Raw genomic sequence first — 287596 nt, 5'->3', positions numbered from 1 at the left:
TTCCTGTTTGAGATGTCCTGGGCCACACTCTCCCTCATGACAATGGATGACAAGGTTGAGAAGCATGAGGTCAGGCTAGTTGAAGGCATTGCTCATGAGGTAACACCCCGAGACTGCATGCTCAGAGCTTGACGAAACTCAAGCTGTGGAATGTTCTTGACCATGACTGCCTGGGTCAAGAGCCTCTCCCAGGCTTTCCCTTGGCCTTCTCTCTACCAAGGAATGTGTCTCGGAGCATTTCGTTTTAGTCCAGAAAAAGGCGTGAGGTGACGGTGTGAGGGAATGGGAGAGCTAACCAGTGACTAGGTCACTGTAAGAAGCAGGAAGCGCTGGCGTATTACCGCACAGCACGGAGCGCAAACAGGGTCTGCACAATTCACAAAGCAAGGAGGATTTGGGATCATTTCTCACAAAGAAATGATAAAGTTAAAAAAAAAAAATCATAGGAGCCGGGCGATGGCGGTGCACGTCTTTAATCCCAGCACTCGGGAGGCAGAGCCAGGCGGATCTCTGTGAGTTCGAGGCCAGCCTGGTCTACAGAGTGAGTTCCAGGAAAGGCGCAAAGCTACACAGAGAAACCCTGTCTCGAAAAACCAAAAAAAAAAAAAAAAAAAAAAAAGAAATAATAAAGTTGTTCAGGGATAGATGTGCTTGACTTGATGTAATCATCGTATAATGTACACACGTATTGAACATCTCATAGCCCATTCATATACATAATTTGAATTTTTTTGTATGTCAGTTGAAAATTAGAAGAAGAAAAAGCAGTAAAACGTCTAAATGATATGTCATATTGATAAAATAAAGGAAAAGCTTAAAAGCAAACAGAAAGACTATAAAATAATAAACTGGGCCATGAGTGACATCAGCCCTGAATAGTTCATTTCAAATCAACAACTGCCTATTCACTGTTGAACATGGACAGGTTCAAGGCTCTTTGCTGGACGCTGGAAATTCAAAGCTGAGCCAGAAGACACCTCTGCTCTCAGAGATTGTATATCTCAGGAAATGGGGGGCGTGTACCAGGATATTCAAGGTCAGGAGAAATGCTGCCCAGGGAGACTGAATGAATGATGCAGGAATGAGATGAGGGAGAAGTCATCTTCAGCCGCCCTCCTCTGGAGGAGCGTCTGAGAGGGGGTGGTGGATTTGGAATTCAGTGTTGTGGGTGGGAGAGACAAGCAGAAGGAAATGGAAGGCTTGGGAGGCAGAGGACCAGCAGGGTAGGTAGGAGGGAGAAGAAAGAAACAGAGGGTGCTGGGGGGAGGGGTCAGTGAGTCACCAGTTTGCGATGGGCGACAGCAAGAGCAGATAGCAATGTCTAGAAAGTACACCTTCAGGTCTTGAGCGCCAGGTGAGGAATTTACAGGGAAATGGGAAAGAGGAATTTTGAGAAGGAAAATGCCTCCATGAGGTTAGTAGTTGTATAACCATCCTGGCAGGGATGAAGATATCCTAAAGAAGGAACTGAGGATATTGGACCTTAAGGAATTGGAGTTTATTTCCTTAAGAGTTTCCTTGGGGGAGCGGAGAGAAAAGGCTGGGTCTCTGCTGCCAGCCAGACTGGGAGCTTGTCTCTCAGGAAGAGATTTGTCTGCTAGGAGGCGTTTTCACAGTTCTGTGTGGACTTAAACCACCTTGCCTGGTCAGTGATACGTGGTTTCACGTTGTGACCAGGAGCGCTTAGTCATGCTGACGTCATGCCCTCTAGTAAACCTAAACCTCACGTCAGGTCCTCAGAGATGGACTTGGGACTCACCAAATCTCTTTGTTTCTCTTCCCAATGTGGCTACGAGAAACAAATCTCTTTTCTCTGTTTTTTTTTTTTTTTTTTTTTTTTTTTTTTTACCATTACTCATGTCTTTAGTTGGTGTGTTGAAGATGGGTGTCAAAACCTAGCTTGTTAGGGCTACCGAGTCCCAGGTTTGACGCTCAAAGCTTGATGACAACTTGGATGATGACCTGTTAATGGCTCGTGGAAAGGCCTGAGGTGAAGGAGAGCAGAGGTGGGGGGGGTGGGAGTGTGTGTGTGGTGGGCGAACAAACTGGACAGGTGACCCGGAGCAGGGCGGGGTTCATAAGGGAGGACGCTAGCAGCAGGAACGCACAGGAGTCCTGAGAGAGGCTCGGCTGGCACTTACTGTGGGACTTAGGCGATGACTCTATGATGGAAGACAAAGGGAAGACCCCGGGGTGGTGGTGGACGGCACAGAGAGCTGGGGCATCTCTCCGCATTGGTACCCAAGTGCTCAACCCTAACTCACTGCTTCAGAAGAAAGACCTGGGGGAGGTAGATGGGGAAGGAAAGGGCCCCGCCACACCCAGGCCTCAGCTCTGTTGGGGCAGCTGCACTCTGCTTGGCAGCCTTGTGCATGATGGGATGTAGCACCTCTGTCATGAATCTCCTGGAATATGATAAGGACAGAGATCACCAGCTTTGGGTCAATTCTCCTTCCTCCCCCCCCCCCCAACTCTACCTCCTCCACCAACACGCAGTATTTCCCGCTATCTGCTCAGCCTTTCCCTCTCTTCGACTCTTCAGAGAAGATTCTGGCTTTGCTGCTTCTGTGTTTTAATACTGAGATAGAGGTAGGAAGAAAAGGGGTGAAATCCTTGATTTGGGGCAAGCAAAGTGGCTCAGTGGGTAAAAGCCCTTGTTGGTAAGCTTAGGGAGCCAAGTTCAATCCCTGGAAGCTCCATAAAGTTGTCCCCTGACCTTCACATACATGCTGTGGCATGTGAGTGCCCACACATATCACACACACATGATAATAATAACAACTCAAACTGGAATATTTTTTTAATTGCTTGGGCTAATTTCAGGATTACTCTTCTGTATCTTTTTTTTTTTTTTTTTTTTTTTTTTTTTTTTTTTTAAGACAGGGTTTCTCTGTGTAGCTTTGGAGCCTTTCCTGGAACTCACTCTGTAGCCCAGGCTGGCCTCAAACTCACAGAGATCCTCCTGCCTCTGCCTCCCGAGTGCTGGGGTTAAAGGTGTGCGCCACCACCTCCCGGCCACTCTTCTGTATCTTAAACTCAGGTGATAAGATAGTCAGTAGTATAGTACTGAGTGAGGCTGGAAGACAAAATCAATCCACACAATAGGAGCCAAGAAGAAACTGAAAGAAGAAACGCTATCCCGAGGTAGGTTTCAGGGAACATTTGTAGAGGAGAGTGAGTGGATGAAAGACTCTGAGATCTGAAATGTGTTGCTGTGGTGTGGCCAGAGTGTGTTACCACCTCTGGACACTCACACTTTTATATGAGTCCCCCTCCCCCCTTACTGACTATGGGCTGGACTTGTCCTTAACTCCAATGTATCGGTGACGATAGGCGGTCACTTCAACAATTAAGTGACGAAAGCTTATTATCTCAGTCCTGTTAGCAGACTCCTGCTCTCGGTACTGCCATGTTGGAAAGGAAGTGAAGGGGCTTGTGGCTGATACCTCACATAGCGCCATAGCCCTCAGTGAGGAACGGCAGCCTTCCAACAACCACTGTGTAGAAGGGGATCCCACCTGTTCCAGTTTTGTTTCCATTGCTGTGAGAAAGACCACAACACAATCAGTCATTTTCTATGGCTGTGGTGAGAAACCATCACCAAGGAAACTTACAGAAGAAAACATTTAATTTAAAGCTCACAGTATCAGAGGGTTAATTCCTGGTCATCATGTTCGGAAGCATGGTGCAGACAGACAGGCAGGCATGATGAGAGTTTTCATTTTATCCATAAGATGGAGACAGGAGAGAGAGAGAGAGAGAGAGAGAGAGAGAGAGAGAGAGAGAGAGAGAGAGAGAGAGAGAGAGAGGAGACTGGGCCTGGCATAGGGTTTTGAAACCTCAAAGCCTACCTCCAGTGACATACCTCTTCCAACAAGGCCACACTTCCTAATTCCTACCAAAACAGTTCTACCAACTAGGGAATCAAACATTCAGATGTATGAGCCTATGGGGATCATTCCTACTCAAACCACCTGCTTTCTTATATAACTCAGGACCACCTGCCCAGGGGTGGTATTGCCCAGTGGGCTGGGCCCTCCTGCATCAATTGTGAATCAGGAAAATGCCCCACAGACTTGTCTACAGGCTGATCTGTTGGGGGCGTTTTCTCAATTGAAGTTTCTTCTTTCCAAAGACCCTGTCTCGTGTCAACAAACCAGCACAATTGACTCCTTGTCAACTTGACACATAAACACGTCATTTCCAAGATCTCATGTTAATATCACATATAAAAATAAAATGTTAAAGTTCCCACAGTCTTTAATGTTTTTTAACTCTTTAAAAGTACAGTGGTCTTTGCTAAAGACACCACACACTTCAGAAACAGGCCTCAGAGGACCTGAAATGAATTTGACCTGGAAGTCTCTTCCCTGAGGACTAGCACTCACAGTACCAGAAGACACAATGCAAGCTTCCAAGGGAGGGAAACAACCAGTAGTTCTACCCAGCTATGACACCTATAAACCACAACAACTGCCAGCATGGCATGACAACCCTAAGGGTGTGGTAGATGACAGGAAATGCAGCTCTCTAATTGGACTTAAGGTCTGCTCAACAAGAGAGAGATCATGCCTGGTACGGAAAATCTAGCCAACTACTTGGGACTCACGGATCTTGGAGGAGAAATTATAACTGCTAGCATCAACCCTAATTACGTCCTCAGTATTCATACTTATATCCATAGATAAGTGTTGTTCCTAACCCTCATCAAAGAAAATTCTCTTTGCAGCTAACAGAGACCATTACAGACAACCACGACTGATCAAAAGGCAGAGATACATCTATGACACAGCTTGTGTACCTAAGGCTCAGCAATCATTGCAGAAGAGGATTGTAAGAACCAGAGAAACAGGAAGTGTGCTGTGAGACGGTCTCCTAGAAATGTTAAAGAAACTACACCCATTAAGTCTCATCAACCTAGCTGCTTGAACTTGACCTGAACAATGATGACAATAGACACGCTAACACCGAAGGGGGAAATCTCATGAGACCTAGCCCTAGACAATGAACTATAGGCAACAAAGAAATACGGAGAGCAGGAGGAATCTTTTCCCGAAGAAAGAGCTCGTGATACCAGGTGGTCAGCTCTGAAATCATATACAGACAAGTAACATTATATGGAGTGAGAGGTTATATTTGTGCATTTATGAGTGTGTATGTATGTATGTGTAAGAACAACTAAAGAAAAAGAGGCATGAATTTGTGTGCAAGCAAGTTGTGGGGGGTACGTGGGATGGGTTGGAGAAAGGGAAGGGAAGGGAGAAAATGATGCAATGACATTATAATTTCAAAAATAAAAGACAATGTTAAAAAGTACAGTGGTGTTTCAATCTTTTCAATACTTTAAAAGTACACCTCTTTAAAATAGCCAGTGTCTCGGCCAGGTGGTGGTGGTGGTGCATGCCTTTAATCCCAGCACTCGGAAGGAAGAGCCAGGCAGATCTTTGTGAGTTCGAGGCCAGCCTGGTCTATGGAGCGAGATCCAGGAAAGGGGCAAAGCTACACAGAGAAACCCTGTCTCGAAAAACCAAAAAATAAAAAATAAAATAAATAAATAAATAAATAAAAAATAAAATAGCCAATGTCTCTTTGGAAGTCCGAAGTCCCTCAGATGTGGGCGCCAATAAAATAAAACAAGTTAGAGACTTTCTTACTCCAGTAGGGAAGAACCAGGGTACAGTCACAATCAAATCCAAACTCAAATTCCAACAGTGTAACAGTTCAGTGCTTGATGTTGACTTGCCATCCTCTGGACCCCAAAGGGCCTGGGAAGCTCCACTTCTCTGGCTCTGCCATCCACAGCACACACAGTGTGTCTCCTAGGCTCAGCCCAGCTCTACTCCACAGCTGCTGCTGGCTTTGGCGATCATCCCACAGTCCTAGCATCTCTAGTATACCGTGGTCTCCACTACAGCTAAGCTGTGCCTCTGCTGATGGCATCTCCTGGTCTCTCACAGTGCCAAGCCAGTAATCAGTGTTCATCCATGGCCTCTGCTTCAGTGTATACCTCCAGGCTCCTACTCTGAGTTCCTTCCCTGACTTCCCTTCATACTGACTACAATTGTAAGCTAAAATAAACCTGTTCCTCCCCAGGTTGCTTTTGGTCCTGGTCTTGATCACAGTAATAGAGAGCAAATGAGGATGCCGCCTAAGCTTAAACTTGATCTTAGCTTTGCAAAAGTCTGAAAGGTTCTAGCTGAGCCATGCCTATACCTGTGACCCTAGAAACCGTGTGATCATAAACGTGCATTGTTTTAAACTACCCGTTAGGACTTGGTTACCCAGCAGTAGATAACTAATACAAGCATAAACGCTAGAGAGAACTTGAGAACTGAGTGAAGGACAGAGGTTCCACCCTAGGGCATCAGGTGGAGGTGGGGAGGGCTGCAGTTGAGAACCATTATGGAAGGGACCTCCTTCAGTCAGCACTAGAGAAACCCCGGGTCTGTGTTGGGAGGCTGGTGACTCAGGCAGCGCCCTTGAGGACATGACAACAGAGGCCGCCCTGGTTCTTCCTGTCCCAGTGTGGGCTGGCCTGGAACACTCAGTTCTCTTCCTCCATCTCTGGCCTCCTCACAGCATGTGAATGTGTACCTTCTGGAAATGCCTGCTTATCTTTGTGATACTTGTCTCTCAGTCTGTTTGTTCATTCACGTGACAACAAGGAGCCGAGCACTTCTGTATACATGCTGAGTATCTCTTGTTAGGGATGGGCAGGGTCAGAAGTGTTTTAGATTTATTATCCTGCAGATTTTGGAATGTTTGTGTAGCCAAAGAGATAGTTTGGGTTTAGAATTGAAGTCCCTGTTAGCTTCACATACTCTGTATAGACATTCTGAAGGTAATTTTACATAGTATTTTTTAGTAATTTGTACAGGAGATATCATGTCTTGACATGCTGGTACTAAAAAGGTTCTAGATTTTGGAATATTTGGGACTTTAGGTTTTCAAATTAACTCGACCTATAGTGTATAGGTATCCACTAAAAAGAATTGGCCTTCACACCCTTCAGAATGTATTTTGGCTTGACTGTTATCTTTTCAATTGCTCCGCTAACTTCTAGGGTAACTTTCACCACACATCCCTTAAGGGCTAACGTTCTTCATGGCATATCCCTTGTTCCCCTGTGTGACTTCAGGCTTACCGACTCCTTTGTGACCGCCAATGATGTGAAATACCCATGCACAGCTCAGAATGCACTGAGTTCTTGGCAGTATCCCCACATGTCTCATAGACTCCAGACATTCAAGTTCCCAACAACCGCCAAAAGCCGACTCATTTCCTCAACTCCCTCTTCTCCCGCCCTTTCCAAGTCTTTGTTCTCATATTTTCCCCACTACATTCAGGTTATATACAGGCTGTTGTTCTGAGACAGAGTCCAGCTGTATAACCCAAGCTGGCTAACACTTAAGATCTTCCTGCCTCAACCTCCCATGTTTTATTGAGATCACAGATAGTGACCACCACAGTCTGCCCTCCCAAGTAACAATACCTCCTCTGCCAGGATGGAACGTGGCACTCTTCCACTTTCTTCCTGGCCTCCCCTGACTTCCTCAGATCTCACAAAGTCTTATAGGGTGGCCAAGTACCTACCCAAGTTCTACCATCTCCTAATTTTCTTTTTTTTTCTTACCAGGTGACACAATGACCTTGAACCTGACTCTCCAGTATTAGTGGTCATGTTTTACTCCAACCTCAGCAGTTGACCTCAGGTGACCTTCTCAATGCTGACTGCGTAGCCCTGGCTCTCAGTGCCCGGTGGAAAGTGTCCACACTGGTGAATGTGCAGTCCTTCGTAAGAGGCCCTAGCTCCCTCTCAGCCTCATCTCTACCCACTTCTGCTCACTCATGCTCTGGTTGCATGATCTTTAGCTGTCCTGCTGTGCTATGGCTTTCTCACTTTGACTTGGAAGGCTTGCCTCTAACCCTGTAACTAGGTGCACTCCAAGTCATACTATGAGACTCAGCCTAAGCGTTTCACAGGCCCATTCAGAACTGACGTCTCTCGTTGTCCATCACTATAGTAAAAATATGAATCCCTTGGAGGCAGAAACCTGTGCTTTGAATGTTTGTTGTCCGTCTGTTTGGGACAAGGTCCTATTCTGAGGAATAGGCTAGCCTAGAATTCATTATGTAGTCTAGGCTAGCCTTGGTGAGTGTCCTCCTGCCTCAGCCTCTTGAGTGTTGGAATTACAGACATGTCACCATGATGGGCTGAGCCTTTTCATCTTCAAATCCAGTAATTATCCGTGACTATGCATCCAGGGGAAGTTCGTTGCGTGAGTAAGCGAATGGGTGAGTTCCTGAGTAGACCAATAGTGAAGTGCTGAGGCTGCATGAATAGAGAGTTCTAGAAGGAGTCCAGGAGGAGCAGAGTTGTTTCTCTTTGTTCCCAGGGTCTTCCATCCAGGCTTCTCCCCATTGCTTTGGTAGAGACATCTCTGCTGAGGGCCGGGAGTGGAGTCTGTTTGGTGAAGAAGTGCCTGCCTAGCATGCACGAAACCCTGGGTTCCGTCCCAGCACGGCACTGTCTGCCTGTACTTTCCTCCCGACTACTGTCACTTCCTTGTGAAATGTCCCCACAGGCTCAAGCGTTTGGACACCTGCTGTTGCTCTTTTGGAACCTTTAGCAAGTGGAGCTTCACTAGAGGAAGTAGGTCACTGGGGGCAGGCTTAGGGGTTTTATAGCCCGACCCCACTTCCTGTCTGTCCTCTCTGTTTCCTGCCCCATTACGAGGAGAAGAGGTGAGGAGTTGCAGTTGCTCATGGCTGCCACCGTGGAGCTCGCTGCCCCTGGCCTTGCCTTCCTCTCCGTGATGGACTATGTCCTTTCCTCTTAAACCTTTGCTCTTAAGTTGTTCTTTGTTAGGAATTTTGTCACAGCGTTGAGCAAAGTAACCACTACATCACCCGAATGGCAACACTTCTTCGCTTGTGTCTTCAGCTCCCAGGCATATTCACCTCTCATTGCTCTGTTGGCCAAACAGACTAATCAACCAAAACAAATGAAAACTGGACTTGGAGCCGCTGATTAGCAAGACACACAAAGGGAGTGTACCCAGTCTAATAGCATCTCCCCTGTCTCAGTTGCTCTCCTATTACTGTGATAAGACACCATGGCCAAGGCAACTTATGAAAGAAAGTGTTTAATTTGGTTTACAGCTTCTGAGTATTAGAATCTATGACGGTGGAGTAAAGGAGCAGCTGAGAGCTCACATCTTAATCTACAACCACAAGGCGGAGTGAGAACGACTGGGAATAGCGCGAGTCTTTTGAAGCCTCAGTGACACGCCTCCTCTAACGAGGCCACACCTCCTAATCCTTCTCAAGCAGTTCCACCAACTGGGGACCAAGTGTTCAAACATATGAGCCTATGGGGATCATTCTCAATCAAACCACCATCTCCCCCAAATTCATGTCCGCCAGAAACTTATACCATGACCTTCTTTGGAGCCAGGACTTAGTTTGTTTGAGCTCTTATAACAAAAGACTCAAGACTTGGTAATTTATAAAGAAAGTGATTTTTAAAAATCACACAGCTGTCGGGTTCTGCATCTGCTAAAGGCCTGTTTCTCGTGGGTGGCACATCTAGGTGCCCTCACACAGTGGACAGTACAAAAGTGCAAAAAGAAGGACGAATACTGTGTCTTCACAGGGTAGGAAAGGAGACCAGTTCTATCCATGGAGTCCGTACTCCCTTTTGCTGGATAGAAAGATTTCACCATTTTCTTCTGACCTCGTTCTCGGGCAATGTCCCCCAGCAGTGTGTGACTTGGAGCCCTTCTGAGAATCACTCTCTCATCCCTGTGTCCTCCCCAGGCAGGAGGACTCTGTGCAGCATCCCGTTGGGTAGTTGGCATCGTGGGGACACTTTCCACTGTCCGTGGCTTCCACAGAGGGGAGTGTGTGGAAGCTTTGTTCCGGGGTTTCCTCTTGCCCCCCCTGCCCCACATCTAGGCTGCACGGCATTTTGTTTCATTGTTTCTGGAATGGGATGACGCTGCAGAATGTAGATAACAAAGAAGGGATTATTAGCCTAATAATCCCAGGTCCAGGGACACACACATGGTGTCTTATTACAGTAATAGGAAAACAATGGAGACAGGGGAGATGCTATTCAACTAGGTGCACTCCCTTTGTGTTTCTTGCTAGTCAGCGGCTCCAAGTCCAGTTTTCATTTGTTTTTGTTGATTAGTCTGTTCGGCCGACAGAGCAATGAGAGGTGAATATGCTAAAGCTACAGGAATTAGGAGAGAGAATTAAAACCAGGCAAATCTCCCAGGCTAGAAAAAGAATCTGCAGCCCGAGGAATAAAAAGATATTAAAGGCCCCTGGGGCACAAGGCAGCCCAGAGGTGAGTAGGGCCACTTACTGGGTGCTCTGGATGCTGGTCAGTCTTTGGTCATTCCCTCCAGCTTCTGGGAGTGTCTCCTGCTGATGAGTTTCATTGAGTCTCTCTCTTGGGTGGGCTCCACCAAGATAACCTCCTTTCCTGGAGACAGGAAAGACCAAAGACTCACCCCCTTGTCTCCACTCAGGATAGCTGTGAGGGGCCACCAGCCCCAGAGCTCCCCAAGATGGAGACAGAGGCCCCTCTGGCAGGTGCACAAACGTCAGTTACCCTCTCTGCCCACGACAGCTGTTGTTCTCAAGGCCCTCCTCACTTCTCACTAACTTCCCCTCACAAATATTCCTCTCCCTGAACCAGTCACCTACAGAGGGTCCTATCACCTCCTGGGAAGACAAACACAGAATGGGAGGAACCTACGTAGGCCTCCGAAGACCCCAAGACTCAGCCTTGTCTTGGGGAAAATGATGTATGGTCAACATGGACAGAGACGGCTTGAACCAGCTCCAGAGTTGCGCACAGGCCTGAGTGCCTGTCAGAAGCCCGCAGAGTGGTTAGAAGCATCTCTGTGGTCAGGGGAGTGGGACAGCGAACCTGACCTCAGGGCTGGGATAAAAAGCCTGCAGCTATGTCCTACGTGGACTTTCAGCTAAGGCTACAGGTGCTGCCATGATGAAGATGACATCATGGTGACGGTGAGCACCCATCTATCTCCAGCTCTCTCTGCAAAGTCCTCAAGAAAGGGAATTGAAATGGGGTGGGGACAAGATCGTGGTAGAACATCCTGTCCTTACTCACTAGGACATCATGTTTACTAACCTAAGTGATCCACAAGCCAATAATGAAAACAAAACCAAATAAAAAAAGCAATAGATTGTAGAAAATATTCAGCAAATAGGAAACAAAAACCTACAAAGGTAAGAAAAATCCACACAAATTAATGAGAAAAACACGAAGACTCCAAAGAGAAACCAATGAAAAACAGAAATTAAAAAAAAAAAACCCATAAGAATGAAAATACAGCAATAGAATAAATATGTAAAAAGATGTTTCTTTCCACAGATAATTAGAGGTACAGATTTTTTTTTGAGACAGTATAGCCTAATTTAAATTCTCAATCCTCCTACTATAGCTGTCTTAGGGTTTCTTTCTTTCTTTGTGTTTTTTTGAGACAGGGTTTCTCTAGGTGTTCTGGAACTTGTTCTACAGACCAGGCTGGCCCTGCCTCCCAAGTGCTGGGATTAAAGGTGCGTGCTACCAACGCCTAGCTTAGTTAGGGTTTCTGTTGCTGTGAAGAGACATCATGATGACGGCAACTTTTTTTTTAAACTTTTATCATTATTACTATCATTATTAAGAAATTTTCTATTCATTTCTATTCATTTTACATACCAACCACAGATCCCACTCTCTTCCCATCCCCCAGCCTTCCCCTCCAATTCACTCCCCCATTCCCCCCACCTCCAAGGCAAGGGCTCCCAAGGGGAGTCAGCAGAGCCTGGTACATTCAGTTGAGGCAGGTCCAACCCCCCCCCCCCCCCCCGCACCAAGGCTGTGCAAGGTGTCCCACTATAGGCACTGGGCTCCAAAAAGCCAGCTTGTGCACCAGGGATGGCTCCTGATCCCACTGCCTGGGGGTCCCCTAAACAGACAGCAACTCTTAAAAAGGAAAACATTTAATTGGGGCTGGGTTATAGTTCAGAGGTTCAGTCCATTGTCATCATAGTGAGAAGCATGGCAGCATGCAGGCAGACAGGGTGCTGGAGAAGGAGCTGAGGGTCCTACATCTTGATCTACAGGCACCAGGAGACTGTGTCACACACACAGTGGGCACAGCTTGAGCACATGAGACCTCAAAGCCCACCCCCACCGTGGCACACGTCCTCCAACAAGACCACACCTGCTCCAACAAGGCCGCATCTTCCAATAGTGCCATTCCCTACAGGCCAGGAATTCAAACACATGAGTCTAGAGGGGCCATACCCATTCAAACCACCACAATAGTTTCTTGGGAGCTGGGATATAGGCATGCACCACCACGCCTGACCCACACAGGTGGGTACCACGGGTGTCTCTTGCTGGATCTGAAACTTCTTGATAAAAATAGGATATTGGCCGGGCGGTGGTGGTGCACACTTTTAATCCCAGCACTTGGGAGGCAGAGGCAGGCGGATCTCTGTGAGTTCGAGACCAGCCTGGTCTCCAAAGCAAGTTTCAGGATAGGCACCAAATCTACACAGAGAAACCCTGTCTCAAAAAACAAAAACAAACAAACAAAAAATAGGATATTGATGTCTCAAGAAGGGTGTGATCACCCCCTTCTTTGTACTGCTCTCAGAGATGAAGACTCTTCTTAGACAAGAAACAGGAACTCTCTCTCTCTCTCTCTCTCTCTCTCTCTCTCTCTCTCTCTCTCTCTCAGCTCAGGCTAGACTTAAACTCTGGATCCTCTTGACTCCGCCTCCCAAGTGCTATGAGTGTGGTCACCACCATGTCCAGCTTAGAGATACATTTTTTTTTCAACCAACCAACCAACCAACCAAACAAACAAACACTTTCATCATTTATTAAAATGAACAAAAACTCTTTAAAGAGATGATTTCAACAGTGGCATGGATCTGAAGAAACTGGCATTCTCCCTTCCCGCCAGTGACTCTACAAATGTAACCACACCTCAGGAAAAGTTTGGCAGTATACATTGAGAGGTCATTAAAATGCTCATATTCTCTTGGTCCGAAGTCTTCCCACACTTCACCTGTGTCTCTCACTGCATTTTTGACTCGTGTGCCAATTCGGGTGTTGAGGGTCTTAAGGGGTGCATAGGGTGTGGTCCTCTCCCTGTCTGAACTAATCTGCCTTCAAAGAGTGGAGGTTCCCAGTGTCAGTCGACCAGAGAGCAGGGCCCTTCTCAGACACGAGACAGAAATCAGAGAGGCGTGAAAAGGTGCCTCAGTCCTGTAAAGTCACAAGTTCGCACAAATGATTCTACCTGTGTGTGCTCAGATGACGAAGCTGAAGTAAAATAAGGTAGAAAGGACCGATTATTAGATACTGCCGCAGGGATCTACTGAAAGCACGGCTGTACTGCCTGTGCGCTGAGCGTGACTTCACTTGCTACCTGGAGTGAATGATCTGGAGAAACAGCTAAAACAGTGGGTTGTTGCCCTTAGCAGTCTGACTTCTGTAAAGGCTCGCTAGCTTGTTCACCCCGCCTTGTGGTTTTAGAGCAGTGGTTCTCAACCTTCCTAATGCTGTGACCCTTTCATACAATTCCTCATGTTGTGGTGACCCCCAACCATAGAATTATTATTTCATTGCTACTTCATAACTGTAATGAATCATAATGCAAATACCTGATATACATATAACTCCCGTGGGGGTCATGACCCACAGGTTAAGAACCCATGTTTTAGAGCACAAAAATGAGAACGTAAACTGGACCTGATTCTGAGGCATTCCAGGAGCTATCCTGTCTCTGGCTCACCTGAATACATAGCAATGCAGCAAGTTCCTATCTCAAAATAAAAAGTAAGAAGAGAGTTGTGGATACAAAAGACAGGTGTCATGTGTGATGTCCTGAGTTAAATCCTCAGGAAATAAACTTTTTAAAGGGAACAGATATACAATGTAAATAAAGTGATGTTAGTCCAGCCATGGGCTGATGGTTGATTTCAACTTGATAAGATACAGAATCACCAGGAAAAGGAGCCTCTGCATGAGATTAGGGTGACCTGTGGACGTGCCTGCCAGGGACTTTCCTGGTTAGGCTAATTGAGGTTGCCTGGGCCCTGGACCGAATCTAAACAGGAGAGAGAAGGGAGCTGTGTCGTCCATTACTCTCTGTGGACCAGACTCCTTCTGGGCTGTAGATACCATGTGACCAGCCGCTTCAGCCCCCGCCATCTCGATTTCCCCACCACAGTGGACTTTGTCCCCAGGCTTCCTTAAGTTGTTTTGGTTAGTATATTTCATCATAGCAACAGAAAAATCAGCAATGACGGACATCAAAGTTAAACGTGTTTTCAACTTATTAATATCCAGGGTTGATGGAAGTTCGAAATATTGTATTACCTTTTCAGGGGGAAAATCCAGTACCATGTGTTGCACTTTTAAAGATGAACATCTTTTGCCTCATTATCAACACTTCGAATCTACAGAAACACTGTTAAAAATTAATGGTAATTTACATAGTTCATACTTTAGAGTCATTTCCTTTTTTTGTAGTGGTGCTAGAGGTCAAACTTGGGGCCTCGCTCATGTTAGACAGTGTTCTGCCACTGACCTATATTGCCAGCGATCTATGTAATTTTCTGTTAGTGGAACGAATTGCAATTAGTCAATGTCACTTAATACCAGAATGGTTAAATAAGACATGTTGGTAGGTGAAATCTTACTGCTTGGAACTATGAGAGGTTGTGGTGGTTTGGATGAGACCATCCTGTTGTGGAATGCTTAACTAAGTAAAGACCTGTTACATTTGTTTATGCTATGGAACATTACTTTAACCGTGTAAAGGTGTGTTACATTGTTTCTGCTGCATGTTTAACGATGTAAGGATGCCTTACATTTGTTTATGTTGCATTTGTTTAATTGTGAAAAGATGTGTTGCTGTTTCACCTTGCTTGCTTACGACACATGATTGGTCTAATAAAAAGCTGAACGGCCAATGGCTAGGCAAGAGAGGGATAGGCGGGGCTGGCAGGGAGAGAGAATAAATAGAAGAAGAAAAAGAGAGGACATGCCCAGGGTGAGAAGTCAGGCAGCCGACAGCCAGCTAGAAGGAGTAGGACATATAGAAAGAAAAGGTAAAAAGTAGGTAAAGAGACATGGTTAATTTAAGTTTAAAGAGCTAGCCAGAGATGAGCCTAAACTAGGCAGAGCATTCAAAACTAATAATAAATCTCCATGTCATGATTTGGGAGCTGGTTGGTGGCCTAAAAGAAAAAGCCTGGTATACAGTCCCCCACAGGCTTAGACGTTCGGACACTTGGTCCCCAGCTGATGGTACTGTGTGTAGGTTCAGGGGGTGTGGGCCTGCTGAAGGAAGTGTGACAGGAGATGATTCGGTGAGACATTTTCAATAAGAGACTCTATCTCAGAAAATAACGTGGAGTTCTGAGGAGGAAGGTAAAGACAGCCAACATCAACTCCGACCTTTACACACACACACACGTTTTATTTTACAGTTAACTATCAATCACATGCTGTGAGCTGAACTTACTCCTTAAAGATCGGGCACCCGGCCAGGATTGGCTCCCCTCTTGTCTATACCTCCCTCCTGGCTCATTACCGTGGCATCTGATTACCATGGCATCACCATCATCATCATCAGTCTTCGTGTTTGCTTCCCAGACAGCACCATGGACCCACGAGGGAGCTGGGACTCAGAGAAGCGAAGTGTCCTGGCCAGAGCCGCACAGCTAGAAATCGCAAGCGTGGACGTGAACCCGAGGCTCACCAAATTCGACTCCAGTTTCTCTGGCCACCGTTATCATTGCTGTTTGGACTTTCCTCTCCACCCAGGAGCTGAAGTCTATAGTTTTATCTTCAGCTTTTTTTTTTTAAATGAAAAATTTATTTATTTATTTTTACTTCCTGTGTATAAAATAAACTTTTGCCTGCATGTGTGTGTACCATGTTCACCCCTGGTAGCCTCGGAAGCCAGAAGAGGGCTTTGGATCCCCTAGCACTAGAGTTCCGGATGGTTGTGAGCTGCCATGTGCTCCGAGTGAGCCAGGGTCCTGTGCAGGGCAGCCAGCGGCTGAGCCGTCGTCCCTCCATCTCAGCTTTACGTTTTTGTTCTACAGTAACTTTAAGCCCACACAAGGAAGCGAGAATGGGTTCTGAGGATCGCTTAATGTTGACATCGGTCACGACCGCAGCACGTTAGTCAAGATGAAGAAATTCTGTTACCACCATTAGCTGCTATTTATCTCGACTCCTGATGGTTTAGGCGCCTTGAGGCTGATACACACTACCATCCTCCTGATGTGGATGTGGTTACTTACGTGGAGCAGGGGGAAGGGGGAAGACTGCTAGGAAGCCGCTTCAGAGTGAAGGGGGAAGAGGGTCTGAGGGGAGCTGGGCTTTGATTGCATCTAATGGGAAGCCAGTGGAGACGGTACGCTTTCCGAAGCTGCCACAGCAAATTGCCACAAGGCAGTGACGGACGCAACACAAACCTGCTGTCACTCTGCAGACCAGCCGTCCAACATGGCCTCATGAAGGCATTGGTGTGGCTGCCTTCCTTACTGGAAGAATCTCAACCAACACCAAAAAAAAATCTGCTATACTGTTTCCTAATAGAGTGCAGAAAAATCTAATTTGATGTGTGATGTCACTCACTTTCCCCAGTGGCTTTGTTAGATTTCTGTATAAAAAATGTAAGGAAGAGAATCATAGAATTGAACGCTTGATTGTTAAGGGGGAACTTGAGGAGAATAACAATTCCTGGAATTACTAGATATCAGGTTGCGGAGACTATCTCAAAGCATTTTGAACGGGCTTCCAGAATCTGCCTGCGACTTGTTTTGTTAGTGACATTTGGGGGCAGTGTCAGGAGGACTGAGGTTACCCTCCCGTGGCTGCTGGCTCCTGACTCTCTTCCTCCATATTCAAAGTCACCATAGAGTTCCAAGTCTTTCCCACATTCCCATTTCTCAAACTCACTTTCCTACCTCCATTTTCTGCTTTTAATTAAAAAAAAATATTGTGTAAGGGTATCCATGATGGGGGAGGTAGTGGGGTACAGACGCCACAGTGTGTGTGTGAGGTCAGAGAACCACTTTGTGAAGTTGGTTCACTCTGTCCACCTTCATAATGGGTTCTGGGTATTGAAGTTTGGTCACCAGCTTGTGAGGCATCTCCCCAGTCCCCTCTCCTCCCCCTAAGGACAAGCATGATTAGACTGGGTCACCTGGATAAACCAGGGTGATCTCAAGTTAAAACTGGCCCCCATGATGGGCGGTGGTGGCCCACGCCTTTAATCCCAGCACTTGGGAGGCAGAGGCAAGCGGATCTCTGTGAGTTCAAGGCCAGCCTGGGCTACAGAGTGAGTCCCAGGAAAGTCTCCAAAGCTACACAGAGAAACCCTGTCTCAAAACAACAACAACAACAACAACAAAAATAAAAAATAAAAATAAAAAACAAAAACAAAAACAAAATCGAAAAAAAAAAACAAAAACTGTCCCCCCAATCACACCTATAAAGTTCCTCTTTACCAGGGAGTGTAACTCAGCCACGGAGTCCATGGATTAGGATTTAGACATCTCTAGGGAACCATAGTTCTGCCCATCACAAAGGGCTTGAGCAATGGCTGGACTGCTTGTACTCTGCCTGGCAGCTGTTCCCTCTGCTCTGTTGAAAGCAGCTAGAGGAAGTGAGTGGGGTGGAGAGGACAGGAGGAGAAGCCTGTCCTCTTCTGGAACAAGTGAAGAAGCCCTGGCTACGATTCAGAGCAAAACACAGAGGCTCCAGCCAAGGCAGAGTCAGGCAGGATGACAGGGGGTTGGCGCATTAACCTGACTAGGTTACAGTCCGCAGTTATCCAAACTCTAGTCTGGGGGGTTGTAGTGAAGATATTTTATGTATGTGACAAACATCCCTAACCAGGGGTAGGAAGGTAGATTAGTGGATAAGCCACTTTCAGTATGAACACAGGGACAGGAGATCCCTAGCATTCACTTACACAGACAGGCACTGAGCTCGCTGCCCATAATCACAGCACCCGGGGAGCAGAGACCGGATTTCCAGGACAAAGTGGCTAGCTAGACTAGTTGGGAATGTCAAGCTCCGGGTTCAGTGAGAGACCCTGCCTCACTCGAGGCAGATCCTACCCCCCCCCCATCAACTTTGGGCCTCCATATGAAAACACAGACATCTGCATGCCCATATGAATGCAAACGCACATACGTGCATGTACACGCAGACACATGAAAAGAAAACCCCTAATCATACACATTATGGTTAAAGGAGCATCCTAGGTTCAGGGTGAGTCTGATCCAATCAGTGGGAAGGCCTTGGGAGCAGGGCTGAGGGCTCCCTGGTGGGGAAGTCCATCCTGTGGGCAGCGGTTGTCCCAAGTATGGTCCACATTTGCACTGGCCTTGAGTAATGCAGACTCAACACTGCATCAGGCAGTTTTGAATCATCTTGTAACACACATCCCCTGCCTGTTTGGGCTCTCTACTTGAATCTGATGGGTGCAGATCCCAAGCCCATTTTGAACGTGGTGTGGGCAGGATGACCTGGCAGGTTGGAAGTTGGGTGTGAAGAAGAGTGGACTGCCGCCCCCTCCAAAGTCTCAGGATGGCTTACTCGTCTCCCTCTGAAGGAGGAATCACTCTGACACCAAGGCCTCTGGGAGAACAGACTCAAAGGACCACAAGGGGAGATGCTCAGCTCCCTCATTTGAGAGGGAGACGTCGTCGGCAGGCAGGAACATGCATGCCAGCCCTGACCCAGTGCAACCGTGAACAGTCAGCACTGTGTTCTACAGCATTCACCCAGAAACGCTGCTGCTGCTGCTGCAGTTTCCCATCACATTCTGGAATCCACGGGAGAGCTGGAAGGGCACTCTTTTTCTCCTGTGATCTCCGCCTCCCCTGCCGGCTTGTGCTCGGTGGGAACCAGTTAGCTGAACCCTGGGCCAAGGACAAGCAAGCGGGACTGATTAAGAGGCCTTATGAACAAATGTTACTCTGTGGGCCGGTGGCGGTTTCCTTGTGAAGAACAGGGTGAGCCTGGAAGTAGAAAGCAAGGAATTTGGTTTTGTTATTGTATAATCTTCCTGGAAGGCAGGGACAGGGGGAGGTAAGAACAGTATCTGTCACTTGTACTGTCTGGTTGGGACAGTAGTTGAGTCTCTGACCCCATTCCGAGTCCCTCAAAACTGGCACTGAGCAACACTTAAGAAACAGAAGAAGAGGTTGGGATTTAGCTAAGTGGTAGAGCGCTTGCCTAGAAAGCACAAGGCCCTGGGTTCGGTCTTCAGCTCTGAAAAAAAAAAAAAAAAGAAGAAATAGAAGGACTTTTCCTATGAGTTCAGCAGCTCCAACAGATTCTGCAGAGGTGGAGGTACCAGCTCCATCACCTACCTTCCAGCCTCAGAGAGCAACTCCAGACCTGCAGCTCTAACCAGGTGGCCTCCACAGTAGGCCTGTTCCTCACATAGGATGTGGAATCTTTGTTTCTGGAGAAGAGCGCCTGTGTTTCAATCCTGGCCTTGTCATCGCCAGTGTCCACCCATGGTGCATCTTTAATCTGACGCGAGGCGAGAAGTAGGCTTCTTTGGTCTCATAAGGATGCCGAGAGCAAAGCTAACTCATTTCTAGAGCCTTCTCCCTCCTGTGTCAATTTTAGTTTGGATCAGCGATTAGCAGTCAGAACTAGGCCACTCTACTCAGACAAGTACAAGACAGCAAAATCCGGGACCTCAAGCATCAAGGGGACCCGAAAGATTGTTGTCCTACCTCCACTTGCTTTTGACCACTATAGAAAAGAAAAGAAAAGCCCTGGGCAGTCTGGTTTGGAATAAAAACACACAGCCTACAAGATTTTTGTAAAAATTAACTTTGGCCAAAGCATTTCAGAAGCCAGTAGCTTCTAAACTAAAATGTATAGCACAAATTTTAAAAGTTCTTATTGATAAAAACAAACCCGGGGTTAGGGATTTAGCTCATTAGTAGAGCGCTTGTCTAGCAGTCAGCACAAGGCCCTGGGTTCGGTCCTCAGCTCCGACAAAAAATAAACAAAAACTGGTGCCAGTTATTGGGGTCAATGCTGGAAGATCAGAGAAGCAGAACAAGCCACAGCCACCTCACCTCGCTAATTCCTCAGCTGATCCTGTTTCCTCAGGCTGGAAGCCCCTGTGTCCTCATCCGAATGGATCTCAGCTGAACTGCTTCTCAAAAGCCTGAATGCTTAACCAGCCTAGTTCCTGGTCTTCACACCTTATATACCTTTCTGCTTTCTGCCCTCACTTCCTGGGATTAAAGGTGTGAGTCACCATGCCTGGCTGTTTCCAATGTGGCCTTGAACTCACAGAGATCCAAACGGATTTCTGCTTCTGGAATGCTAGGATTAAAGGCGTGAGTACCACCATTTTCTAGCCTCTGTATATAGAGGCTGTTCTGTCCTCTGACCCCAGATAAGTTTATTAGGGTCACACAATATTTTGGAACATAATACCACCACAAAAATGGGCAGGTGCGTGGTTGTAAGCCTGTGTAGACTGACAAGTACATGCCAGTGAGGAAAGAGGACAGTCTCTGTGATCCTAGGAAGGTGGTAGCCAGGAAAGGCATGTGGTACCGGGATGAGGGCAAAGCGCCTCCCAGAGAGGAGGGAGACAGGAGATTCTTGGCTCCGTGAAGAAGCTAAAGAAAGCAAGAAAACCAGGCAGGAACTGCAACAATATTGGAGATGTCGGCTGATCTGTGGGGTGTCTGCCCCTGCTTAGCGACATAGGCTAGAGGAGTCCTTGCGGAGCATGGGAGCTTGGTTCTGGAATGAAAGCCCTTATCCACGGCTTTGCGGGGCTTGGCGTCATGTCCCCGCAGTAAACCACAGTCTAAAGTATGAAATGGAAAACTCGAAGAATAAATAACTCCTGAACTTTCAATGGCAGGCTGTGTCAGGAACTCTGGCCCCATCATTTCCCTCCGGCCTTGGATGTGAAGGATCCCCTCATGCAGTGTATCTCATCCCCACCGATCAGTGTTCACTTAGCACCCAGCCATTTCAGCTCTCAGGCCTCCTCTGGTGGTTCGGTTACTGAGGGCTACAGTAAGTTTGTGTGGTTGATCCTGAACTGTGCTTAATTTATGAATGAAACTATCTTATGTGTGTTTGTACAGGAGAACTCGTGGTGTCCATTCAGTGTGGTGCTTTCTATGGTTTCTGTCATCCTCTGGAGTCCTCGAATTCCCCCCATGGGTGAGAGAGTATGTCCAATGGGGCATAGTGGTGCACACCTTTAATCCCAGCATTCTAGAGGCAGAGGCAGAGTGGATCTCTGAGTTCTAGGCCAGCTTGGTCTACATAGTGAGTTCTAGGTCAGCCAGAGCTACATAGTGAGATGAGAGACAGAGAGAGAGAGAGAGAGAGAGAGAGAGAGAGAGAGAGAGAGAGAGAGAGAGAGAGAGAGATTATGTCCAGACAAAATATTATATTCTGTTAATTAGATTTCTTTTCTGATGACCCTGTAGAATGCACATTAGCAAGAGGCCCAGACTGGGTCCGTTTGTCTTGTATTTCAGCTGTTCCCAGGAATATTTAGCAAAGGAAAATGTGGGTAGAAAGAGTGATGCTAAATTGCCTTGGGAATTTGCAGAAGGGCGTGCTTCTGGGCAGGAGGATGATAAAACTAATGTATGCTTATTGATTATTGTGGTAGGAGAAGACTCTGTCCTTGGTGTTTCACAGGTATTAACTTACTTAATCTTCCATGATGAGTATTTTTCCTACTTAATGGATGAAGAAGCATACAAAGAAGTTAAGTAATTTGCCCAAGGTCATAGAGAGTAAGCCAGGTTTCAAACTCATACTTCCCAGCCATGTCTTCTTTCGTGAACTGGAAGCAGCACTCTGTCTTCATTAGAAAATGGGGCGGACGCAAGCCCATGAAAATGAGGCAGGTTTGTTTTGACCCGAGTGGCTTACCCCCAGAGAAAGCGGTGCCGCTCAGTGCGTGTAACAGGAAGGAGTTGGGGCTGGAAGCTTCGGAAGGAACAGAAAAACAAACTGAAAGTACTTACAATCAGGTACTTCCGTAAACAAGCTTGGTTGCCCTAACTGCGCAGGATGTGCTGGATCACGTGTAGGCTGCGGGTACATAGGCAGGAAGTACATCAGAATGTGTGCTTGCCCCTGATTGGACGAAGGTAGGAGGTACATAGCCTTATGGGTTTTGCCTTTATAAGCCCCTGACTAATATAATTTGGCGTCATAACCCCAGGCATGGACCTGGCCATATCCATGGTCCTGGCCAGTATTTAATAAAGCTTGCTTAAAGCTTGGCTCAAAAATTGTGGTAGTGATCTTGTTCTTGCCTGCTGGGATTAATACTTCCTTTGCTCTGACATCAGGAAACCACACAAGCGCTCTCTTTTAGAAGCTGCCTTGGCCATGGCCTTGTATCACAGCAGGACAAAGGTAACTAAAGCCCCTTCTGCTAGGCCTTCTTCTCACTTCCTGGACTCTGAACTGGGAATGCACAAAAAGCTGGCCCAGGTCAGGACTGGACACGAACTGCTGAGTCGTGACAAAACCGTCCACGGCCAGCTCCAGATGTGTTTCTAATCTGGGGCTGGGCTTCAGATGGACACAGCTGGAAACATCCGTTCCCGATGCAGAATACAATAAATCCCTGGAGGGGCGGTGGGGGCAGTGACGCCCCATCCTGCCTAGCGTCTGTCTGCAGGGTGTGATCCCGGCTGTCAGTGGACAGTCTATTCTGCTTGCCCTTGCATCCCCTCAGGAGCAATCTATGTCTCTCTAGCTCTTCAGTCTCATTCCACTCTGCTTCTTATGAAGAGATTTCTCATCGAGGAAAAGACTGACATTGGGTCATTCTCTATCAAAAGGAGTTTGGGAAAATACCAGCACTGGAAGCTGTTCGTGGTCACCAGAGAGAAGGCTAGCTGTTCCCAGCTCCTGGGCCCACAACATTGTGTCCATTAGGGTTCGTGTCAGCTGGGCAGGGCCATTCAACCGTAGCTTAAACAAGATTGGGCTGTATTTTTATCTCAAACAAAAGCCCTGGTAGGAAGCTAACAAGTACACGCCTATGATATGGAAGCCAGAGAATCAGGAGTTCAAGGTCATCCTCAGCTACATATGGAATTCAAGTCCAGCCTGGGCCTCGTGAGCCCCTCTGTCTTAGAATGAGGAGTTCAAGGCTTGGGGGCTGGTTGGGGGGCGCTGTGGTGCCTTGATTGCTTTGGATTTCTGCTTTGCTGCTATACTGTAGTCCATGGTGGCCCTTCAGCCATGACATCTGCCTTCTAAACCACAGGAAGAGCAAAGGAGAGCTGGCAGGGCAAAGGGCAAAGGCCACCACTTCCTGGAAGCTGCCCCCAGAGCAGTGTGCCTTATGCTCTGTTGGCCAGACCTTAATCTCCCTGGCACATCTTGCCACAAGGGAAGATGGAACATGACATCATACCTTCCAGGGTTCTCCGCAGAAACAAAACCAATGGATGTGTATGTGCTTGGAAACTGGCCCCCGGGGTTACAGAAGTTACTGAGTCCAAACCTGAAGCATGCACAGGCGGACTAGTCGAAAGACAGACTGTTGTACATTCAGAAAGATCCAGTGACGTGGAACGAAGCCTGAAGCAGTCTGCTAAACAGTTCTCTCCCGATCCACAAAGCCAATTCTCTCTCTCTTTTTTTTTTTTTTTTTTTTTTTGGCCAAGCAAGCTTTCAGTGGATTGGATGAGGTAATGAAGGGCTTTCTTGCTGTGTTCAAAATCTGCTCAGTCAATCTCATTGAAAACTGTCTGCATAGAAATTCCTAGAATAATGTTTGGCCAAATATCTGGGCCCATTATGGGGCAGCCAAGTGACACAGAAAATTAACCATCACGGCATCTTTATTCGAGTCGGCCAATGGCACAGTCATGTTAGGCCGGGTGGCAGCAACCTGCAGTGCCCAGGACAGATCTGACCAGCCTCCTGCTCTGCGAACAGGGCCACCCTCACCCACACACACTGTCCTTGCCTGCTTATGCGCTGCCGTGGCAAAGCCGCTTTTGAACAATGAGGCCACAGGCCAAACCTAGAATATGTTTGGTCTCTGGCCTTTCTGGAAAAGTTGCCTGACCTCTGTTTTTGTTTTCGTTTGAGACAGTATCCCGTGGTACTCCAGACGGCCTTCAACTCATAATCTCCCTGCCTCCACCTCCTGAGTCCTGGGATCTCAAGCTTACGCCACCATCTAGAGTTATGACCTTTGCTGTAAGTGCCTGGCTGCTTAGTTGAATACTGGAGGTCTGAAAAGGATGCAGAAGGACATCGATGATGGGCAAACAACAATCGCAACACACAGGAGCGTAACGGCCTTGCCGGTCTGGTCTTCTAAGAAGTCTCTCAATCGTTCAGCAACAAACGTGCTTTGAGCAGCTTATGAGACACTGAAGGATATAGAGATTCGCGAGCCTTCTCCTCTGCTCCAGGATTGTCCTGCTGCAGGACTAGGAGGAACCAGTGGTCCTTGATCTCACAGGGGCTGAGCATGAACTAACCACCAGCCACATGACTCAACTCCTCAGACCTTCAGAGTTCTCATCTCTGCCAGGAGCAGGGTCCCGTTTTGTGGCTGGGTTATTCAGGAATTTAACAAGGTCACTTGTGTGGTATCTAGACCATGACAAGCCCTCTCACTTTGCTTTGATAATGAAAGAAATGGTATTAAGTGCACTTCACGAGCATGCCAGGCCCTCTAAGGACTCCCTGCATACGAATTCATAGTCCTCATAACGGCCTTACAAGGTGGGCGTGGTCATTATCCCCATTTTCTGATAAGGACATGGAAAGATCCGGGATCTCACTGGTTCACAGAGTTGGTGGTTAAAATACAGCCTGTCTGATTTCGGAGCCCCAAAGTCTCACCACCAGGCTGTCCCTACATCTCCCCTGGTCACAGCCCTTGAGTCATCTGTCTGTTTAATCCTCTGGCTACAAGGCATTCACGGTGTAACAGGAAAGCCGAGCGCACACTTGAACAAGAGGCTCATTGACCATACAAGGCCGTGGAGAAGGCGACAAGCAAGCCTTGTCACTCAGATAAGAGCAGTTTCTACTTCCCTGGAGTTGGCAGGGAAGGGGTCAGTGAGGATGGGGCCAAGCTGAGCCGTGACAGAGGAGCAGGATGTAGAAGACGTGGGGGGGGGGACACGGACGGGGGGGGGGGGACACGACGGGGGGAGGGGGGGGACAGTGTGCCAGGCATGGGGGGAGAGAGCAGCTTGAAACTTCGTCAGATGACGAGGGGACTTGAGTGTGGGTATGAAAAGCTGCAGTGTGCCCGAAGGCTTTGAGCAGGGAACTCCGGAGATTCGGGCAGTTTCTTTAGGAAGGAATCGGTGGTTGCAAGAGGTGTGGCAGGCAGGAGGTCAGGCGTTAAGAGGCCTTTGGCATGATCTCGACGTGAGGTAATGAGAATCTGAAGTAATGAAGCCTTAGCACAAGGTGCCGATGGAATGACAGGGATGTGAGAGACATCACGGGAACTGGGAGTCACCAAGGACAGCTGCCAGGATGTGAGCCTGGACACTGAGAGGCTATTGTTTGGAACAGGGGAGGCCGAGGGGAACCTCCATTTGCCCCAATCCTCTGTGGGGTCTCGGTATCCACCGAGCCCCTCACCATCCAGAGGTATCAGCAGACCATAGCCCAGCGTCTTCTTTCTTCTCTGATGCCAAGTGTTGCCTCTGTGAGAGAGGGCTCGTGGAGAGGGGAAACACAAACCTTGTCTAGATCGAATGAAACCTGCTCTGCCCACGACGAGTACTGCAACCAAGGGCACATTTTGTTTTCTTTTTTAATTTAATTGCAACCTGCTTGGTGGGGGCATTTGGCACAGCGCCTGATGCAGAGTAGACAGATGTTCAATGATGAAGTCTAATGAGCTGTGCTCACTATGTACATTTCTCGGGGTGATTTGCATAGACGGTCGCCCTCACTGTCTGCGGTAGTGAGTGTGGTCCTAGGACTTTCACCGGTACCAAAATCTGAGCGTGCTCATAGCTCCAAGGAAAACTGGCACTGTATTTGAATGTGACATGAGCTTGCCATTCTGCATACTTTAACCCATCTCTGGATTAATTATACTACCTGATATAATGTAAATAGTTGCTGTACTGTTTAGGGAATAATGACGAGGGAAATATGCATGCTCCAGGAACAGAGAACTAAAAATGTTTTGAGGGCAGGGGAGATAACTCAGCAGGGAAAGGTGCTTGCTCCTAAGCCCTTGACAACCTGAGTTTGATTTCAGGACCCACAGAGGAAAAGGAGAGAGCCAACTCTTGCAAGCTGTCCTCTGCTCTTCACATATGCTTGGATTACACACACACACACACACACACACACACACACACACACACACACACACACACATACAGAGAGAGAGAGAGAGAGAGAGACAGACAGAGAGAGAGAGACAGAGAGAGAGACAGAGAGAGACAGAGACAGAGAGAGACAGAGAGAGAGATCACACGTTTTCAAAAATGTAATATAAAACAAATGTTTAAAGTAAAAAAGTTATTGTCATTTGTTTTTAAGATTGACGATGCAGACGCTAAGGATATGGAGGCCTACTATATTCATTCATTTACTCCTCACAACCATCCCACTCAAACGCGTTTCTTACCCCAAAGCATATGAAGAAATGAAGCACACCATGGGTACAGAATTTGCCAAGGTCACCAGGTGTACTTGAGGTTGAGCTGAGTCTGCGCTTTCTGCCACTGTCTTGGACATGTACCAACAAGGAAAGCTAGTGTCCATACTGACAGGGAAGAAGGGCAGACTTCCCTCTAGGAAGAGTATTACAGTTCTTAACCAGAACAACAGAAGGACTAGGACCCCAAGGCCCCTTTTGGTTGTTGGATCCTGGGAAGAGTATAAGAGGAAGTAGTCCCAGGAGCCAGATAGGGTTGAGTGGCTGTACAGAGTGTGTTCTGGAGGTCCCGGAGGCGTGGCCTTCAACAATCAGCAAAGAATTCTTCCATTATCTTAACTGTGAGTGTGGAGATGCAGTGTGTTCTCACTAAATACCAGTGCTAGTGATTTACCAGTGTTCTCTGATCAGCCTCGGGGCAAAACAAACTGCGGGTTTTTAAGGACATTCTTATATTGCACACAGTCTGGCTTGTAGGTGTATCTTATTATAAAAAAAAAACGATGCTAAAATTGTTTTTAAAAATTGTTGGGGCAGCTTGTAGTAATACATTTTTAAAAATAAACGAATCGAGACATGGGAAAGTAGGGTTGGGGATATAGTTCAGCTGATGGAGTGTTTGCCTGGAAGGAATAAGACCCTGCGTTTGGTTCTCAGTAACACACACAACTAAATATGAGTAAGTTACAAACGTTGTTGCATGTGTACAAGTGTTTGTGGTGTCCTGGATTGGTGTCTATCCAAAATTCCTATGCTGAAATCTTAGCCTCCAATGTGATGGTGCTAGGAGATGGGGCCTTGGGAAGGTAATGAAGTCATAAGGATAGAGCATCCTTATGAAGGAGACCCTGCAGAATACTCAGCTCTCCTTTGCCATAGGGCACATAACAGAAGAACTGTCCACGCAACCCCCTTGACATCCCCAGAACCATGATCTTAGACTTTCCAGCCTCCAGAACTGAGAGAAATACATTTGCTGTTTGCCTATGGAATTCAGTTAAGAAATCTGGAAGCAGACAGGCGGCGGCAGTGGTGCACACCTTTAATCCCAGGACTCAGGAGGCAGAGCCAGGCGGATCGCTGTGAGTTCGAGGCCAGCCTGGTCTACAGAGGGAGAGACAGGCACCAAAACTACACAGAGAAACACTGTCTTGAAAAACAAAAACAAACAAACAAACAAACAAAAGAAATCTGGAAGCAGGTAAGACAGTTTTATAACTGAAAACCTAGACTGAGCACATAGCAAAACTGAGCTCCAAATTTGACTGTGAGATACTGTCCAAGACAAAATGAGAAATAGGGTGAATTTCCTTATACTGATTATGAAAACTGACTTAAATTCTTTTAAAAGTTTGTTTTAATGATTTTTACCTTTTGAAATTATAATTACATCATTTCCCCCTTCCCTTTCCTCCATACAACCCCCCCCCATGTATCCCACCTTGCTCTTTTCAAATATTAATGACCTATTTTTATCCTTTAATTGTTGACATATATACACATATATACACACACATACACATTAGTAACATATACTATTATATTACTAAACAAATACAACCTGCTCAGTCTATATAATGTTACTTGTAGGCATGTTTCCAGGACTGACCATTTGGTACTGGATAGCCAATTGGTGTGCTCTTCCCTGGGGAAGACTATTTCTCCTGTTCTCAGCATTTCTTAGTTACCAATAGTTCTTTTGTTAATCCCAAAGATGTGAGGAGAAAGACCACTGTCCCACATCATCATGGTCGAACCATTAAAGCAAGCTTTTTCACTCATGTACAGCTGTCTCCCCCTAAGGCGGGGTTCGAGAGGTCAGCACTGGATGTGAGGAAAACAAGGGTTTTATAGCTCAGGGGCAGGGCATTTCCAAATGGGAGGTTTGTTGGGCAAAATAGGCAGTAATAGAAGAAGAACATACGCATAATAAGTTAGTCATAATCACCTCCTGAAACAAAGACATGTTTGCAAGATAGTCATAATAAGGTAGTCATAACAATCCTTTGAAACAAAGGTAGGGTTGCACAATGGTTATAAACAACCTTTTGAAACAAAAGATGTGGTTGCCATGTCCTGGAACAGGCAGTAAGTACAGAACCATTTCTAGTTAAGGTTACAGAGTGGGGGGGCATAGCCCAATCCTTGAGAAACAGCGATTTAATCATAAACAGGAATGAACCTAGTTTGTCTTAACTATAGAGTGGCTTTTAAAACTAATATGGAGGCATGCTGGCTCATCACTTTGTCTAGGGTTGAGGACCAATAAGGCTCCCCCTCCCCCATTTCCATGTTAACATGTCTGTTGGTGCCCTTGTTCAGATCATGTTTGGATAATCACGTTGGTAAGGTTTCATGGGTATAGCTTCTGGAATTTCTAGGTGATATGATCTCACAGCAGACACCCTGTTCCTCTTATACTCTTTCTGGCCTCTCTTCTGAAATGATCCCCAAGCCTTAGGTTGTTTCTATGATTGACCTAAATTCTTAAAGCCTTATGCTTAGAATTTAAGTGTGAGGATCAAGATAGCATATTGCTATGAAACCAACAGGCTTTCTTGTTCAGAAGGAGGTTGGCTTCATGTACCATTGCACAAGAGCACCCCACAATCAAAGGGACGCACACCTCTCTGGCTTGCTTCTGCAGAGTGGAAAGCCAATGGGCTTTGACTGACAGAAAAGCAGGAACAGAGTCAGCATGACCTCAGAGGAGGGGAATGTGTTTTGGAGAGTGTGCTTTTTGCTTCAGAGACCTGCCTAAGTGTAAAATGTTAGTCTGGGTAGGCACTTTACCCAACATAATCTGCATGCCAGTGATTTCTCTGCACTCCAGCATAGGTAGAATGTGGCAATTAGAGCTCCTTAGAGAAAAGCAAGCTACTTTGCAAGTACTAGAGAGGGTTGTGGAGCCTTCCAGCTTCTCCAGGAGAGGCAGGCACAGAAATGGTCTGGAATTCTTCCCTGAAGCACCTTGCAACATTAAGAACATAATGTAGAGAACGTAGCCCTATGACCGATGACAGGAAACATAGCCTTGACCAACACCATGCAACTTTCAAGCTACATAAAGAGAGAGATTATGACTATAAATCTGTAAGAGGAAAGGAGGCTAATGTCTGATAATCAATTTGATAGCATTTATTTATTTATTTATTTATTTATTTATTTATTTATTTATTTATTTATTTATTTTTTGGTTTTTCGAGACAGGATTTCTCTGTGTAGCTTTGCGCCTTTCCTGGATCTCACTCTGTAGACCAGGCTGGCCTCGAACTCACAGAGATCCGCCTGCCTCTGCCTCCCAAGTGCTGGGATTAAAGGCGTGCGCCACCACCTCCCGGCAGTATTTATTTTTTTGGTGCTAGCAATTAAACCCGGTCTGGAAAATTCACTGCTAACATCTACTGAGATGAAACCAGAGACTTCCAGCTTGTTTCCACTGTACTAGAAGGAATGACTTCGGCCTCACTTCCTTTGTTCCTGTGACAAGTTGCCCAGATCTCAGCACCCCACATAGACCAAAGTGCCCCCCTGCTGACTCAGAGGTTCCCCTGAAGGTCCTGGGGCTCTCCAGGGTATCAGCAGCACTGACACCCAGACTGCTCCCAAGGGGTCAGCAGGAGCCATATCCCTTCACTTCCGCTTCCTCAGGATATAAGCCAAGGAGAGCATGGACACATGGCTTCTAGAAGAAGGAGAAAATGCCACAGCCACGACAGCCCGACCCAGGATAGCTTCGGTTCCTGAAGCGCCAGTCACTTGGATCTGCCCTCGGTTTCCACCTCACACAGGGTCACCTTGACGCTTTTTGCTTTATTTTTGTTGGCTAAAAATGGCAAGAATTCTCATATCTCACAAGATGTAACAGGAACTGGCTGTTTGATGGTTGGACGATAATTTGAAAATGCCAAGCCCAAGTGCTGGGACAGGAAAACCAAAGATTTGTGGCTTCCCTAAGAAGGCAGTTGGATATGTCCGTCTTTCTCCTTTTACTCTAAATAGCCCCCAAAAAAATCACTCTAAATATTCAATAGATTTTTCAACATTTGGGCAATTGTTTCTCTCTTTTGAGATGCTTATGCCCACACTTGGGTGTGTACGGCCGTCCGGCCGTTCCTCCCTCCTCCCTCCCTCCCTCCCTCCCTCCCTCCCTCCCTCCCTCCCTCCCTCCCTCCCTTTCTTCCTTCCTTCCTTTTTTCTAAGACAGGTTTCTATATGTAGTCCTGGCTGCCTTGGAACTATGTAGACCAGGCTGGCCTTGAACTCAGAGATCCACCTGCCTTTGCCTCCCACGTGCTGGAATTAAAGGTGTGCATCCCCATGCCTGACCAACTGTCCCTTTCTTAAGCATCTTTCTCTCATTTCCTCCCTTAATGCCAGACTGAACTCTGTGTTAGAACCTTAACTCCAACTTTGGTTCAAAAGAAGAAAAAATAAAATGTCATCCTGGGCAGGAGGAGGGCAGAGACACCAAGTCAATAAACCGGCCCTCCAGTCTCTTTTAACAAGCGAGATTTTTGTTGACCTGCGGGTGACAGGGAACATAGCCTTGAACAACGAACGCTATGCAACTTCAAGTTACATAACGAGATATTATGATAACGAGCGATTATGACTATAAAGATGTAAGAGGAAGCAAGGCTAACGTCTGATAATCAACTTGAGAGTATTTATTTTTGTGATGCTGGGGTTTAAACCCAGGACTTCATAAATGCTAAACAAGTGCTCTGCCACTGGGCCCTGGCCCCAGACCCGATAGCTAATTTTATGAAAACGGATATTCAATCCCAATTTGATGGAATTAAAAGCCCATATTAATTGCTTTTCCCTGTGATAAAATAACGGACAAAATCAGCCTAAGGAATCAAGGGTTTATTTAGCTCAGGGTTCACCCGGACACAGTCTTCATGTCAGTGAAGGTGTGGAGGCATGAGAACAGGTCACTTTGCAGCCAGGCAGGAAGCAAAGATACATGAACGTTGGTACTCCTCTCTTTTTTTAATTCAGTTCAGGACCCAGATCCACAGGATGGTTCTGCGCACACTCAGGGTGGTTCTTTCCTCTTCTGTTCAACCTCTGGTAATATGCTCAGAAGTCACCAAGGCAGTTCTAAATCTGTCAAGTTGACCAGGAGGATTAACCATCACACAGCCTTAATAGAAACCTTTACTTAAACTTTAAGGAAGGCTTCAAGAGGTTAGCGAATAGCAAAAGCTATTGGGGTCCAGCCTCAGTAACCTTCTCCCAGAGTCCCCGGAAGAATCTATAGCCAGCTAGGAATCTGTCTTAGGAATATCAAATGAATCTATTCACATCGTGCTCTTTCGGTCCATCCACTTTATTGTTCTAAGTAAGCTTCCTCATCTCTCTGCTGCTCTCTCTTTGTTCTAATGCTTCTCTAAATCTACAGCTTCTTTTCAGCTCTCATTCTGAGCTCCTCTCCTGCCTGACTCTCCATGTATTTCTAACAGGAGACTCCTCACAATCCTGAGAAAAGTTTCAAAATCCTCAAGGTCATATCACATTCCTAGAATAGATGATACGGAGCAGAGTCATTACCATGGTAATGCAAGGTTCCAAGGTCTCAGGACCAGAGGGAGGGGGCACAGTGCCCAGTGCCACAAACTCTGAAACATAGCTTTTTATCAAGAGACTTGGCAAGTGAAGAACTGGCAGGCTGTTCTTAGAGTGTTTTGTGTTAGTAGCCTTGGTGAGACTCCTGCGACTCTGACCTTGTGCATAACTGTAAAGTTTTAAGCTTATGATCGACATACAAAGGCCTTTAGTCTAGTTTGAACTTGCTCTGAGGTATAAATGAGCTAAGCGTGTGCAGTTTGTGTTAGACTGAGGAGAGATTATTATTTTCTGTGTTAGTCTGAGCAAAAGGAACAGGCTTTAAATGTCTACAGATCATGGGACAATAGATTTGGCTATGAAGCATACCCTAGTATATTTTCTATAATCAAAATTATACAGCTAGGTGAAAAGTCATCTTTCTGACCACTCACAGATATATGTGGCCATAAGATTGAGATGTAATCATGAGATTACACATACACATCTTATGAAAATGCATGGTAATGGGGAGATTGTTAGGATTCTGCCCCCACTCTAGCTGCATGACTGCACAAGCACAGTTCAGGAGCTAAGCAAGGGGTCTTGTGTCTTATGTATTTTTTAAACATTTAATTCTTTTTAAAAAAGATTTATTTATTATGTATACAGTGTTCTGCCTACATGTGTCCTTGCAGGTCAGAAGATGGCACCAGATTTCATTATGGGTGGTTGTGAGCCGCCATGTGGTTGCTGGAAATTGAACTCAGGACCTCTGGAAGAGCAGTCAGTGCTCTTAACTACTAAGCCATCTCTCCAGCCCTTGTGTCTTATGTTATCTGTGTCTGCATGATTGCGCTAATGTGCACAGCGCAGCCACACAATCAGCGCATGTGTGGTGTAGCTCTGCAAGCCCACCTGCGCATGTACACGGGAATCCTTAAAAAGCTGGACACAGATTCCTCCTCTCTCTTCTCTGTTCTCTCTCTCTTGCTGTGGGATGGTCTGTATGGCAAATGTGTTGCTCTGATTGGTCAATAAATAAAACACTGATTGGCCAGTAGCTAGACAGGAAGTATAGGCGGGACTAACAGAGAGGAGAATTGAGAGAACAGGAAAGGGAGACACTGCCAGCTGCTGCCATGACAAGCATCATGTGAAGATGCCGGTAAGCCACGAGCCACGTGGCAAGGTATAGATTTATGGAAATGGACTAATTTAAGCTATAAGAACAGTTAGCAAGAAGCCTGCCACGGCCATACAGTTTGTAAGCAATGTAAGTCTCTGTGTTTACTTGGTTGGGTCTGAGTGGCTGTGGGACTGGCGGGTGACAAAGATTTGTCCTGACTGTGGGCCAGGAAAACTCTAGCTACTCTCTCTCTCTCTCTCTCTCTCTCTCTCTCTCTCTCTCTCTCTCTCTCTCTCTCACACACACACACACACACACACACACTCTGTCCCTCTCTCTCTTTCTCTCTGCTCTCTGCATGTGCTTCTTCCTCAGGCCTAGTTCCTTTTTTTTTTTTTTTTTTTTTTTTGGTTTTTTGAGACAGGGTTTCTCTGTGTAGCTTTGCGCCTTTCCTGGATCTCGCTTTGTAGACCAGGCTGGCCTCAAACTCACAAAGATCCGCCTGCCTCTGCCTACCGAGTGCTGGGATTAAAGGCGTGCGCCACCACCGCCCGGCCCTGATACTGGGTTTTGTTGTGGCTTGTGCCTCATGACCTTTCTGCACAGTAACCAGTGCCACTTATCATTTTTAAACAACAGAGATATCATAGCTATTATTGCACAAGAAGTTTACAACAAGAAACAACCAATTTAAAAAAAAAAAAGAAACAACCAATTCATTCAAAAGGCAATAACTCCAACATGCCTTGACTGGTGACTTAATCCTCTACCAGAATCCTTGGTTCTGTTAGGTTGACCTTCTGAACACTAGTTGTCACCTGCTGTATACTCCCAGGGCCTTTTGCTATCAGCAGTTCTCAATAAGAGAAGGTGTCAGGTAGCATGAAAGGAAAAAGCAGATAGAAAATCCTAGATTTTTCACATGAGATTGGGCCTGGCTCCTCCATTCACATTTTCAAAATCATAAGAGGCACACCTTGGGCCCAGCTTCAACCCTGCCCATTCATATGTTGAATTCCTCACAATCAGAACCTCAGGATGTGACCTTGTTTGGAAACAGGATCATTGCATATGTAATTGATTAAGACATGGTCACAGTGCAGTAAGCTAGGCTCCTAACCCACTGTGGTTGCTGTGCTTACAAAAAGTAGGAAACACACACACACACACACACACACACACACACACACACACACACGATGTGACATGTGAAGAGGAAGGCCAAGGTCAGGTGATGCATCTACAATTTTGGAGCTACTATACCCACAAGCAAACCAGCCCAAGCCAGGGTGGAGGCATGGAACAGAATCAGCCTGACAACCTTCAGAAATAGCCAACCCTGCTGACACAGGGAGGATGCTCTGGTGTGGACTGAATGGCGACCACTGCTGCTTAACAAAGTTCCCGCATCTTGACTTTGTGGGTTACAATTCTCCAGCACGCCTTTACTTTCACTTTTAGTGATTCTCACTATGTGTTATGGGAGTTCCCTGATGCCTTCTCCTTTGGGAAATTCTGTGCACGCTTTGAAGGATGAAAATGTATACAATGGCAGCAAAATAATTCTTTGGAAGAAATCCCCGCCACCGTGGAACCATATAGCATGATAACTTTGCCTACTCCCACACAAGTTAACACCAAGCTGCTAGGAAATTTAGATACGTAGCATATGCTTGACAAATAAGGCATATTTGATAGTGAAGATTTATAAATTCCCAAGGTCTGCTCAGGTTCACAGTAATATTTGTCGAGCTTTGTCTTTGGTCACTTTAAGCTTTAGCTATTTGAATAAACTAAGCCGTACAAGGAACAGCAATAACCTTTAATGGAGTGTGATCCCCCAAGAAAGTCTTTTTCCCAAAGTCAGGCATTTAGACAAAAGCCCCCATTCCCTCAGGGGCTTGAAGACAGTTCCTGCTTTCTAAAAAGGGAGACATTCTTATCTCTGGCAAGAGGAACTTGTGGCCCTTCCATTCACACGCGTCTGGTGCGTATTAACTTGTCAAGGTCAATGCTAGCTTCCCCAACCCCAGCTCACATGCCCCCTCTCTCCCATTTATTCCTTCGGGCAATTATAGAGTATAAAAGGTGTAGCCTTTGTTCAACCGAGTGGCAGCCATCACGATTCATTCAGATCTTGACTGTCTCCTCCCTCCCTTCGCTGATGTCACACCTCCTCTTTGGGACCGGAACCCCATTGGAGCCGGACTCCCGCACTGCTCTGTTGCCGACGACAGCTGGTGCCTTACACTTCATTACAGCAGCCTCAGGAGGCTGACACAGCACCTTACACCTAGCCACTCTGCTCTAAAGAGTCAGATGTAAGCAGGAGAAGACGGGGTTGAAAGCTGTGGACACAGGTTCTTCCATACATGCCTTTTAACTTATTAGGCTGACATCATTTCCTACAATACAAACGTTTCCCTAGAAAGTCCTGTTCCTTCCCATCTATGGCATATGGTGTTTTCCAGAAAGGGCCCCAACGGTTTGCATTCTTTTTAGAACTGCCCTTCTAGAACCATCTTTCTATTGGGAGGTAATGTGGGCATGGCTGGTAAACAACAGGGCACTGCAGAAGTGATGATGGATGGTTTCTAAGGCCAGGCTGTAAATGTTGATGCAGCTGCTGCCTGGATGGGATTGGGAGCATTTAAGCACTGGAGCATGTAACTGCCTGAGGTCACCATGGTGTAAAGAAGCTCAAACTAAGTCCTAGAGAAAACTCATGGAAAAGACCTGGGACCAGGCACAGAGGGATGTGCCCAGCCAGATGGCACTCTTCTGGGCTCCTCTACAGTTCTGTCTTTAGCCAGTGTCTCATTAAAACCACTTAGATCCTGTAGTTAGAGTTTTCCTGCCTTGCCCACAGTCAGGACAAATCTTTGTCACCCGCCAGTCCCACAGCCCCTCAGACCCAACCAAGTAAACACAGAGACTTATATTGCTTATAAACTGTATGGCCGTGGCAGGCTTCTTGCTAACTGTTCTTATAGTTTAAATTAATCCATTCCCATAAATCTATACCTTGCCATGTGGCTCGTGGCTTACCAGCATCTTCACATGCTGCTTGTCTTGGCCGGCAGCTGGCAGTGTCTCTCCTCCTTCTTCCTGTTCTCTCAATTCTCCTCTCTGTTAGTCCCGCCTATATTTCCTGCCTAGCCACTGGCCAATCAGTGTTTTATTTATTGACCAATCAGAGCAACACATTTGCCATACAGAACATCCCACAGCAAGATCCAAAATCTCCCTACTGAGTTCTCTCTGAGTTCTTGAACCCCAGAGACCAGGAGGGGTAACAAACAAAACAACCTTTGTTCACTGAAATCTCTACATTTGGGGTATAACTTCTTTTTGCAGGAACCAGTAACAAGGCATGCCTTCATGTGTTGCACTGATAATTAAATTTCTTGACTTTTAAAAATCAGCTGTTTCAGAATTTAATTTTTCCTGGGAAAGGGTGAGAAGCCCAACAAAAAAGGTGATTTGGTAACCTAGAAACATCTACTTTGTAGGTTCTCCCCAGAGCTTGGTGAGTAATTTCGAGATGGCCAACACTGTCAGCCCATTGACATGCAGCCACATCGTTCATTCCAAAAGCAACCATCAACAACGGGGTACCTTAGGAGCGAAAACCCCTACTGCACTCATGTTTATGTAAATCAGCGGATTTCCACAGATTGGAGAGCCCCTTTCTCCTGGCTGTTTCCAAAGGTGTTCTAATTATGCAAAATTATGTCATCAGCTGTCGTGGGCACGAACAAGTTCATTATCAGCCGCGGCGCCAGAGTCTTGCGTATTGAGTCTCTCAACTTTCAAAGGCTTTCAGTGTCAATGGGAATCTGGCACTAATTCTAATGATTTGTGATGGGGTGGGAGGGCCGTGATGGTAAAGGTGTCTGCAATCTGAATAATTCCCCCCGCCCTTGGCATACAGCTCTGATTTAACTCCCCTCAATAAGTGAGGCCCAGAGCCCCTCCCCCCACACCCAGTCGTTTCCTTCCGTTTAGAGGAGGCCTGAATCCCTTTGACACACTCCCTGGCTGCCTGCGGCTTGTTTTCTATGGCATCTTTGATTAGGCCCTCCTTCTATCAGGGCATTTGAATAAATAATCCCCTTGCTTCGCTTTTGTTAACAGAGTTCTTGCCTGCTGTTTCTGGTCTCCAAGACAGCTCCCAGCATAGGCAGCCAGGAATTAGGATGCCTGTGAAATCCACCCTTGTGTGGCAGATGCCTTGTGAGAGAGAGCCCTTAGAAAACACGTCTTTTTCTTGTTCAGTCACTAAATAGCAGTTACTGGGAAACAGTCGTTCAGATGGGCTATTAGCTAAGAATCTCTGCAGACAACGGCTGAGGGGCGGCGAGGAGGCTGGGAAGAAAGGGCTTCTAAGCTCCTATTTGTGACTCCTTAGTTGTAGCTGTTAGGAGTGACTTCTGCATGCAGGCAGCTGCTTCTGCCATTTACACTTAATCAGATAATCACAGGGCCGGGAGAGCCCTTAATCTACTCTTCTACATTAGCCAGGGCCTTTGAGGCTTTCCTGAAGAGCTTCCAGAATCCTCCATGGCTTCTCTCACACCTCTGCTTGGAAAAGTCAAAAATGCACTTGGATGGGAGATGTCAAGTCCTTCCAATAGAGACAGAAAGGCTTTTTTTTTTTTTTTTTTTTTTGAGTGGATCCTCCACTCCCTTCCTGAACAACATGGTGACATATCAACCATAGTCCTTGTGATGGCTATTCTTGGTTGTCAACTTGACTACATCTTATATTAAAAACGGAGGGCACACCTGTGAGGGTTTGCTTAATTTGAAGTAGGAAGATCCATTTCTAATCTGGATTTTTGAGTTGGGAAAACCCACCTCTGATCTGGGCCTCACCTACTGGAAGCCTATATAAGGACATGGAAAAGGGAAGCTTATGCTCTTTGCCTGCTTGATCTCACACTGCTAGCAAAGTCCATTCCTTCACTGGACTTTAGAGCCTACTTCTCAGAATTCCAGTGTCTATGGAAGGCCAGCTGAGACATCCAGCATCATGGACTGAGAAACTACTGGATTCTTGGGCTTTCCATTTATAGCCAGCCATTGTTGGATTAGCTGGACCATAGCCTATAAGTCATTCTAATAAATCCCCTGTCTATACATATATAAAGAGATTCATTCTATAAGTTCTGTTACTCTAGAGAACCCTGGCTAATACAGATTTTTGGTACCATAAGTGGTTCTAGAGCAGCAGAAGTATAAGGATGACTCTTTTAGGTATTTGGAATAGGCTTTTCAATTTGCCAACATCCACAGTTACTAAAGCTTCCCCCACTCACTGAAGGCTCTCCTAAGAGCTTGGAGAGCACTAATAGCCCATGGTATGAACTATTTTACAAATTTGAGATCAATGAATTTGATTATCCTGATTCACCAAATGTGGGTTTGTTAACTCTGTATATGAAACTTTTGACAGTTTGGGGGGAAATAAAGAAAATGATGCTGGTTCATTGCTCTTAGCATCTCTGGATAAACTTACAAAGCATAAAGATGAACTTAGCGATAAATTTGATCAGCTCCAGATGTGCATAAACAGTCTAAAGATTTCTAAGTGTGAGAGAATCTTCACCCGGGAACTGGGTATTGCTGTGACAGGCCTGACCATGCTGTCTGTTGGCAGAAGGTGGACTTTGGGACTTTGGATAAGGCAAAACAGGCTCTTGAAGGGAGGTAGAAAATGTAGTCCCTGAGGAGGTGTGCTACACTACTAAAGAGCTTAATGAGTTTGCTAATTCATTCAAGCAGAAGTCTGAGGGATAAGTTTGGGAATGGATTTTAAGGGCATGGGGTAATGGTGGAAAGAACATAAAACTGGACCAGGCTGAGTTTATTGATATGGGCCTTATAAGTCAAGATTCTAGGTTTAATATGGAAGTTGACACAGTTTAAAAAGGTGTCAAAAGTTTGTTTGAATGGCTGGCTGAAGCATTTATCAAAAGTTAGCCTACTGAGAAGGAGTTGGAGATGCCTGGTATGCCTTGGCTTAGTGTTGGTGAAGAGATTTTAAGGCTCAGGGAAATTGCAATGCTGGAGTGGGTACACTGTGTAAAACCTAATCCCCCATGATGGGAAGGCCCAGAAGACATGCCCCTCACTAATCCTATAAGATGTCAAATGGTGAGACGGGCACCAGCACATTCGAAGAGCTTTGTTGCTGCCTTTTTTCTTGTGCCAGATCTTAGGGTTGGAGATGCTGCTGCTCAGTTGAACTAAATGCAATGGATTTAATTGCACCCCAAGATAGCAGAGGCCGGGCGGCATCACTGACTAGCCAAAGGTAAGGTGATTGTAGTTATCATAATGGGCAGCATAGACAAAGCAGTGTCCATAATGGCCTAGCCGGTAATGGTCAGCATAGGCCAAGTGAATTTTATGGTGGCATGACTCATATGGACCTTTGATACTGGTTAATCAATTGTGGTGTTTCCAGGCATGGAACAGATAATAAACCTACTGAATCTTTGTTTGATCTGTATAAGTGGAAAAGTTCTCTAACAAATGAAGGAAAGGCTACATTGGATTGAGACAAAGGGGACTCTTGGCCTGTGACTCAATTTTCAGACTTGAGCCAGTTTGTAGACCCAGAACCCCTTGAAATGAAAGATGGTCAGGTTCCCCTGAGGAAGGACCCTGATAAGATACCTAAAGGTTTTACAGTTAGCGTCTCTCCATTTCTTCCTTAGAGGGACCTGAGGCCTTTTATAAGGGTAACTGTACGTTGGGGGAAAGGAAACAATCAGACTTTCTGGGGTCTATTGGATACTGGTTCTGAATTGATGATAATTCTGGGAGATTCTAAGAAACATTGTGGCCTCCAGTTAAAGGAGGGGCTTGTGGAAGTCAGGTGATTAATGGAGTTTTGGCTGATGTCTGACTCACAGCAGGTCCATTGGGCCCCTGAACTCATCCTGTGGTTATTTCCCCAGTCTCAGATTGTAGAATTGGGAGAGAAATACTGAGAAGTTATCAGAATTCTCACACTTGTCCCCTGACCTGTGGAATGAGGATTATTATGGTTGGAAAGGCTGAACGGAACCCTTTAGAGTTGCCTCTGTTAAGGAAAATAGTGAATCAAAACCAGTATTGTATCCGTGGAGGAACTGCAGAAATTAGTGCCACCATCAAGGACTTGAAAGACCTAAGAGTGGTGGTTCCCACCACGTCTCCCTTTAACTCTCCCATCTGGCCGGTGCAGAAGACAGATGGATCGTGGAGAATGACAGTTGGCTATCAAAAACTCAATCAGGTAGTGACGCCAGTTGCAGCTGCTGTACCAGATGTGGTGTCCTTGCCTGAGCAAATTAACACATCTCCTGGTACATGGTATGAAGCTCTTGCTTTAGCAAATGCCTTTTTCTCAGTACCTGCCCGTAAGGACCACCAGAAGCGATTTACTTTCAGTGGGCAAGGCCAGCAGTACACCTTTGCAATTTTTCCTCAAGGATTTATTAACTCTCCTGCCCTGTGTCATCACTTAGTTAGACGGGATCTTGATCATCTGTCTCTTCCACAAAATATCACACTGGTGCACTGTATTGATGACATTATGATAATTGGACCAAGTGAGCAGGCGGCAGCAACCACTTTGAACTCTTAGGTAATGTATGTATGTATGCATCAGAGGATGGGAAATGAATCCAACCAAAATTCAAGGACCTTCTACCTTAGTGAAACCTTTAGGAGTGATGTGGGGCACACAAAGATATTCCTTCTGAGGTGAGGGATATGTTCTTACTCCTGGCCCCTCCCACCACCAAGAAAGAAGCACAATGGTCATTGGGCCTATTTGGGATCTGGAGACAGCACATTCCTCATTTGAGTGTGGTACCCATACACCAAGTAACTCGGAAAGCTGCAGCCTTTGTGTGGGGCCGGGAACAGGAGGAGGCTCTTCCCCAGGTCCAGGCTGCTGTGCAGGCTGCTCTACCACCTGGGCCATGTGATCCAGCAGACATGATGGTACTTGGGGTATCCATGGCAGATAGGGATGCTGTCTGGAGCCTTCGGTGTTTGCAGGCCCCTATAGTTGAATCACAGACGTGACCCTTGGGATTTGGGAGCCAAGCTCTACTGTCATCTCCAGACAACTATTCTCCCTTTGAAAGACAGCTCTTAGCCTGCTTTTGAGCCTTAGTGGAAAAATGAACATTTGACAATGAGCTACCAAATTACCATGTGACCTGAGCTGCCCATCATGAGCTGGATGCTGTCTGACCCACCAAGTCAGCAATCTATTATCAAATGGAAGCAGTATATACATGATCAGGCCCAAGCAGGTCCTGAAGACACAAGTTACATAAATAAGTGGACCAAATGTCTATGGTTTCTATTCCTGTTACAATGTTGTCTGCTGCCAAAAATGTCCCTAGAGCTTCATGGGGTGTTCCCAAGACCAGTTGGCTGAGGAAGAGAAGACTAGGGCCTGGTTTACTGATGGTTCCACACATTATGCAGGCACCACCCAGAAGTGGACAGCTGCGGCATTATAACCCCTTTCTGGGACAACCCTGAAAGACACTGGTGAAGAGAAATCTTCACAGTGGGCAGAACTTCGGGCAGTACACATGGCCAGACATTTTGTTTGTAAGGAAAAATGGCCAGATGTGTGATTGTTCACAGAGTCATGGATTGACTGGATGGTCAGGGACTTGGAAAGAGGATGGCTGGAAAATTGGAGAGAAGGACATCTGGGGAAGGTGTAGATGGATCTCTCCAAATGGGTGAAGGATGTAAAGATGCTTGTGCCCCATGTAAATGCTCATCGAACGGTGTCCAGCTAAGGAGGAGTTGAATAATCAAGTAGACAGGAAGGCCCCTTCTGTGGACAGTCAGCCTCTTCCCTCAGTCATTCCTGTCATTTCCCAATGATCCCCATAAACAAAGTGGCCAGGGTGGTAGAGATGGGTGTTATGTATGTGCTCAACGACTTGGACTTCAACTCATCAAAGTTGACCTGGCTACACCTGCTGCTGAGTGCCAGCTTGGCCAGCAGCAGAAGCCAACACTGAGCCCAGATATGGCACCACTCCCCAGGGTGACCAGCCAGCAACCTGGTGGCAGATTGACTACATTGGACCACTTCCTCCATGGAAAGGACAATGCTTTATCCTTACTGGAGTAGACACCTATTCTGATTATGGATTTGCCTTTCCTGCATGTAATGCTTCTGCCAAAATGACCATCTGTGGAATTACACAATGCTTTATCCACTGACATGGTAGTCCACCTAGCATTGCTTCTGACCAAGGAACTCGCTTCACAGCCTGACAAGTGTGGCAGTGGGCCCAAGACCATGCAATCCACTGGTCTGTCATGTTCCCCACCATCCTGAGGCAGCTGGTCCAATAGAGAGGTGGAATGGCCTCTTGAAGACACAGTTACAGTGCCAATTAGGTGGCAGCAGCCTGGAGGGTTGGGGCAGGGTTCTCCAGAGGTGGTCTATGCTTTGAATCAGCATCCAACATATGGTATGGCTTCTCCCATAGCCAAGATCCACAGGTCCAGGAATCAAGGAGTGGAAAGCGGAATAGTTCCACTCTCTATAACCCCTAGTGACCCGTCAGTAAAAATTTCGTTTCCTGTTCCCATGACCTTAAGTTCTGCTGACCTAGAAATTGTGGTTCCAGAGCAGAGAGTGCCCCTTCCAGAAGCCACAACAAATATTCTATTGAACTGGAAGCTCAGACTTCCGGCTAGATACTTTGGAATTCTGATGCCCGGAGGGGTAATAAATAGGTCCAGATTATCATGGGGAATTGGATTGCTTCTCCACAGTGGAGGCAAGGAAGACTATGTTTGGAGTGAAGGCAATCCTTTAGGGAGTGTCTTGATGCTACCATGTCCTGTGATTAAAGTCAATGGGAAACTACAACAACCTAATAGAGGCAGGATGACAAAGGGCACAGACCTATCAGGAATGAAGGTGTGGGCTACTTCTCCAGGAAAAGAGCCAAAACCTGCTGAGGTTCTTACCAAGAGTGGAGAACATAACAGAATGGGTAGTAGAGGAAGGTAGTTATAAATACCAGCTGAGGCCATGTGAACAATTACAGAAACAAGGATTATAATCGACATGAGTTTTTCTCTCATATTTTGTTAAGAATGCAGTTTGTACAGATATTTGTGTTTTCTTTCCTCCATTTCTTTATCATGTGATGTAAAATCAATGAATATCAATGTTATCAATGAATATCAACAATATCGGTGGTTATTATACTTAAGTTTGAGATACTAAAGAATGTCCCTAAAGGGCTATTGTCACTTATTCTAAATTTATAATGCATTTGTGGTTGTACAAGGGATAACTATATCATGTTAGGTGTAATTATGACCTTGTCAAATGTGGGAGACCGGCTCCCACATTTTATGACAAGGTACTCTTGAGGAATGAGGGATAAGAGATATTAAACAGAAGGATAGAGGGGAGAGAAACAGATAAAAACACAGGATAGCCTTGGGAGGGTCTGGATCATTATCCACAGGCCCCTTCTGTCTCTTCTAAAGGGCCTTTTATAGGAATGCCAAGGGGTGGAGCAAAAGACCTCCTCCTAGCACAGCCAAGTGCAGACCCTTTCCAATCACCTGGTGACCATGCACATGGTCAAGCCATCCTCTAATGCAGCCCTGCTGGGTAAAGCAAGCTCAGATCTTACCAGGAAACCTTTGTGGGCCTCCAGAGTCAAATATATAGGTTTGCAATTGTAGGTGGGACAGTTATATTGTATTTAGTTGTTATTATGACTGGGTTATTATTTCATTTGGAGACTAATTATGACATAAAGAGATCTGATTGTGTGTCTAGCTGACAAGGGGTGGACTTATGATGGCCACTCTTGTTTGTCAACTTGACTACATCTGGAATTAAAAAGGGAGGGCACAGCTGCTGTGGGATGGTCTTTCTGTACTCTGCAAACATGTGTTGCTACCATTGGTTAATAAAGAAGCTGCTATGGCCTATGGCAAGGCAGAATAGAGCCAGGTGGGGAATCCAAGCAGAGAGATAAGGAGAAGAAGGTGAAGTCAGAGGAGATGCTGAACATTGCCCGAGCAGGATGTAATGGAACACAGGTAATGCCATGAAGCCACATGGCAAACCAGATTAATAGAAATGGGTTAATTTAAGATGAAAGAGCTAGCTAGCAAGAAGCCTGAGCCATAGGCCAAACAGTTTGTAATTAATATAAGCCTCTGTGTGTTTATTTAGGACTGAAAGGCTGTGGGACCGGATGGGACAGAAACTTCTGCCTACACATACCTGTGAGAGAATTTTGCTTAAATTAGAAAGAACCAGTTCTAGTCCACATATTTGGGGAAGGGAGACATGCCTTTAATCCAGATCCTTTGAGGTGGGAAGATACACCTTTAATCTGGCCCTACCTTCTGTTGGAAGCTTAGATAGGGCATGGAAGAAGGAAGCTCTTGCTCTTTGCCTGCTTGCTCTCACCTTGCTAGCAAGTCCATCCCTCCACTGGCATAGAGACTACTTCTTTGGGATCCCAGTATCTACTGAAGACCAGCTGAGACATCCAGCCTCATGGACTGAGCAACTACTGCATTCTTGGACCTTTGGTTCATAACCAGCCATTGTTGGATTAGCTAGACGACAGTCTGTAAGTCATTCTAATAAATTCTCTCTCTCTCTCTCTCTCTCTCTCTCTCTCTCTCTCTCTCTCTCTCCATACATATACACTATAAGTTCTGTTATTTTAGGGAACCCTGACTATTACAGTCCCCAAACACTAAGGCCATCACTCTAGTCATTTCACAGGTGATCAATTAATGTTCAAAGAATTGTGTTACTAGGAGAGGGTTCTCTGGACACAGGACTTAGAGTGTTAGAATCAGGGCAATCATAGGAAAAAGCCAAAATGTGGTCACCCTAGGCTTAACTGAAGGCCAGACTATTTCCAAACCCTTTTCTCAAACTTCAACACCACCCTAAATGGCTCTTGGCTCAAGGGATAGATAGGGCATCTACTGGAGCACACTGAAGAGCACAGAGTCCATTCTCTCTGAGTCAGAGGTATGTCGGCTTTGCGAGACCAACCCAGGGCAGCAGGCCTTCTTGCTGGTTCCTCAGAACCCACTGGAAAGGCTAGTCTAGAAGCTGACTCTTAAAAGATGTGGAAGTTGGGTGTACTAATGTGGTAGTTTGAAAGAAAATGGCCCCCAAAGGGAGTGGCACTATTAGGAAGTGTGGCATTGTTGTGTGTCACTGTGGGGGTGGGCTTTGAGGTCTCCTTTGCTCAAGCTATGCTCAGTATGGTACACAGTTCACTTCCTGTTGCCTGCGGATCAAGATGTAGAGGTCTCAGCTCCTTCTCCAGCACCATGTCTGCCTGCATGCCGCCATGTCCCGCCATGATGATAATGGACTAAATTTCTGAAAGTGTAAGCTAGCCCCAATTAAATGTTTTCCTTTATGTGAGTTGCCGTGGTCATGGTGTGTCTTCACAGCAATAGAAACCCTAACTAAGACAACTAGCATCCATGCATGACCATTTATGTAACATACCACATCAGAAGCCGTCCTAAAAGAGACTATAAATCCTTACCCATAGCATGCCAGTGCTAGAGACTCAGAGATGAGTGTGATGTCGTCAGGTCTCTGCCTGAATACACAGAGCAGAACTGCATTGGATTAGTAAACAAAATCTCATCATAGTGCATTCTGACCACACATCCTGCCCAAGCCAGAGCTTAGGACTTTTAGACACTTTCCAAGGATAATCGATCTTCCCTCGTTCCTTTCTTCTCTCCATTTCCCTTTCCTTTATTCCTTCCTCCCTTCCTTACCACAAGGGTCCGCTCTTCCAGCATGCCTCTGTGGACACAGTGGAAAGCCAGGCATTAACCAATTTAATGGTAGAAGGATGCAGTTGAGACAGAGTCCTGTTTGAGGGACACCCCCCTCCTGTCTGTCTCTCTCTCCCATGGTGTCCCCTATCAAAGGATGCCAGGAGGTATGGGGAGCCCCAGAGGAAGGCCAGGTTGTTGGGAGAACCAGGGGTTTGGGCATAGTTGCTCTCAGGAATCTGGAAGGAGATTACAGTCAGGTGACAAAGCCACACCTCTCCACCGGATCTTCTCTCCTTCTGCCCTGAGTTGGGGAAGCATCCTCTGAGCCCTGCGCTAGCTCAGTCCTTCCCCTGTTGGAGAGTCAATGCCGCTTCCACACTTGCTTGTGCCTGACAAGGTCACCTTAGAGGACGGGAGTTCAAAACAAAGGTCCCAGCGCACAAAGGGCAGAGAAGGGTCTCTGGAAGCCATACCAGAGTCTGCCTTAGTGCCTCTCGGGTAGAGACAGAGGGTGGAGTAGAAGCTCCGTGGCTTTGAATCAGGACCCTCCCCCTTTCAGCTAATCTACAATTTTAGCTCAAATAATTTCCCACCTTGTCTCTATCGTGTCAAACATTTCGATCTTCAAACTTCGTGTTTAGTTAGCCCAGTTCTCTTTCTTTTCCTCTCTGCCACCAAATAAAGACCATTCACAGACATCAAATGTCTCACACAGGCAGAACCCGGGGCCCTGTCTCTCCAGCCTGGATGCTCTAAGACGCCCAAGCGGCTTCCTGGGCTGTGCTGGCCAGCGGAGCCAGAGTGCCCGGGTTGGGTGCCCAGTTTGTCTTCTCAGCTCCCAGCCCAGGGCTCTCAGAGAACACAGGGCTCACCCCTGACATTTTAGAAGTGGGTGGGGGACACTCTCCCACCCCTCCCTAGCATTCGGAGATTATAGTCAAGTTGGGTGGCCCCGGCCTGCTGTCGACTCCCGCCATTCACGGAGGGAGGGAGAGGTCTCCAGGTGAGGCGCCACCCCGCCCCTCTTGAGAATGTCACCATGCTGCTTCCTGAGCAGCCTCTGCCAGCAGCTGGCAAAACTTGGCACTAGGGACAGGAGCTGGGCTTTGGATGTGCAGATTGAGGCCTCCCTGTACTTTTCTTCATCAATGGGGTGATGCCCCCTCAGTCAGTAACCCAAGAATCCGGCCTCCAGCCAACCACATGAATAGTACGGTAAAGAAAACTGAGAAGTGTGACTTCCTTATTCATTCGACGCCGGGGCAGGAATTGGGAGAAGTTTGGTTCTTACGTAGGACAATGAACACACTATCACAGGCCACCCTGGGTGGAACAGCCTCACCCAGGCACCTACTGTAATATGTGGCTGTGGGCTGCCATGTCTAACTCTCCAGCGTCAACTAACTTAGGGCTCCATAGGACAATAAGTGTGTCACAAGTAGGGATAAGTCGATGGAACCCAAGCCTTGGATAAAGCACACACCACTCACTGAAAGGATGATTTGTTGTTCTTGTATCTGCCACAAGCCACCAAGAATCAGTGTGGGCCTCTGCTAGAACTTCCCTTTCTCGAACCAGGGAGCTGGGAAACTCTCCTTCCAGGAGCCAAGGAAAATGTCTCCCCGCTTGGCCAGTCTCCACTCTCTTTGTCCAGGTACCGTGTTGATTGCCAATTCCTCTTCTGCTCCTCACACTGTTCCAGTCCCAGCCAGGTTAGACCCTGCAAAGCCTTGACATCAGATCGACACACAGCGGCCGAGCTGCCAGCCTCTCCACGCTCAAGTTTATAGCTTGGGGGCAGAACATTGAGAGGGTGTGTTTCCATCCCTGGACAGAGATGCTTCCTAGTGGAGGTCAATAATGGGCTTCTGGGGAGAAACATTCATCACTGAACTGTCTGAAGTGTTCCCAAGAACACTTACCTTCTCTCTCCCTCTGCTTGGTTCTACCAGCTTTTTATTCATCAACCAGCTTCCTGGCAATCAGTGCCTTTGAGCTTCTGGCAAGATGAGAGGGGCTGTTCCCTTGTTTTGTAGGTGACTCTGCCACCATGTCTGCTGTGGCACCTGGGCAGGTGATATTTAACCACCTTTACATGAGTTCCATGGAAAGAACTATGGACAGGTTGTAAATATTTATTGTTGCTACTACGTCTTACATTATGCTCTAGTATGATGTAAGTACTGATAAGTACTTTCCACGTATAGCCATTAGTATTTGTAATACGTCGATGTGACGAATAGCATCACTTGCATTTAGCATTGGCGGAAATAGGCCAAGGGAAGTTTTGTAAGTTTGCCGGGATCACACAGGTGGTAAGCAGAAATGGTGGGACTTGAACCCATGTGATCTGAAAGCCCAGATTTCTCCTTTCCCAGAAACCACCTTTCCAGTAACTCAGCAAACATGGATCCAGCACCGACCATTTCCCAGGCATTCCCTCTTCTCTGGAGCCCGGGCTCTAAGCTCACCCTTCTCCCCTTTCTGTTCTCCATGGCCAGGAAGAAAGGGGTTCCCAACAAGAAGGAGACCCACAGCCGCAAATGGAAGGGAAAGAACAGCCCATTTGCCTGTGTTCACTTGCACTTCGTTAGCTCCCGGGAGAACAGAGCCATGTACCCTGTGTGTGTGGGGGGGGGCTGGAGCTCACAGGCAGAGGCAAAGTGCTGACTATGAAATTCCCTGAAAGAGCAGATGAGGAGGAACAGGAGAAGACACCTCAAAGCACCAGAGTCTGCTTCCCCATCTTCTTATAAGCAGTTGAGTATCAGAACCGTTCTAAGACACCAGTAGCATCACCGTCTGGCCCAGAACACTGGCCCATTGTGTGCTGGTCTCTGGGGAGCAATGTTGATACAAAGACTGTGGAGGCCCAAATTACTCAGGGTCAGAGAATCTGAGCTTGCTTTACCCAGCAGGGCTGCATAAGGGGATGATTTGACCACAGGTATGGTTACCAGGTGTTTGGAAGGGTCTACACTTGGCTGTGTGGTGTGCTTTGATCTCGCAAAGGAGAGGTCTTTTGCCCCGCCCCTTGGCATTGTTATAAAAAGCCCTTTTGAATAAACGGAAAAGGACCATTGGATATTGACCCAGGTCCTCCTGAAGCTATCCCATGCTACTGTCTTTCTCCTTGTCGTCGTTGTCTAGGTCTCTCTTTCTATCTGATATTTTCTTATTCCTCTCTCCTCCTCATAGGAACCCTGGTAAAGGTAGAAGTTGGCCTCCCACAGAAGACTTGGATCTAAATGTGCTTGTGAAGGACCACTGTAGCCAGCAGCTTCCCTTGTCTGGGAGCTATTGAAATAGTCTTAAGTTACTGGGAGGCAACACAAGGTTTTCTGATTGAATTAACCAATCAACCAATCCATCCATCCATCCATCCATCCATCCATCCATCCATCCCAGAGAGAACTGATAAAAAACTGTTCTGGTCTGGTGCCTAAGCAGGAACACAGCTTAGATTGTCACTTAAACTATCTCCTGGTTTGATAGAACTGTTGGTAGTCATGATGCCCACTAGCCAAGTCCAGATTGTAATAAGCATTCAGCAGAGCATAGCTAGATAATATGGATCCTTTGCCTGAACCTGGGAGATGAGTCATGGTCTGCCTGCTTGCCTTCCTCTCTGCAGATGATGGAGTTAGTTACTTTGGTAGCCATGTGACCCAGATATCACAAGTGGAAGTCTGCACATGGTCTCTGGCAATCTTTCCTCTAAACCAACAAAGAAGACTCAGGAAACACCCCTGGCTTTTCCTCTCAGACACGATGCAAAGAGCTACTGTGGTTACCTTGCCACCGTGATAGGAGATAACGCCATTGCACAAGATGAAAGAGAAAAATCTAGGGTTTCTGGGCAGATCACTGCATCATTGAACACTGAAACCACATGCCTTCAGAATTCTTAAGTGATATAAAAACTGCTGTGAGAGCCAAAGTTACATTTTACGTTTTAATGACTATGCCTATGAGATCCATGAAACAAAAATGCCTCTGATCTGCAAACCCCTTGCCCGAGGACAGATAATTCCTGAAATGCTGGAGGCTCTTGTTTATGGGAGATAACAAGCCACATGCTTTTTATTCCCCTAAACAAGTTTGTTTGACCCATCTGCACTGATGTGTTTGATCACATACCAGCAGGAGGTTCACAGGATGGAGGTGCGTCAGGATGTGTGCTTGCCTCTGATTGGACCTGATGATGGGAAATGTAATGAATTATGGGTTTTCCTTCTTAATCTGCTACAAACTGGGATTCTTGGCCATTTCCCAGGAACCTGGGTATGGACCTAGCCAGAGCCCATCCACCTGGCCAGTATTTAATTAAAGCTTTCTTCAAATTTGGCTTTAAACTGTGGTAGTGGTCTTATTCTCGATTGGTGGGATTAACACTGCTTCCTGCTTTCAGCCATGTCTGGGTTCACTTCCATGATGTACAGTGAGATCAAGAGAAATAGCTAGATGCCAATGTGCTAAACAAGAACAAAACAAGCATGTCTAGACCAAGATAAGTCTTTGCCGTTGCCATCCCCTTATCTATCGGCTTGTGTGGCTTCCGAAAGAATTTAGAAATGGAACAAATAACACATATCCGTTGAGGACCTACTATGTGGCGGGTACAATGCTAAGTTCTAGGGTTGCACAAAGCACACCAGGTCATTGAGATCATGGAACTCACCTTCTGGAAGCCAGATGAGAAATAGCCAAATGAGAATAGGTGAAAAGATTCTCTGGCAACTTTTCTAAATATCCGTTTCGATCATTCCTAAATGTAAACCTAGACTCTGAAATCAGATCTGGACTCCAATTTCATTCCTGCCACTTGCTGTGGCTCCCAAGAATGCTATTTAATCTTTCTGGCTATCAGTTTCCTCATCTACGGGGTAGATAATGAAAGAACTTAATTCATAGTGTTGTGGTGAGGATTTGACAGATGAGGAAACTCTGAAGGCTGGCACCCAGTCAGTCTCTCTAGATCCAGGTTGTCATCACCACACAGGAAGGCTTGTTTGGCTTGTTTGTCCCTTGCCCTGCTGTGGATCAAACATGGAGCTTTGATACATGCTGGGCAAGAGCTTCGCTCCTGAGCGACCCACACCCCTGCCCTAGACTATGACCATGACCATCACTATCACCCTGGCTGTCAGGAGATCAACAAGACATAGATCGTGTATTGAAGAAACCTGGAAGGCAAGAGTCCAGAGGGGGTCATAGAAGAGTTAGAAGAGAAGAAACCAAGAGACAGGAAGCAAAAGAATTCCCTTGGGAACCGGGATGTCTCTCTCTTCTTTCTCCTACACATGTATGATAGCCATTATCTCCCTTTGTCTAAGCAGTCTCTGCTGTTCTTTCAATGTGATTCCAGTTCCCAGGAGAATCAAGTGGGCTTTTCTTTCACTAGGCAGGTGAGACACACAGGGTGAGGACCTGGGGAGGCTCTAGTTTGTGCTACATACACAGATACTCCCATAAATGATCTCAGTAGCCCGGAGTCCCTTCCTTCCTCCCCTCCAAGTCACAATCTCATGTGTTCACTGCTGCAACTGCCAACGGCCTATCCAGCTAATAAAACAAAAATAAACCTGGACCAGTGGGGTCCTCACCCACATCCACACTCCAGCATCTCCGCCACCAGTCACAGGAGCCTTTGTACACTCACGCCTGGTGCTACACATAGTCTCGCGTACACATTACCTTTTAACGCGAGTTTCAGCGGGGAATCTTTCAACCCTCAGATAGGAATTTCATTAACAAAGGGCAAATGCAGAAAAAAAAAAAAAAGAAATGAGTATTTGAAAGGAACCTAAAATTGTCTCATACCGGCCCTCTGATTTAGTTTTTCCTTGTTTGTACATTCTGTGTCCGAAAGAAAACAGCTTTTCATTAATTGGGCATCAGTCCAGGCGCTTGGGTTTGGCGCATCGCCCGCCGAGCTGTGAATGCAGCCTGGCAGACCAAAGCTTTGAGAGGCGGCAACATCTAACCCAAGCCGGCTCCAAATAAGGAAGCTGGGGAAAGAGCCAGGGGCTTGCTGCTCTCTCCCGGTCTCTCAGAGGCACCCTCCAAGTGATCTTGGTGGCCAAGGGGACAGCGCTGAATGAAAAGTTCTAACGAGACTCTCAGAAGTCACCGCCTGAGTGAGCATCAAACCTGAATAACCGGGAGAGACGTAGGGCGGGCTGACTTTCAGTGGTTCCCGCCTGCCCACGCTGCAGGTTTTTCAGGTCCTTGCTGGAGCGTGCACTCCCAGGCGTAAATAAACGTGCACTCGGCGGCAGCCGGCAGCCGCGTCAGTCAGCAGGCTATTTAAGCCGGCAGGCACCAGCGCCCGCTGCTGCTTCCAGCGCAGAGCTCGCCCAGGCTTCCACGTAAGTAGCTTTCTGACGTGAATGCGGAGAATGAACTTGTCCAGAGAGGAGCCCCAGATGCTAGAGTGCTGCTGGGGCTGAGAAGCCAGGTCTTTGCAAAAAGTGTCTGCCAGATTTGTGGTGAATTTGGAGCGGCGAAGCAGAGCGGCGTTTGTTGTTTTACTGTTTCTTGTTTCTATTTCCATCATCTGTGCAACTGTTATTTATCGTTTCATCATTCAAATACCAATTACCGCTGCTCTACATCTCTAGCTTTTTATCTAAAAAAATCAAACAAAATAGTGTTTAAAATATTTATTGTGTGTTTGGTGTAGGTGGAGTGATTATCTGGCTGGGTTTTGAAATTGAAGTGCTACATGCATATTACTATTTCTTGTTCTCCGTATATCTACAATCGTGAAATTATCCACCGCATTTGTAATGAAAAGAAACGCTGAACTCTAAGTTTTCCAGAAAGTAGACTTTTGTGATTTTTTTTTTTTTTTTGATCTCAAATGGTGTCCAGGTATTCAAGGTCAAATGTTGGGTGGAGGAAGAGTCACTGGATAAAAGGAATAGTTTATCGTGTATTTTAGGTGAGAAGGCCTTGGAGAGAGAACCAACCATTTCCTGCAGCTTGTCTCAGGCAGGGCTTATCTATCCAGGACAGATACCTAAGAAAACCCAGGCTGGGGAGGTGGGAGGGAAGAGAGAAGCCGAGCTCACCGAGGACTAGACACATGCTTAGGAAAATTGCCAACAGGGCAGTGAGGAGAAGAATTGACATTATTCAATAGTTCATCTGCGGAGGACTAGAGTCCAGAGAGGAAGGCGTATGGGGTAGCTCATGCCTGTACTCAGCTCTTGGTAGGTTGAGGCAGGAGAATTGTCCTGAGTTTGAGGCCAGCAGAGTTTCAGAGCAAGACTGCTTCAAATCAACAACAACAAAACTAAATATTTGGTGAAGAAGCTTTGGAATGTGATGGAATCCCAAGACCTTTCCCAGGTATTTACCACCAAGGAGCCCCGCCCCAACAATGTTTTTTTTTTTTTTTTGAGACCATGTTTCACACTATGTAGCTTTGATTTGCCTGGAACTCTCCAGGTAGATCAGGCTGGCCTCGAACTCACAGAGGTCTACTTGAGTGCTAGACTTATGTCCAACTCCAACACACACTTTTTTTTTTTTTTTTTTTTTTTTTGGTTTTTCGAGACAGGGTTTCTCTGTGTAGCTTTGCGCCTTTCCTTGAGCTCACTTGGTAGCCCAGGCTGGCCTCGAACTCACAGTGATCCACCTGGCTCTGCCTCCCGAGTGCTGGGATTAAAGGCGTGCGCCACCAACGCCCGGCAAACACACTTTTTTTTAAAGATCTTATTTCTTTTATTTTTTTAAAAACACGTTTTTAGTTGAAATAGAATCGTATCACATTTTGCCTCCTTTTCCTCCTCCAGTCCCGCCTAGCTACCCTGCCTTGAGCCTGTCCCATATTCCCCCTTACTCTCAAGTGGATAGCCTCTTTTTCTTTGATTATTATTGTCGTGTGTGTGTGTGTGTGTGTGTGTGTGTGTGTGTGTGCGCGCGCGCGCGCGCGCGCGCGCGCGCACAAAAATGTGTAAATGCAAGCCGAGTCCATTTTTGTGGAAGGTATGTATGTGGTTTCAAGGCTGACCCCTCTGCATGGGACTGCCAACAAGGGGGTCATCCTCCAACACAAATCTTGAAGGCCATTCTCTAGACCCCTGGGATGTCCGTGGATGCTAAATCAAGGTTGCGCTTTTATTTTTGTTTATTTGTTTGTTTGTCTGTTTTGTTTGCATAGAATTCTTTCTTCTTCCATTTTTTTGCTTATTTATTTTTGTCTTTATATCCTAATCAAAGTTTCTCCTCCTCCCTCCTTTCTTCCCAGTTCCTCCTTCCTCCTCCACTCCTCCTTCACTGTTGAGCCTTGTTTTTTTTTTTTTTTTTAGAGCTTAAAGCTATGAATCACGAAGCTAACAGATTTGTGGGGCAGGGGTGACGGGCTTAAACCTTTAACACAGCAGGCTCTCCATAACCACCAGACTGAAGCTGAGTTACGTGTCTGTAAAGGTCTTCTGGTCAAGCTAGTGATGATTAAGGGGTTTCTCTGAGCAAAGATCACTTGGGGCCTGGAAGCAAGAGAAGAGATATTAAAAGGGAGTGATAACAGGAATGGAGGAGAGAGGCGACATACGTTGTCTGTGACTCGTGGGAAAATGCGTGGCAGTGGTGGCCTGGAGAAGGGGACCAAGAAGAAGAGGCTTGGGGGATGGGTAGGTGCACATGAGATCTGGGGGAGTGATGGATTTATTCACTTCCCTTTCCTTTTGGTGTTTTTGAAACCCAGGCTGGCTTCAAACTCACATTAATCCTCCTGCATCATCCTCTAGAAGTTCCCCCGGGAAACATTAGGATGGGTCTATCTATCGATACAAAGTCCGGGCAGCCCCAGGCAAAAGCATGAATGGGTGACATTTGTCTTCCTGACTTCTGCCATTTCTACTACCCCTCACCTCCTCCTCACACCTGTGTGGATGCAGGTGCTCGTGTGGGAGTGGGGGGTGGCATCACAGGGCCCCGCTGAACCTGCCCTGGCTAGCTGCCTGCGTTTGATAGCATCCATCTGTGCTATTCCCAAGGCCTCATTCTCTCAGGGATTTGTTTACCCATCTTTGGCAAACCAATTAAGGTTATGATGTTAATAGACCGTAATTACTTAATGAACCTAGGGTTATTAAATAGGTTCTAACAAGATAACCTATCTGGGAGTTCTTTCAAATGCTTTCTTTCCTTCTTTCTTTCCTTCTTTCTTTCCTTCTTTCTTTCTTTCTTTCTTTCTTTCTTTCTCTCTCTCTCTCTCTCTCTCTCTCTCTCTCTTTCTTTCTTTCTTTCTTTCTTTCTTTCTTCTGTCCTTCCTTCCTTCCTTCCTGTCTTCCTCCTTCCTTCCTGTCTTTCTTTCTTTCTTTCTTTCTTTCTTTCTTTCTTTCTTTCTTTCTTTCTTTCTCTCTCTCTCTCTCTCTCTCTCTCTCTTTCTTTCTTTCTTTCTTTCTCTCTTTCTGCTGCTTTTGTTGTTTGTTTGTTTGTTTGCTTGTGTGTCTGAGGCAGGGTCTTGTGTAGCCCAGCCAGCCTCAAGTTGGATATGTAGCTGTCTGGCGCTGCCCTTGAACCTCCTACCCCTAACTCCCGAGTCCTGAGATTATAGGCTTGTGCTATCATGCCAGCTTTGAAATGTTATATAAATATAATTATCATTTGGATTTCAAAGTAAGCAATTAGGAAAAGCACTTTCAGGTAAAAATAAATAATTCCCTATTCGTCAGAATTAATTCCAAACCACTGAGAGAAAGAATAACCAGACTGTAGGTTTTCAGTCTCGTGCTATAGGCGCCGTCTAAGACTGGGTCATGCTAAATTGTCTTTTCTGAATTAGACAGTTCTTTGTTAAATACATTTGTTTTAGTGTGTGTGTGTGTGTGTGTGTGTGAGAGAGAGAGAGAGAGAGAGAGAGAGAGAGAGAGAAAGAGAGAGAGAGAGAAAGAGAGAGAGAGAGAGAGAGAGAGAGAGAGAGAGAGAGCAGTAGTGGGAGCAGCAGACTGTTCTAGGAGGACCAGGAAAGCTGAACTCTATCTTGAACCCCAGAAACCAGCCTGCCAGAAAGGACTAGGCTGTAAGCATCAGGGCAGTAGACCAACACTGGGTACCACGACTATTCTGAAGCCAAAACTACTTCCTAACATTAAAAAAGTTTTTAGACAAACAATGGGTTCACAGAGCTGGTAAAACGTAAGTGTAGAAGTGACAGGATTTCTTCCTTAGGTGACGCTTTCTTTGAACACATTTCCTGCACTGTTATTTCTGGGTAGAACGACTTATTTCAAAGGCCGCATGGATTTTTGTTTTTAATGGCTGTGCTGTGTAACCTGGATTAAGTTTTGAACACTGACGAATTCCTCGGACTTCCAAAATGCTGAGTGAATGGGAAAGGAGGCAGTGGAAATGTGGCCTGTGGTCTGGAGGGATGCACAGAGCCAACCCATCCAGTTAAAAACCAGCATGGAAGGAACACTTTCCTGCCTGCTTGCCCAGGGCATGCTGGTGGGTACAGCCCTGATGGGGACACAGATCATCTCCACTGTGCAGATCGCAGAAGTGTGTCCTGGTGCCGGTGGCACATTCTCCCGGCTCACAGCCTCTGCACGTCAGCTGGTCCCAACGGAGAACTGCCGTCCTAATGCTGTTGACCCCAGGCATGTGTGAAATTTGGAGTGAGTGACATACACCAAGCAGGTGCAGGTTTTGCCCATCCCTATCAGCTGCCAGGAAAGTCCCTGCATCTATCCTCAGCGAGATGTTGAATAGTCTCCCACAGGCACCAGCACAGACTAGTCCTGGCATAGGACAGCCCAGCCTGCAGAGAGCTCTTTCTCAGCTGCAATGCAATTTCAAGGCAAGAGTGAGACCAAAGATTAAAAGTCTTAGTTGGGTTTTTACAATGCATATCTTTTTAACACATATTATGGTGTGTGTGTGTGTGTGTGTGTGTGTGTGTGTGTGTGTGTGAGAGAGAGAGAGAGAGAGAGAGAGAGAGAGAGAGAGAGAGAGAGAGAGAGAGAGAGAGAGAACACCTTATAAGAAGTTCTGGGGACCCAGCTCAGGTGGTCAGACTTGGCAGCTAGTGCCTTTGCTGGCTGATCCATCTCAAAGGCCTCTTCCCTGTCAAAAATACTGGTCTGGAGCAATAAATTATCTGATCATCTTTGAATACAACCCATGAAAGTTCAAGAGAGCAGACTAATTTCCCTGGGATTTTAGCATTCAGCCTAGCAGGCTCAGGGACCCTGGCCTCCCGACCCCGCAGAGGCATTATACCCCGAGATGCTCAAGTTCTCTCAAGGAAGCCTTGTGCTTACACTGAGAGAAAGAGGATCACTATTCACATCACTCAAACAAAAAGAAGTGCAGAATAAATGTAGGGGGCTGAAGGGGCCATTCCTCACTATTTGGCCGGAAACTCCACCTTAGCCCCACTTCTGCCTCCCCCAACCCCACCCCCCTCAGAAAGACCTCCCCCGAAGCGCAGGACCACGTCTACAGGGTATTTAAGCCCCTGCCTCTAGACCTGCCAGCATCTAGGGGGTATATGATTTCTTCTGCCCCCCTTTGCCCGCCTCACCTCTGAGGGCTGGAAGGTCACCTGAGAGTGCTTTTTCCAAATAAACCAGTTCTTTCTCATTCGGCTTGATCTGGCTTTCTGTGTCGGCAGAGAAACCTACTATAGGGATACAGAAAACCTATCGCTCACAAGGTCGGGTGACTCTGTTTCAGACGATTTCTAGTCCATTGCCATGTGGGCAACTGGAGCGCCATCCAACATAGGGAAGTTAGGCTGACCCATCTCCATGTTTCTTATAATTTGCTCTTGTGGTTTTCATAAAATGTGACCAAACATGAAAACCCAGCCAGTTTGTTTGCAAGTGAACTGGTCTATCCTCATAGGATGGAAACAAACAAACAAAAAACTCCAAGGTAGACACTGAGGCGGTTCTAACCTTAGAGACCACTAATCAGGAAACTAATGACAGTCATTCTGGCCACTGGATCTAGACAGATCTAGATGGGTCTCGATGGAAATTTCCTGGAATTCTTAAGGTCATCGCAGATCTGCTTACACAGCGTAGCCTTTGTTGATGTAATTCCATTTCCTGCCCGTGTGGCTTCTCCCTGAGGAAATTTATATAAGCAGGGCCTCCTTAGAGCTTGTGTTCCCTCTCTGTCCAACTTCCTAGTCTACTGGTGGCTGGGGGTGAAATGTCCTGTCATAAATAAGTGATGCTGGAAGCATCTATCGCCACATTAAGCGTCCTCTCGCTCTTCATCCTTTGGGGTTACCTGGGAACTCTGGGAGTCCGGAAGTAGGACTGAAGGAGTGAGCGACCCCCTTTCATTTGCTCCCTCAATCTGGTCCAGAGTTCAGACTCCAAAGAGCTTCTAGATGACTAGACAGCCTCAAGGGCAGATCTGTAAGAAGCTGCAGGAGGCCCTGATGCTATTTAAGTTGACTAGGAGAAGACTCAGATTCATTTAACTATGCTGCTGAAAGGCGTTGCGCCAGTGGCCAGTTACTCACGTTGACTTTCAAGAAAAAAAAATGCAAGGTCAGGGGTGGGTGTGGGCCACAGCACAATGGACATTGCATGCCCTTAAGTGTCCCGCCGGATGCAAAGGTACAGGGAGATACACAGGCAAGTTCTGGACAATAGACTGACCACCAGTCTGTCAATTATGTGTTTGTTCATTTATTTGTTTAACTTGGTCTCATATTAAGACATTTGTTAACTAGGGACTGGAGAGATGGCTCAGCGGTTAAGAGCACTGGCTGCTCTTCCAAAGGACCCGGGTTCAATTCCCAGCACCTACATGGCAGCTCACAGCTGTCTGTAACTCCAGGTCCCTGGGATCTAACTCTTTCTTGGGGCCTCTTTGTGGACCAGGTCCACACACAGTACATGGAGAGATAATCAGGCAAAACACACAAATTAAGATAATAGTAATAAAAAAAGACATTCACTGCTTGGGCACACAAAATCCTTCCTTAGGCTTTATATCTTGTTTCTCATGATATCTCACGTTTCCTGTTTTTCTTGTTCTTAACTCAAGACTGTGTTTTTGAAATCCTTATTGATGATAATTATCTTTTGTTCCTTCCTCCTCTCTCCCTCCTCATTTCTCTTTTTCTTTTTTCGTGAGATAAGGTCTCATTATGTAGCATAGACTGGCCTTGGTTTCAAGATCCTCCTGTCTCAGCCTGCCAAATGGACATGCACCACCATGTCTGCTGATTCTATTTTTAATGTAGATTTGTAACTGCTCATTCCTAGTTGTGTTTACAGCTTTTATGGCCATCTCTCCTGCCTCCAGTTCTCACAAATGATTCTGTAATGATCCTCCAATGTATGTTCAACCACTCTTCAGTTTCTGGCCGTTGGGAGACTGGGGTGGGGTGGGGTTGGATTCCCGCTTTTCCTTAAAGCAGTGTGGAATCTGGAACTCACTGTAAGAAACGGAATCATGATATAATAAGTTTTGGTCTAGTATTTCAAACATTTGGGGGCCTCTTCTTGGTTCCCTAGTATTTTATTTTATTTTTTGGGGGGTTTTTCGAGACAGGGTTTCTCTGTATCTTTGGTGCCTGTCCTGGATCTCGCTCTGTAGACCAGGCTGGCCTCAAACTCACAGAGATCCACCTGCCTCTGCCTCCCAAGTGCTGGGATTACAGGTGTGCACCACCACCACCCGGCCCCTAGTATTTTAATAAGAAGCTGGGTCACAGTCATCTTAATGGATTCTAGAAGCATTTCGTATTTCCATATGTGGCAGCGGTTTTCTGGACAAAGCAAATGAAGTATTCTAAGAAATCATGTCGTTCTTTAGTTTTGAGTAAAAAAAAATAATTCAATCATTTTGCCATTTAATGATTTAAAATCTGATGCCATTCAGTTGCCCAACATTGCATCTTGAGCCATTGGGAGAGCTGGATCAGTACCTTGAATTTATACAGTGTATTTAGTCTGTGGTTCATGGGCATCTCATTGACTCCTACGAAAATGATGTGGGAGCACTGGGGTAGGACTGCAGTGATGGAAGATGCAGACCTGGAGGTCCACCCCAAGTGTGGGCTGTCCAAAGTCACAGGGAGACTGAGTCAGGTCCACCCCAAGTGTGGGCTGTCCAAAGTCACAGGGAGACTGAGTCAGGTCCACACCAAGTGTGGGCTGTCCAAAGTCACAGGGAGACTGAGTCACACTTTGAAAGTTCAGATTTCCCGAAGCTCCATCTTCTGCAACACGTCTGAAGGTTAAAGAAATACTACTCTAGGTCCAGCAGAACTGTCTAGTGTATCTGTCCTCCTCGGTCTTCTTGTGGTGTTAATGACCAGGCTGAAGCTGTTTGTCTCACTAGCTGAGCACCTGCTCATAAAAAAAGTGTAACTGAGTATCCTGGCAACAGGCAGCTTGGGGAGTTGGACTTTGGCATGATTTGGCGTTGTACAGGTGCAGTGGTGTGCCGCTTTATTGTTACCCAATCGTGGTCATAAAATGGTAGTTGGCTCGTAAAAAGTAATAATTTATTAAAGTGTGTTTGGGCAAAGTGATAACCCCATTTTGTCAGAGTCTTCCCTGGACTTCTCAGAATGCACAGATCATCTGGGGAAGCATCCTTGCTTGCTCTAGGCAGAGTACAAGGACCTAAGAAAGTACAGACAGAGCCCTCAGCACCTGATCGACATCCGTGTGCAGTATTACAGGTCCCTAACTGCTGTTTCTTACCATGTAATTGGGTAATTGGAGTAAAAATACTCCAGAACCCAGTGTAGATTCTCAAAATAAATCAATAAATCATGGTGCCACATCTCCAGAATTACAAATTCACAACCATTTCCAGGGTCAAGCAGTGAGGCTGAGAACATTTTCAGAAAGAAACTCTAATTTTTAATATTTGAAAGAGACCAAATGGCTACACAGTCCATGTATAACTTACATATATATATATATATATATATATATATATATATATAAAATTAACAAGCTGACTTCTGTCCTCCACTTTTACATTTGATCATTCTTACACTTCCGTGTGATAAACATATCACCATTCTTGCAAGCTATAGATCTAATAAAGCTAATTAATACTTTTCTAAACAAATTTAATTCAAGAATTAAATGAGCAACTACATTTAATAACATACTCTAAAACATATAAAGAAATTCACTAGTTGCAATTTTGGCATATTTGGGACAATTTTTTTTTTCATAACAAACTACAAAAAAATTGATCTGTTTCTTATTTGTTTCCAAGCTTGGTCATACAGATATTTTTAGCTTTAATGATTCTCTTTAGGGAATATGAGAATTTTTGTCTCATGAAAATCTCTAAATGAACTTTAAATGTTTTTCAAAGATGAATTTGATCATTCTGTGCATTTCACAGATAACATCAGTCTTTTATTCTCTGGTCTGAAGGTCCCTAAGCACATGGATGCCCATAGAATTCTCTGGAATGAAATGTTTTGAGCCCTTTGTTTACATTTGGTGTCAGGACTAACTTTCTTTGAGCAGTAGTGGATATTTGCAATTGCTAAGCTTTAGCACACATGCTCTTAGTCCCACAGCGAGCAGAGACCCTGAGCTGGCCTTACTCTTCCTCCCAGACAAATGTCTATAAACTGCAAAAGAAACCAGCGTTCAGGAGATGTGAAGCCACAGAACGTCATCTCACCTTTAACTGCAGAGCTTCAGTGTTACTCTTCCTTAAGAGTCAAAGCAAGCCTCATCCTCCTTAATGTGGCCTGTGTCTTGCTACTCCAAAAAGCTGCAGAGATGATGAAGTCCCATAGGAGCTCCTGTCCCATACCTAAGTGACACATCTGACAGATAATAAGGGGACCAGATGCTCCAGTTTGCTTGGGATGTGTCTGCTGTAGCCTATTATAGAGGCGTATGTATTAAGAGCATCCCTTTTATACACAAGTGTTCTAGCTTAGATGACAAATTATATGGCTGCCTTAATTTAACAGGCTGAATATGAAAAAGCACCTAATATTACGATGTTTCACAGGCCACTCAGCAGTCCTTTGGAGTAGGAATTTGGTACATCATATTCATCAAATCAAGGCCTCTGTAGGACTCAGACTAGGTAGGTCTCTTTCTCCCATTAGTGGCAACAGTAAACTCTTAAGGAAGGCCATGCTCATGTAATATCTGCACTACTCAGATCACCAGGACTCTAGAACAGAGACCATCTCCAGATCCTCTGCTCCAAACCTTGCTTTTATGGATGAAGACATAATGAAGACACAATTATGTTCCCGTGGAAATGTGTGTCATCTTACACTGTTCTGAATTATTTCATGAGCATCATCACCACTGGTCACTGCTCCTTGCCTGTCTACACCAGCTGGGTTTTAGACATACTTTGCTGTGAAGTGAAGAGAACCAAGTTTCAACTAAGTTAAAGGACGTAGCCAAGGTCCTGTGAGAGCTGGGTGGAGAGTTTAAAATGGAATTGACCCTCTGACCCCCTGCCAGTGTCCTGCCCATCACTCCACACTAGTTAATCTTTTCATCCAGAAAGGAGGATTTAAAATGTATCTTGAACAATTTACTCGACCCAGATGTATGAGCATCCTCTCTGTAATGAATGCTACATACTCAAAGCCCCTAGTTTCTGCTTTTCTCCAGCCGCCAAGAACCCTGCCAGCGACTAAACTGTCCTTATCTGATAGTGCCACTTGGTGACTTGCTAAGAGAATGTGACACAAAGTCGCAACCTGTGCCCTTCTCTTGGATGTCTTGGTTGGATGAAAAGGAAAGGAAAATGCAGAGATACCAGGCCTTCTCATTATCACTGCTGTTAACAGCATAATTAATGGAGCCTCAGACAACCTGTGTCCACTCCCTTCCTCCCCTGTCCCTCTTTTCATGGCCCAGTACAGCTTTAATGATTACGAATTCACAAAACACCTGATAATGCTTTAGGGACTTTTCTAGGTATGAGTGTAATAAGAATTGTGCTATAAACCCCCAAATCTTCAGAAGTTTCTTGCAAGTCCCATCAATAGCTCCACCAAAATCTCATTTCCCGATCCAGTTTTTAATTAAAATGGCCTTTTAGAAAAGCATTTGCGTTCCAAATAAGCAAATGGCTTCACTGGGCTGTTTCAACAGGATCATTTCCTTGGGTAGTTGCAATCACGCAGCATTTTAGCTATGCCCCCCGTTGTGAGTTGGCCTGGGAGTCTACAGTTTATAATCTTCCTGGAGAAAACTTTTGAGTTCGTGAACATCATTATAAAAGGCAGATTGCTTACTCATGCGGATCTCCCTCTCACTCTTGACCATTTATTTCCAAAAAGATTGGCTGAACTCGTCGCTGGTTTCACAGCATGCTCAGAGAAGCCTGAAGCTTTATTATGATCTTTTCCTGTTCCTGGTGCTTCACATACAAGGTTGAAACAGCTAGGCAGGCTTTCAGTGAAAAGAACTGGGTGTCTGTGAGAAGAATTGTATGTTAAGGGTCAACTAATGGTTGACTCACGGCTGGAAGTCATTCCCAGACACCCGCCCCTCTGGTAGTTTTTATTTTTTATTTTTAAATAACATCTTACTGTTTTCTGAGGATGATATAGAAAAAAAAATCTAAACCTTTGCAACATAATTTTCAGGAACTTCCTTGATTGATTCAATACAAATGCACAATCTAGGGACGGAATTGTAGCCACAGATAAGCCCTGTTGCTCTCACCAAAGGTAAGCATTCCACTCCACTCTGTTGAACGCTGCAACTTGTTCCCATTTGTATGACATATGCGTCACCAAGGTCAGCTCTCAGCCATATCTGCACCAATGAAAGAAGAGCGTGTGAGGTAGGGGAGCCAACCTAGCTGGTGGTGTGAGCTGATTTCCCAGAGTCATCCAGTGGGCTGGGTCATGCCACGGGCACACAGGGCATCGCCTCGCTTGTCATCCTGCGGCATCATTTAGTCCTAGTTCCTCTTTTACACAACTACCCGACAAGGGTCGTCTGTTCACTCGGCTACTCAGCACAGAACAAACATGGTGTGGTAGTTAGGAATGTGGATGGAGAAGCCAGGCTTTCCGGGTTTGAAGCTCCACTGTGCCCTTAAAAACCTTGAGATTTGAAGCGTCTGCCTCCATTTCCCATCTTGCCATAGAATTGTTGGAGTTAAGATGCACGTCACCACATGGGCCTTTGGTGTAAAACATGGGTTCTGGGGATAGGACTGAAGTCCTCAGGCTTGTGCAGATAGCCCTTTTGTCCATCTCCCTGGCCTCCTCCTCCATCCTATGAATGTGGTCTCATAAATAAAAGGGAAGGAAGAGAGAGCAAGGAAACAGTGGTGAGCAATGAGCAGAAATTCAGTTTTCACACTCTCCACAATGAAGCACAACGCGATGTGTAGTGTCCAGAGGCTCACTGAAGATGAGAGCGTCGCCCTACCCATCAGCTCCCCACCACCATCTACTCACAATGAAGCTCCAGCCACGTCATTTGACTTTTAAAGAAAGGTTCTAAGTTCCACCATTGGGCTTAACCATTCCATAAAGACTACAAAGGAGAGACTGGAACCCAGAAAAAGTGAGACATAAATGGCCCTCTCTAGTTGTCCGACCAGGAGAGACTTTGCTGAACCCTTAGCTCCCATCCATTTAAAGAGCAGTAGCATACCACACAAGAAACACTTTATAGTTGTGAGTAAGTGCCTCTGAACACAGCATGGGAGGTTACCTCAACACTGAGTTGGGTAAAGTGTGCACCACTTCACTGTGGTGTGTCTCCTCCTTATAGGAGTGAGCAGAGTGAGTTTTCCAGTGCTTGGCGTTGGAGATTTCAGAGTATTTGATTTTTTTTTTACCATATGAACTCACATTTTATTTTGAAATTGGTGTGTATGTGTGTGTGTGTGTGTGTGTGTGCGCGCGCGCGCGCGCGCGCGCATACCCACACGTGGAGGTCAGAGGACACTCTTGGGTTTCATTCTTCAGGTATCTCCCATCTTCTGTTAAGACAGTGTTTGTCACGGGCCTGGAATGTCACCAGGTAGATTGGGCTAGCTGACCAGTAAGCTTACAGGGGTTTGCGTGTCTCCACCTCCCTCCCATCTTGCCATTGCTAGGATCACAAATGTGTGCCACAACATCTGGCTTTTTACGTGGGTTCTGGGGATTTGAACTCAGGTCCTCAGACTTGGCAGCAGGCACTTTTCCAACAGAATCATCTCCCCATGTTGTTCTTAATTCCACTATATGTCTTAGAGCAGCAGGATTTCTAAGGCAAGGAGAAAGCAAACGCAAAGGAAGAAATATTGGGAAACAGCAAACTGAATAGGACCTTTAGGAAGGCTCAGAAAATGCAGAACTAAAAGGAAAGGGCAGCACTTCATATTTTTAAGACCTGGATCACCCACTGACCCGTTCTCAATTCTGTGGCAGGGCCAAAGGATCAGAACTCCAGCCTGATGCCACCTCTGCCTGGCAAACCTTGTAGGAGTGAGGCTCTTGCCTGGCCACTGGCAGCCAGTCGGGATAGCATAGGCCCGAGTGAAGTAGGCATTTCGATCTTTTAGTCTTGAATCATACGAAGCATGTTCTGGAACAGTGTGCGTGCACGGCTGTCATTGTGAATTAGTGGTTCTGCCTGTGTTGTTAGCGGTCACAGTGGTCAAAGGTGAAGGTCTCTGGTCTTACAGAATATACTTCAACTTCATCTGTCAAATGGCGTCAGAACAAAGCTTTAAAGGAGTATATTCCATTACCTCTGTTGAGTAATACCAAGTAAAACACAAGGGTGTTTTTGGTTTTTTTTTTGAGACAAGGTTTCTCTGTGTAGCTTTGGTACCTGTCCTGAATCTCGCTCTGTAGACCGGGCTGACCTGGAACTCACAGAGATCTGCCAGGCTCTGCCTCCCGAGTGCTGGGATTAAAGGCGTGCGCCACCACCGCCCAGCTGACACAAGGGTTTTTAAAAGAGAGCCATGTCATACCAGAAGCCAAGGGAACGAGGCTGGAGCAACCACAGCAGGTCAGCAATGGCTCAGGTCACTTTGGCAAGGATCTTCAGTCTTCATCACACTAATTCTTCACCAAGGGTGAAGATGGATGTTAAGTCAAAGACTCAGATGGGTGGTTCAGTGAACGCCTGGGATTTGTGACATCAGCACGGCATACGAAGAATATATTTGGAGGCATAAGTAAACCTCGATGCTCATGAAATCACAAGCTACCTTTTCTCCTTCCTGTAGCTAAGATAAAAGATAGAGTTTTCAGCCCTCCCCTGACCCTGTAGACAAGTTAGTTAATGTTTCTTGATTGCAAAATAAGAAACCATTTCCACTATGGTTTCAAAGAAAGGGTTTTGAGAGAGACTAAAACGACAAAGAAAAAACAGATCTTGGCACACCATGATCAATATACAGTGTTCACAGTCTAATAATCTCTCTCCACTTTGTAGTCTGTCCATGTCCTTCCTCTTTCCATCCATCACTTAGTGTCCATCTGGAGACTGAGTGTTACTTGGGATGGGTGGGGTGGTTAATTGACGAACCCATGTTAATTGCAAAATTTTAAGAGCTCTGGAGAAGCAAAATAATCATGCTTTTCGCACGCCGTAGACAGCAGTTCCTCATAATCAGCTTTCCTTCCATCTTCCATCATTGTTCCGGTGACCAACGGGAGCAACTAAGCTAGCTGAGAGGCCAAGCGCAAACTCTCAAAAAGAAAATACTTCAAATCCCATCGTGGGCTGGAACAGGAAATGCTTTTCCACAGTAAATAGTGATCAGATGCGGCCTTTAACCCTGAGAGGTCGCACAAGCTGTGGGTGGAAATGGCAGTCGCGGGTGACCAGAGCACACAGCTCTGGCAAAGGTCAAGGTTGACAGTACAAGTGGTGATGAGGCAGAGAACGGGGATGTTGTTGCTGTTCGAAAGGGAGCCTTACTGGAGACCCCTGGGAGAAAATGTTGATGTTAACCTGCAAAGAGAAACAGCCACACTTCCTGTAAGCCAACAGGTCCAGACCTCATACTCACTCTAGAGAACTCCCCTAGCCGGGCTTCAGAAGGCATGGGCAAGAATGATCAACCCACCCCCCACCCCACCCCCCCGGCACCGCCGAAGAAATAAAATTATTTTTAGAAATTAAAACTTATCTTTCAAACATTTCTCTAAAACTATCTCAGCTTACCATCTACTCAAATATTGAGATGACGCACAGCCAAGAAGAGGGAGGTCAGCCATAAGAAATTTCTGAATGCTTATAGTTAATTTCAGTAGTTAAATTGGGAGATATGAGAGTAGTTGAAATACTCCCCATGTCTCTCCCACACTAGGTTCCTAAAGAGAGGTTCTCATTCAGGAGGCGTGGAGTGGGCCTAGACATAGCCCCGGATGATGCTGAGACTCAGCGAGGCTGGACGGCCACTGCTCCTAGCTCAAGGACAGTAATAACAAGGCTTCTATTTAAAAGGACAGCTCTTCAGGCATGCCTATCATGGGTGCGGGAGGGTAGGGGCAGATCCGTTCAGGGCTAGAGACAGAACCTAGGACCTTGCACATGCCAGGTTCTACCCACTGAGCTTTACTCCAAATATTTAAGTCATTGGTCTATTGCTGTGAGGAGACACCATCACCAAGGCAACGTACAGAAGAACGCGTTTAATTGAGGGCTTTCGTACAGTTTCTGAGGGTGAGTCCAGGAACATCAAGGCCAGGACTGTGGCAGCAGGCATGACCTTGGAGCAGTAGCTGGGAGCTTACTTACATCCTAATGGCAGGTGGAAGGTTGTGTGTGTGTGTGGGGGGGGGGGGCTGAGCACAAGACTGGGCCCGGTGTGGACTTTTGAAATCTCAAAGCCCACACCCCAGTGACCCAGTGACCCATCTCCTCCAACAAGGGCATACTTCCTAATCCTTCCAAAAGTGTCTTCCAAGTGGGAACCAAAGATTCATATATGTGAGACTATGGGGGACATTCTCATTCAAACCACCACACAGAGTCTTCCTTCTCATCGGTTTCTAAGAGACACTGAAAGTTTGGGTGAAAGGAAATTTTCCTTTTGTAGAGTGGTAGTTGTTAAGTAACCGATGAGTAGGCAGATCTCCGGTCTTTGAAAGCAGAGACCCATCACTTCTCTTGGAGAAGTGGCCACACACCATTATTTTTTTCACTTGAAAAAATAAAATATTTCCAGAGCCAATGACTTGCAGGAAGTTCACAGTGAACACAAGAAAAATACAGGCAAGAAAAATTGGGAAATAACCCTAAAGAATGATCCACCTGGATTATCAATGTGGGTCACAGTTGCTAGGTAGCATGCTCATGCAGCATGCATAAAACCTTGGATGCACTCCCCAGTACACACACACACACACACACACACACACACACACACACACACACACACACACACTCAGGAGGTGGAGTTAGGAGGCTCAGAAGTTCAAAATCATAAACAGTTATACAGCAAGTTTGAGACCGTGTCTTAATAAAAAAAAAAAAAAAAAAAAAAAGAATTCACCTGCTTTCCCCCTGTGGTCAGCTCACCACTGGAGTGGGTTCCTGAGGAATTTCTTTCTCTCTTGATTGGGTGTTGGTGGCCTTACAGAGAGGTAGGTCATAATTCTGGGAGAGGGAGAAAGTATTTTAAAAGGTAGCCAAAGTTTACCAGTTCACTGAACTTTGCGTGAGCTAGTTAATGTAGACGGATATGTGCAAGACAAAGGACCATGGGCTCATGGGACACAACGCTGTTGGACCCACACCACAGTCAGCCCCGGCTTTGGAACTGATTTTTTAAAAAAGCCAGCTGGTTTCACTTAACCTCTTGAAAAGGCTTGTGCAATGACTTCCCCAACCACAAAAGAAAAATACAATGACAGGACAAATTACCCTTCAAAGTGTTTCATAAGATGTGAACAATTGCAACCGTAAAACTGGTGTTAGGATGAAATGTTAAATCGCTTCAGAATAGTTCTTAGTTCCTTGTGTCTGAAATTGTTTAGGCTATCTTCAGAGCAACTTCTCGAGAGTTTCCTCATTTCCTTACTGGAAACAGTTGAGAGCCAAGGTTACCAGGGCCGTGTCATTTATACAGTAAGAGAGAGAGAGAAAGAAACACAGCAAAAGCAAACATTTGCTGATGAGAGAGGCCTGACATAAGATCGCCTAAGCTCTGCAGAGCAATAACAAATACGTGTGGACGGTAAGCTCTTTCATCCCATAGCCAGAAGCCAGAAGCCAGAAGCCAAGTATACTTCTTCTCTTCGCTGGACCTTGGACAGCTAGGTGCTGTTGTTGTGCAGAGGACCCTCCCACAAGTCTCCTTAGCAGTCGGCCATGGTCCTCTGCCGACTAACCTTAGCAATCCTTTGAAGTCAACCAGGACCTCACCCTTATAACCCCACACAGCGTGGTAAGCGAAAGCCACAGATGTCTAATAAAATAGAATACGCTGATTCCGCGGAGGAACGTTAGCCGCAGCTACAAAAAAGACGGGAAAACACGTGTGTGAGTCTGAATCGGGTTCCGCAGTGCAATATTTCCGGAGGCCCGAGGATCCCACAAGACAGTAACAGACGTTCTGGGGGAAGAGCCAGCAGGACCGGAACAAATGGAAGGGATGGAAACCTTTCCAGGGCAGGCAGTCAAACCAGAGGCCCCCGTTGTCCTTGGTGTGTTCTTTGAGTTGACAGCGTGAACAGTGGTGGGTGGCTTCAGTGGACAGCTTTGGCTGGGATCAGTGTCTAACTAGAAACACACCCACTGGAAAAGGCAACGAGCGCCGCCCCCCCCACTCACGCTGCTACCCTCCCAACTTTCTCCCACTGAACCGAAGACAGACTGGCTTACTGAAGGGAGGCCAGCAAAGCACTGGCCTTGAACCAACGCCCAGTGTTTCCACTCTAGAGTGCTGGGTATCAGCAGAGCTCGGGGTTCTCTGCCTCAGTGTCCCTGGCCGTAAGGAGATGGCTTTCCAGAGAGTTGTGTCATAGAAAGGGAGGATTCGTGCTAATGGGAGAGGCATTACTGACCTGATGGACCCCGACGGCCTCGGTGCAGAGACTTGGTACAAATTTTGACTTGAACATCTACTACCCTTGAAAATGATTTGATGGTGGCTTGGCAAACGGTTTGAACCCCAGTCCCACACAGTCAAAAAGCCTCTTGTCCTGCCTGAAAATCTCCTCAAGGGAACTAGAGGAGAGGTAAAGACAATTATTTAGGAAGTAGGAGGTATAGGTCACAGGTAAAAATGTCCAAGGCCTGGGGACATTATCCAAGTAGCTCACCTCCCACTCCTACCCTGAGGCACAAACCACATCAAAACCTGCTCATCACCCTGCTGAGGATTTTTGCAATTTTTGTTAATGCAAACGAACCAGGGTGATTCCCACACTTCTGCTTGGCCAAAGCTGTAACGAAATCTACAGCCAAGAATATCTTGAAGACCGGCTTTCCCTAAGTCACAGTCTTCAAACGGGGTTGCGTAGGAGTGGGGTACAAGTGTCGGCTTTCTTAGTCCCGAGTCTGAGTGAGCTACGTAAGATGGGGAGGGAGCACAGCAGAAAGGTCGTTGCCCCAGTCTGCGGGCAATATCTGTCTTTAAAGTGAAGGCGTGCAAGAGACCTTGAAGCCCGAGGTGGACCTATTTTCCCTTGAGGAAGTCCGAGGTTTTAAATGACAGTTGATTTTGATACTGTTTAATTGTGTTGGTTTTGAAAGGCTCGCCCCACACACACAGGGGAGTACAATGGGATGGGTTCTTGGGATGGGGGCCGGGCAATAGCAAGCCTGGGGTTCACAGCTTAAGTTAAAAAGTTGCCAGGAAAGTGGGTCACAGTGGCCCTCCACAAGGCGCACAGGCGGCTCAGCCTCCTCCACTCCATCACCCCTCTGTACGTCATTGTCTCAGTGGTTCCATTTCCCTATCTGTAAATTGGAAAGATCTTTGAAGCGTCGTTTGAAATTTTATAGCTGTTATTTGTGACTATGTGGGCAATTTAACTTTCCCTCTGTGATTTTAACGTACTTCCGATTTTCTACAGTGTGTGTTATTTTGTAATCTGGGGGGAAAAGTAAATATCTATTGGTGTTATTCTTTTTTAAAAAGTACGGTCTCCATTTCCCCAACTTGTGCTGTGGGCATCTCTTCCCCCAAAGTGTTCCGGTGCCCAGCGCTCCCTGGCGAGGCCCCCACGTGCTCGCCCGCGGCGGAGGCGGGGTGCGGCGGCCGGGGAGGCGTGCCCAGGCGGCCCGGAGCCCTGCCCCGTGTGTGTCCTCGGTCCCCAGGGCGGCTCTGGATCTCCGGAGGCAGCTCTGAAGGCGCTTCCTCTGCTGTGCCCTCGGAGTGACAGCCGGGAGGCCTCTTCGTTCTCCTCTCCATCCTTGGCCAGGTTGGGGACCGTGCCGGGAGGCCGGGGACGCGCTCTGTAGTCCGTCCTCCCGGGCCCGGGGAGGGCGCCCTGGAGCTCGCAGCCCGCAGCGCGCGGCGAGGGGAGCGGGCAGGGGACAGGAGGGAGCTCGGTGACACGGCGGGAGGGGACAGGCCGGCCTTGCTCACCCAGCGCCTCTTCTTTTCCCCACCGCAGACGCGCCAGAACCATGTCGGCGGAGACCGCGAGCGGCCCCACGGAGGACCAGGTGGAGATCCTGGAATACAACTTCAACAAGGTCAACAAGCACCCCGACGCCACCACGCTGTGCCTCATCGCCGCCGAGGCGGGCCTCACGGAGGAGGAGACGCAGGTGAGTCCCCCACCCTAGCGCATCCCCGCGGGGCCTCCGCGGCGTGGATCCCAGTCCATGCATCATCCCTCAGCAGCTGGGCGCCCAGTTCACCTCCACCCCAGCCCCAGCCCATCACCACTCTCCTTCCTTCTGGCTTTCCATTGCCTCCCAGAGTCGGGTCCCTGCTTTCTCCTTCTGTGTGCGAGCATCTTGCTTGCTCTCCTTTCAGTTTCCCAGCTCAGTAACTCTCCCTGCTGAGCTGGGGCGTACAGGGGTGTCACACTTGGAAGGGACAGCTATAAATTCAAACCTTGGGCTTGTCAAACGAGGAAACTAAAGCGGGGGCGGCGGGATACCTGCCAGGGTTGTTCAGTTGCTCTTCCCGCCACATTGCCACTTCGCGGTGCTGCACGCGTCACCTCAGCCACACAGCTTGACCGGCACGTTGCCACGGTCTGGTTGGGGTTTTGTTGTCGTTTTTTATTAATCCCCTGGTTCTGAGGCTTAGAGTCTTTCTCTGGAGTTTTCCAAGAAGGTAGCCCTCTGACGCTTTGGCGCACAAGCCCCCAGCGCGATGATAATGTGTCTATCTGTAAAAGGTCCCCGTGTTAGCCCATTATCCTGAAAATTGTTTAGGGTAGAGATTGCAGCGCCGCCTGGCGCAATGTTGGAGCCTTTAGCGGACTTTCCGTCCCCAGCCCTCTCTAAATCAGGCTTTGCTTTTCCCATCTCAGCGTGCTACTCTGAAACTAGGATATTCTTATCCCTCCCAGTTGGGCTGGAGAAGGAGGGGCTTTGTCCTCTCTTCACCCTGATTAAAACCTTGTAATGAGTGCTCTCTGGGATCCTGGGACCCAAACCCTGAGCCCGGGCGACTTGGAGAACTTATCCATAAGTAATCCTCTCAATCCCAGATCAAATGGAAAGGCTATCTAACCAGAATCAGAGCCTAAGAGAAGATGATTTATTGTAACCCAAGTCTAAAAGCTCATGTTTCCTGGAACCCATGAAAAAGCAAGCTGTTTGAGTATTAGCCTTTTAAAACCCACGCTTTATTTAATGGTCGTAAAGATGTCTCGTGTTTTAAGAACTAGGCTATTGGGTATTATGGACACAGTATCAACGAGGGATCTAATCCTGACTCTGTCTCCAAGTCTCTTCACCCTGAAAAACAGTCATGTGTGTCCGTCATTTACCATCATGTGTGCATGTGCGGTGCTGGAGATCAAAGCAGGGTCCTTGAGCATGCTAAGTGTGTACAGTACCACTGAGCCACCAGCCCCACGCTGACCTTTGGAGTGATGGATACCTGCCATGTATTGTTTCGGATACTGAGTATCACTATCTTAAGAGAGACAGCACTGTCAGCTCAGTGGAAGAACCTAGGCTCAGAAAGCTTAGGTTACTAACCCTGCAACCAGCGAACAGTCTGTGAGCCACTGTGCTATACTGCCTCCCCCGGCGAAGGTTGGAAACAACTGTACGCGGTGGGATGGGGAGGAAAGAGAGAAAGATCAGTTTCCCCGTGCATCAAGCCATGGTCATTCCAGGCTCTTGCTAACTTTTCCTCCCGATGTACCTGCTAGTAGAGACTTGAAGTCTAGCAGGGGCTGAAGGAACGGGCATCTGCCTTTTCGTGCTTGAGATCAACAGATACAGAAATCTGCATGATGGGTCTCTCTCTGCCACGGCAATTCTTCAGTCTGGCCTCTTCTGACATCCTCAATTGAACAAATGGTGCAGCCAGCATGACCAGGGTGGGTGTGGGTGAGTCAGCCTCATGGGAGGGCCTGGCTTCCTTTTCCTGCCATGGGCCAACACCTTCTTCCTCCAGAGGAGACCGGCTGCCGCTCAGCTTACCCTCATCTTCCTGTCTAGACCTGCAGAGAAGTACCTGGAACCCAGAGCTCAGTGTAGCAAGTTCCAGGAACGAGGCTTCTGCTTGCCCTGTCGTTTCTTGTTGGACTGGGTCCCATCTCCCCATCCTTTCTTAACTCCACACACCGCCTTCATGTGCGCGGGCGTATGGAAGTGGTTTGTAATCTTCTCTAACGTTTGCGTTTTAAAAGGTGTCTTCTTCAAAGGAAAGTATCTTCTGAAGATACAGAGTCCAGTGATGAGATGGCAAGCATAAGATGATTGCTTTTATCTGTAGCAGGTCTTTAGGGATGCTGAATAGAACTCTGTGGAGGCCCGCGCCTGCTGATTCTTACCTAGGCCTGCTGTCAGCACAGCCCCTGCCTCTCTTCTTTACTAGTGTGGTCCTCTCCCAGCCAAAATGATACTCATCACACTTCCTGTCCTAACACCGGTCATCTCCAGAGATAGATCAGCCCCCTACACACACACTTTTTTTAGAGAGCGAGACAGACAGGGTCTTCCTCTGTGGTCCAAACCAGCCATGATCTCACAACCCTCCTGCCTCAACTGCTGACTATTGGGATTACAGGCAGGTATCACAATACCCAGCATCATATTCTTTCCTAAAACAAGGATTGTGTTGGTAACAGAGGAATGCACACGATCCACTCTTGCGAGGTAGTTACTGGTTCACACTGTTGGCACTTTGGCAAAGGCGAGAAAGACTAGAAGCAAAACATTCTGGCTGGGGACTTTTGCGGACCTCTTTTTCTTTTTGCCCCACCCTACATGAAATGGGTCATTTACCAACATCCTAATAAGGTTGGAGGGAGGCACATCTCACAAGATGGTGTGAAAAGCCAGTCCTCGGGTTTATGAGTCACCAATGCATCTGCAGATCTCCTTGTAATGGTCCCACTATCAAACCAAATTCTCCACTATGGGAAGGCACCTGCAGGAACTCATGTGCAGTGAGGGCCTCATCGTCAGAGGACTTCTTAAAGTGCGTTGTTGGGATTCCCGGAGGAGCTTTTCTCTCTACTAGTACACTGTGTATCTCCTACATTTAAGTTAAATGAAATTCTACAGAATCCCACTCCTGTGGCTTTTGCTGTATGGAAGTCAGTGTAAAGGGGGCTGGGATCACTACTTCATTTCCACCCTGAGAGGCTGGGATGACATAATCTTCTTCACACACACACACACACACACACACACACACACACACACACACACACAGAAGTTGGCATTGCTTCTTGAAGAAGTTCCCAGTATTTTTATCTCTTTCTGTTGTTCTGGACCTGTTCCCAGGATCCAGTGTTTTCAGTTGTTGCAGGTTTTATCAGTGGGATAAGACCTCTAAAGGTCTCGCTCTGAAAAGAATGAAATGCTAGTTGTTAGAGAAAAGGACAAGAACAATGTTGTTTTGACCCAACCCCTCCCAACCCCAGTGTCCAATTATCATCTATTCACGCAGAGTAAATAAATTTCCATCAATGAGCAGGAGTAATGAGAGCATCCATTCAGGAGCAAGCAAGGGACGAATGTCTTTCCCAGGGGATGACTGAAACAAAGGAGAGAGAGACAAAGCCAGGTGGAAAATTAGGATTTCTGCGAGTCAGAAGCTACAAGATCCAGAACTAGACAGGAGAGGAGCTAGCAAGAGATGGGGTACATTTTGTTACCAGTAACTATGATGTACAACCTTCATTGACAATATATATAAAATATATGTATATATATATATATATATATATATATATGTATGTATGTATGTATATATCCAGAAAACAGCTGAGATTTTCCTCATACCTCTTCCCATCTCTCAGTACCAGGGCTAAACTTGTTAAGCATTTAGATTGTACCTTGCAAATTCCCAAACGTGGTCCAGGTCGAAGCTATTTTGGGTAATGACCCATCAGTCTCCGGCATGTGAAGATGCGGGTGGCTCTTTTGAATGAGGCCAGCTTAACCACTTTGTCTTAAATGAGTCCTGATAGAAAGTGCGTCCCCCCCCCCCTTCTCCCATCTAGGTTTTAATTAGTCTTTAAAATGCTGCCATTTATTCAGCTCTAGTCCCTGGAAATCCTATTTAATCAGCACTTGCAGCCTTGAAACCCCCACAGTTACCTCATTAAGGAAGTTGGCACCATGCTGCTCTCAAACCAGACCCAGGCTTGACTGAGCACACACACACACACAAAGAGTAAAAGAAGAAAATGTACCCCCTCTCCACAGTCAAAGTTGGGTTGAAGCCACTGCCCCGTGAGCCCCCTCTTCTCCTTAAGATTGGCGATGCCCGTGGGGATGTGGCTCATTTGGTAGGGCACTTGCCTAGCATGCACAAGCCACGGGTTCCATCTTCAGCACGGAATAAACCAGGCACCGTGAACACCTGTAACCCTGGGGTTTGGGAAGTGGAAGCAGGAGGGTCAGGGGTTCAAGGTCTCCGGATTCGTAATGAGCCCGGTTCAAAAGCAGTAACAGGAAAAGAAAGGAAAAATTAAAATAAATAAATAAATAAATAAATAAATAAATAAATAAATAAATAAATAAGCTAGACAGAGAAAAACAAATTAGTGAGTCTTCAGAGTGAAATGAAGTCCCATTGAGAAGGCTTCCCTCTGGTGGTCCGCCCCCCCCCCCCCCCCCGCCGGCTTTCTATGGCTTTTCTCTGCTGCTACTCCTGCTACTCCCAGAATAAGGTTGGAGAGACAGCCGGTTTTGGCACCAGGGTGAGGCGGAGAGGCTCAGCAGGTGAGCTCTGCAGGTGGGTGAAGTGAGTCCTGACAGGACACACGCTCAGCCCACTAAGCGGGGATGGGAGCCTTTCTCAGTCCTGAAGCCTCAGACCCTCTCCTGAGTGACAGCCTGTCCCCAGCACTTGCTTGTTCGCAGCTCTTCCGTCCTGGGGTTCACATCCTTTCTTCTGATCTTGGGCTCCCTGGAGCTCAGGAAAGACCAGCTTTTCTCCAGTAGGGCCCAGCCGACTTGTGAGGCTGAACATGAACAGATGTTTCCCGCTGGGGCCACCTCTGTCCACGCACCCCAGGGCGGCCGTATTACAGCTCTACTTCTTCCTTTCGGTCCTGCCACCTCCTTACCCCTAGACTAACTAGGTAAACCCGAGGAAACCCGAAAAGGACAATAGAGACCTCCGAAGCTTACCTCTTGGTTTGCAGATGAGCCCACTGACTGACACTGTTCTTGGGGACTTCTTCCAGCCAGTCAGTGACAGTAGAGTTGGCTGTGGGCTGCACCTCTGGGCAAGTGCTCATCTCCTCTAGCAGCTTGACCGATTAGACCAATGCTGTGTGATCTGACCACTACCAGCGTCCCCCATGACACACGAGGTGCCAGGCTCAAGGGGAAATCGCTCGTTCTGTCTTCCCAGGAAGAGAAGCCTGCCGCTTCTGTTTCCTCAACAGTGCCTTTCAAAGCTGGTTTCTTCACACCCCAGCTTCCTTCTGACCTCCTGGTTCAGATCTGGTCTTGGTTCCCAGCACAGTTTTAATTTCGTCGTCTCCAAGGCCCTCAATCCGAAGTACTGTTGTGAAGGCAGCCAGTTTGTTGAGACCGTGCTACACCGCTTTACAACTTACAGAAGTGTCTTGGGCCTCCCTTAGTACCATTCCAGAAGCATCTCACTGAGGCCTCCAAAAATTTACTATTGACATTGGTAAGGCGCAAATATTTGAGTGACACTGAGCTGGATGATTCTGAGTCATGGATAAACTCACTTCTCTCACGGCTCAGTGGTCCACGCCATGGAATCCTAAGGAGGAGTGATCCAAGGTTGCCTAGTGCTTAGTCGTTTATGGAACAAAACTTTACCAGGATACTACTAAGGAGCAAAGCTCATGTTGACATCGGCACCCATCATGAGATAGCGAACCCCGAGACTAGAAATCCTCTGGGGGTATCAAGGAGTTGTTCCAGTTCCTTCATCAGACATTGATTAATCGGCTACATCTGAAGACTTGGTGTAAGGGCTAAAATGCAATGATGATAAGATGAACACAGCCGTGGTGTTCATGGACCTTACGATCTAGAAGAGTGTGTGTGCAGGCAATTAGTGATAGATAGTGAAAGTCCTATGGCGTGAACAAAATAGTCAGACAGGAAATAAGGAGAACCTACTTTTAATAGAGTGGTCTTGTTTAAGCTGAGACCTAAAGGAGAGAGAGAAAGAGAATTAGAGGAAGAATATGAGGCATGTGCAGAGTTCCTGAGGCAAGGAAGGCTGGTGTCGTGCTGAGAGAACCATCCTGCATCCCTGGCTTCTCTCCTCCCCAGTTGGGCCACACCGACTGCCCTTAGAAATGAAATAGACGTTTCAACGTTTCACTCTGTGACAGATAATTCTCCTCATTTCTCTCCTTCAGAAATGGTTTAAGCAGCGCCTGGCCCAGTGGCGGCGGTCAGAAGGCTTGCCCTCCGAATGCAGGTCTGTTACGGATTAGGGAGCCGGGCACCCACAGCCCCGCTGGATCGCTCGGTGAACGCCATCTGCTCCTCCTCGCCGCGGCTCACCCAGGCTGTTTTGATGTTTCAGAGCAGTGTTGAATGTCCCATTGTTTGCTGTCCTGCTATTTAATACGATGTATTTTTTAAATGTATATAACTAATAAAGAAAATAATAGGAAGCTAAATGCAGTTCTGTGTAAAGCAATGGTTTGGCTGGGAAAGGGGCGTGGCTTGCATTCCCCTTTTGGAATTTAATGCAAGATGACAGTGGGGGGGGGGGGATTTTCTGTTTGCCTTTCGTCATTACCTTCCAGTAACAATTCACATGTCCCATCCTCTTCAGAGCTGTCAGGCTTCTATTGAGAAGATATCAGAACAAGTCGGTCGGAAAAACATCTCCTGAGTCCACTTCCCTGTGTCTTTTCCCCTCTGCTTCATTTAATTCACTGGCAGTTGAATGAGAACACGGGTGTATTTGAGTCATTCAGATTTTATATATAACAGTTCCTTCACTTACGGCTGTGTGACTTCGGAGAGAACCCTAGGCTAGCAACTTCGGACTCCAAGCGGTAGGAGAGCAAGTAGCTAAGGAAAAGATTTACAGAGTCTGCAATTTATTTAAATGAATTTGTTGGGCTTATTTTGACGAATAAAATGAACTGCTTTTTGTTTCAAAAATGATGTTCTAAATAAAAGACTTTTGTTGAAAATTCATGGAGTTTTTTGTTTGTTTGTTTGTTTGTTTGTTTTAAGCTGAATAGGAAGCCTATGAAGAGACGATCTCCAAAAGGGCATCTGTTTTCCAAATTTCTGCTACTCCAAATGTGGCCCAGGATCTACCCATCAGTATTAGCTAAAAGCTTGTGAGACATGCAGACTCTCAGGCCACAGGCCTGCCCTACAGACTCAAAATCTGCATTTCCCACAAGGTCCCCCAAATGAGCCACATTGTTTCAAGGGGCTCTAGCCCTTTGTATCCACTCACTGTCTCAGCATACAAACGCCTCAAGAGCATCTCTGTTGATGGTGTTCCCCATCACACAAAGAGTAACTTGGTTACAGTGGATTAAACTCATCCGGGATGTTTGTTTGCTGGCTTGATTTTTAAAGAGGCATCAGCTGAACCCAGAGTGGTGGCGCATGCCTTTAGGTGGATCTCTGAGTTCAAGGCCAGCCTGGTCTACAGATCGAGTTCCAAGACAGTGAGGGCTACACAGAGAAACCCTGTCTCTGAAAAAACAAAACAAATAAACAAAAGCATCCACTCATCAACTTGTAGGTAATTTGGGGCTGTCACAGTAACTCCCTAATGTCACTGGGGACTTAGGGTCATCCTGTCTTTACACTTTGCTACTATTGATTGGTTGGTTGATTGATTGATTTTTGAGACAGAGTCTCACTATGTGGCCCAGGTTGGCCTTGAACCAAGATCACCCTGCCTTCTCCTCCCAAGGGCTGGGATTTCAGGTGTGCAGCATTTCCACTTCAAAATCTTTAGTGCCTGGCTGGCTATGAAGTTGATGGATGCTGAGACACTGAGTATGCATTTCCCAGGGAGGCGGGAGGGAGCTAGTGCCCCAAACAAAGGCCAAACAGTGACTACTTCCCGTTTAAAAAGGTTTCCTTCCTACCTTGCAAAAAAATGAGGTGAGGGTTCCTGGAAGCCCCCACCTAGCAACTTCCAACTATATCTCATTGGCCAGAGAGGGTCATATGACCAGCAAGACCAAGGTTGTGAAGGTAAGAAAGCAGGAAAGGATGGAGATTGGAAAGGGCATTTGAAACTCATGCTAGGCCACCCAAGAGTGGCACTGGGCTCACTTCTGAGTTTTTACCTACCATTCTGGCTCAGTCTTTGAATTTCTTTAAAATAGATCCCACGAACACTAAGAATCATCACTGACACAAATGTTTACAAGATCCTATTAAACATCCTTGGTCAGCTTCCCCTCTCCCTACCTTAGAAGAGTTCTTCTGTAAACAAATACACTATGAACCAGAGCCCGAACAGAATGGCCTGGCGTCTGGCGCACTGCCCTGTAACCTAATTCATGTTCTAAGCAGCTGTCAGCACCCAGGCTAAATTCTGACTTCCTTCTGGACACGGAGGCCAAAAGATTGGGGGCCAAGCAGGAATGGGGACAAACAGTGACGAAGAGCATAGAGAGAGCAATTTTCCATTTTCTAAACATTCTCCTAGATACCATCTACACATGGAGGGAGAAAAGTGCTGCCCAGACGGTCGTGGGGAAAGCAGACACTGAACAGATCTGCCCACGGGCAGTGAGGGATGCCAGGCGAGCTCTAAGACTGGGTCAGAAACTGTTTTACACTTGCGTATTGGGGGGCGGTTGGTCACTCCGCCAACAGACATGCTGACATACACGGGGGTGGGGGGGGGAAGCACAGGAGGAAATATCTCACAAGGCTTCACCCCTAGACAAGGAACTACTGGCAACTAAGGGAAGCTGACAGCCGGAGAAACCGTCTTCCCCGGGGAAGAGCATGCCAGCTGGTTATTCAACGTCGTGGTCAACTCTGAAACCAAACAATTCAAGTAATGTTATATGGACTGAGCAGGTTGTATTTATATATTTAAGGGTGTACACACACACACACACACACACACACACACACACACACACTTTATATATGTCCTCCTCCAGAGAACCAGGGTTCAATTCCCAACACTGTATAAAGTAGCTCACACCTACCTGTAACTCCGATTTCTGGTGATCCAATGCCCCCTGGCCTCCGAGGGCACCTGCATACATGTAGCGCACACAAACTCAGGCAGACACACATATACACATGAATAAAAAAAAATCTTTAAAAAATAAAAAGGAAAAGCTCACAGCAATGGCTTCATACGTACCCCTGCCTAAACTCAATGCCAAAATGACTAGCAACCATGAGAGTAATAAAAATACATGGGAACTTTGCGTTTTCTTCCTGGGATGGGAGTGCTAAGAGGAATGACCTGGGCACATGTCAGACCAGGATTTAGGAGAGCAGCCACTGCTTATACTGGCCAAGCAGGTGTTATGATGCCTGGAGCTATGATGTGTTGTTCTCTATAAACCAGCATGGGAAGAAGGAAGCCACATTCCTAAGACTCACTTCCTCCTTCTCACCATCTGGGTTGCACCAAATGCAGAAGGTACTGCCTGGAGAGTTACTCTTCTAGACCCACAGCGCCCATTGCTTCTTGTAAGAGTTTGCTGGATAAGCTTGGGAAAACGTAAGGAGATCTGAATCTCAACTTAGCTAACACATCTGAATATGTCAAACAGTGATGAGCTGACTCATAGTTCGTGTGAATCATCCTTTCAGTTCAGCAATGAAGAAAGATGCTCTTTCTTCTTCTTGCAAATGGAAGTTCCTTTTCTACTCCTGTTTTTTTGTTTTTGTTTGTTTGTTTTGCTTTGTTTTTAGAGACAGGGTTTCTCTGTGTAACCCTTCTGGCTGTCCTGGAACTCTGTCTGTAGACCAGGCTGTCCTCGAACTCACAGAGATCCACCTGCCTCTGCCTTCCGAGTCGGGGATTAAAAGCATGTGCCACTACTGCCTGACTTCCACTGCTGGTTTTTAAAAAAAGCTTTCTGCATGGGAATTTGACATTGCCCATAAAAGGAAGAATTCTTGAGTGTTTATGATCTAGAATCCTTGTGGGTATAGGTGCCATGATTCAGAAGTCAGAATATATAATATGTGAGAAGTATTTATGTACTCAGCAGAGAGAGTTGTGGCAGAGAATTCTGGCTGCTCCCTTGGCCCTTCCCACATCTTGAGTTTTGCTTAGGAGTTGGCTGCCCAGCAGGAGATTGTGTGTTTATATTCTATTCCATTAGGGGTTTTAGCAGCCCCAAGATGCCACTAACGTCATCTGCCTCCTGGTAGTCACACTTTTACTGAGTGGCCTCTCAAGTTGTACTCAGCTGCATTGGTTAGTTTTGTTTGTTTGGTTGGTTGGTTTTTGGTTTGTTTGTTTGTTTCATCAACTTGACACAAACTAGAATCATCTGGGAAGAGGAAACCTCCATTGAGGAATTGCCACCATCAGACTGTCCTGTGGGCATGTCTGTGAGGCCTTGTCTTGATCAATGATTGATGTGGGAAGGCCCCACATCACTGTGGGAGGTGCCTCTCGTGGGCAGGTGGTCCTGGATTGTATAAGAAAGCTGGCTGAGCAAGCCGGTAAACAGCATCCCTCCGTGGTGTCTGCTTCAGTGCCAGCTCCAGGTTCCTGACTTGAGCTCCCTTTGTGATGGACTGTAATTGTGAGATGAAATGAGCCTTTTACTCCCCACATTGGTCAGTATTTTATCCCAAAAACAGAGAAGCAAAATAGGACACATCTTCCTCTGTGTCTCTGTCTGTTTACCATTTCTGTGGAGAATAGTTGGGCCTGAGGAACTTCTAAAGGAAGGGAGCTTTCTTAGCCTTATGGTTCTGGAAGGTGGGAAGTCCAAGCTGAACAGTCACATCTGTAAGGGTCTTGTGTCCCTTCAAAACAGGGAGAAAGTCAGAAAGGGGCAGAGGTCACTATAGAAAGGTAATACAGGAGCTGCCCTGCTCATACAACCCACTCTTACAGCCCCAAGTCCTGTCCCACTCTCCTAAGGAAGGTATTATTCTCTTTTGTTAACACAGTCACCTCTTAAAGACCCCAACTCCCAACCCCGCCACAGCAGCAATCCAACTTCTTGTAAGTTCCAGAGACGATATACCATAGCAGTTTGCGTGATGAATAAAACACAGCCAAAATTATGGAAAGAGTCACTCCTGACTAGGTTCTAAAAGGCACTGGCTGCCATCTCCTCCTCCCTCCTCTATGACTACTCACTCTAGAGAAAATGGCGGTCCTGTTGAACAGCTCTCAGGATGGCCCAGCCAGCAAAGAATGGAGGCCTCCAGATAACAGGCAGCAACCATGTGAGGTGTTTCCAACAGCCATGTGTCAGCTTGTGAGACATCCTCCTGCCCTTGGAGGGCATCCTCCTGCTGGAGTCAGATCATGGCAGCTTTTTAATGGCTACTTCTCACCTAGTCCACTCTTGCAATTGTTTGATCTACTTAAAGTTGGTTGTTTTAATGTGCTAAGCTTTGGAATAATGCTCTGTGAGGTAATAGATAACCAAAACACCCAGCATGCCAAGGATATAGTCCATGCCACTTTGGGATCTTAGAAAGGTTCCTCTCAAATAGCCCAGGTTAGCCTCTAATAAGGGAGCCTCAGCCTCTCAAGCACTGGGATTACAGGGTTGCTGCTCCCCCTGCTCCCATACTTGGTCAAGAATGCACTCTTGTTTTTCCTTCCTATGTCCTAAGCTGGAATTCAGTCATTCTAAATCATAATGAGTCATCTTAGACCACGTGGATGACAGCAACACCTTAGGCTTGGAAGATAACCATCCAGGAAGAGCTCAGGCTCTGTATTCGTCAGGAGACACCAGGCTTGGGTGCGCTAACACTCAACCTCGATTCCTAGTGGCTCAAACACAGTGGTATATTTCCTGTTTCCCCAAATCTTTTGCCCTCAGGGTAATTTTTAGTACAGCTTCCCTCCACACTGCAGTACTTTCACAAAGTTCCCTGGAAGGGGAAAAGTGAGAGGCCTGCCCGGGCAACTCGTTACTTTCCTGACACACGTGCTGGACTCAACATCTCACTGGCCAAAGTGAGGTGCACGGCCATATCTAACCCCAAGAGGGCAGAGATGTACAGCACTCTCATTTCAAGAGGGGAAAAAAATATGGGAATATTTCTTCAGCAGCAAGACTAGGTTCAAGGGAACTCAACAGAATCACCAAGCCAATACTCCAGTCCTAGACTTTAATGCAATAAAGTACCTAGACAAGAAATAAATGTCATATTATTATTGACTCAAGCCTGTGTCCTAAAACAATAAAAGCACATAGTGATCAACGAATGGATCAAAATGCTGCCTACCTACTAACTGGTTCTAGAGTCATCGACAAGGAAAGACAGGGCAGCCAATTGGAGAGTGTCTACTTGCCCTTCCGGATTGATTAGTCATTCTTCTCCCTACTCTGTGGACAAGGAAGGTGACGTGATTGCCCCAACCAGGATCCCTTGCCTTCTGACATCAGGTTAGGTCAGTGAGAGGTCACAGGAGGCGAGAGGCCACAGGAGAAGTGCAGAGAACCCCAGGGGATTTTACCTGCCTCTGAACATCCGGAATTAAGTTCTTCTGCTCAAGAGAGATCCCTGTCACAGCCCCATCTCTCTGTCTTCCAGTGACGTCTTTCTTACACAACCCAGGATCCCATGCCTAGAGATTGGTGCCACCCAGGGTGAGGAGGGTCTTCTCCCCTCAATTAATGTAACCAAGACATTCCCTCACAGATGTGCCCACGGGCCAACATAATCCAGTTAATTCCTCATTGAGATTCTCTTCCCAGACAATTCTACATTGTATCGAATGAACAGTCAAAACTAGCCATCATAGCCACAGAGAATACAGTTCAGACTGCATGATTTTGTCCACAAATCTATCTTGGAGCAGAAATCTTTCTATGATCAAACAGCCAAGTTAGGAAGGAAAACAATGTCAACTTCGTTATCCTCTTATGGTCATACTTGTTCATTCTTACCCAAAAGAGATAACAGGGGGAAATGGCGTGTGTCTGCTTTTGGCTACAAGGGACTGAGTATTGAGCTACTGAGTACTGAGTACTGAGTATTGAGCTGAGAATGATGTCTAATTCCTACTTCCTGCACAGCAGAAGCACACGAGTCCAGGTTTGGTTAGACAACTAGGCCAGGCCTCTCCCTCACCCACTCACCATTCCTGGGACCTGTCTTCTTTTCTCCTCATGGTCACAAAATAATAGCTTCAGTTCCAGGCATCACGTCCCATAGCCAGTGTCCAAATGCTGAAGGAAAAAGCCCAGGTTCCCCTTTGGGCATCTCTTCCCTTATTTTATCAGAGAAGGAAAGCTTCTTCCCACCATCTCCCCATCACTCTTGGCCACATATCCCTCCCTCTTCAGGTCTGTAACTGGTACATCAGAACACACTGATGTCAGCAGCAGGAGCTTAGTAAATGTTTGATAAACCGACAGAGGGTGAGTAGGATTGCCATGGTTGGTTTGGGTCAGCCACAGCACATTCCTGGGGCCTATCTTCCCCAGACAGGCTGCTGCTTGATACCTGAAGAAAACTGGGTTTTTCTTACTAAGGAAGAATCAAAAAACTCTGAGAGCAGTCATTGGCAACAGTGTTTGTCACATTGTTGCTTCTTAAACCAGGGAATGGCTCAGGGGAAAAGACTGTTGCTTCTTAGTGGTTAAGAAAAGGTTTAAGGTTCCCAAGGATCTCCTGCAGAGATGGCTCAGTGGATAATATCACTGGCTGTTCTTGCAGGGGACACTGGTTCACTTCCCATCCTACAAGGTGGTGGATAGCCCTAACAACAACACACATAAAACAATACAATAAACCTAAAATAATCAAAGGTTGAACAAACTGTTCATGCAAGAGCATCCCCATCAGCAAACAAGTTCCCACATCCTGGAGAGACACAAAAAGATTCTTTATCACCGGGTGGTGGTGGCCCACGCCTTTAAACCTAGCACTGTATTATCAGTGAGCCCTTCCTCTGAGTATTACCATATTTATCACTCTGGCTCATACGTCCTTGTTCCTTTACCCCAGTGACTGAGCCATTAAGGTGCTTACCCAACCCGACTCCCTACTCCTCCGTATAGAGACCACCCATGCAATCTCCCGGCTGTCTCCAGTCTGCCAGCTAAATGGAGATGCCATGGATCTAGAAGACAGCCAAAGGAGCCTGGCACCCAGGATGATCACATGAACAGAGCATCTTGTCCTCGCACCAGCCCAAAGCCAACTGAGATGAAATGTGTGAAGAATGCTTTTCTTGGTGTAAGCCACCGAGAGTCACCTACTTTGTTACGGCAGTCCTCCAACATTGGTAAGCACAGTTTCCTGTTAAAGTGAAAACCTCCTCAGAGTAGACGCCACCCCTACCTATTCTGTTCCCCATGCTATTCCTTGCTCTTCAGATTCCTGTTTCTTTACTCAGTCAAATCTTCTCCAGCAGTTGGCTCCAGTTTCTGGGGAAGACTGAATAGGAAAAGTTCCTTCTTTTAATGGGTGGGTTTGATTAGGGCCCCTGTGGTTTGGAGCACCATCCCAGACACATTTGCCAAACTGGGTGGACACGGCAGCCAAGAGGCTTGGTGAGAAGCTAGCAAGGGAAGACATAGCATCCCGGAGGCCAAGCCCACAGAGGCCAAGGTTAGGTCTTATTAAACACACCAGGGTGTCTGAGTCAGACCATTACAGAGGGCGCCCAGGCATGTGTTAGCACTTGCATGTCCCTGGCTCTTTAGATCTTGAGTTTCTGCCTAGAACTTCACAAACTATAAAATCTAGGGTTTTCCGAGCACAGGTGCCAGCACACTTGGATGGACTCCAACTTTTGCTCTAACGTGAAACAAATGCATGCTGGTTCCACAGTTGAATCGCAGTGACCGAAGACAAGGAGGAAAAGGAAAGAATACCTAGAATACCAGTTCCTCCAAAATATTGAATATCCTAAGTCCCCATGAAAGTTTAAAAAAAGTGAATTAGCAGGAGTTCAGGGACCATTCTGACTTCCAACTGTGAATGTTTTACTGCTGTGAGTGGACAGGAAGATGTAGACAGGAAGCAAGAACGGTCACTTCACCAGGCATAGTAGCACATACCTCTAATTGCAGCATTCAGTGGGTTGCTCAGGAGGCTCACATATTTGAGGGCAGCCTAGGCTACGTAGGAAACTTTAGACCAGCTCTGGCTGCATAATGAGACCCTGTCTAAAATAATAATAACAATAAAACAAACAAAAATGAGAACTCATTTCCATAATGGATGTAACGTGCAGGCTGTGATGCTTTAGGTCTGTGACTGTCTTAGGGAGGGTTTCTGTTGCCGTGAAGAAACACCGTGACCATGGCAGCTCTTTTAAAGGAAAGCATTTAATTGGGGCTGGCTTACAGTTCAGAGGTTTAGTCCATTACCATCATGGCAGGAAGCATGGAGGCACACAGGCAGACATGGTGCTGGAGAGAAGCCAAGAGTTCTACATCCAGGTCAGCAGGCAGCAGGAAGAGAATGAATTACACTTCCTCCAGAAAGGCCACACCCACTCCCACAAAGCCACACCTCCTAATAGTGCCACTCCCTGTGGACCTATGGGGGCCATTTTTTATTCAAACCACCACAGTGACTCTCAACTTGGCTATAGAACAGATTCACATAGGATGCTTTCAAAGCCACTTTTGGTCTGGACCCTACTGTAGAGATTCTGGTTTCACTGCTCTGGGATGTGGTCCGAGCATCAGGATTTTTGTTTTGTTTTGTTTTTTTGTTTTTCGAGACAGAGTTTCTCTGTGTAGTTTTGGTCATCATGATATTTTTAAGCTCACTTGTGATTTTTAACATGTAAATGAAGTTAAGAACTATAGTTCTCGATTCTAGAAGCTAGATTCAGGAATGTATTCAGCAAACTACTGAGCATACACGTATCTGTTGCATGTACAATAATAGTAATTTCCAATTTTAACTGAGATGTAATTCACATAAAACTCATCTCTTAAAAGCATAGTTTAGTGACTTCTCTTCTACTATGCATGAATGTCAATCACCGTTATCTACTTCCAGGGCATTTTATCACCCCAGTGTTGGACTGAATATTTGTGTCCTCCTGATCCTTATGTGTTGGAATCCCAGCCTCCTAGGTGAGGGGATGGAGGTGGTGTCTTTAGAAGGTCAAGAGAGTAGAGCCCTTGTGAATAGAACAGAATAGAATTGGTAACACAAAATCTCCCTGCTCTGTGCCAAGCTAAAATGAAGACAGCTACCTGTCACTCAAGAAGAGGGCTCTCTGCACACATGGGACCTGTTAGCACCTTGACTACTGGCTTCCTCACCTCCAGAGCTGAGAAACAATCACTCCCATAAGCCATCTAGTTTGTGGTAATCCATCACTCACCTCAACTAAATAATGCTTCCAAAGGAACTGAGGGCTGTGGCAGACAGGCCTTCATCCCTCAGCTCCTGGCAACTGCCAATGTAGTCTCTACTTGTGTTCATTTGCCCCTTGGAAACATTTCCTATTCTTGTCCTCTTCCTCCTCTGCTTCTGTTTTCTTCTTTTTCTTTTTTCCTTTTCTGTTCTTGAGCCAGGATTTAATCTGCAGCCCAGTTGGCCTTGAACTCTTCAGCATTTTCTGCTTTGGCCTCCGAGTACTAGGCAGAAGTGTGAGTCACTGTGCACAGCTTATTCTGGACATTTCAATACGTGGAATACTGTGGTATGAGGTCTTTCCCTCTCCTGGTGTAATGTTTTCAATGTTCTGTGTTGTAGCATAGATCCATTCTGTATTCCAGGGCTGGGCAGGACAGTATACACCTGTAATCCCAGCGCTTGGGAGGCTGAGGCAAAAGGGGAGTGAGTCCTGGTCCAGCTGGCTTTGCATAGCAAAACCATGTGTCAAAAACAAAAACACGGATGAAAAAAAATCAAGGACAAAATCCTAAATGAATCAATAAAATAGCAAACCAACAAAAATGAAAAAACTCTTTCTTTGTTCAGGGAAATAATGTCCTATCACGTGGCTCAGTAATGTTTCACCTGCTCATCAACTGAAAGCCCTTCATGATGCTTCCTCCTCCGCTGTTCTGAATGGCTCTGTGGTGAACTTCTGTGTCCAAGCGTCTATTTTCTCAATGTGTATTTCCCACTCTTCAATATGTAAGTAACAGTGGCCTGGTTGGAGCCCGTGGTAATTTCATGTTACTTTCTGAAGAGCTGGCCAGCTGCGTTCAGCTGCATCCTTCTGTGTCTGTACCGGGAGAATGCCAACATCCTCCATTTGGAAAACAAACAAACAAGGCAAGCCACTCGGGGAGGTGTAATGTGGCGTTCACGGATTGGCATTTCTCTGAGGACCAACGCTCTGGGCCATTCACATACGTTCCTCGGAGAAAAGGTGACGGGAAGACTTTGTCTTTACAGCTCCCTTCCGTGTTTGAGACAGAGTAGCCTTGAACTCTCTGTTCTCCTCCTACATATACCAAGTTCTGGAATCCAAAATGTGCTTCCCTGTGCCAGGAGTTTTCTTTGCTCATTTTGATCACTGAGTTATTTATCTGTTTACTGAGTTACAAAAATTCTTTATCTATTTTGGATAGTAGATCCTCACCACATGTATCATTTGCAAATATTTTCCCCTGTTCTGAGCAGAATCACCTTTTAAAAATTATTATTTTATGTATATGAATATTTTACCTATCTGTACAGCTGTGCACAGTGTGCATGGCTGATGCTTGTGCAGGCCAGAAGAGGGCATTGGATCTCCTGGAACTGAAGTTATAGGTAGTTGTGAATCACGCTGTGAGTGCTGGGAATCGAACCCAGGTCCTCTGGAAGAGCAGCCAGTGGTATTAATCACTGAGCCACTGGCTCAGCCCCAGAACCACTTTTTTGTTGTTGTTGTTGTTGTTGTTGTTGTTGTTGCTGTTACTGCTTTTAGAAGCACAAAAGTCTTGGGTGTTGAGAAAATCTAATTTATGCCTTTTTCTTTGATTACTTGTGTATTTGATAGCATAGAAATGTTGATAACAAATAGTGGCCTGTTATCTCCCCCTGGCCCTTCTCAGAGCCTTAGTCTCCCCAGTTTCCCAAGTGCTGGGATCACAGGCATGCGCCACCAGGTCTGCTACAGGATGGCTTTTTGCAAAGGTAAAGTGATGGGTAATAGTGAGGGAAACTAAAATCCTGGCTGCAAAGCTGTCTATCTTGAGGTGAAGTAACAGGGATTCAGCTGACTCACAGAATGGCGCTCACTGCACCATCATGAGCTAGCTTATTCACTAAGGAAATCTCAATAGCAGCAACAACAAAACATGTTGGTGCATGTTTTAAAGATTTATCTCTATTTTATGTGTAAGAGTGTTTTACCTGCATGCATGTCTGTGCACCGTGTGTGTAACCTGGACCCAAGGAAGCCGGAAGAGGAAACCAGATCCTCTGGAACTGAAGTTACAGAAGGCCGTTAGCCGCCATGTGGGTATTGGGAATTGAACCTGGGTCCTCTGGAAGAGAAGCCACTACTCTTAACCACTGAGCCATCTCTGTAGACCCAGTAAATGCATAATTTTGATCAGCAGCAACTGCATCTCAGAAACACACATTCAGAAAATATGAACAGGTTTCTCTGCTTTTACTCTTCTTCCCTCCGCTTGATTAGTTACCCAAATCATGTGTAATATACACAGTGACCACATTAATTAACCCCTCCCCCAATTTCAAATCTTTTTTTGCAAGTGAGTTCCAGGAAAGGCACAAAGTTACACAGAGAAACCCTGTCTCGGAAAAAAAAAAAGAACACAAGTAGAGACTACATTGGCAGTTGCCAGGAGCTGAGGGATGAAGGGCTGACTGCAACAGCCCTCAGTTCCTTTGGAAGCATTATTTAGTTGAGGTGAGTGATGGATTACCACAAACTAGATGGCTTATGGGAGTGATTGTTTCTCAGCTCTGGAGGTGAGGAAGCCAGTAGTCAAGGTGCTAACAGGTCCCATGTGTGCAGAGAGCCCTCTTCTTGAGTGGCAGGTAGTTGTCTTAATCTAGCTTGGCACAGAGCAGGGAGCTTTGTGTTACCAATTCTATTCTGTCCTATTCACAAGGGCTCTACTCTCTTGACCTTCTAAAGACACCACCTCCATCCCCTCACATAGGAGGCTGGGATTCCAACACATAAGGATCAGTATCTTTGTATCTTTGGGGGTGGTGAGTGCAGGAAAGAGGATTGCCCACAGTCCATAAGTTCAGAGTGAGACTGCAGGCGAAGCCTATGGGAGGCCACTGTTTCAGACTAGCCTCTGCACAGGCCTGGCAGACCAGACTAAACCAAAATGGAGTCGCTCCTGCTAAGTGAAGCCTGCCAATCCTCAAACACAGAACACATGTCTTACAGCCGCCGAGCAGAGCCTGGTGTATCTGAGTCAGCACAGCAGGGAAATCCTCTCTTCTCTCACCTCAGCAAGAGAAGCCAGGGCTCGCTTGCTTTCTACCTTTGTATCTTCCCTTGTTTCCTTTCTTTCTTTCTTTCTTTTTTTTTTTTTTTTTTTTTTTTTTTTTGGTTTTTCAAGACAGGGTTTCTCTGTGTAGCTTTGCGCCTTTCCTGGAATTCACTTGGTAGCCCAGGCTGGCCTCGAACTCACAGAGATCTGCCTGGCTCTGCCTCCCGAGTGCTGGGATTAAAGGCGTGAGCCACCACCGCCTGGCTCCTTTCATTTTTTTTAAACATACTTTTTATTAATTCTTTGGGAGTTTCACATCATGCACCCCAGTCCCACTCACTTCCAAGTGCTTCCATGCCCACCCTCCACCAAAAAGTGGTAACCTCCCCCCGAAAAGAAAATTAAAAACTGAAAGTTAAAAACAAAACAAAACAAAAACCATTTTGCTGACTGCCCAGCTGTGACCTGCTCCTCCATCAGCTGCATTCTCTTTCACTCTTATCTCGGCTGGTGCATCTCCAGTATCTCCAGTTCCGCTGTTCATGGACCGTTTTTCTCCTCGGTCCTGTCCGCCTTCCCATCATATATCCATTTAGCCGTAGTGGCATTGGAACCTGCGGTGTGTCACGCAGTCTACCCATTTGCCCAAAAACAGCTTTACTTGCAAATGTTCGTGGCAATGAGTCATTGGTCTGGTTCGAGGCCCCTGGGTTCTGCTACACTATCAAAACTGGACCCTCGCCGAGACTCCGCTTGGATTTCCTGCTGTTGTCCTGAGTCTCGGAGATCCTGCAACCCTGGTTCCGCAGGACCAGCCCCTTCACGCACTCCAGTAGCTCATAGATGGGATAGATGTTGGGAGTGGGCCAAGTCCAAGCCCTGGATCTGGGCTTGGGTGGTAGCTGAGTTGGTCAGTCCACGAGCTCGTCGGTGCCCACACCACAGGGCCAGTCACCCCACTCCCACCCCCACCCCCACTGCCCAGGGGAGGGGAGGGGCCAGCTCTCCTGTGCTGTTTACTTGTTACACACCACACACACACACACACACACACACACACACACACACACACTGCATTGATGTTTTGTCTGTGTGTCTGTGTGAGAATTTTGGATCTCCTGGATTTGGAGTTACAGACAGTTGTGAGCAACCATGTGGGTGCTGGGAGTAGAACCCCTGTCCTCTGGAAGATCCACCAGTCAGTTTCTTAATCACTGAGCCATCTCTGAATCCCAGCCAGGGCTTTCTTGCTCATTGTATTCTTCTGTTTCTTTGTCCTTGTTTTATATAACCAGCTGTAGTTTTAGAAAAAGAGGATGAGGTACTCCACAAAGCTGGAGCAGCACACAAAAGCCAATGCTTCCTTTAAACTAGAGCTGGGTGTAGCAGCAGATGCCTTTAATCCCAGCACTCGGGAGGTAGAGGCAGGAGGACCTCTGTGAGTTCAAGGCTAGCCTGGTCTGCACAGTGAGTTCCAAGACAGCCCTGGCCACACAGAAAAAACAGTAACAATAAAAGAAGAGGAAGAAGAGAAAGAAGAAGAAGAAGAGGAAGAAGAAGAAATCTTTAAATTAAACTTGCCATCATTCTGTCTTTTTTTTTAATGGGTCAACAATTGGGAGCATGGGCATTAATGAGTGAAAACTCCATTCATAGTTTGAGACTCTGCCATTGGTTAAAGAAATCATAGATCATCTCCAAAGCCTAAAGAGTTCAAAACACCAGCAGCACCCTAAGCCAACTCTTGCGGTTGGGTTTAGCGGACTCTTAACAAGGACACTGATTCAGGGCAGTTGCCTTGCACCACTAGAGAAAAGGCCACAGCGAGGATGACTCTAAGAAAGCCCAGACAGAGCTGCCTCCCTGCAAGGACCTGGGCAGCTGGCTGAGGGAAGGAAGAATCTTAACTGTTCCTGTTCAGGCACACACTGTCCTGCCCTCCATCTTCTCTCCCAGGAAACCCATGTGCCGTCTAGTCCTTGGGTGAAACAGTTAATCCTATAAAAGGCACGAGAGCATCTGACACTAGGGACCTTTTCCTCTAATGTCTATTCTTTCCTTCTCGGTACTCTTACATGCCCTTGGAGGAGAGAGAACAGGAGGGATCCAACTGTGGAACACACCAGAGACTTAATAGCACTAATTTATCTCTCATGGAGCCCAAGTCTTATTTGGGGTTATTGTAAGGTAGACCTGAAAGCCACACAGAGATTGAATGCAGTTTCTTTTTATTACAATGAACACTGGCAGAATGGCTTCAAGGTGGAGGACTCACAGCTGGGCACTGGGATGTAGGGCTGAGGGGGGCTTTCATTTTGCATTGAGAACACAAGGTCCTGAGTGATACAATTGTTCCCCGGCTCTGCATGCACCTTCAGAACGGAACAAAGATTAAAGACCAAGCAGCAGTGTAAAGCACTTGAGTCAGGGCCTCGACCTTTCTCACTGAAAGGTAGAAGGACAGAAGAGCATCACCTCGTTTACACTGAGATGTCCCTGCAAAGTCTGCTGGGCAGTCCTCACCACACTTCCCAGAGCCTCTTAAATAGGTGTAGGGGTCATGACTGTGACATGGTTGTTCTGTTTTTCATTTCCAGGAGGCAACAGACGTTTGTCTAGGTGAAGTTAAGACTATATATATATATATATGTATATATATATATACATACATACATATATGTATATATACACATATATGTATATATATGTATATATGTGTATGTGTGATCATTATATATATATATCATATCATATCATATGTATCATGCTCTCCTTGGAGGGGGCTAGAAGGTTTAGAAGGAAAGCATTAATGACCTTCAAAGGCTTACTGCTGAAGTTCTGGAGAACACCAGCAGCCCTGGGTGGGGAGTGGTGGAGACCTTGGGCAAAGAGCAGATGGTCTTTCCTCCCAGTCATGAGCCACAGCCTAGACCCTGGGATTCTATCTCACGGAGAGGGCAGAATCCCCAGGGAACTGCATGCCAGGATAAATACGCAGCCTTGGGCTCTGTGCCCAGCTGAGGGGAGAGTGACTAATGCTCCCGTAGGACAGTTCTCAAAAGGGAATGCAGTGGCTTCCAGAGCATTGCCTTTCTGCAGAAGCAGGGCTAAGTCTGGACAAAGTTGAACTTCAGGATGAGCGTCTGAGAATCACGTCCCATTCCCACCCATCGGGAGTCTATGACCCTTTCGTCCCTTTGTCCCACCTCCTTCCATCAAAACTTACCTGCTCCATGCATCATCCTTTCAGGGGTTCTCACCTGTTTAGCAATGCCCACGTTCATGTAAGGACCTCAGCAAGTGCACACTTAGACTCTAAGGTGAGCCTTTGGTGCCTGCACTCCACAGGCTATGCTCTGTGGATTCTGGAATTCCCTCCTTGCAGTGCTGTAATTGTTAATATCTGCCAGCCTCTTTAGTGGACTGGAATCTTTCCGTTTCATGAAAAACAATTTTAAAATTCCATCCAGTCTGGTGAACTTTTGTTCGGAGGTATTCGGCGTCTCCAAAGGTGACCAAAAATGCAACAGTTGGCGAAGACTGGATCGGAAAGTCTTATGACTTAGCAGGAGGTGTGTGGTTGTTAGGACCCACAAGATAATCCCAAACTTTCAAGGCTTCCGGGGCGGGGGGCACACCAGACTCTCAGATGGCATACCTCAGACTGTACCCTGCTGAGGAAGACAAAAAACCAAAAACCCTGCTATGAAGCAGCTTAAAATATACCAGGGGCGAAAAGACCTACAGATTGATAAAGTTGCCCTCAGGGTCCCCATGTGAAAATTCCGAGCCAATAGGTGCTTGAGATATTTGCATATAACCTGTGCACATCCTCCCGTATTATTGAAACCCCTCTGGATTACTTACAATACTTAATACAATGCAAATGCCCTATAAATAGTTGTTTAGGGAATAATAACCAAAAGGGGTCCATACATGTCCAATACAGACACAGATATTGGATATGCATGTAGGTTACAGACTTCACTGTCTATTTTTATCTGTTTTGGTTGAATTTGTAGTTACATTCCATAACTGCAAATTCAATATAAAAAAGACCTACAAAAAATATAGAGGGGCCAACTGTAAACTATATAGTGATACCTAGGTTTCTTCTTTTTTTCTCCCTGGAGGAATCTTCTCCATTTCTTCTATTCCCATCAGGCTCTGGCCTCATTGCCTCAGGGAAAGAACGTAGCAAGAGAGAAAAATGGGTATAGCTTGAGAGTGATTTGTTCCTGATTTGTTCAAAAGCTGAGATGTTTGGAGTGTTCTAGGATTGAGTTGTTGTGAAGGAGACAAAAGGAAGAGAATTTGTGTCATCTCTGGACTGGGAAGAGACGTCCATGGGGGAGAATGAAAAGGGGACCTGAGATTTCATGAGTTCTAAGAGAAGTGATGGTGTCCGGAGACACAGTCACCAGGAAGGAGAGAAAACCCTAGAGAGAAACAGCTATGTGTAAGCTGATTGGTGGCAGCCTGGCACACGTTCCACATCTCAGGCAGGGCAGAAAACTCTAGAAAGCTGGAGAACATAGCAAGGACACAGGGAGGGGACAGCAGTGACCAATGTGGACCAGGACCCCAAGGTCTTTCTGATTCCGTATGCCTGTCCCCATTCCCCTCATATCTTGGCATTGAGGATTCTGGGAACCCCAGAAAGAGATGAAACTGTTTTCCCACTAACTAGGTGGGAAAAGGCTCAAAGTCAGAAAGTCTTGTTTTTCACAGATTTAAGCTTGTGCCCAGGTTTTACCACCCAAAAGTTGGCTGGTAGCGTGGGAGAGAAGGATGCAGGTAGTCTCAGGGCTGGAAGAGGCTGACATCTGGTTGTGGAGAGCCAGTCTGAAGTCTCCTGGGTTGCCCAAACTACCATAACAGAGAAGAATTCAACGACTTGTTTATTTCTCTGTCTAAGCAAAAGCTATGTGCTCTGGGAAAGTAACGTGTGGCTTCGGATCAAAAAGATCTCCCTGCTAATCTTGACATCGCTTTTAAAAAGCATGAGTCACCTTAGAGTTGCCATGACTTAAAGCAGCTTGCTAAGCACCTTAATATATGTTTGTTGGTGGGGTGAACCCTATGGTGAGAATTACTAAGACACAGTGTTTACTTAAAAAACAAGCTGAGGGAGATTTGGAACTTTTCCTAAAGATAAAAATGGATTCATCTGAGCATGTGGATGACACTCGTGGGAGTCACTTGAAGGAGAACGCTAATTTTGGCAATGGATGCAAGGTCTTTCTTGTTCCTCATTTGGTTCTTAATCTGCACACCTTGCAAATGAGCATGTTTCAGCCGGATTGGATGATTCAGGATTTCCCCAGGAATGTAATACGCAGTCACTGTTCTCTGCCACCCATTTGCTTAAAAAACAAAACTAGATTCATTTTTTTTTGAGAAGTTTTAAGTTTACAGACAGAAAATGAGCAAAACTTAACGGCATCTTACATTAGTGGGGTACAGTTGATAAGCAATTGATGAGCCAAAATGGGAAGGCTATTCTTAACTGAAGTTCATAGTTGATGCTGGGCTTAGTCTTGGTGCTGCCCATTCTTTGAGCTTGCATACGTACTCAGTGGCAAGTGTCCATCAGAATCATGGAGAGTGGTCATTGTCCTAGAAGTCCTCTGTGCTCCCCCTACTCATCCCTGCTCCCCTCATCCCTCCAGCCCGGGAAACACCCAATTTGTTTTTATTAATCACACCGCTCCAGAGAGCATGGAAATCCAGAGGATTCAAGCACTGTTTCTAGTTCTCATCAGTTCAGTGGTACTGGGGGCCAGGCTCCCCATTGCATCACTTTCAATCGTGTCCTAGTCTTCATCAGCAGCCAAGGGTGCGCATCTCCATGGCTGTACTTGTACTTCTGCCTTTGACGACTCCCGGTCAGCGGAGTCCACACAGACACTGTCCCACGATGTGCAAGGATGAATCCTGACAGCATGAGACGACCTAGCTCTTCAACATCAGCAACCAACACTAGAGCACAAATTGATTTTTGTTTTCACTTGTGAACTAAATGTCTGGATTTGGTCCACCTTCCCAAAGAGGCATATTCTACTAAGTCAACAAGGTTTTGGCCATTTCTCTTGATTAACTTCTGGCTTCCCCATAGGAAACAGAGAATAGGGAAACCACTTCTGGAGTGTAAAGGAACATGTCTTTGGTTTAGTGTTGCTTTGGGTGTTTAAAGCATATTTTTAGACCTTTCTCACAGGGCTGTCTCCTGAGTTGGGGCACAGTATCAGTGTGCCTGTGAAGAGCATTTTATTACATCCAACTTTTACTCTGGAATTTTCTTTTATTCACAGTTCCATTGTTCATCAAAAGTTTCCACAGCATCATCTCTTGAATGTTATTTTTATAGGATTTATATAGTCTTTCCCACCACACAATCGTCAGCAATAGAGTGGCAATGTAGTGAACACCAAACTAAGACAATCTCAGGCATTTTCAAATATCAGAGTCCTGACCTGGAGCATACAGAATGTCACAGTTCGCAAGCTAAAAGGGCCTCTCAGGAGCCAGCACGAATGGGTCCTTGCACCGCAAGACCATGATTTTATACCACACTACTTTAAACGAGCGAGTCATGTTTGCTTAGAATGTGTCTGCACAGCAGATGGAAGCCCTCAGCCAGACCCCCGAACTGCACTTAAAAACACTGCAAGAATATTTTGTACCTTCAAGCCACAATTCACTTTACCTTATGATTTTTTTTAAATCTCCTTAGGAATGTAAGCTTAAAGTTTTCTCTGCCCCACCCTGTATGGAAAGGGTCAGAGGAGTTGGACAACAGCAATTAATTAAAAGGGATTTCCTCAAAATACATTAATTAATAAATTAAAAAAGGGGGTTTCCTCTGAGCTGTGCAAGAGTCAGCCTGGTTCTCGGGTCCCTATTTCCTTGATTGGGGGGATTTCCCTTTGCATTGATGCTTGGCAATGCTGAGGCCCCGGCCAGTCACTTTCCGTGTAGGATTCACAGCCTCCGGGCTGAAGGGAAGCTAAGTAGAAACCTCTAGCTACTGCAGAATCCCAGCCATCCTGTCTGCACGTGACTCTGCAGGGCCCATTAGGAGTGAGAACAATTTTCTTCATGAGACTCCTGCCTGCAGCCACCTCCTAGATACCAAGGCTGTGAGACTGGCCGTTTGGGTTCCACAAGTGAGTTATAGGAGTTCCTTGCATAGTTTAGAGGTCATCACCTTGTCACGTACATAGTTTGCTAATACAGTCAGTCCCCAGTACCCTGGATCCCATATCCATATATTCAACCAACCACAGATTGAAAACATTTTCAAGGGAAAAAAAAGTAACTTTCCTGAAGATGTGCAGGTTTCATGATTCCCTAAATAACATACATGCCATAAAACTGTTTATACAGCACTCACACTGTGTTTCGTATTATTGTATGTAATCCAGTAACTGTTGGAAGTCTTCGAGAGTTGCACAGGCTACATGCAGACACCGCATGTAGGGAAGTTCAGCATCTATGAGTTTTGATATCCACGGGTGGGGGTGGGGTGGGGGTGGGGTGGGAGTTGGGTGGGGTCCTAACCAATCCTTAAGAACATTGTCTCCCATCCACAGGTTTCTTTTTAACCTTGCTGATTGCCTCCTTTGCTGTGCACAAATTTTAAACTGGATGTAGCCTTCCTTGCTTGTTCTTTGGTTTTATTGCCTGTGTTTGAATTACCATATAGCCGAGATATGGAAACAACCTCAATGTACATCAAAGAGGTAATTAAGTTAAAATGAGGTCATAAATGTGGATCCTAATCCAACCGGACTGGTATCCCAGAGGAAAAGGAAATAAAGACTCAGGAGGGCTCAAAAGGCAGGCCGCACGAGCACACAGATTTTCAAGACAAGAGCTCAGAAGAAAACATCCGTGCCAGCGTCTCAACCTCAGAACCCGCAGCATGGAGAACTGGGAGCCAGCCTTACAGGGCTGCGGTAAACACCTCCCTGTCGTCCGTGGTGCTGTGACAGCCTGGCACACTAACCCATCACATCTGCATCCCTGGGGGCTGCCTTTGACACGCTCACTCTCAAGCCTCAGCCTAGGCCTGTGTGGCCAGCACCTCTGGGAGCAGAAAGCCTTGAATCTGTGTTAGCAGTTCCTCCCAGGAGTTTGGGCAAAGCTGATCCAGAGCACCGCTTCTCAGCTGCCCACGTGTTAGGATCACCCAGGCAACTTCTAAAAAAAAAAAAGTGTCCCCTGGGTCATTCGGATTCAGTCGTCCAAGAGTTGTATGTTGGAAGGCAGCAAGAGTGTATCCAGCTTCAGTATTGAGAGGCCTCCTGCTGGCTCCAAGGTGCAGCCAGGGTTGAGATCCATACCTAATCTAAAGCCTGCTTGGTGTCAGGCAGAAACTTCAGGGAAAGCCTACTCATCACAGGAAGTGTGGGGGAAACTGAGGCAGTGTATTACCTCCCTAACCAAATGAACTTTTTTGGTAGTGACTTAAAGAACGTGGTCATTTGAATGGAATTGGCCCCCATAATCCCAAAGGGAGTGGCACTATTAGGAGGTGTGACCTTGTGGAAGTAGGTGTGGCCTCGGTAGAGGAAGTGTGTCACTGTGGGGGTGGGCTTTGAGTTTTCCTGTGCTCAAGCTACTCCCAGTGTCCCAGCTGACTTTCTGTTGCCTTCTGATCAAGTTGTAGCCAGTACCATGACACCGCCATGCTCCCTCCACAATGATAATGGACTGAACCTCTGAACTGTGAGCGAGCCACCCCAAACTGAATGTTTCCCTTTGTAAGAGTTGCCGTGGCATGGTGTCTCTTCACAGCAATAGAAACCCTAACTAAGACAGAGAGCAACCCTGATTTATCCTCCAGAGATAACAGGACATTCTTTCTGCCACCTTCATATCTAGCTCCCTTCTGTGACAGGGGACACCCTAATACCAAGGGTTCAGACGCATCTGAGTGCAACAGAAAGCCTGGCCAACCACGCTAAGAGTCAGAGCCTCAGAGACAGAGAACTATCTCTGTGGCTAAGAGCACTTGCTGCTCTTGCAAAGGACTGGGATTCTGTTCCCACACTCATACCGGGCGGCTCACAACCCCCTAGAGCCCCAGCTTCAGGGATTCTGATGCCCACTTCTAGTCTCTGTGGGTAACTGCCTACATGAGTCCTATCTCAGTCAGTGTTCTATGCTGTGAAGAGACACCAGGGCAACTCTTAGAAAGGAAAGCATTTAACTGGGGACTTGCTTCCAGTTTCCAAGGTTTAATCCATTATCGTCCTGGCAGGGAGCGCGTGGCAAACAGGCAGCATGGTGCTGGGGAAATAGCTGAGAGCTACAGCCTGATCCACAGGCAGAGAGAAAGAGACTGGGCCTGGCATGGGCTTTTGAAACTTGGAAGCCCACCCCTAGTGACACACTTCCTCCAACAAGGACACACCCCCTCATCTATAGGTTCATCACACCTCTGGGGGCCATTCTTATTCAAACCACCACAGGTCCATACACATACAGAACACATCACACCATTAAAAGACATAAAAATACATCTTAATTTTTTAGATTTTTTTATTTTAATTTTATGCATGAGTATTTTATCTGCATGTGCGCAGTACCTGTGGAAGCCAGAAGAGGATGTTGGATCCTCTGGAACTGGAGTTATAGTTATAAACTGCCATGTGGGTTCTGGGAACTGAACCTGGGTCCTCTGCAAAAGCAACGAGTGCTTTTAACTGCGTAGCCATCTCTCCAGCCCCAATTAAAAAAATCATCTTTAAAAAACCCCAAAGGTCAGAGGCTCTGGGTCTGGTGCTACTGTTCATCTGTCTTGCCTGGAATGGGTATGGGCAAGCCTCTTCCAGGACGGCTTGAAGACCTCTGATGATGCCTTTCCTAATGGCGTAGGGAGACTTGTATTTTAAGCTTCTAGACTCTCCACTTGGGATTTTATAAACAGCACCCTGTTGAGGTGTAAATGCTTTTAGCATGTAATGAGACATCTTTTTCTGAATGTGTTTGCATTCTTGAAAGAGATAAACCCTTAGGTCACGGGGAAATAATTCTGGAGGTGGAGTTTTGTACATTAGCAAACTGGTAAGAGAGATGGAATTAGGAAAAGACAATGTGAATGGAGACAATCTGTAAGGATTCACCATGCACGAACCCTGGACCCAGAGCACTCGTTCATTGTTTCCTTTCATCTTTACAGCAGTGCTGAAGATAAATGGAGAGAACTGAGCATAAACCACTTACACCCACACAGTTTACTGTCTCTGTGGGCATGGTTTCCACTTCTGCCTTCGGAAATACGACTCTGGGGAGTCTGCCCACAAGGGTGAACTGTCAATAACTGTAGACAAAGTTTTCTTGTGTCCCACCTGGCCCACAGACAGGACAAATCTCTCACCTGCCAGTCCTGCAGCCGCTCAGACCCAAATAAACACACACAGGCTTATATTATTTTAAAACTATGGTCATGGCAGGCTTCTTGCTAGCTAGCTCTTATATCTTAAATTAACCCATTTCTATAAATCTATATGTCACCATGTGTTCTGTGGCTTTACCTGTGTGTCATTATGTGCTGCTCCCTGGATGGTAGGCTGGTGTCTCCTGACTCAGCCTTCCTCTTCCCAGAATTCTCCTTGTCTGCTTATCCTGCTTACACTTCCTGCCTGGCTACTGGCCAGTTAGCTTTTTTTTTTTTTTTTTTGGTTTTTTGAGACAGGGTTTCTCTGTGTAGCTTTGCGCCTTTCCTGGGACTCACTTGGTAGCCCAGGCTGGCCTCGAACTCACAGAGATCCGCCTGCCTCTGCCTCCCGAGTGCTGGGATTAAAGGCGTGCGCCACCACCGCCCGGCCCAGTTAGCTTTTTATTTATCAACCAATCAGAGCAACACATATTCACAGCATACAGAACATCCCACAGCACTTCCCCTTTCTGTCTAATCAAAGAGAAAGGGTTTAACTTTAACATAGTAAAATTACGTATAATAAAACAGTTATCAAGCAAGAATCACAGTTACAATATCCAGTCCATTTATGTTTGGCAAATTTAAGAAAATATTCTATTTATCCTATATTTGTGAGTCTAAGATTTCGTATCTAACTTATCTTTTATCATAACTAAGGAAAATTATAACTATCTAGTCTTCGACTACATCAAAGACCTCAGAAGGTCTCAACATTTTGTCAAGCGGTTCAGGGATTGTGGGTTCGTGTCACATCTGGGGTGCCAGGAACCATGAGAGGCAGTACATCGGATCTCTTGTCTTAAGGGCTCCTGTCTCAGCCGCACCTCGGGGGCAGACCATAGGTAGGCGTGACAGTTACTGGAAGCCTCAGTGGGGGTAGTACTTCCAGGTCAAAGCTGGAACAGCTACCCACTACAAATAACCTTTATTGTTACTGTCCTAAAAGTATCTCCTTAGCCTCGCCAGCTCTCCAAGTCTCCCTTGGCAGTCTCTGCCTCGCAGTATGTTTCCTTCTGTCTAACCATAATCAGGCCTTCCTTTTGAAAGATCTACCTGTGACCAGACCCCTCAAATCTCATAAATATCACACACGGCCCTCCCCTTGGTAGATGCTACAAAAATTAAGCTGCTGTACTTTGGGGGCAGCTTTTTTGGAAAATGTCTTGCCTTCAGAAACATGTACTTTTGCCTAACCTTGCAGCATTAGTAATATGCTTTGAGGCCATTTAAAATTACTCAGTCTGGGACTCTTAGAAAAATGTGATAAGGGTGCTGAAGTGTAGCTCTCCACAACTCATGGCTGCTGCAGGTGTGGAGGTGGGGCGGGACTCAATTTTCTTTAAAGGGCTGCTGGGAGTTTGACCATGCTCCAGTTGAGTATATGAGCATCACAAATTGGACTTGTGCTTTTTTTCATTTTTGGGGGTCACAAGAGTTGGGGAGCAAATCTGGGAGGATTAGGGAGTGAGTGTGATCAGTGCATTATGCGAAATTACCAAATGGTCACTAAAAAGACTGTGTTAAAAAAAGCTCTTGTGTTTTTCTGCTAGCACTCAGCCTGTTTAAGTAGCCTGTGCTATTCTGGGTTAGGTGGGGTCAGTAAGTCTTTGGGGTCAGTCTTTCCTTGTAAAACTGTGGTAAGAGTTCTGCAGAAAGAGTATCCCTTTCTGAGAGTAGTGGCACTTGCCTTGAATCCCAGGAGACAGAGGAAGGAGTATCTCTAAATTCAAGGCCAGCCTGGTCTGCATGGTGAATTCTAGGCCAGCCATGGTTATCTAGAGAGACCCAGTTTCCAAAACAAAATAAAAAAAGAAAACAACAACAACAAAAATCTGTTATGGTTTGAATGAAAATGGCCCCCATAGGCTCATAGGGAGTGTCATTCATTATTGGAGGTGTGACCTCGTTGGAGTAGGTGTGGCCTTGTTAGAGGAAGTGTGTCACAGGTGGTGGGCTTTGAGGTTTCAAAAGCTCAAGCCAGGCCCGGGGTCACTCTCTCTTCCTGCGTCTTGCCTATTTGGATATAGAACTCTCAGCTACTTCTTCAGCACCATGTCTGCCTGCATGCCCCCATGCTTTCCACCATGATAATGGACTGAACATTTGAACCTGTAAGCCAACCCTGAGTAAATGTTTTTCTTTATAAGAGTTGTCATGGTCATGGCATCAATTCACAGCAACACAGACTCCAGACATACACAACAAACAGATGACGGGCAGACCACAAGAAATAGACAACAGAGCAGAAAAAAAGACACAGAGAAAGAAGTGGAGAATCCAAAGTTGGGCTCACTCTTGATCTAAACTATTCCAAGAGGGAAAATCTTGGCATTCTTTAATGGTGCCTCGAAGCACTGTACCTCAGCAAACTCTTAACTCAATTTTGCTTTGTTCCAAAGCTACATGATGGTCCTTGGGAGCCAGAATTTAATAATAGCATTTTTGCTTCCATTTTATTGATGAAATAGAGGCCCAGAGAGGTTAGATATAGTGCTCATAACGTACAGTTCTAGTCACATATCTATACTGCTTCCCTGTAACATTTGAAGTTACATGAAACATTTTTTTTTCTCTACAAATAGCCAACCATGGGGTAATCATCCCAGAGAAGCCTGAATTTACCATGGCTCCCTGACATTGGCCATGTTTTAAATCTGCTGAAGCCAGGAGGATGGCACTTTCAGACGATTTAAAGGAATGTATGCAAGCTTAGTAGACATCACAGTTCATTCCACAAAGCTGCCTACCCATGGCCCCTGTGTTCCTGGCATCTGGGTGTGGCCCACTGCCCACGTACCCTGAAGGCTTCTGTTTCCTGATCGCCACTCCCTATAACCACCTTCTCCTCTCCCTGGCTAGATGCCTACGCTATCTTGCGATCCCTCCCAAGATGCCCATGATCCTAAGTCCCAGCAGGCCACACCTTGGCCATAGGAACCAGACAGGCAGGCAGACGCACGCTACTGTGGGTGTGAACATTCTTTCATCTGGGAACACCTTCCAGGTGGAAAAGGCAAATTCACACAAAGTCTGAAGGAATGGGTGTCTCCGGGCACCCTTTCCTCCCAGCCTTTGGTACAGCCGCTGCCAACGCTGGCCAGGGGCCAGGACCTCCTCAGACAGGCCCTTTAGAACCCACAGCCTGCTGGGCATGGTGGCGCACGCCTTTAATCCCAGCACTCGGGAAGCAGAGGTAGGTGGATCTCTGTGAGTTTGAGGCCAGTCTGGTCTACACAGCCAGTTCCAGGACAGTCAGAGTTGTCATACAGAGAAGCCCCGCTTCAAAAAAAAAAAAAAGAACAAACAAACAAAAGACAGAGAACCCACAGCCTTCTGAAGGAGGAAAGAAGAGTCAGTTAAGGTGGGACCTTTCATGACCAACGCCCTTCTCTATTCCAGTCATTCAGTTTCTTACTGGCCAACCCTGGGTGGGTAGAAGAAAACAGATAGGGGCTGAATGAAGAAGTGTTGCCTGCTCTTTCTACCAAAGCAAAACCTGTGTCCACACGCCCATGGAGAGCAGACAGCAGCTGGCAAAACCCCTCCATTTCCCCATTCCACGAGCCAAGGCTAGTCTGCAGTCTTCCCAGCCGTTCGCTTATTCTAGCTCCATAATCTGTGATTTCATTTTGTAAATTTATTAAATAGAGAATCCCAGTGGTAAACAGTTTTTTTTTTTTTTTTGAGCTGAGGATCAAACCCAGGGCTTTGTGCTTGCTAGGCAAGCGCTCTATCACTGAGCTAAATCCCCAACCCTGTAGTTTTCTTATTGTCTGCTATTCTGAGTACGGAAATAACCTCTCATAACCCCTTCACCACTCCCTACTCCACCCCCTCCTGCCCACGCCCATGCCCCCCCCCTCCAACCTGGGACATGATCACTTTTGTATCCAGTGTATCCACATCATATATGCCACACACCTGTTAGTCACTTCATACCCACCTTGGTCACCAGATTGTCCCTGTGGTATTAGAGTATTACTCTTCAGGCAGTCCTTATTTTACTCAACCATGTTCCCAAAGGATGAGAAGAGTGACAGAGGTAATTTAAATGTGCTAAGGAGAATATGTAACATGCTTCCTTGAAGCCAAAAGTTGAATGTTTCTAACTAAATAAGAAAAAAAAAATTGCATACAGGATGACCTGAAGTAGTTGATGTCTTTCTGACACGTGAAAAGACCGATAATAGCCTAGTGCTATGCTATCATTCTCAAAGTTTTATCTCACCCTGGAGGCACTGGACCATCTCACACCATCACAAGAAGAAGGGTGGTTACATATGAAGATATTTTCAGACAGAGGGAGAGGTAGGGATCACACTAACAACTTTGTGTTACAACGTTCTGTGATAACATTAGCTATTGTTATCACTTATAATGTCTACTTTATAAACTAAACTTTCTTTCTTTTTGTTTTTTTGAGACAGGATTTCTCAGTGTTACCCTGGCTGCCCTGGAACTCACTCTGTAGACTAAGCTGGCCTTGAACTCAGAAACCCACCTGCCTCTGCCTCCCAGGCATGTGCTACCACTTACTACTGCCTGGCATAAACTAAACTTTCTTATGGCCTGGTGGTGCGTGTCTTTAGTCCCAACACTCTCAATACCTGCAGAAGCAGGTATATCTCTATGATTTTGAGGCCAGCTTTATCTATATAGTCAGTTCCAGGACAGTCAGGGTTGCATAGAAAGACCCTGTCTGAAAGGACAAAAGAGCCATAATAATAATAATGATAATAAATTAAACATCCTCATATCTATTCATGTACAGACAATGTCTAAATGGCATGGCACTCTCCTCAGTTTCAAATGTCCACAAGAGACTTGGATCATCTCACCCAAGGACCATGGGGAGTTACTGTAATAAACTGGTGGAGCTGAAACTAAGGCAGTGTAAGAAAGCGCTCCTGTTCTCTCCGCCCGAAGTCCAGGAGTGACTTCTAAGGACCAAAGGTATTCTGTACCCTCTTCTACTTAATTTACTTAATTCAGTAGCGTTCCATTGCCTTTAGGATGGAGACTAAAATGCTCAACTTGGCCTCCAGTGCCCCAAGGGCCTGGCTCCCTTCCTCCGGCTTCCCCTGGCATCTTGCAGACCTTCCTTTTGGAACCACACTGACATTCTTTCAGCCTACAGTGTACTCTCCTGTCTGCTACAAAGGATTTGCTAGAAGTTTATAGACAGTTCCTGAATCAAAGGAATAGCTGAGGGCAAGGAACTGAGAACAGTTCCAGTGTTACAGGTGGGGAAGCATCAGAACGCCCGGAACGGGAGATGTCGTGCCCACCCCTGCATCATTCTACTAAAACCCCAAAGTTTCAGACAATGGCCACTAGACCTGGATGGCGTGGGCATGTGTCCATCCTTTCACTGTGCCGCTTTGAATAAAAGTCACCCTGATTTTTTTTTCCATTTTTTATTATTATTTTATTTTATTTTACAATACCACTCAGTTCTACATATCAGCCACGGGTTCCCCTATTCTCCCCCCTCCCACTGATTTTTTTTTAAAAACAGTCTCTTGTATAACCCTGGTAAACCTGATCTTGATATTTAGACTAGGCTGACTTCAAACTCAGATCTTCCTGCCTCTACCTCCCAAGTGCTGGGATTAAAGGCGTGCGCCACTACACCCAGCCCCATAAAACTTTGTTATTTGTTTTTTTTTTTCTTTTGAAAATTTTACTTTTATTTCATATGTATGAATGCTTTGCCTGTATATAAATAACTGCACCATGTGTGTGCTTTGTCCGAGGAGGCCAGAAGAGGGCCACAGGTATCCTAGAACTGGAATTACAGGCAGTTGTGAAGTGCCCTGTGAGCGCTGGGAACTGAACCTGGGACCTCTGTGAGCATAGCCAGTGCTCCTAGCCTCGGAGCCATCTCTCCAGCCTCCTTACCTATCTGTTTACATTGCAGATACCGGGGGTTGTACTCAGGGCCTTGCACATGGTAGACAAACACCATCCCAATCCTAAGCTATGTGCCCAGCCTCCTTGTCGGAGCCTGCCGACAGTCAGCTGGGTAGTTGGGTAGAGGCATGCGGATTGAAGAGACAATGAAGAAGATAGAAAAAGTCGAGAGGTCTGCCGGTCAATGCCAGACAGTCTTGAGATTATTTCACAGCCAGCTTATACACAGTTTTGAAGGACAGAGCTAGAACAATGCACAGCGCAGGCATCCAACCACTATCTATCCTGTCTTGCGTCAAGGAGCAGGCAGTTTCATTTTCTATCTTGATGTACTTCTGGCTGGCATCAGCAGCCCGCACCTAGCTAGACAGTATGTTTCCTCCTGTGGGATAATCAGGACTTTCTCACAGCCTTGGAGCAAACAAGCTTGAACTCTATTGACTCAGAATAGACTTCAGATTCAAACTGAGAAACTGAGTCATGGGTTCCCACACCTCCTGTGTAGAGCTCGAGTGAATAGATGGTAACTCCTCGAAAGGAAATTGCAGATGCTCTCCAAAGGGAGGAAGAAGGGCTGAAAGATAGCCCGAAAGTCAAATACATCCCTGAAACATGTTCCCGCTCCCTGGAATGCCCTGCTGTCCGCTCTGAAGTTAAGTTTTTCCTACTCAATGTCAGGTTCCAGTTCAACTGTCTCTCCATTGAAGAAAAACCCTTGCTTTCCTAGGGGATTGCGGCTCTCTATTCTGCTACCTCACAACACTACGTCAGAGCACTATTACTATGGCCATTTCACACTTATTTAGAAGGGGATGTTATGAAGATGAACTGGCCATGAGGACAGAGCTGGCATGTGATTGGCTCACTGCGCTGGACCTCCAGTCTCTTGTCCGGCGCCTAGAGGAGCAGTCAACAGACATTCACTTGATGGGGGGAAAAAAACCAAGCCACGTTTTTCTCATTGAAAACAGCGAAATTTAAAAACAAATTTAATTCAAACTCACACTTTATTACATAGATTTTTTTTTCCATTTAATCTTTTCAACATTGCGGGAAGAACCTTCTTTATATCAGGAAACAGACGCATAGGGCGTGAGACAATTGGTTTAAGCTCAAATGTCCGGTAATGGCCCAGGAGAGCTACAAACCCAGATCTGCCTAACCCCAAGTAAAACAAAACAGAACTATTATATAATACTGCCTTTCCACATCCTTGAAGAGATAGCCCTTTCGTTGTAAAATAAGATTTCAAGTAAATTCACTTTCATTCCAATCTAGGCATGTCCCACAAAAAAATAAAGTTTTTGAAATAGTGATGTAAAAATAGAACTAAAACTCTAAGCAGATACAATGTGATAGAGAAGTTTTCATGCTTGCCATTAAAAACAACGTCTTGACCCCCTCTCCAAGATAGGGTCTTTTTACGTAGTAGATCCTTTTGCCTCTGCCTTCCAAATTCTGGGATTATAGACATGTACCACATCACCAAGCCTTTTCTTTAAAAAAAAACAAAACAAAACTGTGTTTATCTTTCTGAGATGGGATGTCACTGTTGCCCACTGCTCTTGACAAGCTCTTGGGCTCATGCGATCCTCCCTCCCCCTGCCTTCCCTTAGTAGCTGGGATTACAGGTGCACACTGGTTCACCATGTGGATGTCTCTTTCCTGTCCTTCATGGTGAGTGGCTGCGAGCCTGGAGTGAGGCGGCGGAGACCTGTAGAGATGTTGAAGCAAGCAAGCAGTTCCCTAATAGGGACGATGAGAACCATTTCATCTCATCCAAAGAAGCTAGTTCTTCGTGTCCGTGTTTTCGCCCATGATGAAGGGAGATGGACAAGGCCACACTAAGAATGACCTCAATGCCCAGGATTTTGTAGAGAAGGGCGGGAGATAGAATTGGGGGCGGGGAGAGGTGTGTGTGTGTGTGTGTGTGTGTGTGTGTGTGTGTGTGTGTGTGTATGTGTGTGCAAAGCACACAAATGTGAGAGACCAAGTCCTCCGCGCAGCACAGCCAGGGAGCCGCCGTGATGCCCGTGTGAGTGGGAGGGATAACGAAGCAGGTATCGGTTCCCCCTTTAATGCAGGGTGGAGTCCCCAAACTCGGTAAAGACAAGATCACAGACACTGCCTATCTGACGCTTGCGGTGGTGTTCCCTGGAGGTCTCACGTTTGGGAGGTGATCGGTAAGATGTAAATACCAAGGCAAAGGAACCAAGTCATCTGCTACGTGTTCCGGATACGTAACTCGTGTCTGCCTCGGGTGGCTTGCTGCAGTTAGCGCATGATGGGTTCCGCCAGCTCCCTGACCCTGGCAGAACACTGTGCTTTCAAAGCAGCAGGCTTGACTTTAAACACGTCTGGGTCGTAGAATACAACATGCACTGAAGCCCTGGAATAGTAGAAGAAACCAATCTGAACTAAGGAGAACAAAAAGAGGAACTGATATTTCCCAAGCACACCCCCACCTCCATGTTAAGCACTAGGGTATTATTGTCCAGTTGGGATTTAGTGGTCTCCATTATACAGGGGAGCAAATGAAGACTCAAAGACGCTATAAGCATCATCTAGGGTCTGCCCACTGTCAGATTCCAAAGGCTTTGCTCTTTTCCATCCCCCCAAAAAAATGTTGCCTGTTTTTGTTTTTTAACTTTAGATCAACCTTCCCTCTTTCTCCAGACCCCTAACCTTTCCTGTTCTTCTTTAGCCTTAAACCGCCATACCTTGAGGGTGGATTAGCTAGCTCCTGGATTCTCTCAGACACCCGAGGATGGGCAGCAGCAGAAGACACAGGCCATCGGGCATCTCGGACAGGGAGATAATCTTCATGAACAGGTTTGAACTTGGCTAGGGTTATTGTTCGGCTAGTAGGTTTGGCCAGCAGGGCAGCAGGGGATATCTGTAGAAAAAAAAAAAAAAGAGAGATGCAAATCTCCATCCCAGAATTCCCCATGCCTCCCGGTCTCCCTCTCATCCCTCGCCTGCAGTACTGTGATGGTGTGCACTCCCAGCTGATCCCCATGCCTCCCCTCTTAGCCTGAGTGATCCAGCCTTCCCCTGATACCTACTGGAGCAGGGACAGCTCTGGGGGACTCGTCTCCGTCACCCCCCACTTCGTCATCTCAACACTTCACCAGGCAAGTACTTCCTAGAGCTAAGTTGGAACCCACCACCCTCAGGTGCCAACTCCTTCTGAGGCACCCTCATTTTGCTGACAGTAGAGTAGGTTCCTCCCTGTATCTGCAGGGGCCCCATAAAATCTGAATGCCACCCCACTTCTCTAACCTTGTCTTTTCCCCCTCCCATCAGGGGCACACAATGCATCCGTTCTGGCTCTTTCTGCCTCAGGACCTCTGTACTTAACTAGTTCTACTTGAGACGTCTTTCCTCATTCTTGGCTGAGATTATTTCCCTCATTTGTCTCTAAATCAGACCCCCATCAGACCCTCAAGGAGGACTCCTGACCTGCGGGAACAGATGACCCTTTCTAATGGACCTTCTCTGCAGTACTTATACTTATTTAATCTTTCTTTCTTTCTTCCTTTCTTTCTTCTTTCTTTCTTTCTTTCTTTCTTTCTTTCTTTCTTTCTTTCTTTCTTTCTTTCTTTCTTTCTTTCTCTCTCTCTCTCTCTCTCTCTCTTTCTTTCTCTCTCTCTCTCTTTCTTTCTTTCTTTCTTTCTTTCTTTCTCTGCAGTACTTATACTTATTTAATCTTTTTCTTTCTTTCTTTCTTTCTTTCTTTCTTTCTTTCTTTCTTTCTTTCTGTCTGTCTGTCTGTCTGTCTGTCTGTCTGTCTATGACAGTCTTACAAGCCCTGGTGCCTAGCTCATCATCAGAGTTCAACTCAACTCTGCCTCAAATCTGAGATCCTCCTGCCTCAGGCTCCTGAGCACGAAGATAGCACATTTGTGGGTCATTGTACCCGGCTCACTGAATCTTCCTCATAGTGTGTAACTACGGCATAAACTCATTTGCCTGTTTTTCATCTGCTTTTTTTCCATTACAATATGAACTGCTCAGGGGAGACTGTTCGCCAGTAGCTAGACCAGGCTCTAGTACCTAATAGGTGACAAACGAATACATGGAGCCTGACTATTCTCTTCTTGTCTTACACTGAAATGATGTCTTCCATATTGTGTCTTCACTGTTACTTTATCGGTAAGGTAAGAAGGATGGTGCCCTAGCAGGCAGTCTCCACTGCGAAAAGTGCTTTGGAAAGAGCAGAGACTCACACCCAGCTCACTAACTTCAAAGCCCATGTTCTTTGCCCTCAACTTTTCTGCCTCTTCCCTTAACCTATCTGTAGGGCTCCCTTCCCCCTACAGACCACTTTCAAGACTCTCTTTTCTGATGACTTCGGACTATGCCTTGTTGAGGCAGAAATATCATCTTAGGAGCAATCAGGAGGACAGCCAATGAGTGAGACAGGGATGGCTTACGGGACGGATGGGCAATTCACTCTTCTCTCTCTCATAGCATAGACCCTCTATCTTGATCCTCGGGTGGGCAAGGTCTACAATCCTGGGACTTGCAACAGCACTCAGGGTAGAGAAGGAGATCTTGGTTTCAATCTAGGAGAGGGAAAAAAAAAAACAGGATGTAAATACCTGTCCTGTTCAGCATTACAAAAAAGGGTCTGAGCTCAGAGTCACCAGGCTTCCCCAACAACCCAGCAGAAAGGATGGGAATCCCACAGTCATCCTTGACAGGACCAGTTTCTATCTCACTCCAACTGGATTGATTGTACGTGTTCTCCAAGCCAGCGTTTCACAGATTCAGGTTTTCTATGACAGGCGTGGGAGAGACAACCAATGATGTGACATATTAACTCACAAATAAGTGGTGATGCTGATCCGTGGACTAAGAGAGTCAGCCAAGGTCTAGTGTGATGGCTCAGCAGGGAGCCAAGACAGCCTGACGACCTGTGCTCAGTCCCCAGAACCCACATCAGCATAGGAGAGAGCTGGCTCCATGGGGTTGTCCTCCCACGTCCACGAATGTACCGTGGCGTGGCTGCATGCGCATAGGCGCACAGACGCACAGACACAGACAAATAAAAAAGTAAATAAATAGATAATAAATGTGATTTGAAAATTTAAAAACAAAATATGAAGTCGGCCAAGAGAAGGTAGGGCTCTATCATATGAGAACACCCAAAAGAGAAGACTTTTAACCCTTTGGGGAAAGGCGCTCTCGGCATCACAGATCGCCACATAAAGGACATTTACCTAAGTGGCTCTCTTCTAATTGGAACAAGTAAGAAAAGCAGTGGAAGCCAGGAGGAAGCAGAAGCACGCACCTCTGGCAGGTAGCTAGTTAGATATTAGCAGGCTTGGAGGACTCTGGGGCAGGACCCCTGGCCCCCCCGCCCCCCCCATCGTTGACAGACTGTAAAATAAAGAACTACAAGAGTTGGTATTTGATTTAGTGGTGGAGGATCGGACCTGAGTCATATTTCTGTCCCTGAAGAGACATACGCCCCCGAACTGTCCTAAAGGCCATTAACAAATAACACTCTACACCTGAACCCAGAAGCCATAAGCCTCATGGGAGTCCTACCTAGTAAGAGTCTCTCTGATGATGAGCAAAGATAGACTGTTACTGCTTCTTGAGAGAGTCAAGGGACACAGGCTTGCCTGTCACTTAGACAGGACAATGCCTCTCAGAAGAAGCCACTTGTTCTAAAGACTCTAGAAAATAGTATAAAGCCCACGTAAAATGCAGATGAGACAATGGTCTCTATGGTCATTATCTACTCTTACCCTTTGAAAATGTAGTTTATTTTTATTTATTTATTTATATTTATTTATATTTATTTATTTATTTATTTATTTTGGTTTTTCGAGACAGGGTTTCCCTGTGTAGCTTTGCGCCTTTCCTGGAACTCACTTTGGAGACCAGGCTGGCCTCGAACTCACAGAGATCCGCCTGCCTCTGCCTCCCAAGTGCTGGGATTAAAGGCGTGCGCCACCACCGCCTGGCATTATTTTTATTTTTTTTTTAAGATTTTTTTATTCTGGAGCCCATTACCTAAGGTGGGACACCTTGCTCAGCCTTGATGCAGAAAGAAGGGGCCTGGACCTGCCTCAACTGAATGGACCAGGCTTTGCTGACTCCCCATGTTGGGTTGGGGGGGGAAGCATAGGAGGGAGCAGGGTAAGAGGGGGATCTTGGTTGGTATGTAAAATGAATGAAAAATCTTAAAGAAAAAAAGGTGATTTTTATCTCAGAATTATTTATTTTATGCATGTGCTTATTTTACGTGCATGTATGTCTGTGTGCCTCGTGTGTGCCTGGTGCCTGAGGAGGCCAGAAGAGGGTGTCCGATCCTCTGGAATTAGAATTCTAGATCGTTGTGAGTCACCACATGGGCAGTAAGAACTGAACCTGGATCCTCTGCAAAAAACAACTACTGAGCCATCTCTCCAGCTCCGAAAGTGTAGCTTATTTAATAAGCTCACCTTGTCTTCCACACTATATTCTGCGTGTCTTGTTTGAGTTCTTAAACCAGAGATCACAGGGACCAGAGAACTAAAGGATCCGGATATTACCGCCACCAGATCTGGAAAGTCATTTATCAGTACCTAAATTGTGAAAACTTGCTCACATCGTGTCTTACCATCTGCGTTTACCGTTTATTCTCTTTGCACCACTGTTTACCGTTTCTACTATTTGCATTGAAGTAATTACTTATACAAGAGCTTGAAGGCAGTGGGGCTGGGGAGCTGGTGCAGTGGTTAAAAGCCCTGGCTGATCTTATAGCGGACCAGGGTTCCATTCCCAGCACCCACACGTGGTTCACAACCACTTGTGACTCCAGTTCTGGGATCTCTATTGTCCCTTTCTGACCTCTACTGGCCTCGGCCATGCCAGTGGTGCACATGTAGACATGCAGGCAAAATACACATAAAATAAATCTAAAATTAAATTTAAAAAAAGAGTTTGAAGGGGGATGTATCAATCAATGGCAACAAAATAAGACTTTAATTGCAGGCAAAAAAAAAAAAAAAAAAATGGTGAATTGGTTTCCGAATCTGTTCTTGTGCTGTTTAGGTGAAGATGACCGTGGTGTGCCGTTTTATGTGCATCCAGAGATTTATTCCTTGTCTGGGCTGTCGTTTCCACTCTATTTCACTGACAGAAGCACCGGGCCTTGGAGGTTCCGGGGTGGACGCTTACATGATTGGGAAATGGCAAAGCCGGGATTCAAACTGAGGGTGGTGCATGTCTCAACACCATGGAGAACTAATTAAGCATTTAAAGCATTTATTATGAATAAAGCTTTGTCTGCTACAGGGCTCCAGGCGAATTGAAGGAGTATGTCAGCCACTGCCTTTAATTAAGCCTTTCAGTCAAAGGGAATAAAACAATCGTCCAGTCAATTCTATAAAGTAACACAACAAAGGAGAGCCAGGCACAAGGGGTGCTGGGCTGTCTGTGGAAATGCAGAAGGCCAACAACAGCCAAAACCTACGTGAAAACGCGAACGAAATTAGAGGTCTTCCATTGTCCCATTTCAGTTTAGAATAAATATTTATTCTAAAACTAGACAGTAGAATAGCTACCTATGTAAGACTAGGTAAGTAGGTAATCGTAACAGATTTTAGAGTTCATAAATAGACCCAAGATAATTGAACAAAGAAGGGATTAATCAAATTGTATGAATATCTGTGTGGAACTAAAAGAAATATCAATCTCTCTCTAACACATGCAAAAAAAAAACCCTACTTCAAAATAGATCATATTCATTTGATCATATAGCACAAATGTAAAAATTAGAAAGCTTCTAGAAGAAAATATAGGATATCTTACAAGCTAGGAACAAAAGAACATTTCTCAAGAAACAAACAAAAAAAATTCACCATAAAAGAAACAATTGGCAAGGTAAACTTAATACAATTTAAAACTTTTTTCTAATAAAAATGCCATTGATAAAATTATATCTGGACATGTTGGTTCACATGTATAACCCCAGCACTCAGGAAGCTGAGGCAAGAAGACTGTCATTAGTTTGAGGCCAGTCTGTGTTACATAGTATATTCTGGGCCATTCTGGGCTACAGAATAAAGACCTTGTCTCAAAAAAAAACCAAACCAAACCAAACCAAACAAACAAACAAAAAATCAAAACATATTTACAAAAAAGCCTGTACACGAATGCTATAGCAAAGTTATCTGTGGCAGTCCACACAGAATACCTCAAATGGGACTGGAGAGATGGCTCAGCGGTTAAGAGCACTGGCTGCTCTTCCTAAGGACCCAGGTTCAATTCCCAGCATCTACATGGCGGCTCACAACTGTAACTACAGCTCCAGGGGATCTGACACACTCACACAGACATGAGTGCAGACAAAAGACCAGTGCACATAAAGTAATAAAAGTAAAAAACACGACAGAAATACCTCAAATGCCCATCAAAGGTGCATAATCAAATCATGATATAGTTACACAATGGAATGAAAAACACTTACCAATAAGAAGGAACAATTTACTGGTGTACTCAGTAGTACAGGTGAACCTTTTGTGTTGAGCAAATTAAGCCAGATTCTACAGGACAGATGTTGTATGATTCCATTTAGATCAAGGTCATGAGCATGCAGAACTACTCTGTGGCAATAGGGATCTGAATCCTAATAACATCCAGGGCAAGGGGTGGGCTTGGAATTGTGAGGAAATAAGAGGAAAACCTATGGAACAATTGCAATGCTTTGTGTCTTTGGTTGGCTTTGTTTTCTTCTGAGACAGGTGCCCATCTTAGCTCTGGCTGACCTCAGACTTGGGGCAAGGCAACCCTTTTGTCTCAGCCTCCCAAGTGCTGGGATTACAGACATAAGCCATTGTTTCATAGCCTGAGTGTGGAATATTTATTGAATAGGCTTATGCATTTGTTAGCTTATTAAATTGTACACTTAAGAACTAAGCACTTCATAGAAATTAAAATTCAAGAATTTCAAACCATAACCTCAGAAAAATTAGTTTCATAATATAAAACAGATGAATACCCTTAATATGTAAATAAATTTTACAAGTCCATAAAAACATACATACCAGTAGAAAACAGAGGCATCAATAGATAATTTTATCAAAGAAAACAATACATGGTAAATAAATGTGGAGAACTATTTGAACTTTTAGCATCAAAGAAATTAATAACTTTAAATGAAATACTGTTTTGTTATACAATTAATATTTTGCAAAATAATATCTAACGTTGGTAGAAGTGCAGTGCAAAAGAGCCAAATAATGCAAGTGAACATGTAAATCAAAATTTGTGTCTGGGGAACATTCTAGAATTTTATATAAACCACTCCAAAATGCAGTGATTTTACTTTCAGAATTTTTTTGTTTTGATTTCTCAAAACAGGGTTCCTCTGTTTAACAGCTCTGACTGTCCTGAAACTCACTATGCAGACCAGGCTTGCCTCTAACTTACAGAAAACCTGCCTCTGCCTCCTGAGTGCTGGGATTAAAGGCGTGTGCCACCACCATCCGGCTACTTTCAGAATAACCACAGAGAGCATGTGAGTAAAAATAAATCAGGACAGCCAGTGGGACAGTGCTGTGTGAGATCTGAAGAATTCAAGTGCACAGCATTCAGTCTCTTAAAAGCCAACAAGTGTTTAAACCCAAGTGGGTTTGTCTGGGTAGAAGTCATGAAGAAAGCGAAGTGGACAGAGAACAGTGGATAGGTGCTAGGTGAACCATGAGACCAAACACTTGAGTTTTGTAGACTGTGACAAAGTTCCTGTAAGAAGGAACTCAGAATGACAACCAGTTAAATAAAGGCTTCCTCTAGTTCATCCATCCAAAATGATGTCAGGTACCCGAGAGAGGAACCTGGCTTCCTTTGAAGGCAATAGCTACTGTTAAACTTGAGGTATATTTACAGTTAACTGTAGAGAATGGATAATAGAATTAATCATTAACCAATCACACAATTGATCATTTGTGTTGAGCGTATGGGCAACAACAATATAATTTGAATATGGATCATGGGGCAGATAAAGTACTATAGTATCAGTCTTACACTTTCTGATTTTGATAATATTTTTATGGTTTATAGAAGAAGTCATTGTGTTGGGAATTAACAAAAAAGAATTTTGGAGGCCAGTAGACCCATAGTTTACTCTCAGAAGTTATTCTGAAAACCCTACACATACATGCACATAGCACATGCAGAAGGGAGAAATTAATAAAGGAATACATGATAATTTCATAATTTGTAGCAAGTTTTAAACTATTAATATAAAAACTATGTGCATACTTAAGTGTGAATATTTAAGAGAATTTGGTCTATTTCATGTATAACTGAGGAACTGAGTTAGAATTGTGACATTAAATAAAAATTTTGTGTTTATTCTTAGAACATTTATTTTAAAAAAAATTCATTTGGACCTGGAGAAATAGCTCAGAACCTAGGTTCAGTTTCCGGCACCCACAGGGTGGCCTATAACTCCAGGCCCAGGGGATATGATGCCCTCGTCTCCACACAGTGGGCATGAAAGCAGTGCACAGATGTACATGCATGCAAGACACCCGTGCACATAAAATAAATAAATAAAAATTTTAAAAATCATTTGTACATTATTTGTAAGTTTAGTGTATTAAATTTTAAGATAGTGATCTAGTATTTCAGGTTTGATTACTAATGTAGATGGTAAGATCACTTACCAATAAATCAAATAGATATAATCAATAATCAAATAGAATAAACTTAAAAATACAATTTAAAATTGTTTGAAGGGCTTTGTTAACTAAATTTGGAAGCAATCAAATACAAGTCAGGATCTTTTGATTTTATTAAAACTAATAGGACTGTATATAAAATGCTAGAACTTGAAAAGTCAGGCTAAAAGTCCAAGAAAATTGATTTTGAAATTTGAAATTTAGATAATGGAACTTCTTATTAGTACCCATGTTCCAGAATACCAAAGGACTGACATCAGCTGGTGTGACAGGGTTTTGTCAAGCTCCTATAGATTCTTCGACACTTCTCTCATTAAAAGACTGAGTTTGTGTCCCTACCCCTTTGAATCTGACCAGACAGTAACTGTTATCGACCAACAGAGCACAACTGAAGTACACATTCATTCCAAACCCTACCCATTTTTTAAAAATACAGTTTCTACCTAGTCTCTTGGAATGTTCTCCCTTCAACCTCCCATTTTAGGACACTCCTCCAAGCATGGCAGCCATGGCCTAGAGGTCCACACCACATGGAGGGTCCTGTGAAGGTTCTCCTGTCATTAACAGCTGAGTCTAGCCTGGTCACCCCAGCCTAGGCACTTCACGTAGGTGCAGTTATGGGTTGAATATTTGTGCCCCTTCATATATTAAAGCCTGAATCCCAAGTGTATTAGATGTGGTCATCTGCTAGAGTTGGGTATCAAATGTTTCCCCACAGGTTCAAGTGTGTTTGAACAGTTGGCCCCAGCTGATGGTCCTGTTCTGTAGCTTACATGCTGGGGCCTCACTGGAGGAAGTAGGAAGCTTCAGATAGGCTAACAGGTTATGATCTGGCCCTGGTTCCAGCCTGAGTTCCTGCTCTGCTTCCTACAAGCCAACAAGATACGACCAGGCCACCTCACACTCTGGCTTCCACAACTGTGTGCCACTCTGCTTTCCCATAATGATGGATTGTAACTCCACATACTATGAACCAAAATAAATCCCTTTTCTCTCAAGTTGCCTCTTGTCAGGTATTTGGGTCCAGGGAAGAGAACTCTTCCTGTAACTCTTGTCTGTAACATTGTCTGTAATCAAGAAATCGGCGTCACCAAGAACAGAATCTATTGAGATCTTAATCTTGGGTTTTGCAGCTTCCAAGGATACATATACGTCCTCTGTTGAAGCTACCCAGGCTATGGCATTAGGTTACAGCAGCCTGTCCTGATTAGGGTATGAAGGAGTCTCCAGATGATTTTAGCTCCCCACCATAGCAGACACCCAGGTACGTAGAGATTCCCAGCTAAGCCCTGACATGGAACAGAGACATGCCACCCCTTTCTCCTTGTTGGAATTTCTGGCTCATAAAGTCCTTGAGTGTGGTAAAGTGGTAGTTACTTCACCCCATCAGGTTTGTGAGTTGGCAATGAAGAAAGAGACAATCAGGCCAGAGCTCTAAGGTTCTTTATATCAGTTCTAATCTTGGTTTTAGAATTTACTTTGGTGGCATTTAGAGTCACTGGCATTAAGGCGTCCATTATCAGTGGTACTTAAAAAAAAAAAAAATCAACAACTGGTAGCCGTGGCGTGCAATGGCAAAACAAACCAGACCTTTGGGTGCACAACAGTGGATGCCGAGAACATGCCGATGAAATCAGGAGGACGATGGAAGGGGCTGTCTGCTGGTAAGGACGCTGCACAGCTTGAGGAAAAACAAAACAACCTTCGCAGGTCGTTAAATTTCCAGTTTCGAATCCAGATAAAGGACCAGAAACGACTTCCATCAAGAGAAACCTTGATCCTCTGTTGTCACAGGGCTGGATAGTGTGGAAACCAAAAGCTAATTCTGTGGGCTGGGTGGGTCACAATAAAAATTGGATTGCCAAGCTTGTCTAATCACTGATGTTAAAATTAGGGCAACGCTTGGGAAACGGTGGGACCTTGAGGATTGGGATGCTGATGTATGGGCGGATTCCAGTGAAACGGGGGACCCTAAACCCTGAAATGTGCAGTAAAGTGGGGTACTCTGAACCCTTAAATACTACTTTCCTTACCAGTCCTAGCTCCAAAGGGGCTAGGCTCCACACCCCGATACCTCCTGAGGAACTTCTCACTTATTCCCGTGACCTCTCACCGTGTACCTGTCTGCCGTAGACTTCATCTGATCCCGAAATTATTCTAGGGCTAATATACGTAATAAATCCCTTGTTCTATATCACACATGGTTCTGCTTCTAGGATCTACCCCTGACAGAGCAGGCAAAATTGATTTTGTAAGAGGGGGAAACCCATCAAGAAAAACAGAGAAGGAGCTGTGGTTTGAAAGCGAAATGTCTCCCCTAGCGTCACATGTTCGAACACTTGGTCTCCGGCGGGCATTGCTATCTTAGAGGACTGGATAATCTTTGGGAAGGGGAGCCTCATTGGAGGAAGTGGGTCACTAGGCTTTGAAGTATAGCCTGGCCACACTTCCTGTCTGCTTTCTGTTTCCTGCTCTGTGAGTATGTGAGGAGGTGAGGAGTCCGGCCTCCATATTCCCGCCACCGTGGAGCCACCAGTGGCCACGCCTTCCCCTCCACAGTGGACTACATGCTTCAGACTGTGAGCCCAGCAAACCCTTTCTCCTCAGGCTGCTATGTACGGGGCCACACGAGAAGCAACCGGCGCCGAGAGTGTTGCATGGTAGCCAGTCGCCACTTACGCTTTTCGGAGGAACGTAGTTGGGATCTGGGCCTTTGGCTACGGAGAGCTGCAGAATCCGGGCAGACGGAGCAGAGAAACGTAAAGTCCCCGGCGGAGGTAAGTCCTCGCTGAGGGGGCGATATGCAAATGGAGACAAAATACGACTTTGGACAGAAGAAGCAACAGTTCGCTGCTACAACCAACTGCATCTACGCACACCCTCTGCAAGCAGGGACATCTTTTCTCACGCCTATGAGTGTTGCTGTTTCTCATTATCTACAGTAGGAGATACATCTTACATGTCACAGAGTATGTAAATATGCTTGTATATACAAAACAAAATTCTCAAGACACTGCTTCTATGCCATATATTCTGATCTAATTTTTTAAAAGTTTGATTTAACTAGGAAAAAAAAAAAACAACCTAGAACTATATGTTCCATTTTGGATGGGTTCTGACCTGTGGTCTGAAAAATATCTCACTGCCTACTAAAACCTCCTTCATAGTAGTTCCTGAAGTAATTAGTTCCCTCAGTCATCACCAAGGATGCTCTGTGGACCCTTCTCTTTTGTAGTGCAGTATGAAATAATCCTTGTCTTAACTACCAGTCACTTGACCAGTTATCACCAGCTATATACCATATACTTCTTTCTCTTATCAAAAATCTACCAGTCAGTCAACCAATCTACAAATTTAGCACGGAAAAAGGTTTTCTCAAATAACTGATGACATTCTAAGGGTAGAGAGTTACAGGTTTTGTTACCACTATGAAGATACAATTAACATACATAAAACTTACCCTTTCTTTCTTTTTTTTTAAAATACATTATCTCAAAACTTTACTGAGCATTTGTATAGGGGGTATTATTCCTGTTTTGACATCGTACAGAATAGGTTCAAATGACAGATCCACAGACACAAAGCTAGTACTACTAGAGCTGGGACCTCAATTCGAGTTTATCTGCTCAAAACTTACCCTTTCAAAGTATACAACTAAGTGGTTTCTAGAATAGTCACAAAGTGTTCAGCCATCAGCATTAATTTGAGAGTATTTTCATCAATCAAAAAAAGCAAAATCCATATGGTTATACAAAGGACACAGAAAAATCTGAAATGATCATGACTATGAACAACAAAGTTCAAAGGCAGTTTATGATTTCAAAATCTACTAAACAGCTGTAATAAGCATGATTGTGTATTATTGAGTAAAGACAAACATTTAGTACATGGAGTAGGACAGGCAATTCAGAAATAAAAGTTTGCACTTACAGTCAGTTGGTTTTTAACAAGGGTGTGAACTGTTGCATGTATGTTTGGATTTAATTTGCAAGCATTCTGGTATGAACACATGTATACATGAATATGCATATTTGCAGGAGTGAGTGGTTGGTAGCTTTTATGTTTTGTAATGGATTTTTTCTGGGTGCTGTAGATTACAAGCAGGAGTCATCATACCAGGCTGAGAGATTCCTTTTTTTGTCTGATAGTGAGAAAGTTTACTGTGAATTTCTGACCCAGCATTCCCAGTCAAATGTAATAGCTGATGATGAGCCTCTGACCACCCGCATGGGCTGCAGGTAGTAGACAGTTTTATCCACTGTGTTTGGACATAAACAGCCTTTTCACTCAGACGAAAGCTGGAGCTACAATGTTGTGACACTTAAGCGAGCTAGATCAGGATTTCTGGGGAGTTTAAGATACTCTACCTATCCAGCAGACACTGTGTTTTGAATCTGTTGGGTATTGCCAGCCTCTGGATCCGTTTAGAAGGCCGGGTAAACAGCGCAGGAGGAGGGATCTCCCAAATTACAGACTGTCTTCCGCAGCTGTAGTAATACTGAGCCCTGCAAATCACAGAAGAGAAAAGAAATCAAGGACATAGGAATTCAGATCATGACAGTATTCTCCAGCATTGATTCCCAGGCCTAGGAAGCAGACAGAAAGTTTATGTATATGCTACTGGGCTGTTTTCCACACTGGGAGAAGTGAGTTGCTTTAGAAATGGTAACAGCTTAAGTTTTCAGTTTGTTTCTATTATCTTACTCTAAAACAGGTAGTTTTCTTTACTGAACTATGTGTATCTTCCCAACAGATGAAAAGGTACACTACTGAAAGGAGAAGATTAGCTGTTCTTCAGGCCAAATTCTTCTAGGAGTGATGCTGTATCCCTGTAATCCTGTGCTCAGGAGGCTGAGGCAGGAGGAGTCCTTTTGAGACCAGTCTGGGCAAGATACACACACAAACATGCTGGGAGATGTCTTTCTGTGCAGTGTGAATATATGTTGTTTTCACTGGTTAATACATAAGCTGCTTTGGCCTATGGCAAGGCAGCTTAGAGGGAGGCAGGAAATCCAAGAGGGACAGGAAGAAGAAAAGAGACGTGGGGGAGTCACCAGCCTGCCACCCAAGGAAGAACATGCCATCAGACAGGTAAAGCCACGGAACACGTAGCAAAACACAGATTAGTAGAGATGGGTTAATTTAAGATATAAGAGCTAGCTAGCAAGAGGCCTGCCATAGACCATACAGTTTGTAAATCATATTAAGATCTGAGTGATTATTTTATAAGTGGTTGCGGGACTGCAGGGCCAGGCGGGACCAGAGAAACTTTTGACTACATAGACACCCCATTTCGAAAAAGGAAGGAAGAAAAGAAGGGAAAAGGAAGGAAGGAGGGTGGGAGGGAAGGAAGGCAGGCAGGCGGGCAAGTTCACTGGCTGGACTGCTGGGAGAGTTTCCTGGTCCCATGTCTCTGTGTCAACCCTGCAGTGGTGGTGTCCACATGGTATGGAGCAAGGCTGAGATCGCTGTCTGCGGACCTGAATGCAATCCCTTGCTTCAGATGGACATACCTGGTGTGCTCAATGAAAGAGAAAAGGTCAGATTTACAGCATACACCGATGCCACGCTGCCCAGGTTTCAGAGCTCTCTGTTAGCATGACGACATTGTGTGGCTGTGCCACATGCTACCTGGAACAGTGAAGTATGCTGGCCTTATTATCCCTCTTGCCCCTACAGAGTGAGACTTTGATGACCCTCAAGAGAAGATACAAATGGGAGAAGGGGCAGGCTCTACCACCTAGAGAGAATTTGCCTAGATGAAGCTAAAGAGGCCCGATTTAACATTAGTGCAGCCGTGACAGGCTGCAGACTAACAATACTGGGAACTAGGCCTCGCCCTTACAATAATCAGGAAAAGCCACAACCTGTACCCTGCAGGGATCAATGAGAATTGAGACACACAATTACTAACTGCTCTAAAACATTAAGATAGCTTACATCACTTGTATATAGGTTGCCTATTTCCTTGCAGCAACACCAGTACCAATCCCTGTTTGAGAAGACTTCTGTTACCTCATTCCTGCCCAGTCAGGAGTTCAACGCCCATCTGAATTCGGAATTCCCCTACTCCCCCATCCTTTACTCCTTAAAAACCCTGCCTTGACTGAGCTCAGTGCTCTCCCTGATCCAACCACTGTGTTGGAACGGACAGAGAGCCCAAGCTCACACTTGCAATAAAGGCTCTTTGCTTGTGCATATGAACTCGGACTCCTGGTGGTCTCTGGGGGGGCTTGTGACGTGGGCACAACAAAGCAAGCACTGGAAGCCACATCTCACTGTCTTGTGTGTGCTCCCATGAAGTCTCTCCTCGGTGGCTTTCCTCTCACCCTGTTCTCAGTCAAACCGTGATTTTTGTGGTTTTCTGGAGTGTGAGCAGGAGCTAAGCAGTAGATGGGAAAACACGGAAGATGTTTGGCAGCTTTTTGGGAAGTGTGGTGCAGAGGGCTAATGAAGTCCTTCATTTGTAGTTAGGGAGGTAGTGACTTCTTTGAGCGAGAGAAAAATTTCCCTTCTGTTACAACAGGTTCAAGGATTCCTAAGCTAGGACAGGAGGGTTGATTTCACCAAAATGTTGCTAATGACTATACCCACACTGCAGCCTGCTTGCGTGGCTTGGCCTTAAAGGAACCCACAGGGGAAAGTACCCAGTGAGGGGAGCGCAGCTATGAGGAAAGGTTTGGGGGCAGGGGGTGGAGTCTCACCAGAGGAAGATTTAAAACCGACAGAGTTCACACATGCTCCTACATGCTCGACACAGAGGACCCAAGGGTCTCTTATCCGGACGAACCAGAACCCTTGTTGACCATGGGAACCCAAAGAACGTTTTGGACAAGGCCTGGTTAAAAAGCAAAAATGACATGCATTCTACTTATCCTTATACCCAAAAGTGGGTGTGGCTCTCAGCCCTCATCAAGGAAGCTTCCTCTGGCAGCAGATGGAGACCATCCCAGAAGTCCACAACTAGTCAAATGCAAGGTCAGCTGACGTGTCCACAACGCAACCCCTAAGCGTGGGGCTCAAGGAACATTGCAGAAGAGTGGGAGGGAAGACTGTAAAAGCCAGAGGACCGGGGTGTCTTCTGTATATGATAGGGAAGCTGTGCCCGTGAAATCTCAAAAATATGGTCACCTACACAAGACTTGCATGATGACAACACCTTCTGACATGCCAGATGTGCCTGGGGAAATCTCACAGGGCCCTGGCCCTAAACAAAGAGCTACAGGTCATTAATGGTGGTTGAGAGAGAGAATCATTCTTCTCCAGGGATGTGCTTCCTGATAGGTTATTCAACCCCAAGCAGTCAGCCCTAAACACATACACACATATGAACAACTTGAAATGGACTCATCAGGCTGTGTTTATCTATACTTCCTGTTCCAAACATAAACGTGAGGTCATAAATTTGAGAGGGAGTAAGGGAGGGACATGGGGGAGGCATTTAAGTGAATTGAGTGAATTTGGAAGTGGAAGTGTTCTTTTAAGGGTTTTAGTAGACATGCGTACATTTAAGTTCAAATATTTTTTTAAAGATTTGTTTGTTTGTTTGAATCAATGCTAATTCCCTGCTAGGTTCCACCCTCCTGAATGCTTAAGGGAAGTTCCTTGTCTGTGTATCCTGCATAATGGGCGTTAACAGCTTAGATGCAAGATTGTAAAACATCAGTAGCGAACTTCTGCCCTCCGGGGTCCTCCCATTGTGCTGTAAGCCTGTATTTAAGACCTCCTCCCTCCTTCAATAAATGACATTCAGCATTTAAAATTAATATATATATATACATATATATATATAATTGAATGAATATTGCGAATGTAATCTATGAATACCACAAATGTGATTAATATCATGAGTGTAATTAATGAATATCATGAGTGTAATTTAAAAAATAAGTAAAAAAATAAAAAATAAATTAAAAAAAGGTTTGTTTGTTTGCATCTTTTTGTTTTTGGGGTTTTTTTTGTTTGTTTGTTTGTTTTCTTTTTGAGTCAGGGTCTCATTACATAGCCTAGAGTGGTCTGGAACTCACTATGTAGACCAGGCTGGCTTCAAACTCATGAAAACCTGCCTGCCTCTGCCTCCCAATGCCTAGATTAAAGGCATCTGCCACCACACCTCTCCTATACTAGATGAGTTAATGCTGCACAAATGTGGCAACTTGTAAAGAGAGTAGATTGAGAAGGTCTGGGGATAAAAAAGATGAAGCTTCCCTTTTCCTCCCCTCCAATCCATCTCAGGTAAATATGTTCTCTTCCTTTTGGACCTGCAGAAGGGCAAGGGGTTTCCTGTTATTTTACCTTGAATGTGTCTCTAGTAAGTGGCAGACCTTCCAAACACAGTCATTACCTCTCACCTAGCTTTTGTCCCTTCAACACTCTTCTCAATATGCTTGCCAAACTATGCTTAGTGGCATTATGTCAAACAAACAGGATGGAAAATGACAGTAAACACGACAAAGTGATTCACACGTCTTTGGGAGAGGCGATGAAATTAATGATGTATACCTGACATTCTCTTGTTCAGACAAATGAGATCATTTCAAGGATTTTGAAAAACTGTGTAAAAAACTTTAAAAAGCAAACAAACGCATCAGTGAGTAAAGCCTACATAGACGTCATTCTGAAACAAAAGTCCAGTTCAACCAACATTAGATTAGGAAGGAATCCCGTGGTGCTGGAGGGTTTTATGTGGGAACCCCCAACCTGGGAATCCAGTGAGCCCGAGAGAAGGAGAGAGAGATAAGACTTTTGGAGGCCTTAATCACAGGAAACAAGCCCTTAGAAGAGGATCCTTGTAGGGAAGGACACCCAGGAGGAAACCACAAAGGCTGTTGAGAGGGCCTGACATGGCAGACCGGATGGAAACATGGATGGAAAATCCAAGATCCACTGAGAACTGAGAGGAAGGGCATGGCCAGTCCTCTGAGGGAATCTGAACGGATTTCCCAGACCCCTTGAACTTCTAAAATGTCTCCCATAAAAACAGTCTGGATGTATGTTTGCCTGAGAAAGACTATTTCTCCAGCTCAGTACTGCTTACTTGTTTGCAGTTCTTTGTGAAGGTTTGAGACCTTTTAGCATGTCTATTATTGTGTCCTTGAGAGGCCAAGAATTTGAAACAGAGCAAGGGGGGGTATATGGGAGAGTTTGGAGGGAGGAAAGAGAAAGGGAAATGATGTAATTATATTATAATCTCAAAAAGATAAAGGAAGGTTTTTTTTTGTTTTTTTTTTTTTTTGGTTTTTCGAGACAGGGTTTCTCTGTGTAGCTTTGTGCCTTTTCCTGGAACTCACTTGGTAGCCCAGGCTGGCCTAGAACTCACAGAGATCCGCCTGGCTCTGCCTCCCCCGAGTGCTGGGATTAAAGGCGTGTGCCACCACTGCCCGGCTTTGTTTTGTTTTTAATTGAAGGCCCCGGCTTGAAATACTAAGGACTTTTGTAAGAATTCCTGAAAGATAGCTTGAAAAGATGTTTTCTTAACCATAGAAAAAGTGATAGAACCCTTGCTTAAAATGTGCAAGGCCCAGCTTTGGCAAGCATTAATGTAAGCCTAGGAACTGTAGCCATGAGATTGGATTCTCCAGAAGAGCTGCCAGCCAAAGTCATGCTCGGATCAAGAAAAACAGGCCTTGGCGGTTCGTGTTCCTGGAGTTGTGTCCATGCCAGTGGATATCCACACAATCCAGAAGAGAATTTGACATTGCTGCTGCCGCTGTTGCTGTTATAACAATGGCGCATACCGCTGCTACTGTTTCTGGGATTACCATTTCATAATTGCTTACTACAGCTAGCACAGTGGAGACCCTGGCAACAAAAGTAGCTACCACAGTTAGTTAATCTTTCATTCTATTGGGCATGATAAATTTAATTCAGTAGTTATATACATCTTTATTGGCTTTGAAAATTATAAATTTATAAACCCAAGTTCCAGTTGCTTTTGGGATACTATCTTACAAGGACTCCAATGAACAGTATGGCTCGTTAAGGAAGGGAATGGCTCAGTTGCCTTTAGCCTACTGGCTATGGGTGAGATAGGACCTCTGTTGGTCTTTTCTGTATCGAACACACAGATTGGAAGCCCAGTGCCACTTTGAGATCTTTGGCAGCAATTAACCATGCAGCTCACACACTATTGAGCCGGTATCATAATGAGTATTCAGAGACGGGTAATGCCTGGGGGGCACTCACCAACCTAAGATAGAGCACCTGTGTGGCCTGGGCAGGTGTCTCCATGATGGGTAGGTGACCTGCCTATGTCCCACACAACCCAAGTCAGAAGCTCATTTTTTAATAATAGGGGGACCTGCAGGGCCCTGGCCCCCGTTTGGGGTAACTGTTGCCTTGCTTGCGGACCTTGACCTTGATATCCTCCCAATGCTAATTCCCTGCCAGGTTCCACCCTCCTGAATGCTTAAGGGAAGTTCCTTGTCTGTGTATCCTGCATAATGGGCGTTAACAGCTTAGATCCAAGATTGCAAAACATCACTAGCGAACTTCTGCCCTCCGGGGTTCTCCCATTGTGCTGTAAGCCTGTATTTAAGACCTCCTCCCCCCTTCAAGAAATGACATTCGACATTTAAAATTATATATATTTGAAAAAAAATGTGCAAGGCCCTGAGTTTAATCCCCAGCACAGGAGTCAGGGGAGCAAACCAAACAAGCAAACCCCTAAAACTTTAGTTTTATCATTGTTTTGTGTATGTAAGTGTTTTTCTTTCATTCGTGTATGTATACCATGCATATGCCTGGTGCCCACAGAGGTCAGAAGGGCCTGTAGGGTACCCTGGAACCTAGTTTAGGATGGTTGTGAGTTCCTGTGTGGGTACTGGGAACTGACCCCAGGTCTTCTGCCAGAGCAGCAAGTGCTCTTAAGCATGGAGCCACCTCTCCAGCCCTTAAGGATAAGGTAAGGGTGCATTTGTTGTGTGAACATGAGGACCTGAGTTTGGATCCTGCACCCACATAAGAAGGCAGTCACCCACCCTGCCTATTACCCCAGTGTGGGGCAGAGACAGTCACCCACCCTGCCTATTACCCCAGTGTGGGGCAGAGACAGGAGGATCTCTGGGGCTTGTTGGCCACCAGCCTAGTCCCAGGTTCAGTAACAGACTCAGTTTCACAGTGATCAAGTGGAAAGTAATAGAGCAGGATGCCTGAGGTCCTCCTCTGGTCTCTGTACACACACACACACACACACACACACACACACACACACACACACACACACATTTAAAATTCTCTTAATTTAAAAAAAAAAAAGCCCACATAGGCCAAAGCATTAGGAAATAGACTACAAGTCTTCAAGGTTATTCTTAGAACTGATCTTGTTCCAGAAAAACTTGCCAGTGGTATTGTTAGAAATAAGTCTGAGGTTGTAAAGACAGAGACCACCATTCCAACCGAAATATCTGACGAGGCAACTTTCCTCTTGATCAAGAGGGTGTGCCCAGGGAGAGCGAACACCGAGACAGGAAGCGCAATGGGTTTTTATTCTAAGGTGGTGGCTATGTCTTTTCCCTGTTGGCTGGGGTCTGGCCTCACAGTCTCATTCAGTTGGCTAGTCTGAAAAGAACTGATGTACAGGAAATGGGGAAAAGGGAAAGGAGTCACTTTGAGTAAACTAAGGTTTTACCAGGTGGGGAGCATTAAAACATTTGCAAGTATTACAAGGTAGGAAAGACAAAAAGATCTTAATTCCTTGTCCTAAATACAAGTTTTATAGTACTTTGTAGAAAAGACTCAGATTTGCTATTTCTTACAGTTGAGACCGGAAAACCACACCAAACTGTGGGAGTCTGAATGTGATTGGCCCCCATAATCTCACAGGGAGAGGAACTATTCGGAGGGTTTGTTGAAGTGGATATGGCCTTATTGGAGGAAATGTGTCACTGTAGGGGCGGGCTTTGAGTTTCCTATGCTCAGGGTATCACCCAGTGTCTCAGTTGACTTCCTGTTGCCTGCAAGATGTAGGACTTGGCTACTTCTCCCACACCATATCTGCCTGTACACCACCATGCTTCCTGCTGGACTGAACCTCTGAAACTGTAAGCCAGCCAACCCAATTAAATGGTTTTTTTTTTTTTATAAGAGTTGCCTTGGTCATGGTGTCTCTTCACAGCAATGGAAACCCTGACTAAGATAGACGTTGGTACTTCTATCTTAGTGGGGTATTGTGATGGGCCTGATCATGGTTTTGTTTGGAGGAATTTGGACTTTGGATTAGGAAAGCAGTGGAATGCTTTAAGTGCTGCTTAATGAGCCATACTAGTAGGAGCATGGAAGACAGTGGTGCTGAGTGTGATTTGATGAACTGGGGGCGGGGGGGGGGGGGAGCTTTCGAAAGTGGCTGCCTTTTGCCCTTGTCTGAAGAGTCTGCTGAGGCTCAAGTGAAAGGTTTGGGATTAATTCCACTGGCAGAGGAAATCTCAAAACAGCCTAGTGTAGACTCTGTCCTGTGGTTACTAGTGGTCACTCTAATGAAGATTCCTAATGAAAAGGAGCAAGCTGAGCAGGGTAAATTACAAAATGCAAAGTGTGAGGAGAGAAAGACCACCGGGAAGTGGAATGGAGCTACGTTCTGTGAGCTTGGGTTCCGGTTCAACAGTTCACGGTTAATGAGAGAGCTGGGCTCTAAGTTCGTTTTCCTCGTGGAGTCCTGAGGAAGCAACCTGATGTCACGTCAGCACCAACCTGTTAGGGACATAGTGTCGGGAAACCAGCTTGGGCTGAGCAAGGTCCTCAAGTCTCTTGGACAGCTGAGCCTTCAAAGCAGTCTCAGAAATAGGGCGAATAGGATCTTGATTTCCCCAAAACAATCTTCTGTCAATGAAGTAGAAAAGTAAAACATGGTTTTAAATAAAATCCTGCTGATAAACACCTCAAAGGTGGCTCAACATCTATACGGACGTTTTATAATTGTGTTTTACATCTTCGTTATGTGTGCGGACACACATGCCATGGTGGGCGTGTGAAAGTGAGGGCAGTTGCAGGACTGGCCATCTCCTTCCACCGTGTGGGTCCCTGGGATCAGACTCAGGTCGTCAGGCTTGGCGGCAAGTGCCCTCACCTGCTGGGCCATCTCACCATCCTCGTCTCTCACGGGATTTTACGAGTTCCAGACACCAGGAAGAAATAAGCTATGGACATTAAAACAGAATTGCCTTGACTACTGCATTTAAGGAGAAATGGTCACCTTGGGCCAGTGAGATGGCTCTGCTGGTAAAGAGGCGCTTGCCGCACAAGCCTGACAACCTGAGTTCGAACCCCAGATCCCACAGTGAAAGGAGAGAACTGATTCCCAAGGGTTGTCCTTCAACACACACACACACACACACACACACACACACACACACACACACACGAGAGAGAGAGAGAGAGAGAGAGAGAGAGAGAGAGAGAGAGAGAGAGAGAGAGAAATTATAATAATGATAAAATTAATGGCGACTTAAAATGAAGAAGCCTATTAGAGATAAGATAGTTCAGTTTTGAGATCATGGAGTTAGCGGTGGCATCTGTAGTCAAGTTGGCATAAAGCAGACAAGCCAAAGTCTACACGGTGATCCCTCTTTGGGTGACCCCCTGTACCAGGTGGTCATACAATAAAACGGTTAACAAAATCATGTCAGCCACAACCATTTGTGGACCAGTTCCTCTGTGCCAGGCACCACGACAAGTGACTTAAAGACGTCATGGCATTTAGTCCCGATAGCCCTGTGAACCAGCTAAGCCTGCTGTGCCAGGCTGAGGGAGAAAGGAGAGATCAGCGTAGGGTTCCCTGAGAAGGCCCCACGGGAGGAAGTGAAAGGTACAGACCCCTGGAATTGAAGCCCGCAGCCTGCTGAGGTAGGATGGGGAATGAGAACAATCGCTTCCTGAACTAGGCAGGTTTGGGTCAGAACAGAAGGGGCTGCTGGGAGAAGAGGGCAGTAGGATCGGGACTTCAAGATCATCCTTCCAGGGTACAGACCCCTGGAATTCAGAGCCAGTCTAGGACACTTGAAACCCTGTCTCAAAAGAGTAAGAGAAAATCCAAGTGGTGTTGGGTTTGGCAATTAGGCTGTAGATACCAGAACTCACAACAGGAAAAAAAAAAGATAAGCTGAATTTAATTGAAATCAAAGCATTTGCTCTGTGAAAGATACCACTAAGAAGACACAAAGACAGACTCGGACTGGAAGACAGTGTTGACCTGATAAAGCCCTAGTTCCCAGAAAACACCACAAACACTTGAGATTAACAAACAGTAAGAACACAAGAGTCCAATTACAACGTGTCAAGAGGTCTAACCGGATTACCTCACCAGAGGAGACACGCACAGAAGGTTGTAAAGCATGTTCAGATCCTGCCTAAGGGATCTGCACACTAACACAGTGAGCTATGCCTATGAGAATGGCTAAAACCTAAAGCACCGATAACTCCAAAAGCTGCCGGGGACATGAGCGACAACAGGGTCTCTCATCTATGGGAAGTGAGAACAGAAAATGATCCAGACACACTGGGACAGAGTCCTAGGGTCCCTTACAATGTTAGATATACACTCGCCGACTGATTCAGCAGCTGTTCTAGAATCCCAAACACTCACCCAACTGTGGTTGAAAGACACCAAAACCTGTACATAAATTGTGTAACAGCTTTGTTGGTAATTGCCACGTATCAGCAACAACCCTTCACATAGGTGCGTGGATAAACAGAGGTTTCCATACAACGGAGTATTAGTAGGTCCCAGGGAATGTGTTAAAAGGAAATGAGATATCAAAACATGAACATAAATGGAGAAACCCAGAGAGCCTATGTCCAAGTGAAATGAGCCCCTCCGGAGTCCTGCTGCACGATTCCAACTCTATCCCGGTCCAGAAAAGGCAAAACATTAGAAGCGGTAAACAGAGCGGGGTTGCCAGGGGTTCTGAGGGTGTTAGGGAGGAAGCGAATGAAGGACAAAGAGGGGTTTAAGGCAGTGAACTACTCTGCACCCCATTATGCATTTGTCAAACCCCACAGAACCACAGGACATGGAAAGCGAACCCTAGGAAGGTATGGACACTGGCTCCTCTGCTGTAACAATACCACACTACATCAGACAACGGACAGAGAGGAGGCTGGAGGAGAGGAGGGCTGTATGACATTTTGTCTGTGTCCTGACAAATAAAGCTTGCCTGGAGATCAGAGGGCAGAGCTAGCCATGAGTTAACCATAGAGGCCAGGCCGTGGTGGCCCACACCTTCAATCCCAGCACTTGGGAGGAGGAAGCAGGAAGATCAGGAGTTCAAGGCCGCCCTGAGTGATTGACTCAGTCTAAAAGAGAAACAGAGCCAGGCGGTGGTGACTCACACCTTTAATCCCAGCACTAGGGAGGTGGAGGCAGGAATATACGGCGGGTAGACAGGATCTCGGCCCACTCAGTCTGAGAATTTGTAGAGACAGGATCTTCCCATTTCGGTCTGAGATTTCGTAGAGGTAAGAACTCCAGTGGCTGGCTGCTCTGCTTCTCTGATCTTTCAGCTTCCACCCTCAATATCTGACTGACTCCGGGTGAAGACTAATTAGGATGGCACTTCAGAGGAGTAACTATGCTCAATTTTTCTGAACATCTAAAACTTCTCTAAAAACAACCAGGCTTTACTCAGGAGCCAAAGAAGAAGAAGAGGAGACATCCTACAGTATGAAAGACCATAGTCTGGGCTGCTGGAGACCCAGAGAACAGAAAGGTCCTGGGCAAAGGCTCGAAGGCTGATGGACGGTATGCCAAGAGGCTGCAAAGGTGAACTTGCAGGATGGACCCAAGAGTTTCAGAGTGTGGAGTCACGCCTGGGGCAGCGCTTCTCAAAACTTTATTAGAAGCATCTGGGGAGCTTCTAAACACTCCCAAAGCTGCATCCCTAAACCAATTAAATTGGATTTCTGGGTAAGGGATTTAGTCTTTGATTAGTAGCAAAGCTCTCTATACGATCCTAATGTGCAGAAAAATTTTGGAACCACCGACCAAGGGTTCAGTCCCCTGAGGTAACATGGTTGGCAAAGTGAAGCCAGGTAAGTAGAGACAGTGGCTACACCTGAGATGCAGATGTAATGGTCAGCTAAGAAGAACACTTATGGGGGCTGGAGAGATGGCTCAGAGGTTAAGAGCACCGACTGCTCTTCCAAAGGTCCTGAGTTCAATTCCCAGCAACCACATGGTGGCTCACAACCATCTGTAATGAGATCTGGCGCCCTCTTCTGTATACATAATAAATAAATAAATCTTTAAAAAAAAAAAAAGAAGAAGAAGAACACTTATATGTAGTTGATGTAGTAAACACAGTCATTGCAAACAAGACCACATAATATTGCCTTACCTATCTGGAGTTCCCCATTGCTTTTTCGGTCTGGAAAGATCTTCAATTCGCTTTCTAGAAAAAAAACTAACAAATACCAGCTAGTTAATTCAGAGCCTGCTTGGAAATACATTTACAACAGACGACTCCCATCGAAGAGATTTTGTCTCAGGAGGGGCAAGTGGGACTGCATATTTGGGGTGACTTAGACTGCTGAGGGAGGGTCTGAAGAGATGACTCAGTGGAGTGGCTAAGAGCATGTCCTGCTCTTGCTGGGTACCCGAGGTCAGTTACCAGCACCTAGGTTGGGTGGTTCACTACTGCCTGTAACTCCAGTTTCAGGAAACCCAGCTCCAGGGAACCTGAACCTCCAAGGGCACCTGTGTTCAAACGTACATGCCGACTCATACACACAATGATAAAAACAAACTTCTGGTTCCGTTCTCCCATCCTCATCCCGGCCACCAGATGCACTGGTCTCCACGTCCCCTGCCTCCGCACATCACCTCTGTCCACCTGTTCCCCACCCAGTAGCCACAGTGAGTGTTCTAATCCATACATAGAACTCATGCGCTCTTTGCTGGATGTGACTTGGCAGTTGCGTTCATGGACTCACTGTAGCTATGGTGACTTGAAATGCACAAGGTCAAAGCCATCAAGATCACTCTGCATCCCAGCAGGCAACACTGATTGGACTTGGTGTTTTTTAAAGAAAAAATTTAAGGTGAGGCTGGGAAGGTGGGAGGTTAGAGGGGAGTAGGTGGAGAAGTTGATGGTGGATATGATCAGCATGGTGGATCACACTTTTAACCCCAGCACTGCAAAGGCCGAGGCAGGCAGATCTGGTGTACATATATGGAGTTTCAGGCCAGCCAGGGCTCTACTGTATAAAAAGGAGAAAAAAATAACAATAAAAATATTTTATAAGAGTAAAGGATTTAAAAAAAAGCCAGGTAATGGTGGTGCATGCCTTTAATCCTAGCACTCAGGAGGCAGAGGCAGGAGGATCTCTATGAATTTGAGGTCAAGGCCAGCCTGTCTACAGAGAGAGTTCCAGGACAGCCAGGACTGTTACAGAGAAACCCTGTCTTGAAAAACAAACAAACAAAAAAGAATAAAGGATAATTTTTTTAAAAATTGTTCTGAAAGATCCAGAATTGATCAAATATTGAGATACTTTAGACTAAAAAGTCTTACAACTGGATGGTGGCGGCGGCGGCGGCGGCGGCGGCGGCGGCGGCGGCGCTCGCCTTTAATCCCAGGGCTCGGGAGGCAGAGGCAGGCGGATCTCTGAGTTTCAGGACAGCCTGGTCTACAGAGCAAGTTCCAGAACAGCCAGGGGTACACATAGAAAAAAAAACCCAAAACAGTTTTAATTTTAGAAATATTAAAATAATTATATCTGATATAATATATACCACGTATTATATATACATAACAAAGAAAAGAGCCCACTGGCTCCAGGAACGCCTTGGTAAAATGGTACTCGATAACAAAAAAAAGGAACACCACTGGTGTGTCAGGTTGTAGGTGACTTGGTGACGCTGGAATGTGAAGGGACTGTACGCGTAGATTTCAGACAAGATGTCTATCTTTGACAAAACTATGAATCCGCTCCCTCGTACCTTCCCTGAGTCCTTGCACCTCGAGTCCCACCATGGCAGAACTATCGTGCTGTCCACCGTCTGTGGGCTTCTCTATGTTTCCCAGCCGTCTTTGCGGCTGTAAGCATGTAAGGACGTAGTCGTGTCTAGAGTGCTAGGTGTCACTTCCAGGGCAATGCGTGGGAGAGTCTCTGGGGCTCCTCCATCTCTCTCGCCCAGGTGCATGACCCTGGGGGCCACACAGTCTACTCAGCAGAGCTGCAAGGTGGAGAAAGACTAGCTCGCCCACACTGGACATGAGGGAGGGGTGGGCTTTTCTTAGGTTAAGTCATTCGAGGCTTACATTTTGCTTGTCACGGTGCGTGCGGATTAGTATATACCCTGTTTCGTAGCTCGTGTTCTAATTTACAACTGTTCGAAGGGCCTAATGATAATCAACCTTTTTGTCTACCACTGTTAGCAAATGAAAATAAATGAAGGAAATGGACAAATAGAGTAAAAAAAAAAAAACTACTCCTAATATAAATTACATTATTATGGTATATATACAAATCTACATCATAAATACAATTAGATTGAGAAAGCAGTTTGGAGCCTTGACATCCCCTAGAGAACCAAGCCTCCTGAGTGACACAAATGTCACTCACTCAGAAGTCAGGTCCCACAGGCAAAGGACTGAGAGGGCCAGTTCTTTCTCCCTAATCTACCCCACAGATGTCCCTCCCACCTCCTGAGGAGTCTATCTAAGGACTGAAGCAAGAGAGTTGATTGGCAGATGATGGGAGAAAGCCTCCTCCCAAACCTACCTGAGCGCTCCCCCCACCCCCCGGCTCCTAACTGTTAGATTCAGCCTTGACCTGGGGTCAGGTGGGATTCTCTCCTGGGCACAGGATATGGAAACCTTTATGTTTGCATCTCTTCAGAGATGCCCCAACTAAAGGTCCATGCACCATGGAGATCCTTCCAGAAAGTGGGAAGAGGCAACGGGTCATTAGTAGCAACTCCCAAAGTTGTACACTCACAAAAGTGAGCCATTTAACCGATGAACAAGCTGAAAACCTTTCACTGGATTATCTATCCCAAATCACTGTTTCTTTAGTTTCTTGATCCTTCATCTTTATTGATGAAATATTTTGCCCTTGGAGCCTAGACTTGGCTATGCTACAAGAGTTGTAAAAAAAAAAAAAAAAAGGATCCTACAAACACAACCAGACCATAAATAAACAGTGCAACAATGCCCTAGATGCCAGCATAGTTTCCACGAAAAAGCTCAGGGACATGGGGTTGAAACACGACCTGCCCACCTAACAGGTTATTATTCCAGCACCTTGGGGATTCCGGGTTTTCCTCTTTTTAAATGAAGCTCCATTTTCCTCATACTAATTTTTATTTAGATATAATGTGTGCACGTCTTTATGTGGTAGTTACTGTGAATCAGTACAGTGTGTCATATATCAGGGTAATGAGCATTTCTACTTCATTTTTTTTTGTGTGTGTGTATTAAGAGCAGCTTTGCTCTTCTAATCATTTTGAAATATACAGGTTATTCTAAATCAATAGTTATCCTACTATGGTTTTCTGTGCTTTGGAGGTCTCTAAAATTTTCACATGGACTTATTTACCTTTTTATTTATTTATTGTGGGCATGTGAACACAGGCACGGGGAAGTACCTGGTCCACAATACGTGTGTGGAGGTCAGAGGATGCTTTACAGAGTCATTTCTCTCTCTCCACCATGTGGATCTCAGAGCTTGAACCCAGGTGGTTGGGTGTGGCAGCAAGTGCCTTTATCCCCTGAGCCATCTTACGGGCCTATTTTGGTGTCTCTTATTGCTAATGAACTTCATTCATTCATTTAATAATTTTTAGTTTGGGTTTTTTGAGACAAGGTCTTGCTATATAGCCAAGACTGGCCTCTAGCCCAAGGCAATTCTGCTGCTTTTATCTCTTAAGGGCTGGTAGTACAGACATTTGTACCACCATGCCTGGCTTTATTCAATGAATGGTTATTCCACACTTTCTATATACCGGGAGCGTCCTTGGATTAGACGCTCACTGGTGCTAGCACAGACTCAAGTCAGGGCAGAAAGGCAATAAGTAAAATGATGAAAGCATAGAATATTAGTTGGCAATATGAATGGCAATAAAAACAAAACCGAAAAGTGACGAGCAAGACTGCTCAGAGTAAAGTCACTTGCAGGCAAGCCTGATGACCTGAGTTCAATGCCTGGCACCCACGTGTGGGAAAGAGAGAACCAATTCTGACAAAGTTGTCCTTTGATCTCTATACACACACCATGGCATGCATTCCCCCCACACACAGATAAATAAATGTGATATGTTATCTTTTAAGTAAATGAAGGGAATAGGGAGTGATGGGGAGAAGGTCCCGCCTTCAGAAGGATGGTCAGAGCCACTGCTGACGAGGTTGCCTCTGAACAATGGATGATCACGCCGATTCTTCCGACTGATCATTCCATTTCGGAAGAATGAATCATTTCAAAGGGCCTGTCTTTCTTTCTAGGAAGCCGGAGTAAAAATAACTGGAAGAGATGAATTGATCCATCCCCAAATTCTATGTACCTGATGTATTCTAACCCTGAAGTGGGTACGCGGCACATATTCCTTTTTCCTTTCTCACTGGCAACACTTAGCAACAGTACCTTATATTTAGTAAGTGCTGATCGAACAGGTACTGTTTAAAATATAGACTTAGTTAAGCATCCTACAAGCAAAATCATGGGACTATCCATAAATCCAATGACGACATGCTTGAGAGAGTTTAAATCTGCTGCGCCACTCAAGAAAGTCACTAGATCAAGTACAGATTACAGGGCAGCAAGAAGGACGTTCCCCCCCTGCTCCCACCACTCGGGCCCCTCTCACCTACACCCCCACATTCTAGACTCCCGTAGTCGCCCCCATTTCTTATTGCAACTAACTTGTCAGCCTTCTCCTGTCTCTCAAGCCCAACTTTTCCTAGCTTGGTGTTCCCAGATCTTTGGGGAAAATCTACAGAGGGTACCAGTCAGAGTTCAGAATCCTCAGGACATTTCAGAGTTTGAGGGAATCCTTCAGCACCTGCAGGTTGGCTGTCGAAGCTGCCAAAATACCAAACGTAATTCTAAATGACAGCATCCCAATACATTAGTGCATACTCGTAGAGGACTCTGGCTGAAACTTCCATGTGTCCTGCTAGTCACAGTGGTCTGGAATCCAGCACCAGGAAGGCAAGAGGCAGAATTCTGTCTTTAAAAGGAAAAAAAAAAAATTTACCTGTGCCCTTCATTTTAAAATTCACAAGTGTTTATGAAGAGCAACATAAAACAGAATTCTTCAGAACTCACTGGTAGAATACACTTCAACTGGCTTATTTATTGAAATTGGGGGAGTAACCTCTGACATGTGCTAATTCTCTGTGAAGGTGTGGTTAGTATTGTGTTGTGTGCACTATATTTCCATAGCTACACCTCAGACAGCCTAGCCTAGCCTCAAATTCTATATACAGCCAAGGATGACCTTGAACTTCTGATCCTCCTGCCTCCTCCCACAAGCTGGGGTTACAGGATTGTGCCACCATGCCCAGCTCCCTCAACATGGTCTCCCTGTCTTTCTTGAGAACAGCATTACCTCACAGGGTTTTGTCACACACACACACACACACACACACCCCGTGTAGAAATAAAGAAGTACAAAAGGTTGTAATTTGTGAAAGGCGGGGGGGGGGGGGGGGGAACGACACGACACCAAAAAACCTGAGACCAGGGAGACAGCTCACAGATAAACACATCAGCTCCACAAGCCTGAGGACCTGGGTTTCCCCAGGACTCACATAAAAAGCAGGAGGCTGTGACACACATTTATTCCCTCCCTACCCCAAAGTGAAATGGAAGGCAGAGAGAGTAGAATCTCCTTGGAGCTGGAGGACCAGCTAGCCTGTGATACCATCAGCATCTTAAACAAGAAAGTGGAAAGTGAGAACCACGCCTGAAAGCTGTCCTCTGACCTCTACGTTCATGCAGAGGCAAGAATACAGCACACCTCCCTCCCTCTCCACCCCTCCACCCCCCACCCCCATGATCTGAAAGAGGCTCCCAATACCATCCATCCCCTTTGGTTCACCAGTGCCAAAGACAGTTTTTAAATCCTTACTTTGGGCACACAGCCATAGGTGTGTTCTGGTCTGTGCTAATGGAACTCCTGTGGAATCCTTCAGGGAACATGCTCTTCTACATCTCACTATCTGGTTCAACTTCTGTCTTAGTTAGGGTTTCTGTTGCTGTGAAGAGGCACCATGACCACAGCAACTCTTATAAAGGAAAAACATTTCACTGGGGTGGTGTACCTTTTCAGAGGTTTGATCCATTTTCATCATGGTGGAGAGCATGGCAGCGTGCAGGCAGACATGGTGCTGGCTACATCTTGATATGCAGGCAACAGGAAGTGGACTGTGACATTGGGGGTAGCTTGAGCATAGGAGACCTCAAAGCCCACCCCCCACAGTGACACACCTCCTCCAACAAGGCCACACCTGCTCCACATCTCCTGATAGTGCCACTCCCTTTGAGGGCCACCTTCTTTCAAACCACCACATATTCAGAAAAAATATATATATATTTTTTTTCTTTCATAGCTAACTAGGCACAATGAATTTGAAGAAGTAAATACATGTTTAGGGGTTTCATGGGCAGCTAATGGGGATGATATAATGTTCTTACATAAGGAGGCCCCAATTAACCAACCAAACAAAACCAAGTAACAATAATAAATAACAAGAAATTGTAACTAATCCTTACAATTATTTTTGAACTATAAAAACAAAGTAGATACAGAGAGCTGGAGAAATCGCTGAGCAGTTGAGAGCACTTGTTGCTCTTACAGAGGACCCAGGTTCGGTTCCCAGCACCCATACTGAGTTTCACATATGGGTAACTCCGGGGTATCTGATGCTCTCTTCTGGTCTCCATAGAGATGCACATGATTCACACACACACACACACACACACACACACACACACACACACACACACAAAGCAACGACAAATAAATGTTATAAACAAACAAACAAACAAACAAAAAATCCAAAGTGGGTACACATTATTTCCATTGCCCGTTCAGCCACAGGGAAGTGTGCTCACGCTCAGCAGGTACACTTTATTTGGAGCAATGTGCATTTTGTTCGTTTGTTTGTTCTTGAGACAGGGTCTCGCTATACAGATAAAGCTGCCTCAAACTCAAGATCTCCCTGCTCTTAGCTCCCAAGTGATGGGATTCCAGGCAAGAACCATGACTTGATTTGATGCAGACTTTGGAATGAAAACTTAGCAATACTCATCAAGTACTACTTCTACCAGCCCTAACGCTCAAGTCCCACACGACCATGGGAAGCAACGGAATGCACGTTTTCTGGATTTCATTTGCTCTCAGTGAGTTCTACTCCACAGAGCCACCTAGTGCCCATTTTCAGTTTCTTGTGAGAAAAATATTTTGTAAACTGCAAAGCATCGCACACAAATAAGGTGGGAATGTTTACTATCTAAAAAAGGAGGGGAAAAAAAAACAAGGACAGCAGATAGAAAATCTAAAATAAGTCTAAATAATAAGCATAAATGTAAATGGGTTGTGATTAAAAATAAATATGAAAGGTTTTAACCCACTTTAAAAAAAACAAGCAGGTAAGACAGCAATGTGTTATTATTTACTTATCCACATGAACTACAGCTGTAGGTCCTTGGTGTTTCTCTTTACTGTTCAATTGTGGCCTCTTCTAAAGTACATCTCAGTCAAAGCAGGAGTTAGCATCTGTTTTCATCTGCTTTGGTGCTTACATCCGCACCTTTTCCCGTTTGTACAGAAGGCGTTTGCTTATTTCATGAGCTTCTGTACCTTAGTTAGAAGCAAGGAGACAGATAGATTCACCTGGAGCTTCAGGCAGTCTCCAATACGAGATTGTCAGCGCAGACTCCTGTGAACCCGGAAAGTGCGGGTCTAGTACGAAGTGTGCCAACCACGACTATCCCAGGTACTTCTTGCTGTGTCTTTCCTCTTCCCTCCTTACTCTTTTATTATTTTTGTTGTTGTTGTTGTTGTTGTTGGTTTTTCGAGACAGAGTTTCTCTGTGTGGTTTTGCGCCTTTCCTGGAACTCGCTTTGGAGACCAGGCTGGCCTAGAACTCACAGAGATCCGCCTGCCTCTGCCTCCCGGAGTGCTGGGATTAAAAGGATGAGCCACCACCCCCTGGCCTGTTTTATTATTTTTAAAGTTTTATGCGTATGAGTGTTTTGCCTGCTTGTATGTCTATGTACCGTGTGCATTGTGGTGACTGCAGAAGCGGAAAGGGGTGTTGGATTCTTTGGAACTGGAGTTACAGATGATTGTGAGCTGCCATGTGGGTGCTGGAATTGAACCTGGGTCCTCATGGAAGAGCAGCCAATGCCTTTAAGCAGTGAGCCATCTCTCCAGCCCCTTTCTTAATTAAGTGTGTGCTTATTTATTTTGGTGGTGGTTTGGTTTTAAGCAAACACTCCACTGTTCAGCTCCATCCCCAGTTCCCCTTCTTTCTTCTTCCCACAGAAACTGATTCTAAAAGGGCCTTTCACAAAGGGAAGCATGGAGACTCCTCAGAAGCCCCGGGACAGGCTTTCTCGCAAGTCCTCCAGGAGTCTAGCCCCTAGCTTTGCTGATCACCATTTTAGGGGTGAGAACGGTATTATTCTCAGTCTTACCATTTCCTTATACGGTCACGAGAAACAGGGTGTTCTAAAAGAAAATAAAAGCAAAAATTAGATTCCACAGGAATTAAAGATGTCAGGATAACATCACAAATCAAAAGAGATCACAAAAGTAACTATTTGGGCAATAATATTGAAGTTAAATCTATCATGCCATGTACTAAAACAAACCACACACAAATCAAGATGTTCACGTTTTTTGAAACTGGACTGGAAAAAAAAATAGAACATTTAATCACCAGATTTTAATCTTCTAGGATTAAAGCTAGCCAAAAAGATTAAAACATTTAGAACTTAAAACTTCTGTGTGTCCAAAAGAATATTATTCAGCTATAAAGAAAAATAAAATCATAATATTTGCAGGAAAATGAATGAAACAAGAATTGTATTAAACAAAGCAACCTACACTCAGAACGATGAAGACCACATTTTCTCTCATACGTCTATACTAAATTATAATTTTTACACGTGTGTGGCTGTGGGATATGCCACAAAGCCACAAAGGGGACCACAAGAAGAGGGAAAGAGGTCTTAAGAAATGGATAAAGAAGGTAATAGACGATACGTAACCTGAAAGTGGATTTGGGGAGAAGGGAGAATGGGGGAGAAAGATCAACAAAAATAATGTATAAAAATGCAATAATGCAACCTATATTTTATATGCTTACTTCAAAAATTTTAACTTTGTGTGTGAAAATTTTAAATCTATAGAAGAAACAAAATAAGTATCAGACAGCAAATGGGATTAATGCTTAATAGTGTTAATATTTGAAGACTACCAAAGTACAAACAGAAAAAAATACTAAAATATGTGCCAAGAATAAAATAAGCTAAGAGTATGAGTTAAATTCAAATATGAAAATCCATGAAAGGCCAAAAGCACTTAAAAAAATCAACTTTACTTATTTTTTATTTATCAACCTTACTTATAATCAAAACAATGCAAATAAAGACTGAGACATTTTTGAGACTTTTTTTTAAAGCTATCAAATTAGCAATGTTTTTCACAAAGGATAAAGTGCTAGAAGGTGAATGGCGTGCACATCCTGTGCACAGCTAACAAATGTTTAAGTTAGCACACTAGAAAGAGTAAGTTGGGACTGTGAGTCAGCAAGGTTTTGACATTGTAATCCAATTCTGTTTCTAGAAATGTACCCTGAGGAAATTGTTTCAAATGTGGGCCAAGATGTATGCATAAAAAATGTTCAGTGAGGTGTCTTTGACAGGAAGAAACTGGCAAATCTGAGGTATCTATATCAGGAGATAGGACTAAGCAAATGAAAATGCTTGCATAGAAATGCATGGTTTTGGTAGAAAAAAAATGTGGTCGATTATGTAAGGTCACCATATCTGGAGACCTGTCAAAATAGACATCATAATGACGGACTGTTCCAGACAGAGTCACTTCATGGGAGTTTTTAATGACATGTGAAGGAGCACATTCTCCACTTGGGAGTGTTTTCTGGAAAGGAGAGTAGTACCAGGGAGAGACGGATCAAACTCCATCTTTGTTGCTTTATCAACTACATGATCTTGGGCAATGGGATTAGGTTCTGTGAGATTCAGTTTCTCTCTTTCAGATTGGAGGATAATAGATCTGCGTAAAGATCAAAGATAGACAATTAGATAGATAGATAGATAGATGATTGATTGGTAGATACATGATTGATAGATAGATGATAGATAGATAGGTAGATAGATAGAAACAGACAGACATAGATAGATAGATGATAGATAGGTAGGTAGATAGATAGATAGAAACAGACAGACAGATGGATGATAGATAATAATAGATAACTCACCTGTGTTGTACATGCATGTAAAGCACCTTGCATATATGAATGGTAGTTGGAATTACTAGTTACAACTTTAGTGTAACCATGGCTTTATTAGATCGTTGTTTGAAAAAAAAAATGCAGCCATCTACAGACCTGGCTCCTAGAAGTGCCTGTCCTCTCTAGGAGGTGGCAGCCTGTGGAGGAGATAGTTGATTAACGGGAAGAGAGGACGGGACTCAGACATTTCTAGTTGTTCTTTTAAAGGCTAAACTCGGTCTGACCTAAGGGAAGGGGGGGGGGGAGCAGTTTATGACTCTAGTGTTCTCATCCACAAAAGTCGCAGCTTTTATTCTAAGGGCTTTTCCTACACTGCTAACTTCAGTTTTCAGCTTCAGACACACAGGTCAGTGTCAACACAATGCTGAACCAGTCCTAACGACCATCTGTAAATACTTCTCATAAAAAGACACTTGAGGTTGCTTCATTCATTGGCAGGATGGAACAGCGCTGGAGTGGCCAGCATTAGGTCATGTCCCTAAAGTGGTCTTTAGGTCATGTCACTTCTAAAGTGGTCTCAGATCAGACTCAGCTGTAATTTAAAAATTCCGGGTCTCAGTCCACATCCCATATCAATTAAGTCACATTCTCTGGAGGTGGGACACAGCCATCAGTAATTTTTAAAGGAGATAAACGTCTGGGGCTTCCTACAATATCGTTTAATGGCTAAGAACAACGGCGGGGGAGTCAGACTCTAAACTCTGACCTTGGGCGTGTATACTCCTGCTCTCTGTAACTCGGTGGTGCGGTGTAGGAAATGGGTCCCCAAGGCACTTCAAAGTTAAATAAGACCATATACATTAATTACTGCACGGTGCCCCAACAGTAAGTGTCTAGCAATGGAAGCCATCATTCATTCCCCAAATTTATAAGATGCTGTTTAAATTTCTACAGATTAAAAAAAAAAGTGAAGAATGCAGTGTAAACTGAATTGTGAACAAGCCCTAATTTCTACTTCTGTGGGTTTAAGTGCTTACGACTTCTACTCATCTGAGCTTACTTATATGAATACACACAGGAATAGGCTACAAAGAGGTGCATCTGATTTTTAAGATTAACAACTAATTCAGGGCCTTTAATCTCAGCACTCGGGAGGCAGAGGCAGGCGGATCTCTGTGAGTTCGAGGCCAGCCTGGGCTACAGAGTGAGATCCAGGAAAGGCGCAAAACTACACAGAGAAACCCTGTCTCGAAATAAATAAATAAATAAATAAATAAATAAATAAATAAATAAATAAATAAATAAATAAATAAAAAGAAAAAGAAAACAAAACGAGAATATGCACTAAAGCCCAGAGCATTCTTTAGCTTTTCTTAATACAGAAATCCTCTCTATTCCCGATTTCACTTCTGGTGGTTTCCAGTCAACTGAAGCCTGAAAATATTAACTAGAATCCTCTAGAAGTCAATAATCCGTAAGCTTTAAACAACTTTCATTATAACATGTCACTATCCTTCAGTAAGACTCTTGCTTTAACCTCTGACAGCACCTAACTTAAAAGTTAAGCTTTATCATAGGTATTTATACATTTAAAATAACATACTGTACATGAGTTGGTTTCAGACATTTGGAGAATGCCTTAGAAGGTCTTCCCTGTGGTCAAGAGGGGGACTACAGCATTAAAATGGGGGTGACTTTTGGAGGGTTGCCAGGGCTTCATCACTCTTATTTCTTTGTCTTAGTCTCTCATAGACAGAATTTTTTTTCATAACATAATATTTTATTAGTTCTTGGAGAATTATGTACATGCATACAATGTATTTGGATCATATGCACCCCACTCCTAACTCCTGGCGGATGCGCGCCCACCCCCATCTCACAGATCACCGGAGTTCACACATCGGGAGCATGCACGTTCAAGGGGTGTACCGGTTTGCGGACTGCGCTGGGCAGGTCTGAGTGAACAGCGCCTTGGTCCTCCACGTTTTCCTCCCGTGCGCACAGGAGAGGCTCGGCGACTTCGGGCACGCTGGCTGTCCCCTGGTCTGAGGCGCGCTGGCAGAGTTTGGGGACGCCCCTCCCGTGCAGAAGGCCGACCCTGCTGAGCATCCGAGGGGCGTGGCGGCGGGCGTCCGGAAGCGGCGGGCAGGGGAGCTGGGCGACCTTTGGTGGTGGCAGCGCGCGGTGATGGCGCTCGACCGATAGGGGGCGCCCGCAGGGGCTTCGCCGTGGCGGGTCCGACCCGGCCCCGGGGCGGGGGGCGCCGGGTGGTGGCGGGAGCAAGGCGGGGCTTGTTTGGGCGGTGCCGTGTGCAGGGCGCTGCGTCAAATATTGATATATTGACATCATAAAATTTGTCCTATGAGAGCTTTAAAGGCGTTACCCAAAGGCACAGATTAAACTGGTGTTGACCGTGGAAAGGTGAACAGAATTTTGTTTCTTCCTCAAAGTTTACTTTTTTAAAAGGTTTATTTATTATTTCTTTTTAATTACGTGTATGGGACAAGTGAGAAGCCGGAAGTGGGTGGGGAATGCCCTGGAGCGTTGAAATCCTGCTGGCCTGGGTGCTGGGCCCTGGGATCCTAATTCCTGTCCTCTGGAAGAGCAGCCAGTGCTCTTAGCCTCCCAGCATCCCTCCCGCTCCCAGAGGTTACCCTTGATTCGTTCATGAAATGAATTAAACTCAGGACACTGAGAAAGTTCCCAGCAAGGCACCACCGGGGAAGCGTCTTCACTGATGTATTTGTGAAAAAAAGGTTTCCTTGCATAGGAGTCCCGGCAAGAACCCATGTATTGAGCAGTTTCTTCTAAATGAACTATGTGTCAGTGAACACCGGCCAAGGAAAATGGATTAGCTTGAAGAAAAGCAAGAATAGGATTACAGAGCACTCCCTACCAAAATCGCCATTAAAAACGGGAGAAGAAATGTAAAACAGTTTCAGAAAAGCACTCATGAACTCACAGAGATCCATCTGCCTCTTGCCTCCAGAGTCCTGAGATTAAAGGCGTGTGCCACCATGCTCTTAAAATTTGTTTTCAAAACAGCAACCTACCGCAGAACAGAGCAGGTGAGATTGTAGAGTGAAGAAAAAAAAAGAATTCAGTTGCTGGCGTGTGGCATAAATGCCCCGTCTTACTCAGTGACACAGTGGGATGTAGAGGATGGAAAAGACCAGTGGCTACAACCATGACGGAAACTGTCACTGGGGGGGCTAACGGAGGGGTCGGGATGAGCTCTCCTCATCCAGCCTCGATGCCCCCACTGGTGGAAGAGTCGGGCACCAAGTGTGACGCCCCAAGTGTGACACCCCAATCGTGAGTCCCAAGGAAGCACAGAGTGCCAAAAGGAGTTTGTCCTGACTGAAACAGTCCTCTCAGTCTGTTGAGTGTGGTGTTCATGAAACAGGGCAGCCAGCAGCACTAGTTAAGATTCTACAGACCGTGTAAAGAAATCCACGACGTGGGCTGTTTCACTCAGTGTTTCTAATGAATAATGAGGTTTCGAAGAAACAGTAAGTGCTAGCAATGGTCCCCAAGGTGTGGACCCATCTGTGACCTAATTGGAACAATTAAAGGATAAAAATACTCTTTAAGACCAGTTTTTTTTTTTTAATGTACAGTCTAGCCTAGCCTAGAACTGCCTAGGTAGCCCAGGTTAGCCCTGAACTTGCAATCTGTCTGTCTCTGCCTCCTGAGTGCTGCCGTTACAGGCACGCACTCTCTTGTATGACTTTTTAAAATAAATGCATTTGTGAGACAATTAGGAAGCTTACTATTTATTGCGGATATTATATAGCATTAGAAAAAGTTACTGAATTTTGATTGGTGTAACAATGGCATGGTTATTGTTAAGTTTTAGATCCTCAGCAATTAGAGGTATTTATGGGTGAAATGCCATGGAGTCCATAATTTTCTTTAAAACAAATTTGTCCTGCAGGATGCCCCCCAAAATTGGGGGAGGCAGTGAAGAAAATGCCTAAATTAAACAGAATTTCAAGTAGGGCACTGGTGGTGCATGCCTTTATCCCAGATCTCTGGAGACAGAGGCAGAGAGATCTCTGGGTGAGAGGCCAGCCTGCTCTACAGAGTGAGTTCCAGGACAGGCTCTGTCAGAGAAACCCTGTCTCTAAAAAACAAAACAAAACAAAGCAGAAACCACACGATTCCAAAAACTGATCATAATTGTTGAAACTAGATGATGGATACATGAGAATTTATTATATCACTCTTTATTTTGAGTATGTATACTTGAAGATTTCTAAAATAAAAAATCATGTGCCCTGAAAAAGTGTGCCCAACTTTTCAAAGTGACACTAATGATGTCAACTATGCATGTAAAAAAACAAAAACAAGAAAAGCAAACAAACAAACAAACAAACAAACAGACCCTTTTTAACGAAATACTAGAAATAGGTATTTTTCCATGATACCAAGCTGCCTGGCAAGACATTCCCACCAGTGCGACTGTGGACTGATAGTTATGGGGGGCCAACTGCTCTCTGCTGAGATATGAGGCCTGTTCTACAGGAATTATTTCATGCTTGGCACTATAAACATGGTCAAAAACCCATGGCAGAGGAGACCACAGGCACAAGGGGGAACCTGCTGCTGTTTTGTTAAATGGTCGTACTCTCACACTGCATTCTAAATCTTTATGTTTACACCTATATGTTTGCGTTGCTTTCAGTGCCGGTCATGGAAGCTTCGTTTTGCAGAAACAGAGGCCAAAACAGAGTCAAAACTGGTCAAAGTGTCAAAACCCTGAGCACAAAACATGTAAGAGCAGATGGGGAAGAGAGCTGGGACATGCTGGCTTCTGGACATCACGTGTCTAGTTCACAAAGCAACTGAGCAGCTGTGGTGACCGGCACAGACCAGCACAATATCAAGCCAGTCAAAGACCAGCACAATATCAAGCCAGTCAATGACCAGCACAATATCAAGCCAGTCAAAGACCAGCACAATATCAAGTCAGTCAATGACCAGCACAATATCAAGCCGGCCAAAGACCAGCACAATATCAAGCCAGTCAAAGCTCCACGGTGGAGCAGGGAGGAGCCCCAAGCCTCTACCCCTGTCAGAGGAGGTATGCCGTTGATGGCTGCTGAGGCGGGGAGAGCCACTCCATTTGGGAACAGGAAGTTGGTAGACTGCTCGTGCCCCAGAAGATGTCCATGAGCACATGGGCAGTACTAATGGGACTCTGGATTGCTGATGACAATTTTTTTTAAAAAAAAATATGGCACGAAGTTAGGAAAGAGATGAGGTAAGGAACATAAGTCCCTAGCCTAAACTCATGGGGCTCCTGCACCTCATGGAGAGAGATAGTGTGTGTAGGGGGGGTAAATATGGTCATTACATTCCATATAACTGTGTGAATCTTTCAAAAATTAATTTCAAAAACAAGAAACTTGTGGCTAGTGATGCATTTTTTTAAAGCAGAAAGAGAAAAATATCTCCAATTGTGTCACTTATTTGAATGTGACATCTTCGTCCCACGTGGACAGCTAAATAGACACAATTATGAATACACATTTGCCTATTTTGTTGTCTCTCTAAAAGCTTATATATTTAAGTAGGCAACAAAATTTGATTCAAGAATATATTGCTGAGCACACGTTGGTGGCAACATATGCAGAGAAAACAGTTGTATTAAAATACAGACTCTCTGCAGGCCCTCATTTGAGTCATAATTCAAATAGGTCAACTGTAGTATCCACAGCACACCTGGAAAGCCAGCACAGGAGAGGCTCGTGCAAGAGGAGCTTCAATTTGAGGTTAGTCTGGGTTTTGTAGTGAGACTTTATCGAAAACAAACAAACAAACAAAAACAATAACAACAACAACCCCAACAAACAAAATAATAAGCCAAAAAAAAAAAAAAACCCACAAACTCTAAATAGTAAAAGTCTCCGTAAGGATTGACCAGTCCACCCACCTCACTCCTTAGACAGAAAATGTGCTCAGGACACCAAGAGTCAATTTCTACTTCCTGCCTCCTGGGTCAGTGCTCTTCCTATCCATATCCTGCTTTCTTCTCTTGGAACTGAATGCTCGAATGCGGTGGGGCCAGGACTCGAGAACAGCCGTGTTAAAATGGCCACATTTCTTTGGGGACTGTCGGCAGCAGTAAGTTTGCTGCCTTAATCTTAAATGCCCTCTTTTGTCCTGTCCCAGTTAAGTTGTTTGTGTGAAAAATGTGCAGTTGGGTTCCAGAGGGTGCTGGGGATCAGTTCCCCTGTGGTTTTTCCTGTTTGGAAAACTGTCCGGCTTGCCTCCAGATACAGAGTAACCATTCCTTGACCCCTGCTGTTAGAGGGGTATATAAACGCATGTTGGTACGAATAAAGAGAGCTGCTTCCCTGATGAACTGAAACTGGGTGTCTAGAGTGCTGTTTAACCTTGGCGTCCCTCGCCAGATTTCGTGCTCCTGCTGCCCAGGCCACAGTAAGTGGAGGTCTCACCGAGACCTGGAAAGAGGGGTAAGCGAACGAGGATCACCCTAAAAGGAAGGGTGGAGGATTGAAACATTGGTACGTACCATGGGTAATTCTACTGCAAAAGCTCAGTTGGCCACTGAGGTAAGGGAATTAAGTCAAGTAAGCAAGGAACAGGAATTAAGTCTAGCACCGCACTCACATTTGTGGACACCATAGCTGAAGCAAGTTCTTGGTTTCTGACGGGAGGAGATCTGAATATTCCAGATTTGGAACAAGTAAAAAGAGAGTTACAAAAGATGTTGCAAGAGAAAGGTGCAGATAAATTTCCTACAGCTGCATTTTCTCTATGGAGACTTGGGAAAGATGCTCTTCCGACTGATAAAGTGAAAGTGAAAGAGCAACTTTCAGAGTGCCAGCAAGCATTTGCTACCGCTCAGGAGGCGGAGATGAATGAATCTTTGAAAGGGGAAAAGGAAGAGGTCGAGGTCCCCTGTAAAGAGCATATAAGGATATTTGTGAAAGATTTAATAGATGAGGAAGAAGATGATGATCTTGCCTCTGTCTCAGATTTAGTAGAGGAGGAAGAGCAGCTAGAAAAAGAGATAGAGGAACTACAACAGAAATTGCGCCGTGCAAAAGTATATTGGCAAAAAAAATAAAGGGTGGTGGTGGTATGGCATGAAACATATCCAGTCATTGAAACTCAGAATCAAGCTGGACAGGTGGTCCGAGAACATGTTCCTTTAACTTTAAAAGATGATGCCTCAGGGAGAAGCTGAGTTTATGGAGTTTAGTAAGAAATCCACCTGTGTTACTGCCTGTGAGTATTGATAGCCCTGTTTTTCCTGCTGTATTTTCTTCTAATTGGACAATTGGTACTGCTGCCAGCAATGTAAAACTCTAAGACAGCTGGCAAGAATAATACCAATGATATCTCCTTGAATCTGAAAGGCAGCTTTCATGATTGCCTAGTCCTGAGTAATACTTCTTTGGCAGACTTTGTAGGTAGTTCCAGCATGTCCCATGCTGTGGGTCTCCAAGTGCTCCTTTCCCTTTTGTTGTTTGGAATGGTGATGTGGGAGGGGAGGCACTACTAAACTGTTCAGTTCTAGATTGTAGCTTGAATAATTGCTGGAGGGCAAATTGTTCCCATGCAATGATTGTGAGAATACCTGCATTTGCAGTGATGCCTCTGGAGAGTCCTTCTGATCAGTTTCCGCTGCAACTGAAGAGGACAGGAAGAGACTTTGGCATTACTGCCACAATTGTTGCGGCTGTGGCTGCATCTGCTGTTGCTGCTACAGCTGCTGGGCTTGCATTATCTCAGACTGTTCAACAGGCTGCCATTATCAACACATTATCTGAGAGGGTGGCTGGTGCCTTGGACATTCAGTAAACATTGAACGGACAATTACACTTTGGAATTCTGATGCTTAATCAGCAAGCAGCACTGTTACAAGAACAGATATGTTGTGGATACACCAACATACGTTATGCGCTTATGGAATGTCAGAAGTTTGTATAACCCCTCATGCAGCTTTTAATGCATTAGCCAAGGTTGCAGAATTGAATGCTTATTTGCGAGGGCCTTGGAACGGGACATTTTTAAACTAAGGATTAATGAAACTAGAGTTGTTCCTGTAAATGAGCGGACCTGGTGGTCATTAATGTCTAAAGCTGCTGGGTAGATTACTAGATGGGCAGGGTCTGTTTCCCTCCTATTAATCTGTGCAGGCGGTATGGGAATTGGGTTATTTCTGCTATGCCGATGGCAACGCCAGTTCACTCGACACTGACAAGTAACCAAGCAAGCCCTTCTGGCCATGTCACCCTCTGAATCTACACAAGTGTGGTTACAAATGTTGGACAGATAGTAGCCAGAGACGGGCAACTCCTGTGGTCTTCATGCGACCTAAGGCAGGGGGTATAAGAGCAGCCCCCTATGACGGGTAAGTTTGGGGATTGCAACAGGTGACCTAAGACAGGGACTATCAGATCTTCCACAGGCTGTTCTAGCCAATGTGTTCCTTTTAAAAATAAAAAGGGAGGACATGTCGACAGCAGTAAGTTTGCTGCCTTAATCTTAAATGCCCTCTTTTGTCCTGTCCCAGTTAAGTTGTTTGTGTGAAAAATGTGCGGTTTGGTTCCAGAGGGTGCTGGGGATCAGTTCCCCTGTGGTTTTTCCTGTTTGGAAAACAGTGTCCGGCTTGCCTCCAGATACAGAGTAACCATTCCTTGACCCCTGCTGTCAGAGGGGTATATAAACGCATGTTGGTACGAATAAAGAGAGCTGCTTCCCTGATGAACTGAAACTGGGTGTCTAGAGTGCTGTTTAACCTTGGCGTCCTTCACCAGATTTCGTGCTCCAGCTGCATGAGCCACAGCACGGGACCACAGGGAAGATGTTGCACATCCAGCCCTTCCTCTTAGTTGTTGACCTTTAGCACAAAGGCAGCATGGCTCCCTGGCCCTGAAACATTTCCCTTTCCCAGAGGGTGCCTCTTTCTCCCACACAAGGCCAGTCCGGTCCTACCAGTCTGGTCGCTACAAGTGTGTTTACAGGTTTGGGATCAACTGAGTTGGCTTTGCACGCTGGTCCATGCACCCTTGGCCAAGTACTAGGTCTCAGATTCCTCATCTGCAAACCAGGAACCAAAAATGTAAAAGAAGATAGAGGGGGGGAGGGAGGGAGGGAGGGAGGGAGGGAGAGAGAGAGAGAGAGAGAGAGAGAGAGAGAGAGAGAGAGGGAGAGAGAGAGGAGTCTGGTTGTGATTAAATGGAATGTCCATGTCTCTCGACTCTGCAGTCTGTTACAGCTTCTCTTGTCCTGTAAATTGCCTGTGGCCATGTGAGGGGAGCAGCAGTCAGCAATGGAGCTTACAGAACCCAGCCCAGAGGATAACAAAGCTACCCTGGGCCCATCCTGGAGGGGCAGAGCCTGGGAGGATTGTCTCCAGAATGCCCCTTGCTTCTGCTGAGCTTCCTCCCACTTGCTGCTGCTGAGCACGTCCTGCCGTACAGTGTGGTTACTATGTGGAGGGATCCCACTGCATCTAGTGTAGTGTGAGTGTTTCTTGGGAAAAGCCCACCCCCCACTGGGCAATTGACTTGCAGATCACAATGAAGATGATTTTTATAAGAGCAATGATAATTAGTTAGAACTGTGATTTAATTGGAATTTCTGAATTAGCCTAAAAGATGCAGGTGGTTAAGCCAGTAAAGATGATTAGGAAAATGCTTTAGGTTATTCTGCCAATTGCTCCAATAAGAGACACAAAAAAGACAAATATGAGCTAAAAGTCCCCTTCCCCTTTTTAGATGTGACATTTACAGAAGATGAAAAATAAAAACAAGGAAGTTTCATGCATTGTAGACCCATGAATTCTGCCTGCGGAAAAACAGTCTGATGATCAAAGAAAGCAATTATGTCCCTACACCCAAGATTAGGCCTAAATTCCTTGGTTATGTAGCTTACAGAATTAATCACAGGCCCCAGTATGCACCTTGAAAAAACAAAGCTGTGAAAGGAAATTAAATAGCCCTATTGTGGAATGGTATTGTAAAATAAAATATATTAAATTAAAAAAATAACCCTATTGTGTATAAAGAAAATACATGGTTAGCTGACCACTTGAATGAAGTTTCATAGGAATCTGCTACACTGAAACCACAAACAGCTTCCTGCGAGTGCAAAAGGAACCAGCTGAAATAGACTTAGCTTGTGTAAAACTTTGTTAGTCAATTATAAAAGAATCATCGCTTTGGGGGGAAGATGTTATGGTAGGAAAATAAATACAAACAAAAACGTTTAGCTATTTGTGGACTTCTAGGGAAAACATGTAACTGTGATCTCAATGTGATTTCTTCTTATGTAAAGATTTTAATTTGTTTTTGGAAATCGTGTAACTTGTGGTTGTGAGGTAATCCCTTCTTGCATAGAAATATTTGTATTAGGAGGTATAAAAGGAATAAAAAAAAAGAGAAAGGAGAGGGAAAGATGTAGAAAGAAAAACATCAGAAAAGAAATAGAAGGGAACCATCAGGAAAGGAGAAGACCTGGGGAGAAGAAGAAGAAAACAGCAGGGTAGAAGAACAGAACAGAAAAAGAACAGATGAAGAACATCCAGCAGAGAGAAAAATAAAGACTTAAGCTTTGGCCTTGGGAAAACGTCTTCTGTGTGCGTGTGCAGCTTTGCTGACGCCACACCTCCTTTCTAGTTTCTCTGACACTGCTGGGAACTGGTCTTCCAGCAGCAGTAAATGCCTTAGGAAACACTCTGCTCAACTTGATATTCCTTATACCACACAGTGTGCACGGTCAAGAAGTCATCTCACTCTGTAAGGGAGTACGAGGCATGATTCACCATCACTAGCCATAATACTACACACTTACAATGGCCAAGCATTGGGCCAAGCTTTTCTGTGCATTCTCTCTCATCTCTACCCTTAGGTCACTCCTAGCACGTGTAACAAGACCTCCCTCCCCCATGCCGCGAGGAAGAGAATAGGGTTAGGATGAAGAGAAGGTTATGGGGTCTGATCATGCAGTTCCATATCTGCGATCACTGTGTGCATGGCCCCTGGTTCGTCATTTGACTCCTCTGTGTCCCAGTTAGCTCATCTGTAAAATGAGGACGAGGATAGTGCTTACTCCAATGGGTTCTCTCGAAGATATGACAAAATGGACACAGGTTACTTGAGCTCAGTAGCTACCAAGCGAATCTAGAGGGTATCAGAAATGTCCGTATAGAAAACTCCTTCATCCACCTGCTCCAAGCAGTAGAATAGAAAAGACCAAGCGTCTAAAATGCATGTCCTATCCTCATGTAGCTTAACACTAAATAGACAGAAAGAGGAACAAGAATCAAGAAAATAGGTTCAGGATGGAAATTAGTGCACACGAGGTGCCCGGTAAGCAGAAGACCTTGCCTACTTTAGGGAGAGTAGTTTGGGAAGCACCTTTTAAAGGAAGTGATACTTGAACTGGGGGATGGAGGGGGTGGGGTGAGAAGGTACTCTGGTACCTTCTGATGTGGAAGAAGATGAATTTGAGGACAGCATCACAGGAGAGGACGTGGCGAGTGTGGAAGCGCTGTGGAGGATCCAGGTCAGAGGCTCAGCAATGTCATGGGCCAGGGTGACTGAAAACAGCAGCGAGGGAGGACAGTGGACTTGTGGTTGGGTCAGATGACCTCCAACCCTGGAGGGATTCTGTTTCTGGGATCTGGCCAGGAGCAGCTGAAGGATCTGGAGCAAGATGGCTGAGTACATCTTCCTCCCAGGGACCATCAGAACATTCCAGCTCAATCCCTCCCTTTCTAGTGTTTCAGTTTTACACCATCGTTGTGGAGTATTAGTTGAAGATGTATTACATTTGTTTATGCTATGGAACATTTGTTTAATGATGCAAAGATATGTTGCATTATTTTATGTTACTTTTGTTTAACTCTGTGAAGCTATATTATTTTGCCTGTCTAAAACATCTGACTGGTCTAATAAAGAGCTGAATGGCCAATAGCCAGGCAGGAGAGAGGGTAGGTGGGTCTGGCAGGCAGAGCGAATAAATAGGAGGAGAAATCTGAGAAGAGAGGATCAAGGAGCAAGACAAGAAGGACAGGAGGACATTAGGGGCCAGTCACCCAGCTACACAGCCAGACACTGAGTAAGAAGTAGAAAAGATATACAGAAATGGGAAAAGATAAAAGCTCAGAGGCAAAAGGTAGACGGGATAGTTTAAGAAAAGCTGGCAAGAAACAAGTTAAGCTAACGCTGGGCACTCATAAGTAAGAATAAGACTCCGTGTACTTATTTGGGAGCTGGGTGGAGCCCCCCCCCCCCACACACACACACACCAAAGAGCAAAGAGTAAAAGAAACCAAAAACACTCCATAGCACTGAACCCCACTGCTTCTAGGTGGCCACCTACAGCGGACTAACGGGGCTGATGGCAGGGCTTTGAGTCATCGGTGGACAAGACTGCCACCTTCTGGGGAGATGCTTCCAGACAGTTGCACACTTGGGACTCAGTCATGCTCAGATAAATCCTTCTGATGAGGATGAAGAAATATCAACACAGAAGAACTCTCCACCAGCCGCTGCCTGCCTCCTAAGGAGTCCATGCCCGAGTGCCAGCGAGGTGAAGTTGACCTGTGAGGACAAGACAAGGAAGAACTCTACCATGAAGAGTGCTAAGTGCTAGGAACTGAGGGGATGACTGTATTAGGAAAAGCCAGTCAGTGCTTGCAGTGGCGGGATGAACCTGTGCTGTGCGTTACTATAAATTCTCTTGTTTTACTCCTTCTTCCTCCACTTTTACTACTTCTTCCTCCCTGAATTAATCGTTCGTCTTAGAACAGATGCGCGCCTCTTTTTTTTTTGTTTTGTTTTGTTTTGTTTTGTTTGTTTGGTTGGTTGGTTTTTTCGAGACAGGGTTTCTCTGTGTAGCTTTGCACAGATGCGCCTCTTTGTAGCACATTCCTGTGTGTATTCATGTAAGCTCAAATGAGAGGAAGGCAGAAGCGCATACATCCACGGGAATACGAAGAAGCCCGTGTTCACAATTAGCCTCAGCTGTCAACTGGACAGGCACCCAGAGTCACCTGGGAAGAGGAACAACACCTTAAGAACTGCCTCCATCAGACTGGCCTTTGGGCATGTTTGTGGCACATCTTCTTAATTGCTCCTTGCACTCTCCAGCAATCTTCTGCCAGTTCTATAGCTGTATTGGCACTAAACGGCCTCTGTACGGGTCCTCTGGAGGAGCAGTCAGTGCTCTTAACCGCTGGGCCATCTCTCCAACCCTGCCACCTGGGCTTTTTAATACCTACTCTAGCTGGGGTAGCCACGGGCCTTCAGGGCATGAGAATGAGAACAGGAAGACTCTTCCAGAAGCCAAAGTAGAAATCCAGGTGAGAAATAACCATAGCTGGAGTGGGTGTTAGCAGGTGAGATGGATGATTTCAGAAACTGTTCGATCAAACTAACAGAACTTTTGTTGGCTGAATTGTGTTTGGGAGTGAGAAAAAGGGGAATTATAGGAAGAATAGATTGTTTTAGTGCGAGCGACTGGGTGCTGTTTTCTTAGATGGAAAAAACAGAAGGAGAGGGTTGGGAGGAAATAAAGACTTCCGTTAGGAAGTACATTACAGAGCTGGCCAGGTGACTCCCCCGCCACCTGATGCAAGCCTGATGGCCTGAGTTTGATCCATGGAACCCACAGAAAGGTGGAAGGGGATATAGGAATTACGGCTCACCAGGAGAGACCTCGTCTGCTATGTTTAAAGACTGCTGTGATTAAGCTGTGCATGGCTCTAAGTTACTCTGTTCTGTGTAAAAACAGTGGCTTTCAGGCTGTATGTTGCCAAGGTAACTCTATTTTATAAGCAGATTTTGGTTCCGTGTTGAGTGCAGAGGCAAAAGCAAATGGTTTTGTATCTCATTATATATGCAGAGAGCATCTTTTCAACATGGCCATAAAGCACAGAATAATAAGTAGTTCTTAAAGTACAGAGGCACTGCCTGGAAACTTGACAAAGTAGATTGAGAACACATGAACAGGGTGTGTTAAAACCATGTCAGGAAAAAAAAAATAACTTGAGAACTTATCAGACACACCAGACTGAAGAAGAGTGTAGCATGTCAACCCCATAAGACAGGACACCTAACACTGCAATGGTGACAAACCCCACGTCCTTTCATGGGACCCCAACAGTGTTCTTTGGAGGACCAATAGGCAGAGAACTCCTGACTGCCCAGGGCTTCACTCAGATCGTCTCTATTCCAGACACAGCCTGTCTGATTGCTGTCTGTCTGGACCTACGCCTGCACCCAGCCTCTGCAAGCAGATGTCTGTGAGTTCAAGGGCAGCCAAGTCTTCCTAGTGAGTTCCAGAACAGCCAGGGCTACACAGAGATACCCCAGTTCAAAGAAGAGTGTTAAAATTTGGGGATACAGCAGGGAGTCAGTGAAGAAGCCCGAGGAACAAACTGAGGAGACTATTGTTACAGAGGACATGAGGTCTGTGTCTCAAGAAGGGAAGAGCTATGTATACGGAACGCTGCCAAGACATTAAATAAGATAATACCAATACCCCTGTAGCTAGTGTCTCCTCTACACCTACCATGTACCAAAACCTGTTCTACATCCCTCAAGGGTATTAGCCCTGATCTTTTGACAACACCCAGGACACAAAAAGACCCATTGGATTTTATGATACAGAAATCAATAAAAAGAGTTTCTTCATCCAACAAATATTATTAAGTTCTGCCTTCATGAGAACGTAATGTAAAGAACTAAACACAGAGACACAAATTCGAGTTGGATATGTGTTTTAAAGAAAATTAGCAGGTCAAAAACTATTTAGTATGAGGAAGGAGCAAATACTTGAGCTGAGAGTCTCCCAGTAGAAGAAAAAGAAAGGTGATTCTGAGAGAGAAGAGGGTGCCCGTTCTCCTCAAGAGCAAAAAATGATAAGGTGAGTGGAAGTGCTATAAAGTTAGAGATATGCCAGGTCAAGTTCAAGATCAGGTCAGTGAGTTGGAGATGTAGCTCTGCTGAGGGAGAGAGTGCTTATCTATCCCACGCAAAGCTCTGGGCTCATCCCAAACACTGTGGAGGCGAAGGCATGAGGATTAGAAGTTTAAGGTCACCCTCTGCTACCTGAGTCTGAAGCTAGCTTGGACTGCATGGAAATCTATATTGAAAAGAAAACTCAGGTTCATGATAAGGCTAGATCAAGTGAGGCTCTGTAAACCCGTTAGATTACGTGCTACAGAAGATGGGAACTACCTCTGGGGTGGTTGAGAGCAGGAAATATGCTTGTGATGTATATTCTAGAAGACTCCCCTGACTCTGATGTGGATAATGAATTGGAGGGTAGGGCTAAGAGCCAAAGTAGGTGGCCACCTGGAGACTATTGTGGACCAGCAAGAGAAAAAAAATAGCACACAATGATAATTTAGATGCTAAGAAAGGGTCATAGAACATAGTTCAAAGTTAGGATTTGTTAATGTTTTAGCTCTGTCAAGGTTTTTGGACACATAGAACTTCATGTGGATAGTCAAGAGGGAATGACAGATAATTGATTTCTGGGGAGAAGTAAAAGCTGTAAATAATTTGAGAAGCTACTGGCAATGAAGTCACGGAACTGATGACATCATCCAGAGAATAAAGAGAGTTCTAGAAGAATCGGAGACAACTAAGCCATCAGTAGCCTCAACCTAAAGGCTGGGAAAAGAAGGCTCTAGGCAAAGGAAATGTCAGGAAGAATCTACCAGGTAGGACAGCAGAGGTACTACTATTCCAGATTCCCAAGATAGAAGGAAATGTGTCAAATGAAGGTTCCCCTTTGCTCTGGGAAGGAGAGAGATCATTGTGACCTCAACAAAAGCGGCTTCAGCTAAGTGGACAGAATGAAATCTTAATTTAACTAGGTCTCAAGAGGACACTGAAATCATGACTTTTAGACAACCATTTTGAGGATTTTTTTTTTGTCCCCTTTAAGTCAAGCAGAGAAATAGAGTGGTACCGGGAAGGGAAGGGTCCACAGGGCTAAGGTGGAGTAATCTTGTAATATCTGTGTATCAATGGGAATGGTCCAAGAGAGAGGAGACCCCAAGGATGCAGCAGAGAGAGGGTAGATGGGGGCTGTCGAGACAGCTCAGCATGTGAGGTCACTACTGCACAAGCCTGGTGATCTAATCTAAATCTGATCCCCAGAACCCACATAAAAGCAGACCCTACAAAATTGTCCTCTGACTCTTCCCGTCCAGCACCACGGCACATATGCACACCCACATAAAGACATCATCTACACACACACACTAATTCTTAAATTTTCTTCAAGACAGAGTTTCTCTGTGTAGCTTTGGCGCCTTTCCTGGAACTCACTCGGTAGCCCAGGCTGGCCTCGAACTCATAGAGATCCACCTGCCTCTGCCTCCCGACTGCTGGGATTAAAGGCGTGCACCACCACCGCCTGGCTTTAAATTTTTTAAAGTTAGATGAGATCCAACAGGGAGCAGGAATGGCCATTAACAGATGTAAGAGACAGTTCACCCACCATTGACTGGAGAAAGGGGGTACCTATAGATGCTGCATTGTGATAGACTTCAGAGAAAAGGACATGAGTGTGTGAGAGTGCATGCTGCATGTGGGAATGCCCATAGGTGTGGTCAAGGAGGCCAGATGAGGATGGCTGAGTGTCCTGTTTTATCATTCTCCACTTAACTCCTTGAGACAGGGGGCTGCTGTCTGTCTCCTCCTCCTGCCCCCGCCCCCTGCACCGGGGTTTACAGGAGGGTACAGCCACACACATGACGTGGTGCTGAGATCTCAACTCAGGTCCCCATGCTTCCACGAGCCCTCTTACCCACTCTCCAACCTCGGTTGTAGGTTTGTTTAAGTGATGTTGAGCAAGGGGGGTATAGGGAAATAGGGAAAGATGAACATGGACGGTGATTTCTGGAGTGTTTAGAAATGCAGCTTTGCTAAGCAGCATAAACTTAGAGACCAAGCCACATAGCTATCTAGCTTCCTATTGCAATATCTGTCTGTCACCAGAGAGAATCAGGAAAGCACAGCAGCACATGCCTGTAATCCCAGGACCGAGAGGATTCAGAAGGATCCTAGGCAAGGCCAGCCTGGGACTTTCAGAAAGAGAGAGAGAGAGAGAGAGAGAGAGAGAGAGAGAGAGAGAGAGAGAGAGAGAGAGAAAGAGAGCGAACTACTAAAATATGACACAGGGACAAAAGTGGGTCACAGAAGATAAGAAAAGAAGGGAGAGAGCACAAGGGAACGGTGGCATAGAATCAGAGATCAGTAGAATCAGTGGGCTAACGGTGCTTTTTGAGCTAAATTTTGGTAAAAGGAGACGCGTGATCGAACTCAAAATATTGCACGTAGCTGGACAGCACGCTTAAAAAACAATTCCAAGGGCTGGAGAGATGGCTCAGAGGTTAAGAGCACTGGCTGCTCTTCCAGAGGTCCTGAGTTCAATTCCCGGCAACCACATGGTGGCTCACAACCATCTGTAATGAGATCTGGCGCCCTCTTCTGGCCTGCAGTGCAGGCATGTGTGCAGGCAGAACACTGTATACTAAATAAATGAATAAATAAATAAATAAATCTTTAAAAAAAAATTCCAAAATGGCAAAGCAATTGAAGGAAGCTGGGCGAAAGGGAAGTCCAAGATGGGGGTGAAAGCCAAAATCCTCCCAATGAGGACGTCAGAATAAGAAGTCCAGTGGCTTACACCTGGGGATGCTGAGATCCCCACACACGGGACAGGGATGGGGTGCACTAGAGAAGGGGTTGTTTGTTTGTTTGTTTGTTTGTTTGAGAAAGGGTTTCTTTGTGTAGCCTTAGCTGTCCTGGAACTAGCTCTGTAGACCAGGCTGGCCTCGAACTCAAAGATCTGCCTGCCTCTGCCTCCTGAGTGCTGGGATTAAAGGTGCGCACCGCCACAGCCCGGCCTGGGAGCAGTTTTGATGAAGAAAGAAGAGAGACCTAGGAAGGTAGCTAAGAAGATAATAAGGACAAGAAGTGAAGGCATGAGTTCAAAGGTTATTTCAAGATAAGATCCTGTGTTTGCTCATGAGACTGATTCATTAGAAAAGGGGAAATTGATGGTGCAGGGGAGTGGAGACAGAGGTAAGAAGAGTTCTTCAGGAAACAAGTGGAATCTGAGGCATACATGCAGAATACAGCCTCATAAAACAAGCACAATTGTCTCCTGAAAGACGAGAAAAGGGAGACTCAGAGTACTAGTCTTGGGAGGTCAATAAATAAACTAGTGGTAGGAAATTAAGTGAGTTCACGATCAATCGCTTCTATTTCTTGATAAAGTCTCCCAGAGGGTGAAGGACAAACGTGTGATGGTTGGAGGAGGAGAAAGAATTGTTTAGTCATGCCAGAGCCTGGGAAAACCAACTTACCCAGTCAGTAAAAGGGAGTCGGCCAGAAAGTACCCAGTGCCAATTAAATTTTGTAGTAATGCAGTTGAAATAAAACCAATCAGTACCATAATGCAGTTTTGGATAGCAAGAGTCAGCTGCTGATATAGAGAGTGCTGGCGTTTCCCAGGGTGGGACAATCTGCCCGGAGCCAGTCGGACATGTGGTAAGGGGGTGACAAGTCATATAACTGAGGCCAGGTGAGAAGCAATCCTTAGTGAGGACATGGGATTGCAGGTCCAATGCAAACAGTCTAGCCAGGCGTTGGAAGTGAGCTTAAGTGGTAAAAAGCAAGGATGTTTCTGTTCAAGTCCCATCAGCCTTGTTACCTTGTAAATTTGAGAAGGACTGACCAGACCATGAATAGAGACTCTTTCAGTCCTTGCTCCCTGAACGTTTCGGTTCCCCTGGGCCCAAGCACCCAATGCTACCCTTCGAGCATCTGTCTCTAGTTGGGGAGTAAGAGAAATAATACAACAACATATCTCCAGTACATATAGTAAGGACTAGTCGAAGTGTAACCCAGCAGAACAGACTGGTGTGCTGAAATAAGGATTTAGAAGGGCTTCCGGTGCTATCGAGTGCTTGCCTAGTACGTGTGAGGAGGCACACGTTTTCAATCCTGCAAGTGGTGAGGTGGTTTCTGGCATTACTAGGGTGTCAGTTTCCCATTGGAATTCCTTGAAGTGCAAAGAGAGGTGTCTGCAAAGCAACAGGTAGACGACACGAGTCAAGTTCCTTTAAACACGTGAACCTTCGGCCAGACTCCTGAGTTCTAGATGGGTGAATTTCGGCGGCAGGGTGTGAGGGGCGAAACCTACCGCTCAAGGAAGCCAGCTGCAGCCGCGGCAGGTATCTGGCTATCAAAGATGGGGAGGTCGTAATCACTGCGTTCGGAAGCAAGTCGCCTTTTCCACCGGCGTGGACCTGCGGTGACTGAAGAGGCTCACTGACCTTGCGGGCCTGGAGAGGTTCGCTGCCCTTGCGGGACTGACGGGAATCGCTGGCCTTACGGGGCTGGAGAGGATCGCTGGCCTTGCGGGACTGGGAAACATTGCTGGCCTTGCGGGACTGGGAAGGATCGCTGATCTTGCGGGACTGGGAAAGATTGCTGGCCTTGCGGGACTGCGAAGGATCGCTGTCCTTTCGAGCCTGGAGGGACTCGCTGGCCTTGCGGGACTTGGAGGATGTGGAGGCCTCGTGGGATTTGTGAGTCTTGGAGAGTTCAGGGGACTCGGAGAACTCGCCATCCTCAACTTCCTCCCCTTGTCTTTCCTCCTCACCCGCTTCGGCCTCTTCACCCTCAAGCTCGTTCTCCGCCTGCAGGAGCCTGAGCACAAGGGGCTTCGGCTGGACTTCGGAGTTTGTGTCTGTTGTCGTGTTCTGCCCATCAGTCACCCCAGACAGCACGGATGAACCGGAGATATCTCCTTCCTCCATTCCAGGTAGAAGCTCCAGCTACCCAGGGCGAGAACTCTCCACCTGCCGCCTAAACGCAATCCGCGGTGTGGACTGGAGATTTGGGACCGCCCGCGCCCCGCCCCGGACAGACTGAGCTCCGCCCCCGGGCCGCCTAGCCCCGCCCCGCCCATCATCTCCGCGCCTGGACTGTCCGGTTGCTATGGAGACGCGTTGCTCTCCCAGGGTGCGCCTCTGTTAGGTGCAGCACAGGAGACAGAGAGTCTGGAGAGCGGGATCCTGCTGCTGCTTCCGGTGTGAAGGGAGAAGACTCAACAGCTCTCTGCTTCCTGGCTGGTTAGGTTAGGTTTCCGCGGTTCCCCCACACTCTCTACAAAGGCTGGGAGTGGACAGAGTTTTCAGACCCTCCCCATCCCTCCCCGCCCCACTAAGGCAGTCGGTTTCTGGTAAAAATTCAGCAGTCAGGATGAAGGTTGTGAAGAGGACATTGCACGCTTAATAATTCATCAGAATAATCCAGATCATTAACCTTTTCTTTACATGAAATTCTGCACACCATCACAACGAAACACTTGTACATACTTAGGTATATTCAAGGACATCTCGTGTGCCATTATGAGGCTCACTATCAAATCAAAGTGAAACTAGGAGTGAGACTGTTAGCAAACAGATGGGGAGAGGGGCTGCTACTAGGAGATAAAGGTAGCGAACTTCTAAGACGGCCAGCTTTTTTCCTCGCCCTCCTGCCTTGAGACGAAAGCTTGGCGACTTAAAGCTTGGCTTTGTGGGTTTGGGTCTTCCACCAGCAAGCCCCTGCTGATGGGTGACTGGATCAGCCCTGCTCAGGACATGCCAGTCAACCATCCTCGCTTTCTTCAAACTGACCAGCCCGAAATTAGGGAAGGAAAACTCTTCAGAGACTTTGAAACCCCACCCCCGGAGAAGAGACTGACTTTAGGCTTCCGGAGCACCCCCCTCCTCCCACCTCTGCTTTGCAGAGGGTCTTTTCCTTGTGTGTCTGCGCATGTGCATTTCCTCATCTCTCCCTCCGCCCCCACCTCAATAAACGACTTCCTTCAACGGCTGATTCTGTCTGCGGTGCTTGAGGTTTCTCTGCCGCTATCTGTTGCGCTGCAGATTTTCCTGCCTTTTCATTCTTTAACTGGCAGAGAAAACAAACTCGACTTCTTAGACTCTTAGAGTGTATCATTTCAAGACCCTTAGCCTGTATCACAACAGATGCTATCAATCATAGAATTAATCTTGTGAACAGCAAGATTATTTCTATGTAATCTTGTGTTCACCGATTTACTCATAGTGATACCTCTCATAGATACCAAGTATTTTGTAGCCTCGCTTGTGTTTCTCCCCCTCCTCTTATCCCTTCCCCCAGCTTCCTGTGTTTGTTTGTTTTTGAGACAAGCTCACTCTGCAGCTCAAGTTGGCTTGGAACTATTTAATCCAGGTTAGTCTCAAACTCTTAAACTTGCTGCGATCCTCTTGCCTGAGCCTCTCAAGTAATAGGATATAGGTGTGAGTGATGGTGCCGTCTTCTCTCTGTGTCTTTTAAAAAGACTTACTTTCAGCTAGTTGGTGGTGGTGCATGCCTTTAATCCCAGCACTGAAGAGGCAGAGGCAGGCAGATTTCTGAGTTCCAGGCCAGCCTGGTCTACAGAGAGAGTTCCAGGACAGCCAAGGATATACAGAGAAACCCTGTCTCGAAAACATTTTTTATTTTCATTTTTAATTATGTGTGTGTGTAGATTTGTGCACTAGTTAGTATTGGTGCCCATGGAATCCAGAAGAGGGCATCAGATTGATTCCCTTGAGCTGGAATTACACACAGGCAGTTAGCAGCTACCAAAGAAATTGAAAACTGAACTGGGATCTCAGCAAGAGCAGTACCTCTCTTAGGTGACCAGCCGTCTTTCCAGCCTCTCCCCCACTCCATGTGCTCGTGAAAGCCTGGAAAGTGCTCATTTTCGTGGCCATAATAGTATGTGAAAGAAGGTCAGAACTGGTGGCGTCTCAGTCTTGTGTTTATCTTCAAGGGAAGGAACGAAAATGCTAAGGAATAAATCATCTGTCAAGATGTACAGTTAAAGACACCATTAACACAACATTGGGGGATGGTACTTAAATTTACTGTCTTATAGAAAGTTAAAGAAAACATTTTTGTGGAAGTTATCTGGCCTGGAACCAGGTGACTCATACTAGGGTGTGCATGTATCAATCAGGCAATCCGTTGCTTCAAACTCATTTTTAAAATCTGATTACATTTTAGGGGCTGGAGTAGATGACCCAGCAGTTAAGACCACTTACGGCCCTGGAAAGATGGCTCAGTGCTAAGGAACATTTACTGTTCTTAAAGAGGACCCGAGTTCCCAGCACTTACATGGTGGCTTATAACCGTCCTTAACTCCATTACAAGGAATCCAACACTTCAGACCTCTGCGGGCTCCTGCATGCCAATGATGTGCATACCTAAACCCAGGCGCACACACAAAGTTTTTTTTTTTTTTTTTTTTTTTTGATGCTCTTGCAGAGAACCCACATGGTGGTTCACAACAGATTATACTCCAGTTCCAATGAATCTGGCGCCATCTTCTGGCCTCTGCAGGAACTAGGCACACATACAGTACACTTGCATACATGCAGGCAAAACATTGAACACATAAAGATTTTGTTGCATTTTTAATTATGTCTTGTGTGTGCGTGTATACCTGCCACAGTGCACATGTGGAGGTCAGAGAACACCTTGGGAGCATCGGTTCTTTCCTCCCACAGAGTGAGTTCTAGGGATGGCACTCAGGTTGTTCTGAGCCACCTCAAGAGCTCCAAACTCATTTTAATATGAAGATGCAAGTATTGCACAATGATTCTTCAAGGCCTTCCAAAACTTTCAGAAAATGAAAAGTGAAACTACCTTTAGGCAGTTTTAAAAACTCAGCCTGGGCCTGGAGGGATGGCTCAGTGGTTAAGAGCATCAGCTGCTCTCCTGGAGGCCTGGGATTTGGTTCCTAGAACCCACACGGCTGCTAACAACCATCTGTAACTCTAGTTCCGAGGGATCTGGCCCCCTCTTCTAGACACTGCACTCACACAGTGCACAGACATAAAATAATAATTTTTAAAAGATAAATTATATAGGCAAAATGTTATTTAAAATTTTATTAAGAGAACTTTTAAAAACTTGATCAATCAAACCATCAGGAAGAGTTAGGTTAAACTCACTTAGAAGACAAGATGGAGATTAAAAAGAGAGACAAGGTGGCTCCTATATCAACAAAGTAGTCCACCACTGAGTGGATTGCTTTTAAGTACAGCGAACACATCACAGAGGGGACTTCACTAACCAAGAGGGAGAGTCACAGAGGCTGTGCCCATCCAGGACAGCAAGAGAGTTTGCAGTGGGGGTGTCCGTGGTGCATACCTAAATTACATTATCTATTATTGTAACCCAAGCCTGTCAGAGATGACTATGTGGTATGAGCAGGACTATCACCTTCACCATATCTGGTTAGTTTGCCATGGATTGCTAATTTTCAAAGGATGCATAAGCTAAATTCTCTGTCCAAATATATACACACTAGCAAATTAAAGCAAAGCATTATAGTTGCAGATTGGAATTACTATGTCTGCAGGTAAGTATAGTTACTGCTTTTACAAAACGTTCTTAACAGTCCTGCATGGTGGCACACATAGCAACTAGGAGGCTGAGGCAGGGGATTGCAGGGTTATCTCAAAAGACAAATCTAGTGAAGAAAGCCTATCTCTATGCAAAAGAAACAGGTTAAAAAAATTAAAGACAGCCGGGTGGCGGCGCACACCTTTAATCCCAGCACTCGGGAGGCAGGGCCAGGTGGATCTCTGTGAGTTCCAGGCCAGCCTGGTCTACAGAATGAGATCCAGGACAGGCACCAAAACTACACAGAGAAACCTGGTCTGGAAAAACAAAAAACAAACAAAAATACTACAAGCTGCAAAAATATACAAAGTAGGATTTCAGCTGATTATGACAAAGCTAATACCTGGAAGTAGCCAAGGGCCTTCCAGAGGACAAGCTGAGGCTCAAGAAGCCTTGGTGATTTGGCTTTTGATGATCAGTCGTTTTTCTGCTATGAGTTTCTTGTGTGCTACTGTAGCTTTCCCATCATTGATTGGGCACCATTTTCCCTCTACTAAAGGAACATTTAGATAACCTTGTGAGCTGACAGCTATGCACAGCCAGAACCCCTAGTTCAAGCTCCCTGTAATTATCGTCATTGGCAGCATCCGGCCAGGTCCATCCCTCAGATGGAGGAAAGTACCTTATCAGAGATACCTCTGTACTCTCTAAGAACAGACTTAATCGTCCAGACTACCCATTTGAGAAGGCCTGGCGGATGTGCCAATTAAGCTTAATTTCCTTCTTTCCCAAATCTTACCTCTACTTCCAGATCTCCCTTTTAACTATCACCAGAGGCATCTAGCTGTACACAGGTTGCCTAGCAACCGAGCACACTTTCCCCCACCCTGCAGAAAAATGGCAGACAGCTTGGACAGATAGGAGCCACAGGAAAAAAGAAGGCAGTTTTATTTTCTCCCATTGACCTAGCAACTTATAGATTCTTAACATTTTCTTTCTTTTTAAAACAAAAATAGAACAATAAACACCTTTATTACATGAGCTATGAATGATGCTTTATTTGCCTTTCCGGGCTGTGATCTTCCTCAGATAGAACTCCAGCTCCTTGCCTTCTAAGCACATCGCCATCTGCTCTGCCACACTGGCCTGGTCTTGAGGCAATACAGGCAAGAAGCTTGCCCTGCTGGAACTGCTCCTCCAGAAGATTTTAGCGTTCTTTTTCCTTTCATCATATTTCTTTTGGATTTTCTTTGATCTTTTTTTGTTTAATATTTCTTCCTCCTCAGGACAGGAGTCAGCTTGGCCCCCTTCTTGTGGCCCAGGGGCAGCGCATAGTGAGACTCATACCACTGTCGGTATGGTGTGCTGTCGATAAGCACAGTGCAGTTCTTCACCAGGGTCTTGGTGCGGACAAGTTCGTTATTGGATGCATTGTAGACAACATCAATGATCCTTGTTTTGCGAGTACGACACTCAGAGCCCCAGGAAAAGTTCCCCATGTCCAATCTTAGGGCACAGTACTTATTATTGCCTCCTCGGACTCGGACTGTGTGTATATAATCTTCGTGTTGGCAGCAGGCCGACCCAGCCCGTACTTCCGTTTCTTGTGGTAGGGCTTTCTCTTACCCCTGTCTTGTGGCGCTTGTGCCAGTTGTCTGGAGAGATGCCCATCCATGGGCGCTGGCTGGAAAGAGCGATTCTTAACATTTTCTACCAATCACGTTTAAGAATATAGTGGAGCACATAAGATCCCTCTTCTTAGATATTACTGGAATTTAGCCTTTAGTTAATTCATTTCCCCCTTAGTCACTTCCCTTTTGGGTTGCAAATGATAATTAACAATTATTGCCCCTCTATGTGATTCTTATTACCCCTCCGTTTGACCCTGGAAGCCTGGCTTTGCACTGCCAAGGGGTTACTGCTTGTAAGTGTATATATATCGGGACTCCCAGGGCATAGGAGAAAGAGAAGATTTGGAAGAATAAAATGACTGGACTAAGAGCTCGGTGTGCTGAGATTCTATTTCCCGAAAATAGTCCTCGCCATTCATAGTTCTCTCTCCTGAGCCCCTGGGATGTGTGATATTAAGGCTGGTCCCTCTAATAGCATACAAGACAAAAAAAAAAAATTTAAAGACACATTCCCACTCTGCCTCTTATCTGATGTATCCGGCTGGCAACAGACAAGTCTCTTGTCTCTTCCTTCGTGGAGGTAAGTTCTATTTCTGGGTTTGGGAGTTCTCGTGGTCACTGCTCTGTCCCCGTAGGTTCTGTCCTGCACTGTTAAGGGCATCTGCTTAAAGGAAAGACATCTGCATTTTTTACTCCTAAAAAGAAAGTTTATTTAAGTAGTTTAATTAAAATTTATTGCTGTTGATGAACCACATTTGGGGGACTGGGGGGGGGGGCAGAAGTTCAGTCAGTAAAGTACTTGCTATGAAAGTGTGAGTATGTGGGTCTGACTCATGGAGACCAGAAAAACAAAAACAACAGAGCATACACGATTTATGGCTCCTGAGAAAGGACACCTAAAACCACCTTCTGACCTTACATGTGTACACATTGTAGGGAAAAGGGGACAGCTAAAAAACCCCACCCTGACCCTGGATCCCAGAACCAGTGAAAGAAACACAGTCTGGGATCTGGGACCCGAGCCGGTGAAAGAAACACATTATCCCTGAACCCAGAACCAAAGAAACATGCCCTGACTCTGAAACCAGTGCCAAAGAAACACATTTTGTCCCTGGAATCCGAGTCAGTGAAAGAAATGTGCCCTGGCCTTAGAATTAGAGCCAAAAAGCTAAGAAAGGCCAGTGAAAGACACACAGTTTGGCTCTGAAATCAGGGCCATCTCTGCCCCTAACCCATGAAACTAACAAATCCCTGAGGGGTGGGGGGCTAACCAATCCCTAGACAGAAAATCGTCTACCTGGAGAAACTCCACCCCTAAGAAATCCTATATAAACCACCTGCCTGTTGTCTGTTGTTCTTTCCCACCCTGGTAGAGGCAGCCACTCTCCTGGACTCCTCCTCCTCAAATACATTTCTTTCTCAAGAGTCTTGGATGTGGAGATCTTCATTCATCCGCACAGAGAAGAACCTTGCTGAGACATCTCTTAGGGGGCTGAGCAAGGTGGAACAGAAAAAGTAACAAAGTTTGCTGGACCCAGAGGAGATGGCTACATTTCTGCAGGGGTTGCCCCTTTAGCGGAGTTAGGCAAAGGAAGCAACATCTTGAGCCGGAGAAGCTGAGCTCTGGGAGAAGCTGAGCTCTGGGAGAAGCCGAGCTCTGCTAGGAAGCCCCCTTAAGTGGGGGCTGAGCAAGGCTGAGCTGTAGCAGCTCTCCAGGAGAGGAGCAGGATTGCCATATCCTGTGGGAAGACCCCCCCCACCCAATGCACCCCAACTCCCGGTATCGCCTGACTCCCCTGACAGTCAGGACACCTTTCCCTCCAGAGCTGAGCTGTCTGTCCCATTGCAGCTCCAGCTGCCGGAGCTGTCCTAGCAGCCCAAGGTATCGCCTGACGCCCCCCACCCCCAAACAGTCAGGATACCTTTCCCCCAGAGTTGCAACACTCACTTACACACATGAACACACACACAAAACATAAAGCAAAACCACAGGCGGGATGAAGTCTTGCTAATACAAACTTTACTTTTGTGCGGTATAAGCACCACGGTAGCAAGCATGGCATGCTTGGCGTGTGTGAGGTCTAGGGTTCAACTCTCAGCACCCAGCATGAACAAAAATCCAGTTACTGTCTAACAAAATAATTTAAAAATTTCCAAGTGAAAAATCTAAAAAATAAAAAAAAAGTAATCTTAATGAATTCTCCTTCTCTTCGTATATACACTTTGCATTGAGAGAATAGGAAATGGCTTATTTTTTATTGGAAGTGGAAACGTTTGCTTAAGCCTGCCATTCATCCCTCTTTGATGGTGGTCTGACGGTGAGCTGAGTAGTGGGGCCGGGTCCTAGTCACTTCTACATATTTGTGGCCAGATGTGCGATCAGGTCTTTGGCGTCTTCCATGGTGGAGGGGATCTCTGAGCCGTTCTCTGTCACCTGAGTTCCAAACAAGAATATCTTCCTGTCATTCCCTACTTCAGACAGTGCCAAAGCGTCGTGGATATCTGTAATGTGATAGGCGGCTTTAAGATCCTTCACCACAGTGGAAAAAGAACAGGAGACGTTGGTTAGTCTGCAGTCTTTTTGGGATACAAATACTTTCTCCTTATTCTAAATGACTCCACCATTTTCATACAGAAAATATTGAGACTTTGTTATTATGACTCCAGTGTTGGTATGAATAGAAACATGTTTATTAGAATTATGCCATTATTTCTGACTTATCAAAAAAGTGTTCCCCCCCCCCAAAAAAAAGTCTTGAATTTTTCTTTTTGGTTTTGGTTTTAGTTTTTAGAGATAGGGTTTCTGTGTAGCCTTGGATGTCCTGGAAACTTACTCTGTAGACCAGGCTGGCCTCAAACTCAAAGATCTCATGCCTCTGCCTCTGGAGTACTGGGATTAAAAGTATGTACCACTATCACCCAAACAGGACTGAATTTTCTAAACGATGCCATCAATCTGTTTATTTTTCTAAGATAATTTTAATATGATTAATGGTTAAGAATTATATCACTAAGAAAAACTTGATTCATCATTTTATCTGATTGTTCAATTTTGTTTTGTTTTGTTTTGTTTTTCCAGATGGGGTTTCTCTGTGTAACAGTCCTAGCTGTCTTGGAACTTGCTTTGTAGACCAGGCTGGCCTTAAGCTCACAGAGATCTGCCTGCCTCTGCCTCCCGAGGGCTGGGATTAAAGGCGTGCGCCACCATGCATTTGATTGCTTTCAATGTACTATGTTTATTCTTTGAGAATTTCATACGTACATGCAATGTATTTTGATCATATTCCTTCCTTCCTCCTCTCCCAGTTCCTCTATATCAATCCTCAACCCTATGCCTCACTCTCCATTATGAGTTGTTTTTTTTCTTTTTATAACTCATCGGATCCAATTTGTGTTTCCTGTATATCCGTGGGTATGAATGAGGCCATCCACTGGAGGATGGTCAACCTACAGAGGATACGTCTTTAAAGAAAACTGACTCTCCCTAGACCAGAAGCCACCAATTGTCCATAGCTCCTCAGCTAGGGGTGGAGGCTCAGGAACCCTTACCCACTCCATGTTGAAAAGCTGGCTGCTTGATCTTGTGCAGGCGACCACAGCTGTCATGAGTACCCGAGTGCAGCTTCCTGTCATGTTCAGAAGACACTGTTTCGTTTAGTCCTCTCTGGTCTCTGGCTCTTACAGTCATTTCTCCCCCATATCTGTTCTGTTCCTGAGCCTTAGTGGGAGGAGTTGGCTGACTTTCTTAGTATGAAACTTACTTACCATGAAACTTAAGCTGGACTTGAACTTTTGGTCCTTCTGCCTCAGCCATGCAAGTGTTGGGAGTATAGGTGTATGCCGTCATACCCTACTCATCAATTACTTCCTGTCCATATCCTCTTCTACTAATTTCCACACATATCACTGTGAGTTCTTTGTTGTTATCATTATGTATTCTCACCAAAGACTTTATATCAAACTTGTGAGGTGTATGGAGGCCCATGTGTGTTATCTTAGGGGGAGTCTGTGAGGCTTCCCCTGGTGGGCTATGTATGGTAACTAGATACTGGTAATCACAACATGTTACCTATTTGAAAGCTGAATTCATTTAGTCACAGAGCCCTTAGTGACTTCTATAACAGAGTAATGGATACAGGTAGTATATAGATGATGTCTTGACTAATAAATTCACTCAAGAAATTGTAAAGGAACAAGTAAGGAAGAAATAGTATGGGTAGGAATTGAGGTCGTAACCAAAGAATAAAGATAATAAGTTAGCATTTTTTTTTTTTTTATCCAGGGCCTCCCTATCTAGCTCAGGCTGGCCTTGAACTTGGAATCCTTCTGCCTCTGTTCCTCACTGTTGAGATTATAGGCATGAGCCTCCACACCAACCTAAGATAACTTTGTGAAAACCCTGATGTAACATACTGACCTAATGATTCATCTAAAAGCATAGACTACATATTTTGACAAAATATAAACAAATAGGTATGAAATTAGAATAGCCAAGCCTGGGGGAGGGGTGGTTTGTCAAGGTCATCAAGGGGGAACCCCCAGAGACAACTGATCTGGGCTCGTGGGAGCTCACAGACTCTGGACCAATGACTAGGGAACCTTTGGTCGACCTCAGTCCTCTACATATGTATGACAGTTGTGTAGTTTGATCCACATGTGGGGCTCCAGTGGTGGAAGCAGGACCTGTCCCTAATGCTCTGGCTGGTTTCCAGGAACATGTTCCTCATACTGGGTTGCCTTGCCCAGCCTTAGTACAAGAGGAGACACTTAGGCCTACCTCAACTTGATAGGCCATGTTTTGTTAACACCTGTAGGAGGCCTGCCCCTTTCTGAAATTAAATGGAGAAGGAGTGGATTGGGGAGCAGTGAGGGGGGAATGGGAGGAGAGCATAGAGGGGAAACTTTGATTGGGATATAAAATAAATGAATACATTTAATTAATTAAAAATAAAACAGCTAAGCCTTTTACCATTAAGGGCAAGCAAAAGCTTTCAATTTTACTGGGCATAGTGGCATACTGAACACGCAGGAGGCTGAAGCAGGTAGATCTCTATAAGTTCAAATCCAGCCAAGTCTATACAGTGAGTTCCAGGCCAGCCAAGGCTACATAGTTGAGACCCTGTCTCAAATAAACAACGAAAAGTTTTCAATTTGACAATGACTCTGTTTATTCAATTTGATGAAGACAAGCCACACAAACCACAAGAGAAAAGAATGGATAAATTTGATAATTAAAAAGGAAAGTCTTGCTGGGCTGTGGTGGTGCATGCCTTTAATCCCAGCACCTGGGAAGCAGAGACAGGTAATCTCTATGAGTTCAAGGCCAGCCTGGTCTCCATAAGTGAGTTCCAGGACAGTCAGAACTATACACATAGAGACCTATGTAGAACTATGTCTCAAAAAGGGGGAAAGGAGTCTCCAATGTAAAAATAGAAACCACAAGCAAAGCAAAATGATAATCACTGAGATCCTGGAGAAGATGTTAATGATGCATATAACCCACAAAGGGAATTTGCAAAAGATATTAAGTACCCTACAGAGTGAGATCCAGGACAGACAGGCACCAAAACTACACAGGGAAATCCTGTCTTGAAAAAAACAAAAAACAAAAAACAAGGGCTGGAGAGATGGCTCAGAGGTTAAGAGCAGTGGCTACTCTTGCAGAGGTCCTAAGTTCAATTCCCAGCAACCACACGGTGGCTTACAACCATCTGTGATGAGATCTGGTGCCCTCTTCTGACCTGCAGGCCAAACACCCACTATATACATAATAGATAAATAAATCTTAAAAAAGAAAAAAGAAAAAGAAACAAAACAAAAAAGACAGACAGACAGACAGACAGAAACAACAGACTGGCAAAACAGACAGTTGTGACAACAATAAGTCCTGGTGAGGGGGTGGGCAATCAAAAACTAGTGCATCTTTGGAAGGCAATTTAGGAATATCTAATGAAACTCTTTGCAGATCCCAAACTGCAGCACTTCTAGGTATGCACATTTGAGAAATGTGCATCCCCACGTGCAAGGACACACACATTTGAAAGCTCACAGAAATCCTGTAACAGCAAACAAGTGGGCATGATGAAAATGGCCAGGTTACAGTCCATCAGAATGCTATGCTACGCAGTTCACATGTATGTGCAGGAGCTTCTGAATCTCTGTAGTTCCCTCACCTGCTGCTGGGGATTGAACCCAGGACCTCTCACATGCTAAGCATATCCGATGTCATTGAGCTGCACCTCTCAGACCTTGAGTCTTTGTAGTTTTAAGATACTTCACTTAAAAATGAAAAACAAGACCGGGAGGTGGTAGCATACGCCTTTAATCCCAGCACTTGGGAGGCAGAGGCAGGCGGATCTCTGTGAGTTCGAGGCCAGCCTGGTCTACAGAGCAAGATCCAGGACAGGCACCAAAACTATACGAAGAAACCCTGTCTTGAAAAAAACGGAAAAAAAAAAAAAGAAAAGAAAAACAAATCATCAACCTTTCTTTTTAAAATGCCAACACAATGTCAAAATGTGCTGGGCCAGCCTCTATCTTGGATGTCAGCCTAGGTTCCTGATAAAGTGAGATCAATCATAATTATTTAGTTTGCGTCCGTGAACACTCCACCCATAGAAGACATCAGGGAAAGGCAGGCATTGTGTCGTTCTTGGTTGGCAAACCTAGTAATTGAGAGAATTAGGTTACAGTGTTCGGAAACCTAAAGAGTGTGTGTGTGTGTGTGTGTGTGTGTGTGTGTGTGTGTTTGTGTGCAGCCATCGTCATCGTTAATAGTAGTACACATAACAAAATTTACGGTGTTAGTGTACAATTCAGTAGAATTAAATGCATTCAGTGTTTTACACCATCACTATCAACAACTCCCCCAAACTCTTCATCTTGCTCAACTAAAGCTCTATCTAAGCTAACTTCTTCCCTCCTGGAACCCTTGGCAGCCACGGTTCCACTTGGACCTCTGCAGATTTGATGACGCTGGCTGGAAACTCGATTTGCAGAATCACACAGCTTTGTCCTTCTGTGGCTAGAGTGTTCATTTAGGATAGTATCCACCAGGTTCATCAGTGTGGTTACATCATGCTCTAGAACTTCCTTCCCTCGGAAGGCTAAAGTAATATGCTGTGTGAACACACCACATTTTGCTATGCACTCACCAGGGGGCAGACACGTTGGTAACTTCTAACCCGTGGCTATTGTGATAATAATAGTGCTGCCATGAACATAAGTGTATAAAAACATATTGGCTCCCTGATTTAATTTATCTGGGGCATATACAAAAAAATGTTGAATTGCTACATTGTACAGGAATTCTATTTTTTTTTCCTAGTAGTTTACACTTTCCAATTTCCTCCATGGATGTTTATTGCCTTGAACGTAAGCAAGTGAATTCAGTCAAGAGTCACTGATCAAAACCAAAACTCTTTCTTTAACACATAGAAGCCACTCAAATACTGCGTTGATTTAAATCAACAATCAATATTGCTTTATTGAAATAAGTTCAACACACATGGTTCAATTCCATTTCTCCACAAGGCAACAGTCTAGGCAATTCAAGTACTTAAAGGACACAAGATAATCGTATTTCCATTGAGAGAGTATATAATCCAGGAGTCCTAATAAATTGAATACAATTTATTATTGTAATAGGTAATATTCGGCAATACCTACCTATTAAAACCAGATAATTCTGTGCTACTAATGAAGCTATTGACCGCAGGTTACACGAACAGAAAGCTAGGCGAGGTGCTCTACCACAAAGCCAAATTTGCACAGATTTTTTTTTTTTTACCTGTTTGTTGGCAAACACAACCAGAGGGAGCCTTGGGTTTTGTTCCAGTAGCTGATGAAGGCATTTCTTGGCTTCAGGTAACCGTTCGTGATCAGCTGAATCCACCACGAAGATCAGCAGCCATCCATTGGGTAGGTACTTGTCCCAGTAGGATCGGAATGGCTCGCTACCACCAACTGTAGTGGACGGGAGAGGAAGCAGTCACAAACTTGTTAGTCAATTAAAACCACAGCAGACCCACCAAGGGGGGCTAGGGGACACACTGGCCAGGCGCTCTGATAAATGACACTCCGTTAGACTGTAGCCGCTGCTGAGTGGCCAGAGCAAGGTCACCATGTCCATGAGGAAACAGTTGGCTAGTGGGAATAACTGCCCCCCACTCCCCCCTAGAGGTGAATCACTCCTCTAGGAATCACAAAGGATCAGTGTGAAAAGCCAGGCCAGTGAGTTCATGCCTGTAGTCCCAGCACTCAGGATCCTGAGGCCGAATGAAGGCTGCGAACTTGAAGCCTGCCTACTACTAACATAGCAAAGACTGTGTCTCAAGCAAACAGAGGCAATCAGTATTTAGGAGAGCCTAAATACTCCAGTGATGTCTTCCTATCCCGAAGACAGAGCAGAACTGGCAGCCGCCGCTTGCGCATTCAGCATAACTTAGAAAAACGGGCATAGGCTACTAAGATAATGGAAGATGATAGGCTAAAATACATGTCACTCTAATATTAATATTAATATATATGTGTGTGTCTAGATAGATAGATAGATAGATAAGATAGGTAGATAGATAGATAGATAGATGATAGATAGATAGATAGATAGATAGAAAGATAGACACAGGGTCTCACTATGTAGCCCTGGCTGTCTTGAAATTCACTATGCAGACCAGCCGGTCTCAAAGTCACAAAGCTCCACCTGTCTCTGCCTCTCAAGTGCTGGGTAATCACATGCACCATCATGCTGGCTTCTAAAATAAATGTTAGTGTTTATTTTTTTATGAATGGATGCCATGTGTTGGTGTGCCTGTGCATAGGCCCGAAGAGGACACTGGCTCCCCTGAAGCTGGAGGTATAAGCACTTGTGAGCTCTCTGATATGGCTGTTGGGAACTGAACTCGGGTTCTTTGCAAGGGCAGTGCATGCTATTGGAGTCACTTCTCTACTGAGTCACCTCTCCACCCAGTAAAACCCTTTAAACAACCCCAGGAATGTTGTATTTCCGTCATTACAACTGGTGACAAGCTGGTTTTCCACTCCTATCATTTATTTGTGCCTTACAGGTTTTCTTGATACATTTTACCAGAAGCTGGTCTATTTTTGTTTCTATTTTCAATATACTAACTTTTGGCTTTTCTGACCTTTGCTATTGTGTCTTTCTTCCCCCATTTCATTGGTTTCTAAGTGGTTTTCTTCCCCACCCCCACTTTGGTTTTAAATAGGATCTTACTACAGAATCCAGGCTAGCCCCTAGCTCATGATTCTCCTGCCTCAACCTCTCAAGTGCTCAGATTACAAGTCTGTAACACCATGTCTGGCTTCATTGTTATTGTTGTTTTTAAAGATGTATTTATTTATTATGTACACAGAAGAGGGCGCCAGATCTCATTACAGATGGTTGTGAGCCACCATGTGGTTGCTGGGAATTGAACTCAGGACCTCTGAAAGAGCAGTCGGTGCTCTTAACCTCTGAGACATCCCGCCAGCCCTCATTGTTGTTTTTAACAATGACTCAGTTCTCCATCTTTAAAAAAAAATGATTTATTTTTATTTTAAATGCATTGGTGTTTTTGCATGGGTGTCTGGACCCCTGGAACTGAAGTTACAGGCAGCTGTGAGCCACCACGTGGGTGCTGGGAGTTGAACCCAGGCCCTCTGGAAGAGCAGCCGGTCCTCTTAACCCTTGAGCCATCTCTCCCGCACCAGTTCTCCGTCCTTTTTAACTTTTCCACAATGACTTTATCTTTGAGCTAAGAGTCACTTAGAAGTGGATAAACCTATCATCAAGAGCTTTTTAAGTTAGCAAAAGCTTTGTTGAAATAGTGTGTTAAAATAGCGGTCTTTGAGACTGGGCAAAAGCAGAGATTACACAGTGACTGTGGAACCTGGGCAGAGAAGAGAGGGGCAGGCTCTCCTCACGTGGGAGCTGAAAAGGACAAAACGTGGACATTTGATGCACGCTTTGGAGAGAGAAAACCTCAGAGTTTTCTTGCAGAAAGATGCCATAGATAAAGACTGTCAAGGGCGACGCCCGGGAAACCCCTTGAGCATCTCTGGGGAGGAGCAGCCTCCGTGTGCTGGCCAGAGGACTACAGGGAAAGGAGCAGATTCAGGATAAGTCAAGCTTGCTTTGCTTGTATTGTTTTGTGGCCACAGCAAGTCTCATAGGCCAATTAGGAGTTCAAGCGGAGGTGGCGGAAAACATCTGGACTTGCTTGGGCTGTTCAGATAATTCTGGGTGTCTCTAGATGATATTTAGGGCCATGAGGACAAGTGAAGTCTTGTGGAAGACAGGAGGCCCAATCTGACTTTGGGAACTGGGTTATTAGTGAGGTGGGGACAATATTGCCACACAATATTATATATATTAATAATATAATAATAATATATAATATTATATAATTATATAATATATATAATATAATAAATATATAATAATAATATAATAGCTGGGACTGCCAGCTAGCTAGAAGAGGTTTGGGCTGCCCCGATTTCACTGCCGAGAAGGACGCCCATTATAGTTGCTTAAGTGGCTGCGTATCCCCAGCAGTGAGGGGAGACGAAGGATGATTACAGGCGATCACAGGAAGGCGTGTGAAAGCCTTCCTCTAAGCCTCCTTTATTGCCAGCACCACAGTGTAGGGAGAAAATAGAAACAGCAGAAAGAGGACTTCCCACTTCCCACCCCAACCCCCAACCTCCCCCCCACCGCCCCCCCAGCACCTGAGTGTTAAATTACACATCATCCTAAAGTGTAGAAGAATCCCATCCAGTGTCACATCTCTCAAGATTACAGTGTCCACAGAGAACGCTGCTTCCGGCCTAAGATGGACGCTAATGAGAAACGGAGCTTACTCTCCAGGAACTCCAGCTGGCTGCCTTCAGTGTGGATGCACACTTCGTTGAAACCTTGGGTCGGTGCCACGCTGTGCTGGACTCTGTTGGAAGCTAGGGACTGGAGGACGCTGGTCTTTCCTGCTCCATCCAGGCCTAGTACTAGGATCTGGTTACTTTTCTCCTGTGTGAAGTAAAAAACAAACCAGTAAACACCTGCTGGCTCCTTAACAGTGTGCCTGACTGTGCACGTGACTAGTTAACCATGGAATTGCTAACCAGTCTAAACCCAAACTACCCCTACTTCTGTGATGTTACTTCCATGTCCTTTTTCTATTATCCAATTCCTTGGTAGTCTATCAAACAAGAAATATATGTACACACACACACACACACACACACACACACACACACACACTCTCGAACACGCATGCACACACATCTTAGAATTTACATTGCTGTGTAGTGTCACAGATCTATGGACACCAGGACTAATTTCTAGATATTTTTCTTCTTTTTTCACCGTGTGTGTGTGTGTGTGTGTGTGTGTGTGCGCGCGTGCGTGCGTGCGTGTGTGTGTGTGTGTGTGTGTGTGTGTGTGTGTGTATGCGCGCGTGTGTGTACTCATTCACAGGAGGGGCACCTCAGCTTGCATATAGAGGTCAGAGGTCAACTCTCAGGAGTTGGTTTTCTCCTTCTACAGTGTGAGTCCCGGGGATCAAATTCAGGTTGTCAGGCCCTAAAGCAAACATCTCTACCTGCTGAGGCATCTCAGGAACCCATTTTGCATCTTGAATCATCAAAGACTTGAAAGGACCAGGCAGACGCCATAACAGGCTGCTCAGGCTTCTCTCAGAGATCAGGCCTCAGTTTCAGTTTCCTGAGAGTTAAGCAAGCAGTTTCTGGGAGGGCCATGAACAAAAGACACAGTCCTTGCAGTAGCTCCCTTTCTGCACGTACTCTGACTGCTCAAGGTTCAGCCAATTGTTTACTGTCTGGGACCCCTCACCCACTTAGAGCTATGTGCATGAGTCAAGGACAGAGCCTGGGCCACTGAGCCAGCCCCCACAGTCAGTAAGTGCTAGGCCAGCCAGCCAGCCTCCCTGGCAGCTCAAGGACAAAGCCTGGCACTTGTCCAGGCCTGCCCCAAAATGGATAACTGTAACCCCCAACTAACCCTGGCCCATTAAAAGTTACTAACACGATTGCCGCTCACATAAACCAATCCCGAGTCTGTTCCTGTGTAGTCTGTAGACCCCCAAGCCCCCCTTGCTTTAAAAACCCTGCCCCGTTGCTACTCGGGGTCTCCCCTGCTCTGCTGCCGTGTCAGAGGGACCGGGAGTCCTGAGTGAACTCGTAGTAAAAAGACTCTGCTTTTGCATAGGATTCAGGCTCTGGGTGGTCTTTGGGGGACTCTGGGTACAGCAATCTGTTGGCAAATGCACCAGAGTGGTTTGCCTATGGTACAAGTATGGACTGTTCCACTCAACACGGAAGCTCTTAAGGTCTCAGTTGTCTTGTCTTAGAGGTTGAATAATTTGGCTGTAAAATATTAGGACAAGGTTCCTCTCTTACGTTTGTTTGTTTCTAAGACAGGGTTTCTCTGTGTAACAGCTCTGGCTGTCCTGGAACTCACTGGCCTCAAACTCATAGAGCTCTGACTACCTCTACCTCCTGAGCACTAGGATTAAAGGCATGAACCACCACTGCCCAGCTCACTCTTGTGTTTTTGATTCAAGTATCATGGTTAAGCAGAAAGGCTAAGGTTTATAGAAATCATCAAACCTGTCTCAACAACAAAAGAGCATTTGTTCCAAAGCCCAACATTTAACCTGGGGATTTGGAAGCAAACTCCAAAAGCAGCTTTCTACTAACAGTCCAGCCTTAGACATTTTCATCACAAATATCAGAAAGGAGCTCATGCCTTTAATCCCAGCACTCAGGAGGCAGAGTTAGAACTCTGTGAGTTAGAGGCCAGCCAGGTCTACACAGTGAGTTCCAGGGCAGCCAGAGTTATATAATGAGACCCTGTCTTGCAAAACAAACAAACAAGCAAACAAACAAAAACCCAAATGATCAGAAAGGAAGGTCAGCATAAATAAATAATAATTCAGCGTGTTCAGAGATGTTGCTTCTATAGTGCGAACAATAATCATCTTAAAAAAAAAAAACCAAATAAAAAAACACTAGCAATTATCTATCATTAAGGCTACTGCTTCTAAAGTAATAACAGATACAATTCTACTTACTCTATTTGAACCCTAAAAAGTATTGATTGATTGATCACAGCTGAGGATCAAACTCAGGACCTGGAACATGCTAGGCAAGTTTTCCGACCCCAGCCAGAAAATGATCTTGTCTGATTTGAGCCAGCATCCCACCATGTATCCCTATGTGGCCTGGAACCCACTTTGTACATCAGGCTGGTCTTGAACTCACAGATCTACCTGCCTCTGCCTCTGAGGATTAAAGATTCGTACTACCACACTTGGCTCAAAAGGTGATCTTAAATTGTATTAGAATCTCTAGCTCAGCTCTTTTGTCTGTTGATTTTTGTTTTCTTGAGTCTTATAGCCCAGAGGGCCTTAATCTCCCTAACCAGAATTGAAACACTCTCATCTGCTAAAAAAAAAAACAAAACAAAACAAAACTGTGTGAAAGAAAGATTTTTTTTAATGATTTATTTATTTATATTGGTGCATTTGTGTAAGGGTGTTGGATCCCCTGGAACTGGGGTTAACAGACAGTTGTGAGCTGCTATGTGGGTGCTAGGAATTGAACCCAGGTCCTCTGGAAGAACAGCCAGTGCTCTTAACCGCTAAGCCATCTATCTCTCTAGCCCAAAGAGAGATGTTTTAAGGTATGGCCTAACAGGAACTTATGTAGAAAGCATGATTTATGAAGGCCTCATTGTTTGCTTGTTTTGTTTTTTTTTTTAAAGATTTGTTTATTTATTATGTATACAGGGTTTTGCTTACATGTGTGCTTGCACACCAGAAGAGGGCACTAGACCTCCTTATAGTTGGTCATGAGCCATCCTGTGGTTGCTAAGAATTGAACTCAGGACCTCTGGAAGAGCAGCCAGTGCTCTTAGCACTGAGTCATCTCTCCAGCCCAGGCCTTGCAGTTTTAAAGACAGTTTTTTGTTCTTGGAGTGAGGTTTTTGTGGATATATATAATGAATTTGAATATATTTGAATATATATGAATTTGAATATATGTTTTGTTTGTGTAGTGTATTATGATGCACTCACCTGAATCTCTCTCTCTGTGTTTGTGTGTGTGTGTGTGTGTGTGTGTGTGTGTGTGTGTGTGTGTGTGTGTGAATAGGCCAGAGGTTGACACTTAGGTTTTACATGGATGCTGGAGATCCAAATTCAAGTTCTCTGGCCGGCTGCACTTTACCCATGGAGCCAGCTTCCCGGCCCTAAGGAATTAGTATTGTCATGAGTATTTCATACCTCATTCTAAAGCAGGACATTGGAAGCCCTCCCTTCCTTCCTTCCCTGTTCTAGTGTTAGCAGCACCATTCTGGGAATGTTCCATGAGGAGGAGCAGGGCACTGAAAGTTTTAAAAACTGCACACTTTGAAGTAACAGAGGCACCAAGAGATGGCCGCAGGGTGTGGATTGTCCCCCTACAGTTCACACTGTGAGTCCTACCCAGGCCACCCTAACATACTCTGCTAATTCTAAGAAGACTACCCCCACTGCTGAAATTAGGGTGTTTTTTTTTTTTTTTTTTTTTTTTACTGGTTGGTCATATTTTGATTGGTATCTGAAGTCTTAGGAAACATTGTGTTAGAAATCGTCCCCTACTCCTAACCACTCACTACTCATGGTTTACATTTTGCTTATCCGTTTAGTCTACAATACAGGCTCTGGACTGAGATGGTCTAGCTCAAGGGTAGAGTTTATTGCTGAAGCTCTGGGTTCTAACGCCAGCTCCAAAAGCCAAGCCAACCCAAGCCACAGGATCCTTCACATTTATCTGGTCCTAGTCCACAACTACCAGAAACGATGTAGTTTCTCAAATTAGGGGAAATCGCAGGGACCCGCATGATATCAGAATGCAATGGAGAAGCCTCACTCTTGGAAAGCCACTTTGCTAGGTAAATACTCAAATCTAATTCTGAACATCACTGTTCTTTGTCAGTAGTTATTTCTTCCATCATCTGTGGAGTCTGTGGTTTTTTTTTTTTTTTTTTTTTTTTTTTGGCCAGGGATTAAGTCTCCGTTAATAATTCCAGCTGTTCAGAACTAGAAAACGGCTCTGAACCAAGGAGCCAGCCAAGGAAGCGGAAACACTAAGCCACCGAGTTGTTTCTGACCAAAACAATGCCTGGGGTTCTGAGGCTAAGTCCGCGACCCTCCCTTCTACCGCAGGTGTTCCGAAAGCCATGCCAACGGTAACTACAGCGCCCACGGAAAAGAACCGGGAGCTCCCAAACACATCACGGGTCCATCGTCCAGGAACCCTGTCTCTTCCGACGGAGAATACATTCATTCACTCCAGCTTTCAGCATTGTCTATGCGGTCCGCACGCACGCTGGCATGCAGCGCTCGCGGGACAGAGCCGGTCCCTGCGTTCAACTAGGACCAATAAGATCCCTGCTCTCTCGACGACGACGCTAGACAACGAGGGGTAGGACCTGGGAATGTGGGGAGGGGTGAAGCTGGGGTCGGGGTGCCTTCGAACCTTGGCACATCCCCCCACCCACAGACAGAAGCCCCGGTTCTCTGCGTACTTCGGGGGCGACGTAACAGAGCCGGCGGGTCTGGACGCCCACACTGGCCTCGGAGGCGAGGGTCCCGGTCCCCGGTCTCTTACCGGCGGCGGCGGCGGCGGGTACAGGACTTTAATCGAGGTGCTGCTGCTGTCTTTGACCTGTTCTGTGACCTGTTCCGTGTCCTGTTCCTTCTCTTTCTCCGCCCCTTGCTCCTCCATCTTGGCTTCCTTCCCTTTCCCATTCTCCTCGTTTTTCACGTCCTTATTTTTCTCTTCTTTTCCTTTTTCTTTCCCATTTCCCTGGGTTTTCCCGTCCACACTCCTCCGTCTCTCCTCTTCCTTCCTTTTCTCTTCCCAGCTGTTGCTGCTTTTCCTGTCCACACTCCTCCGTCTCTCCTCTTCCTTCCTTCTCTCTTCCCAGCTGTTGCTGCTTTTCCTGTCCACACTCCTCCGTCTCTCCTCTTCCTTCCTTTTCTCTTCCCAGCTGTTGCTGCTTTTCCTGTCCACACTCCTCCGTCTCTCTTCCTTCCTTTTCTCTTCCCAGCTGTTGCTGCTTTTCCTGTCCACACTCCTCCATCTCTCTTCCTTCCTTTTCTCTTCCCAGCTGTTGCTGCTTTTCCTGTCCACACTCCTCCGTCTCTCCTCTTCCTTCCTTTTCTCTTCCCAGCTGTTGCTGCTTTTCCTGTCCACACTCCTCCATCTCTCTTCCTTCCTTCTCTCTTCCCAGCTGTTGCTGCTTTTCCTGTCCACACTCCTCTGTCTCTCTTCCTTCCTTTTCTCTTCCCAGCTGTCGCTTTTCCTGTCCACACTCCTCCGTCTCTCTTCCTTCCTTTTCTCTTCCCAGCTGTTGCTGCTTTTCCGGTCCACACTCCTCCGTCTCTCCTCTTCCTTCCTTTTGTCTTTCCCGTTGTCGTTTTTCCTCTCCACACTCCTCCGTCTCTCTTCCCAGTTTTTGATTTTCAGGTCCACACTCCTACGTCTCTCCTCTTCCTTCCTTTTCTCTTCCCCGTTCTTGATTTTCAGGTCCACACTCCTCCTTCTCTCCTCTTCCTTCCTTTTCTCTTCCCCGTTCTTGATTTTCAAGTCCACACTCCTCCTCCTCTCCTCTTCCTTCCTTTTCTCTTCCCCATTCTTGATTTTCAAGTCCACACTCCTCCGTCTCTCCTCTTCCTTCCTTTTCTCTTCCCCGTTCTTGATTTTCAAGTCCACACTCCTCCGTCTCTCCTCTTCCTTCCTTTTCTCTTCCCCGTTCTTGATTTTCAGGTCCACACTCCTCCGTCTCTCCTCTTCCTTCCTTTTCTCTTTCCCGCTGTCGCTTTTGAGGTCCACACTCTTCCTTCTCTCCTCTTCATTCCCTTTCTCTTTCCCCTTCTTGCCTTTCAAGTCCACACTCTTCCTTCTCTCCTCTTCATTACCTTTCTCTTTCCCCTTGTTTTTTACTTCCGCATCTTTCCTTTTTTCCTTCTCTATCTTTACCGATTCCCTACTGCTCGAAGAAAACTTATCCTTGTCCTTCTTCGCCTTCCCCCTCTCCATCCTCACCGCCGCTAATTCTTCTCTCCCCCGCGCGCGCCAGCGCGCCGGAGCCCCGGCCCTGGATCCTGGCAGGTGTGGCCCTGGTGTGGGGCTCAAGGTGGAGACGTAGGTCCAGAAGGCGTGGGCCACACCCGCGGTCACAGGGTCGCAGGCCGCGCCAGTGAGCTTTTGCTTTAGCTGTCCAGAGCTGGCAGCTGATTCGTCCAACTTGAGATGAAGGAGCGACGGGTCGAAGAGGGGAGGGCCAGGATGCTAGAGGGTGGATCGAGCCAGTCTAGAGGAACCTGGTGATCCTCAACAGAGAACTGGGAGAAGCAGGCAAGGTGGATGGGCTGCTTTTGTTGGAAGTCCATAGTGCCTATGGACTTGCTCCAGAGGGCACAAAGGCACGCTTTGGCAGTGTTGGGGAAATGCCTCCTGAGAGTTTCAGCTTCAACTCCCAATTTGCTCTGCCAGGCCATGCCTCTAACTTAAGAATACCTAAGGCGCTGAGCTCCAGGAGTCCAGTCGAAGAGAGAGAAGAGGGATTCTATGAGCAAGGGGCATCAAGATCACGATGGGGAAACATAGAGACAACCAAACCAGACTAGTGGGAGGGAACCCATGAACTGTGGACCAATAGCTGAGAGCCTCCACGGGACTGGACTAGGCTCTCTGCATAGGCTTGATAGTTGTTTAGCTTGACTTAAGGGCCCCCAGGCAGTGTGTTCAGGATCTGTCCCTGGTGCACGAGCTGGCTTTTTGGAGCCCAGTACCTATAGCGGGACACCTTGCAAGCCTTGGTGCAGGGGGGGAGGGGCTTGGACCTGCCTCAAGTGAATGTACCAGGCTCTGCTGACTTCCCGTGGGAGACCTTGCCTTGGAGGAGGTGGGAATGGGGGTGGGTTGGGGAGGAAGGCTGAGGGGAGGGGCGAAAGGAGGGAGGGGAGGGGCATCTGTGATTGGTACGTAAAATGAACAGAAAATTTCTTAAAGATTCCCCACCTTTCCCCAGCTTACAACCACTACCCCAGAATGTAGGTTACACATTTGCCTACCCCCATCCCATGTGAATTCCACTAGGAACAACAAAATCGGCTGTTCTTCAGGATTGTCAGCTAAGGACAGAGATTGCAGGTCCTGACAGGAGAGATATCAAAACCGAAACGAGGCAAGGTCTAATGCCCCTCCACCACCAGTGTGTAGCAACTTAAGCACCCCAAGTGAGGTGGTATGTTTAAACTAGCTGAGGAACTTGCGGTTCTCTTCATTTCTAGCTGGACTTGGTTGGTTTTTAGGGATGGGGTAGGTGATGATAAGAGTGCTGAGTAAGGGCCCTGGGTTCCTGCTCAGTAAAGATGATGTGTAACATCAGGACATGGGCGCCCCATGCCTGTATTCTAGAGCTGGCAAGGCTGAGTGAGGACTGCTTGAGCTTAAGAGTCCAGACTGAAGCTACACAGTAATCCCACCCCACACACACCCCATTTTCCGAGACAGGGTTTCTCTGTATAGTTTTGGTGTCTGTCCTGGATCTCGCTCTGTAGACCAGGCTGGCCTTGAACTCACAGAGATCCGCCTGCCTCTGCCTCCTGAGAGCTGGGATTAAAGGCGTGAGCCACCATTGCCTGGCACTACACAGTGATTTTTAATGCCAGGCTAGTGTGTTGAGAACCTCTTCTTCCCCATCATATGGAAAATTTTAGTTTTTACATGAAACTGATTTTCTTTCATCAGATGTTTCAAATAAGCTGATAAGGAATGATGGCAAGTTCCAGAAGGCTTCAGTGATAGGACAGTTTTTAAGGTTAGCTATCTTTAGTTGTCTTGAAAATGCTAGGCTAGGGGCTGGAGAGATAGCTCCTCAGTGGTTAAGAGCACTGGCTGCTTTTCCAGAGGCCCAGAATTCAGTTCCCAGCACCTACCTACATGGCAACTAACAGCTGTCTTGACCCCAGTTCCAGAGGATCTGACACCCTCACACAGATATATATGCAGGCAAAAGACCAATGCACATGAGGACAAATAAATCATTAAAAAGTGTTTAAAAATATGCTAGGTTCACACTTTACAAAAAGGTTTGCTTCTGTTCACTGACACACCTACCAATAGGACACATTTTTTCTTTTGAAGATTTGTTTTATGTTTATAGGTATTTTGCTTGCATGCTGTGTATGTGTACTGCATGTGTGCAGTGCCAGAGGGGGCCAAAGAGGGTGTCAGACCCTCTGGAACTGGAGTCAAGACTGCTGTTAGCTGCCATGTAGGTAGGTCCTAGGAACTGAATTCAGGGTGTCTGGGAGAGCAGCCTGTGCTCTTAACTGCTGAGTCGACTCCCCAGCCTCTGAACTGCCATTTTAAACACAGTCCTCCCAATCCCACTAGATTGTAGTTTTGCTGGGAGTGACAGGAGGCAATTTTAGATATTCAGCTTAAAAGAAAATTCTTAGACATACAATAAGGAAATCCTCCATCAAATGCCAATACCCAAAACATCTTTATTCACATTCACTGCTAGAATATATTTTAAAAGGACACAGTGAATGGATGCTTCCCATATTGGTTTTTATAAATGTACACATATAAACACGCACACACCCCAGTATGCACTGGTTAAAGACTTAGCCAAAATAGTTACTAGAATGTTCATACAGATGAAGTTTAGACTTAAATAACTTATTTGAAATGAGGGTTCCGTGCCTTAGCAACAACAATACCAACCGCTGCTAACAATGCCAACTAAGAGTACTAGATATGTATTTCACCATGGTGTATTGGATCAAAATTCTCAGTAAATCTCACCGAGTTTCTGTTGGTAAGCTTAAGAAAATTACCTTTAAGCCTAGGAGATGTAGTGGAATTCTACATGACAGTCATTCCTGTAATAGGGTTTTCAGTCTCACCACGACTGTTCTCTGGAGAGCTGTGTAAATCCTCTTAGATGTCACTGAGGCAGCCCCCATTTGTAATCCCACAGAGCAGGAAAGCCTTGTAAAGACTCACTGAAGAAGTTTCAATAGATGATGCTCAAACACAGCAGCACTTTTATTAACAAGGACCGAGTAATCTGATCACAGGAAATAGAAGTGTGAAATAAATGATAGCCCGGATAGCATAAACAAACACTAACCATGGGAGACACCCCAGGTGTGTCTCACAGCTGTCTGAGTAGGAAAGTGGGCGCTAGCAATAAAGACAAGAGTGACATTTACACCACAAAGTGACTGCAAACCACGTTACTTTGAAAAAGATAATGAAAGGCCATGTCCCACGACCAGAAAGAGGAGCCATCTGAGTACTAACTGGGCCAAATGCTCTTGTGAATTTCAATACCGCCTGGTAGTGTTTCCTCTTAAAATAAAGAAGTCAAAGTTTATGTTCTTGATAGTGGCCATTAAGTGTTCTGGTTAAGAGGCCCAAACCCATTTGCCCTCAGAACACTGGGTCTAAGCATCAACTACTTGCAACATTGATATATTTTCTTGTGGTCTTCAGTGGAACTAAATCAGTATGGTAACATAATCTGAAAATGAAATGCCAAGGGTACAAAGAAGTCGGATGTTCACATACACATACACGTGAAAGAGTCCCAATTCCAGCAGACAGAGAATTTAGGGTTAAAATTATTTTAGACATTGAGTCTTTCTGGCCACGCATTACTAAGATCCCTTTTCATCACATGATAGCTCTAAACAAATACTTGGAATGCTCAGAAGATTCCACCTTTAGCCTCCTAAGACATAATTTAAGGTGAGACTTGAATAGGAACACATATCTTCACACTAGTTGAAACAGGAGAAACATTTTCCATTTAAATCCTGGGAAACCTTAGATAACGTGCCTTAGGCTCGGTCCTCTTCAGTCTTCTGTAAAGCTATTTGATACAAGGAGGCCAAATCTGCTTAGGCAGTCTGAGGAGAACGTTTTCCCATCCGAAGCATAGGAAGTCATTTCAGGACTATGGGGATGGAGAAGGAGCGCTGTGCTTCTTGCTGTGTTACCTTTCTTATGTTCCTAAGGTCACTGACAGCGGACTACAACAGCCCGCAACAAGTGCACTGCCTTCACCAGCCGCTTTTGCCGCCTTTCTTCTTCTTCTGTTGCTGTTTCTTTTTGGTTGCTGGGGCCCCCGCGGGTTTCTGGTGTCTTGGGGGTACAATGTTACTTGTAGAGGAGGACAGCGTTGCCGCACTGCCAGGCCGTGGGGAGGTGGGGGGGCTGCTAACAGTTTTACTGGCATCCCTGAAACAAAGCAGAAAGAGTTTTAGTTATTTAGAAATACAGGAAAAGGTATAAGCATGTACGTGCATGGATTTCACTTTCCACACTGAATAATTTCTCACACATTTTAAGGATACCTCTGTCCACTCCTTTTGAATATTTTTTTAACCACATTATAACTCAAGAAAATTAATATACACTACACGCCAAATTTAGTAAGTTTAGAAAATCAACTTTAAATGACTTATAATTCTTTTTTGTAAAATTTATTTATTATGTACACAGTGTTCTGCCTGCATGTATGCCTGCAGGCCAGAAGAAGGCGCCAGATCTCATTACAGATGGTTGTGAGCCACCATGTGGTTGCTGGGAATTGAACTCAGGACCTCTGGAAGAAGAGCTAGTGCTCTTAACCGCTGAGCCATCTCTCCAGCCCTGACTTATAATTCTATGTAGAAATAACTCACATTTTAAATTCTTTTTCCTAGGTATTACCTATCTACCACACAGTTAAATGATTCATTATCTTTAGTTTCAAAACCAAATGTAATTACAGGCTGTTTTGTGGTTTGTCGTACTTAGGGGTTAGACCCAGGGCCTTACACATGCTAGGCAAGGGGTCCATTACTGGGTCATTCTCACAGCTCCTAGAATCACATAGTTTTAGTATTTGCAATAAAATCAAACAGTATATTTTCTTCCTTTCACATACCACAAATACTTACCAAGGCTGTAGGACTGTATTTCTCATACAGCAGCATATAAACAGTCTCCCTCATAACTGAGTCAGCCTCCAAGATGAACTACATCCTGAGGGCCTTCCACTCTGCATCACAACTTACAATTCGGAGGAGGCTCCTGCAGCCGCTCCTTGTGTTCCTTTTCCAATCTGGTCCTTCTTTTTACCCTTCTTTCTTCCTCGGTAGTAAGAACGTTCTCGCATGGGTAGCCATCTTTCTGGATCTGGGGTAACTTTTGGGTCATAATTCTTAGGCAGTTTTCCTGGAAATGATTGGCAAATGAGAAATACACCTAGAATAGTTCCAAGCTTGTTTGTTTAAACAATGTGTTCATGACTTGGAATAAATAAAACAACTGAAATTTGTCTGAGAAAGCCTTTTTGTCTGTCTGTTTTTGATTTTATTATGTAGCCCAGGCTGGCCTTGTACCTGCAACTCCCCCACCTCTGGGATTGCAGGTATGCACCATGTTCATGTGTCGAGAAAATCTGTCCTGAGACAGTGTGCCCCTATGTAGCCCTGGTTTGCCTGGAACTCTCTATGGAGACCAGGCTGGCCTTGAACTCACAAAGATCAACCTGTCTCTGCCTCCCAGTGCTAGAATTAAAGACTTGAGCCACCATGCATAAGTGAAAATATTTTCCAGACATAACTTTACAAAATTTGTAATTTTTATCTAATAAAATAATATGTTTTGACAAACTGGAGGCCAGTTTGGGCTACTGAAACCGTGTCTACACACCGGGTAAGAGTAAGCTCATATCCAAGTCCTAGGACAAGAAATGAAGACTGAGACTTTTGAAGATAATGGACTAATGCAAACACTAGTTTGTATAATTTCTGTAAACTCCACTAAAATAGCAATAACTACACATTTGAACTTGGAAAATATATGGCCTTTGGTAATTCATTTAACCAGGGCTTGAAAATCTATCTCAAACAATAATACAGAAATCTGAGTGTATTTTTCCTTAAAGTCTTACCTTTCTTTTTCTTCTTCTTCTTTTTCAAATCTCCCTGTCTAAAAAGATATTGAGAATCATTATCATCATTGTGATAAACATAGTTCATTACATATGTGCAAAAGAGCAAGCTGGGCATATTGACATAAAAAGGTGTATGCAAGACTTGGTACCAGCTCACAAACGTAACAAAGTAGCTGGACTATTAATTCAAGTTCAATCACACGGCAAACTTTTCACTTAAGAAAAAAAAAATCAGTTATCATTGTGTATGTCTGTGTGAATGGTGTGTTTTTGGGTTCTCATGCTTAGGCACACGTTTAGAGGTAAGAAGAACTGGGGAGTTGGCTCTCTCCTTCTACCTTTATGTGGCTTCTGGAGGGAAACTCAGATTATTAGGCTTGCAAGGCAAATGCCCTGGATCTGCTGAGCCACCTCACTGGCCCCCCTTTTGGAGACAGGATCTTGCTACATAGTATGAACTGGTCTCAAACTCCAAGTCTTGCCTCAAAAACTTCTGGTGTGGGACCTCCTGAATGCACCTGGCTGAAAACAATCTTAAAATGATACACATTAGGCTTAATGTAAAATTCTTTACAACAGAAATATTATCTATTTTTTGAAAAGAGCTACCATGCCTAAATTACCCAATTATCCTTTAAATAGTATGAGCAGTATACAAAGTACCTCAAAGTACCAGAAGTCGAATAGTAAGCTATTTATACAAATGAAAATCTATCATGCCTTCATGAGTTAACTGGCAAGATTTTAGAGAATCAAGAAACACTTTGCCAGAGAACATGTACTGGTAATCTTTTAGGAGGATATGGAAATCAAGTTACTCTGGTCATGGCACTAGAAGGGAGAAAGATGGATGGGACACTTTTTACTGATTCTGCACTTTCTATTTTTCAAGATTTATTATGTATACAGTGTTCTGTCTGCATGCATGCCTGCACACCATAAGAGCGCACCAGGTCTCATTAAGGATGGTTGTGAGCCACCATGTGGTGGCTGGGAACTGAACCCAGGGGTAGAGGTGGTTGTGCAGGCACAGACTAGGTACCTGCCTGCCCCTGCCTCCCCCCTCCCCGCTGGGCGTGGCCAAGGGGGAACCCCTTAAGGCCTGGAATGCATATGTGCTTGTTCTCTTGGCTACCTCGTGGTCTCGGATGCTGGTACTGTGAACCAAGGCAGAGTTTTCCAGAGAACCCCTTTGGACTGCACCACACCGCGCCCCTCCTGGATCCTGTGACTACTTATACACATTGTGAGTTAACCCAGAATAAATCCCTTTTGACTATCAGACAGACTCCTTGGAATTGCCACTTTATCTGCTGCTTTACCAGGGCCTCTGAACCTCTAAGCCATCTCTCTAGCCCCTCTATTCTTTACTTTTTAAAGACAGGGTCATACTATGTAGCCCCAACTGACCTGAAATTTACTATATAGATCAGGCTGGCCTTGACTCACAGAGATCATTGCCTCTGCCTCCTGAGTGGTAGAATTATAGGCATATCTGGCCTGTGTTTTTGTTTTCCCTTAAAAACACATCTCATCTAGCCAAGGCTGGCCTTCGATTGATCCCCCTGCCTCTGTCTTCCTAGTATTCGTAGGACAGGCATGTGTCAGCACACTTGGCTCACTATGTAGAGAAGGCTGGCCTTGCATTTGGGAGGCACCTGCCTCATCCTCTAAGTGTTGGATTATAGGCTGCTGAAACCATGCCCAACTACTACGTATCTTTTTCCTTTAAAAACAAGTTCATGTTGATGGTGCTAGGGCTCAAACTCAAGGCCTCCTGAAAGCCAGCCAGGTGCTCTAAGACTGAACTATATCCCCTAGCTTCATTTTTCAAATTTTGAACTTTACAAATTTGTTAAATTTTGAAATAGGCAAAGTAGTTTAGTAAGTATACTGGCAAAAAAGAAAAAGCAGGTACTGGAAGGGACTAAGAAATCACGAAAATATTTCAAAGTAATTATTAAGTACTCTGGAAGTTGCTGTCAGAAGACCAGACATCTCTTTGTATGTATTGTGTGTGATACAGCTGAGAGCTATTCATCAGTGAACTAAGGCAAAGCTCATTCCACGAGAAGGAAGAACGAGCACTACATGGTGCCGCCCTTCATCTCTCATCCAAACTGACGCTCTCCCACCACCGCTCTTAGAGCTTGCCAGCAGCAAGCCACAGGTAAGCCTCTACTCCAATTCCTGTTGAAAGCTATTTTCCACCGCTTAATCTTTTCAGTCAGTGTCTAGTGTAAACATAGTATAGCTTCCTTCAAAATAAATTAGACTTTTGCTATTTAATAGTATAAAGAGCATTAATAAAGTCTAGTGAGATTACTATACTGATGATGACTTGAAGCTCAAAAGTCAGCGTAAGACCAGCAAGATGGCCGGTGGGTTCCAGTGCTCGCCGCCAAGCCTGATGACCCGTGTATACAGAAAGCTAGACCGCGTCCACCTGCCCACACACGAGGACAGCAGCACAAATGCGCCTCCCACCACGAAATAAATAACGTAAAAGAAAACGGAGCCGGGCACAGTGGCTCAGGCCTTTACTCCTAGCACACAGAAGGCGGAGGAAGGAAGATCTCTGGGTCCAAGGCCAGCCTGCTCTACATAGTAAGTTCTAGGCTATCCAGGGCAACATACATTATCTTTTTAAAAAAGCTTTTAAAAGAAGGTTTTTAAAAAATGCTACAGTGTTTCAGATTCTATCACTTTAACTGATTCAAATTTGAAGCTTTTGGAAACACCAAAATAAAATTAATCTAAAAAAAAAAAAGGGAAATGAGACCTTGTCTCAAACAACCAACCACACAAAAACCAATCAACCACCCAACCAACCAAAGAAGCCAGTGTCTAGGTGGAAGTGGCAATAGTATGAGGAGGTGGAGGAAGGACCAGGAGTTGACGTCATCCTCTGGAGGAGGAGGACCAGGAGCTGACGTCATCCTCTGCTATACAACAGAGTCTGACGCTAGTCTGGGCAACACCATATCCTGTTTCACAAAAGGCAAGTGGATCAAGAGTTAAGGTACCTGCTGTGTGACCATGAAGACCAGAGGACTGGATTTAGATCACAGCACTCACATAGTAAGCTGGGTATCTGGTGGGAGATTGACAGATAACACTGGACGCCATCTTCTGGCCTATCCATGTGTGTACATATGTGCAAAAACATACAATCATACACCAAATCTTTAAAACTTAGCCTAAATTTATTTTATTTTGGTATCCACAAAAGCTTGAAATCTGAATCAGTTGAAGCCATGAAATCTGAAACATTGTAGTATTTAAAGTTTCTTTAAAAAAAAATTTTTTTTTAAAAAAAGATGAAAATAGGGGATGTAAAGATGGCTCATCAGTTAAGAGCTCTGGCTGCTTTTCCAGAGACCCAGGTTCAATTCCTAGCACCCACATGGTAGCTCACAACTGTCTATAGCTCCAGTTCCAAGGGATCTAACACCCTTACACAAACATACATGCAGACAAAAGACCAAAAAACATATGGGGGGGGGGAAAAAGATGAAAAATTATAAAAGAAATGTTGGTATTTTCCATGCTCTTTTCATTCTGAACCAAAACAAAAATCTTAAACATTAAAAAAAAAATTTATTGCTGGGTATGGTGACATCCATTTTTAATCCCAGTACTCAGGAGGGCAGGTGGATCTCTGTGAGTTCAAGGCCAGTGTGGTCTACATAGGAGTTCCAGGCCAGCCAGGACAACACAGTTTGATTTCACCCCTCCACCCAAGAAAAAATAGATGTATGTGTATATGTATATCTATCTATCTATCTATCTATCTATCTATCTATCTATCTGGAGTGCCACATGCCTGTGAGCAGTCCACCATGAGTGTTGGGAACCGAACTCAGGTGCCCTGGAAGAACACACAGCACAGTTAATTGCTGAGCCACCTCTCTAGCCCTTAGGTCCATATTCTGTATAAGAAGAATGAAATTAAAGGCTGGCTGCAGTGGCTAATATCTGTAATCTTAGCATTTTGATGGTTCTGAGGCTGGTGGATTGCTACAAAATTGAGGTCATTGTAAGCTACAGAAAGAGATGCTGCCTCAAAAAAAATCTAAGAGAAAGATTTACATTTTTGTGTCTATGTAAACATGGAGAAAAGATCTGGAAGGATGTGGATACTGACTATCCAGGCTAGGTGGAAATGAGGAGTGAAAGGTGGAAACAGCAAAGAGGAGAAAGGACAATCTCACTCACACAGAACTTCTATCAAGAGGTCTTTTGGGCTGGGGAGACAGCTCAGTTGCTCCACCGTTTACTGCACGAACATGAGACCTTAGGTTCAGATCCTTAGAACCCACACTGGCACCTTGGGTCAGTGGCAAACTCCTCCATACGCCTCCATGCTGGGGAAGTGGAGGCAGGAGGACCTCCAGGGCTAGCCAGCCAACCAAGCAATGGTGACGAGGTAAGCTCCAGTGGGAGACTCAGTCTCAGAAAACGTGCAAAGTGACTGATGGTGACCTCCGGCCTCTGCACACACATGAAAGGTGTACCCAAACACATGTACAGAAGGTTGAAGTTTTTATTCCTAATGACATTTCTGTTTTTGTCTTCAGACAGGGTCTCATTTAGCTCCAGACTGAGGAACTGGCTGAGCTAAGGATGACCTGGAACTCTTGATCTTGCTGATATTCCAGGCCAATGTGTCATTATCCCAGTTTATGTGATGTGAGGACTGACAGGGACTGACCCGATCCTCCTGTGTGCTAGGCAGGCCCTCTACCAACTCAGTCACAGCCCAACCCCAAAGTTCTTACATACTTTTAAATCAGCCTAAGAAAATGTTCTAAAATTATTTTGAATTGGAAAAACATTACCCTTGTTCCTTTGGCTGATTATCTCCGGTAACTTTTCCGCCCTTCTTCCGAATGTATGTAGCACCAGGAGAATTCTCAAGAGCCTCGACATCCACTTTTAGAGACATGCTGTCCGATGAGGGCAAGTGTTTACTAAGACTGGAGTAGGACAGGTGTTCAGGAACACAACACACACACATTTATGTCTGTCAACACATCTCTGCCATCAGAAAGATACTAACTTTTCCTGATGGCCTTTATCAAAAGCAAAAAATACTCTTGAATCTTCTATAGAAAACAAGTCACATCAAATAGACAATATATATTCTGAAAGGAAAACTTATCATGTATTCCTTAACTCACGTAGTGATGTAGTTCAAGGATTCCCAAACTTCCAAATGCATAGGCTGTCCCAGCACAGAGGCTGTGACTAGTAGCTTCTTAGCATCTGATATTGCAGCTCAGTCTTTGGGACATGGCCTCATCAGAGTAGCACTTAGAGCCCCAAACTGACCAACTGGGGTATTTAATTTTTTCTATTTTGAACTCAGCATATACGGCCAAGGACGACCCAATTCTCCTGCTCCTGCATCCCAGTATTAGAAATTGTACGCCTTGTCCCTAAATCATCTTAAACATTGTTTGTGATGCACATGTGACTCCCTCCCCCACTCCATTACTGTTTTCCAGTCATACTGATACCTAGTTCTAAATTTTGCTTTCACCAGGCAAGCCTGTGAGTTGCAATTTCTAGCAGAAAAACCTCTGCTCCAAACCCGAGGAAGCAGAGCTCTTGGTGCTCCGCGGAGAGTCGTGCCACAGAGGATACGCCTTTGCTTTCTCAGGATCCACAAGCGAGTAAGCAGAAATAAGCTGCGCTAGTGTGTGAATATCCTTTGAATTTTGCCTAAAAGAAGAAATGAAGTTAATAAACAGCTTCTAAAATTAACGCTAGCATAAACAGAGAAGAGCCCCCTCAGATGAATGAAGTGTGGGTCCCCACCACTGTTCAGAGCTTACTTCCACAGCTGCTCTAGGTCACTAACTGCCTCCTTCTTTCGTCCATATTTGAGCTTGAAGTTTGCAGCTTCTCTTATCAAGGACAAATGAGCAGGGGATTTGGGCTATAGGTTCAACAAAACAAAATAAAATAAAGCCTTAAGCCAAGTATCTAGCCAGTCAGTGAAATCCTATTTATCAGCCCTTTAAAATGGGCACTAAATTCCTCATCTGAAGTTTTACTAAGTATGTGAAAGAACAAATAATCATCAACGTATAAAACTAGAACATAATCCATTTTATTTTGGTCACCTACAAAAATAAACAAGATGGGAATGTAGGTCTGGTAGTGAGAACACTTGCTTAGGATACCTAGTACGTGGTCCATCTCTAACACCAGCAGAAAAAAAACCAAGCAAATAAAACAAAATGCTCCTAAAATCAAATCATAAAAGATATGGCACATTCTCAAACATTAATTCAATATAGTACTATTCAAAACATTGATGCTCTCCCACCGCTAACAGTTAATAACCATGTAAATGCAACAAGTATGTATGTATGTGTGTGTGTGTGTATGCATGGTAACATGTATGTATGTATGCATGGCAGTAAGTTGATACTAACTATGCAGCGATTGATAGCAGAAAAATGAAGATGCTCCTATTGGAGACATGATAAATATTCATTCCATACACTGCTGTTCTAATAACTAATAATCACCCACGGGTTCTTAGCTCATTATCAATAAGGAACAATAATATCATGACATTCTGAGTGTGTATACGAATGGACATACACAGGAAAAAGCTTCTAAAGATAAAAATGAGCTGTTTGGTTTCATCTTGTAGCTGTTCCTTATGTCTAACAATTTTATTTGGATCTAGCATTCTTTACAAAAATTAATGAGAGTCTAGTAAGTCTTCCATTTTAAAATAGTGACTCAAAATATTTCAGTTCTGAAATTTTTGGCTCAGTAGAATATTTTATTACTTATGGAAAAAACCATGCCCTTATAGTACTTGACTCCATTCTTTTACCTGATGGCTTTGATACCACTGGATAGCTTGTGTGAAGACTTCAATGGCACTATCAATATCTTCCTCGTGGCTGTACATGGTTACTAACGCAGATACCTGTCCAGCAAAGGAGAAAGTTGATGAACAAAACGCTCCATGCACTCTCAGAACATAGTTCTTAAAAATTAAAATTGCTAAAGAATGAATAAAAATTGATGGGATCTCTGCCAGTACCTAATTCACCATAAACACTATTCTTTTAGAGAACACAATCTCTTAGAAATACTTGGAAAAATATGAAGGCATTTATTTATAAAATGGACTCCTTCTAAAGTAGCGTCAAGTTTTGTAAGATCAGAACATGAAAAATAAACATTTTGATAAAGTCATACAACCTATCTTGCTGGACATTCAAGTGTGTGATTAGGGAGCTTCCAGCATGACTGAACTGTAATGAGATGCACATCGCCTAAGCTGTGAAAAGCTTTCAGAGGAGCTTGTGGGGCAGCAAGGAAACCCACACTGTCTGGGTGTGCATGGGTATGTACCTGTGTACTCCCTGAGAGAACAGTAAAGGTCAGCAAACAGAAAAAAGTTGCATTTTTAAGAAACTGGTAAAATTGACAGTCTGGCCACACTGGTCAGAGAGAGAGAGAGACAACGTAAGTGTGATGGCTAATCCTGGACATCAGCTGGACATACTTGGGAATCGGGAGCCCAACTGAGCAACTGCCTCCTCCAGACTGGCCCATGGCCATGGTTGTGTGGCATCTTCTTAATTGATGATTGATGTGGGCAGGCCTAGCCCACTGTGAGTGGTGTCATCACTAGGCAAAAATGGCCCTGGACAGTATTAAAAATGTAGCTGAATGTGAGCCTGGACTAGTTCGTGGTGTTCCACAGTCTCTGCTTCAGTTCCTGCCTCCAGCTTCCCTCAATTATTTATTTGGCTTAATGTAACCTGTAAGCCAAATAAATGAACTCTTTCCTCCCAAAGTGGTTTTGGTCAGTATTTTACCACAGCAACAGGAAACTGACTAGGTCACGTAACCAGCGTCAGTGAAAGATTCTGCAGTTATTGGGAGTATAATAAAGTACTTGTACAGCTTCTATGGCAGTAAGTTCAACAGCTGAGATGAAATGGATAAATTCCTTAGAGCAAAAGACTAGATTTTTCAGTCATATAATGGTACAATTCTCCTTCAACTATGAAGAGAAAGCTCCATGAAGACAGCACACATTATCAGTGCTAAGAGCGAGCTGGCTTGGAGGACAGTAACATGAATAAAGAGTTCTTGTTCAACTGATGCATGTTCTATCACCACCCAATCAGTGTGTACTATGAAAAAGACACTTTCACATCTTACAGATGGGGTCACTCTGTAGTCCTGGCCAGCCTCAAACTGAAAGATATCCTCCTCTTTCTGCCTCTTGGATGCTGGGACTGAAGTGTGTGCCACCATGCCTGGCTTAAACCTGTAATGTTTGAAAAGAACTAAAATCTAAATTTACTGACCACTACTTTTAAGTTGCTTTAACAAAAACACTAAAAAAATCAAATAATTACAATGACATGATAAACAATCTAGCAAGGAAAAAAATAACCCATGTACAGATCTGAGATTGAGGCTGCCTTTATGGGTAATGTGGGGCTTAAACAAGACTTAACACATTTGACTACCAGAGCACAGAGTGTTATTCTAAAGGCGAGTCCTGCCTCACTAACACACGAGGAAATGAGTGGAAACGAAAGAGGACATCGAGACAGCACAGCCATGCAAACAGAAGGAGTCACGCAGACACTTACCATGCCTGGTTTATGCTTTAACTCCTCTATGCTTCTCAATATTAGACAGGCTTTGGAAATGTTCCCTAAGGAGATTAAAAACAAAATCAGCACCACACTAAATAAAGCATATTGTGGAAAAAATACAAGAAAATTTATTCCCTATCATTTTTCCTTGGGCAAGGGATCACCAACAGTACTCTGCAGTAGAGTGTGCCCACTGCTCATTTCTGAAGTAAGGAAACTCTCTCTGCTTGTGCATGTGCTAAGTGTATGGTGATGTGACTGTGTACGCAAACACGGAGAAGAGGATGCCAGCTGTCTTCCTCGGAGCTCTGCAGAGAGACAGGGTCTTCTACTGAATCAGAAGCTTTCAGTTTGGAAGGCTGCACAGTGAGCAGACTCCCAGAACCTGCCTGTCTCTAGCAGTGAATGGAGTCTCAGGCATGCACAGCCATGCTCAGCATTTTATGTGAGTGCTGGGGATTCAAATTCAGCTCCTCATGCAGCACAGCTGGAGCTCTTAGGACCTGCACTGTCTCCCAGACTGAAACCGTATCTTCCTACAGAGCTTTTATCCAAAGTCTTGCAACTCTAGGCTGTTGAGTAACATTTTTTCTCTTTTAGACTGGAATCTGAAGGGGCCTGTGTGTGTGTGTGTGTGTGTGTGTGTGTGTGTGTGTGTGTCCCCAAAAGGCCTTCAAATATGTTACTATAGACTAGAGTGTAATGGAAAAATGGTATTACAATTCTGATTTTACGTTCACTACAAAGCTCAATAACCCAAATCTCTCATCTTTAATTCTCAACCAATCCTCAATCCTGTTTCAATTACTGCCTCACTAAGGAGCCCCTCCCCCCTTTTTACACTTTTTCCTAAATGCCAACTGTTTTCCTCCATTCCATGAAATTTTCATCTCAGCCATTGTGACTAGCTAAAATTTTCTGGACCATCTGCTATTGCCCACTGAGAACTTGAGCTGTCTGATATATACTTCTGTAAATGTCAAGGTCTATGCATCCATGCTGTCCCACACAGGTACCTTTAGTTTTCTCTGGCTACTAATAAAACTCACATTTCTGAAACAGGTCCTACTACGTAGCTCAGATTAGCACTGAATTCATAATCTTCCTGCCTCAGCCTTTAGAGAGCAGGGATTATAGGGATGTGCTCTATGCCTAGCTGTAAATTTCATTCACTTTTAATTAGTTTAAAATTCAATTAGCTACATGAATACAGCAGCCAGGACACCAGACAACTCAGTTCTAGATAACCAAGTTCAATAAAGCAAACAAACCATGCAGTTTCCTTCTGGGTATCAAATATATGAGATTTCATAGACTTCTGCACTTAGCAAAGTATAAAGAAGGAAAAAGGAACAAGCTATGAAATACTGCAAAGTACAAAGCAAAGGAGCTCCTTTCTTACTCATCCAATTTCAGGAGGCTTCTCTAGACGTGACATCCTAGGAAACGCACTGCAGCGCTCTGCAGCAAAGGCACCTCCCGCTCGCATGGACCTTTCAGGCTGGAGAATCATTCCAACAGCACAGGAAAACCCAAGGAAAGGCCCATTTCCCCACCGCTCAGTCTGTTGGAGACCACACAGCCTAGACTGTCTGCAACAGCACCTAACCTTTACCACTCAACAAAGAACTTAAAAGTCAAATATTAATACCTTGGGAAATTTTCAGCTGCGCCATGGTAAGCTTGATTTCGGCTGCATTTTCTGGATGTTGATCAGAAAATTCCTAAGATATTTTTAGTTGTGGGTTAAAAACACATGTTTAATTTACACAATTGTAAGACACTACAATTACTTAGCTCTATAAGATTTCAAAGTTCAGCTTAAAGTTAACTTCTGGTTTCAGGTCAATTTTTTTTTCTTTTAAAGACAGATTTCTGTGTAGCCCTTATCCTAGAACTCAATCTGTAGACCAGGCTGGCCTTGAACGCAGAGATCTGCCTCCCTCTGCCTCCCAAGTGCTAGGACTACGGGACTAAAGGAGTGTGCCACCACAGCTGGCTGAGGTCAAAATCTTACACCTTGAGAGAAATGTTACTCCACACCCACGCTTTCTAGCAAGCTTTGTATGTAGGTACAGTGATATCAAGTTCCCTGCTACACAAACTCGCTGTACTTGTCTTAAAGAAACTCAGCTACTGCCTCCTCACCGGGGGGTCTCTGCTAGGCAACTTTCTCTCAGAATGGTCCTAATTTTATCCTGTCCATTTTCTCAACTACTTACACTCATGAAACTCATATAATATATAACACTTATGTAATATGACAACTGGTTTGGGATGATACAAACCAAGTGAGAATCTCCCTAACTGAGGGTGTGGAGTAGGACCCACTGAGGTATTAATGCATCACTGGAATGGGGGCCTGCTGTGGGATGGTCTGTATGTCAAATTGCTCTGATTGGTCAATAAATAAAATACTAATTGGCCAGTGGCCAGGCAGGAAGTAGGTGGGACAGGGAGAGAGGAGAATTCTGGGAAGTGGAAGGCTGAGGCAGAGAGACACTACAGCCACCGCCAGGACAAGCAACATGTAAAGACTCTGGTAAGCCACCAGCCACGTGGCAAGGTATAGATTTATAGAAATGGGTTAATTTAAGATATAAGAACAGTTAGCAAGAAGCCTGCCACGGCCATACAGTTTATAAGCAATATAAGTCTCTGTGTTTACTTGGTTGGGTCTGAGCGGCTGTGGAACTGGCGGGTGACAAAAACTTGTCCTGACCGTGGGCCAGACAAAAAAACTCTAACTACAGGGGCCAAGTACAGTGTAGTACTGCAAGCCTAAAGTTAAACTCCCTAATTCATGCTGAATGGAACTCCAAATGAAAAAGCATTCTTTGGAGTTTATAAAAATATTTACAGCCGGGCGGTGGTGGCGCACGCCTTTAATCCCAGCACTCGGGAGGCAGAGGCAGGTGGATCTTTGTGAGTTCAAGGCCAGTCTGGTCTACAGTGCAAGATCCAGGAAAGGCGCAAAGCTACACAGAGAAACCCTGTCTCGAAAAACCAAAAAAAAAAAAAAAAAAAAAAAAAAAAATTTACAAAGTACAACATATAAAAAAGTTGTTGTAACTTACAAGTCAACTAAAAGTGACGCTGGAATTCAGTGGTGTAGTACCTACGAGTTTGTGGGCTGTTACGGTGAAAAGCACAAGCTTGTACACTATAGTGCAATGAAACAGCTTCACCTACCCGACGTCTCACTAAGCGTTCAAGTTTGTAAGCTGTTGCGGTGTAAAGCACAAGCTTGTACACTATAGTGCAATGAAACAGCTTCACCTCCCTGACGTCTCACTAAGCGTTCAAGTTTGATGTCTTTACCTGAAGCAGCTCTATTGCTTTTGTATGTTGCTTTTCACGGCAGAGCTGGGCAGCTTGGATTAACACAGGCAAGAGACGCTCAGGACTCTGGGACTGCAAGCTGGCAGATATTTTTCGGCATTGTTCTGCCTAAAAGATGCCCCTTTTATTAATAAGTATATTAATAAAATTAAACATTAAACAGTCCAAAATAAAGGGATGGGGTAAACAGCTTTAATTAAAACAGTAGGTGCAAAAATATGTAGGCTTAAGCACATCAGTTTATAGCATCCACCTCAGATTTTACTATAAGGACAAGACGGCTAGTCTTGAATTTAAGAGAGTCCTAAAAGCAGTAAGCAAAAGGCAAGTTCTAAATCAGCAGTTCTCAACCTGTGGGTCGCGATCCCCTGGGGGGGTCAAAAGACCCTTTCATGGGGGTGGCCTAGGAATACTGGAAAACATGGACATTTACATTATGATTTATAACAGTAATACAATTACAGCTATGAAGTAGCAGTGAAAATAATTTTATGGTTGGGGTCACCATAACATAAGGAACTATACTAAAGGGTCACTGCATTAGGAAGGATGAGAACCACTAAATGATCCTCTGAAACCTAAATTCTAGGTAAATGAAATTCAGAATTTCCTTCCAAAAGCAACACAATCTACAGAACAGCCACGGAAATACATTCCTTGCTGAAACATCAAGAAAGCCTGACTCAGCTCTAAATAATAAAAACATTACTGCTTTTCATATTTGGACTAAAATCTTGTGCTCTAGAGTATGAATTTAGAATTTAATTAGGATACAGAAAAAGAATTGAACTCCTTGGGGGATGGAAAGATGACTTAGCAGTTAAGGGGATCTGGGTTCGATTCCCAGCACTCACATGGTGGTTCACAACCATTCATAACTCAAATTCTAGGGGATCTAACACCAGGCAAACATGTGATGCCCAGACACATACATGCAGGCAAGAAACGTAAAATAATAATAATGTAAAAATAATAACAAATGCTTATTTTTCTTAAAAAAAAGAACTGTACCCCTTAACATTTATAATTTGTGGTATAGAAAATGAAAGTTGGCTCTTAGATCTGACTGATGTCTTTAATAATTCCATTTTAATTCAGAAAGACTAGCAATGAAAGTAAGGAGAGGGCTGGGCATGTCGCCACCAGCAGTTAAACAGGAAAATGACAACACCTTCTCCCGTAAAGGCACTAACTTTCTCCACAGTTATTAAGTCCACATGCTTAGAGAAGTGGGTCAATTACTTGTTTAGCACAATTATTAAAACTTACTAATACTAAAGAAGGAAAGAAGACAAAACGGAGAGAGATCATACAAATACCCGTTGTACCTCATAAGCCCAGGTAGGACAAGGTCAGCCAGGGAACAGACTTATTGCTTACCTGGTTTGTATACATGGCCAGCAAAGCTTTGTTAAACTCTATGGCTTGCAGTTGTCTCTTTGAAAGCTTGAACTCTACTCCTTCTGCATTGGTTAATTTCACTTTCTTCTTGGAGTCAAAGACATTTTGATCCTGACAAAGAAAAGTTTGCCCACCATTAGCAGAAACTCCCACTTTGGCTTTTGTGACTCTCAAAAGCCTTCCCTTTCCACTCATTTATTTCAAATAAACACAAGAAAGCTTGGCTACATCTACTGGCTGCAGTGCCTAAAGATGTGTACATATCTGCCCTGGTTTTGGGCTCATATATATAAAAATCTCTGCAATTCATATCTACCAAGACACATATTTTCCCCAGTCTATCATAGCTATGAAAAGGCTAGTGTGAGATTCTTTAGGGAAGAACAAGATTTTTGTTTATCTTCCCAATGCTGGATGCTAGTTTTGAGACCTTTTGTTTTTAGTTTCTGGTTTTCAGACAGGGTCTCACTCTCTAGTGCAGGGTAGCCTGGAATTCACAGCAGTTCCCCGCCTTGGCTCCTCAAGTGCTAAGACCACAGGAGTGAACTACCATGCCTGCATCACTTCAGACTACAAAGACACGCACCTGCTGTGTATATAAACCATGCTGTCTATAATTTAAATGAAAAGCGAAGAAGGTAACGATCCTGCTTCAACTGTGCCGAAGGGAATCGCTAAGTCTCTGAAAGAGACATCCCATCTAGACTCCACTGTCAGCAGACAGCATGCATGTAGTACAGCCACTATTTTCCTTCCCCAAGAGCCTCCTCAACTAGGCAGACCCATGAAGAATCGATTCTGAAACTTCCTGCAGGGCAACCATGGCCTTAGCACTGAGGCTCTGAGTTCAACTTCACAATGGGGGTGAGGGGCAAAACATCGTGAATTTCTTAAGAAAGTAAGACAACTAAACCGTAAAGCATTCTGAAGACCAATAGTTTCTTTTTCAAAGTGATTTATAAAGCAACTCATTTACTTGCAATCACATTCTTAGCCACTACTCTCAAATACCCGAGCTTTTGAATTAAGTCTTCTACTAATTTAAAGACTAAAACTCAAAAATAGGGCTGGAGACATGGCTCAGATGTTAAATTTATTTATTTGTATACAGTGTTCTGCCTGTGTGTATGTCTGCAGGCCAGAAGAGGGCGCCAGATCTCATTACAGATGGTTGTGAGCCACCATGTGGTTGCTGGGAATTGAACTCAGGACCTCTGGAAGAGCAGTCAGTGCTCTTAACCTCTGAGCCCCGCCCCACTCCGGTCCTGAGTTCAATTTCCAGCAACCACATGGTGGCTCACAACCATCTGTAATGAGATCTGGCGCCCTCCTCTGGTCTGCAGGCATACATGCAGATAGCACACCGTACACATAATAAATAAATCTCTAAAACATATAAAAAAAAACCCTCAAAAATAAATCCTACTTTTTCTTAATGTGATGCTTCAAACTAGTTTGAAGCCAGAAGCAATGGTGTGCCTCTGCAGTCCCCGACAGACAGCAGCTGTCAGGAGGACCCTTGAGCCCTGGAGCTCATGGGCAGCCTGGCTTAACAGAGTGGGAATCTGAAAAAAGGAGGTATTTCCTAGTTAGTGTTCAGGTATTAGTTACTGTTTTTATAATTCAATTTTTTAATGCATGCCAATTTGAGACTTTTCTTAAACTTTGTCATAACATTTTTAAAAAAATTTATCTTCAAGACTTCTCATGTTAGTATCATTTAATGTAAACTTAAATTTTTTTTTTACTATGTACCATGTCTGTTTGTTTTCTCATCCCTTACTCCTAAATCATACATATTTCTTCATATGTACATATGCTGTTGTTGAACCTTTAAATCTTCAAGATTTGTCTAAATTTGCCAATTCAGAGACTTTTTACCAAATATAATTATTTTCGGTATCAGAATGAGGTGGGTTGTCTCCCCACCTACCTGAGACAGGATCTCACCATATATTCCAGGTTGGCCTTGATCTCCTCATTTTCTTGCCTCAGCTTCCTGAACCCTGAGATTACAGGCACGCACAACCATGCCTGGCTTTTCAGGGTAAGATTTTAAACTATAATGATTAAGGACCAAATTTTCTTCATAAACACTACCTATTACATCCAGTATTTCGAACAAAAAGTAAAAAATATTAATGTGAAGCCAGATGTGATGGTGTATGCTTTTAATTCCAGCACTTAGGAACAGAGGCAGGTGGGTCTCTGTGAGTTTTAGCCCAGTCTGGTCTATGTAGTGAGTTACAGGAACAACCAGGGCTATGTAGAGACCCTGACTCCAAAAACAAAACAAAACAACAAAGTGAACTGAATAAAGACCGACGTATAAATTACATTTAGGTGGAGATGTGTATTTAGTATTTCATACATTCTCTTCTCCACAATTGTATGTCTGATAAAAAGTATTCATCCTGATAAACATTTCAAAGTCATGCATTTCGCTCAACCCAATGTCAGCATCAATGTTTGGAAACCTAAGTCGTTCCACTAGCCTACATCTAGAGCCCTCTATCACAGGACGGAGAGGTACAGTGAAGTACAAGGGACAGCCTTTGGGGTCAGAAACTGGTATCTGAATCCATGTTCTAACTCTTCCAGTCAATGGCCTCATGCACACCGAAGATAAGGAACAGCATGACCAATCAACAGTTGCTTCTCTTTTTCTACTGACTTGGATTTCAGACCTCAACTTGAATTGTTTTTCTGTTTAAACAATGCCCACATGGTAGTTACTCTGATTAGCATAGCACTCTTCAGTTAGCACACCTACACTCCTGTAATGGTTTACAGAGGGCAGGTGGGTAGGTCAAACCACCTGCCCAGACCTTGTCTCCCATAACTGCCACCCCCCCAAATTTAGACACAGAAAAGGAATGTAAAAAAACACCCATGTACTTAAAGGTCCAAACTACTTATATTTCTAGCACACGGGTAGTCTTCATTATTACCATAGACAGGAAATATTTTATTAAAATCCAAGGCCTACAACTACAAAAAAGTTTTACTACCTGAATAAACAGGGCAAAAACACCAATATTATGAGTTAAAATACTCTCCATTATGATTTTGTTACACCTAAATTTGTTTGTCATGGAAAAAAGAACACATCCTAGAAAAAAGTTGGAATAACATGTTCTCAGCATAAAACACACAAGTAGAAAAACCATAGAGTTCATACCTTATTAATGGTAATGATGTTATTTGCGATTACAGCAAGTAGTGCCACATCTGTTGGCCTGTGAACAAGCAACAGTTAATGCCAAACACACTTTAAACAGCCACAAACAAAAGCCTCATCCCCCAAAGGACACTTCATTTTTTTAACAACTCACTTCAGTTTGATGATCTGATTGTAAAGCTGCAGGGCCTCCTCTGTGCGACCCTGAAGCTGCAGGATATACGCCATTTGACCATGAATGATGGCCAGTTCTGCCTGTGGGTCTTCCTCAGCCCCATCCTAAGCAGAAAAAGAAACATCTACATAGTTTTACCAAGGGATCCAGACATTTGAAATATAGACAACCTTTATGAAGTCATGTAAGGTCAGGACTCTTCCCCGAGAATCAGCTTTGAGATTCAGAAGTGCCACTACAGAGAACTGTGGAAGGGAAAGTGGAAAGGAGCTCTTGAACGAACATGGCCAAAGATGCAGGAATGCAAGGCGGTGATCACTAAAAGTAATGTCTTTGTGATAACATCTCCTCAAATCTTAAAAACTGTTTTCTTGCAAAACAGACATTTAAAAAAATGCTTCTCAGGACTGGATGGCTCAGTGTTAAGAGCACACACTGCTCTTTGTAGAGGCCCTGGTTCAGTACCCAGCATTCAGATCTGGCAGCTCACAACTGCCTGTAACTCTATCTCCAGGGAATTCAAAGCTCTCTTCTGGACTTGTTGGACACCTGTCCTTACACACATAATTAAAAGCAAAATAAATCTTGAAAAAAAAAAAAAAAAAAAAAAACCACAACAAAAAAGACGTGGCATGTTATAGAATACTTCCTAGCATTTGTGAGGGCCTTTGGTTCAATCCCCGAGACCTAAAAAAAAAAATAGATGTAGATGGCTTTCTTAATTGATGTCCCAAATTAAGCTAATGTAATTGATATGCTGAAGGACTGGCTGGTGAACATGCCTAATGAATATTCAAAGCTAGGAGGCTATATTCTTTATGCATGTGTATACATATTTGTGTGTGCACATATGCATATGTGTACATGTACAACCTTGAATGCTGTTTCTTGGGTACTTGAAAAAATAGATATATTTTCACTTTAAAAAAAATTTTATTTTTAAGTGTCTGTGGGAGTACATACTGTGTTCATGGGGTATTGCAAAGGCCAGAAGAGGATGTCAGATCCCCTGGAACTAGAATTACAGGTGGTTGTAAGCCACCTGACCTGAGTACTAGGAACTGTGTTTGGATCCTCTGCAGGAGCAGCTTTTCAACTTTTACACCCTCGTTCTATCTCACCACTTTCTATCTGAGACAGGGCCTCCCACTTGCTTGGAACCTGCTGCTCAGGGCAGGCTCCACCTTTGGAGGGCTGGGATAAAGCGCAGGCCACCGTGAATGCACCATGCCCACGAACCCGGCAAATCCAGTCAGCTCTTCAGCACACACAGCAAGCACTTCACAGGGTGAGTCACCACCTCCCAGCGCCCAGCACTCTATTTTACTAACCTAGCACTACGCCGGTGAAGGAACACTGGCTGGGTGGGTATGATTTCATTTGCTTTTGATAGAGAAATGCTAAATCTAAGTATTATAGGAAAGAAGAACAAGTGCGAAAAGACGCTTGTCTCAGTACAAATCACAGAGAATGCTCAGAGTTGCTGAAGACAAGTTCCTAAAGAAAATTACTATCTGATTAGGTAAGAACCAAATGCACGGCATCATCTATCCCACAAAGTCAACACACTGCAGTGAAACTTCCCACTATTCTTCACAAGTATAAAATTTGGTTTTATTGAATACTTACAGAATCTTCTGAAAATGAACGGCGACAAAGATCTATAGGAGAAAAAGGGTAAATGGTTGTAAAATTAGCATCACTGGGCACTTCCTATTCTTTTCACAGTTCCAAAGAGCAAAAACTAATTTCTGAGCAGATTTCAAGCAGTCTACCAGCTGAGATACATCCTCAGGCCTAGGTGTGTGTTTGTTGGAAATTTCTAATTTTAGGTGTGTATTTTGCCAGCACGTGTGTGTGCATCATCCGTGTGCATGGAGGTTAGAGGAAGGCATCTGATTCCCTAGAACTGGAGTTACATATGCTTGTGAGGTACCACGTGGGTGCTAGGAACCAAACCTCGGTCCTCTGGAAGAGCAGCCAGTGCTCTTAACTGCTCAGCCATCTCTCCAGCCCTGCCAGCAACTTTTTCTGTGAGGACTGGACTAGGAATGGATTCTCTCATTGCAGGCAAGTCCTTTATTTTACTGACGACATTAGTCACCCCCAGCTCCCATGACCAATCTTTAACAACATAGAAAGTCACGTTGTTTGTAAACTTGCTCTCCTAAACATTCCTCCAATTGATCTTTATGTAAACATGTATGTGAATCTTACCTAACTATATATATTTTTAATTCTAGAAGCAGACTTCCTGGATAAGACAGTGTACCATGTGTGTGCTTGGTGCCTGTGGAGGCCTGAAGAGGGTGACAGATCCCCTAGACCTGGAGTTATAGATGGCATTGAGCCAAATTTGAAATTGGGCTACACATCACCCACGCCTTCTCCTTCCTCTCCTCCTTCCCTGCTTTCTTTTCTGTTTGGAGCTGGAGACTGAACCCCTAGCCTCGAGTGTCCTCGCTGTAACCCCAGCACCATTTTTAAATTAGAGGCTTCAAAGCAGGAAACACATGTGGAAACACATTAAATGGCCTAAAATGTCCTGGAGTGGTACTACAAATATTTACACTGATCAGTTTTGTTCTGTGTGTGTGCACACATGTGCATGTGTTTGCATATCATGTCATGTGGAGGTCAGAGGACAACCTGCAGCTGTCAGTCCTCTCCTTCCACCACGTGGAGACCGGGGGCTGAGCGCAGGCCATCAGGTTAGTGGCAAGTGCTCGCTCAGCTCTTTCCCTGGTCCTTCACCGGGTCAGGAATCATTTTATTACATACTGTTTGGTTGTTAGGTCAATTAATTTACATTTAGTACTTACAATAACCCTTCAAAGACCTGCTCTTCAAAATTAAACTTAGAAACTACTTTGATTCTCTCAATTCAGAAATTGAGATGGCCAGTGAGATAGGCTAGACAAACTTCTGAAAATTCTCACTGTCCCAGTAACTTCCACTTCATCATTTCACAAACATGAAATCGATTTTTAGAGACTGTCTAGAGTTATACACCCACACCGATTTACAGAGAGCTTGAGACTGCCAACCTTCAGCCTTCTGTAGGGTTTTCATGGCCTGGCTCAGCTGGCCTTGCCCTATCAGCGCGCAGGCAGCATTGTAACAGAGCTCATGTGTGCCTTCCTGGAGACCCAAGTTCTCCTGCCAGAGAGAAAAACGTCAGTCACACAGTAAACGGGAATCCTTTCACGGCTGTATGGAGCAGACGGACACTCACCGGAACCACTTTTTCCCAATTGCTCTGAGCTGCGACAACTGCAGAAAGGTTGGTTTTCCTCTCCTCGTCATAATCGTCCTGGGAGTTCCGGACAAGGTCTCGATAGACGGCCAAGCACTCGTCATAGCGCTCCAGGCGGTACAGCTGAGGGGCCAGAGCACACAGGTCAGAGCTGACTAACGCAGTCTTGCTTTTAGACCACACTAATGCTTTCTGGAACCAGTAAGGAAGAACATAGAAACATAGTATGAGCAAGCCAACGACTTACCTTTTATCTTTTTATTTTCAACTAGTTTTCTGAGCTAATATTTTTAAAAATATGACATGCAACGAATCTTTATTACAATACACATTTGTAGGCGTGGCTACATTTAGAGAAGCAAGTTCTTTATCATAGTTAAATGGCTAAAGGCGGTAAAAGGAAAGCTTTCTATAGAAATCTATGCTGTTACCTGAACTGCAATGATCTCACACAAAATGACTACTAAGTGCCAGTAAACAGAAGGAAAACTCAATGCTAACTAAAGACTTAAAATTTCCTAGACATTCACTGTATGCACCCCTGTACTTTCTGCTTCTCAGAAATCAGGTATGGCACATAATGACAGTAGTGCCAAGTTCATACAACATAAGTCTTGCTTCGGTCAAGCTGTTCTTGGGCTGGGTGTGGTGGTGCACGCTTTCATTCCAGCATTCAGGAAGCAGAATCAGGAAGATCTCCGGGAGTTCAGGCCAGTCTGAACTACACAGCAAGTTCCAGGTCAGCCAGAGCTATAAACTGCCTTAAAACAAAATAAACGGCTGGGCAGTAGTGGTGCACGCCTTTAACCCCAGCACTCGAGAGGCAGAGCCGGGCGGATCTCTGTGAGTTCGAGGCCAGCCTGGTCTACAGAGTGAGATCCATCCAGGACAGGCACCAAAACTACACAGAGAAACCCTGTCTCGAAAAATCAAAAAATAAAACAAACAACAAACAAACAAAAGGGGTAGTAACAGCTGCTACTCTGGATCTATTAGTCCCCTATGTGTACAGAGACTGGTTCCCTTACCCTGTAATTACCCAGTTTACATCTCCGTCCTCTCATCATTAATAGCACTTTCAGATCAGGCTTCATTTTGTCTCAAATCCTTTAAGAATATTTTCAGGGGCTGGAGAGACTGCTCTGCAGTTAAGAGTACTCGCTGTTCTTGCAAAGGACCCGGGTTCAATTCCTAGCACCTACATGGTTGTTCACAACCACTCTGTAACTCCAGTTCCTGGGCATCTGATACTGTCTTCTGACCTCCATGGGCACAAAGCAAGCATGTAGTGTACATACTATACATGGAAACAGAATACTCACACATATATAAAACTGAAAAAGTCCCCCAAATTCTTCATTACCATCCTATTTTAAACTTAGAATACTAGCCAGGTGGTGGTACACGCCTTTAATCCCAGCACTTGTGAGGCAGAGGCAGGCGGATCTCTGAGAGTTCAAGGCCAGCCTGAGCTACAGAGTGAGTTCAAGACTGCAAAGCTACACAGAGAAACCCTGTCTTGAGGGAAAAAAAAAAGAGAGAGAGAGAAACTTAGAATACTAGTTAATACTAGAAATACTGTTTCACATATGTACATAGCTCACTGGCCTTTATCGTTCTAACCAGAAGTCACATTTCATATAATAACCCTGAAGAAGTCTTAGCTTACAGAATACTAGACACACAACTCTTCCAGTGAAGAGCAAGAACATGGAATACACTCAAAACCTCAAGACTGGTTTGGTGGCTAATTTTGTCGAGCATCAGGATGGGCTGATTTCCCCATCCCTGCTCCATGTTATGGGGAAGGCCATGCCTACTTGGGGTGACTGTCAACAGGTATTTAAAGCAGTAATTACCACTTGTCCATAAAGCTCCTTTAGTTTGTCTGTCTGCTGGTTGGCACTTTCTATTGTCTTCAAGGCATTTTCAATTCTGTTCAGCCTGTACTCGCAATATGCCTTCTCAAAGGAGAGAGAGTTACTGAAGAAAAAAAAAAACAGCATGTGATTATTATCTAATAATATAACATTCTGTATTACATTAAGTCAATGATTCTCAATCTCTAGGTTTCAACCCCCAAAGACCATCAGAAAACATGTATTACAATTCATAACAGTAGCAATATTACAGTTCTGAGGTAGCAATGAAAATAACTTTATGGTTGGGGTCACCAAACATGAGGAACTGTATTAAATGGTCGGGTCGAGGCATTTTAGGAAGGTTGAGAACCACTGCTCTAAGCACTTGATACATGTTAATCTATTCAATAGTCACAGCAAAGCTTTGTGACTCGCTTCCCAAATCACAGAGACTCTTAAAGTGGCACAAAGTACTACATCTATTTCCTCATCTACTCTTCTTTCTATGAATATTAAAAAAACTACTGGTATTTTGAAACAAGTATTAAAGAAGTCAATCATGGACTAGCTAAATACACAACTGCCTTAGATAAAAAGACAATACAAATACTCAAATGGTACATCCTGACACTCAGTTGGTAAGAGTTCTTGCCTAGGATATACAAAGCCCTGGGTTCTATGCCCAGCACCTCATGGCTGGATGTGGTGGTCCATGCCTGTTATCTTAGCACTGGGAAGTACAGGTTGAGATCAGAAACCTAAACTCTTCCTCAGCTACCTCAGGAGCTTGAGGCCAGTCTGGGAGACATGAGACGCTGTCTCCAAAGAAAAAAGCTTCTTAAATCTACCTAATAAAATAAGCTATATGATGCTTCTGTTTTGGTTCACGAACCAAATAATTATCAAAGAAAAAAAATAATTACAAGTAAAATATTGTATTTACAATTAAGTAACTGGTAAAGATACAAGCAAACAAGCAGCATTTAAATACCCAGATTTAAAAAGCTCACCTACACTAATATGATATCTAAAATTCATTTTGAAGTTTCAACCAAAGTCTCCCCCTCAGAAAAAATTTATCAAAGCAAATGCAAAAAAGTAACCATTCAGGAAGTTCATGCTCTGTGAAATGAGGTCAAGGTAAGGCTGCCCCATCATCTTAAAGCCTTAATCGATTTAGATGTTTTCATACTCTAAATTACATATCTATTTGATAGAAACACGACTGTTTTCTCCCTCTCTCCTCCCACCATGAACTATTTCTTGCCCCCTTCCCCGAACCCCACCATTGGAAACAGGGTCTTAGTATATAGCCCAAGATGGCCTCAAACTAGATTATTCGCCTCAGCTTCCTGAGTGCAGGGTTACAAGCATAAGTTGTATATCTGGCTCTTTACACATTTATGGTCTGCATTCCTATACGGTTTGTTCCTTCTTAGCAGTTCAAAAGAAAGACAGCTGGGGACTGTGGCATTTACCTGTAACTCCATCATCAGGAGGTTGTAAGTTTGAGACCAGCTTGGGCTACATTGTGTGTTCCAGAACAAACAAACATGCAAATACAAAACAATGAAAACCCAGAAAAACAAGAAACAAACAAACAAACAGAAAACCCCAAACCAAAAAGCCTACGAAATGCTTCCAACAGCACAGCAGAACAGAACAAAGGTTACTACTGCTCCTTCCAAATTCAGAAGGACCGATGACAAAACCAAAACCAAAACCAAAGAGAACAAAAAAAGAGGGAAAAGAAAGGAGGTCAAAAGTAAGTGACCAGTGCAAGAAAACAATGGGAGAGGTTACACAACTCTCTTAACAAAAGTATTTCTAATAATGTACAACTAATGGATCACTTACTTGGCTAACACTTTGGTGTGAGTATTGATGACATTCAAGGCTTCTTTGAAACTTCCATTCTGGATAAGGCAAACAACTTTACAGTGCAGGGCGGTGACATCATCCTTGTTAATCTGCAATACTAGAGAACAATTTTAGGAAAGTCATTTTTAAATCCACGCCTTTCCCCCATTTTTACTAAATAAAAATGGCAATATAGCTTGCCTAACAAATGTGACGCCCTAAGTCCAATTTCCAGCATTGCAAAACAAAAAGCACAGCGCAGACACCACTTATCTTGTGGACATGTTCCAAAGAAATACTCAAAATTTCCCTTTCCCATAAGGAGATCAAAGAGACGTATAAATAACTCAGGTGGTCAAGGTTCAATGCAGGTCGGTGTCAAAATGACTAGGATCATAGTTGCCTTTGCTCCTGGTCAACTACGGGAGTTGTATTCTCAGTTTAGGAGTCAAAGGGATTTCTAGAAATTAATATTTACTGCTGAAGTGGCACTCTTGGCTCATTAAAGTATTGCTGCAGTGTGTTACATTGCTACTATGTATTGGTTGGAGGCCCAGTTAAGGGCTACCGTTAACTCAAGTAAGTTTGGGAATCAAGGATTCTATTCGACAGCTATGTCCCTCAATGCACTGTGGTCACCATCACTATCTTCATAGTAACTCAAAAACCCAAAGTGGCCAAGTGCATGTTACTGCTAAGCCCTTTACATAACTATTGCTTTGCCCAGCTAAACCGCTTGGCAGTTACACTACCAAGCCTAACACACGCCAAGTGCATCTACTGAACAGAATATGGCACAGCCACATTACAGGCATGTAGTGGAGAATAACAACGTATGGAATCTCACACTGAAGACAATGCAATTAGAAATGATCACTTATGGGGGTAAAAACACAGATCAAACTTTTCTTCCTATGCTATTTCAAATGTCGCACTCACGCGGGGACACACAGACACACACACACACACAGACACACACACACACTCTCTCTGGCTAAACACCACGGGGGAGACTCTGTACGTGGAAACGAAGAAATGGTAGGCTGGACATTCACACCTCTCCCCTTTAGAACGTGCAACACTTGTCCACCTTGTCTGCAACATGGATGATGTTACGTATGGAGGCAGGAAGGTGCCTTCTCCTGCCCCCTACTCCTGCCCCAGCCCGAGTCAACACGTCTCCTCCACGACACTGTCTGGATGACTTCCCTCAAGATGAAGAAGAAGAGTCCATCGGACACCCCCGCAAAAATCCGGCAGAGGATAAGGGATCCAGAGCACTTTGGAAGCGGTTCCGGGCGCCGCGGGCTCTTTAAGGCCCCCCTCCCCCTCGCGTCGGATCCCGCGGGCACGGAGGGAAGTCCACGTGGCCCTAAGCAGCCGGGCTCGGGCGGCCCGCCGGTGGCCGCCGGGCTGGGACCGATCCCCGGCTGGGCTCCGGGCTGCGCCGGGGGACGCGGCGGTCCCCACGGCGCTGAACCGAGGGGCCGCGCGCGGGGCCCGGGCGGCGCGTCCTCCGGACGGCCCCGGCCGCCGCGACACTCACTCTTGTTGACGGTCTTGAGGGCACGCGTGAAGTCGCCGTTCTGGCCGTAACGGTTCACCTCACTCCACAGCGCGGGTACCGACACCCCGCCGCCGCCGCTGCCGCCGCCGCTCGCCATCTTGGAGGAGACGAGGGGGTGGGAGGAGAGGGGCGACCTCTGCCCCGGAAGAGGATCTCGAGGTTGGCCGGGCGGGGGAGGAAGTTGGCGGTTGCTAGGAGACCGGGAGTCGCGAGCGTGTGGGTCCCGGCAAGCCGGTCTTCTTAGGGTCTCGCGGCAAGAAATTTGTTTACCTAGTGGCTGTCACTCCTACTCCCGATGAAAAGGCGGCTGGAGGAAGCCGGCGTCGGATTCAGAAGGGGCTCACTGAGATTGTCAGGTTTTTTTTTTTTTTGGTTTTTCGAGACAGGGTTTCTCTGTGTAGCTTTGCTCCTTTCCCGGAACTCACTTGGTAGCCCAGGCTGGCCTCGAACTCACAGAGATCCGCCTGGCTCTGCCTCCCGAGTGCTGGGATTAAAGGCGTGCGCCACCACCGCCCGGCGAAATTGTCGGTTTTTAAGATCCAGTTCAGGAGCAGAGGGCTGGAGCCCAACCGGGTGAGACTGCCCACGTTCTGGACTGGATTCTACAACTCATGGAGATGCCACATAGTAAATTACTTCTTGGAGGGCTTCCTTCAAGTATTTCTTTAAAGAAACTTGTTCATGTGTCCAGTCTACATGCTGGTTCAGAGGGTCAACTTCCTTGTGTGGCGCTGGAGAGCAGTCCCATAAAGTAAATGCTCTTACCATCAGCTACACGCTCGGTCCAAGACTGTATTGAGCACTGATCCTTCAAGTCCTATCTCACTCTTACAGTCCTGAGGCCAGAGGCCTTACTTTGTTTACTATCACTGCTTTTTATGTACCTAGGAGACCTGTGCTAAACCTCCCTTCACTTCCCAGTTAACTCCAGGTTCTCCCAATGGCGGTTGTTACTCAGCTTTTTGGTTTTTTTCTCGAGACAGGGTTTCTCTGTAACATCTCTGACTGCCCTGGAACTCGATTTGTAAACCAAAATGGCATTGAACTCAATAAGACCTACTTCCCCCTGCCTGGGATTAGACGTGTACGCCACCACTGCCAGGCTGTTACTCAGGTTTTAAACCACTATTTACTTATTTCTTGTCTGAGTCAAAGGCTCAAACTGTCTAGCCAATGGTCATATGGTGCCTGCCAACTTTATGCACTCAGCTTAATACATCATGTTGAATTTGAGAAAAGAATATCTTGGATCATGATTTCACAAATTTCAGCCCACGGCTTTGTTGTTTTGGAACCTTGGCCAGGAAGAGCATCATGGTGGGAAGCTTGTGGTAGTCACCCAAAGCTGCTCACATAATGATTACTGGGAAGCAAGAAGCTGGAGAAGGCCCAGTCCAAACGTCCCCTTTAAGAGCACACCCTGACTAGGTCCCCACTTCTAAAACTCCCACCACCTTCCAACAGTGTGAAAGGGATCTTTGGAGGACAGCTGCTGGGCAGACACTAGCTCTGCGTCCCCATCTTTGGGAATATGCACTTTTCTCATTCAGTATTTCAGTGCCACATACCTGCCTGTGCTAGAACTTTACAGTTGCTGAGAGTGAAACAAAATGTCTAGTGTACTTGGGTTATGTACTTCCTAGTTGGAAGTGATAGACAATAAACAAAAAATATACTACTAGGTGGCGGTAAGTTTTATGGAAAAACTGATGATGGAGAATGAAAGGAGACATTAATCCCCTTTTGTTCTCTGTATTTTTTCTTTGGAGAACAAAGTCTATCAAAAGTACCTTGTCACTGTTCCATATTAGGATCATTTAAAGTAAAAAGTAAAGCTCTAATTCACTGGTAGTTGTTTGCCTAGCACACATGGCCCCGAGTTCAATCCCTTCCACAGGGGTGGGTGATCCCAAACAAAAATCAACCAAAATAAACAACCAAAACCAAACAAACACCCCCCCTCCGCCCCCATACACACACACACACACACACACACACACACACACACACAGCAAAATTTCCAAACACTACAAAGGACTGTTTAGCAAAGACTTAGTAAGGGCAGAAATCCAGCTTTGCTCATCTTTGCATCCTCAGGATCTTGTGCATGTTATAGGTTGTATTTGTGGGAGGTCTCCAGGGAAAGAGAAGCAATGGTGCATGTACATGAAGACTTGTAATTAACTTGACAGCTACAGAGGTTGAGAAGCTTGTAAGTACATGAATAAACTTGGCCACTCATGATCCCTGAGAAGCTTCCACACATACTATTTTACACTAACTATCCCATGAGACAAGTGCTATTTAGCCCCACATCAGCCTGAACTGCCTTTCATATGCTGGGACCACAGGTTAACCTGCTCTAGGGATTCCCATGCTAAATAATGGCAGTCTGGACCACAGCTCAGAAACAAACCTAGCTGATGATCTAGTTAGGGTGGTTTTCATGGTGAGTTAGTTAGAATTTCATTTTCTATACAGGGTGTTAAATAGGTGTAATATAGTTATTTGTCAGGTTTACATATATTATTAACTCACTTGATTTTAGGTTATTTATTGAAGCAACAGAAATTCCAAGTAGATTTACAACAAAAATTTAAAAACCAGGCCTGGGGATGTAGTTAGTTGGCAGAGTGCTTGTCCAGCATTCACAAAGGCATGGGTCCAATCCTCAGCACCACATAAACCAGGTAGCAGTGGTAGGAGGATCAGAAGTTCAAGGTTACCCTTGGCCATAGATCAAGTGTGGGGCAAACTTAATAAACTGTACTACTTGCACACTTAAAAATGTTTCTCTACAAACCATGGAAATGACGAAAGTTGATGGGCATTATAATAGAACATACTTTGAGACACACAAAACAATTATATTGAGAACTTATACTGCATATTAAAAGAAACTAATGAGCTAGAGAAATTGCTCTTTGGTTAAGAGAATATACTGTTCTTCCAGAGGACCTGCATGATTCCCATCACCCAAATTAGGAAGTAACCGCAGTTCTAGGAAAATCTGGCAACTCTGGTCTGAGGACATTGATAATCACATGCACATACCACACATGGATACATATTTAAAAATAAAAATTTAAAAACAAGTGGTAAAACTGATGATGACCATTGCTTAATGGACGATCCTATTAACTAGTCTATCCATGCTTAAAAATGATTTTCATGTGCCAGTTAGGTGGGGTCTTCCACAAAGGGGTGGTAGAGCAGGAACATCAACACATGGCTATGGCTATTTAAGGAACAAACAGTACGCCTGTCTGAATGTTTAAAAACAACGCAATTCTCTAATTTCTAGGAGATACCTAGGCATAGCAGAAACTGTGTGATGGTTAATCGTCACTGCCAAGTTGACAGGACTTATAATCACCATGGAAACACACCGTTGGATGTGTTGGTGAGGGTGTTTCCAGAAAAGCTTAACTGAGCCAGGATGACTCACATTGAATATGGGCAGCACCACCCCATGAGCCAGACCATGGACGAGTGAAAAACAGTGAGCTGAGCACTAGCATTCACACACCTTTCTGCTTTCTGACCCTGAGAGCAGATGACTAGGGACTTCTGCCAGCATGCCTTCCACACTGTGAGCCCAAATAAACCCACCCTTTTAAGTGGCTTCGGTCAGGTGTACCGAAGAGTGCGAGGGAAACACATGCAGATTCCTCTAGAGTTTACAATCCAGCGAGAACGATTATAGCCTCCATGGTTATGTTTTATGGAAACTGAGGATGACGAAGACCAAATAACCAGCATTTTAATGTTTGTGTGTGTGTGTGTGGGGGGGGGGGGTGGTGGTGGTAAAGCGATTCCTCCTCCCAGGGCCCTGTGCATGCCACAGAAGTGCCCTACCACTAGACTGTATCTCCAGCACCTTTCCCTTTCTAAAAGAGCGTCTCACATGGCCTAGGCTGGCCTTGAACCTGGGAGACTCGAGTAGCTGGGATCAGAGTTTCATTATCAGGCCTTGCTTACACCAATGACTTTTAACCTCTTGTCCACAGACAGGCTTTCAAATAGCTAAGGAACCTATGAAATCCAACGATTTATGGAATTTTTTTTTCAAGGTAAGGTTTCTCTGTGTAGAACAGGCTGGCCTCGAAACCAGAGACCCACCTGCCTCTGCCTCCAGAGTGCTGGGATTTTCATGTGCCACCACACCTGGATCAGTCTATGCTGCAAAATGAGAAGACTGCATTAATCTTAGGGTAATCGAAGGCTCAGGGGAGAATGGGGGCCTCTAGGCATCAGGCAAATGTTAAATCTTAACTCTGATTTGTACAGAAGATAGGACAGTGTCACTTCAAAGCCTAGTCAGAAGTTAAAATGGACAAGACTTGGCCATTAAGGTTGTGAAAGGTTAAAGATCAAGGATGAAATCAAGTTTCTAACTTGGCAGACAGTGAATGTAGCAGCCTGAAGTTACAGGCACTATGGGTTTTATGATGGTGCCCATGGGACAGACAGGCAGAAACAAATGGTTAAATATAAGCCTAGCAGTACAGAGCTAGGAGTCATTCATCCTAGCTTTAGCTTAAAGTGTTAAGTTCACCTAACACTGCTAAGAACTTTAAAGGCACCAATACCCAAGAAAAGGGTGTGAAAAGATCAGTAAGTTTAACTATCTTGATGTCTAGCTGAAGGAGTGGTTCGTTACACCCTACAGGGCCCAAGCAAGTAGACCTTAAGAGGTAGCATCTGAGTAGGTGAGAGGTTAGACGTGCAGACTAGTGTGGGTTTGTCACCATTTCATCTGTGGCAGCTTCTCTGTAAGCCTAAACTCCCTTCTCATAAAAACGGACATGTAAATGACACGCAAACACATGGCTGCTCAGATTAAAGAGTAGTGACCCATAGGAAATCAGTGCTGTACAATGTAATGCAGTGATTTCCAAACACTGAATTATGGGTTTCTGACAAACTACAATAAAGATTTCCCTGCTGTTTAACAAGAGGTCATTCAAATAAAGAACTCTCTATAATCCCACCCTTCCTAGATTTTGTATATTTGTAGCCAACTTGCTGGTGTGGTAGTTGGCACTGAAAGGGAGCACGGAATTTCAAGCTAGGCATAGTAAATATGTTCAAGGCTATCGAGAGTCCTGAAGGTAGAGAAGCCAGCAGAGCAGAAGCGAGGAGTAAACACAAGACCGAACTGGCTCAGTGGATTAGGCCACTTCCCTAAACATGCATGTGATGACCATGGCAAAGGATGGGAAACACTGATGGCATCTATAGCTAAGCTTCATGAAGGACAAAATGTGTCTTCTCTGTAATGTCAGAGGTTTCAGAAGTGAATCTGGCTAGGGCCACTGTCCAGATTATACACTAGCAAACCAACCAACTAGCCCGTCACCTCACCTACCCACCCACTCCCTGATTAGAAACTGGAGATCCAATGTGGTGGTATTCTAATTGTACTGAAATGTGATTTTGATTGTATGTTAATAAATAAAGTTGCCTGGGGGTCAGAGCTGTGAGAGCCATAGACAGAGTGTGGCGGTGGTGGTGCACACCTTTAACCCCATAGATCTCTGTGTGTTCAGGGATACAGCCAGCATTGGAGACATACGCCTTTAAGACCTGGGGGGCTGTATATACAGACAGTGACGAGGCAGTCACGTGTTTGGGTTTACAACCAATGAGAAGGCAGAATGACTATGAAACGACTTAGACACAGGGAAATAGGTCTCTTTCGGGAAGCTAGGACCACTGCAGGAGGGTGAGATTTTAGCTCTGATCTCTTGGCTTTCTCTTTTACATTGGTTCTGTGTTTCTTATTTAATAAGATGGTTGGTTATATCTACAATCCAATTCTGAAAAAGGTGGTTGGTAGGAGGGTGACTGCAGGTGTGGCTAAAACATTTTACAGAAAATAAAGTTTATGACCCACAGAAGCACCTACCAAACCTAGCTAAACAGCTAAGCAGTATTTATTCATCTTTTATTGGAATGGCAAGGTGACTGCCTTTGTCCATGGATAACTGTCCTGATACCCCAAACCTCAGGAAAGAGCCCTCTGCACCACTTCCGTTCCATGTGCTTCTGTTCTACCCCTGCTCTCAATTCCTTTAAAAACAAAAGCCCCAAGCAAACCATGGGTAAGGTTTCACCCATGGAAAACCACTGGAAAAACAAACCCAAGAAAGCAAACTTTGCTGGAGGCTCCTGTAGCTGTGCACTTGCTTAGATAATGACCTACAATGTACAGACCATGCAGTGACAAGAATATAGTTATTAGCGTAAACAATACAAATATTTTAATTTTCAAATCATGAACTGTAGAAGATCAAGTAGCAACTACTGATTTACCAAAAGTGATTACTAGCATTTAGAAATCATAATTAGAAGTAACAGGTGATTGTGAGCTGTTCCACATGGATATTGAGAACAAACTCAGTTCCTCTGCGAGAGAGCCACAGCTCCAGCCCATCAGTGACATTTCTTTGCTAATGTTACAGGACTGCCCAACAATGGCTATATGGTAGGTGGTATATAATTTAATAGTGTCATACCAATTTTCCTACTATAGTGGTTTTTTTTTTTTAATAGGATCTCAACATGTAGATCTTCTGCCTCAGCCTCTGGTGTAATGAGGTTACAGAGATACATCACTATTCAGAGCTAGAAAATATCAGTAACAAATACTCAGTGACAACCTGTCAACTCATACATCTAGGTGCATTTGTTCACTAGTAAACTGAATTGTTTTCTCTGATGTGAAATCATTTTGCTTGAATTCTTTTCTTTTTAATCCAAACTGGGAATGTGTAACTTTTCTCCTAGAAATTACTTTTACAAATTGCATTCTCTGATTTTCTTGTCAGCTTGCTTTAAAGATATCCACGTGTTCAGTATGCTGGCTCGAAGTTTGGCCCACACCAAATGGTTGTTTAACCCAAATATCTGAGCAGCAAACTGGGCAGATCCTTCTGGAGAAAGTATAGTTGAACAGCCAAGACCTATTGGTTCAGAAAGAAAAAGACAGAAAAATGAGTTGTTAGCTTAAAAATAAATAAAAAGATGATAATAAGTCTAAGCCCTTATTTCTTAAATGCACATTAAACATATAAATATAGAATAATATAAAATCTGATTTAAAATTAGTAGGCTATGGCTAAGAAGTGTAATCAAATATTAATAGATGATGAGACTAGGTAGAGACACTGAGATTGCATCTTGAAATTTTGGGTATAAAGGCAGTACTGAAAAATTTCAAGGTCTTACCACTGGGCAATCGAAGAGATGACCAGACATCCTGAGCACCCCAGTCGGGTGTGATGGGGGGACAGCTGATAACTGGATATGCAGTATTACCAGACATCACTGGGCCCAAACCATTGCTTCTGCCTGCCACTGCGACAAATACAGTAGGTATGCCATCCCCTGGGGAAATGACAAGACAATCAGGTCCTTTGGTTTTGTTGACAGTAACAGCAGGAACAAAACAATGCTGGGCAGGAGATGTGGCTTTGTGGGGAAGGGGGACTTTGCTGCTAAGCCTGAAGACCTATATGCTGGACCCCTGGAACCCCTATACTAGGAGAACTGACTCATGCATGCTGTTCTCTAACCTCCATGCATGCTCCATGGTACATGAATCTGCATGCACCTATATAATAAAAATGAACGTAAAAGAAAAAATGAGCTTAATCTTTTAGTAGCCTGCTATGGAAAAAGTATCTAAAAGATGCTTGCATACATATATTGAAAATTAAGGTTCACCTTGCCACCGAACTGTACAGTAAACAATAGCCTAGGTAGAGTATCTGGCCATTTTTGAGATCTATAGTATAAAGGGAATGTCACGAAGCTGGTGAGAGAATGGCTGGCTCACAGCTTCCTTCTGCTATTGCTGCTTAGCCTCAGCAGCATGGAGAACCTCACCAGCTATCTTCCATGTTGAGTTGTCCTTCAACAGGGTGCCAGAGACTCATTTAATAGTGAATACTCAGTGTCTCGGTGCCGGGTCCATGGAGTAAAGCACCCACAGTTAAAGTGCTTAGGGTGCTTGAGACTACAGGCCCAGTCACTCCCAGTATCGACGACCAACAATGAAGTGTATATGCAAATTTCAAACTTTAAGAAGTCGATATATTTAACATAGGGTCTTACTCTAGCCCAGGCTCAGCTTGAATTACAGCAATCCTGACCTTCTCAGCTGTTATTATAGGTCTGATACCTGTTCCTGGTTTTATGTGGTGCTGGACATTGAATCCTGAATTTCCTTTTATTTAAAAAAAAAAAAAAAAAAAGATTTATTTATTACACATATAGTGTTCTTTCTACATGCCAGAAGAGGGCACTAGATCTCATTATAGATGGTTGTGAGCCACCATATGGCTGCTGGGGATTGAACTCGGGACCTCTTAACCGCTGAGCCACCTCTCCAGCCCGAATCCTGAATTTCTTGCATGCTAAGAAAGCACTCTACCAACTGAGCTGTGCTACAACTTAGCCCGCCTTTCTGGAGAAAGAATCCAAACCTTCATCAACTTATTAAAAGGACCAGAAGCCCTCCTCCCAGTAACTATACTTCTGTAGTAATGACTGAAAGAATCATACAACATTTCTTCCAGTTACGAAGTTTTCTCATGAATACAGATTTCAATATTTTAGATCAATGATAGTGTATCATTTATTTAATGTACTGTCTCCTGAAACTACAGCTTTATTTCTTCTTTCCTTCCAAGAAAGCTGACAAGATACCAGAGAGGCTCTGCTGCTGCAGCCTTAGGCTTCCCACCACCAGGTAAAAGGCTTTTCTTTTGGAACACACAGAAACAATGCTCAAGGGGCATTGCTAATTAGGCAAGGAGACCGCATGTCCTTACAGGTGTAGCATGTTTTCTTTCATGCTTGTACTTTCCAAAAAGGTTTTGCTTGCAATTTTTATTTTACACGTATGACTGTTTTGTCTCCAAGTCTATGCACATATGTGCAGAGCCCTTGGAGGCCAAAAGAGGGCAATGGATCCCAGGGCTGTGAGTGCTCTTAATCAATGAGCCATTTTTAATCTATAAACAAAAAAGATTAATATATATATATATGTGTGCCTGCATGAGTTTGTATGCGCCACATGCATGCAGGTGCCCAAAGAGGCCATAGGATGTCAGATCCCCTGGAACTGGAGTTGCAGGTAGTTCTGAGCTGCCTGATGTGGGTGCAGAGAATTCAACTGAGGCATCTTTCCAGCCCCACCACACCTGCATTAAGTTCTTTTCACTTGTTCTTTCACAGTTCTTAATGCATCCCTGGAGAGAAGTGTAAAAGTATAGGTGTGCCACATGACTTTCCTTGGAAATATGGAAAGGCTCTTTTAAACATTATTATTATTAAAAAAAAAATTTTAAAATCTTTTACCAAAATCAGAAATAGCTGACATTCTCTAGTTATTTATAAAGTTTACCTTCATATTCTGCTTTAATCCTTAAAGTTTCATCTGGTCCTTTATGGGCAGATGTTACTCGAAGTTCACATGGAATCCCAAAATTTCCACAGGCCTTCTTAATTTTCTCACAGTGCCCAAGGTCCGAAGTTGAACCCATCAGCACTACGACCCTGCACTGACTGTCAGACTTCAGAAGCAACTGGAGAAGAAACACGGGTATGAAAAAGACAAAAATGGGTACCACAGCAGTCAGTGTAACAGAGTACTTTTTCTTTTCCTTCCTCTCTCTCTCTCTTTCTGTGTGTGTGTGTGTGTGTGTGTGTGTGTGTGTGTGTGTAGGGGTGTCGAGTCAGGGCGTTCCATAGCTGAAGATGACCTCCAATTCCTGACACTCCATTCTTGCCTCTCTCCCTCCCAAATACCCAGACAGCTGGTTTTTCTGTTTTTTCCTTCACTTCTTTCGTTTCCTTGTCCCTTCCCTTCCTTTTTTGAGGTCTTGTGTAGCCCCGGTTGACCTGGGACTCACAGGTAACTGAGGATTATCTTCACCTTCTGACTCTCCCGGGTGCTGGATCACAGGTGTCTACCATCACATTTGGTTTTATGCAGTCCTGGAATCAAACCTGTGGCTTCATGCATGCTAGGCAAGCACTTGTAAACTGAGCTACACCCTCAGCACAAGGATTTTTTTGTTTTGTTTTCGGAGACAAATCTCACTATGTAGAACAGGCTGGTCTCAACCTCAGAGATATGCCCTATCTCCCTTCCAAGTGCTAGGATTAAAAGTGTGTGCTACCCCGGAGACCATTTCCTAAATAAAACACCAACAGCACAGACCCTGAGCACAACAATTAATAAATGGGACCTCTCGAAATTGAGAAGCTTTTGCAGGGCAAAAGACACAGTCAATAAGACAAAAAGACAGCCAACAGAATGGGAAAAGATCTTCACCAACCCCACATCTGACAGAGGATTGATCTCTACAGTATATAAAGAACTCAAGAAACTAGACATCAAAATACTGAACAGTCCAATTAAAAAATGGGCTAAAGAGCTAAACAGAGAATTCACAAAAGAAACACAAATGGCTGAAAGACATTTAAAGAAATGCTCAACATCCTTAATCATCAGAGAAATGCAAATCAAAACGACTCTGAGATACCACCTTATACCTGTCAGAATGGCTACGATCAAAAACACCAATGACAGTCAATGTTGGAGAGGATGTGGAGCAAAGGGAACACTCCTCCACTGTTGGTGGGAATGTAAACTTGTACAACCACTGTGGAAATCAGTATGGCAGTTTCTCAGAAAATTAGGAATCGAACTACCTCAAGACCCAGCCATCCCACTCTTGGGCATATACCCAAGGAATGCTGATTCATACCATAAAGATACATGCCCAGCTATGTTCATTGCAGCACTATTTGTAATAGCCAGAACCTGGAAACAACCTAGATGCCCGTCAACGGAAGAATGGATGAAAAAAAATGTGGTACATATACACAATGGAGTACTACTCAGCAGAGAAAAACAATGAAAGCATGAAATTTGCAGGCAAATGGATGGAACTAGAAAAAAATCACCCTGAGTGAGGTAACCCAAACCCAGAAAGACAGTCATGGTATGTACTCACTCATAGGTGGATTCTAGATATAAAATAAAGAACAATCAGACCACAACCCATAGAACCATAGAGGCTATATATATAGCATGGAGGTCCCTAGGACGACTGTGGCTTATAATACATTTCGGTTTTACTCAATTATTGAAAAAAAAAATAGCCAAATGAATGGAAACACATGAACTATGAACCAAAGGCTGAGGGGCCCCCAGCTGGATCAGGTCCTCTGAATAGGTGAGACAGTTGATTGGCTTGATCAGTTTGGGAGGCAACTAGGCAGTGGGACCAAGTCCTGTGCTCATTGCATGAGTTGGCTGTTTGAAACCTGGAGCTTATGCAGGGATGCTTGGCTCAATCTGGGAGGAGGGGAGTCTACCAGATCGATCGCAGTCCTCGGGGGAGGCTTTGCCCTGGAGGAGGTGGGAATGGGGCGTGGGCTGGGGGTAAGGGGAGGGGGTGGGAGGGGGGAGAATAGGGGAACCCGTGGCTGATATGTAGAACTGAATGGTATTGTAAAATAATATATATATATATATATAAAAGTGTGTGCTACCATGCACAGTTGACATTTTCTTTCTGAACAGACCAAAATTAAGCAGAACAAGATCATTAAAATAATAATAAAGATCTTAGGCACAGTGGTACACACCTTTAATCCCAACACCAAAGAGGCAGAGGCAGGTGAATCCCTGGGAGTTGGAGGCCATCCTGGTCTACAAAGGGAGGTCTTGTCTCAAAAAAAAAAAAAAAAACAAAAAACAAAAAAACACATCCCAAATCTCTATGTGAAAGTTTTCATAATTAAGATATTATATATATATATACATATATATATATACACTTTTAAATTTAGATAGGGACCGGCTATGAAGCTCAGGCTTGCCTCAAACTTACATCCTACTGCCTTCTGGGTCCTACAATCACAGGTGTGTACCACCTTACCTGCCTGCCAACAGATAAGAGTTTTTACAAGACAAATGTTTACTAATTAATGAAGAGGAAAATAAGCATCTTGCTATTTAGAGAATAACAAAAGTATTTTAGCATATTCTGTTGAAGCTTTTAAGGCATAATCAACCAAATTAGGTTAGGTTATAAATTTGTTAGTTGGCTGCTTTGAACTCTATATATACATAATACATAAATTGGAAATAATCTTCTAAAAAGTGATTCTGACTCATAATGAATCCCATTCAACGGTCATGGATTCATAGTGGTAATACCATAAAAATTCAAGTGACTCACAGGGGTTAGAAACAGGTGTTAACCAGGTTTCCACACCAGAATCTGAGAACGGGATGATGAACTTAACAGCATTGCTTTGGTAAGGTAGCATGGCTGCAGTCATTTCTAAACGTGTTCTTTTCTTTCAAAGTCACTGAAAAAACATACAAAACACCCCTCACCCCACCAACACCTGCCGTGGGATGATCCTTCTGTACACTGTGAATATGTATTACTCTCATTGGTTAATAATAAAGCTGTGTGGCCTACAGCAAGGCAGGATAAAGTTAGGCGGGACAATCCAACTGAGGACTCTGATGAAGGAGGGCAGAGTTGAGAGGGATGCCAGAGGACCAGTAAAGCCACGGACCACATGGCAATACCTACAGATTATTAGAAATGGGTTAATTTAAATGTAAGAGCTAGTTAGTAATAAGCCTGAACTATCGGGACAGCATTTTGTAATTAATGTAAGCTTTTGTGTGTTTACTTGGGACCAGGTGGTTGGGACAGAAAAACTCCACCTCCGTTTACAACCACCTGCACAGTTTCACCTAATCAGGTTGCCCACACTGGCCTGGAACTTTAAAGTCTTCATGTCTTGGCCTCCAAAATAGCTGAGACTGTCAGCATACACCTGGCTTGAAACACTTTTTTGTTTTTGCTATGTACAAACATGTGGAGTCCAGCAGACAACTTTAGAAGTTCTCAGGCGCCATCCAATTTTCTCTTTAATTTACAAATTTTCAATTTATTTTTGTGTATGTGTGTCCACACAAATGTGGACGTCAGAGAACTTTGTGGATTCAGCTTTTTCCTTGTGTAGCAAGTGATTTAACTACTAAGTCATCTTGTCAGTCATATTTCTCTATTTATCTAACTTTTTTCTCCCTTTCATTTTCTTCTAGAGACAAGACTGTCAGTGGCCTGGAACTTGTCAAGTATGCTGGCCAACATCTGAGGCCCAGGGGTCCTCCTGCCTTGGGATTATTTATTTTTTTTGGTGTTTTACATGGGTGCTGAAGAATCAGAGTCAGGTCTTCATGCCTGCAGAAGCCCAGTGATGTCATCAAATAAAAAACATAATGTTTTATTGCATGTTTACTAGAGAAGAATTACCTCCACTCGATCTGCAACCCACTCAAAGTTTTTCTTTACCATCTGGAGTCCTTCCTGAGTTACCTCCTTAAGGTCACGGTAACACTAGAAAATAAGAAAGTTTAGAAAACATTTTTCTCTGCTATCTTAAAACACTTTCTTCCTCTCTTTAAGTATTGCTTATGACAAGTATGCATAATGACATGTATCTGAAAAAACGCACCTTAATGTACAAATGTTTTTTTTTCAATGAAAAAGTAAAGTTTCACCTTTCATTTAAAGTCAAATGCTTTCTTCATTAGCAACTACAAGTAACTGACGTAAGCCCCTAAGACTTGGTGTGTACAGCCCCAGATCTGGCACTTAGTTTTGATATTGTGAAGATGCTTATTAGGTAAACAAGGATACTTGTTCCTTTACTGTTTAAGAATCTGAAGATGACAAACACAAAACCTGCTTTGTAGGTTAAGTTTTCCTTACGACCACAGGGGTTTCTGTTCACCTTTACTTTTTGGTACTGAGGGTTGAATCCAGGGCTTTGTGTGTGCTAAGCAAGTACCCTGCCATTGTGCTGTATCTCCAGCAAAGAGATGATTTTTAAAGGCAAACACGTAACAATCAATCAGACTAACATCCTCTTTCCCCTCACCACCACCACAGCTAGATCTTACAAAAGACAATAAGCTCAAAGCACTACATACCTGTTTGTCTTTCTGCTGGCTCCGATCTCCTGATGGCCAGAGTCTCCAGGAATCATTATCAATAACATCAGCAAGAACAATCTCTTTGGTGGTTACATCAACACCAAATTCGATCTAGAAGCAGCATATCACAAAGGAAATGATTGGAAAGAAGCACACACTACTACAGACATTTCTTAGTTACAGCCTTCAGTTTTACAACTTATTTTATCAGTACCTTCATATCGACCAGTGTACAGTTCTGGGGCAGCCACGATTTCTCCAGGATTTCAAAAATAGCTTGTGTAGCATGACTCATGATGTCCACTTCAGTCTGGCCTATAACAAGTCCAGCAAAACAAAACTTTGCAGCAATGAGTTGTTCTTCAGACCACTGTGGGTCATTATTGGCATCATCCTGAGAATAAAACAAAGCAGTACAGTTAATTTAAACCTCGAATTTTGAACTTTCCAGAAAAAATAAAGTCTCTTTTTCCTTGAATGTGTTCCTAAGAATTGAAATTTTCGCCAGGCAGTGGTGGTGCATGCTTTTAATCCCAGTACTCGGGAGACTGAGGCAGGTGGACCTCTGAGTTTGAGGCCATCCTGGTCTACAAATCAAGTTTCAGGACAGCCATGGCTTCACAGAGAAACTGTATCTTGAAAAAAAAAATTGCTATTTTTTCAATCTAATTTTCTCCCAGAATACCCTATGATTCAAGTAATTATTTTTATTTATCTACTTAAAAACTTTCATTTTCATTTGTGTATTGTGCTCCATGTGTGGAGATGAGACCAAATTCTGGTTCTCTGGAAGAGTAGCAGGTGCTGAACCACCATTCAGGCCTTAGCTTGACTACCTATTATGTGCACTTCGCTTGCACATAACACGCCATTTGTACACCGTATGCGTGCCTGGTGCCCGTGGAGGCCAGAAGAGGGAAGCAGACATGCTGGAAGTAGTTACAGGCAGATGTGAGCTGCTGTGTAGGCCAGGCACTGGGACTTGAGCCTTAAGTGAGTGCTCTTAACTGCTGAACCATCTCTCCAGTCCCTCATTTGTTGACTTTTAATAGTTCTTTTAAGTTATTTAGATAAGCAACTTATTCTAGGTAGTTAAACACTCAAGCCAAATTTACCCTCTCCCCGTAAAGCAATTTTTATGTGTATAAATGTATTTGCATTTTTAAGCAGTTAATTGTATAGCATGTTAGTATTATGATTAAAATTATCAAAATCCCAGCACTTGGGAGGCGGAGGAAGGCGGATCTCTGAGTTCAAGGCCTGGTCTAGAGTGTGTTTCAGGAAAGCCAGGCAGGGCCACACAGAGAAACCTTGTATCGAAAATCAATAAAACAAAACAACCAAAAATAAATAAATAAATAAAAATTCTTACGGACAGTGTCTCATTAAATGGCCCAGGCTGGGCTTGAACTAGTAACTTTTCTACGTCCCTTCTTTCCTTTACATTTTATTTCTAAGTAAGGTATGGACGTTTTGCCTGCATGTGTGTGTGCCTGCATTCCAGAAGAGACCATGACATCCCTGGAACTGGAACTGAGTAGCTGTGAGCCACAACATGAGTGTTGGGATCAAACTCGGGTCCTCTGGAGAGCAGATACCTTGACCATGGAGTCTTCTCTCCAGCTCCTGCCTTCATTCCTTGCTTACCAGGCAGGAATACAGGCGTGTATCACAAGGCTCACCACTCAACTAAATCTTTTTAAAACTGTCAAATCATTTTCACAGATTCCCCCCTCCAAAACCTGACTTATCATTGCTAATGTAAGCATATTTATTATCAACATGAATTTCTAGTATGGCATATGCAGTATCAGCTGTTTCAACAATGTTTAACATTTTGAGTTTGTGATTGAAGTCACAAAAGCAATCACCTTGAAGAACATCTCCACCTTTGGTGGGTAAAACTTATACCCCTCCTTTACACCAGGATTCCTTTTGAGAAAAGATCCAGTTGCTATTCTTCGGCACACCCATTCAATTGGAATCATTTCACACTGGGGTGCAATGAAAGCAGTCTCCCCATGTTTCTTGGTGAAAGCGGTTTTGATACCTACATATTGATAAAAGGGGGGAAAAAGCAATAAATTTTTCTTTAAAGGTAAGTAAGATGCTAAAGAATCAAGTTCCCATCCTTAAATTTTCTTTCCTCTTTCAATTTATTCTGATGTACGTATATGTACGTGGGTGAGTGTGCGTGTGCGTGGAGACATTGCAGAGTCAGCTCTCCCCTCTGTACATGGTTTCTGGGGGTAGAACTCAGACAAGGTAGGCTTCCATAACAAGTGCTCTACCTGCTTAGCCATCTCAGAGCACCCATCAAAAACCCCCCACCATGGGATTAGAGAGATGGCTCAGCAGTTAAGAGTGCTTACTGCTGTCCTAGAAGACCATGGTTCCAGGCACCCATGACCCTTATAACCACCTCCAGGGCATCCAACACCTCTGGCCTTTTATGGCAGCTGCACTCAAATGCACAATCCCCCACACAGACATACATAATTAAAATTAAAATAATAAAATGTTTTCCTATTAGTTATCAAAACAGCAGACAGTTTCATTTTCATATCACATGGCAAACCATACACCAGGTCTAAAGCCAAGTTCAGAGTGTTTTGCCCTCCAGCTAGTCAGTGTATTCTAAAGACACCAAGTCTCTCCCCTCTATACCACCGACTATCTAACTAGAAAGCACATAAATTATCCGAGTGGTGTTACCTCTAAAGCTAACCTGACTACAGAATTCTCACGTTCTACAGTTCAGTATCAATCAGAACAGCCCTAAATCCTGAAGATAGCTTTTCTTTTAATGTTAAATATCCTTGAGAAAGCATCCATCACGTGTTCTTCTATTCTCTTCTCTTTGACTATAACTGAAAAGCTAAGCCAAAGAGCTGTTTGGAATGGAACCTGTGACTTTGGAAACTAATAACCTCTCTGATAATAGTTTAAATACATCATGCACTAGAGAGGCAGATCTGCAGTTGAGAGCATTTATTGCTTTTGCAGAGCTGGATGTGGCTCCTAGCATCCTCACCTGCTGCGGGCCGCAGGAATATATCATAAGAACTCAGCTGGTTATGGCAAAGTCACTACCTGGAGGAATCAGGGAATTCCTCCAGAGGAAGCCAAATCCCAAGGAGTTTTTGGTGTTACTTGGCTTGTTATATATCAGCTGTCTTCTGTTATGAAAATCATGTGTGCCTTCATAGTTTTCCTAATTGACTTTTCCCTAAGAAGGGCTAACAGTGTAGACTGATCACTCACTCTCTGGACATACACATTCCAGGTATTTGGAGAACAGCCTCAGGAAAGGCTTTCTCTGGAATCAGATTATCTATCTCCCTTGGCCACTTTCAAGGACTACAGGAAACACCACCCAGGTGGGCACCCATTGTTAGTCCCAGGTGGACTAACAATGGTAACAGCCCACATGCAAGTCTCCTGACTTATGGTAAATTCCACAAGGGGACACCGCCTAGGAGAGGTGGACGTTAATAGCTTTACACAATTTAGCTCGGACCCTCCCTTTTATATACCGCGACTTCCAGGGCACAAGAGGAGAAGAGAAAAAGAGAATGGAAGAACTAGATGGGTAAGAACTTGAGAGGAACGAACTGAGATGGGGAAGAACTAAATTGAAGGACTTAAAAGAGAGGACTAGAGGAACAAGATGGAAGATGAGGAAGAGCCAGATGGGGAAGAACAAGATGAGGAAGAGCCAGATGAGAGAGAAGGAGACGAGAGAGGAGCTGATAGGGGAAAGAACTAGATAGATGAGAACCTAGAAGGGACAGAACTAGATGAAGGAATTAAGATAGAACCTAGAGGGGATCGCAGACAAGTGTAGAGAGAAATCAGGCTAAAGATGACCTAAATATGAGAGCAGAATATAAGCTTGTAACTGTCACAGAATAATAAAGTATATGGACTAAGGAGTTTCGTGTACATAGATTCATTTCTTCTCATCAAAGATTATCAGCTGGTTGTAGATTCTTCCCGGACCCTGGGAGGGGACTATCGAGGGGCTGGACCCCCATAGTCCCCGATACTCACCAAAGTTTACAACCACCTATAATCTAGATCCATGGGACTAGATGTCCTCTTTGTATACCAGAGCTCATGCATGCATGTGGTGTCCCCCCCCCCCACTTCAGCACATACACATAAACTTGGAAAACAAAACCTCAAGATCCAATAAACAGTAATAAAAAAAATCCTAACTGACCCCCTCACTCCAATATTCTGTACAGTTTGATCTTTTAACTTATCCACTGGAAGAAGTCTTCCTTCAGTTTTTCAAAAGGTGGACCTCTGTCCTAAGTTCAGCCCAGTCACTTACACTTAGAACAGCAGGGCAGCAAGGCACAGCTGCTATCGGCAAACACTTCTCAGTGTTTACAAGCAGAAGAGGGACCTACAATTCTGTACTGTCTACAGTAGGCAGAACAAAGACACAACTGTGCAACATTCCAAGGAGTTCACTCCAGTTACGACTTGATGTTGCTAATACCAGGAAGGCTTCTTTTAGAGTTAAATTCCCTAAGGCTAAAGATTGCCTGGCAGAGGGAAATTACACCAGTGGTTTACTTGACTGATGACTGTAGGAAACTGTTAGTTTCTTAAATTCTTTTTTCTTTGTGGGAGGTGGGTTTGAATGCTTGGTCCCCAGTTGGTGGAACTGTTTAGGATTAGGTGTGGCCTTGTTGGATGAGGTTGTCGTGGCTTTGATGTTTCAAAAGCTCAAGCTATTCTCAGCTTTCTCTGCCTCCTATTTGTGGTGTAAGCTCTCAGCTATTGCTCCAGTGCCCTGCCTGGCCTGGCCTGCCTGCCACCCCTACCCCCCTTCATGGTCATGGACTCTACTCCCTGGAACTGTAAGCCCCAAAATAAATACTTTCTTTTATAAGTTGCCTCAGTCATGGTAACAGAAAAGTAACTAAGACTGTGGGAATTTTGGAGATTGAACGACAGTCTTTGTGCAAGCTAAGCAAGTACCGTATCACTGAGCTATCCCCAGCTTAAGGTTTCTTTGACCTTAAACACCATTACTTCCAAACCAGTAAACTGTTAACAGTGAACCTTAAAAGCTCTTGCCTTGATTTTAGTATGTGCAACTTAGCCTGTGAGACATTCCCAAACAGGTTAACACCCAGAGAAAGAGCCAGTTACCTGCATTTGATGTAATAAAATACACGGGTAAGTATAACGTGTTCTTAATCCAAATAATTTCTCCCCCGAAAACTGATGTATATGAAAGACACACAGGAGGCACTCACCGGCATCCTTTAACAACTGAAAAATACAGCTGGTAATCTTGTTGGAGATCGCGGCTTTGCCTTCCAGGTGGTTCTTTCTAGCTGCATTTCCTGCTGTAATCTGGTCCTTGGACTGCAGGAGGACTCTTCCTGGATTATCTAACAACTCGTAGACTTCTTTTGTTTTACCCTCATAGAGTTTTCTCCCAATGTTCAGTACTGTGGAAATAAAACAGAACTGTATTTGATTCAGGAAGATTTCCCAAATATTAAAAAATCAGCTAAAGCTGGGCGGTGGTGGCACACCATTAATCCCAGCACTTGGGAGGTAGAGGCAGGCAGATCTCTGAGTTCGAGGCCAGCCTGGGCTACAGAGTGAGATCCAGGAAAGGTGCAAAGCTACACAGAGAAACCCTGTCTCGAAAAACAAACAAACAAACAAAAAGAATCAGCTAAAATGTTGAATCACTGCATAGAAAGTGATTAATATAAATAAAAACCATTTGCATAAGCCTTATACTCTTCAAGGTATCATCACATAATTTTGTGTTAGTATAACTGTATTAACTACAGATTAGAAAACTAAGGCTCACAAAAGTTGAGGTCACACATTTAGTATATGCAGAACTAGAAATAATCCCAAATCTTCTGATATCAACACCATGCTTTCTGTACTATCAACTTGTCTTTAAACCAAAACAATTAAAATTAATGTAACCACAGTATTTTTGTACACACAAGTACAATACATTATTTAAACTAACTTACAGGAGAAAAACGCTTTATTTTTCCTGACTTTTCTAACAAAGTAAATGGGGAAATTCAGAGCAATTTCTTGATTTCCCATTATTGTGTAAAAGGCTCCGTCACTCATCTAAAAACCTGATAGGTGGTGGAGGCAGTGACAGCAGCGGAGCTAGCGTAACGTCTAAAAGTCTAGGTTGAAAGTCTAGTAGCAAAGGGAAAACAAACAACTCCCAAACCAAGACATTTTTATGACATTAAGTTCTGAAGCTAGCCCTGCCCGACTCCTGCCAGGCATGGAGACAACAGCAAGCTTTCCTCTGTTTACATTTGGGTTAGTATCCGGAAGAATATTATTTCTCAGTCTTCTGCCAACAGGTTAAGTACCCTCTCGCCACTGATGTTGCAAGGAAGTACCAGGAAATGAATACAAAAGCATTTTCTTCTTTTCTGAGACGGTCTCACTCTATAGCCCTGGCTAGCCTGGAATGCCCTTTGTAGACACATCAGTCTAACCTCAAACTCGGAGATCCATCTGCCTCTGCCTCTCACTGTGATGAAAGATGGTTGCATCACCAGAACAGGCAAAAGCATCTCATCTTAATGTCAGTCTCAGTACCTAGAGAACACTAGAGTCCACATTAGAATGATCTAGATGAAGATTAAAAGTAATCAAAGTTTAAAGGTATAGGGAATTGCTTCTCATGTTTCCACAACATATTTACCCTCACTCAGTACTTTTCCAGTGTATCTGTGTGCCAGGACACAACAGCAAACAAAATTTGGCTTCTGCTCTCAAGGGACCCAAGAGTCTTGAAGGAAGCTGGTACTAAATAAGAAATCATAATAGAAATAATAAAAAATAGAGACTATGGGATCCCATATTCACAGCAGGGACCCCTTACTTACATCAGAGAAGCCTAGAACAAAGTTCCATGGAGCCCTGAAAAATGACCACACTCACCAAGAGGTAATTAAAAGTGGCAAAGCCAAGCAATGCTAGTGTGGAGCAGGCCAGTCTGGCCGAGCACTTGGTACTCTAGTAGACATTTTTATGACATTAAGTTCTGAAGCTAGCCCCGCCCGACTCCTGCTAGATCGGTAGCAGTCAGAGCAGCCAAGTGGACAGTGCAGCAGGGGATAAAGTTAGAAGAGTCAGCCGGGGAGGTCAGCCTGCTCTACAGGGCAGCTCCAGGACAGCCAGTCACACAGTGAGACCCTGCCTGTGAAAACTAAACAAGAGTTGATTACGTCACACCACCAGTTGGCACAGGAAAACAAGTGTCCAAGAAGGAAACCGATGGCCTAGCATTGGCTCCATGTTCTTGAAACGGACTGCAGGGAGACCTGGCTACAACCACGTGAGCTGACCTTTGGCCTGGACCAAACTAGGTTTCTGAAACAGTTTTACAACCTGTTACCCACACAGTATACTGACACTTTCATCCAAACTCCCCAGAGATAATTTTCTTATGAGAAAACTTAACGTTTGGTAGCATCAACTATATGTATATCCCTGCAAGTGATCTGTTTTCAACCATTTTTGTGGTTTAAAACTGTAAAGAGGTCATCTTGTAAAAACTCAATACACCATTCAAATCTATTTGCCTTTCAGTATCTGGGATCACAATCCTAATTAGCACTAAATACATGTAATTTTTCTTTTTTTCATCTAGCTAAATTTGTAGACAATTGGTAATTGTCTAATGATAAATAATTTGATTAACAGATTCCACTGTGGTGTAGAAGTCTAGAAGGATCAACAAAGTTTAAAAAGCCCTGTAGGCTATAGCTCCAGTTTTGAGCTCTAAATTTATTTCCCTATTTCCTTTCTAGAACTCCAACTTCTTTAATTTTTTCATCAGCCATGTTGAGTTTAGACTTAACCTGAGGACCAGGGGGTGGTTAAGTACTGAGGAAAGAGCAGTAGACAGACTCAGTATATTAAAAGAACAGATTTAGTAATGGGAAACAAAGGGCTTTAGTCTAGACTTGTATTTAAAGAAATAAAAGGGGCTGGAAAGATGTTTCTGCAGTCAAGAGTGCAACTGCTCTCGCTTAAGACCCAAAGTCAGTTCCCAGCAGCCACGCTAGGTGGCTCACATTCAGTGTACTCCAGCCCAAGGCAGGACCCATGAGCACTCACATGCACACATCCACACCAGAAATAAAACAGGGTCTGTAGGAGACGGCTCGGCAATTAAGAGCACTTGCTGTCTTGCAGAGAACCCAGGTTCAGTTCCTAGCACCCACATGGTGGCTTACTCACAACCATTCTAAACTCCAGTTAAAGGGACTCCAATGCCTTCTGACCCTTGCCAGCACTAGGGGCACATGTTACATGTGGTATGCATACATACACGCAGGCAAAACACATTAAAGAAAAATGCAAAATAAAACTTTTTTTTTTTAAACTAAAAGTTTTAATAGGCTAAAATGAAGCCAGGGACCTCTATCCCAGTATTTGGGAGGGGGAAGCAAAATTCAAGTCCAGACTCCGCCACATGAGTTCCAGGCCAGCCTGGGCCAAATCACAAATAAAAAGACTAAAATGAAATTAAGTGAGCAAACAAAGTTTCTACCGACAGTTCTAAAATTTACCCAAATCTATATACTCATCATGTAGTCTTGAGTGATTTTAAACAATAGGCATAAAAATACAAGTGTGGAGCCCAGTTCCAATAAATACATCTGTGAAAACACTTCCGCATTGAAGGCTTGGAGAACACTGTGGAAGAAGGCGAGGAGAGACTGTAAGAGCCAGAGGAACAGGGAATTTGCTGAGATCGTGTCTCCTGGCAACATCAGAAGCTACACCCATAAAGTCTCACCAGCATGACTGTCCGAATGTAAGCTGAACAAGGAGGGGTACCAATGGACACGATAAAATGAATGGAAAAAGCTCATGGGGTTTCAACCCTACAAAAAAAGAGCTGCAGGCAACTGAGGAAAGCTGGATCGGGAGGTGGTCTTCCCCAACACCAACTGGTTGCTCAGTGCCAATGTTCAGCCTTGAAAACAGACATACAAATAACATTATAAGGGACGAGTGGGTTATATTTAATACATATGTATGTAGATAAACATATGCACACAATAACAGTTAATAAAAAGAGGCCATGAATTTAAGGACAGAGGGAGGGTGTCTGTGGGAGAGAGTGAAGGAGGAAAGGGCGAGGAGAACCGCTATATCCAAACCTCAAAAATTAAGAAACGAACTATAAAAAAAAAAAATGTAGGAAGCATGTCTTCAAGTATCAAAATGACTGTTGAAAATTAATAGGCCAGGTGGGCAAGGTGGTATGTGCCTTTAATCTCAGCAAGTCCTGTGAATTCCAGGCCAGCCAAGGCTATACAGAGACCATGTTGCAAAACCAACACACACACACACACACACACACACACACACACACACACACACACACACTCCAACCCCATAAATGGGTAAATTCAAACAGAAACAGATGAAGTCTGAGATCGGTTTCATGGAATTTAAATTTAAGTCTTAAAAAAACAAACATTCTAGCACTGTGCTGTCCAGTAAGGATACACACTGCAAGTTTCTGAGTACAAAGGGCCTTTTAGAAGGCACAAAGCTGTATCTATTAGAAAGGCCTCTAACTCCAGTTCCCGGTGACCAGATACCCTCCAGACTTCTCAAGAATGCCTAAACATAGCATCCACTCCCATAAACACACATATAAATGTGGGTGGGGCGGGGTGGGGTGAGATGGGGAAGATTCTAGAGATTTTAGAAGTTTACAAGTATAGGCACCTTGATGTGAGAAAAATTGCGGGCCAAAGTCCCTATTTATGAAGCTGTAGCACCGTTGTTTTGTTTTGCTTTTCATAAGTGGGAAAGAATGTGCTGGGGCACCAACCCAAACCATTACTTCATTACCTAGAAACTTTTTTTTTAATTATGTAGTGTTCTGTCTGCATGTATGCCTGCAGGCCAGAAGAGGGCGACAGGTCTCATTACAGATGGTTGTGAGCCACCATGTGGTTGCTGGGAATTGGAAGTCAGGACCTCTGGAAGAACAGCTAGTGCTCTTAACCTTTGAGCCATCTCTCCAGCCCCCTAGAAACTTTTGTTGTGGTCCAAGACAGCATTTTATTATAAAAGGTACACACCACTTTTCCTGAGGCTCTTACCACGCAGAGACAAAATGGTAGCGTAATTAGCCAAATCTATCAAACAAAAAGTGATAAACTGTTTGCCTTCAATTTTGGCGCTCTCCAAAGTTATCGTGGCATCAAAGACTACCAGCTAGTACCGATCGGTACTCGCCCACACCCGTAACCCGAAATTCTAGGCAAGCCTGGACCACAAATCTAGCGAGCACTTGATCAAAACAAAAAGTCTGGACCTACAGTCATATTATTATTAAACTATTAACCTTACGGCCAAGGAGATTATTGGTGTATTAATCTTGCCAGAATACACAAGACTTGGGTTGAAAACTTCTGCTAGATTTTCCTGATTGTTTACCTATCACAGTTTCTACGCACTTCGTTATTTTCTGGCCATTTCTCCTCGGGAGTACCTTCCCACTCTGCTACTTTCCTCCAGTCCCGGGGCCATTTCTGGGTATTTCCGGAGGCCCCGGGTGCTTAGGGTCCAATGCACGTCTCCCAGCGCTTGGACCACGTGTGCAGGATCCAGGACCCAGGCGCCATCGTGAGGTAGCGAGCAGGGCACTGGAGCAGGAAGACTACAATCCGACCCCGGGGCTGCACGTGTCCGCGTCAAGCATGCTAACTTCCTGCTGGGGGATAGGGCGACTCTAGCGGGTCCGAAAGCCGGCTACTCACCCTCAGCTGTCGCCATTATCCGAGGTGGGTTGGAGGTGTAGTCCGCGCGGGAAAGAGCAGCAGCGCCCTGGAAAACAAGAGCGATCAGAGGCTTAGCGGAGCGGGGAAGGGCGGTGCAACGCACAGACACGCCCCCAGACAGAGCGGCTAGTTCAGGTCCGTCTGTGTTCCCCTAAGGTGACCGCCAAGTCCTGGACTGGCCGCTGCCGGGGCTGGGATCACCACCCCGGGCTTCCCGCCGCGCAGGCGCGCTGACGCGACCCCGCTTCCGGGCGGCCCTGCGTCGTAGTTCCCAGCCGCGGAAAGTGGCGCGCAGGCTGCAGCCCCCGCCGGCAGGCGGGGAAAGGGTTCTGGGTCGGAGCGAACCAAGTCCCGATGGCCGGGGGAAGGCGTGCGACCAGGGGCACGCACAGTTCACATCTTCTGGGGGAAAAACACCACTCAATGAACTCCTCTCATCACCTAGGTCTCGGAGCGGGAAGATAACGGGGACTTCCACGTGCAGGAAGACGAGCGCTGCGGACCTCTCCCGCGGAGAACTGACCCCACCCCCTTGGCTCCATAGCCCCGCCCCCGCCCCGTGCCGTTGCTGATTGGCGGGGCGCTGGAGGCCGAGCTGGCCACGCCCCCTGGGGGAAGCGCGCGCCGCCGCAGTAGCGAGAACCTAGCCCGCGGGGAAGGAGGAGGCAGTAGTGAGAGGTTCTGAAGCCTGCTAGAGAGGAGCGGACAGCTGGTTGGCGCTGGGACCACGCCGCGGCAGCAGGTCCCTCCACGTGCTCTCGGCGGCGCCATGGAACTGGAGGAGTTGGGGATCCGTGAGGAATGTGGCGTGTTCGGATGCATCGCTTCTGGAGAGTGGCCCACGCAGCTGGATGTGCCGCATGTGATCACTCTGGGACTCGTGGGGCTGCAGCACCGGTGAGCAACAGGATGAGGGGTGGGGGTGGAGTGGCCAGTCTTTTGCACAGCTCCGCGAGCCGCTTCTCAGCTCAGGAGCTATGGACACCGCAGGACTAGGAGGCTGGATCTCGCGGATCAGGCAGGACCAGTACCTGCTCAGGGCACACTGACCCAGTGGGGGTGGGGTACACCTTGCCTCATAGACATTAACCTAGCCTGTCGTGTTCCTCGCTAAACTAAATGCCCTTTACTGGTTAACTCCAAGAATGTGCACCTCTCCTGCGGGTTTGTTAGGCTCGAGTTTGCTTACACTAGCCGGGTTGGGAAGGAATCCTTCAGATCTCCTTGAACCTAGAACTGTTCTTGAGATAAGCTTCTGTAAGGTGGTGGCTGGTAAAGGTCCTCCAACATTTTTAGTTTTTTTGCGGGTGGCCTCCAGCTTGCAGAATCTTTGTTTGCAAGGGCAGAGCTATTGAGCAGATTGTCAGCCTGAAAGCAGTTATAGGTTTGGGGGTTATGAGTTTGAAAGTAGTTACAGCTATGGGAATTTGGGGAATCCAGAGTTCAGATCCAGGGAAATAGGACTAGTACATATCCCAAACGAGTCATAGTAGTAGTAGATTTCAAGTACGTTAACTCAAATCATAGGTCGAAGATTGATTGGTAAAGTTTTAATATAATAAATGAAAATAGTAAGAGCCAATAGCGAACTCCCTTCTTTAATGGGGGAGAGGAGTAGTGCTTGATGTCAAGATACATATTGACTTGGAAAAATTGGGATATGCCTTCGAAGTAAACAAAACAAAAAAGCCTTTGCTTCCATAATCTTTTGGTTTTTTACCACCTGACTTAACTGGCAGTAGAAGGAAATTATACAAACTAGGAGTTGCATGTCTCCCCAAAGTATCACAACGTTTCAAAAGACAATACAGTAGCGACAACTTCTAGAACACACCTGGGCAATAATATCAGCAATGTGGGTGCCACATGGATAAATGCATTCCTAATGATTACCGTTCCCTTGCCAAACTTAACTTAGAAGTAGTCTTTTTGTTTTTTTCTCAGCCCCAAATCTTTGTTTTGAGTTTAGCATTCTGTTACTCCTTGTTTACTAAAAAGCATCTGGGAGCGGGTGGTGGTGGTGGGACACACCTTTAAATCCCAGCACTGGGGAGGCAGAGGAGGCGGATCTCTGTGAGTTTAAGGCCAGCCTGGTCTACAGAGCAGGTTCTAGGACAGCCAGGGCTACACAGAGAAACTCTGTCTTTTAAAAAAAAGCATCTAGGATGAATCAGTACAATTTTTTTTTTTTTACTTTGAGTAGCTGTCTTGAATGAGTTGACCTTGTAATAGAGTTCTCATTTTTAAAAATGCACAAACTGAGCATGTTCAATTTACGTATTTAGAACGGGTGGTGGTGGTGGTGGTGGTGAAGGTTCACGCCTTTAATCCTAGCACTCAGGAGGCAGAGGTAGGCAAATCTCTGAGTTCAAGGCCAGCCTGGGCTTCAGACCTAGTTCTAGGAAAGGTTCCAAAGCTACGCAGAGAAACGCTGTCTCAAAAACAAAACAAAAAAGAAATACACACACACACACACACACACACACACACACACACACACACACATACACACCCATGTAACAACAATTAATGAAAAAGAAGGGGTATGTAGGAGGATTTGGAGGGTAGAAGGGAAAGGGGGGCTGATATAATTATGTTATAATCTTAAAAAAATGGTTGAGAGCTGGGAATGTGCTCAATGGTAGAACACTTGCCTAGGTTCAGTCCTTAGTACTTAAAAAAAAAAAATCCAAAGAGAAATTGAAGTCTGCTTGTGTGATTCTGAAGAGCAGTAGTCTCTAACACTGTTAGATGATATTTTGAATGCCATTAGGAGCAGTGGGAATGGCCCTAGAGAATGCTAGACAGTGGATGAAAGCGAGGCCATCTTTTTCCTAACTGCGCCGTTTTGGTCCGTTGCTCAGAAAGCTTCCCTCAGCCTTCATTTTTCATTTGTGTCTGTAGCTCTTCAAATGCGCAGCTGAGGGAAAGTCAGCTTTTTCAGAACTGGACTTGCCAAATGCGGCAGCACACGCCGCTAATCCCCCAGCACTGGAGAGGCAAACAGATCTCTTGAGTTTGAGGCCACATAGCAAGTTCCAGGCCAGCCAGAGAGACGGGGGGAACCCTGTCTCAAGACAACTTGATCTAGTTACATGCCCTATGTTGTGTTTGCTCTAGTTGCTCTTCTATGAAGGAACTGTGAGATTAGATAATGTAAGGACGATAAAGATAAGTGGTATCAATGGGTTGTATTATATAGTGGAGAGTGTAATCTCAGCGTTGGCAAAAACAGGAGTCTCGCTACCAAGGGAGGGAGAGAGGAAGGGAGGAATTGCTTTATTAGGGTGGCTATTTAATTAAACCAAGCAAGTCTTTGTTAGGAGACTAGTGTTGAAAATAGGACTGTGGTATTTCTTTTTCTGCTTTTGATCAGCAACGATAAGCTAGTTTCTGGGGGTTTACATGCACTAGAGAACAACTTATGATTTTTCTTGACTAAGAATGACATCATTAAGGTTTACCTAGTTCTCACTACAGATCCTAGGCAAAGCAAAATTTTAAATTAGTGAAAGGTTCTTACTTTGGTAGAATTGATATTAATTGGAAAATGAGTGGAGCACCCTTATGTTTAGAAGATATAATAATTGCCCACTTACCCTAAAATAGCAGATCAGGGTCAAAGAAAGATTAAGAATATGTTTTGAGGGAAGGCTTGCTCAGGATTGTACAAGGGCCTCGCATTGGCTAAGCACACACTGTTCCACCAAGTTACACACCCAGCCCAAGAGCTGATGTATGTATGGCATTGAACATGGGAATATTAAAACCTGAAACCTAGAAAGGTGGCCATAGGTAGATATATAGTATAATTATAGACACTATTTCTTCATAAGAGGGGTAGTTTATTGTAGAAGCCTCCAATTTTACTTATCACATGAGGATGTACTCAAATAAATTGAAAACATCAGGTCTGGTAGTTTGTAGAGTTCTGAACAAACTAGACGTCTCTAGTAGATGACTTTTCTCTTTAAGTCATCCTCATATCTTATGGAGAGTAGAATGGGCTGGACCTATTTAAAATTCCATAAAAGGAATTACTAGACACATGCCATGAACCCTTGCTTAAAGATTCATTGTATAGTGTGGATATGGTTTATCCTCCAAAGGTTTGTGTGTGGGAAGTGGCCCTCAGTGTGGCAGTACTCTACTGGTATCTTTTGTTTGTTTGTTTTCGAGACGAGGTTTCTCTGTGTAGCTTTGTGCCTGTCCTGGATCTCGCTCTGTAGACCAGGCTGGCCTTGAACTCACAAAGATCCACTTGGTTCTGCCTCTCAAGTGCTGGGATTAAAGGCGTGAGCCACCACTGCCCGGCTCTACTGGTATATTTTAAGAGATGGGAGCCAGAGGCAGGCGGATCTCTGAGTTCAGGGCCAGCCTGGTGTGCAGGGGTAATTCCAGGACAGCCAGGGGTACACAGAAACTCTTGTCTTGAAAAGCCAAAAAGAAAAGAGAGAGAGAGAGAGAAAGTTTGCAGGAAGGTGAGTGGCTGGGTAGTGTGGGTTAATGGTGGTCTCCCTGCGTTAGTTCTCTGAGAGCAAGTTGTTATTATAAGAGTGAGCCTGACCCTTGAATTCTTTTGGCATTCTGTCCAACTATGCTTTCCCTCTTTTCCTCCCTCCTCATTAATCTTGACCCTTACCATGGAGTCATCCACAAGTTCAAGGTCTGATTGGTCTGCAGAGTGAGTTCCAGGATAGCCAAGGCTACACAGAGAAACCCTGTCTCAAAAAACCAAAAGAAAACCAAAACCAAAAAAGTACAAAATACCTTGCCTGATGTATTTTGTTATAGTAACTGAAAATAGATGGTGAATTTCGTTAGATAGGAGATGCGTGTGCCCTATGTCAGTGAGTTATCAAGGCCCCAGGACAGGAATCAAAATCAACAACTAAGAGATATTTTCAGACTTCTAAAAACTTCTGAAGTTTACCTGATGAAGTTGAGGGTCCTGTTGGAAGATACATTCTGTAGAATCTTCCAGTTCTGTTTTAAGCTTTCAGGAAACTGATTTATTTATAATGATCTCAGGAGAAGTTTTCTTGAGAGATGTAGACACTGGTTCAGCACCAGCACCAGAAAAGCACCCAGTAGGGAAAAACAGCCCCCGTGGGAAGCAGTATATTGAGGAACACAGTAGGAGCTTCTCGGGGACCTTGTTGGGGGTTCCAGAGAAAGGTTGGTGATATTAACCATGAAGATGAAACACCGGCTTCGTCTTGGGCAATTCTCATAACCCTCTAGGTGTGTTTTCTCATAGCTTGGCTACACCTAAGTATTTAATTGTAAAGTTCTAGTGTTGAGATGTAGTTGGTTCAGAATGATGCTTTTACGCTGTTAAGCCAGCGGCAATTTCTCTTCCGTAAGGGATTCACTGGAGGTTAGGGGGGGGAGGGACAACTCATCTGACCTACATTTTATAAATAAAAAAAGGAATAGATTTTCACCTGACTTGAGTTGAAAGAGTTGGGAAGTGGGGGTCGGGATCAAGTTTCCTCTTCTCCAGTACTGTTGCACGGCCCTTCAGCTCGGGGATATATACTCCAAGAAGTGCATCATTGGGCTGTTTTGTCGCTGTGCTCATCACAGCTCTTAACATACACTCTTGTCCAGGTCGGTCACTCAACAGAGTGTTTGGAGCCAATCAAGAGACTTGGTAAACATTAGACGTAGGAGGCTGCTGCCCGGGTAACACAGCCTGGTTGTTTTACATCACGGAGCCTTTTTATAAATAGCAGGGCACTAACATAATGATGAAAAGTACAGCCTATAGCAAACTACAGGAACTAGTAACATTGTAGTCGGCTACCATTACCGGGTGTTATATACTTAATTTTAGCAGCCCGGGGGTCCAGCCCTCAGAGCCACTACCCAGGGTAACTTCAGAGAATGCCTCTCAGGAGCGAAGATTGAAAGATTTCTATAATAATTTCACACCCACTGGCAAAGTGGTCTTACTCTATTGTACTCTTTACTGTTCCGTGTTCTTATTTCTTCTTCCTCTTTTTTCTTCTCTTTATTCTACCCATTACAAATTCCCAAGCCTATATATAGCCATTCATTAACAACTTGTTAGTAATAAAAAAAAAAAAAACTACAAAGCAAACTCTCAGGGACAAGTATTCTTTGTGTATGTAATAAAGAGTCACGTGGCAAAAGCTTGGTTAGTTTAATTAGTGACTCACATAGATGCAGGTTATAAAAGTTTGACTCGTCTCTTAAAGGGATAGTTACAAGGCTTACAAAAGGAAGAAACTGAACCAATGAGACGTCTAAGGAAGAGGCAAACTACCCACGTGTGCTATATCACATTTCTTAAGTGTGATTAATAATGTCCAGATAGGGTTAGTCAGTTAATAGCCTTTTCCTAATAATCACCTGAATCTCAGGACCTAAACAGTCTACTGAACCTAAAATCTTGCATTAAAAACTGATGTGGAAGTATATGCAAAGTGTTAATAATTAATTGCTTTTTGAATCAGAGTGGGGAGGGGCCGCTGGAGGAAGCTTAGCGCAACACAGGTGCTGTTGATCTCTGAAGGACTTTGGTATAGTAAGGCCGGATACCTGCAGTATCGCCTAGTTTGCCATAAATCTTCTGAAGGTCTTCGATCCAACAAGGCTAGACACCTGCCCTTCCGCTCTGTGAAAGTTTGTCTGGCTAGTTTGCCCTGTCAGTGGCTAAAGACGGAGCACAGACCTCTAACCGTCACACGGAACAATAGAGCTAGTTATGAAGCACATTTTAGTATGTTTCTGTTCATCACAATTCAACAGTTAAATGAGAAGTCGTCTCCTAGACCATCCACAAAATATGTGTGCCCATAAGATTGAGATGTAATCGTGAGATTACATGTGCACATTACATGAAAATGCATGCATGGTAAATGGGGAGATATTATAGCTATTATTGCACAAGAAATTACAGATGGAAGCATCAGTTTTCAGAGTCAGTGATCCGTTAGCCTTGCTCGACAGGTTACCCCATCACAGAAGGATTCCTCTGGTGGGTTGACATCTGAGTTATCAATTGCTATAAGCTGTATTTGCCTCACGGCCCGCAATAGCTCGTAACAACCACTCCTGACACTGATATTTTAGTTCTTGTTTTACATACTTCTGCTGTGTAGCCCAGGCTGGCCTTGAAATTGTGATCCTTCTACCTTAGCTTCCTGGGTGCTAGCCTAGTAATATGCTATATTTAGATTTGGGTGATGGTCACATGAGTGTGCTGTCTAAGTAGGAGCAGAGGGAGACTAGAACACAGCTTTTCTGCTCTTCAGTCCTGAGTACTTTGCTGTATATAGTCAGCCATCTGTCTATATGCATTCTGTATCCATGGTTTCAACCCATAAATACTGGAAGTATTTTTTTTTTTTTAACTAAACTTTTGCTGCAAGCCACAGGAAAATGCAATGGAATTCAGCTACTATCACAAAAGCTACTACTTGGAAAGGTTAAGGACTTTTCTGAAGGTCAAGCTGTGGCATAAGAAGTCTTGGTGATATTTTAGCTTTTATATATATTAGCCGATTCCTGCAATGATTTTCTTGCATGCTATGTATGCTTCCAAGAACTCATAACAGTGTGTTTTATCTGAAATACCTATCAAGCATCCAAAATTAAGCTCAGACCCTCCTTTCTTATATAGCCTTAGCAAGTATTTATACTAACATTATAGACTCCTAACATTTACCTAACCACCCCTAGAAATGTAGTTTGACACATAAATTCCCTTTTTCTGATTTATTAACAGATTGTAGCTCTTAGTTGACCTCCTCCTTTACCACTCCCCTTTTAGGTTGTTAAAGCCTGACATTCACTGCCTGAGGAAAACTCTTGTCTACCTTTATGACCCTGTAAGAATTCAAGTCTGATGACCTTGCTTTAGCTAGAGCACTGCTATTGCATGGATATATAACTGCACCTCAGAGACTGAGGAGGATTTTGACTGGAGAACTAGATGGAAAGCTAGAAGAATGAGATGGAAGATGAGGAAGAGCCAGATGGGGAAGAACGAGATGAGAAAGACCAAGATGGGGCAGAACTGAGATGAGAGAATTAAGATAGAACATAGAGGGGACAGCAGATAAAGGTAGAGGAAAATCAGACAAGAAAGGAACTAGGCATGAGAACAGAACAGACCTGTAGCTGTGTAGATAGGATTTTATCCCAGAGGAATAAAGTAGACAGTCGAAAGAGCTCGATGTACTTAGATTCTTTTCCTGAAAGTTATTCACGCCATTCATAGCTTCTCTTCTGGGCCCCTGGAAAGAAGATTAAGGCTGGACCATAATAATATTTGAGGCATTTTCTTATATACAGTGTAACTATTTGATAGCAGTTATTGTATTAGATATTATCAGCAATCAAGAGATGGTTTAAAATATATAAGAGGGTGCGTGTAGCTTATATACAAATGCTATACCTTTTTATGTAAGGAACTTGAATGTCTGCATATTTAGGTTTCTTTTCTATATTGCATCAAAGTATCTGGTTGGCTCACGTTTTTTTGTTTGTTTGTTTGGTTTTGGTTTTTTGTTTTGCTTTTTAAGACAGGGTCTCTCTCTGTCCCAGGCTGGCCTGGAGCTGTACTTCATCTCACAACAGTCTTCTCTCAGCCTCTGAAGGAATGAGTTGTCAAGTCTGGATTGCTGGTTCATTCCAGAATTTTAATTTGCATAATTCTAGAAGGGCTTCAGAGTTTAGCCTGTCTTCAGACTTATTAAAACAGTACACCCATTATTATCTTCCTTTGGAGAAAACCAAATTTTACAGCTTACTAATTTGTGGGGCCTTTTCTTTTTATATAACTAAGTGTAATTTAAAGGGATGCAGTTATTGCAGTCACCTGACTGGGAATGTGTCCAGTTGCTTACTTTTAGAGTTCCTCTTCCTCTTAATGAGCGGCGAACTAATTTCCCAGCATTCTCTACTCTCAAATAGTTCACAGTGTATTTAGTCTAATTTGTCAGGGACAGGGCTAAATATCTCTGTTATCAGGAAAAAGCAACAAGTTTTTCACAGAAAAAAAAAACCTTGGCATTTCTCAGGCTCTTACTGTATTCACTGCTTTTTCCTTGTTACTCACAGTTCCTTGGCTTTCAAAATAACCTTCAGATAACTCTTAAACAAGAGAATTAATATGTAGCACATGATGGTATATGTTAGTATATCAAACTAGGAATACTTAAATGATTAGAGAAATTAAGCATGAATTGACAAATTACTATTTTGGTCAGGACTTAGAAAAAATTGAAGTTAGAAATGTGTTTTCAAATAGTAAATTACAGTTGGTTGAGTAAATAATAATGGTGTATGGATTTTATTTTTAGGAGATTTTTTTTTTTCCCTGATAAATGCAAAGAGGAAAGTTCTTACAGTTTTGTTAAGGTCATGGCCGGGCATGGAACAGTTCTCGGGGGCCTGCTTCTTCGGATCCAGTCAGTTTCTTCATAAAAATCTCGATTTTCTTTGAAAGTTGACATTTTTCTTATGTAAAACTCCATATTCATTTTTTAAATTCTTTTTGGTTTTTCGAGACAGGGTTTCTCTATGTAGCTTTGGCGTCTTTCCTGGAACTCTCTGTAGGCCAGGCTGGCCTTGAACTCACAGAGATCCTCCTGCCTCTGCCTCCCAAGTGCTGGGATTAAAGGCGTGCACCAATACGGCCCCTCTCCTACCATATTCTATACCAACTTAGGTATGATAAGGAAGTTCTGAGGTAATATACAATGGAGATCTAGCTTCCCACTACTTAAGGTAGCATAGATTAAACTGAAAATACCAAAAGAACACTTGAAATCCAGCCCCCCAGACCCTGTATCTGACCTGCTAATCCTTTGAAGTGTCTTCCGGGGTAGTGTTCATAGTATTTTCCTCTGTTAGGAAACAGAGGAATGGTTTAAGTTTAATCTGTTCTTGCAATCGAAGGTTGTGCTGAGCCACTTTGGGGCAAGCTTCTGTCCTCCAAAACATGACCTTGAGACTAAGAACATTGACATCTTCAACCTCACTTTTAGAGGGCCGTGTGGGAATTGCCTCCTTCAGCATCTTCCAGTATTTCGACTTGACCTCCCAAAGGTGGCGTACTGAATTTGGGACCAGGGTAGTGTTCTCAGACCGTAACTAAGAATATTCCTTACTGCAGAGAGTATGAAGAAAGAGGACCGCTTTAGTGGCTTTTGCAGTTTTCCTGTTGAAACAGTAGTCTGTGTTCACCCAGAAGGGTTTGACTAGGCAGATTCTCAACCATAGATATTTAAAGGAAGTGCTAGTCTTAAGCCCAGTAAATATCATGGGTTTATCTGGTGTGCTGGTACATGTATGAGATGTTGGCAAGTCAGTCAGTTCTTTACACCACGGGTGAAGTACTGTCCTGGGATGACATTCTGAGTTAAGTGTCGAAGTGTCTGCTAATAGTTTCTTTATCTTGGTTACGTTTCCCTATACTTGGGGCATTATTTTAAAAATAGTGCACTGTGTGTGAGCCGGCTTTCTGGAGCCCTGAATGCAGCGGAGAGGAGCTGGGTCCTGCCTCAACTGAATGTACCAGGCTTTGCTGACTCCCTGTCGGAGGCCTTGCCCTTTTGGAGGAGAGGGTTGGGGAGGAAGGCTGGAGGGGAATGGGAAGAGGGATGAGAGGGGAATCTGTGGTTAGTATGTAAAATGAATAAAAGTTTTTCTTAAATTAAAAAATAAATAAAAATATTGCAGCATGTAATGAAGTATCTTGAGCAATATAGCTGTTTATAAAATTGATTTTAATAATTCTTTTTTGAGATAAGGTCTCTCTATGTAGCCCTGGGTGTCCTGCAATTCTCTGTGTACACCAGTTCTTGCCTCAAACTCACAGAGCTTCATCTGCCTCTGCCTCCTGAGAACTGGAATTAAAGGCATGTGCCACCTTACCTGTAACTTAAAAATGATTTATATTAATAAGCCAGTGAGGCAAAATGTAGTTAGGAAGCCTGTAAATAGATGTACTAGTAGGTATGAGGAGAACCACTGCAGACCAGAGCCCAGCACTTCTTGTTAACAAGAACTATTTGCACAGTGAGACCAAGATGAAGTTTAGATTGTGGCAAAATCAAGACCTCATGATAGGCTGCCTTCTGGAGTCATGTAGGGCCACTGAGTGAAATGCAGTGACTTTGTCATAGGGTCTCCCTATGTAACCTTGACTGGCCTGGAGCTTGCTGTGTAGACTGTGTTGGTCTTGAACTCAGAGATCCACCTGCGTCTGCCTCTCAAGTGCTGGGAATAAAAGCATGCCACCCTGCAATCCCCATTCTTAGTAATTATGTTGTGTAAAATTGACATGAGTTCTGAACCATTGCCCCTAGGGATTATATAGGGTTGGAATCCTATACCCCTCTGGTTATGATATTTTTTGCCATAGATCAATATGTAACTTTTCCCCCCCTCTTTTTCTAGACAGAATTTCTCTGTGTAATCTTGGCTGTACTGGAACTCCCTCTGCAGACCAGATTGGCTTTGAACTCACAGAGATCCTCCTGTCTCTACCTCCCAAGTGCTGGGATTAAAGGCATGTGCCTCCACAGCCTGACTTCAATATATTACTCTTTTTTGTTTGTTTTTGTTTTTCAAGACAGGGTTTCTCTGTAGTTTTGGTGCCTGCCCTGGATCTCTCTCTGTAGACCAGGCTGCCCTCAAACTCAGAGATCCACCTGGCTCGGCCTCCCGAGTGCTGGGATTAAAGGCGTGCGCCACCGCCGCCCGCTCAATATGTAACTCTTAAGTGTGTTCCTGCTTAATGTAATGAATTCATTAACATTGAATTCGCTGCCAACAGTGACTGTAAGTCACGCCTGAATGAAGGTTATCTGATGTCTTTTCTCCCTAAGATTCAGCAAAGCTCCTGACTCTTAGAAGCCCTAGATAGTGTGGTAGCACAGCACTCAGAGCATTGTTCAAATAAAAGTCACCCCCAAGTGTACAAAAATGTGGAAAAACATGGTGGTGCATGCCGCTTGGGTGGCAGCGGGTGGATCAGAAGTCCAAGGTCATCCTTAGTTACATAGGGAGATAGAGGCTAGTTTGAGCTACGTCAAACCCTCTATAAACAAACAATTAATTAGAGCCTGTACACTGGAAAATGTACTTGTTTTTCAAGTGTTAATGAAGTAATCTTACCTCAGGAACATAGTTTAGAAACTACATTGACTTCTCAAGTATATTTCAACTTTTTTATTAATGTTTTTCCAGCTTAGGTTCATGGCATTTCATTTTTATTCTGTTAATACTCCTGGAAAGACCAATATTTGAGGAAGGAATTCTCTGGGGCATATGTATGTGGGTGTTCATTTTTCAGTGTGAGAATACAATCATCAAAGCTAGAAATTTAAGATAAAACAAAACAAAAATACACAACCACCCTTGTTTTACACTATGATAGCTAAAATGAAGGCAAAGTCTTACGCTATCTGACATGAACTGGGAATGCCTGTGTCAGGATATTGCAGATAGCAAAGGATCCTTGAAAACACTCCAAGAGTTGATTTTCCCATTGCAGACGTAGTAAGTAATGACCAGCTGTACCCGCCTACTGTACCAAAGCTACAAATGTGCCGGGCGGTGGTGGCGCACGCCTTTAATCCCAGCACTTGGAGGCAGAGCCAGGCGGATCTCTGAGTTTGAGGCAACCTGGTCTACAGAGTGAGATCCAGGACAGGCACCAAAGCTACATAGAGAAACCCTGTCTCAAAAAAACAAAAACAAAAACAAAAAGCTACATATGCTAGTGCAGTAAATGGTTTCACGGGCTTTTTGAAGAAAAGTAAGTATCTTTTCCCATCAATGAAAAACTTAAGTTTAAAATTTTCTTTTAAGTATAAAGGCTCAGACAAGAAAGAAAATACTATTCTGGGATATTTATTGAAGGCAATTGCTGGAGGTTATCTTGGTAAAACAGTGGGTTTAACAAATGCCTGGTGTACAGCAGCCAAGGGGGATGGGAGGAGAGGGATTACTCAGCGATGCTTAAGAGTGAATCCTCATCTCAAAATTTGCTCTGTTTTAGGGCCAGCTAATTTTCAGACCTCGTGGAAATTTGGGCATCTGTTTAAATCACTGTAACTGGGTAGATTATTTTAAAGATTCTGTTGGGAAGGTGAAATGGTTCCATCACTGGAAAACATTTATACCCCAGAGAATTGAGAACAGGTTCAACATAAAGTCAGATCCTTGCTGAGGATAAACAGTGTGCAAGCTCCTTTATAAAACTTAAACACATGACCGTATGACCTAGCAGTTCCACCCTGTAACCCCCCAGAAGAATCAGAAGCAGGAGCCCAGACATTTGTGTGCTCCTGTTCATAGCAACATTTTAAAAAATAGCCAAAAGGCAGAAAGAACCCAAATGATCGTTGACAGGTGAATAGCTATGCAGATTGTGACACAGATTTATCCTAGAACATACACGAACCTGGAAGACAGTATGCTAAATGAATTAAGAGATAAATCATTATGCAATACCGTATACATGAATAATCACACTGATGAAAACAAAGGACAGTGGTTATCACACAGAAAGGAGAATGGGGAGTCACTCCTTAACGGATACAGATATTTCAGTTTGAGAGGGTAAAGAGTTCTGGAGCTAGAGTGGACGTGGTTGCATGGAGGTGTGAATATACTAATGCCACTGGCTGCACTGGAAATGGTTATTTTATATTTGGGGTATTTTTCCACAATGGAAGAAAAGGCTTTTACCATAACAAAGTACTCGTGAGAACCAAAACAGAGGAGCTGGAGAGATGGCTCAGAGGTTAAAAACACTGACTGCTCTTCTAGAGATTCTGAGTTGAGATCCCAGCAACCACAGGGTGGCTCACAGCCATCTATAATAGGATCTGATACCCTCTTCTGGCATGTAGGTACATATGCAAAGCACTCATAGAAAAATATAAATAAAAAAATCAAAAAGAGCCAAAACAGAAGCAGCTCAAGGGCTGGAGAGATGGCTCAGCGGTTAAGAGCACTGGCTGCTCTTCCAGAGGACCTGAGTTCAATTCCCAGCAACCACATGGTGGCTCACAACCGTCTGTAATGAGATCTGATGCCCTCTTCTGGCCTGCAGTCATACATGCTGTATACATAATGAATAAATCTTTAAAAAAAAAAAAAAGGAAAAAAAAAGAAACAGCTCAAATATCCATCAACCAATGAATGAAAAATATAGTATATCCATAAGACAATATTATTCAACCACAAAAGAAAATTGGAATACTGATCTGGCTGCAGTGTGAATGAAATTAAAAAAAAAAACAAAAAACATTTATTTATGCCGAGCATGGTAGCACATGCCTTTGATCCCAGCACTTGGGAGGAAGAGGCAGACAGATCTCTGTGAGTTCAAGGCCAGCCTGGTCTACAGAATGAGTTCCAGGATAGACTCCAAAGCTACACAGAGAAACCCTATCTCGAAAAAGAAAAAAAAAATTATGTATGCCTGCATACCAGAAGAGGGCACCAGATCTCATTACAGATGGTTGTGAGCACCATGTGGTTGCTGGGAATTGAACTCAGGACCTCTGGAAGAGCAGCCAGTGCTCTTAACCTCTGAGCCATCTCGCCAGCCCTGTGAAAGAAATTTGAAAACATGATTCTAAGTAAAAGAAGCCAGGCACAAAGGACCACGTGGTATGATACTATTTATGTGACATTCCTGGAGTGGTTGCTAGGGCTGGTCAGGATGTTCTGAAATTAGATACTTGTGATTGGTGTGACTTTGAATATATGAAATGTTCTGCGCATGCAACAACCGATATGCCCTCTGCTGGCCATCTCAGTGCTAATTTTAATTAGAGGTTAGTGCCATTTTTAATGCAAGGCATTTTAGTGCAGCCAAAAGTTTTAGAGTTAGTCTCAGGTGAACAATGTGGCCTTTCACTTGTGTGTTTTTTTTTTTTTAGCTTGAACATCTGAGTAACCTTCAAACGAGATCCATTTTCCTCATGCAGCATCTGTTCAGTGTACCTGATTTCACCCCTCCAACTCAGAATTGACCCATGACTGTCCTTTAAATAGCCATGGCTTGAAAGAGCACAATATACCAGGGAATTCCAACCATAGAAATGGCAGCTGAGACTGGAGGTGAATCGAGTCAGTTTTGTTTCCTCTCTTGTCTGTGCTTCAAACCCAGGAGGAAAAACAAATCATTCATTTAGATCCAAAGACATGGTAATTGTGATGGCCATTCCATTTTACTAGTGTAACAGGAAGAGACTGGGAGCTTCTGAGTGTGGCGGCCTCACTGTGATTTCCCAACCCCAACTATCATTGAGGAGACTTAAGAATGAATGTAGGTTCTTGGCTGGAGAGATGGCTTAGAGGTTAAGAGCACTGACTGCTCTTCCAAAGGACCCAGGTTCAATTCCCAGCAACCATATGGCAGCTCACAATTTTCTGTAACTCCAGTTCCAGAAGATCCCTCACCCTCAAACATACATGCAGGCAAAACACCAACGCACATAAAATAAAAATAAATGTAAAAACAAACAAACAAAAAAAGGATGTAGGTGCTGACTGACCTGATTGGAACCTGCTGAAATCCAGTGGTTCTCAACCTTCCTCATGCCCCACCTCAGGACCTCATCGAAACGCAATCTCCAAAGCCATTCCCACAAAGACCATCACTCTGGGAGTTAGGGCTCCAGTTCATGAATTTCCTGGGAGCTGGGCAAGGCATAATGAAGTTTATCTATAGTGATACCCTACAGTAATATTTTGTCTTACACGCGAAAAGCAGGGTATCATTTTACCTGTGTCAGGACTTGGTTTGACGTTAGAAAAGCTGTCTTCTGATTTACTGGGTCATCCTTAGGGACTTCTCCAGCAGCGACTGCAGGAACATAAGGAGATACATAGTTTTTATTTTTTTATTCCCTCCCTTTCAGAATTTCACCTTAAAGTCACTAATGCTCCGTGATTGTTTGCTTTTAGATTCCTCACCTTTAAGCATCATTAGGTCATTAGCAGGTATTGATAATGTGTTCATTTCTAAGCCTTCTGACATAGTCTCCATCTACCCCTTCCAGCACCGACATATCACTGTACAGCCTGTGGGCAACTTTATCAGTAGATGCCTTGTGTTTTATTTTTTTTTAAAGAATTATTTATTTATTATGTATACAGAAGAGGGTGCCAGATCTCATTACAGATGGTTGTGAGCCACCATGTGGGTGCTGGGAACTGAACTCAGGACCTCTGGAAGAGCAGTCAGTGCTCTTAACCTCTGAGCCATCTCTCCAGCCCCTTACGTTTTATTTTTAATGCGAATAGCTGCATACATAGCTAACACACTTGGTTTTCTACTTCCTTAGGGTTGCCTCATTTAAATCACAAATCAAATCTGGAGAAAAGTGTACAGTAGAGGTCTTTAGGACCACCTTGCCTGAGCCTCCCATTTTAGGCAACAGTCTATGTACTTGGCTGCTTCCAGGTTCCATCCATCCTCTGAGAGACTGACTTAGAAGTTGCCTCCTGACCCCTGGTCCAGAACTCATTCAGTTAATTTTATGTTACTTGTGTGTGTGTGCATTGTTTCAGCTGCATTGATTTTTAAAGAGCTTTGTGATCTTTCATAGAAGACTTACCCACCTCTAAGGATTTCTTTGGTGCCATTTTTAGATTTACTGTGTTGTGTAGTTGTCATGGAATCTTGCCTTAACTTCTGTGATCTGAAATTGCATATTGGCTTTGAAAATTTTATCTATTTTAAGATTTGTTCTGAAAAATCCTACTTTCTTTCTTCCTTTGTAATTATGTAAAAGAATTTTTTTTTGCATTTTAAAGGAGAACAGTATGCATTAACTCTATTTCATTATCAATTCAGCAACTAGTTAATATAATAACACTTACTAAGGGGCCTACCTCACGGTTCAGTGGGTAAGTGGTATGCAAGCCTGCTAACTAAATTCACTCCCAGGAGCCCTTGTGAAGACAGAAAGAGAAGACAAATTCCATCGTTGTTCTCTGACCTCCACATGTGCCCTGGGACACATGCCCCCCCCAACCCCCATGTAGCATATATTCAACATAATAATTTAAATAAGTGACATTTAACGAAACCCAGTTAACTCAGATTGTATTGTCTTACGCAGCTGAACCCCTTATGATGTGATGACATGATAAAAGCACCTCCCCTCCCCTCCCTACCTGTCTGGTCAGCTTCCATTTCTACATGTTCATTCTCCATCTTGGAATTCATGCTTTTGTGATTTTTTTCTGTTTTGTTATTTCCCAGACATAGCATTCAACTCAGTGAAACATTTCATATTCCTAGTCATGCCGAGCGAGGCCTCGGCTACTCTCACAGCCTTGTATTCGTGTTTCAGATTTTCGGACTTTGTTCTGCGATGCTCCCAGTCTCTCTATTCCAGTTTTCTGAAGCCTGCTCGCAGTTTGTTCAGATGTCTTTTCATGTCTCACTGTTCCTTCTAGCTGCTGTTGTATAGTTTTTTCTGACCATGTGCCTGTCAGAGCCCAGACTTCTGGTGTAGTCCGGTGTTTTCCTCCTTCATTTGCTACCGTTGGAAATAGAGTTGAATTATTAGGGGTTTCCATTATTGATGTACAGATATCTGCATCCACTGGAGAGAGAAGAACGTATATGGATTGCATACGTCAGACAAGATACATAAGCAGATACTGTATTATTAAGTCACTTCTCCATAGGGATGGGCTGTTCTCTTAAGGTACAGAAATGAGCTAGCTAGCTTCAGTAAGGGTTTGAAGTTAATTAAAACATGCATGGCTTCATGTGGATTTACTTTTCGATGTAAATTTGTCTTGTTAGACCCCTAGAAAGCTGCTGTGGGCATGTTTGTTATTGTGTATAAGCTTAGCTCTGACATTTCTTACCTGGAATAAAGAGTAAAGCTTAGAACCTACAAAACCAGTATTTCTAGGAAACCTGCATTTTATTGAAGAAATGATGTGACTCAGAAATGATTATTTTTCTGTATAGATGGGTAAAGAGGGAGAAATCATTAATCCTAAGTCTCTATCAGAGAACAAAATGTCTATTTTTCTTACATTTGCTTTCCAACCTGAAAGTAGATCGGTGTCAGTATGTTTTGGCCTGTCCTATACCCAGTTCACTGTCTGATGCAAGAGGTCTACACTAAGAGTCCCCGAGATAGGGTCCTTGTGATCTGGTGGTGCTGGTGTTTGCTTGGGAGACAGATTTCTCCCGCTGAACTAAGGAGGAGAGAATTGGATTGGCGTAACTGATAATTCCTGTAGATTCGGACACATTTTATAACAGAGTGGTATCATTTAGATTAAATAGTCATGTGCAGAGGGCTGGTGAGATGAGTGGGTAGAGAGACTTGCCACCAAGCCTGAGACCTGTTTGAGCATCTCGACCCATGAGGTAGGAGAGAACCAGTGTCTCAACACTAAAACGGTTTAAATCCCATTTAACAGGTAATTGAGACTAAGTTGCAGGTAAGGAATATTCCAGGCTTAGATTTAAAATTCTAAAATCTAAATTTAGATTTAAAATTCTGCTTTAGAGAACCAAGAGGGCCAGGTGGTGATGGCACACGCCGTTAATCCCACTCAAGGCAGAGGCAGGCAGGTCTTTGAGTTTAAGGCCAGCCTGGTCCACAGATCGAGTTCTGGGACAGCCAGAGCTTACACAGAAATCCTGTCGCAAAAAAAAAAAATCAGAAAGAGTTGGGGAGAGAGAGAGAAAAGCAAGGGGAAGATGATGAGGCCCACAGACAGGTCCCTTAACTTTACTAGGACTCAGTAAAGAAGGATAGAATTTTCTAGTTCTTACCTGGTTTTATGTTCGCAGAAAAGGGCCCAGTGTAAACTGTCAGTGAAACAAGAAAAGCTCTTGTGGTCATTTGTAGTGTGAATCATAAAGTTGAACAGAGGCCACCCTCCCAGAGGTTTGAGGCTGGAAGCCTTACTGTTCACAGAAACAAATGAGTGGGCTCTTGGCCCCTGTTGGAGTATGGTCCAGACTGATTTCATTTAAAACACGAGGCTTACATGAGATGCCGTCGACGTGAGTAGTCAGTTATAGAAGTAAGTCTAAAGATGTTGCCTACTGAGTAAGTAAGTGTCAAAGTGTCAGCTGTGGGGTCAGGGTCAGAGTTCAATTCCTAGTCCTGCAAAAGAAAAAAGAAAGATAGAGGAAGGGAGGAAAGGAAGGAATTGTCCTACACACCGTTATAAACAAGTGTGTCCAACCTGCAAGAGGTTAACTGAGAAAGGACTAGCGGTGTGAGGAAGGATGTAGCTCAGTGGTAGCGCTGGCCCAGCAAAGCCAAGGCCGTTCATTCCTCAGAACTGAACAAGGTGGAGGCGGGGGAGGAAGGGAGAGACAGAGAGAGATACATTGGCGTTGGTAGGTTTTAGAAGTTAGTTTTTCCCTAAAACAAGCAAGTAGCAAAAGGGAAAAGCGGAGATTTCACAGCCGCACTCGACGCTCGTATCTGAGAGGTGGCACCCGGTACCATCCCTTCCTGGTTCACCAAATTCTCTTGCTGGATCCCTAGCTGTGGAGCCTGGCTCTGTGTGCAGATGCTTGACCACGATAAGAGACAATGACGTAGTCCACAAAGACGTGGGAAGTGAGCTACTTACAGTTTTGACCAAAGCTGGAGAGAAGTCTGTCTGTTGACCTTGCCTGTGGCCTGTAGCAGTGACCCGACTGATCGAAAAGATGAAATAAACATAGGTAGATCTTTATCCCAGAAGGTGGATATATTCTGGTATCCAAGGCTCTGGCAGCCAGCCTGTTTTCATTCCTAGCATTCAATTTCCTGGAGGAACCCTAATTCCTGGGGGCTCCATTCCAGAATTTAGTGTCTTTGTTTATACATTTGGGAAGGTGAGAATATTAGAAATTTCTGTCTTGTTGGGGGCTATATGAAACACATAACTGGACAGCATTTTTGATACATTCTAAAATTAAGTCCTAAAGTATCTTTCAAACTTATCCATATTTCAAAGCCACATCAACCATAGTTGGTACAGCAATTAGTGTCATTTTAATGTGCTTTTACTTTATTTGAGATGTAAGAAGTGATGGTATTGAACCTCCTTTTGAAATCCATCCATACCTTGTGCAAAAAGGTATGTTGGATTTTTTTTTAATCTTGATATTTCAGGCTGTATTTATCACATATACTCAGAAATTGTAAATGAAGTGAAAACAAAAGAATGGCATTTTTCTTTTTACCTTCGGTAATCTCTCGGGCGGTACTTGAGCCCAGGGTTGCCAGGTACCTGCTGTTGCCATCCTCCTCCTCCTCTGTTAATTATGTGGTGGGTTCATCCTGCAGGATTGCATCCAAATCATAGAAGAACTTCATAGTTCTAGAGCTGTCTCCTGAGTTGTGGGCATGTTTAACTGTCCTGCATTCATACTTGAGATTTTTATACTTTGCACGACACTGTTTCCAATCTCTGCATACACCTAGTGATTGCAACCTTACATTGTAGCAATGTAAATAAATATTCCTTTATTTCTCAGTGTTCCACAAAGTTGTTTTCCTATATTTCTTTCTTCCCAGACACTTAGTAAAGCTTTAACCTCCTCCTCCTCGGTCCAGTGCTGTCCAGCTCCACCCTCCGTGTCGAAAGTGACCTGGAAATGATTCGCTATTTCTAGCTAACATTTTGTTTCCTAGGAAACCAGAAGGGTGGTTGTAGTAAGCTCCCAAGAGCTTGACAGGATGTAGTTTAACTGGTTCAAGCTGCCTAAAGGAGTAATTTTAAGAAGGTGCCAAAGAAGCAGGCTTGCTGGTTAAATACCCTGGATCTAAATGATTGCTAATCTTACTTGTTTGGGCTTTAGGGAAAAAAAATTACCCTTGGAGTAAAGGGAATGAAAACTATTTTGATGTATTTTTTTTTCCTTATATAATTTTTGGCTTCACTAAAAGTGTTTTTTTAATGACTTGGAAATGGTTGGCAGTGTCTTTGGGATTCCTTTGTTAAGGTTTATAGCATCACTTTGTGTTGAAGTGATAGCTTATTGGTAAGGGTATTTGTTATTGCAGGGGAAGGACCCAGGTTCTGTTCCCAGCACCCATGGCAGCTCACAAATGTCTGTAACTCCAGTTCCAGGGGATCCAACACCCTCCTCTGGCCTCTGTAGAGGCATCCATGTTGTGCACCTACATTCATGCAGGCAACACATCCATGTGCAGAAAATAAAAATGTAACTTAAAGACCATTGTTTCACGTTGGGGTGATGGGGCACACCTTTAATCCAGTATTAACTCTCTTGAGTTTGAGGCCATCCTGGCATACACAGCAAGCTCCGGAGCAGCCTAGACTACGTAGAGAGATCCTGTTGCCAAACAAATGGGGGCAGGGTTATTGGAGAAAGATTCAAAGTGTGAAAAGCAAAAGACATAAATATGAATGGGCGTGCTGAAGAGCACCTGCACTCCCAGCTGGTGAGCACCTGCAATCCCCGAGGTGTGCTCATATGTGCTGATGTGCACCTGTAATCCCAGGAAGCTCGCTGATTTAACAGATGATCCATTTCTTTGCTCACAGGGGTCAGGAGAGCGCTGGTATTGTAACCAGTGATGGGAGTTCAGTGCCTACATTCAGGGTGCATAAGGTAAGTTTGAGCATTCAAAACTGATGATGTTAGAGATAACTGTGGCCAGCCGGTCATTAGTATCTGGGCAGGGTAGCCGGGCGTTGGTGGCGCACGCCTTTAATCCCAGCACTCGGGAGGCAGAGCCAGGCGGATCTCTGTGAGTTCGAGGCCAGCCTGGGCTACCAAGTGAGCTCCAGGAAAGGCGCAAAACTACGCAGAGAAACCCTGTCTCAAAACAAACAAACAAACAAAAAATATCTGGGCAGGGGGTAGTCACGTGGTGCGCATCTTTAATGCCAGGACTTGGGATGCGGAAGCAGGTGAATCTCTGAGTTTGAGTTTAGTTTGTTCTATATAGTGAGTTTCAGGCCAGACTGGACTACATAGTAAGACCCTGTGTTCTAAATAAATAAGTTAGTAAATAAATAAAGTGTGGGGATATGAATAAAACTGCAGCTAGAAGCAATTAGATAAGTCTACTAAGAAGATTTATGGATCAGCCATCTAAAAGACTCTTGGGTCAGTCTATCTACTTCCAACTTTGTGTCCTCACACTTGTCAAATTAGGATGGATTTCTTTCCCAGTGATCTTTTGCTAGACCAGCTCATTCACGCCAGGGGGTTATCTATTTAAATATTTTTAAGAAGCCTTGTTTTTTTTTTTAAATGCCAATTCCAGTTAATATTTGACAGATTTCATTGTCTAGTAGTAAAATCTTATTGCTGACTATCTGTCTGTCCTTAACATTTCCTAATTAAGAGTGTCATAAGATACAAGTGTCGATGCTGTGGCAGTCCTAAACACTAAACTGCTCACTTGGAAATGAATTTAATGTGACCGTCCGGAGTCCAGTTTAAAAAGTGAATTCATTTGATTCCTGGTGCACAGAGAAGAACGGGAAACCGCTGTCTAGTTGGGATTGCCCAAGCGTAGTCTTGTCACTAGCAATACCGGTTTCCGTTTTTCTCCTGACATCTACTTTTGCTTTGACTTCTCAAGGGAATGGGTCTTGTAAATCATGTTTTTACTGAAGACAATTTGAAGAAATTATACGTCTCAAATCTTGGAATCGGTCACACGCGCTACGCCACGACGGGAAAGTGCGAGCTGGAAAATTGTCAGCCGTTTGTTGTGGAAACTCTTCACGGGAAAATAGCCGTGGCACATAACGGGGAACTGGTAAATGCAGCTCGCTTAAGGAAAAAGGTAAGTTGTTGTTTACGGGCGCAGCGGGTGTTAGGATGGTTATTGAAAAGACATTGGAGAGCTCGGAAAGGGCCTCTTCTAACTATTGCCGCCTGTTACCTCGGTTCCAGAAGCCATTGCATCAGAATTGCCCGGCATGCTTGCTCTAATTCCAGATTCTGGTACTCCCCAGGTGACTGGAAGCAGTACCACTTCAGTGCTGTGATTTGGAATGTTGTTTATGTTGTCAGCAGCATGAGGAATTACTGTAAACATCCCCTTATAATGTTGTCCTATGTTGGTGAGAGAGAAAAACCAAGCCATTGATCCCTGTGTCCAAACTCAGCACTGCATAATTCTAATGCATAATGCTATGACCAGACATTCTTTTTTTTTTTTTTTTGGTATTTTGAGGCAGGATTTCTTTGTGTAGCTTTGAAACCTGTCCTAAAACTGACTCTATAGACAGGCTGGCCTTAAACCCACAGAGATCCATCTGCTTCTGCCTCCCAAGTGCTAGGATTAAAGGCGTGCGCCACCACCGCCCAGCCATGTGGGGTTTTAAGATAGTCAGTTGGTGGAGAGCTCGTTCTCATGAGACTGTTGCTCAGTTTGGATGCCCACTCCAAGTCTAGGCCCTGAGCACTTAGGGCCTACAGGCTGTACACTGAGTTCCCACATTCCCTTCTTGATTTCATTTGGTAAGGAGTGGTTCATGGAACTCAGGAAAATGCTTGATTTATGCGTATTGATTTATTTTTTGAGACATTATGGAGGACACAGAACAGGTGAAGAGGCGGGTATAGCAGGATTTGTGGGAGGAGATGTGAGGCCTCGGTGCCTCTAAAACCACTCTCCAGGAACCTCCATTTGTGCTCAGCCAACCAGAAGCTCCATGGACCCAGTCCTTTTTTTATCTTTTGTGGATTGGCCTTTGATGGTCAGCCTGACCTCTGGCATCTGTTCCCTCCTTGGAGGTCTGGTCTAAGACTGAATGTAGCCCTTTAATCACATCACTGGTTTCCATGGTAGCTATTCTCTATCTTGAGACATACCATTATTATATTATTGTACAAAATACATCTACTTTAGTGGTCAGGCAGTTTTGGGATCCTGTGCCAGGAAAGATTAGGCTGCAATCAATGTGCTGCATTTGGCTTTTTAGCTCTCCATATCTCTCAAGTGTGGACAAAAGCTATTTGGAGTAGAAAGTAGAAAGCTGTCTCTTCGGGACATATGTAGCCTTCTTCCTTGTTAGCCCCTGAATAACCTGCTGGTAGTTGACGTTGTGTTCGTTACTGTAAGAATAGAAAGAGGATTTTCAGTGGCTTTTGTTGGTTTGCGGTTCTGGGGGTTGAACCCAGGACCTTGTGTGTGCTAGGCAGCACTGGGCCGCTGAGCCATGTCCTCAGCCCCACACCAGTGTCTAAGGGACCTGAGCACATGCCAGCCAGTGGAGCTCTCCCCCGTGGGTGTCAGGTGTGGATCTAGCTAACTAAAACTCCTCCTGCCTCCATCTCCCGAGTACTGGGATTACAGGCATTTTTTCCCTATCGGAACGTCATGAAAATGCAAGAAGAAAGTCGAGTATAGACTCAGAATTCTCTGCCTGAAATCCTTAGGAGGGAGATCTTTCAGATTCTGTAGTACTTGCACATGTTGAGATGCAACCAAGTCAACATGAAGCTTATATTTCATGATACAGGTGAAACATGTTAAATAGGTGATTTTGTATGATTTTTTTTTTTTGTCTTTGTTTTTTGTTCCTTCAGCTGCTCTGTTGACGTAGAAATGACGAAGGTACAAAGTGCAGCTCCCTTAGTGTCAACAGTTCTGAGTCTGTGGTGTCACGGCCCTCTGCTGTTAGTGTTATTACCACTCTGGGCTTTACATGCCGGTGACCCAGCATCTAGTGTTACAGGCCTGAGCTTGGGGTGTTGGGTAGCCAGAGCTAGTGACTTGGCAGCACTTTGGAAGCCTTCCAGCTGTCCCCAGCTCTCTTTCTGCTGTCCCTCACCTTCGCTGTCCACAGCTCTCTGCTGTCCCTCACCTTCACAGTACTCTGCACTGTCCTTTTTGTTTTGTGGGTATGTGTGTGGGTCTGAGTGCATGCTTTGTACCATGTACATGAGTGATGGTGCCTCTGGAGACCAGAAGAGGGCATCAGATTCCTAAGTGCTGGAGTTGCTTTGAGCTGCCTTGTGGGTGCTGGGAATTGAACCTAAGTCCTCTGCAAGAGCAGCAAGTGCTTTAACCACTGAGCCATCTCTCCAGCCCTTTCACACAGTTCTTTATAATGCTCTGAAGTCTTTTGTAGCCTGTGGTCCTGCCCACCCCCTTGAACTCCTTAGCCTTCTTCTAGCTGTTACTGGGTGTCCCTGGAATGAGAAACCCCAAGGGACCCCCTGTTCCCTGTACAACCAGCCCAGCCTACTGGACCCACACTGAAAGACCTTAAGTAGGCAGCAAAGCTAATCAGATGGGCTAGCTAATCAAATTGGCTGTGCTGCGGCCCAGAGGCCGTGCACAGGAAGGAACTGTCCCAGACGGATGCCCAGGGCCTGAGAGCAGCCTTGCTTATTTATGTTGACTAGCTGACTTGGTGCAGAGAAGTACTGCCCCTGCGGGGCTGAAGACAGCTGTGAGGAGGTCTGGAGGTTATCTGGATGGCTGCTGGCTGCAGGCTGGATTGTATAAAGGTTGTCTGAAGCTATCATGGCCATTGTAACTCTTGAGGGTTCTTGGCAATTGAAGTGTACCCCTTTTTCCCCACTGAAATAAGTCTCTACGGGTGTCCACGGTTGGTCTGAGTCTCCCTGCAGTTGTCCTGACCCATTTATTTGGCAGCTCTCAGGATTTTCCTGAAAATGGTAAAAGCTGAAGCTGTGGCCATCAGCTTTCCCAGGAAACACCGGGCCCTGCCTATCAGGGCACAGAGTGTTTCTCACAGCCCTGCCATATCTGGGGGCCACTGAGATAACAGTAGCAGCTACAGAGCCTGTTTCTGGCTTCTGTTTCTGCTATCCTCAGGCAAATACAAGGTAGCTCTTGGGTAACTGCTGCACTGACCAGTCTCAGGAACGGGCTGACAGCTGTCAATCATGAGGCTGACGGTCCAGTTCCTGACAGTTTCCTCTAGCTAAAGAAATAAATAATTGATTACAAGGAAGTTGCTGCTCTTCATGAGCAACAGGGAGGCAGGTAGCCTCAGTGAGGGCTGGGGCCTCATGATCTGATTCCCCTTCAGAGCCGTGTGGAAACTTAAAAAGGTTCAAAGTTTGGAGCATTTTGGGGTTTTTGGATCAGGAAATACTCTTTATATTCTTGAAGCATAAGAAGGCATGTGACAAAAAGAAAAAAAAAGAAGGCATGTGAGGAAAATGAGTATAAACTTGAAGATGATAAATATGAGAAAATCATAAATTGGAAACAAACCACAGAAAGCTAAAATCCAGTAGTCGGGGCAGAGTGCTCACTCAGGCAGCCGGTCCAGGGCACACCGGGAGCTTCCTCTCTTAATGATGTCCAGTTTCTGTCTCTGCGTGACTGTTTCCTCTGTTTGTTGCTGATCACACGGCATCTTTATATTCCTGGAAGCTCCTTTTGATCTATTTATACCATTCATGTACTGTCCTCTGCTTTCTTCAGTTCATTAGATTCTAGTGATGCTCATTTGCTAACCTCAGGACCAGGCGCCGGTTAGTCACAGCATGCATTCATGTCCACACACATGCACATACACACGTACGTGCACGTTTTGTTTAGCATTTTTAGAGCTGATGCTCCACGTACGATAAGTAGTCACAGAGACTGCACGATGGTGAATTGGGGATTTAAACTATCTAGAGCCCAGGCTTCATCGTTTCCCATCGTCTGTTTTGTGTTTTAGCTTTAGGAAGCTCCCGCTGCTCTGCTGTGCCCTCTCCCTGAGCAGCGGCGTTGTCGTGGCCCTGATACACATTTCTGTCCACAAACCGAGAAAACGAGTATTTTTACAAATGTAGACAATCACAAAAGTCTAAATATGAAGTAAATTACCAAAGTCGACTGCTTAGAAATAGTCATCACCAAGAATTCAGTTGTAAACAATACATAGCTCATTGTTTCCAGACATGGCCCCTTATCTAGGTATTAGGTTCAACTTTACACATTGAGCTGGTTGCTGAAAATGCTTTTTTAGTATCCACTTAAATTATTCTGTCCATGTTTGCGGTGCAGCCTCTGGGTCGGTCCTGTTCAGACTTTCATGGTGATAAAGTACACTCAACCAATGTCTCCAGTGTTCAATGTCTCCTACATTTAGTCATTTAAAATGTTGATTCCTGTCAGCGGTCAGAAGTATGGCTATTCATTGATGCCACCAACACACTGGGTGTGAGAGTCATTGGTGCATTTTGCTACTCTTTGGAAGGAGGGATGCCCTGCTTACCAGGACTACGGAGGGTTGTAGAAAAGGGCTTTTCTGCTTACGCTCTGACTTAAGGTTTGCTTTCTATCTGCTAAAGCAGTTCTTTTCTGCCTAGCTCTGGAGACTGCCCGTTGCCCCCAGCAGCGGTCCGCGGTCTCGAGTATACACGCACAGCACGCACAGTTAGTGGGGGGTGGGTTGTAACTCAGTATCTGTAACGCCTGGCTTCTGTTACCGGGTGCTGTTGGACAAGAGGCGGAGCATCTAATGGTCTAACGAGGAAACTTCTCTCTCCCGTAGCTTCTGCGCCATGGTATTGGGCTTTCCACCTCCTCTGATAGTGAAATGATTACTCAGTTACTGGCGTATACCCCGCCTCAGGAACGAGACGATACCCCAGACTGGGTAGCAAGGTAACTGTATAACTAGCCTATGCTTGCAGCTCCGGCGACAGGAGCTTTACTTGTGCGTGTTTATGGCCAGAGTGATTCATTCAGTGACTTGTAATTCCAGAATCAAGAACTTAATGAAGGAAGCGCCCACGGCGTACTCTCTGCTTATAATGCACAGGGATGTCATTTATGCAGTGAGGGATCCGTACGGAAATCGCCCTCTGTGCATTGGTCGTCTTATTCCAGTTTCTGATATAAATGACAAAGGTCAGTAGGAATTTGATTTTCATGATGCTTTTCAAAATCATTGTTTCTGTTGGCGAGTCTCAAAATCCTCCCCCTTTCTCCCCTTTTTCTTTTTTGAGCTCCCCAAATCTATGGTTACGGGAAGCTTGTGGATAGGAAGAGAGGGAGCAAAGAAAACACGTATCTTTTTATTCACTTTGTTTTTTTAAATTTATGTGAGTGTACATACTTTGTATGTGGGTGTGTGCTCCTGTGCTGTTTTTGGAGGCCAGAAGAGGGTGTCTGGTGTCATCTTCCGTCACTCTCGACCCCTTCCTGTGAAGCAGGGTCTTTCCCTGAACTTGGAGATTCCTGGAAGCCTAGCCTTAGTTAGAGTTATAGGTAGAAGTCAGACTTATGTGCCTGCTGGGATTTGAACTCTGGTCCTCATGATTTCACAGCAAGCACTGTAACCCTAGCTGTTGATATTTCTAAAAAAAAATGTGTGTATGGGGTGGAGGTGTACACACGTATGAAGTTGGCCAACTTCAACTATCGTCTTCTGTTGCTTTCTACTTTACTTTGTGAAACAGGATCTCACTGAAACTGGAGCTCACCGTTTTCAGCTAGGGTGGCTGGCCAGTGAGTTGTATGGGTCTCTCCCAGAGGGGCTACAGGTGACCACTGGCATGCTCAGCTTTGAACTGATTTCAGTTCCTCCTGTCTGCAGAGCGGGCACTGTACTCCCGGAACCGTCTCGCTAGCTCCTACCCTTAGTTTTGAAGGTCTTTTTCTTTGGCTTTGTCTGACTTTTCAGTGTATTTAATACTATATTCCTTTCTCTTTTGGTCTTTTTGAGTTGCCAGTTCATATCTTTTGCCTAACTAATCTTTTTCTTTCTGCAGTGATTTTTCTTTATAACCAATCATCTATCTTGTTCAAACTATGATATCATAATGCTAGAAGGAATCTTGGATTATTTATTGTCTTTTTTACCTAAGTTGTGTAGAATACCTGCTTTTAATGTGATGATAATAGCAGTTTTTATCTATTGGATGTTTTGTTATTCTCACAAAATAGCCTCTCTTTTTTTTTTTTTAACTCTTTTTAAAAAATGATTTTACATCTTTGTGTTTGAATGCACATGAATGATGGGGTATATGGAGGTCAGAAGACCTCAAGCAAGGGAGTCTGATCTCCTCTGCCACATGGTCCCCTCCCAAGTTGTCAGATTTGACAAAATCCCCCTTGTCCAGTGAGCCGGTCTCAAGGGCCCGAAAGCCTCTTTAAAAACCCTCCCTGTGGGGACTGGGGATGTAGCTGATTAATACAGTGCTTGCCTAGGCTGTGCTAGGCTCCTGGCTTCTATCCCCGGGACTCCAGACAAAAACCAAACACAAAACAAACAAAGAATTTCCCAAACCCATTCACTAAATTGTGATTGTCTTGTGATTTATAGAGAAAAAGTCTTCAGAAACTGAAGGATGGGTGGTGTCTTCAGAATCTTGCAGCTTTTTATCTATTGGTGCAAGGTAAGTTGTAGCCTATTAATCTTTTTTTTTCTTTTATGCATTCATGAGAAATTTTTTCTGCCAAATTTGATGATACATGCCTGTAGTTCTGACTTTGAAAAGTCTGAGGCAGAATGATTATAAATTTAAGAAGAACCTGAGTTATATGTATAGATACCCTGTCCTCCCTCCCCAATAAACAAAAAACAGATGACACAAGGGGAAGAGGGAGAGGAAGGAGCCAGAACTCTTTCATTCAGGCATGGTGACAGATACCTAAAATCTGTCCAGAACTGGCTGGTGGGGAGGTGATGGATATTTTTTGTTTCCATGACCTATTTTCTTGCCATAAGAAAGCATTTGTGAATAGTGTGCGTAGCAGTTGTACTGACTTTAATGTACCAATACTACCTTTTGGCTCTGAAAATACTCTTTCAAAATGCCACAAGTCTCGCTTGATTTCTTTTTTTAGTGTGCATGTGTTTGTTTTTGATTCCAGGTCTCACACTAACTCAGGCCACCCTGGAACCCATGAGAGCTGGGAATGCAGGTTGAGACACAGTGTCTAGCTACCACAATTTAGTTTGTTTATTTCCATCATGACATGTATTTATTTATTTGTGTGGGGATCTGAAGACCATATGCAGGACTCAGTTCCGTTTGCCCTCCTTGTGGGTTCTAGAGATCAAACCCGGGTCTTTAGGCCTAGTAACAGGTATCTCTACCCACTGAGCCATCCCGCTGGCCAAACACTGGCTGTACAGAGTAGGGACTTGGGCTGGGCAGAAGGATCAGTGGGCAAAGTGCCCGCTGCTTGAGCGTGCAGACCTGAGTTGGGATCCCCAGCACCCAAGTGAAAGCTTGGCGGCTGCTGTAGGACCCCAGCACCTGGGGAGCAGACTGGGCAGGGTCGTTTGTTTGTTTGTTTTGCGTTTGTTTATTGTGTTGCGAAGGGCACCTGTGGAGAGGTCAGAGGACAGCTTGTGAGAGTCAGCTCTTTCCTTCTACCGTCTGGGCTCCAGCAATCAATCCTCGGGCATGGAAGCAGGTGTCCTCATCCTACTGAACAATTCCAGCTCTTTAAGTCATGCTATTAAGAATTAAGTAAAACAAAATAATAATAATAATAATAATAATAATTTAAAAAATAAAAGAATTAAGTAAGCCAGGCATGGTGGTGCACGCCTTTAATCCCAGCGCTTGGGAGGCAGAGGCAGGCAGATCTCTGAGTTCAAGGCCAGCCTGGTCTACAGAGTGAGTTCCAGGACAGTCAGGGCTACACAGAGAAACCCTGTCTCCAAAAAGAAAAAAAAAAAAAAAAGAATTAATTAAAATAGTCTCTTTGCTCCTCTTCCTCAAAATCCACGCAGTAACTTTCAGGGTGAAGTGATAATATAGATTATACTGTATACACTGTAAAGATTGGACAGTGGGCACATAAATGAGAGTACTTACTGGCCCCTTTATTTAAAAAAAAAAAGTCAATAAAATATTAAGTCCCTTGTTATTAAAATTTTGCAAAATGTGCATAGGAACAGCAGAGTTACAGAGTTTTCTTTTGCCTTTTAAAAACTAGTGTATACTCATTGTATAAAATGATAGGTTTCACGGGTATCTTCTCTGTTTGTGTCTTCGAAGATATTGCCATGAGGTCAAGCCTGGAGAAATTGTAGAAATATCCAGACATGGTATCAGAACTCTTGACATAATTCCAAGGTCTGAAGGAGACCCAGTGGCTTTTTGTATCTTTGAATATGTTTATTTTGCAAGACCAGATAGTATATTTGAAGGTAAGTACACTTTTCTTTGACTGTTTGTAAAAATCTCATTCATCTCATTGAAACAAGACAGTTCTTGGCTCAAAAGCTGATGTGGCTCTTGGGAGGAATGTGGCTGTATGCTGTGAATATGTTACTGAGCTACAAATCATTATTGCCCTTCTTTTCCACTCTTAGCTTCTGTGTTTCTCTCAGTAATAAAGATTATAATTTTCAAATACATATTAAGGTGAAATTTCATAAATACCACACAATTGTTTCTGTACACGTTGCTTTTCCTTTTCTGTCCAGTCTATACAGTCTTAGCCCCAGCTTTTTAAAATAGCGATCTTATTCTCAGTTAAGACAATTTGTTTCTTTTCCAAACATTCCAGACCAAATGGTCTATACAGTAAGATACCGCTGTGGCCAGCAGCTGGCGATCGAAGCGCCCGTGGAGGCGGACTTGGTGAGCACGGTTCCAGAATCGGCCACGCCTGCTGCTCTTGGCTACGCGGCAAAGGTATTTACTTTTAATTATTATTCCGTGAGTTGGTCTTCTGGCAGTGAAATAAATGCGGACCACAAAGGGGGAAATGCACCAACTTACTATAAAAAGGAAAGGTTGGGGTCTAATGTTGATTCCTGTGCAAAAATTATTAGCCATTTCTTTCCACAAAAAGTGGGCTGAGGGGGCTGGAGAGATGGCTCAGAGGTTAAGAGCACTGGCTGCTCTTCCAGAGGCCCTGAGTTCAATTCCCAGCAACCACCTATCAAACAACCACAATCAAAGCTCCTAACTATCTACAGTGGGATTTGATGTCTTCTTCTGGCATAAAGGTGTACATGCAGATACAACACTCACATACTTAAACAAATAAATCTTTTTAAAAAAAAAAAAAAAAAAAACTTTAAAAAAAAAAAAAGTGGGCAGAGAGGTGGCGTGGTGGGTGGAGGCTCTTGCTGCCAAGGCTGATCACTTGAGTTTGATTCCCAGGACCCACATGGTGGAAGGAGAGAACTGTGAGTCGTCCCTTGACCTCCATAAAAGCCCTGCTGTGCATATGCGTGTACATGCTCACGCACGCACACACAATTAGTAGTTTTTAATCACCCACGACTCAAGTGAGTTGTCCTTGACCTCCATAAAAGCTCTGGTGTGGGGGCTGGAGAGATGGCTCAGAGGTTAAGAGCACTGACTGTTCTTCTAGAGGTCCTGAGTTCAATTCCCAGCACCCTCATGATGGTTTATAACCATCTGTAATGAGATCTGGTGCCCTCTTCTGGCCTTTAGGGATGCAAGTAGAACACTATGCATAATAAATAAATAAATAAATGAATGAATAAATAAATATTTAAAAGAAAGTAGCACACCTTAAAGTAATATTCTACCACAGGGACCTCTTTAGGGAAAAAAAAAAAAAAGCGAGTGCATATGCCTGTACGTTCTCTTGCATACACATAATAAGTAGTTTTTAATCACCAAAGACTCAGTGAGTTGTCCCTTGACCTCCATAAAAGCTCTGGTGTGCATATGCCTGTATGTGCTCATGTGCACACACAATTAATTAGTAGTTTTTAATCACCCAAGATTAGAATATTGGCCCTCATTTTTAATTTTTAACAGCATACAGAGTAATGAGTTTCACTGTGATGTTTCATACACTTGAACTCCACTGTTCTTACTCATCCATTCCCCACGGCCTTTCCTCTTTTCCTTCGTGGTCTCTGGCTTGCCCTCCAGTAGTTCTCTTTTGTGCTTTGCTATCACATGCATTCCGTCCGTTACCCTTTGTTTCCCTTATGACCTCTTCTTCCTCTCTCCTGGTCCCCTTTCTTTTTTCATCAGACACACACACACACACACACACACACACACACCCAATACATACTCATTCAGGTTGTCTCACTTCTTTTTGGTGATGTGCCCATCTTTACTCATCATTGTAAACTTTTTTTTTTTTAAAAAGGAGCTGCATGTGGTTGCGTAGACCTGCAGTCCCAGTACAGAGCAGCTGAGGCGGAAACCCCGCTGTGAGCTGGAGGCCAGCCTAGGCAACATAGTGAAACACTTCTCCCAAAACAAGATGACATCGTGAATATATAGAGAATTTAGTGGTGGAGCTGAGCGTCCTCCCTTAGCTTCTAAATGAAGTAGTGTGCATGTGTTATAAAGATGGCTGCCTGGAGGAATGGATGAACGCCTCCTGTCCCTCAAAGGCATCTTCTTAGCCCAGTGTGGCCACTAACTGCACTTATTTTTCCTCTGCCAGTGTGGACTGCCATATGTGGAGGTGCTGTGTAAAAACCGCTATGTGGGAAGAACCTTCATTCAGCCAAACATGAGGTTAAGACAACTTGGTGTTGCAAAAAAATTTGGCGTGTTGTCCGACAACTTTATAGGCAAAAGAATTGTTCTCATCGACGATTCAATTGTGAGAGGCAATACTATCTCACCCATCATAAAGCTCCTCAAAGAATCCGGGGCAAAAGAGGTAAGTAATGTTAAAACATGCGCCGAAGCACCAAGGACTAACTGTTTGATGTTGGCATCGGAGTTACTGTATCCAAGTGATAGTCCAGTGTGATTTAACTTTGCATATCGGATTGCTTTGTGATAGTGGGGCAGCAATGTGGAGACCATATGTTAACTATTCTTACACTCTACAAAGTTTAATCCCTAATAGATTAAAAAGCCAAACAGACGAGAAACATCACTTTAACATTTAAAAAAAATTTTTTTTGTAAGATTTATTTATTTATTATGTATACAGTGTTCTGTGTGCATGTATCCCTGCAGGCCAGAAGAGGGCACCAGATCTCATTACGGATGGTTGTGAGCCACCATGTGGTTGCTGGGAATTGAACTCAGGACCTCTGCAAGAGCAGCCAGTGCTCTTAACCACTGAGCCATCTCTCCAGTCCCCCTTTTTTTTAAAATCTTAACAAAAACAGAACAACAACAAAAAACAATCAAGAGTATTGGTTGCTTTCTCTGTTTGAAAATATAGAACCAATTCCTAATACAATAAATTTAACCCATTAAATCAGTTTTGTATCATTGTGTCTTCTGTAAAACAGTGAACTTTCTAAAAATTGCTAAGCATGGATCTATTTGTGCTGTGTTAAATGCTTGGATGAATGTTATGGGCACACCTTATTGAACTTTATATACTGCAGTTTTTACAAATTGAAGGTTATTAAAATTGTTTTTTGAGTCACCATGAACTATGCCTTTTAAAATTGATGCCAGACTTAATCAAGAAGCTTGTTTGTTCCCACCAGCCATTTCCCTGTTCCCTTCCCTTTGGCCTCTCTACTCCCTAAAACACAGTGTGGACACTGGCTGTAAATAAATTACAGTGGCCTTGAACTGTTTGAGTGATCGGATGAAAAACTCCTCACTTAGAAATCCGCCTGCCTCTGCCTCCCGAGTGCTGAGATTACAGTGTGCCATCACGCCCAACACAACATTCTCTTGAGCCAAAGCCCGGTCCGAAATCAGGCCCTAGCTCTCCCATTCTTCAGAGACTGAGAGCCGTGAGCACACTACAGAAGGAAAATAGAAGGTATTGGAGATGGGCTTGTGAAGTTCAGGGGAAAAATTCTCCACATCATGTAAGTGTGGGGTGAAGCACCAGATGTTGGTGTCCAGAGTGCAGCAAGTTATCCAGAAACTCAAAGAGGATAACTGATGGAGGTGGCCGCAGCAGACAGACTTCAGCCTTAGAACTGAAGACCCTGCCATCTCGGCCTTTTTAGAGAGAGCGAAAGCATGCCCGGCTCTGATGTATCAAAGGGTGGGCAGACTTGTACTAAGAGGCAATATAGCTGGTGACTTTACTATTCATGTTACAATTAATAGGCTTGGCTGTGCTCTGTGAAAGGGCACAAGCCTGGACGGCAGCAGATCTGTTTATAGTGTGGTTTGCAGAGTATGTAATGCTTGCCCTTCACAAAATGCTTTTCAGTTTGGATAACCACTGCTCACTTATATCACACCTACACATAACTTGCAAATGGATTAAATATATAAAGTGACATGCTGGTGTAATGAAATGTGTCCTGACCATTTAAATCTGTGTGAAGATTATATAAGACAGGCAGATTGTTCTTACAAGATCTAAGACTAAAAAGAACATGTGGATGCTGGTTATAAAACTATGTACATGAACCTAACAGAAAGGTCAAAAACAATAGTAGACAAAAGGAGCCCTGTTATGATTAGTAAGATTTTCATTATAACCTGGTAAGTTATATCTTTTTAATAGGGTAAAATAAAAGATCAGCAAAGTGTCACTTAGGTATTAAAACAAAAGTAGCTAGGAATGTATAGTCATTAAATAGGAAGTAAAAGATAAGGAGAATGAAAATAACTCATTAAGAAAAAAAAATGTATGGGCTGGAGAGATGGCTCAGTGGTTACAAGCACTGGTTGCTCTTGCAGAAGCCCCAGCTTAGATTCCCAGCACCCACATGGTGATTCACAACCATTCCTAACTCCAGTTCCAGGGAGATCTGATACCTCTTCTGAGATCTGAGCATGAAGCATGTATATGGTGCTCAGACACACATGGAGGCAAAACCCTCACACCTAATATAAAATGAATGAATCTAATCATTTTTTTTTAAAGAAAGAAAAAAATTACCTACTCAATGAAATGATTTCTGTGGTTTACCTTGTTGCTCATGTTGTTGATTGAATGTTCAGTGAGACAGTTTTCACAGTGGGAAAAATGTATAATTAATTTTACTGAGTATAAGTGATGATTTCTTTCTAAGGTGCACATTCGCGTCGCTTCACCGCCAATCAAATACCCTTGCTTCATGGGAATCAACATACCCACGAAAGAGGAGCTGATAGCCAACAAGCCAGAATTTGACCGTCTTGCAGAATACCTCGGTAGGTAATAAAATTTCTGTAGATTTTAATTGTTGGTTGGTTTGTTTTAAATTCCAAGTGTACTTTTGTGTAAAGCAGCAAATAGTTGGAAGATACATTTGCGTGCTGGGGAGATGGCTCAGCATCATTATATTATATAACTGCACCATGAGTTTTGGGGACCACAGTTGAGTTCATAAATGCTGGGTAGGTATTGGTACCTCTGTAATTCCAGACTCAGCATGTGGATAAGCTGACCTCCTAGACTAATGGAATCCATGACTCTGAGACCCTTAACCTTGGGCCTCTACAGATGAAACATGTACACACATGTGCTTGCACACATATACATTGGGAGAAAAACCATTCACAGTAGCACCAAAAGTTATGTCTTTTAGAAATAATTTAAAGATTTCAGTTCCCGCTTTGTGTGGTAGTACATGCCTTTAATCCCAACAGTGGAGGCAGGGGACAGCCGACCTCTCTTAGCTCAAAGCCAGCCTGGTCTACAAAGGTAATCCCAAGCCAGCCAGGGCTACAGAGTGAGACCTGTAACATAAAGGCGGCACCAGCTCAAGGTGCTTGTGATTTGGGGTGGATTCCCAGGAAGGCATCATGGCCTCAGACACACTGGAATACACTGACCTTCAAAAGGACAAATTTGATGTAAGTGTTCAGTTAATGCAAAACTTCATGATGGAGCATATCAGCACTGCAAAGTTCTTGAGTGGCATATAAAATACAAACTACTGTCACAGCCTAGGAAGTGTGGAATGGCGTGTAAAATACAGCAGGTACACACCACTGTCAATAGGAAGTACACTAACAAAGACAGTGAAGGACTCTTACACATAACGTGTAGACCATGTGCCTGTGAACTTGAAGTTGGTGCAAAATGGAAAGAAAGTTGTTATTCTGTTTAATAAAGAACCAGAAACTTCAGCAAATACTGAAAATCGAGCTTCTGACCATAGGGGAAGCTGCGAAAGGAAGACGGGGATGGAGATTTAGATGTTCCAGGTTTTCACACTAAAACGTTAGTTCCCTATACAGAATAAATATGTTTGGAAACACTTACCGTGGCATGTTATATAATCTACGGAAATTGTTTAGAAAACCATATTACCTAATATCAAACTTTCCAGTGTATAAAACAGTTTATTTTTATATGTACACATACAAAATCGTGTGTAGTGAGTTTCTTCAAAATATTTTTACATACTTTATTCCATTGTTTTTACCTTTCCCAGTTTGGAAATCCATACTCAGAAAGAAAAATCTAACGTTCATACTCAAGTGGAGATACTGCCTTATTCGTAAGGTCCTGTGATGTTCTCCCTCATAAGCCTGTCCTTCCCAGAATTCCATTGTTCAGAATTCTCACTTTGCCGCCATTGTTTCTACTTATACACAGTGTAGGCTAGCTTTGTGTGTTACTGAAGTGTGTGTCCTTATGGTTAAAGTCCCAAAGCTACATGAAAGGAGCCAGGCAGTATAATCAACTTCCACACTTTTTACCTATGTTCCCAATTTTAATTTTACTATGTTTTCTATGTATGTATGTATGTATGTATGTATGTATATGTGACATGTTTGTACATGTACATATGTATGTGTATTTGCTGAACCGTTGAAATAATGTGAAACCCTGAAATAAAACAAGATTATACCATTATTATTTGTTAAGCAGACATGGAACACTATTCTAAAAAGTAGATGTGTTGGAGCACTTTTTATGTTAGAGATGTAGGTAAAAGCAATATCAGAAGAGAGAGAAAGTGTTTCATCACAGAGTTAGAACAACTACACACAATCAGAAAACTCCCCCTACACACATGGACGGACGGACGGACGGACGGACACACACACACACACACACACACACACACACACACACGCAGGATTTGTCCGTTCAAAAATCCAGGGACTTGTGTATTCTAAACACGCATTTCTAACCCCAGGTCTCATCCCCCAGTTTTTCCCTCCCTTTTAAAGGTTTGACTTGTCCTGGTTGGCTTGAAATTGTGGTCATCCTGCCTCCGCTTTCCAAGAAACTGGGATTACAGGTTATAAGTCGTCACATCCAGCTTCCATTTTAGAAAGGCTAAAGGAGAATTTTCATTAAATGGTGCTTTCTGTAGCTGTGCTGTGGTAAAGCATGTTTTCCCTTCTACAGAAAAATCTCCTGACATTTCCCTTTCCTCCTCAGGAGCCAACAGTGTTATATACCTGTCAGTGGAAGGACTGGTTTCATCTGTGCAACAAGAGATAAAATGCAAGAAGCAGAAAGTGAAAAAACGTGACATTACAATTCAAACCAATGGAAATGGTCTGGAATGTTTTGAGAAGACGGGACACTGTACGGCTTGCCTCACTGGGCAGTACCCTGTGGACCTGGAATGGTAGCTGCCTGGATTGAGTTCCTGGAGACTGAACGTGATGGAGAAGTGGTTTACAAACTATCTGTTACTCACTTGTTACAATATAAGTAGATGCCACATGCTTATAAACCTTCATAGGCTTTGAGGATTTCTGAGGTTACTAAATTGCTATAATTAAACCATGATGATTACATGTAACCCAACATGTAGGGATTCTTTTTATACAAGAATTGACTTTTCACCTAGGAGAAGACAGGAGGCTACTGGTATTTCCCAGGCCCGTGCTTGAAGGGTTTGCAAGAGGTTAGATTAAGGATCTGTAATGCACACAGGACATGGGCCTTTATAATGTTTCATGGAAAATTTCAATTCACTGTGCTCCATAGGGATCTAATCTGTACAGTCAAACCTGTAGTTATGGCCTAGCTCTTAGATTCCCGTCCATCTCCACCCCCAACACACACACATTTGTTGTTCTGGGGACCAATAGAAAACTTCAAAAAAAAATTAAAAAAAAAAAAAAAAAGCTACTTGGGAAGCCAAGACATGGATTCTTGAGTTCAAGGCCAGCCTGGGCTTTCTGCCTCAAGATAAGCAGTGTCTTCCTAGTCGGGCGGTGGTGGTGCATGCCTTTGATCCCAGCACACACGAGGCAGAGCCAGGCGGATCTCTGATCTCTGTGAGTTCGAGGCCAGCCTGGTCTACAGAGCGAGATCCAGGACAGGCACCAAAACTACACAGAGAAACCCTGTCTTGAAAAGCCAAAAGAAAAAAAAAAAAGGTACCTTTCTGTGCCTCGCAACTCCATTTATTTAATAAGTCATTCATGTATCTAGTACACAGTAGGAATGCGAATACATGTTTAGAACTATCATTTTACCCCTACATTTTAACAGCGCATGGTCATTAGCTTTTGCTAAGTTTGCAGTTTCATTATGATGGAGGGAAATGTACAGGTTTGCAGACCGTTGCCACCTCTCTTTGGAATGCACCAGAATGACTGAAAAATATATTCATCTGAAGCCTTTTTTGTTCCTACACTTGACTAGAAGATGTGATCAATGATATTTAGTGTCTAACAATACAAGCCTAGCAAATTACTTAGTACGTTGGAAAGAAAACAAAAATTTAATTCCAAGTAAGCCTTTATCCTTCATTTGATTAGACTTGGCTGTTTGAATTAGGTGTTTGATCTTTGCAGCCATGCATACCCATACATATATACAGATGATTGAAATTGAGCAAATGGAAACCTAGTGCCGGCCGATTTTGTTCAATGGCTAAGGAGACAGCTACTGTTTTGGGAATTCGATTGCCTGTACCCAGGTGTCAGCTCATAGTCATGTCTTTTCTACTTTGTTTCGTTAGGTCTAGTGAGTGAGTGTTTTGAAGTTTTTTTTCAGGATGCAGACTTAAAGGATCGAGGTGATGTGCTTACTAACTCCTGTTTGTGTAAGATTGTTCACATGCAGAAATAATTATTTCTATATTATTGCCAAAATTTGCTGTATAGTTTCCAAACCCTTTTAGAGGTATAGTATTTATTAATAACTGAAATTGTTAGTCTGCATTTGGGATATAGTCTCGTGTTACGTAATGGCAGGTCAAGTTAAGATGGTAGTTCTTTAAGGTCATGTGCTCCAGTGGCTGAAGTGGTCCTGTGACAGAGGCAGGCAGATTGGCATGTTACAGCCCTGGGGTCATTTCAGTGGGTGTAGCCTCTTATGGTGAACGCATTACCCATGGCAGGATGGACGGTAAGCCTTTAGGTCAGTTTTAAAATGGCCTTATTTAAATTTGATATTTTAAAAAGAAACTCAGGGAAGGTACTAAAACCAAATCTCTAATTTGACTTTTGTGTTTTCCATAGTTTTTATTTTGTTTTATTGGGATACTTTTATAAAGGGAAAACAATGTCCTGGTCCTTCGATAATTGTACAACTTTTCGTAATTATTTCTTCATCATGACTTTTTATTTCACAAGTTTCTGAATATGAATTAAATTAACATTTTTTACTAGTTTCAAGCCTTCATTTATCTGCTTAAAATGTATATAGCCAGAGTACTATATGCTGAAAAAATATGAAAAATGTGTTTGAACACAGTTAACGTCACAAACTGTAATGTAAGCCTACTTTTTTGTTACCTTTTTGTGATTTTTTTGTGTGACAAATATATGTAATAAATATGTTTACATGTGTTCTTTTTAAAAATCGTGATAATCAGTAGATTATGGTTAAATAACATGAAGACAGTGATCTTGATCCATACCTGGCACCAACTAGTCAGATCTTATTTCTCTGATTCAGGCATTTTAATAAATAGCCCATCTCTTATGAGCTGTGTAAACTTATGCCAAGTGAGAGGGCAGTAAAGTGATTTGAAAATAGAATGTCGAGTCAGCACGACACAGAACAGCTTTGGAAACCCTGGAAGCCCGTGGTTCAGTGTTCAGAGCATTCAAAGGGCTTCGAAAATACAAAGTAAACAAATGGATAAATCAGTAAGTACCTCGAGACAGTGGGGTCCTATGCGCTGTTAAAAAGAAGCTAGCTGCCTCTAGAGGTGGCGCAGTGCTGTGGGATGATTTGTATGTCCTGTGGGAGCCCTTCTTGGGTTCTTTGTGGCGTTACCCAGCAGGTCCGTATAGAGGATGATTAGGACCATGGGCCTGAGTGCAGGTGTTTGAGATGGTCTGCTGTGCTGGGGGATGGTCTGTATGTCAAGTTGTTCTGATTGATCAATAAATAAAACCTGATCGGCTGTGGCTAGGCAGGAAGGATAGGCGGGACTAACAGAGAGGAGAAATTAAAGGACAGGAAGGCAGAAGGACTGGCTGCAGCCGCCGCCATGACCAGCAGCATGTGAAGACGCCGATAAGCCACCAGCCACGTGGCGAGGTATAGATTTGTAGAAATGCGTTACTTTAAGATATAAGAACAGTTAGCAAGAAGCCTGCCACGGCCATACAGTTTGTAAGCAATATAAGTCTCTGTGTTTACTTGGTTGGGTCTGAGCGGCTGTGGGACTGGCGGGTGACAGAGATTTGTCCTGACTGTGGGCAAGGTAGGAAGACTCTGGCAACAGCGCACGCCTTTAGTCCCAGCACTTGGGAGGCAGAGCCAGGCGGATCTCTGTGAGTTCGAGGCCAGCCTGGTCTACAGAGTGAGTTCCAGGGCAGCCAAGACTGTTACACAGAGAAACCCTTTCTCAAAAATAAATAAAAGTATTAACATGTAAAAGAAGACTGTGGCCCACACCTTTGATCCCAGCCTGGTAAGACTGTGAAAATGCCACACACTGAGTGATTTCAATTGGCTAGTGGTCTAGGGAGACAAAGACAGACAATGAGTGTCAAGTTGGCAGGGAGGGAAGGAAGCTTGAAGAGTAGGAACAGCACTGTGGGTCCTAAAGACTGCAGCATAAAATCCTCCCACGTTTCAGGCCTGCTGGTTTATAGAACTCAGAACTAGAAATTACCTTGTTACTAAACTCCAGTCTGCTGACCTGGCCTGGAGATTTCTGACATGTCAGACTCCACTGTTTTACTGTAATTTCCTTAATTACTCCATCCATCTGGGTATTTACATCCTATTGCTTATTTCTCTGGAGAATTAAATACTGTGGCTCATTGTCTTGAAAAGATATGTCTTCAAAGTCACCCCCTCACTGCCTTCAGGGCAGTGGACAGTGAACCCCACAATGCAACAGTAACCCGGTTGTGATAAATGTTTTGGGATAGGGTCAGCATGTGCTATATATTATTAGTTTGTTTTTTTGTCCCGTCTCCCCCCCCCTCCCCCCAGACAGAGTTTCTCTGTGTAATTTTGGTTCCTGTCCTGGATCTCACTGTAGCCCAGGCTGGCCTCGAACTCACAGAGATCCAGATCTCTGTGTGTGAGAGAGAGAGAGAATATAAGTATAGGTACCCCAGAAGCCAGAGGCATCAGACTCCCTGGACCTGGAGTTAGGTAATTTTGAGCTGCTGGGTATGCGTACTAGGAACAGAACCCATCTCTCTAGCTCAATCGTGTGTGTGTGTGTGTGTGTGTGTGTGTGTGTGTGTGTGTGTGTGTGATTTCTTTTAGTGTTTTGTGTATATGCATGTGTGTGTGTGTGTGTGTATGATTTCTTTTAGTGTTTTGTGTATATGCGTGTGTGTACATGTGAAGACCAGAAGATAATCTGTGGGAGTCATTTATTGTGTGGGTTCAGGGGAGCAAACTCAAGTCTTAGGCTAGGTGGTAAGTGTTCTTACTAAGCCATCTTGCTGGGTCCTAAGCATGTTTGTCTTAAAAGTGTCTTCCATGACTGTTTGCTGAGGGCTGGACTGGGTTCCAACCCTGTACAAAGGGGAAAGGAGAGCAAAACCCGCCCAAGAATGAAAATCGGCGTCCTTGAGAACAGAAGGTGAGTAAAGAAGCTGTGTCCCTGAACACAGCTGAGGGTGAATCATTCCCCAAACTAAAGCCCTGGGCTTATCCCATAATATAAAAATGTCTCTGATGGGAACAGCTTCTTAGAAGTCTTAACCAGGAGGAGTTGACGTGGCCCAGGACCCTCAGTCCATCAGGAGATCCCTGTCCTTCTGAGCCGATGGTCTACCTGCTGCCTGCTGTTTTACTCTTGATTGTGATATATTTACATCACTCAATTGAAACCAAAAGCTTGGCTGCCCTCAATCATTCTCCATAAAGGAAAAGCAGTTTCCCAAAGTGTTTTTGAAAATAAATTTTTGAAGGAAGCAATGCTCACTTCTGAGGTAATTGGGAGACGAGAGGCATTGAAATGGGCAGAATATGAATGTCAATGTACAGATGACTTTCATACTTTGTTGCAATTGAGACAGTACTTATTTAATACCAGGAATTAGACTTGGAAACAATGTATCCATTATGGTTATGTAAGAATTGCATATCACTGTAGGGAAGGGACTGATTATAAGCTGATTGCTGATGTTACTGTTTTAGGGCAGCAGACTAGAGTGAAAGGGAATAGTGATAAGGCAAGGCAATGTCATTTTTTTGCACTGGGTTACACTTCACCAAAACCCCCCAGGGTTGAGGGAGTTAGGCTTGGAGAGATGTATACACACAGTGGTTTGTTTTACAGCAGAGTGATTCCCTATTTTTTTTTTTATGGTAAGTAGGAGCAGGCTGGCTTTTTGCCTTTAGGAAGGTAGTCCTTCCAATATGAAATTCATCACCTCAAACAACTGAAAAAGTGACCTGGATAAAGAATGACTGAGAATTTGTATTCTTTTTTTTTTAATTTTTTTTTTTTATTTTACAATACTATTCAGTTCTACATAATAGCCACAGATTCCCTTGTTCTCTCCCTTCCTGCCCCCTCCCCTTCCCCACAGCCCACCCCCCATTCCCACCGCCTCCAGATCAAGGTCTCCCCCGAGGACTGGGATCGACCTGATAGACTCAGTCCAGGCAGGTCCAGTCCCCTCCTCCCAGATTGAGCCAAGCGTCCCTGCATAAGTCCCAGGTTTCAAACAGCTAACTCATGCAACGAGCCCAGGACCTGGTACCACTGCCTAGAAGAATTTGTATTCTTGACAACACCTGGCAAGAAGGTACAGGGATACTCAGCCTGTAACAGATGGCCCTCACAAAAAACAATGCTGGATAAATTCTCAGAAATTGAAAGAAAAAAAAAATGAAAGAAAAGAAATAAACTCCTCCTGAATCATGAATTAGGTGTTAGAGAAAGATTTGTAATTTCTAGGGGCTTAGAGGCATCACTCAAGTGATGTTTAAACTGTTCTATCAAGCTTTGGAGAGAGGGCTTTCTCACCTAAAAAAAAAAAAATCCAGGCCAAAAAACCCATTGGGGCTTGGTACGTGGAGAAGACTTACCACTGTCTTGTGGCTAGAGAGGCAGGAAATGGTGTGGGAACGTGGAGCATGGGGGTAGGTAGTGACCTGCTATGAGGGACCAGGCTAGACAGACATTTGTCTCAGTGTTTGGACTCAGCTAGTCCTGACCACACTAACCAGCAGATTCTCCCAGCTAACACTGGTCTCTTCCTGCCCAACTTTCCCAGCATAAGCAGACAAAACGTTTAGAGATGGATGGGAGCATTGCAGCCCAGACCTTGACAGTGCCGGGAATGTGCCCGCCATCCTTGATACTGGCTTGAGACAAACCAGGTACATTGTAGCTTGGGTGAAATCA

The 287596-nt window shown here is 44.5% G+C and overlaps 6 protein-coding genes, 2 long non-coding RNA genes, 1 other non-coding gene and 1 pseudogene across 13 annotated transcripts; 3 read left to right on the top strand and 7 right to left on the bottom strand.

Moving 5' to 3' along the window:
• The first annotated feature begins 52540 nt into the window (after positions 1–52540).
• Hopx (HOP homeobox) lies at positions 52541–78989 on the top strand. Of its 2 annotated transcripts, none has more exons than XM_028854958.2 (3): positions 52541–52646; positions 71810–71966; positions 78194–78989. In XM_028854958.2, the coding sequence occupies exons 2-3, from the start codon at positions 71823–71825 to the stop codon at positions 78269–78271; spliced, it is 222 nt and encodes a 73-aa protein (XP_028710791.1). In that variant the 5' UTR covers positions 52541–52646; positions 71810–71822; the 3' UTR covers positions 78272–78989. The 2 variants fall into 2 exon arrangements, with proteins under 2 accessions (XP_028710791.1, XP_028710716.1); XM_028854883.2 differs by lacking the exon at positions 52541–52646 and adding an exon at positions 71481–71614.
• On the bottom strand, positions 71973–75583 carry LOC119088657. Its single transcript, XR_005092346.1, has 3 exons — positions 73528–75583; positions 72305–73426; positions 71973–72207 (listed from the first exon to the last, which is right to left on the bottom strand). It is a non-coding gene; the product is annotated as an uncharacterized LOC119088657 (long non-coding RNA).
• Positions 74597–74700, bottom strand: LOC114689904. Its single transcript, XR_003733993.1, has one exon. It is a non-coding gene; the product is annotated as a small nucleolar RNA U13 (small nucleolar RNA).
• Positions 78990–108684: 29695 nt separating the features above from the next.
• Thegl (theg spermatid protein like) lies at positions 108685–164809 on the bottom strand. Of its 2 annotated transcripts, XM_028855056.2 has the most exons (9): positions 164008–164809; positions 143015–143048; positions 134707–134772; positions 131066–131194; positions 122746–122883; positions 121058–121166; positions 112133–112264; positions 110417–110592; positions 108685–110085 (listed from the first exon to the last, which is right to left on the bottom strand). In XM_028855056.2, exons 1-9 carry the CDS (start codon positions 164624–164626, stop codon positions 109971–109973), a joined length of 1518 nt encoding a protein of 505 aa, XP_028710889.1. In that variant the 5' UTR covers positions 164627–164809; the 3' UTR covers positions 108685–109970. The 2 variants fall into 2 exon arrangements, with proteins under 2 accessions (XP_028710889.1, XP_028710970.1); XM_028855137.2 differs by lacking the exon at positions 131066–131194.
• LOC119088656 lies at positions 160366–185214 on the top strand. Its single transcript, XR_005092345.1, has 3 exons — positions 160366–160510; positions 177731–177784; positions 185086–185214. It is a non-coding gene; the product is annotated as an uncharacterized LOC119088656 (long non-coding RNA).
• Positions 169246–169904, bottom strand: LOC114681620 (annotated as a pseudogene).
• On the bottom strand, positions 172093–187522 carry Arl9 (ADP ribosylation factor like GTPase 9). Its single transcript, XM_037209118.1, has 4 exons — positions 185531–187522; positions 180722–180884; positions 177654–177829; positions 172093–172394 (listed from the first exon to the last, which is right to left on the bottom strand). The coding sequence occupies exons 1-4, from the start codon at positions 186962–186964 to the stop codon at positions 172218–172220; spliced, it is 1950 nt and encodes a 649-aa protein (XP_037065013.1). The 5' UTR covers positions 186965–187522; the 3' UTR covers positions 172093–172217.
• A 2432-nt stretch (positions 187523–189954) lies between these two features.
• Positions 189955–218325, bottom strand: Srp72 (signal recognition particle 72). Its single transcript, XM_028855371.2, has 19 exons — positions 218165–218325; positions 216616–216736; positions 214756–214879; positions 212876–213019; positions 212688–212799; positions 211270–211301; positions 209620–209744; positions 209466–209523; positions 206264–206395; positions 204863–204991; positions 203193–203265; positions 201536–201600; positions 199750–199845; positions 198731–198834; positions 198540–198617; positions 197732–197869; positions 192888–192925; positions 192007–192166; positions 189955–191185 (listed from the first exon to the last, which is right to left on the bottom strand). Exons 1-19 carry the CDS (start codon positions 218280–218282, stop codon positions 191008–191010), a joined length of 2025 nt encoding a protein of 674 aa, XP_028711204.1. The 5' UTR covers positions 218283–218325; the 3' UTR covers positions 189955–191007.
• A 6097-nt stretch (positions 218326–224422) lies between these two features.
• Positions 224423–243596, bottom strand: Paics (phosphoribosylaminoimidazole carboxylase and phosphoribosylaminoimidazolesuccinocarboxamide synthase). Of its 3 annotated transcripts, none has more exons than XM_028855604.2 (10): positions 243509–243596; positions 243047–243113; positions 237509–237706; positions 234104–234282; positions 232447–232626; positions 232230–232343; positions 231550–231633; positions 227601–227781; positions 225419–225577; positions 224423–225153 (listed from the first exon to the last, which is right to left on the bottom strand). In XM_028855604.2, exons 2-10 carry the CDS (start codon positions 243060–243062, stop codon positions 224987–224989), a joined length of 1278 nt encoding a protein of 425 aa, XP_028711437.1. In that variant the 5' UTR covers positions 243063–243113; positions 243509–243596; the 3' UTR covers positions 224423–224986. The 3 variants fall into 3 exon arrangements, with proteins under 3 accessions (XP_028711437.1, XP_037065012.1, XP_037065011.1); XM_037209117.1 differs by lacking the exon at positions 243509–243596 and adding an exon at positions 243458–243476; XM_037209116.1 differs by lacking the exon at positions 243509–243596 and having other exon boundaries at positions 243047–243303.
• Positions 243597–243666: 70 nt separating this feature from the next.
• Ppat (phosphoribosyl pyrophosphate amidotransferase) lies at positions 243667–283600 on the top strand. Its single transcript, XM_028855493.2, has 11 exons — positions 243667–243964; positions 264620–264686; positions 265669–265875; positions 270563–270675; positions 270776–270921; positions 272339–272411; positions 274029–274180; positions 274543–274670; positions 276421–276642; positions 278930–279050; positions 281239–283600. The coding sequence occupies exons 1-11, from the start codon at positions 243837–243839 to the stop codon at positions 281433–281435; spliced, it is 1554 nt and encodes a 517-aa protein (XP_028711326.1). The 5' UTR covers positions 243667–243836; the 3' UTR covers positions 281436–283600.
• Positions 283601–287596: the final 3996 nt, after the last annotated feature.

This window comes from Peromyscus leucopus, chromosome 10, assembly GCF_004664715.2.
Source record: "Peromyscus leucopus breed LL Stock chromosome 10, UCI_PerLeu_2.1, whole genome shotgun sequence".
Lineage (NCBI taxonomy): Eukaryota > Metazoa > Chordata > Mammalia > Rodentia > Cricetidae > Peromyscus > Peromyscus leucopus.
This window is presented reverse-complemented; position numbering and strand designations above follow the sequence as displayed.

What these genes read in the sequence shown, in the direction of transcription:
- Arl9 (XM_037209118.1), bottom strand. Translation starts at nt 186,964, where the DNA reads ATGGAGAGGGGGAAGGCGAAGAAGGACAAGGATAAGTTTTCTTCGAGC. An exon ending in ACCCGCCGCCGCCGCCGCCG is followed by an intron (nt 180,885 to 185,530) that starts GTAAGAGACCGG and finishes TACTTCACACAG; the next exon opens with GAGAAAAGTAACCAGATCCT. An exon ending in TTGTGTTTGCCAACAAACAG is followed by an intron (nt 172,395 to 177,653) that starts GTAAAAAAAAAA and finishes ACTGTGGTGAAG; the next exon opens with GATCTTAAAGCCGCCTATCA.
- Ppat (XM_028855493.2), top strand. Translation starts at nt 243,837, where the DNA reads ATGGAACTGGAGGAGTTGGGGATCCGTGAGGAATGTGGCGTGTTCGGA. An exon ending in CTCGTGGGGCTGCAGCACCG is followed by an intron (nt 243,965 to 264,619) that starts GTGAGCAACAGG and finishes CTTTGCTCACAG; the next exon opens with GGGTCAGGAGAGCGCTGGTA. An exon ending in TTTTTATCTATTGGTGCAAG is followed by an intron (nt 272,412 to 274,028) that starts GTAAGTTGTAGC and finishes GTGTCTTCGAAG; the next exon opens with ATATTGCCATGAGGTCAAGC.
- Hopx (XM_028854958.2), top strand. Translation starts at nt 71,823, where the DNA reads ATGTCGGCGGAGACCGCGAGCGGCCCCACGGAGGACCAGGTGGAGATC. An exon ending in TCACGGAGGAGGAGACGCAG is followed by an intron (nt 71,967 to 78,193) that starts GTGAGTCCCCCA and finishes TCTCTCCTTCAG; the next exon opens with AAATGGTTTAAGCAGCGCCT.
- Thegl (XM_028855056.2), bottom strand. Translation starts at nt 164,626, where the DNA reads ATGGAGGAAGGAGATATCTCCGGTTCATCCGTGCTGTCTGGGGTGACT. An exon ending in CGACACTATGTCCCTAACAG is followed by an intron (nt 122,884 to 131,065) that starts GTTGGTGCTGAC and finishes TGTGATTTGCAG; the next exon opens with GGCTCAGTATTACTACAGCT. An exon ending in ACACAGTGTCTGCTGGATAG is followed by an intron (nt 121,167 to 122,745) that starts GTAGAGTATCTT and finishes TCGCCCCCTCAG; the next exon opens with CGAGGACTTACCTCCGCCGG.
- Paics (XM_028855604.2), bottom strand. An exon ending in GGGTTGCAGATCGAGTGGAG is followed by an intron (nt 227,782 to 231,549) that starts GTAATTCTTCTC and finishes TTTCTTCTCCAG; the next exon opens with TTGCTTCTGAAGTCTGACAG. An exon ending in ATCTCTTCGATTGCCCAGTG is followed by an intron (nt 225,154 to 225,418) that starts GTAAGACCTTGA and finishes CTGAACCAATAG; the next exon opens with GTCTTGGCTGTTCAACTATA.
- Srp72 (XM_028855371.2), bottom strand. Translation starts at nt 218,282, where the DNA reads ATGGCGAGCGGCGGCGGCAGCGGCGGCGGCGGGGTGTCGGTACCCGCG. An exon ending in CCTCAAGACCGTCAACAAGA is followed by an intron (nt 216,737 to 218,164) that starts GTGAGTGTCGCG and finishes ATTGTTCTCTAG; the next exon opens with TATTGCAGATTAACAAGGAT. An exon ending in TAAAGCATAAACCAGGCATG is followed by an intron (nt 199,846 to 201,535) that starts GTAAGTGTCTGC and finishes TTTGCTGGACAG; the next exon opens with GTATCTGCGTTAGTAACCAT.